This window comes from Anser cygnoides, unplaced genomic scaffold (assembly GCF_040182565.1).
Source record: "Anser cygnoides isolate HZ-2024a breed goose unplaced genomic scaffold, Taihu_goose_T2T_genome scaffold_71_1, whole genome shotgun sequence".
In the NCBI taxonomy this organism is placed as follows: domain Eukaryota; kingdom Metazoa; phylum Chordata; class Aves; order Anseriformes; family Anatidae; genus Anser; species Anser cygnoides.
Genome location: NW_027103085.1, coordinates 11,900 through 300,257, shown reverse-complemented (window position 1 = coordinate 300,257; position 288,358 = coordinate 11,900). Strand labels below are relative to the sequence as shown.

The 288,358-nt window shown below is 45.0% G+C and overlaps 3 protein-coding genes and 1 long non-coding RNA gene across 12 annotated transcripts in view; 2 read left to right on the top strand and 2 right to left on the bottom strand.

The window, feature by feature from the left end:
- LOC136789574 (uncharacterized) overlaps positions 1 to 3,982 on the top strand; it is a 266,555-nt gene extending 262,573 nt beyond the window's left edge. For 2 of the 4 annotated variants that reach the window (XR_010828263.1, XM_066989624.1), the window contains 2 exons: positions 180 to 315; positions 2,649 to 3,982. Coding sequence is in view for 3 of the 4 variants with exons in the window: in XM_066989624.1 (XP_066845725.1) it covers positions 180 to 291 (112 nt within the window). In the remaining variant the exon portion in view is untranslated. Of the gene's footprint in view, positions 1 to 179 lie in introns of all 4 variants that reach the window. The other 2 variants (XM_066989633.1, XM_066989623.1) reach the window with 1 other exon arrangement.
- LOC136789573 (adenosine 5'-monophosphoramidase HINT1-like) overlaps positions 1 to 30,250 on the bottom strand; it is a 77,148-nt gene extending 46,898 nt beyond the window's left edge. The window contains exon 1 of one of the 2 annotated variants that reach the window (XM_066989615.1): positions 29,865 to 30,250. The gene's annotated coding sequence lies outside the window, so the exon portion shown is untranslated. Of the gene's footprint in view, positions 1 to 17,699; positions 18,037 to 29,864 lie in introns of those variants that run through there. The other variant, XM_066989617.1, reaches the window with a different exon arrangement.
- An 84,231-nt stretch (positions 30,251 to 114,481) lies between these two features.
- Positions 114,482 to 115,792, bottom strand: LOC136789578 (uncharacterized). Of its 3 annotated transcripts, XR_010828269.1 has the most exons (3): positions 115,743 to 115,792; positions 115,393 to 115,621; positions 114,482 to 115,296 (listed from the first exon to the last, which is right to left on the bottom strand). It is a non-coding gene; the product is annotated as an uncharacterized lncRNA (long non-coding RNA). The 3 variants fall into 3 exon arrangements; XR_010828268.1 differs by having other exon boundaries at positions 114,482 to 115,621; XR_010828270.1 differs by having other exon boundaries at positions 114,482 to 115,621; positions 115,746 to 115,789.
- A 15,246-nt stretch (positions 115,793 to 131,038) lies between these two features.
- LOC136789577 (guanine nucleotide-binding protein G(q) subunit alpha-like) lies at positions 131,039 to 283,566 on the top strand. Of its 3 annotated transcripts, XM_066989657.1 has the most exons (8): positions 131,454 to 131,591; positions 136,170 to 136,313; positions 149,784 to 149,968; positions 189,893 to 190,047; positions 222,339 to 222,467; positions 224,453 to 224,582; positions 252,942 to 253,095; positions 276,584 to 283,566. In XM_066989657.1, exons 3-8 carry the CDS (start codon positions 149,822 to 149,824, stop codon positions 276,772 to 276,774), a joined length of 906 nt encoding a protein of 301 aa, XP_066845758.1. In that variant the 5' UTR covers positions 131,454 to 131,591; positions 136,170 to 136,313; positions 149,784 to 149,821; the 3' UTR covers positions 276,775 to 283,566. The 3 variants fall into 3 exon arrangements, with proteins under 3 accessions (XP_066845755.1, XP_066845758.1, XP_066845757.1); XM_066989654.1 differs by lacking the exon at positions 136,170 to 136,313 and having other exon boundaries at positions 131,039 to 131,591; positions 276,584 to 283,562; XM_066989656.1 differs by lacking the exons at positions 131,454 to 131,591; positions 136,170 to 136,313 and adding an exon at positions 131,907 to 132,222.
- Positions 283,567 to 288,358: the final 4,792 nt, after the last annotated feature.

Here is a 288,358-nt window from a genome sequence, read left to right as displayed (position 1 = left end):
GTCACATGGAGAGGGCAGGTGGTGGTCGCAGAGATCCCTTTCCCCTGGGTGGTGGTGGGGATCTTACAGCTACTTTTAAGACCATTATGGGGTGCAGGCTGGTGCTATGCGTCTTTCTTTGTCCTTAGGTTGAAGACCTTATACAATGTTTCAAAAATTTCCAAATGACTTTGTTACAGGGAGAAGTCAGGACTGTATTATGACTTTTCTGCATTCCCGTCCAGGCCTGCAGCAACCAAAGAAAGGAGAACAGGCATTGAAGTGACAGCAGAATTCAAGGAAAAAAAATGAAAAAAATCTGGAGAAGTTTGACTGGTAACCAACTCCCCTCATATCCTGTTAATTAATTTTCCCTCTTTTTGTGTTAAATTGATTGTCTAGTGTTTCATTTTATATATGTGTTGTAGCAGTGTGTCAGCAGACATGCCAGTTCTCTTAAAAGATATTTACTATGCTCCTGGGAAAGTGGGAAGCTTTGGCTGTATAAATCCCCTTTTTAAGGACACTAAAAGGCAAACTGCTAAGTTGAACAGAAGCCAAGTGGCAACCTGGCTTGCAAGCAAGGTGGATGCACAGTGCAGGCAGACCTAGTTGATATGCAACAGTTTTCCAAACACAATGGTAGTGTTAAGTACATCCCAGTGATGCTAGACATATTAGCCATGTATGCCTGGGCCATTAGTCTAAAAGGCAGAACAGGTGATGAAAGAGCCAGGTATACTGGTTCTGGCTGGGATTGAGTTAATTTACTTCATAGCAGCTCCTGTGCATCTGTTTTAGATTTGTGACCAAAACAATGCTGATAGTACACTCAGGTTTTAGCTATTGCTGAACAGTATTTGCATAACATCAAGGCTTTCTCTGTCTTACATTATACCCCCAATGCAGTAGGTTGGGAGAGGACACAACCAGGCAGATGACCTAAACTAACCAAAGAGATATTCCATGCCATATAGAACATCACGTTCAGCAATAAAAAGGAGAAGAGGGGTGTTTAGGTAGCTTATCCATCTTTTCCTCAGGGTCTGGCTGGGCATTGGTTTAACTGTGGGAGGTGGTGAGTGATTGCCTTTACATCACTTGTTTTGTTTTGTGTCTTTTTCATCTTCAACTTCTCCTTCACTTATAAAACTATTTTTATCTCAACCCACAAGTTTTCTTACATTTACTCTTCCTTTTCTCTTCCCCCATCCCACTGAGAGTGGAGGAGGGTGGGAGAAGCGAGTGAGCAGCTGTGTGGTACTTAGCTGCCAAGAAGGGTTAACCCACAACACCAGGGATTTAAAAATAATTTTAGCAGGGGGTGCAATTCTCAGGAATTACAGACTGATTGGGGAGAAGAATTTTTAAGCCAGCCTTTGAAAAAGATTATAAAGCAATTTAATGTTCCATTTTTTTACTAAATTGAAGTAAAAGCCCCTATCATAAAGCATTTTAACAGGACTCTCAAAACCAAGATGTGGTTATATTTTACAGCACACAGCACTGTTCACTATATTGATGTCCTGTCAGAGTTTATAAAGAGCTATAACCATAGCTTCCACAAGACTAACAGAGCCAAGCCTGTGGATGTCAATCCTTCAAACTCAGCAAGGTTTTGAAAAGCTGTATATGGGGATGCATTTAAAATTAAAGAATCTGTACCTCTGTTCAAAAAGGGAGACCACGTCAGGGTGTCTGGAATGAAAGACAATGAGATTTGAGAAAAGTTCACAGATTAAATTTTCATAGCTGAAATTGTAAGAAGTGGACAGATACCTGTGTACCTGTTCTAGGTTTGACTTTAGCTGGCTGCCATACGTCCACCTGGTCACACTCTCACTCATCTTCCTCTACAGGACAGGGGGGAAAATAAGATGGAAAATCTCATGGGTCGTGCTAAGGTCAGGGAGATCACTTATCAACTACCATCAAGGGCAAAACAGGCTTGACTTCGGATAGATTAATTTAATTTGTTGCTAATTAATAACAGAGTAGAATAGTGAGAAACAAAGACAGAACTAAAACCACCTTTCCCCCACCTCCCACTTCTCCCCAGTCTCAACTACATTCCCTGACCTTCTACCTTCTCCCTTGCCGAATGTCTCAGGGGTGGGTGAGGAATGGGTGTTGGGGTCAGTCCTTAACACTTCTCCTCTGACGCTCCTTCTTCACACTGCTCATACTTCAAGAACTGCTCCAGCATGGGTCCGTACCACAGGGTACAGTCCTTCAGGAATGGACTGCTCTAGCATGGGTCCCCCAGGGACTGTACTTCAGGCCAGAAAACCTGCTCCTGTGTGGGTTCTCCATGGGCTACATCTTTCTTCAGACCATAGCCACCTGCTGTGGCATCAGGTCCTCCATGGGTTGCAGTGTGGATATCTGCTCTGATGTGGTTTTTCCTATGGGCTACAGGGAATATCTGCTCCACCGTGGTCTCCTCCATGGGCTACAGGGTGACAACCTACTTCACCATGGTCTTCTGCATGCATGTTGAGGGTTAACCCTGGTAGGCAGCCAAGCCCTACACAGCCAAAACCAGTACAACAGGCTGCAGGGAAATCTCTGCTCTGGAACCTGGAGCACCTCCTCCCCTTCCTTTTTCACTGACTTTGGTGTCTGCAGGATTGTCTCTCTCACATTTTTCTCATTCCTTTCTCTCACAGCTATTGTGCAATGGATTTTACCCTTTGTTAAATATGTTTTCAGAGAGGTGCCACCAGCTTCACTGTTTGGCTCAGCTTTGTCCAGAGGTGGGTCCCTTTTAGAGCTGGCTGGAACAAGCTCTGTCCTACACAGCGGGAGGCAGCCCCTGGTCCCTTCTAACAGAGGCCACCTCTGCAGTCTCCTCATTACCAAAATCTTGCCACGTAAAACCAATAGGGTACTGCTTAATAGACTATGGTTATGAAGCAACTGAGGAGAGATTTTACCCTAAAGAACCTCAAAAAGTGAATCCTGACAAAGGGCAGAATCTACAAAATTAAGAAGATCTATGCAAAAGAGAAAAGAAAGAAACAGCTGCTGGTGAAGTGATATGGCCCCAGAAATTTAACAGATGGATAGAAGCCTCCCAAGTCCAAGACATCTAGTGATTTGTACTGGAGCAGGGTAGGAAAAAGGATGGCAGATGGGTGTTTCTACATCACGCTACCCAGCAATGCCAGCTTTAGGTTCTTCCCCCAAAACACCTGCTCAAAATTTACTGTACAGCTAGTGAGGCCCCTGGAGCTCCCAGGTGTGGAGTGGGAGGTAGAAATGAAGTATCTGCACATCTGGAATAACATCAATTAGGATGCCATCTTTGAAATAGGGCTTTAGGGCAAGACACGGCAGCATACTTTGCGGAAAGTCCCTCTCCATGTTGATGAAATCTATGAACCATCTTATTAACCTCCACAACAAAGCTTCAGTTGTCAACTTGTTAGTGTTGGGGAGAATCGAATGGATGTTTTATTAATGTCTCTTAGGTGATGGGTCATACAGTATAATTAAGCATTGCCGAATGTACTTACATTATCAATTAATTTATGTATACTGGGAAGTTTAGGGAGTATATTATCAAATAATCTATGTATACTGGGAAACTTAGGGAGTATACTGAACAGTCAAATGAATCTTTGAAGGGGAACCCTGGGAGGGAACAGATACAACCTGACCTTGGATAAGGGCCTGGAAGTGCTGAAATGAGTTGAAGCAGAACCAAGGAGTGGAGGGAGCATGCGTCGAGTGAGAAAGGTGAAAAGTTTAGCAGAGAGGAAGACTCCTTACTTCATCTGGACGACCACCTGGACGACCACCAGAGAGCGCCACGCATGTGCAAAGGGGAGGGGAGCTAATTAGAATGGAATGCGAGGCTGATGTTGCAACCTGTAATGAATATGTATGCCTTATGTAATGTTGAATGTATAAATAATGGCTGGAAAGTAACGGGACTTGAAGCCAGATTTGGGCACCTGCCCCGGCTTCCAGCGCTGAATAAAGCACCTTCATATAATCACTTGGTGGTTATGTGGTTGCTACGCTAACAAACTCTCCAACAGTGGGCCTGGTCTAGGACCCTGTCATAAGGAAAACAAAGCTCAAGATGTGTGAAAAGCCTTACACTTTTTCTACAGTCAGGGATCTGGCACATATTTTGGGGGCTTCTCTGGGTGTTGCTGCTAAGAAATTTCCCAGGATGGATGGGATTGCCTGTGCTCTCACTATTTTATTCACTCCCTTTGACTGCAATGGGCCAGAACTGATATATCAGATTTCCTGTCCCATGTTTCTCTTACTTCCCAAAAAGGATCTTAACAGTTCTAGATCTATATAAGCACAAATACAGGCTGGGCAGAGAATGGATTGAAAGCAGCCCTGAGGAGAAGGACTTGAAGGGTGCTGGTTGATGAGAAGCTCAACAGGAGCTGGCAACGTGCACTTGCAGCCCAGAAAGCCAACAGTATCCTGAGCTGCATCAAAAGGAGCATGGCCAGCAGGCCGATGGGAGGTGATTCTCCCCCTTTACTGTGCTCTCGTGAGACCCCATCTGGAGTACTGCATTCATCTCTGGGGCCCCCAGCACAAGAAGTACATGGAAGTATTAGAATGAGTCCAGAGGGCCACAAGGATGATCAGAGGGCTGGAAGAACACCTCTCCTACGAAGACAGGCTGAGGGAGTAGGAGTTGTTCAGCCTAGAGAAGAGAAGGCTCTGGGGAGACCTTAGAGGGGCCTTCCAGTACCTAAAGGGGGGCTACAGGAAAGCTGGGGAGGGACTCTTTGTCAGGGAGAGGAGCGATAGGGCAAGGAGTAATGGCTTTAAACTAAAAGAGGGTAGATTTAGATTGGATAGTTGGAAGAGATTCTTTACTCTGAGGGTGGTGAGGCAATGGAACAGGTTGCCCAGAGAAGTTGTGGACGCCCCATCCCTGGAAGCATTCAAGGCCAGGTTGGATGGGGTTTTGAGCAACCTGGTCTAGTGGTAGGTGACCCTACCCATGGCAAGGGATTGGAACTAGATGATCTTTAAGGTCCCTTACAACCCAAACCATTCTATGATTCTATATCACCAGGCATTCGTTAGGCCTATTTTAATCTGTCTTCCTTTTTATACCTTTAGCATCAACATTTGTTGCTACAGATACTTCAAAATTTTATACATTTTTGAGTTTAATGGTAAAATTTAAAATTTAATTGAGTAAAAAAGAAATTGACTTGCAGAGGTGGGAATGACAAACTCCCAACCGACCCTGAACGTGTGCGGGATTTGCTGCTCCACCTGGATCCATACAAGTCCATGGGTGCAGATGGGATTCATCCCAGGGTGCTTAAAGAGCTGGCTGACGTCATCGCGGGACCTCTCTCAATTATTTTTCAACGATCTTGGGAATCTGGAGAGGTCCCATTGGACTGGAAGCTGGCAAATGTTGTGCCAATTTTCAAGAAGGGCAAGAAAGAAGACCCTAGCAATTACAGGCCTGTCAGTCTCACGTCAGTGCCTGGTAAAATTATGGAGAGGATGATCCTTGAAGCTATTGAAGCGCACCTGGGGGACAATGCAGTCATTGGTCCCAGCCAACATGGGTTCACGAGGGGTAGGTCCTGCCTAACAAATTTGATTTCTTTTTATGATAAGATCACCCATCTAGTCGATCAAGGGAAACCAGCTGATGTGATCTTTTTGGACTTCAGCAAAGCTTTCGACACGGTTTCCCATAGGATCCTACTGGACAAAGTGTCCAGCATACAGCTAAACAAAAACATCATACGATGGGTGAGCAATTGGCTGACGGGCAGGGCTCAAAGGGTTGTGGTAAATGGGGCCACATCAGGCTGGCGGATGGTCACTAGTGGGGTCCCTCAAGGCTCCATTTTAGGGCCAGTCCTCTTCAGTGTTTTTATAAATGATTTGGATGTAGGACTAGAGGGTGTTTTGAGGAAATTTGCCGACGACACCAAACTTGGAGGAGCTGTGGACTTGGATGAGGGTGGAAAGGCCTTGCAGAGAGATCTGGACAGATTGGAGAGCTGGGCGATCACCAACCACATGAAGTTTAACAAAAGCAAGTGCCGGGTCCTGCACCTGGGACAGGGCAACCCTGGCTATACGTACAGACTGGGCGATGAGACGCTGGAGAGCAGCCCCGCAGAGAGGGATCTGGGGGTTGTGGTTGACAGCAAGTTGAATATGAGCCAGCAGTGCGCCCTGGCAGCCAGGAGGGCCAACCGTATCCCGGGGTGCATCAAGCACGGCATCGCTAGTCGGTCGAGGGAAGTGATTGTCCCGCTCTACTCTGCGCTGGTGCGGCCTCACCTCGAGTACTGTGTGCAGTTTTGGGCACCACAGTACAAAAAGGACGTAAAACTGTTGGAGAGTGTCCAGAGGAGGGCGACAAAGATGGTGAAGGGCCTAGAGGGGAAGACATATGAGGAGCGGCTGAGGTCACTTGGCCTGTTCAGCCTGGAGAAGAGGAGGCTGAGGGGGGACCTCATCACAGTCTACAACTTCCTCGCGAGGGGGAGTGGAGAGGCAGGTGACCTATTCTCCATTATCACCAGTGACAGGACCTGCGGGAACGGTGTTAAGTTGAGGCAGGGGAAGTTTAGGCTAGACATCAGGAAGAGGTTCTTCACCGAGAGGGTGGTCGCACACTGGAATAGGCTCCCCAGTGAAGTAGTCACTGCACCAAGCCTGTCTGAATTTAAGAAGCAATTGGACTGTGCACTTAGTCACATGGTCTAAACTTTTGGGCAGACCTGTGCGGTGCCAGGAGTTGGACTTGATGATCCTTATGGGTCCCTTCCAACTCTGGATACTCTATGATTCTATGACTAACCACCCTACTTGTTTACTCAAATGTATATCAGACCGGGAAGGCACTTCCCTTACATACAGAGGGGGCTGACATTTTGTTACAGGTGCCATTTTATTGAAGGGAGCTACTATTTTGTTAAACATAACTCATGTGTTTTCATACTCCAGCGACTGGCTGATGGACATTTCTTGACACTGTCATACCCATATGTTCTCAGGTAGCCTTGCGACTGTCTGGTAGGACTAGTCACCCTTATCAGTGTACCTGGGAGCACACCAGTAAAGGAAGCCTACTGTCATTACGTACAGTGTGGCTGCCACTTTTGACAGCGTCATTCCCCATATGTTTTCATATTGCTCTGTGATTGGCTGACAGACATTTCTTGACACCATTATGCCCACATTTTCTCAGGGAGACCAGCCCAGTGACTCAGGGACCTGGGGTCTCTGCTTAGGCTGAGAGAGGCGGCTGCCACTTTCCTGTTTGCAGGTTCAACCAACAGTGAAGCTTAGCATGTATCCCAGAGACACACACACACAGAGGACACTAACACGGCTAGTCACACACAAACTGACACAGATGAGGCACTGTCTTCAACAGCACCTACATACAGGACTCACATAGAATGTAAACATAGACAGCCAAGTCCCCCTTCATCTGGTACAATAGGTCACTAGTGAAGGCACACACACAACGCAAGCACATGCACAGTCACAGATTCGTCAAGTACCGGCATGGCCCCTCTGTCCACCTGGTACCATTGCCTAGATCCCACCCACTTCACAGGTCCTCTGCTCACTGGTTGGTCCAGTTTGATGTTCACATGCAGCACTCACACGCTCGTCCCACAGGCACTCCACATTCACAAGTCCCCCACCAGCTAGTCCAGCAGGAAGTTGGCTAGTGTATACATATGCATACCAGGTTTGGGGAAAATACAGACACTTGGCACCCCTCCCCCAGCAGCCAGCACCAGGCATGCAGGCTGTGACCTGTTGTCCTGCTCCAGCCACAGTACTGAGCCTCTCACTAATGCTAGTCCCTCCCAGTATCTGTTTTTCAGGACAAAAAATGGTCCTGCGCTAGTGGCTGGAGGTTAAGTACTCCTGCCAATCCAGTAGCTGATTCTGAGACCCTATTCACTCTAGTAGCTGGGTTGCCTACACCCTCAGTCTGACTCCAGCAGCTGACACCCAGTCCATTCATGACGATCCCCCCAGTAGCTGGTACTCCAGCTTCAAGGTCTTTAGGACCCTCCCTAGATCCAGAGAGCTATGGCCCCTCCAACAACTGACACTAGGACCCTCATTCACTGCAGCCGATGACACCACAGGCCAGCGGCACCTATACCCCGGGTCTGACTCCAGCAGCTGGCACCAACCACACACACAGATCTCATGAGTAGCTGTCACTTAGTCCTTGCAGCACACATATCCATGGGATAGAGAATGAGAACATGCAAATGTAGTCCTGATACCAGTGTATAGTTAATTCTGTTTTGTGTGAAAGAGATAAAATATGTACTTTGAGGAAAAGGCAAGATGACCCAGGCCTTGGAGATGTCTAAAGGATGATTAACTGAGGCACTGCTAATCAGGAAGACCATTACATTGACATTCTTGAGGGAAACATCCTGAATTATGCCCTTGAATTCATCACCAATCAACCTAACTAGTTGGCTGAAAAACAAAGATTAAGAGTATTCTAATGTGAACTATCTGTGAACCATCCTCATTATAATAGTAAAAATCACACCCCTAGGCTGGGAGACCCCAGCCCAACAAGGGACCCTTCCTCTCTGAGGTTGCACAGAATGATTGTGTCATGGCAGCAGTATGCTAATTACATAACCAAGCAGAGGCTAGGGGATTGTACAAACATGTAAACGTATTGATAAGGGATTGTATAAAGAATGGCCTGGAAAATCCTTAGGTTTGATAGCTTTGTGGGAAACCACCTGGTACCCAGACTTGCTCAATTCTGAAATAAACAATATTTCAACCTAGGGTGTGGATTGGTTCACTGCACAATGGGTAACTGTGAGAAACACTCCGTAGCCAATAACTTAGGCTCAGGCGAGGATCTCAGTGAAGTAGTAATTTATTCGCGATTGCAATGGCGGGCGCCCCACAAGCAGGAGAGCGCACCTACTAGTTCCAAAAACACAGTTTATATACTTTTTGATGACAGGACCCTCCCCTGTTTCCCCACTGGAGTGGATAATCCAGGTTCACAATCTATCTGATGCTTCACAGACAATGCCTGGCCTTCAGTTGCCGGCCTGTTTTTGAGATGGTAATGTTTTCTCCCCTTATCTGGCTTGACTTAACATAGTGATTTTCACCTGATTGCTCTAAGGAGTCTGGTTGTCTGCATTTTAGGAGGTCACCTGCTGAGCTTTCTTATCACTGTAAGCATATCTCAATACCACATTCCTTCCTTCTATACAATGTAACACTGCAAAAACAACATTTCTATTCCCACAATTCCCCCCTTTTCTCTTTTTATAATTTGTTGATTTTTGCAAAATTTTTCTCTAAGATGTAATTTGGTAGATGTCTTCCTCTTCTTCACTTTCTTTGCTTTCCATTTCCTCTAATATCATCATCTTATGCAACAACCAATGGCTGTCAAAACTCCTGCTACTACAATCAAGGATGTAAATATGGACACTACCATCCCTTTCCATTTACCAAACCAAGATTCCAACCATCCTGTGATGGAAGTGTCTGCTCCTGAGTTTTCTGCCAATTCATTGGCAAGGGTGGTAAGCCCTTGCAATGCTCTAGTTACTGTGCCATCCGGGGCAGTATTGTTAGGGATAAAAGTACAACAACGGTTGCCCAGCATCACGCACACACCACCTTTCTCCGCAAGTATCATATCTAATGCTATTCTGTTTTCCCAAGCCATTTTGCTGGTGGCATCTAGTTGTTCAGCGATTCCTCTTATCACATCTCTTGTATAGTTTATGAATCTCTGCTGATTATAATAGATATAATTAATTCAATCCACATTTTTATTAATTGTTACCCACCAGAACAGTGACTCAAACCCTGTAGCAATTTGATTCCTGGCTTCCTGTTCATCAGGAACTCCTCTAGGCACCCCAATAGAATCTATGTACGCTCTATCATCAAATGATACTCCTAAGCTTCTTTTACTTCTTCTGGGTATTTGTGATGTTTCTCTTTCAAATGCCAGGGTGAAGGGTATAGCTAATTGAACAAGTGCACAAGTGCCTCCCCAGTTAGATGGCAGGATGGACCGTAAGATCTTCCCTCCACAGTACCACCAGAGATCTGCCCTGGGGATCTCAAGTCTTGAATAGTTTCCCATCAAGTCCTCGGTAGCATTCAAGGTCCTCGTGCACAAGGCAAATTCTCCCAGATGCTGGGTAGCACTCACACCCTGCTGTGAGAGGCAAGCTGTATGGTTACCTATAGCTGTGGAGAATACAGGGGGAGCCCTGATATTGCTATCATGCAAGGAAGGGAATAGCAAAGAGAGAGACTTACAGGCCTCATTTCCCCAGGCAGTCTTTTCTTGGTACAATGCAATCATACATCGCATTCCCTGGGAATCCTCGGTCCACCCCAATGGGCAGGGCACTATCTGGGCAATCGGTCATCCTGAGGCACAAGCATAGCAATTGCTATGGTTGAGACTCTGGACAGTATATTTGACCCATTCTATCCAGGCATTCACATCCCCATACCCTGTTTCAATCTCAAATGTTTGAACTGCCTCATTTCAAAGAGGGCCTCCTGTTTTCTCTCCTGTTTTCTCCTTGAGTTTCTCCCTTTCTCTGATGGCAATAGAGGATCGTTTCCATACAGCTATTCTCAAACTGGCTGTTGGGTCTCTACCAGTTATTTGTTCTCTCTGCTCAATTGTCGTTGGGCATTTAAATCTCCACAAGCTAACACCTCACAAGCATCAAACATGACAGATTGTGGTACGTAACCCTCTGTCACATTCACCCATATTTTTATGGGGTATCCCATCTTACTGTTATCTGGTCATGCCTTTTCCAAGTTGCCAATTGACCAAGGCTTTCTCTGAGGCCTACAATCACTAAAAGCAAAATTAATAATTGATTTTTCCCTGTCATTATTTTTAAACCTTAGGTTTCCAAATAATTATCAATACAAAGAATAAGATATACACTACTACTATAACAAACCCCCCTTGGGAACACTTCAATTCACTATAGGTCTGTCCTTTCTCTCAATCACAAGTCACACTCATTAGTTACCTGTGAAAATAAAAGGTTAGTTTACAATTGCAAGCTCTTATCCCTCTCAGAGTCCACTATGAGATTATTTTCTCTTCGATTTCAGCTTCCAACAAGTCTTCTGTAGGAACAGCTTCCCAGGTACTAGGGTCGACGGATGCCTTCACTCGAGTATAGTGAGTCCAACCTTTTTCCGCAGTTCCTATGGCTGTTTCAGTGGTTAGTAGTACTTGGAATAGTCCTTCCCATTCGGGCCGGAGTTGATCCTTTCCAGGTCTGAATCAGGACCCAATTTCCCACGGGTCCTGAGAAATGACAAAGAAGAGGACAACCCCAGAATACAGTTCTTAAGAAAACTCTCTTGTTTCGAATTGTGGTATCTCATCCCTTCTGCCCAGATAGGGTAATCCGAACAGCATCTCATATGGTGAAATTCCTATATCGTTTCTTGGTGCTGTTTGAACCTGTAGGAGTGCTAAAAGTAAACATTTTACCCAAGGAAGTTGGGTTTTTAACACTAATTTAGTTAATTGCTTCTTTAATGTCTGGTTCATTCGCTTTGCCTTCCCAGAAGAGGAGGGGTGCCAGGGGGTGTAAAAATTCCACTCAATCTCTAAGGCCTGCATTAACCCTTGCAGTACTTGTGAAGTGAAATGACCTCCTTGATCTGAATCAATGTTTTCAGCTATCCCATATCTAGGGACTATTTGCTCCAGTGATACCTTAGCCACCGTGTTTGCAGTGGCAGATACAGAGGGGAAAGCTTACACCCATCCAGTCACGTGGTCAATTAGGACAAACAAGTACTTAAATCTCCCTCCTTTACGTAACTCAGTAAAGTCTACCTGTATACTTTGTAAAGGTCAAATCCCTGGCTCCCGTCCCCCTCTAGGTTAGTTACAAATGACCTTTTTATTTACCTTTTGACATATGGCACATCCTCTGCATATTTGCTTCACTGAAGTGTATATTCCTACACAGACATACTTTCTTAGCACAACATCACACATTGCTTGCATCTCCCAATGACTCTCTTGATGTAAAACATCATATTTGCCTCATTGGTGCTTTATTCAGCATTTCTCTCCCATCAGGGAGTATCCATTTTCCCTCCGGCTTCGTGGCTCCTGATTCCTTAAAAAAAAAATCTCTCTCTTAAAACTTTTTAGTTCTTTCTTAGTTTTCAACAATTCCCTGAATCCTCTCTGGATTTATTCTCAGTTTTCCCTCAGACATTAGATGCCTTAAATACCTGACTTCTCTTTCTACATATTGTAATTTATTTTTCAATACTCCCAAGCCCTGCTTTCCCAGAAAGTTGAATAGCTTGTTAGTAGCTTCCTTCACAACTGTTTTCTCCTGTCCTGACAATAAACGATCATACACGTTTTGTAATAGAAATTCCTCCTTGGGAGGTTGGAATTGCTCCAAAATCTGTTCTAGAACTTTGCCCAAATTAATCGGTGGCCCTGTAAACCCCTGAGGTAAAACTGTCCATATGTATTGTTGCTTCTGCCCCCATTTCAGGGTCTTTCCAGTCAGAGGTGAATATATCTTTGCTCTCAGGGCCTGAGAACACCCCATTAATACCACTGTTATTCCAGTCTACCAATTTACTATTTGAATGCCCAATTTCATCATCAAATCCCTTCCCAACAAGTTAGTCCCTGCCTTGGGTACATACAATAATTGCCCAGAGATCATTTTATCCCCTAGTCTCAGCTTGGTATCCCCCAAAGGTGGCACTGTTATCCCAGCCCCTTCTACCCCCATCACTTTTTAGGGTTTCATTAGTTAATTTAATCCCTGATACTTTACAGGCAAGTAATGACCTAGCTGCCCCACTGTATTGGGTTCACATGGCAAGGTTCGGGGGGGTGGGGGGGGGAGGCTGCAGTGGCAGCCCCCGCGAGGAGAATCCAGAAACCACCCCGTGGCAGATAAGGGACAATTTCATCCGGCCCCAGAGGGGCCCACCGCTGCCCAGAGCCAAGCCATGAGCAACACAGTCCGTGCCTCTGTGAGAGCACATCCAAGGAAAGTGAACAAACAAAAACCTGCTGCTCAACAGCAGCTGGGAGAGCGAGGAGCGAGAAACCTCCCCGCAGACACCAAAGTCAGCACAGAAGGAGGGGGTGGAGGCACTCCAGGCGCCGGAGCCGAAGACCCCTGTGGCCTGTGGAGACGCCCCTGGTGGAGCAGGCTGCCCCCCCCGCCCCCCCCCCCCCCTTCTCGATACTTGGGAAACTGACCAAACACCACAGCAAATATACCAAAACTTCTAGACTGTTACTTAGATAGTGCCTACATCCTCTTTCCCTGCTCATTCAACTTTCCCAACTCATTCAAAAAACAGCTCTGTCAAACATTACATACCACACCTTTAACACCTTCAATAACCCTTTTTAACACTTCTTCTTATCTTTCTCCAGCCTGTACTTTCACCAAAGTCTCAGTCATTAGCCAACTTAATTCCATACCTTTCTCCCTCATCCCATTTTCCTTCTCTCCTCCTTCTTCCACTCCGGATATTCCTACCTGAAGTGGCCAGCCTGCCCACACTTAAAACATCCCATCAAAGCCTGTCCCTGCTAAGATTCAGGCCGCAACACGGGTAGCTTTCCTTGCCTGCCATTCCTTCATCTCTCTTCCTCTCCTTTCCATCCTGGCCCTGACTCCCCCTGAAGATTTTCTTCCTCTTTCTCCAACCCTCTGCCTGACTACCTGCTACACTGTCAATACCATTAGTTTCACTCTCTGCTTTCCTTCTCATCTCCCCTCCTGACACACACGTTCAGGGCCTCCCACAGGAGGGCCCCCCAGTGACTGTTCACTACATCCCCCCCACCTTCTGGAGCATTTTCTGTGCATCTTGCCAGGCTTCAATCACAAAATGAACTTTCAAGAGCCCTTGGGATACCGGGTCCTCAGGATTCATCCCCAAGTACTTTCTCATTCTGACCCCAAGTCTCTCATATGATTTCTGTGTTGCACACTATTATTCTTCCAGCCAGGATCGGCAAGTGGGTATTTCTGCCCTGCCGGTATTACCCCTGGTCCTGGAGGATGAGTTCTTTCCCATTTTTGTATAGCAGCTCTCCTCCTGATCATTCCCATTTCTTTCCCTGTAAACAACATATTTATATACATAATTCCCCCTCCCCAAGAGTATAAGTTAAGTCCTAGGAAACTCCTAACCTCTCTGCTGGTAAGGAGGGGGGGAAGTTCACTTAAGAGGATACACAGTTAGTGTTAGTACTGTTAGTATCAGGGAAGGCAAAATTCTCAGTATCTCTTCTACCTTGTTCTAATTCTTGCCAGAGCCTAGAGTACGCTCTTCTGTAGGGACAGTGTTAATTGCAGTCCCTGTCTCCTTTCCTGGAGCGACTGCTGCTGCCACCGGTGCAATATTAGGATTATAGGGAGCATAACTTGGCTCCTCCTCCAAAAAAAAAGGAATCTTATTGTTTACACATAAATTTCAAGCCTGAATTTTCATCAGGCCCGTATTTTGGCCAAAATACTGCCGTTTCCTTAATTGGTTCTTTTGTCCAGACTAATACACAATATTTAACCATATTTTTTTTATTTTTTTTTACCATCTCCTCCAATTTTGAGATTATTTTTCCAATTTCTTATAATTCTTCAGGAAGAACTTTCGGTAGGCACTCCCCCAGGGATATCTCCTTGTCCCCTGGAACTCATATTTCCCATTTTTCCTATTCTGGAAAATGGGGGTGTACTGCCAAGCACTTCACCGTGCAAGGGCTACCGCACACCTATGAGTTTACCAGATTCCCTGGTGTACTTCCGAGCACTACCCCGTGCAAGGATTACCGCACACCAAATTTCCCTGGTGTACTGCCAAGCACTTCCCCGTGCAAGGCTTACCGCACACCAAATTTCCCTGGTGTACTTCCGAGCACTACCCCGTGCAAGGATTACCGCACACCAAATTTCCCTGGTGTACTGCCAAGCACTTCCCCGTGCAAGGCTTACCGCACACCAAATTTCCCTGGTGTACTTCCGAGCACTACCCCGTGCAAGGATTACCGCACACCAAATTTCCCTGGTGTACTGCCAAGCACTTCCCCGTGCAAGGCTTACCATACACCAAATTTCCCTGGTGTACTTCCGAGCACTACCCCGTGCAAGGATTACCGTACACCAAATTTCCCGAGACTCTTCCTTTCTCTCCCTTATCTCACGCTTCGTCCGTCTCCGGCCGCGCCCCTCGCGGAGCTATGGAACCGCGGATCAGGACTCCACACTCGCTCCGTACAAAAGTACGTCTCAATCACACATCACACAGAGTCTCACCCGACCCCCAAGGCAATATTTAATATTTCTTACCTTGGTCTGTGCACAGAGTTACCGGATCAATTCTTAAAACCCGGAGTGCCTACCTTCTTCCTTTCCCCACTACTTCACGGATCCTGCCTCTTTAATCAGTCTCGGGCCCTCTGTCAGCTCACCTCAGAACCGCCACCGTCGATGCACAGGACCGCTGAAATCAGCAGGGCATGCCTTCCTGCTGCTGCGGCGGTGGGGCTCCCCCGTAGGTGACTGGATCCCGGACCAGCCCCCAGATTGTGAGAAACACTCCGTAGCCAATAACTTAGGCTCAGGCGAGGATCTCAGTGAAGTAGTAATTTATTCGCGATTGCAATGGCGGGCGCCCCACAAGCAGGAGAGCGCACCTACTAGTTCCAAAAACACAGTTTATATACTTTTTGATGACAGGACCCTCCCCTGTTTCCCCACTGGAGTGGATAATCCAGGTTCACAATCTATCTGATGCTTCACAGACAATGCCTGGCCTTCAGTTGCCGGCCTGTTTTTGAGATGGTAATGTTTTCTCCCCTTATCTGGCTTGACTTAACATAGTGATTTTCACCTGATTGCTCTAAGGAGTCTGGTTGTCTGCATTTTAGGAGGTCACCTGCTGAGCTTTCTTATCACTGTAAGCATATCTCAATACCACATTCCTTCCTTCTATACAATGTAACACTGCAAAAACAACATTTCTATTCCCACAGTAACAAATTAGAACTTTTTATCAGACAACAGTCCTGAGCTGAAGAAAACAAGGAAACCTTGAAGAAAACAAGACCAGTAGCCTTGAGCTAGCAAAATCAAAGGAGATAAGGGATGAAAACAAGAAAGCAAGGAGGAAAACAGCTGCAGGAACATTCCAGACTGACCCATAGTAACCTTTTGCTCATTAAAGGTCATTAGCATATTAAAAACACACCCATCGAAATGGAAATGTATAGAAATGTGAGATTTGATCCCCCCCCCTTCCTCTTTAACATGCATGCTCAATAGCAAATAAGCTAGATGAGCTAAAACAACCAATCAGAAGTAGCTAGAGAGAGAGTTTCACAAGTTAGCTGTGTATAAATAATGGTGCTTCAAGTCAGAGGTGTGCTTGCCAAGCACTTGATTCTGCAGAATTAATTACACTCATGTAGATTCTGACTGTGTGCTTATTGGCCAGGTACACCAGGCACAAACCTACAGATAACACAGAGAGATAGTTAAGAAAATGATTTAATCAGAAGATATAAAAAGATAGGACAGATGGCAGTCTTGAGGTGCAGGGCTCAGACAGACTGTCCCTGTTTTATGCTCAACTGGCCCCCTTTATTTCCTTTTCTATCTACCCCCCTCTTTGTTCCTCCCTGCTCCCCTTGCCCTGTAAATCCCTTCATGGATTTGTATAGGGTTTGTATCAAATCCTCTACCCCTCCTAGTCCAGTGTTTCCCCCCTGTTTTACAGTCTTATCAGATACCAAGTCCTGGTTGGGCTTTCCTAGGAATGGTGCCTGTAATTGCTAGATGGCAAATCAATTAGGGAGACTGGTGAAGTTGTTTCTTGACTCTGTCTTCATGTTTGTTTTGTCAGATCTATGTCTAAGTATGTTTGTTTATTGTTTCCCTTTTTCCTTAGCACCCCAATTTAGAAGTCCTTAATTAAATAGTACTGCAGGAATAAACATTCTCACATCAGTTACTTACTTGTCAGTTACTGCAGCTGACCATGTTTGTTTCTGGTCATTGTCTTTGTTAACACTGATCAGAATTTCTGTGTTCTCCTCCCTTTCTTCCTCATCTCAGTTTTGTGAGGCACTTAGTTAGACAATTTTACTTCAAATAATAAACTTTTTCACATTCCACATATCATTACAAAAACATACTTTAATAAGACAATTGAATGAATAATTAAAGTTGAAGTGTGAATAGAAAATAGTTAAACGCAAAACATGTTTGGGGTCCTCCACTTTAACAGGCTGCAGAACAAGCCCTGACACGTTGGGGGGAGGGGGGGGGAACACCAAAAGGGTGAGGAGGCATAGACAAGTCAGAACATGCCCAAGGACTATGGATCCCACCTACAAGGCCCACCAAGGGGTCCCTAGCACAAAACCTGTCACATGCAACACTGTATGTAAAAATGGAAAACCAGAATAAAATGACAGCTTCAGAAGAACATGTGCATGGGGACAACAAAGAAAAGGCCCGAAGGAGATCCCAAAAAAGACCAAACAAACAAGAAGAGTTGGCCAACGGGCCTGTGAACTGCCAACTAGATTTCAAGGTAAGTGTGCCCCAGAGAGGGTGAGTAGTGGTGGGGGAACTCCCTTTCCCAATATCGGGGGGGGGGGGGGGGGGGCTTACCTGTAAAACCATTACGAGGTGCAGGCTGGTGCTATATGTGTTTCCTTGTCCTTAGATCGATGCTGCAAATAAGAGGCAGAAGACCAAGCATGCAGTCACGACTGTCCTGTTAGACTATCCTGACTCCTGCAAAAGCAGCAAGACCCAGGCTTTGGGAAACAGACCGCAGCCCCATGCTCTTAGAGACCACAGCTACTACAGAAAGAGCAAGCGGATCAGTAAGAGCAATGGGGGTATTGCAGAGCTGAAAGACCATGACTATTATCTAGTAGAGAGGAGTAGCCAGCAGGATGCTGTTGATAAAAGGGCTGACAGTGGTACTATGACAGAGGCTATTGCAAATCAGGGGGGTGGTCATACAAGTGCTAGTTGTGCTCATAAGGCTGTGGCTATTGTTCACAGGACATTGAAGCAAAACACCCAGTTACAAACAAGGCCATTAATTAGCACAGATAAGCCAGTTGGGGGGGGGGGGGGGGGGATGTAACAGTAAGCAAATGTTTTTAGCTCTCAAAGACCATCATTATTTTCAAGCACAGAAGAGTAGCAGGCAGGATGGTGGTGATAAAAGTGCTGCTGGGGCTGTTAGTTCTGATGCCTTAGCTTACAAGCATGCAAAACAGAAAAAAAAAACAAACAGGTAGAATGAAGATTGCTAATTAGAAAAACTAAGCAATTTTTGTGTCACTGCAAGCATCTTATTGACAAGGGGTTACAGGGACCACAAGGACCCTTAAATGCATACTGTTTTTCTGAATGTGGTGGGCCAGTGAATAAATCTACCATGAAGTTTGATGATGATCCCCTTGAAGGGCCTTCCTAGTTACTGCAGCCCCCTGCAGAACAAGATGCTGTGAAACACAATGAGGATGTTTCCCTGGGGAGGCTGCATGTTGCACTCCCAAGTCCTGAGGAGGCATTTGAAATGCCAGCTTTACCACCACCCTCAAGTGTAGCACGGGTGATGGAGGAAGCAGCAGACTGCCTCATGGCTTCCATGGAGCATGTTAGGCATTAGGAACGGCCAATCTAGAGGTTTGGAGTTAGGCAATATGCAGAAGAATACGGATTTGTTAATTTAGATCAGATATTGCTACATGAAGCTTGTGAAACATTTGTTTGGGGTGAAGAGCAAATTTTTGATCACTTACAGCACCTGTTTGAACCTGGTGATTACGCTCAGCTCCGTCTTGAAGCTGCCAGCATTCGTGACCCTTTGCATTATCCTGCTATTTATCTAAACAATATGGACACTGCAAAATTTTAGACTGTGCCAGTACTCCCCTGAAAAGTAAGAGAGAATTGTGTTTTGATCAGACTTTCTGCCTGTCTGTCATTATTGTGAAAGATATTGGGGGCATGGTATGCAGAACCCTGCGGTCTATCCCCTGGTCCAAAATTATAGACAAAAGGTGGCGGTATTTAATTGATCTAAATAACAGTGACAATAATCTCTAGTTCCACCCCCCCTGCTACGGGCAGGGACATCTTTCACTATATCAGGTTGCTCAAAGCCCCATTCAAAATGACTTTGACCACTTCCAGGGATGGAGCATCCACAAGTTTTCTGGGTTCCAGTGTCTCTCCAACTTGATAGGAAAGAATTTCTTCCTAATGTCTAATATAAACCTACCCTTTTTTAGTTTAAAACCATTACCCCTTATCCTACCACTACAGTCCCTTCTAAAATTCTCTCTCCATCTGTCTTATAAGCCCCCTTTAAGTATTATCATAGAATCATTAAGATTGGAAAAGACCTCCAAGATCATCTGGTCCAACCATTACCCTACCACCAATATCACCCACTAAACCATGTCCCTAAACACCATGCCCAACCTTTCCTTAAACACCCCCAGGAAGGGTGACACCACCACCTCCCTGAACAACACGTTCCAATGCCTGACTACTCTTTCTGAGAAGGAATGTCTCCTAATTTCCAACCTAAACCTCTCTTTCTGCAACTTGAGGCCATTCCCTCGTCCTGTCACTAGTTATCTGAGAGAAGAGGCCGACATCCGGCTCCCCACAACCTCCCTTCAGGTAGCTGTAGAGAGCAATAAGGTCTCCCCTGAGCCTCCTCTTCTTCAGACTAAAGAAACCCAGTTCTCCCAGCCACTCCTCATAGGACTTGTGTTCCAGGCCCTTCACCAGCTTTGTAGACCTTCTCTGGACATGTTCCAGGGCCTCGATGTCCTTCTTGTAGTGAGGGGCCCAAAAGTGAACACAGTGTTTGAGGTGTGGCCTCACCAGAGCAGAGTACAGGGTGATGATCACCTCCCTGGTCCTGCTGGCTACACTATTCCTGATACGAGCCAGGATGCTGTTGGCCTTCTTGGCCACCTGGGCACACTGTGGGCTCATGTTCAGGTGAGCATCGACCAACACCCCCAGATCCTTTTCCTCTGCACAACTTTCCAGTTGCTCTGCTCCAAGCCTGTAGCATTGCATGGGGTTGTTATGTCCAAAGCGCAGGACCCAGCACTTAGCCACGCTGAACCGCATCCCATTGGCCTCTGCCCATCGATCCAACCTGTCCAGGTCCCTCTGCAGAGCCTTCCTACCCTCCGGCAGATCGACACTTGGTGTCGTCTGCAAACTTACTGAGGGTGCACTCACTTCCCTCATCCAAATCATCAATAAAGTTATTAAAGAGGATGGGCCCCAATACCGACCCCTGGGGAACACCACTCATGACTGGTCGCCAGCTGGATTTCACTCCATTCATCACCACTCTCTGGGCCCAGCTGTCCAGCCAATTTTTAACCCAGCAAAGAGTGTACCTGTCCAAGCCATGGGCTGCCAGCTTCTCCAGGATAATATTGTGGGAGACCATGTCAAAGGCTTTGCTGAAGTCTAGGTAGACTACGTCAACAGCCTTTCCCTCATCCAGCAGGCGGGTCATACAGTCATAGAAGGAGATGAGATTGGTCAGGCAGGACTTGCCTTTCATGAACCCATGCTGGCTGGGCCTGATCCCCAGGTTGTCCTGCACATGCTGTGTGATTGCATTCAAGATGACCTGTTCCATCACCTTTCCTGGCACCGAGGTCAGGCTGACAGGCCTGTAGTTCCCCAGGTCCTCCTTACGATCCTTCTTATAGATGGGCATCACATTAGAAAGTCTCCAACCATCCGGGACCTCTCCAGATGACCATGACTGCTGATAGATGATGGAAAGCAGCCCAAAAATCACATCCACCAACTCCCTCTGCACCTTCGGGTGGATCCTATCTGGCCCCATGGACTTGAGACAGTCCAGGTGTTGCAGCAGGTCTCCGTTTCCACCTGAACTGTGGGGGGTTTCTTCTGCTCCTCATCCCTGACTTACAGGTCAGGAAGCTGAGTACCTCGAGGATAAATGGTCTGACTAGTAAAGACAGATGTAAAGAAGGCATTAAGAACCTCAGCCTTTTCCTTATCCTCAGTAGTCATGTTCCCCCCTGCATCCAGTAAAGGATGGAAATTCTCCTTGGCTTTCCTCTTACCATTAATATACTTGTAAAAACAGTTTTTTTATCCTTTACCATAGTGGCCAGGTTGAGCCTGTACTGGGCTTTGGCCTTCCTGATGTTTTCTCTGAATATGCTGTCAACTTCCTTGTACTCTCCCCGAGTTGCCTGTCCCTTCTTCCACTGGACATGAACTCTCTTTTTCTCCCGGACACTCAGTAAAAGTTCCCTGTTCAGCCATGGTGGTCTTCTTCCCCGCCGGCTCATGTTACGGCACACAGGGACAGACTGCTCCTGCGCCTTGAAGACTTACTTCTTGAGAAGCATCCAGCCTTCCTGGACCCCTCTGCCCTTCAGGACTGACTCCCAAGGGACTCTCCCTACCAGTGTCCTGAACAGTTCAAAGTCTGCCCTCCGGAAGTCCAAGACAGCAGTTTTACTGACCCCCATCCTGACTTCACCAAGAATAGAGAACTCTACCATTTCGTGGTCACCCTGCCCAAGACAGTTCCCGACCACCAGATCTCCCACCGGTCCTTCTCTGTTCATGAACAGTAGGTCTAGTGGGGCACCCCTCAGGTAGATTCACTAACCAGCTGAATCAGGAAGCTATCTTCCATACACTCCAGGAACCTCCTAGACTGCTTCCTCAGGGCTGTATTGTATTTCCAGCATATATCTGGGAAGTTCAAGTCCCCTGTGAGAACAAGTGCTGGTGACTGTGCGACTTCCACCAGGTGCTTGTAGAATGCCTCATCCATCTCTTCATCCTTGTTTAGAGGTCTATAACAGACCCCCAACAGGATGTCCGCCTTGTTGGCCATTCCCCTGATCCTTATCCATAGGGACTCTACCTAATCATTCCCAGCCCCGACATCAACAACATGAAAACTCTCTCTAATATGGAGAGCCACGCCACTGCCCCTTCTTTGTTGCCTGTCCCTTCTGAAGAGCTTATAGCCATCCATTGCAGCACTCCAGTTGTGGAAGTGGTCCCACCACGTTTCAGTGATGGCAAGTGATGGTTATAGTTTGCCTGCTGTACAATGGCTTCCATCTCCTCCTGTTTACTGCCCATGCTGTGTGTATTAGTGTAGATACACTTCAGTTGCGCCATTGCTCTCACCCCTAACCCTGGCATTGCGCCCCTAGGTTCATCTCTATCAAGCCTCATTTCATCCCCTTCCCCCTTCATAACTAGTTTAAAGCTCTCTCAACAAGCCCTGCCAGCTCCTGGTCTAGGATCCCTTTCCCCCTTTGAGACAGGTGGGACCCATCTGCAGCCATCAGGCCAGGTGCTGAGTAAACTGCCCCATGGTCAAAAAAAAACCACAAATGGCACCAGCTTGTCAGCCACTGAAAGGCTCCAATGAGGTCTCCCCGAAGCCTTCTCTTCTCCAGGCTGAACAACCCCAATTCTCTCAGCCTTTCTGCATAGGAGAGGTGCTCCAGCCCTCTGATCATCTTCGTGGCCTTCCTCTGGGCTTGCTCCAACAAGTCTATATCCTTCTTATGCTGAGGTCCCCAAAGCTGAAACCAATACTCCAAGTGGGGCCTCATGAGGGCAGAGTAGAGGGGGGGAATCACCTCCCTTGACCTTCTGGCCGTGGTTCTTTTGATAGAGCCCAGGATATGGTTGGCTTTCTGGGCTGCAAGTGCACATTGCAAGCTCATGTCCAATTTTTCATCTACCAATATCCCCAAGTCTTTCTCTTCAGGGCTGCTCTCAATCCGTTCATCTTCCAGTCTGTACTCATGTCTGGGATTGCTCAGACTCAGGTGCAGCACCTTGCACTTAACCTTGTTAAACTTCATAAGGTTCATGTGGGCCCACCTCTCAAGCCTGTCAAGGTCCCTCTGGTTGGCAACCCTTCCCTGTAGAGTATCAACTGCACCACTCAGCTTGTTGTCATATGCATAATTGCTGAGGGTGCACTCAATTCCTCTATCTATGTCATTAATGAAAATATTAAGTGGTATTGGTTCCAGCACGGATCCTTGAGGGACACCACTCATTATTGGTTTCCACTTGGACACTGAGCCATTAACTCTAACTCTTTGGACATGGCCTTTCAGCCAATTCCTTATCCACTGAACAGTCCATCCATGAAACTCATACCCCTCCAATTTAGAGGTAAGAATGTTATGGGGGACCATATCCAAGGCCTTACAGAAGTCCAGGTAGATGGCATCCATTACTCTTTCCGTGTCCACAGATGCTGTCAGTCCATTGTAGAAGGCCACCAGATTAGTCAGGAAGAATTTGCCCTTGGTAAAGCCATGTTGGCTATCTCAAATCACCTCTCTGTCTTCCATATGCCTTAACATGGTTTCCAGGAGGATCTCTTCCACGATCTTACTGGGTACAAAGGTGGGGCTGAGCAGTCTCTAGTTCCCAGGGTCATTCTCGATGATCCTTATGGGTCCCTTCCAACTTGGGATATTCTATGATTCTATTTTGGGGCGACTAGTTAAAGGTTCAGGGGCACAGGTTGTGTTTGCCTCAGTCCTGATAAGGGGGATCGATGTTGACAAGCAGACTCGTCATATTAATACATGGCTTCGGGACTGGTGCAACCGGCATAACTTTGGCTTTGTTGATCATGGGAAGGTCTACGTGACACCAGGCCTGCTGGCACCAGATGGGATGCGCCTCTCTCAGAGGAGGAAAAGGATTTTTGCTCAGGAGTTAGTGGGGCTGATAGATGGGGCTTTAAACTAAAGTCAAGGGGGGAAAGGGATAAAACCAGGCACGCCAGTGATAAGCTAAGGGATGGTGTGCTAGAATCAGAGGGACTGTGTCCTAGTGAGGCCCTTCGGTCAGGTACACAAGGTGCTGTGTGCAGGGAGGCGCATTTGAAGTGCTTCTACACAAACGCACGCAGTATGAGGAATAAAATGGATGAGCTAGAAGTCTTGGCCCAGTCCCACAGCTACGACATCATCGGCATAAGCGAAACCTCGTGGGATGAGTCCTGTGGCTGGTGTGTTGCAATAGATGGTTACAGGCTCTTCAAGAAGGACAGGCAGGGTAGGCGAGGTGGGGGGGTGGCAATGTATGTGAAGCATGGGCTGGACTGTGTGGAACTTCAAGGTGGCGATGGCAAAGTTGAGAGCCTCTGGGTAAGGATTAAGGGACAAACAAATAAAGGGGATGTCGTTGTGGGAGTCTTATTACAGACCACCCGGCCAGGACGACAACGCCGATGAATTATTCTTTGCAGAACTAAGAGATGCCTCGAGATCAACTCCCCTTGTCCTTATGGGGGATTTCAACTTGCCAGACGTCAGCTGGGATCACCACACGGCTGACACGAGCAAGTCCAGGAGGTTCATAAAACACCTAGATGATAACTTCTTGGTGCAGGTGCTAAGGGAGCCAACTAGGAAAGGTGCCCTCCTAGATCTGTTGCTGGAGAACAGAGAGGGTCTTGTGGGGGACGTGGCAATTGGCGGCCGTCTCAGTCATAGTGACCACGAAGTGGTTGAGTTTAGAATTTATGGTGACAGAAGGAAAACTGCCACCAAAACTTCAGTCCTGGATATGGGGAGAGCAGACTTCAGGCTGTTCGGGGAACTAGTCAGCAAGGTCCCCTGGGAAACTGCTTTTGAAGGCATTGGCGTCCATCAGTGATGGTCAGTCTTCAAGCACTGCCTCCTAAAAGCACAAGATCAGGCGATTCCAAAAAAGTCAAGCAGGCGGGGCAGAAGGCCGGCCTGGCTGACCAGGGACCTTCTACTGGAGCTTAGGTGAAAAAAGAAAGTGTACAGCTGCTGGAAGCAGGGTCAGGCAACGTGGAAGGAATACAGGGATGCTGTCCACATTTGTAGGGAGAAAATTCGTGTGGCCAAAGCCCAACTAGGGTTGAAGCTGGCCAGGTCTGTGGGAGACAATAAAAAAGTTTTTTTTAGATATGTGAACAGAAAAAGGAGGACCAAAGAAAACATAGGTCCGCTACTAGATGGGGAAGGTCTCCTCACAGACAATGACATAGGCAAAGCAGAGACGTTTAACGCCGTCTTCGCCTCTGTCTTCAGTGCTGATGATGGGCTTCGGGACCCAGGGTACCCTGAGCTGGAGGACCATGACGATGGGAATGACAAACTCCCAACCGACCCTGAACGTGTGCGGGATTTGCTGCTCCACCTGGATCCATACAAGTCCATGGGTGCGGATGGGATTCATCCCAGGGTGCTTAAAGAGCTGGCTGACGTCATCGCGGGACCTCTCTCAATTATTTTTCAACAATCTTGGGAATCTGGAGAGGTCCCATTGGACTGGAAGCTGGCAAATGTTGTACCAGTTTGTTGTACCAAAGGCCTTGCAGAGATATCTGGACAGATTGGAGAGCTGGGCGATCACCAACCACATGAAGTTGAACAAAAGCAAGTGCCGGGTCCTGCACCTGGGACAGGGCAACCGTGTCTATACATACAGACAGGGCTATGAGACGCTGGAGAGCAGCCCCGCAGAGAGGGATCTGGGGGTTGTGGTTGACAGCAAGTTGAATATGAGCCAGCAGTGCGCCCTGGCAGCCAGGAGGGCCAACCGTATCCCGGGGTGCATCAAGCACGGCATCGCTAGTCGGTCGAGGGAAGTGATTGCCCCGCTCTACTCTGCGCTGGTGCGGCCTCACCTCGAGTACTGTGTGCAGTTTTGGGCACCACAGTACAAAAAGGACGTAAAACTGTTGGAGAGTGTCCAGAGGAAGGCGACAAAGATGGTGAAGGGCCTAGAGGGGAAGACATATGAGGAGCGGCTGAGGTCACTTGGCCTGTTCACCCTGGAAAAGAGGAGGCTGAGGGGGGACCTCATCACAGTCTACAACTTCCTCATAAGGGCGGTGGAGGGGAATGTGCCGATCTGTTCTCTTTAGTGACCAGTGATAGGACCCAAGGGAATGGAGTCAAGCTGCGACAGGGGAGGTTCAGGCTGGATATCAGAGGTTCTTCACCAGGAGGGTTGTCGCACATTGGAACAGGATCCCTAGTGAAGTAGTCACTGCACCAAGCCTGTCGGAGTTTAAGAAGCGTTTGGACTGTGCACTTAGTTACATGGTCTGAATTTTTTGGTTGACCTGTGTGGTACCAGGAGTTGGACTCGATGATCCTTATGGGTCCCTTCCGACTTGGGATATTCTATGATTCTATGATCTTTTTTACCTTTTTTTTTTTTTTTTAAATGAGTGTGATGTTTCCCTTTTTTTCCAGTCACTGGGGACTTTGCTTAAGTGCCATGACTTTTCAAATATGATGGCGACTTAGCACCTACCTCAGCCAGTTCCCTCAGGACCCTGAGATGCATCCTGTCGGTTCCCATGGACTTGTTCACATTCAGGTTCCTTCGATGGTCTTCTCCTGTGGTAGGTGGGACTTCATTGCCCCAGTCCCTGCCTTGACATTCAGGGACTTGGCAGATGAGGGAAGAGCAATTGCCAGTGAAGAGCAAGGCAAAAAAGTTGAGTATCTCAGCCTTCTCCATGTCATTTGTAGCCAGGTCTCCTATCTCACTCATCAGAGGAGGTACAATTTCTTTTGTCTTCTTTTTCTGACTGATGTACCTGTAGAAGCCTTTGTTATTCTTCACTTCCCTTGCCAAATTTAACTCTAGCTATGCCTTAGCTTTCCCAATTCCATCCCTACACTCTCAGGCAGTTTCCCTACATTCTTCCCAGGATGCTTGTTCCTGCTTCTACAATATCTACTTCTCCCTGGTAATATCTGTAATAGCTTGTTATCTATACATATGCTTACCTTTTTAATTATAGTATACTTGTTAGCGGTGATTTGTAGTTTGTAATGTTTTGTAGAAGGAGAGTGTCTGCTCCTTTAATGGTATCTGGTTAAGGGCCTTTTCCAAGGCAACAAGGGACAATAAGAAAGGGAGGAAGTGATGGGAACCAAGTCTGGTCAGTCACTAATTGATAAGAGCATGTAAGAATGTAGGAATGTTTATTCCAGAAGAGTTATCTGATTGAGGACTTCTAAGGAGGGAGACAATGACAAGAAGCAAATCTCCCAGTCATACTAATTGGTGGGGTAACAAGCTACAGGCATCACTTCCAGGAAGGATGAACCTTGCAACTGATAAGATTGTGAACCAAGGGGGCCCAGACTGGGAGGGTGCAGAAACTGCAGAGCTCTGTAAACCCATGGTGGGGAGGTGCAGGGGGAGGGGGAGCAGGAGGAACAAAAGGGGGGATAGGTAGAAAAGGATATTAAAAGGCCAGTCCTGTACAAAATGGGACTGATCAGTACGCTTGTCTGGCTAAGCCCTGCACCTGATCACTGCAGTCTGTCCTATCTTACATCTTTTTCTCATTAAATCCTTTCCCTAACTATCTGTGTATTTGCACTCTGTCCCATGTGTACCTGAACTGCAATGATTCAGTGCCAGCTACTAGTGAGACCTGGATGTGGGTGAGTGAACCACAGTGCGAGCTACTGAATTCAGGCTGGGGAAGGGCACCCCGGCCTGTGGTGCCAGCTACTGGAGGAAATGTAAGGCCTCAGCACCAGTCGCTGGTGGGACCTGGACAAGCTTGAGAAGTGGCCCCATGTGAACCTAATGAGGTTCAACAAGTATAAATGCAAGGTGTTGCACATGGGTTGGGCCAATCCCAGACATGAGAACAGACTGGGAGAAGAACTCATTGGGAGCAGCCCTGCAGGGAAGGACTTGGGGGTTCTGGTGGACGAAAAGCTCGACATGAGCCAGCAGTGCGTGCTTGCAGCCCAGAAGGCCAACTGCATCCTAGGCTGCATTAAAAGAGGAGTGGCCAGCAGATCAAGGGAGGTGATTGTCCCCCTCTACTCTGCCCTTGTGAGGCCCCACTTCGAGTACTGCATCCAGGTCTGGAGCCCCCAGCACAAGAAGGATGTTGATCTGTTAGAAGGGCTCCAGAGGAGGGCTACGAAGTTGATCAGAGGGCTGGAGCATCTCTCCTATGAAGGAAGTCTGAGAGAGCTGGGGCTGTTCACAGCCCCAGCTGAAGAAGAGAAGGCTCTGGGGTGACTTTATTGCAGCTTTTCAGTACTTAAAGGGGTCTTATAAAAAAGATGGAGAGCAACTTTTTGCTCAGTCAGACAGTGACAGGGCAAGGGGGGATGGTTTTAAACTAAAAGAGGAGAGATTTAGATTAGATATTAGGAGGAAAATCTTTACTCAGAAAGTGGTGAGGCACTGGAACAGGTTGCCCAGAGAGGTTGTGGATTCCCCATCCCTGGAGGTGTTCAAGACCAGGTTGGACGAGGCCCTGGGCAACCTGATCTAGTGGTTGTCTTCCCTGCCCGTGGCCGGGGAGTTGAAACTAGATGATCTTTGAGGTCCCTTCCAACCCAAGCCATTCTATGATTCTATGATTCTCTGTGTGCGTGAGTGGATTTGGTGCCAGCTACTGGTGTCAGGCCGGGGGTGTAGGCACCTGTGGACTGTGGTGCCAGCTACTGGAGCAAGTGAGGGTTCTAGCATCAGTATTTAGAGGGGCCATAGCTCTCTGGATCTGAAATAGTCCTTCAGACATTGAGCCCAAAGTGCCAGCTAACGGCTGGGCAAGCGTGAATGAACTGGATGCCATCTACTGGAGTCAGACCAGGGGTGTAGGTGCCCCCAGCCTGTGGCGTCAGCTACTGGAATAAATGGGAGGGTCTCAGTGTCAGTTACTGGAGCAGCAGCTGTGTTCCCAAACCAGCTACTGGGGTGGAATTGGTGTGACTGTAGGCATGTACGTGTGCATGTGTGTGATTTGAAAGGATAATTGCCAACTACTGGGGGAGGCAGTGTGAGTGAATTTAGTGTCAGATACTGGAGTCAGCCTGGGGGTGTAGATGCCTGCAGATTGTGGTGTCAGCTACTGGAGCAGGTGAGGGTCCTAGTGTCAGTAGTTGGAGGGTCATCTCTAGACCTAGGGAGGGCCCCACAGACTCTGAGCCCAGAGTGCCAGCTACTGGGGAGATCAGTGTGAGTGGACTGACAGCTGTGAGAGCTGGGCAACATTTAAACAGCACTTCTTCCAAGCTCAGGATTGGTGCATCCCAAAGAGTAGGAAAACGGAAAGGGGGACAGGAGACCTGTGTGGATGAGCAAGGAGCTCATCGATAAGATCAAAAGGAAGAAAAAGGTCTATGAAATGTGGAAAAAGGGCCTGTCCTCTTGGGAGGAGTATAGGAGTGTTGTCAGGGCCTGCAGGGACGCGATGAGGAAGGCTAAAGCCCACCTGGAGATGAAGCTGGCAAAGGAGATAAAGGATAATAAGGGTTTTTTTAAGTATGTAAACAATAAAAGGAAGACTAGGGATAATGTGGGTCCCCTGCTGAACGAGACGGGTGTCCTGGTAATGAGGGATGCTGAGAAGGCAGAGATATTGAATGCCTTCTTTGCTTCAGTCTTTGCTTCAAAGACTACCCCCCCAGGACTCCTGGACCCTGGAGGGAGGAGAAAGAGTCTGGGAAATGGAGAACTCCCCTCTGGTTGAGGAGGGGGTGGTTCGGGAGCATCTGACTGGGATCAACGCACACAAATCCATGGGCCCTGATGGGATGCATGCACGTGTGATGAGGGAGCTGGCAGAGGTTATCGCCGAACGGCTCTCTTTCATCTTTGAAGCTCTTGGAGAACAGGAGAGGTGCCTGAAGACCGGAGGATAGCCAATGTCACTCCGGTCTTCAAAAAGGGCAAGAAGGAGGATCTGGGAAACTACAGGCCAGTCAGTCTCACCTCTGTCCCTGGAAAGGTGTTGGAACAGCTTGTTCTGGATGCCATCTCCAAGCAATTGGAAGAGAAGAAGGTTATGAGGAGTAGTCAGCATGGATTCACCAAGGGGAAGTCGTGCTCGACCGACCTCGTTGCCTTCTATGATGGCATCACCAGCTGGGTTGATGGAGGGAGAGCAGTGGATGTCATCTACCTTGACTTTAGCAAGGCTTGTGATACTGTCTCCCACGACATCCTGCTAGCAAAGCTGAGAAAGCGTGGGATAGACGAGTGGACGGTAAGGTGGGTTGAGACCTGGCTGACTGGCCGAGCTCAGAGGGTGGTGATCGGCGGCGCAGAGTCTGGCTGGAGACCTGTGACTAGCGGTGTTCCCCAGGGGTCAGTGCTGAGTCCGGTCTTGTTCAACATCTTCATCACCGACCTTGATGAGGGAATAGTGTCTATCCTCAGCAAGTATGCCAATGATACAAAGCTGGGAGGAGTGGCTGAGACGCCAGAAGGCTGTGCTGCCATTCAGCAAGACCTGGACAGGCTGGAGAGCTGTTCAGGCCTCACCTGGAGTACTGTGTCCAGTTCTGGGCTCCCCGGTACAAAAAAGGACAGGGATCTCCTGGAAAGAGTCCAGCGGAGGGCCACAAAGATGATACGGGGCCTGGAGCATCTTCCCTTTGAGGAAAGGCTGAGAGACCTGGGTCTGTTCAGCCTTGAGAAAAGAAGACTGAGAGGGGATCTTATCAATGATTACAAATATCTTAAGTGTGGGAGACAGAGGGATTTGGCCAACCTCTTTTCAGTGGTCTGTTGGGACAGGACAAGGGGCAATGGCCATAAAATGAATCACAGGAAGTTCCGCACCAACATGCGAAAGAACTTCTTCATGGTGAGGGTGACGGAGCGCTGGAACAGGCTGCCCGGGGAGGTTGTGGAGTCTCCTTCTCTGGAGATATTCAAGGCCCATCTGGATGCCTACCTGGGCAGCCTGCTCTAGGGAACCTGCTCTGGCAGGGGGGTTGGACCCGATGATCTCTGGAGGTCCCTTCCAACCCCTACAATTCTGTGATTCTGTGACTGGGTGCCAGCTATTGGAGTCAGACTGGGGGTGTAGGAACCCCCCAGCCTGTGGTGCCAGTTACTGGAGCGAGTAGGTTCCTAGTGTCATCTTCTGGAGGGGTCTTCTACTCCCAGCCATTGGGGCGGGAACAGCGTGTGTTCCCAAACTAGTTATTGGAGGGGACCGGTGTGAGTGAGGCAAGTGTGGGGCTCTGCACTGACGGCTGGAGCAGGGCTGCAGGTCACAGCCTGAGTGCTTGGTGCAGGCTGTTGTATCTTCACCAAACCTGGTGTGTGAGGGATGTGCATGTGTATTCAGTAGCAAACTTTAAGCTGGACTAGCTGGAGAGTAGTGGGGGACTCAATTCCAGGCTGGGGTATCAGGCGAACAGTGGGTCCATGCTGGTACTCCCAGGGGGACTTGAGAATGTGGTGTGCATGAGAGATGAGTGTGTGCATTTGCAGCAAACTTCAAACTGGACTGTCTGGTGAGTAGGCGACCCGTGAAGCAGGTAAAAGGGACGAGGATGTAGGCAGGGGTGCCAGGTGGACAGAGGGGCTGTGCAAAGTACTCAAAGGATCTGTGAATGTGTGTGCTTGTGAACCTAGAGAATGCTGTGTGTGTGCCTTCACAGGTGAACTTCTATCTCTACCAGATGGAGAGGAGGAAGGGGTCTTGGCTGTCTGTGTCCATTTTGCGTGAGTCCTGTATGTAAGTGCTGTTGAAGGCAGCTCTTGGCCGGGGCAGCCTTTCTAGCCACTCGTGTCAGTGTCCTGTCTGTGTGTGTCTCTGGGATACATGCTCAGCTTTGCTACCATCTGAACCTGAAAAGGGGAAAGCAGCAGCTGCATCCTTCAGCCTGGGTCCCCAGACACTGGACTGGGCCCCAGTGGTCAGATAGGAAAGGTCCTGGGCCAGAGTAGCTGGAGAAGGTGGCCACATGCTCTCGTTGCTCTTCTTTACCACCCTTAACATAGTTAACTGTAATAAATAATTTTTTTTTTTTAAAATAAACCCTCTGTGTCCTTGTGTGTTATGTAAACCTACGAACCCAGTGTTGCAATCTCTATACACCTGCATGCCAGGTATCCCTTTAGATCATGACAGTGCCCAAAAGGGAAAATATTCAAATCCATTATGTGTTACAAGGTGGTGAATATCAAGCAGAAGCCTCCTCACTGATGGCTATGGGGGCTACCTTTGGGTATTTATATTACACAGCACAACAAAATATGGCCAACATAAAGAGAGCAGATTTTAATATGAGATCTATATGGGAGCATGAATGGGTCACCACGACAAAATCAGATGGGAAGCTTGCAGCGTTCTCAGTTAGGACCAAACTACACACATTGCTGGTCCCCAGAGATGCACTATTGGGCAGAAGCTCAAATGCCATTTATCTGTATTCCAAAGCTCCCCCTAATGGAAAACCTGAATGGGTTTATGTGGCAGTTTTGGAACTGCAGGGCTGCAGGGGTGGCCTCTGTGAGAAGTCTCCAGAAGCTGCCCCCTATTAGATAAGAGCCAGTTCCAGCTGACTCCAACAGGGTCCCACCGCTGGCCAAAGCTGAGTCAATAGTTACATTGCAACATTGGTTGTACCTCTGTGAGAACATATTTAAGAAAGTGTTGTGGTTTAACCTGGCCGGCAGCTAAGCACGACACAGCCATTTGCTCACCATTCCCCGCTCCCTCTCTGGGATGGGGGAGAGAATCAGAAAGAAATGAAAACCTGTGGGTTGAGATAAAGTCAGTTTATTAGGACAGGAGAGAAAGGAGAATAATAACAACAATAATAACAGTACTACTACTAATAAAGCGTACAAACAAGTGATGCACAATGCAATTGCTCACCACCCGCTGACAGATGCCCAGCCTATCCCCGAGAAGCCGGTCCCCACACCCTGGCCACCCATTCATATTAATTGTTCAGCATGACGTCAGATGGTATGGAATACCCCTTTGGCCAGTTCTGGTCAGCTGTCCTGGGTCTGTCCCCTCCCAGCTCCTGATGCACCCCCAGCTTGCCCGCTGGCAGGACAGAGCGAGAAGCTGAAAAGTCCTTGGCTTGGTGTAAGCACTGCTCTGCAACAATTAAACATCAGTGTGTTATCGACATTATTCTCATCCTAAATCCCCAAAACAGCACCCTACCATCTACTAGGAGGAAAATTAACTCTATCCTAGCTGAAACCAGGACAGTATCCACCCCTTTGTGAGAAAAATCTCAATAATTTTCTTCAGACAGGATCTTCTGTGAAGCTATTTTATTCGCGATTGCAATGGCGGGCATCCTGCCAATTAGGAGCACATTATAGTAAACAAATCATAACCTTTTATTCCCTATTACCCGACACCTGATCACCTCCCCTGTTTCCTCATTGGCTGAGTACTACAGGTTCACAACCTACTCGATGCTCCTCTATACCATATATGTACATTTTTTTCTGATCAACCCTTTAATTTCTCATTTTTCTCTTTTTTTTTTCTCCTTTCTTATGTTTTGAGAACTTGTCATCTTTGTTTTACTGTTCTCACACTGCTCATCCTGTTTTTCTCAAGCTTCTACTTTATTTTGGAACAGTGAGGCCTTCTACTGTCCACTTATCTACTTAGCATTTCTCCTTGTTATGACTACACAACTACCTTTGAATACAGAAAATTAGTTCTCTACTGCAAAAACACAACTTAGTTTCTCACACCTTACTCCATACCATTTATTTCATGCTTAGGTCCCACACTTACCAATACATTCCAGTTAGTCACCACCTTCATATATGTATATGAAATGTCCACTAAGTTTGTTTAGTCTGTGACTGAATTCGAGCTCCATCTGTCTCAGCAGTCTTTCAGGGCAGAAGAGATGGTGTGTGATGTTGGACTGTCACACATTGAAGCTCGTTCTGGTTCCATTGAATCACTGTGCTTGTCCAATTCTATTAACATCCATTCGTTGCTATCTGCTGGACAGTTCCTGTGATACGATTAATGGGACATTAACATATAGCAATCACAATGGTGATGACATACAGTATTATTTAATAATTAACATAATACAATTACACTCAAGGGCTATTCTCACCCAGTATTAAATCCCCTTGAGGTACACACCGGACCTCCCCATTCTTTTGCTTTACCCACCAAGTGCATCCAGGTCCCTGAGCAAAAGCAATCCCACGAATGGGTTTGCCTTTTCCTGAGGCAGGGGTAGCCCAGACTGTTTTACCCAGCATGTTTCTTATGTGCACTACAGGAACTTCATCCCCTTCTACAGTACGTAACAGGTTTGATTGGGCAGGTCCAGCTCGGTTGGCAGATCCCCTAGTATTGACTAACCAGGTGGCCTTTGCCAAATGCGTGTCCCAGTTTTTGAATGTCCCAGCACCCATTGCTTTGAGTGTAGTCTTTAACAGTCCACTGTATCGCTCAACTTCCCCAGAGGCTGGTGCATGATAGGGGATGTGATACACCCACTCAATACCATGGTCTTTGGCCCAAGTGTCCATAAGGTTGTTTTGGAAATGAGTCCCATTGTCTGACTCAATTCTTTCTGGGGTGCCATGTCACCATAGGGCTTGCTTTTCAAGGCCCAGGATAGTGTTCCGGGCGGTGGCATGGGGCACAGGATGTGTTTCCAGCCATCCGGTGGTTGCTTCCACCACTGTAAGTACGTGGCGCTTGCCGTTGCAGGTTTGAGGGAGTGTGATGTAATCAATCTGCCAGGCCTCTCCATATTTATATTTCAGCCATCGTCCTCCATACCAAAGAGGTTTTGACCGCTTGGCTTGCTTGACTGCAGCACATGTTTCACAATCATGAATAACCTGTGCTATAGTGTCCATGGTCAGGTCCACCCCTCGATCACGAGCCCATCTGTATGTTGCATCTCTACCTTGATGGCCCGAGGTGTCATGGGCCCATCGGGCTATCAATAATTCACCTTTATGTTGCCAGTCCAGGTCCACCTGAGCCACTTCAATCTTAGCAGCCTGATCCACCTGCTGGTTGTTTTGATGTTCTTCAGTGGCCCGATTCTTGGGCACATGAGCATCTACATGGCGTACCTTTACAACCAGGTTCTCGACCCGGGCAGCAATATCTTGCCACAGTGCAGCAGCCCAGAAGGGTTTGCCCCTGCGCTGCCAGTTGTTCTGCTTCCATTGCTGTAACCACCCCCACAGGGCATTAGCTACCATCCATGAATCAGTATATAGAGAGAGAACTGGCCACTTTTCTCGTTCAGCAATATCTAAAGCCAGCTGAGTGGCTTTCACTTCTGCAAACTGACTCGATTCACCTTCTCCCTCAGCAGCTTCTGCAACTCGTTGTGTAGGACTCCATACAGCAGCCTTCCATCTCTGATGCTTTCCCACAATACGACAGGACCCATCAGTGAATGGGGCATATTTCTTCTCATTTTCTGGCAGCTTGTTGTACAATGGGGCTTCTTCAGCACGGGCCACCTCCTCCTCTGGTGATATCCCAAAGTATTTGCCTTCTGGCCAGTCCATAATCACTTCCAAGATTCCTGGGCGACTGGGGTTTCCTATTTGAGCCCGCTGAGTAATCAGTGCAACCCACTTGCTCCATGTAGCATCAGTTGCATGATGTGTAGAGGGGACCCTTCCTTTGAACATCCAGCCTAGTACCGGCAGTCGGGGTGCCAGGAGGAGCTGCGCTTCAGTACTGACCACTTCCGAAGCAGATCGAACTCCTTCATATGCTGCCAATATCTCCTTTTCGGTTGGAGTATAGCAGGCCTCAGATCCTCTGTATCCCCGACTCCAAAACCCCAGGGGTCGACCTCGAGTTTCCCCAGGTTCTTCCTGCCAGAGGCTCCAGGTGGGGCCATTCCCCCCGGCTGCGGTGTAGAGCACATTCTTTACATCTGGTCCTGTTCGGACTGGCCCAAGGGCTACTGCATGAACTATTTCCTGCTTAATTTGTTCAAAGGCTTGTCGTTGCTCAGGGCCCCATTCGAAATTGTTCTACTTATGGGTTACTTGGTAGAGCGGGTTTACAATCAGACTGTAAGTTTGGAATATGCATTCTCCAAAACCCCACGACACCTAGGAAAGTTTGTGTTTCTTTTATGTTAGTTGGTGCAGACATAGCTGTTATTTTGTTGATCACATCCATTGGGATTTGATGACATCCGTCTTAAAGTTTTCCATTCCTAAAAACTGGATCTCTCATGCAGGTCCTTTAACTTTATTTTGTTTTATGGCAAAACCGGCCTTCAGAATGATTTGGACTATTTTCTTCCCTTTCTCGAAAACTTCCTCTGCAGTGTCACCCCACACATTGATGTCATCAGTGTACTGCAGGTGTTCAGGAGCTTCCCCCTGTTCCAGCGCAGACTGGATCAGTCCATGGCAAATGGTAGGGCTGTGTTTCCACCCCTGGGTCAACCGATTCCAGGTGTATTGGACTCCCCTCCAAGTGAAAGCAAACTGTGGCCTGCACTGTGCTGCTAGAGGGATGGAGAAAAATGCGTTAGCGATATCAATTGTGGCATACCACTTGGCTGCCTTTGATTCCAGTTCGTACTGGAGTTCTAGCATGTCCGGCACTGCATCACTCAGTGGTGGCGTGACTTCGTTCAGGTCATGATAGTCCACTGTTAGTCTCCACTCACCATTAGACTTTCGCACTGGCCATATGGGACTATTAAAAGGTGAATGAGTCTTGCTGATCACTCCTTGGCTCTCCAGTTGACGAATTAGCTTATGGATGGGAATCAGGGAGTCTCGGTTGGTGCGATATTGCCGCCAGTGCACAGTTGTGGTAGCAATTGGCACTTGCTGTTCTTCAACCCTCAGCAGCCCCACAACAGAAGGGTCCTCTGAGAGACCCGGCACGGTAGACAACTGTTTCATGTCCTCTGTCTCTAAGGCAGCTATGCCAAAAGCCCAGCGGAACCCTTTTGGGTCCTTGAAATATCCCCTCCTGAGACAGTCTATGCCAAGGATGCACGGAGCATCCAGGCCAGTCACAATACGGTGCTTTTGCCACTCATTCCCAGTTAGACTCACTTCAGCCTCCAATACAGTTAACTGCTGGGATCCCCCCGTCACCCCATAAATACAGATGGGCTCTGGCCCTTTATAGCTTGATGGCATTAGAGTACATTGTGCACCGGTGTCTACTAAAGCCTTATACTTCTGTGCATCTGATGTGCGAGGCCATCGAATCCACACAGTCCAATAAACCCGATTGTCCCTTTCCTCCCCCTGGCTGGAGGCAGGGCCCCTCTAGTCCTTATCAGAATCTTCATTCCTGTGTCTGGAGGACTGCCCGCTGGAAATAGGAGCAGCAAGCTTCTCAGAGAACCCCTTTTTCCCGACTGTTTTTCCTTGCAACTGACGTACCCGTGCCTCTAGGGTCGCGGTAGATTTTCCATCCCATTTTCTCATGTCCTCTCCATGGTCATGTAGGTAAAACCACAGGGTGGCATGGGGTGTGTACCCACTATATTGAGTTCCTTGCTCAGAAGGATGCTTACCCCTGATAGCTGAGACACTGGTTTGTAAAGGTGGGGAGGAAGATAAATTCTAAGTTGGTGGACCTTTTCAGAAAGTTTCTCCAAATTATTCTCTTTTAGTAGGTGGAACTCTTGAGGAAGTTTTTCCGCAGCCGAGACGCTGGCCTGTAGGGAAGAGGAGAGACTTTCCTCATACTGCCGGAGTTGTTTAGTTAATTCATCCACTGTGGGTTCCTCATGGTTCTTCCAGGTCATTACTGCCAATCAGCTGGAATATGATGATGGTGCACTCCGTACAAACTTCTGCCACATAGGTCATGTACACTTGACTTTATCTGGATCTTTGGATAGCTGTTCGTTGTCTAGGTCCCTATAAATCACCTCCCGTACGGCTAATTCCCTCAGGTACTGGATTCCCCTCTCCATGGTGGTCCACTTGCCCGGTAGACATACAAGATCTTCCTTGAAGGGATACCTTTCCTTCACGCCTGACAGGAGACGCCTCCAGAGGCTCAAGCCTTGTTCTCCACTTCCAATTGCTTTTTCAATGCCTGCGTCCCTAGCAATGGATCCCAGCCGCCTGGCTTCCCTGCCCTCTAATTCCAGACAATTGGCTCCGGTGTCCCAGCGCTGGAGCAGCCAGGTGATGAGATGCTTACCTAGACAACAACCGAAATCTTTTCGCACATCTCGTAGCTCATGCTGGTATAGGTTTCGGGTAGTTATTGATGTTTTTTTGACATCTTCATCTTCGTCTTCCTTTTCCTCTGAGGTCCAGCCTCGTCTTCTCCATATGTAGTCTTAGTAGGAGTTGTTCTGCGTTCTAAACGATCTGACTCTCTAAACCATTTTTTCATATTGGTTTTCATGTTGGTGTGAGTATAACAAACTTGTGACTGAAAATTATAAACTTGTGAGTGAGAATGATCATCTTAAACAGTTGCTGGAGAGGTTTAGCCATCTGTTAAATAGAATACAGCCTTCTGCTCCAGTTAAGCAGGTTCATAGACTGATGCATAGTGCAGACCCTGAAAGCTGGAATGGTGATTTTTGGTTTGACAGGGATGATGATGTCAAAGAGATTGCCGATTCTGAACCTCAATCGACTTCCTTGAGACCTTTGGTTAAAAAGGAGACTACCATTGATGATGATGATTAAATCTGCACTACTGTGAGAATAATTCCATGGTCACCAGCAGAGTTGGTTAAAATACAGGAGAAGTTCTCAAGGCGGTCAGGAGAATCGGAAGTTGAGTATGTGTGGCGAGTTTCTCTTGAAGGAGGAGAGTGAATTATGTTGAGTGAGGAAGAGGCAGGAGGCTTTTGGGGACCTGGAGTATTTTTAACTACCACACTAGGAGACCATAATTACTCTATAACTGCACAGGCTGCATACTGGGCAGGTGGTGCAGATCCCCAGGGGAGAGGGGAACCACTAGAAATTAGAGCCGCAAGCTATTCTGACCTGGCTGTAGCAGTACAGAAAGCTGCCTGCATTCAGGCGATATATGAAAGAGATGAATTCAGGAAATCCCCGATATTAGCTCCTATTGACCCAGCTCGATTAACCTCTCTCATCTGTGGACTCCCTGATTGTCTTAAGATGTTCATAGCAAATACCCAGGATCACATACAAGCTGCTCGTAGGGATGGTGATCGTGGTCATAGGCGAAATCCACACTCCCCCATTCCAACCTGGAGTGAATTTGTACAAGACATAGATAAGTATGGATGCTGAATGGGCTGGATTAGTTCATCCAGTATTAAGTCCCAAGACCTCTATGGAGGACCTCTGTACATTAGTCCAATTTCTGGGTAAGATAAATATTCCAGCTGGGGAGAATTGCCTAACCGAGCCTAATTGAGGAGGCAGAAGCTCAGCAAAAAAAACTCCTATACTGGGGAGGGCAGTGAGCCACCCTGCTCGGCGGGTATAAGGAATTCAATGGCTCTCTAATGAACACTCTGACCCTATCATTGCCATTCCCGTTGGACCCCCAAAAATATTGGTAAATTTTCTTATTGACACCAGGGCCCAAATGTCAGTAATTATCCATGAGACAGCACAAACCCCGCGCATAACACCTGGTCGATGCAGGGTTAAATTCACAGGAATCGATGGTGTGGAAAAACAATGCCCCACTGCAAAAATTTCACTCTGGCTGCCAGGGGAACAAAAATTAACCAGGGCAGAAGTATTAGTCTGTGCTGCATATACTAATATTTTAGGATTTGATATACTGCGTGGATGAATGTGGAAACTCCCAGATGGAACTGTGTGGAGTTTTGCAACACATCAAAGGGATTCAGGCACAGTGAGATGGAGTCTGTTACAAACATTCATACCCTTACCCCCCACTAAAATCACTAATGTTCAGCAATATCTGTTGCCAGCAGCAGCACTTATGGGGATTGACGGGGTGGTAACAGAATTGGAAGAAAGAGGCATTATTAAAAGGACTCATTCACCTTACAATTCACCAGTAAAGAAACAAAGCAGGCAATGGCATTTTACAGCATATTACCAACAGTTAAATGCTAACACCACACCTTTGACTGCCGCAGTTCCAAACATGGCAGAGATAGTGAAAGCCTTCTGTGCATCTAACAGTAGCAATGGTGCTAACTACTCCCAAATATCTCTACACATGGGAAGTCAAAGATTGCTATTTCACCCTCTTTCTAACCCTGCCGGTTGAATACAACCGAGCATATTTTATTTTCTTTTGTGTTCACAGGAATCCTGAGTGAACTGCATGTGGACAGCTGGAGAATCACAAACCAACAGTTTGGATTAATAATGTTATCCTTTACCCTGACCTTGATGCAATTACAGGCCTTAAAGGAAACTTAAGCTAGCTACCACCTAGCTACTGTGGTTGTGCACGGAGCTGAGGTGTTTCACTGCAACATCTAACCATGCATTGTCACAGTATAGCGCAAGCACTAGAACATCTCAAAACAAAAAGGACCTAAATCTCTCTGCTTTAGTTCTACATGGAAACAAATTATTTTCCAAAGATGAATGAAGTTGGAATGATTCTCTAAGAATGGCTGAACTTCAAGACTGTATTTTGGGGTTACAGAGGCACAGAATTATCAATACAAAAAAAGAATATACCAATTCGTCCTTACGTTAATCTGACTCCTTCCACCTTCAGCACAGGTCATTATATAATTAAAAATGTGGGACAACAACAAGTTCTCTTTAACCCTAGCTGGTCTCTAAAAAGGGTAGATGCAACTGGGTTATTGGGAACAGGATTAGGTATATTAAATAACTGCTACTACAGATGACCTAAGGAAATTGGAACAACCAATAAAATCATCCTAATTGGCCTTAGGAGCAAGTCAATGGCTTCTATCAGACATTTTACCCCATTGGGAACAAATTGAAGAAAATGATCATCCATTAATTGTAAATGCCCTTGGAAAAACTCAAGGCAATACCTCCCCTGCCTTGAGCTGCATCCAAGCGCAGTAATGGATACAATCTGTAGCAGCAGCTATTATTAGAGAGGGAGAAGGAGGAACTTTGCCCACTGAAATTCGAAAATTGATTTGGGTTAATGCTTCAGAATTTGAAAAGGAGTTTTAAGCATGGTGGCAATTAGTCAACTTTACCTACTATGCAGAAAATGATAAAATTGTTGCCTTTATACTTACCATAAGTAATTCCACTGTATACAATGTATATCCAATCATTGCATTAGGACTCAATCATAATGGAACTATACTTTATCCTAAGGAGCATAAAGTATGGGCCCATCAAAAGGGAGGAAAGTGGCAAACAATTGATGTAAATGCATGTATTGTGCGTGAACAAAAAAGGCTTCATCTGTGAGAGTAACACGCTCGAAGCCCAAGACATTTGTCTTGATGCTGAACAAAATATTTGCCACTTTGAAATACATCCTAATGAAACCCTTGAAACTGTACTTGTATATATTAGGAAAGGCTGTGTTTGCATGAGAACCCATTGTGATTCTATAGTCATAGATAATACAGTTGTAGATACCAGTAATCACTCTAATGCTTGTGTTTGTAATTTTACCAAAATTCTAGGATGTGATTTTAGTTACTCAGCTCCTGTCACCTCTTATCAACTTATTGCATCCAATTATATTCTGCTTCACCTGCTGCCTACTCCTATTGGAATGAACCTTACCTTGGTGAAGAAATTGCTGTTACATGAAGACTTGAAGCGGCTGATGAAACAAGTTCGAGAAAATGGACGAAAGACTCTGATTACTGTCCATCATGATACACAAGAAATACATCGAGTGACAGAAAGAGTAAAGAGAGATGAAAGACACCGTTGGTGAGACACTTTGGATGGTCGCCAGCTGCCACAGGAATCTTCAACAAGATGCTTCACCCTGTTGTTCTGTTAATACTCACTGTATTATGCTTTATACACAGTTTGTATGTTAAACTCTGGATTATGATGAAACGTTTAGCATCCCTACACAATCTACATACACTCGATAAACTTCGTCCCGAGAATGTATGTGATATCCCCGACATATTCCAAATGTCGTGAAGCTTGAGTGACTATAGTCACGGGGTGGATTATGTGGTGTAATTGCCTAAAGTAACTAGGAAAATAAAACTAATATTCACATTTTAAAGAGGCTTCCAGGGTAGGGTGTAGCTGCATTACCTGAGTGTTCCCTAGGCTTCCAACCTTAGATGCTATCGCACTGGGGGAACCTGGTGTGCTGACTCTAAGGAACATTACGGAGCGTAGAGTGGAGTGGAGACACTACGGCTAGGCTCTGTGACCAGGTGGGGAATTGTTCTTGTGCACACTGGGACCGATAAGCCGCACTTTTTGCTACCGTGAGCCAATGACCTGTCATGTTTTGACAAATGCTGCACTCTACCGTACTTTTGCTCATTATAATATCATTATAATACCAAAACACACCTCCATCCCGAAAGCTACCCTCCTCCAAGGTGCGACCACCCCTCACTGAGCATGCGCTCTGAATTTCTCGGAGCCTATACCTTTAAATGGAGATGGGAAAACTTCTCACCAATCATAAATAAGATATGCTTGACTAGAGTCACTCAAGCTCGACCTAAAAGATAGAAAACAATATAAATTGGCCTAAGAGAGAGGGGATGTCAGGGAAGATACCATTGTCAGGGGAGATACCATTAAGAGGGAATACAGCATCACGATTGGACCTCCTGACTCCAGGGATCAGTCGACGGGCTGAGCCTCTCTTCCCCCCCCCACTGGGATTCCTTTGGGTGAGATCTGAACACTTGGTTATACTGTGTGTCTCCGCAGAAATTAGAAACCTCTATAGAGTCTTTGTGCCTTTTAACGTGTTAATTTCCAGGCTGCGCACCTGTGTATTTCATACATGCTAGCTTGCTTTTTCAGACAGTAACTATCGCCAGCAATCCGAAGAACCTGTGTATCTATTGCTGTAATAAACTGCACTTAACTGCATTGTTCCTAGCCGTGATAGTTCTCATTGAACTTGACTAGAGTAAGGGCGGTTATATGTTATATGTGGCCGCACCTCGAGTACTGTGTTCAGTTTTGGGCCCCTCGCTACAAGAAGGACATGGAGGTGCTTGAGAGAGTCCAGAGAAGGGCAACGAAGCTAGTGAGGGGTCTGGAGAACAAGTCTGACGAGGAGCGGCTGAGGGAGCTGGGATTGTTCAGCCTGGAGAAGAGGAGGCTTAGGGGAGACCTCATCGCTCTCTAGAGGTACCTTAAAGGAGGCTGTAGCGAGGTGGGGATTGGTCTATTCTCCCATGTGCCTGGTGACAGGACAAGGGGGAATGGGCTAAAGTTGCGCCAGGGGAGGTTTAGGTTGGATGTTAGGAAGAACTTTACTGAAAAGGTTGTTAGGCATTGGAATGGACTGCCCAGGGAGGTGGTTGAGTCACCATCCCTGGAGGTCTTTAAAAGACGTTTAGATGTAGCCCTTAGTGATATGGTTTAGTGTAGGACTTGCTAGTGTTAGGACAGAGGTTGGACTAGATGATCTTGGAGGTCTCTTCCAACCTAGACAATTCTGTGATTCTGTGATTCTGTGATTCTGCTATTGGTGAATCCGTGACTGTGGTAGCTTAGTGCTAAAGGCGGTTATACGTTGTTGGTGAATCTGTAATTGTAATAGTTCAGTATCCTGAATCCGACCGGACCTGTAAAGGTTAATCGGCTACACCCCTTAACGGGACAAACAGGTGCAACTGACACTGGTACATTTTGTTTCCCTGGCTCAGCCCTGGGGCCCATCTCTCCTGGTTTCGGCTAGGATATAGTTAATTTTCCTCCTAGTAGCTGGTAGGGTGCTTTGTTTTGGATTTAGGATGAGAAGAGTGTTGATAACATGCTGATGTTTTAGTTGTTGCAGAGCAGTGCTTACGCTAAGCCAAGGACTTTTCAGCTTCTCGCTCTGTCCTGCCAGCGGGTAGGCTGGGGGTGCAGCAAGAGCTGGGAGGGGACAGACCCAGGACAGCTGACCCAAACTGGCCAAAGGGGTATTCCATACCATCTGACGTCATGCTAAACGATATATAGGGGTGGCTAGCCGGGGTGGGGGGGCCGGCTGCTCTGGGTAGGCTGGGCATCGGTCAGCGGGTGGTGGGCAAGTGATGTGGGCAACATCACTTGTTTCATACACATTATTATTAGTAGTACTATCATCAATATTATTATTTTTTTTCTCCTGTCTTAATAGAATGTCTTTATCTCAACTCACAGGCTTCATTTTCCCGTTTCTCTCCCCCATCCCGGAGAGGGAGGGGGGAGGGTGAGTGAACGGCTTTGTGGTGTTTAGCTGCCAACCGGGTTAAACCACAACAGTCCTTTTGGCGCCCAACGTGGGGCTCGAAGGGTTGAGATAATGACAGATCTGACCAGATTGTGTTAAACTAAAATTGGTATAAGTATTAGACCTGCTTAATAGTTGCTAGTCACAATGTTGATTGCCTTAATCTCCAGTCTGCTGTGCCTGTTTTCCAAATTGAGTTTTATAGCACGTTACTTACTGTATGTGCTCCCTGATGTGCTGTTTATCCTTTCCGGGCCCTGGTTTAAGATCGTTATGGTACTGTGCGGTGTAACAATGGCTTATGATATGATGAAATTTCTGGTCATGACCCTGACCTGGTATTTGTACTCAGCAATGTCATCGACTCTATACTTTGGAAACCATATCTGGGAAACTATTAACAATTACACCTATTGCCTTTTTTTGTCAGGGAGCCAATCTGTGGAGGGGACAGAGGAAGATATTTTTTCCTACGTGTTCACTCTCCCTTTCTCCTTCACCACCCTCTTATCCTCCGAGCTAGTTACGATAGTTCTCCAAGGTGCTGAATATCCTTGGGATGTTCAGACTAGTATGTTTTTTTTGTTATGTCTCTTGAATGCGCTTCAGGTTTTGTTTAAGGTTAAACAACTACTTAGGAATCTCACCCAGAGATCTGTACTGAGGCGGGATAGTTGTGAGTGGCAGGGAGTGTGGGAGGATATGGGCAGGTTTCAAGAGCAGTGGGCACCTCCAGTGTTTTGGAAATTCACCCCTGAACAACTGCAAAATCCTAAAAAACTGGTTGAATGCTTGAAAAAAAGGTGTCATGACTCTGGCAGTTCCAAAGAGAAACAAATCACTGTAGCGTGCTAGGGTCTGGCCTATGCCTATCGAGCTGCAATTAATGCTACTATCAGCCTAGTGACGGACCCTGCAGCCGTTCCAGCTCCTGCAGCCGCTCCAACCCCTGTGGCAGACCCTGTGGCTGGGTCAGAGAAACGAGCTGTAGCAGTGCAAGTTGCCCCTGCAGAGGGTATTCCAACCCCTGTGGCAGACCCTGCGTCTGGGTCAGAGAAACGATCTGTAGCAGTGCAAGTTGCCCCTGTAGACAAGGTGAAAAAATGGTATAGAGATTCAGGTCGTTTAGAACGCAGAGAATCTTCTGCTAAGACTAAGTATAGAGAAGACAAGGCTGGGCAATCAAAGGTGCAGGAGGATGAAGATGAAGATGTCGAAAAATCAACAGTAACTACCTGAACCCTATATCAGCGAGAGCTATGAGATGTGCGAAAAGATTTTGGTCGCTGCATAGGTGAGCAGCTTGTCACCTGGCTGCTCCGGTGCTGGGACACGGGAGCCAATTGTGTGGAATTAGAGGGCAGGGAAGCCAGGCGGCTGGGATCCCTTGCTAGAGATGCAGGCATTGACAAAGCAATTGGAGATGGAGCACGATCTCACAGCCTCTGGAGGCGTCTCCTGGCAGCTGTGAAGGAAAGGTATCCCTTCAAGGAAGAACTTGTATGTCTACCAGGCAAGTGGACCACCATGGAGAAGGGAATCTAGTACCTGAGGGAATTAGCCATACGGGAGGTGATTTATGAGGACCTAGACAACGGACAAATATCCACAGATCCAGATGAAGTCCAGCGTACACGACCCATGTGGCGGAAGTTTGTACGGAGTGCACCATCATCATATGCCAGCTCATTGGCAATAATGGCCTGGAAAGAGGAAGAGGAACCCACAGTGCATGAATTGGCTAAACAACTCCGGCAGTACGAAGAAAGCCTCTCCTCTCCCCTACAGGGAGCACTGTACTACAGCACTGTATTGTGACTGGCCCGGATGCTCCGTGCATCCTTGGCATAGACTGTCTCAGGAGGGGATGTTTCAAGGACCCAAAAGGGTTCCGCTGGGCTTTTGGCATAGCTGCCTTGGAGACAGAGGACATTAAACAGTTGTCTACCTTGCCCGGTCTCTCGGAGGACCCTTCTGTTTGGGGGGGCGGCGGAGGGTCGAAGAACAGCAGGTGCCAAATGCTACCACAGCTGTGCACTGGCGGCAATATCGCACCAACCGAGACTCCCTGATTCCCATCCATAAGCTAATTCGTCAACTAGAGAGCCAAGGAGTGATCAGCAAGACTCATTCACCTTTTAATAGTCCCATATGGCCAGTGCGAAAGTCTAATGGTGAGTGGAGACAAACAGTGGACTATCGTGGCCTGAACGAAGTCACGCCACCACTGAGTGCTGCAGTGCCGGACATGCTAGAACTCCAGTATGAACTGGAATCAAAGGCAGCCAAGTGGTATGCCACAATTGATATCGCTAATGCATTTTTCTCCATCCCTCTAGCAGCAGAGTGCAGGCCACAGTTTGCTTTCACTTGGAGGGGAGTCCAATACACCTGGAATCAACTGCCCCAGGGGTGGAAACACAGCCCTACCAATTAGCCATGGACTGATCCAGTCTGCGCTGGAGCCGGGGGAAGCTCCTGAACACCTGCAGTACATCGATGACATCATTGTGTGGGGTGACACAGCAGAGGAAGTTTTCGAGAAGTGTGCCCCGACTGCCGATACTAGGCTGGATGTTCAAAGAAAGTGTCCCTTCTACACATCATGTAACTGATGCTACATGGAGTAAGTGGGTTGCACTGATTATTCAGCGAGCTCGAATAGGAAACCCCAGTCGCCCAGGAATCTTGGAAGTTATTATGGACTGGCCGGAAGGCAAATACTTTTGGATATCACCAGAGGAGGAGGTGGCCCGTGCTGAAGAAGCCCCATTGTACAACAAGCTGCCAGAAAATGAGAAGAAATATGCCCCATTCACTGATGGGTCCTGTCGTATTGTGGGAAAGCATCAGAGATGGAAGGCTGCTGTATGGAGTCCTACACGACGAGTTGCAGAAGCTGCTGAGGGAGAAGGTGAATCGATTCTGTTTGCAGAAGTGAAAGCCATTCAGCTGGCTTTAGATATTGCTGAACGAGAAAAGTGGCCAGTTCTCTCTCTCTATACTGAATCATGGATGGTAGCAAATGCCCTGTGGGGGTGGTTACAGCAATGGAAGCAGAACAACTGGCAGCGCAGGGGCAAACCCTTCTGGGCTGCTGCACTGTGGCAAGATATTGCTGCCCGGGTCGAGAACCTGGTTGTAAAGGTACGCCATGTAGATGCTCATGTGCCCAAGAATCGGGCCACTGAAGAACATCAAAACAACCAGCAGGTGGATCAGGCTGCTAAGATTGAAGTGGCTCAGGTGGACCTGGACTGGCAACATAAAGGTGAATTATTTATAGCCCGATGGGCCCATGACACCTCGGGCCATCAAGGTAGAGATGCAACATACAGATGGGCTCGTGATCGAGGGGTGGACCTGACCATGGACACTATAGCACAGGTTATTCATGATTGTGAAACATGTGCTGCAGTCAAGCAAGCCAAGCGGTCAAAACCTCTTTGGTATGGAGGACGATGGCTGAAATATAAATATGGAGAGGCCTGGCAGATTGATTACATCACACTCCCTCAAACCTGCAACGGCAAGCGCCACGTACTTACAGTGGTGGAAGCAACCACCGGATGGCTGGAAACACATCCTGTGCCCCATGCCACCGCCCGGAACACTATCCTGGGCCTTGAAAAGCAAGCCCTATGGTGACATGGCACCCTAGAAAGAATTGAGTCAGACAATGGGACTCATTTCCAAAACAACCTTATGGACACTTGGGCCAAAGACCATGGTATTGAGTGGGTGTATCACATCCCCTATCATGCACCAGCCTCTGGGGAAGTTGAGCGATACAGTGGACTGTTAAAGACTACACTCAAAGCAATGGGTGCTGGGACATTCAAAAACTGGGACACGCATTTGGCAAAGGCCACCTGGTTAGTCAATACTAGGGGATCTGCCAACCGAGCTGGACCTGCCCAATCAAACCTGTTACGTACTGTAGAAGGGGATGAAGTTCCTGTAGTGCACATAAGAAACATGCTGGGTAAAACAGTCTGGGCTACCCCTGCCTCAGGAAAAGGCAAACCCATTCGTGGGATTGCTTTTGCTCAGGGACCTGGATGCACTTGGTGGGTAAAGCAAAAGAATGGGGAGGTCCGGTGTGTACCTCAAAGGGATTTAATACTGGGTGAGAATAGCCCATGATTTTAATTGTATTTAGCACAACGCAGGGGACGAGAGTGACCGAGAAGGAAAGGCAGAGAAGAAGCGCTATAGACTGACCATAACCCCGCATTCCCCCGTTCCCCTGCGCCGCTCGGGGGGAGGAGGTGGAAGAGGGTGGATGGGGGGGAAGGTGCTTTTGGTTTCTTTCCTTTGTTTCTCGCTTCTCTAGCTTGTTAGTAATAAGTAATAAATCTTACTATCTCCCTATGCTGAATCTGTTTTGCCCGTCACGATAATTACTGTGTGATCTCCATGTCCTTATCTCAACCCTTGAGCCCTTTTCATCTTATTTTCTCCCCGTTCCTCTTTGAGGAGGTGGAGTGAGAGAGCGGTTGTGGTGGAGCTCGGCCGCCCATCCGAGTAAAACCACCACAGTTTCCCAGCGAGGCTGTGGAGTCTCCTTCTCTGGAGATATTCAAAACCCACCTGGATGTCATCCTGTGCAATGTGCTCTAGGTGATCCTGCTTGGCAAGAGGTTCAGACTAGATGATCTTCAGAGGTCCCTTCTAACCTCGTCCATTCTGTGATTCTGTGCGAAGGAGGAACCTTACCCACTGAAATTCAAAAATTGATTTGGGATAACGCTTCAGAATTTGAAAAGGAGTTTCAAGCATGGTGGCAGTTAGTCAACTTTACCTATTATGCAGAAAATGGTAAAATTATTGCCTTTATACTTACCATAAGTAATTCCATTGTATACAATGTATATCCAATCATTGCATTAGGACTCAATCATAATGGAACTATGCTTTATCCTAAGGAGCATAAAGTATGGGCCCATCAAAAGGAAGGAAAGTGGCAGACAATTAATGTAAATGCATGTATTGTGAGCAAACAAAAAGGCTTCATTTGTGAAAGTAACACGCTCAAAGCCCAAGACATTTGCCTTGACACTGAACAAAATATTTGTCACTTTGAGATACATCCCGATGAACCCCCTGAAACTGTACTTGTATATATTGGAAAATGCTGTGTTTGCATGAGAATCTGTTGTGATTCTATAGTCATAGATAATACTACTGTAGATACCAGTAAGCACTCCAATGTTTGTGCTTATAACTTTGCAAAAATTCTAGGGTGTGATTTTATTTACTCAGCTCCCATCACGACTTAACAACTTATTACATCCGATTATACTTTACTTCATGACCTGCTGCCTACCTCTATTGGAATGGATGTTTAATCGATTTCCCTTAGGATCATAAGAGTCCTCTCTGCTTCCAAATTGCCCCGTGTACATGCACCAAAGGCATATTTTGAGTCTGTCCATATGTTAATTCTTTTCCCTTTTGCCAGCTCAAGAGCTCTTATCAAGGTGATGATTTCTGCCTTTTGGGCTGATGTTCCAGGGGAAAGCAGCTTCGCATCAATTACGTTATTAAGTGTTGTTACCGCATATCTTACAAGGCGAACTCCCTGGCAAACGAAGCTGCTGCCATCTATATACCAATCCTCCGCATCTTCTAGGGGTGTATCCTTTAAATCTGGTCGGCTGGAGTATACTGTTTCCATGGTCTCGATGGAATTGTGAACTGAGGAAAGAGGCTGGGTTCACAATATTAGTGAGTCATTGCTGTACCAGCTGGGCTTTCTGTTGAGAAACTCGATATCCAATTAATCCAAGAAAATTTAGTAAACTAATAGTCCATTCTACACACTCCTTTTCTTCTTCGGTAGCTATCAACAGGTCATCTACGTATTGCAACAGTGTCTCCTTTCCCAGAGGGGTTTTCCAAGACTCAAGATCATGGGCTAGTTGGTTCCTGAATATGATGGGGCTATTCTTGAACCCCTGTGGTAACACCATCCAAGTAAGCTGAGTTTTTCTTCATGTATTGGGATTTTCCTATTCAAAGGCAAAGATTTTATGGCTTTCAGTCACCACTGGCAGGCAGGAAAAGGCATCCTTTAAATCTAGTACCGTGAACCAAACTTGACTGTTTTCTAATTTTGTCAAAAGGTTATAGGGGTTGGCTACTACAGGGTGTAAATCTTTTGTGATCCTATTTGATGGCCCTTAAGTCCTGGACTACACAATAGGTTTCATCTGCCTTTCTAACTGGGAGAATAGGAGTATTATATTCTGACTCACATTCTACTAATAGTCCATATTTAAGAAAGTTATTAATTATTCCTTCCATTCCCCTTCTGTCTTCCACCTTTAGCGGGTATTGCTTTTGGCATACCCTGGGAGCATTTTCCTTTAAATCAATTTTTACAGGTACTGCATTCTTTGCTCTCCCGGGTATTCCTGTAACCCAAACTCCCGGATACGCTTGGTTCATAATTACATCCATTCAGGCAGTCCTGCCTGGAGCTGCTTCTGGACTCGCCAGGGATAGACTTAAGAGTTTAATATGTTCATCATCCTTGACTTTTATTTCCATTTTCCCTTGTTCAAAAGAAATTTTTGCATCCAATTTTTCCAGCAAGTCCCTTCCTAAGAAGGGCCTTGGCGAATTGGGTAATTATAAAAATCAATGTATTACGATCATTTTTCCCAATTTAAATTTCAAGGGTTGCAAAAAGAATGCCTTTTCCTGTCGGCCAGTTGCTCCTATTACATTTACAGATGCAGTGCTTTTCCAGAATCAGGTTTTGGTTTAGCACGGAGAAAGAAGCTCCTGTATCCAATAAAAAATCCATGTCTCTCTCCATTCCCTCAGAACTCTCAGAACTCTGGTTCTGAGGCTCTATTTTAGCTATTTAAATCTGTGATTGAAAAGGGCACTTTTCACCACAGCCTCATTAGGTATTTGGATACCTAATGAATATGCAAGAGACGTATGGGGAAGTGAGATGAATATGTATATATGCCATTAACATAAGCACCCTGGCAATAACCCTTGGTGTGCAAGCTAGGAGGAGCGATCCCCCTTGCACCCAGCACTGCAATAAACATACCTGCTTTATAACTCTTCAGGAGTTGTGAAGTTTGTTTTCCACGCCTCAGTTTGGCACCCTGGATAGGACCTTCTCTGTCCGGCTGCGGGACCTGCTGAGGACAGGACTCCTCTGGGCGCCCCTGAGATTTCTTCCCTCTTGGGAGTACTCCCCCACTCACCGAGATTACCGCAGGGACAGGCAAGGACCATCACCGGCAGATTGGTTATGTTTTAATGTAGTAAGGGAATACCTGTAAGTCATGAGGAGGCTGTTGTTGCAAAGCAGGTGTTTGTGTTTTTTTGTTTTGTTTTGTTTTTCCTTTCGTAAACATGCTCTCACAGAGGCACAAACAAAATCGCTTATTGACTCGACTCTGGCCAGCAGAGGGTCCCTTTGGAGCCGGCTGAAACTGGCCCTTATCTAACATGGGGCAGCTTCTGGATTCTTCTCACAGAGGCCACCCCTGCAGCCACCCACTACCAAAACCTTGCCACGTAAACCGAATACTGCACTATTCTGCAGCAACTAAAAGCATTGATGTGTTATCACCACTATTTTCATAAGAAATCCAAAACACATCATCATATGAGCCTCCACAAAGAAAATTAACGCTACCCTATCAAAAACCATGACATAGGGTTAGGGGAATGGTTTTGTGTTAGGGTTAGATTTCGGGTTTGGGTTATGGTTAGGGATAGGGTTAGAAGTTAGGGGTAGGGCTAAGGTGTAGAGTTAGGGTACGTAGAGTGGTTTAGTGTTAGGATTAGTGTTTGGGGTTAGAGTTAGGTTTAGCATTAGATTTAGGGTCATTAGGTTTAGGGTTAGAATTAGGGGTGAGGGTTAGATTTAGGGTTAGGATTTAGGATTAGGGTGAGTATTTAGGATTAGGGTGAGTATTTAGGGATAGGGGGATGGGTTACAGGATTGGTTTAGGGTTAGGGTTATGGTTTATGTTTAGCTTTAGGGTCAGGGTTAGGGTTATATTTAGGGTTATGGGTTAGCTTAGGGTTAGGGTTAGGGGAGATAGCTAGTGTGAGGAGAGTGAGTTAGAGTTCAGGTTTAAGTTAGGGGTTATGGTTAGGGTTTAGATTTAGGGTTCAGTTTATGGGTTTAGTTAGGGTTAGGCTTCAGGTTCAGGTTAAGATCAAGATTACGATTAGGGTTCGGGTTAGAGTTTGAGTTTGTGGTTTGAGTTTGGGTCCAGTTTTGGCTTATGGTCAGGGTGTGTGTGCATCCCTGAACCCATAGGCACCCATCCTGGCCACTACACCAGTGTTTAGGCAAGTGGTTCTGTGCAAGAGGGTCCAAGCCCACCATCTTCACTGAGGCTCAGGACGATGCTGTATGAGCAGTGTAATGAACACCGCTGGTCTCCCAGTGCACGATGTTCTGGGAGAGGGTTATGAAAAATCATTGGACTACCAGAATGACACCACTTCTGTGTGAGCAGTTTGCCCCCAAAAGCTTGTATAGGCCAGGCATGCTGGCAGAGTTGGACACCCTCGCACGCAGCAGTGTGTGCACTCCCGGAATACAGGCTGAGCTGGGGCGCAGTCGAGCATTGTACTGGTCCTAGCCCTGATGAACTAGAGGGACTCACACACACAGTGGCTTGCCTGTCACCGGAGTACCAGCGTTGCGGGACTGTTATGGTTTAACCCATCAGGCAGCTAAGCACCACATAGCCCACCACCGCCCCACGGTGGGATTGTGGTGGTTTTACTCGGGTGGGCGGCCGAGCTCCACCACAACCGCTCTCTCACTCCCCCTCCTCAAAGAGGAACGGGGAGAAAATACGATGAAAAGGGCTCAAGGGTTGAGATAAGGACAGGGAGATCGCACAGTAATTATCGTGACGGGCAAAACAGATTCAGCAAAGGGAGATAGTAAGATTTATTGCTAATTACTAACAAGCTAGAGAAGCGAGAAACAAAGGAAAGAAACCAGAAGTACCTTCCCTCCCATCCACCCTCTTCCACCTCCTCCCCCCGAGCGGCGCAGGGGAACGGGGGAATGGGGGTTATGGTCAGTCTATAGTGCTTCTTCGCCGCCGCTCCTTCTTGGTCACTCTCGTCCCCTGTGCTGTGGGGTCCCTCCTACGGGGTGCAGTCCTTGCTGAACTGATCCGGCGTGGGATGCCCACAGGCAGCAGCTCTTCAAGAACTGCTCCAGATATGGGTCTGTACCATGGGGTCCATCCCTCAGGAGCACACTGCTCCAACCTGGATCCCCCACGGGCAGCAGCTCCTGCCAGGTCACCTGCTCCTGCGTGGTCTCCTCTCCACGGGCTACAGGTCCGGCCCGGAATCTGTTCCGGCAGGGGTCTTCCACAATCTTTGTACTATATTTGTACAATCTTTGGCTTCCCATGCGTAGGGGTTTTGGGGGGTAGTTGGTACCACTGCTATTGTTCTAATCTGAGGCATTTTCACCAGCACATCTTGTCCAGTGTAAAATCCTGTAGGATATTCTCCTGGTTTAGTATGAACATTTGAGGTGATTGTATTGGTAGATGCACAGAAGGCTTTCATTTTCGGGCAGCCATCTCCACTCCATCGGTTATTTAATTGGTAGATGGCATCATATAACCGCAAATGCCATCCAGATTCATGAGTGTCTGCGAAATGCTTAACCAATCCATTGGTGCATTCAACGATGCCATTAGCCTGAGGATAGTAGGGGATGTGGAATACCCACGGAATCCCTTCTTCTTTGTTCCAGTTTTGTACTACTGCAGCTGTAAAGTGTGAGCCATTATCACTTTGGATTTCTTCCCCTAGGGGAAGTGTGATGAAACATCCCTTAAGGCCTTTTACTGTGTTTTCCCCAGTAGCTGATGTAAAGGCAGCAGCCATAGTGGGACCCGATATAACCTATACACCCACCAGGACATATTTTTTCCCACCCGATAGTCACAATGGGACAATATAATCAATCTTCCAGGAGTGCCACAATGTTTTCTTGTCCTGAATGTGCAGGGGTGGTGCCTTACGGACATTGGGAACAAGACATTGGGAACAAGCAGTCACCACTTCTTCGCACAATTTAACTGATATAGACCATCCTCGGGCTATACCTTCCCAGTATAAATCATCCCGTCTAGTGTGGCCACTTTTAACATGTAACCACTTGAGTAAACGTTCCCATTCTTGGTTCTCATTTGCCACATCAATTTGTTGCAACCACGTGAGGCTGCCTACCTGTTGACTGATTGAGCAGCAATAGAGTTTGACTGATCATGTCCTTTTACCCACCCTATATGCATGTTGTGGTTTAACCCAGTTGGCAGCTAAACACCACCCCTCATTTGATACCATTTATGTCAAGCTCAGGTTACACTCTTTCCAATGCATTTTAATTAATCACCATTTTTCATCTACGGTATATAGCAATCATGGTAGTGATGACATACAGTATTATTTAATAATTAACATAATACAATTCAACTCATGGGCTATTCTCACCCAGTATTAAATCCCCTTGAGGTACACACCGGACCTCCCCATTCTTTTGCTTTACCCACCAAGTGCATCCAGGTCCCTGAGCAAAAGCAATCCCACGAATGGGTTTGCCTTTTCCTGAGGCAGGGGTAGCCCAGACTGTTTTACCCAGCATGTTTCTTATGTGCACTACAGGAACTTCATCCCCTTCTACAGTACGTAACAGGTTTGATTGGGCAGGTCCAGCTCGGTTGGCAGATCCCCTAGTATTGACTAACCAGGTGGCCTTTGCCAAATGCGTGTCCCAGTTTTTGAATGTCCCAGCACCCATTGCTTTGAGTGTAGTCTTTAACAGTCCACTGTATCGCTCAACTTCCCCAGAGGCTGGTGCATGATAGGGGATGTGATACACCCACTCAATACCATGGTCTTTGGCCCAAGTGTCCATAAGGTTGTTTTGGAAATGAGTCCCATTGTCTGACTCAATTCTCTCTGGGGTGCCATGTCACCATAGGGCTTGCTTTTCAAGGCCCAGGATAGTGTTCCGGGCGGTGGCATGGGGCACAGGATGTGTTTCCAGCCATCCGGTGGTTGCTTCCACCACTGTAAGTACGTGGCGCTTGCCGTTGCAGGTTTGAGGGAGTGTGATGTAATCAATCTGCCAGGCCTCTCCATATTTATATTTCAGCCATCGTCCTCCATACCAAAGAGGTTTTGACCGCTTGGCTTGCTTGACTGCAGCACATGTTTCACAATCATGAATAACCTGTGCTATAGTGTCCATGGTCAGGTCCACCCCTCGATCACGAGCCCATCTGTATGTTGCATCTCTACCTTGATGGCCCGAGGTGTCATGGGCCCATCGGGCTATCAATAATTCACCTTTATGTTGCCAGTCCAGGTCCACCTGAGCCACTTCAATCTTAGCAGCCTGATCCACCTGCTGGTTGTTTTGATGTTCTTCAGTGGCCCGATTCTTGGGCACATGAGCATCTACATGGCGTACCTTTACAACCAGGTTCTCGACCCGGGCAGCAATATCTTGCCACAGTGCAGCAGCCCAGAAGGGTTTGCCCCTGCGCTGCCAGTTGTTCTGCTTCCATTGCTGTAACCACCCCCACAGGGCATTTGCTACCATCCATGATTCAGTATAGAGAGAGAGAACTGGCCACTTTTCTCGTTCAGCAATATCTAAAGCCAGCTGAATGGCTTTCACTTCTGCAAACAGAATCGATTCACCTTCTCCCTCAGCAGCTTCTGCAACTCGTCGTGTAGGACTCCATACAGCAGCCTTCCATCTCTGATGCTTTCCCACAATACGACAGGACCCATCAGTGAATGGGGCATATTTCTTCTCATTTTCTGGCAGCTTGTTGTACAATGGGGCTTCTTCAGCACGGGCCACCTCCTCCTCTGGTGATATCCAAAAGTATTTGCCTTCCGGCCAGTCCATAATAACTTCCAAGATTCCTGGGCGACTGGGGTTTCCTATTCGAGCTCGCTGAATAATCAGTGCAACCCACTTACTCCATGTAGCATCAGTTACATGATGTGTAGAAGGGACACTTTCTTTGAACATCCAGCCTAGTATCGGCAGTCGGGGCACACTTCTCGAAAACTTCCTCTGCTGTGTCACCCCACACAATGATGTCATCGATGTACTGCAGGTGTTCAGGAGCTTCCCCCGGCTCCAGCGCAGACTGGATCAGTCCATGGCTAATTGGTAGGGCTGTGTTTCCACCCCTGGGGCAGTTGATTCCAGGTGTATTGGACTCCCCTCCAAGTGAAAGCAAACTGTGGCCTGCACTCTGCTGCTAGAGGGATGGAGAAAAATGCATTAGCGATATCAATTGTGGCATACCACTTGGCTGCCTTTGATTCCAGTTCATACTGGAGTTCTAGCATGTCCGGCACTGCAGCACTCAGTGGTGGCGTGACTTCGTTCAGGCCACGATAGTCCACTGTTTGTCTCCACTCACCATTAGACTTTCGCACTGGCCATATGGGACTATTAAAAGGTGAATGAGTCTTGCTGATCACTCCTTGGCTCTCTAGTTGACGAATTAGCTTATGGATGGGAATCAGGGAGTCTCGGTTGGTGCGATATTGCCGCCAGTGCACAGCTGTGGTAGCATTTGGCACCTGCTGTTCTTCGACCCTCCGCCGCCCCCCCAAACAGAAGGGTCCTCCGAGAGACCGGGCAAGGTAGACAACTGTTTAATGTCCTCTGTCTCCAAGGCAGCTATGCCAAAAGCCCAGCGGAACCCTTTTGGGTCCTTGAAACATCCCCTCCTGAGACAGTCTATGCCAAGGATGCACGGAGCATCCGGGCCAGTCACAATACAGTGCTGTAGTACAGTGCTCCCTGTAGGGGAGAGGAGAGGCTTTCTTCGTACTGCCGGAGTTGTTTAGCCAATTCATGCACTGTGGGTTCCTCTTCCTCTTTCCAGGCCATTATTGCCAATGAGCTGGCATATGATGATGGTGCACTCCGTACAAACTTCCGCCACATGGGTCGTGTACACTGGACTTCATCTGGATCTGTGGATATTTGTCCGTTGTCTAGGTCCTCATAAATCACCTCCCGTATGGCTAATTCCCTCAGGTACTAGATTCCCTTCTCCATGGTGGTCCACTTGCCTGGTAGACATACAAGATCTTCCTTGAAGGGATACCTTTCCTTCACGCCTGACAGGAGACGCCTCCAGAGGCTGTGAGATCGTGCTCCATCTCCAATTGCTTTGTCAATGCCTGCATCTCTAGCAAGGGATCCCAGCCGCCTGGCTTCCCTGCCCTCTAATTCCACACAATTGGCTCCCGTGTCCCAGCACCGGAGCAGCCAGGTGACAAGCTGCTCACCTATGCAGCGACCAAAATCTTTTCGCACATCTCATAGCTCTCGCTGATATAGGGTTCAGGTAGTTACTGTTGATTTTTCGACATCTTCATCTTCATCCTCCTGCACCTTTGATTGCCCAGCCTTGTCTTCTCTATACTTAGTCTTAGCAGAAGATTCTCTGCGTTCTAAACGACCTGAATCTCTATACCATTTTTTCACCTTGTCTACAGGGGCAACTTGCACTGCTACAGATCGTTTCTCTGACCCAGACGCAGGGTCTGCCACAGGGGTTGGAATACCCTCTGCAGGGGCAACTTGCACTGCTACAGCTCGTTTCTCTGACCCAGCCACAGGGTCTGCCACAGGGGTTGGAGCGGCTGCAGGAGCTGGAACGGCTGCAGGGTCCGTCACTAGGCTGATAGTAGCATTAATTGCAGCTCGATAGGCATAGGCCAGACCCTAGCACGCTACAGTGATTTGTTTCTCTTTGGAACTGCCAGAGTCATGACACCTTTTTTTCAAGCATTCAACCAGTTTTTTAGGATTTTGCAGTTGTTCAGGGGTGAATTTCCAAAACACTGGAGGTGCCCACTGCTCTTGAAACCTGCCCATATCCTCCCACACTCCCTGCCACTCACAACTATCCCGCCTCAGTACAGATCTCTGGGTGAGATTCCTAAGTAGTTGTTTAACCTTAAACAAAACCTGAAGCGCATTCAAGAGACATAACAAAAAAAACATACTAGTCTGAACATCCCAAGGATATTCAGCACCTTGGAGAACTATCGTAACTAGCTCGGAGGATAAGAGGGTGGTGAAGGAGAAAGGGAGAGTGAACACGTAGGAAAAAATATCTTCCTCTGTCCCCTCCACAGATTGGCTCCCTGACAAAAAAAGGCAATAGGTGTAATTGTTAATAGTTTCCCAGATATGGTTTCCAAAGTATAGAGTCGATGACATTGCTGAGTACAAATACCAGGTCAGGGTCATGACCAGAAATTTCATCATATCATAAGCCATTGTTACACCGCACAGTACCATAACGATCTTAAACCAGGGCCCGGAAAGGATAAACAGCACATCAGGGAGCACATACAGTAAGTAACGTGCTATAAAACTCAATTTGGAAAACAGGCACAGCAGACTGGAGATTAAGGCAATCAACATTGTGACTAGCAACTATTAAGCAGGTCTAATACTTATACCAATTTTAGTTTAACACAATCTGGTCAGATCTGTCATTATCTCAACCCTTCGAGCCCCACGTTGGGCGCCAAAAGGACTGTTGTGGTTTAACCCGGTTGGCAGCTAAACACCACAAAGCCGTTCACTCACCCTCCCCCCTCCCTCTCCGGGATGGGGGAGAGAAACGGGAAAATGAAGCCTGTGAGTTGAGATAAAGACATTCTATTAAGACAGGAGAAAAAAAATAATAATATTGATGATAGTACTACTAATAATAATGTGTATGAAACAAGTGATGTTGCCCACATCACTTGCCCACCACCCGCTGACCGATGCCCAGCCTACCCAGAGCAGCCGGCCCCCCCACCCCGGCTAGCCACCCCTATATATCGTTTAGCATGACGTCAGATGGTATGGAATACCCCTTTGGCCAGTTTGGGTCAGCTGTCCTGGGTCTGTCCCCTCCCAGCTCTTGCTGCACCCCCAGCCTACCCGCTGGCAGGACAGAGCGAGAAGCTGAAAAGTCCTTGGCTTAGCGTAAGCACTGCTCTGCAACAACTAAAACATCAGCATGTTATCAACACTCTTCTCATCCTAAATCCAAAACAAAGCACCCTACCAGCTACTAGGAGGAAAATTAACTATATCCTAGCCGAAACCAGGAGAGATGGGCCCCAGGGCTGAGCCAGGGAAACAAAATGTACCAGTGTCAGTTGCACCTGTTTGTCCCGTTAAGGGGTGTAGCCGATTAACCTTTACAGGTCCGGTCGGATTCAGGATACTGAACTATTACAATTACAGATTCACCAACAACGTATAACCGCCTTTAGCACTAAGCTACCACAGTCACGGATTCACCAATAGCAGAATCACAGAATCACAGAATCACAGAATTGTCTAGGTTGGAAGAGACCTCCAAGATCATCTAGTCCAACCTCTGTCCTAACACTAGCAAGTCCTACACTAAACCATATCACTAAGGGCTACATCTAAACGTCTTTTAAAGACCTCCAGGGATGGTGACTCAACCACCTCCCTGGGCAGTCCATTCCAATGCCTAACAACCTTTTCAGTAAAGTTCTTCCTAACATCCAACCTAAACCTCCCCTGGCGCAACTTTAGCCCATTCCCCCTTGTCCTGTCACCAGGCACATGGGAGAATAGACCAATCCCCACCTCGCTACAGCCTCCTTTAAGGTACCTCTAGAGAGCGATGAGGTCTCCCCTAAGCCTCCTCTTCTCCAGGCTGAACAATCCCAGCTCCCTCAGCCGCTCCTCGTCAGACTTGTTCTCCAGACCCCTCACCAGCTTCGTTGCCCTTCTCTGGACTCTCTCAAGCACCTCCATGTCCTTCTTGTAGCGAGGGGCCCAAAACTGAACACAGTACTCGAGGTGCGGCCACATATAACATATAACCGCCCTTACTCTAGTCAAGTTCAATGAGAACTATCACGGCTAGGAACAATGCAGTTAAGTGCAGTTTATTACAGCAATAGATACACAGGTTCTTCGGATTGCTGGCGATAGTTACTGTCTGAAAAAGCAAGCTAGCATGTATGAAATACACAGGTGCGCAGCCTGGAAATTAACACGTTAAAAGGCACAAAGACTCTATAGAGGTTTCTAATTTCTGCGGAGACACACAGTATAACCAAGTGTTCAGATCTCACCCAAAGGAATCCCAGTGGGGGGGGGAAGAGAGGCTCAGCCCGTCGACTGATCCCTGGAGTCAGGAGGTCCAATCGTGATGCTGTATTCCCTCTTAATGGTATCTCCCCTGACAATGGTATCTTCCCTGACATCCCCTCTCTCTTAGGCCAATTTATATTGTTTTCTATCTTTTAGGTCGAGCTTGAGTGACTCTAGTCAAGCATATCTTATTTATGATTGGTGAGAAGTTTTCCCATCTCCATTTAAAGGTATAGGCTCCGAGAAATTCAGAGCGCATGCTCAGTGAGGGGTGGTCGCACCTTGGAGGAGGGTAGCTTTCGGGATGGAGGTGTGTTTTGGTATTATAATGATATTATAATGAGCAAAAGTACGGTAGAGTGCAGCATTTGTCAAAACATGACAGGTCATTGGCTCACGGTAGCAAAAAGTGCGGCTTATCGGTCCCAGTGTGCACAAGAACAATTCCCCACCTGGTCACAGAGCCTAGCCGTAGTGTCTCCACTCCACTCTACGCTCCGTAATGTTCCTTAGAGTCAGCACACCAGGTTCCCCCAGTGCGATAGCATCTAAGGTTGGAAGCCTAGGGAACACTCAGGTAATGCAGCTACACCCTACCCTGGAAGCCTCTTTAAAATGTGAATATTAGTTTTATTTTCCTAGTTACTTTAGGCAATTACACCACATAATCCACCCCGTGACTATAGTCACTCAAGCTTCACGACATTTGGAATATGTCGGGGATATCACATACATTCTCGGGACGAAGTTTATCGAGTGTATGTAGATTGTGTAGGGATGCTAAACGTTTCATCATAATCCAGAGTTTAACATACAAACTGTGTATAAAGCATAATACAGTGAGTATTAACAGAACAACAGGGTGAAGCATCTTGTTGAAGATTCCTGTGGCAGCTGGCGACCATCCAAAGTGTCTCACCAACGGTGTCTTTCATCTCTCTTTACTCTTTCTGTCACTCGATGTATTTCTTGTGTATCATGATGGACAGTAATCAGAGTCTTTCGTCCATTTTCTCGAACTTGTTTCATCAGCCGCTTCAAGTCTTCATGTAACAGCAATTTCTTCACCAAGGTAAGGTTCATTCCAATAGGAGTAGGCAGCAGGTGAAGCAGAATATAATTGGATGCAATAAGTTGATAAGAGGTGACAGGAGCTGAGTAACTAAAATCACATCCTAGAATTTTGGTAAAATTACAAACACAAGCATTAGAGTGATTACTGGTATCTACAACTGTATTATCTATGACTATAGAATCACAATGGGTTCTCATGCAAACACAGCCTTTCCTAATATATACAAGTACAGTTTCAAGGGTTTCATTAGGATGTATTTCAAAGTGGCAAATATTTTGTTCAGCATCAAGACAAATGTCTTGGGCTTCGAGCGTGTTACTCTCACAGATGAAGCCTTTTTTGTTCACGCACAATACATGCATTTACATCAATTGTTTGCCACTTTCCTCCCTTTTGATGGGCCCATACTTTATGCTCCTTAGGATAAAGTATAGTTCCATTATGATTGAGTCCTAATGCAATGATTGGATATACATTGTATACAGTGGAATTACTTATGGTAAGTATAAAGGCAACAATTTTATCATTTTCTGCATAGTAGGTAAAGTTGACTAATTGCCACCATGCTTAAAACTCCTTTTCAAATTCTGAAGCATTAACCCAAATCAATTTTCGAATTTCAGTGGGCAAAGTTCCTCCTTCTCCCTCTCTAATAATAGCTGCTGCTACAGATTGTATCCATTACTGCGCTTGGATGCAGCTCAAGGCAGGGGAGGTATTGCCTTGAGTTTTTCCAAGGGCATTTACAATTAATGGATGATCATTTTCTTCAATTTGTTCCCAATGGGGTAAAATGTCTGATAGAAGCCATTGACTTGCTCCTAAGGCCAATTAGGATGATTTTATTGGTTGTTCCAATTTCCTTAGGTCATCTGTAGTAGCAGTTATTTAATATACCTAATCCTGTTCCCAATAACCCAGTTGCATCTACCCTTTTTAGAGACCAGCTAGGGTTAAAGAGAACTTGTTGTTGTCCCACATTTTTAATTATATAATGACCTGTGCTGAAGGTGGAAGGAGTCAGATTAACGTAAGGACGAATTGGTATATTCTTTTTTTGTATTGATAATTCTGTGCCTCTGTAACCCCAAAATACAGTCTTGAAGTTCAGCCATTCTTAGAGAATCATTCCAACTTCATTCATCTTTGGAAAATAATTTGTTTCCATGTAGAACTAAAGCAGAGAGATTTAGGTCCTTTTTGTTTTGAGATGTTCTAGTGCTTGCGCTATACTGTGACAATGCATGGTTAGATGTTGCAGTGAAACACCTCAGCTCCGTGCACAACCACAGTAGCTAGGTGGTAGCTAGCTTAAGTTTCCTTTAAGGCCTGTAATTGCATCAAGGTCAGGGTAAAGGATAACATTATTAATCCAAACTGTTGGTTTGTGATTCTCCAGCTGTCCACATGCAGTTCACTCAGGATTCCTGTGAACACAAAAGAAAATAAAATATGCTCGGTTGTATTCAACCGGCAGGGTTAGAAAGAGGGTGAAATAGCAATCTTTGACTTCCCATGTGTAGAGATATTTGGGAGTAGTTAGCACCATTGCTACTGTTAGATGCACAGAAGGCTTTCACTATCTCTGCCATGTTTGGAACTGCGGCAGTCAAAGGTGTGGTGTTAGCATTTAACTGTTGGTAATATGCTGTAAAATGCCATTGCCTGCTTTGTTTCTTTACTGGTGAATTGTAAGGTGAATGAGTCCTTTTAATAATGCCTCTTTCTTCCAATTCTGTTACCACCCCGTCAATCCCCATAAGTGCTGCTGCTGGCAACAGATATTGCTGAACATTAGTGATTTTAGTGGGGGGTAAGGGTATGAATGTTTGTAACAGACTCCATCTCACTGTGCCTGAATCCCTTTGATGTGTTGCAAAACTCCACACAGTTCCATCTGGGAGTTTCCACATTCATCCACGCAGTATATCAAATCCTAAAATATTAGTATATGCAGCACAGACTAATACTTCTGCCCTGGTTAATTTTTGTTCCCCTGGCAGCCAGAGTGAAATTTTTGCAGTGGGGCATTGTTTTTCCACACCATCGATTCCTGTGAATTTAACCCTGCATCGACCAGGTGTTATGCGCGGGGTTTGTGCTGTCTCATGGATAATTACTGACATTTGGGCCCTGGTGTCAATAAGAAAATTTACCAATATTTTTGGGGGTCCAACGGGAATGGCAATGATAGGGTCAGAGTGTTCATTAGAGAGCCATTGAATTCCTTATACCCGCCGAGCAGGGTGGCTCACTGCCCTCCCCAGTATAGGAGTTTTTTTTGCTGAGCTTCTGCCTCCTCAATTAGGCTCGGTTAGGCAATTCTCCCCAGCTGGAATATTTATCTTACCCAGAAATTGGACTAATGTACAGAGGTCCTCCATAGAGGTCTTGGGACTTAATACTGGATGAACTAATCCAGCCCATTCAGCATCCATACTTATCTATGTCTTGTACAAATTCACTCCAGGTTGGAATGGGGGAGTGTGGATTTCGCCTATGACCACGATCACCATCCCTACGAGCAGCTTGTATGTGATCCTGGGTATTTGCTATGAACATCTTAAGACAATCAGGGAGTCCACAGATGAGAGAGGTTAATCGAGCTGGGTCAATAGGAGCTAATATCGGGGATTTCCTGAATTCATCTCTTTCATATATCGCCTGAATGCAGGCAGCTTTCTGTACTGCTACAGCCAGGTCAGAATAGCTTGCGGCTCTAATTTCTAGTGGTTCCCCTCTCCCCTGGGGATCTGCACCACCTGCCCAGTATGCAGCCTGTGCAGTTATAGAGTAATTATGGTCTCCTAGTGTGGTAGTTAAAAATACTCCAGGTCCCCAAAAGCCTCCTGCCTCTTCCTCACTCAACATAATTCACTCTCCTCCTTCAAGAGAAACTCGCCACACATACTCAACTTCCGATTCTCCTGACCGCCTTGAGAACTTCTCCTGTATTTTAACCAACTCTGCTGGTGACCATGGAATTATTCTCACAGTAGTGCAGATTTAATCATCATCATCAATGGTAGTCTCCTTTTTAACCAAAGGTCTCAAGGAAGTCGATTGAGGTTCAGAATCGGCAATCTCTTTGACATCATCATCCCTGTCAAACCAAAAATCACCATTCCAGCTTTCAGGGTCTGCACTATGCATCAGTCTATGAACCTGCTTAACTGGAGCAGAAGGCTGTATTCTATTTAACAGATGGCTAAACCTCTCCAGCAACTGTTTAAGATGATCATTCTCACTCACAAGTTTATAATTTTCAGTCACAAGTTTGTTATACTCACACCAACATGAAAACCAATATGAAAAAATGGTTTAGAGAGTCAGATCGTTTAGAACGCAGAACAACTCCTACTAAGACTACATATGGAGAAGACGAGGCTGGACCTCAGAGGAAAAGGAAGACGAAGATGAAGATGTCAAAAAAACATCAATAACTACCCGAAACCTATACCAGCATGAGCTACGAGATGTGCGAAAAGATTTCGGTTGTTGTCTAGGTAAGCATCTCATCACCTGGCTGCTCCAGCGCTGGGACACCGGAGCCAATTGTCTGGAATTAGAGGGCAGGGAAGCCAGGCGGCTGGGATCCATTGCTAGGGACGCAGGCATTGAAAAAGCAATTGGAAGTGGAGAACAAGGCTTGAGCCTCTGGAGGCGTCTCCTGTCAGGCGTGAAGGAAAGGTATCCCTTCAAGGAAGATCTTGTATGTCTACCGGGCAAGTGGACCACCATGGAGAGGGGAATCCAGTACCTGAGGGAATTAGCCGTACGGGAGGTGATTTATAGGGACCTAGACAACGAACAGCTATCCAAAGATCCAGATAAAGTCAAGTGTACATGACCTATGTGGCAGAAGTTTGTACGGAGTGCACCATCATCATATTCCAGCTGATTGGCAGTAATGACCTGGAAGAACCATGAGGAACCCACAGTGGATGAATTAACTAAACAACTCCGGCAGTATGAGGAAAGTCTCTCCTCTTCCCTACAGGCCAGCGTCTCGGCTGCGGAAAAACTTCCTCAAGAGTTCCACCTACTAAAAGAGAATAATTTGGAGAAACTTTCTGAAAAGGTCCACCAACTTAGAATTTATCTTCCTCCCCACCTTTACAAACCAGTGTCTCAGCTATCAGGGGTAAGCATCCTTCTGAGCAAGGAACTCAATATAGTGGGTACACACCCCATGCCACCCTGTGGTTTTACCTACATGACCATGGAGAGGACATGAGAAAATGGGATGGAAAATCTACCGCGACCCTAGAGGCACGGGTACGTCAGTTGCAAGGAAAAACAGTCGGGAAAAAGGGGTTCTCTGAGAAGCTTGCTGCTCCTATTTCCAGCGGGCAGTCCTCCAGACACAGGAATGAAGATTCTGATAAGGACTAGAGGGGCCCTGCCTCCAGCCAGGGGGAGGAAAGGGACAATCGGGTTTATTGGACTGTGTGGATTCGATGGCCTCGCACATCAGATGCACAGAAGTATAAGGCTTTAGTAGACACCGGTGCACAATGTACTCTAATGCCATCAAGCTATAAAGGGCCAGAGCCCATCTGTATTTATGGGGTGACGGGGGGATCCCAGCAGTTAACTGTATTGGAGGCTGAAGTGAGTCTAACTGGGAATGAGTGGCAAAAGCACCGTATTGTGACTGGCCTGGATGCTCCGTGCATCCTTGGCATAGACTGTCTCAGGAGGGGATATTTCAAGGACCCAAAAGGGTTCCGCTGGGCTTTTGGCATAGCTGCCTTAGAGACAGAGGACATGAAACAGTTGTCTACCGTGCCGGGTCTCTCAGAGGACCCTTCTGTTGTGGGGCTGCTGAGGGTTGAAGAACAGCAAGTGCCAATTGCTACCACAACTGTGCACTGGCGGCAATATCGCACCAACCGAGACTCCCTGATTCCCATCCATAAGCTAATTCGTCAACTGGAGAGCCAAGGAGTGATCAGCAAGACTCATTCACCTTTTAATAGTCCCATATGGCCAGTGCGAAAGTCTAATGGTGAGTGGAGACTAACAGTGGACTATCATGACCTGAACGAAGTCACGCCACCACTGAGTGATGCAGTGCCGGACATGCTAGAACTCCAGTACGAACTGGAATCAAAGGCAGCCAAGTGGTATGCCACAATTGATATCGCTAACGCATTTTTCTCCATCCCTCTAGCAGCACAGTGCAGGCCACAGTTTGCTTTCACTTGGAGGGGAGTCCAATACACCTGGAATCGGTTGACCCAGGGGTGGAAACACAGCCCTACCATTTGCCATGGACTGATCCAGTCTGCGCTGGAACAGGGGGAAGCTCCTGAACACCTGCAGTACACTGATGACATCAATGTGTGGGGTGACACTGCAGAGGAAGTTTTCGAGAAAGGGAAGAAAATAGTCCAAATCATTCTGAAGGCCGGTTTTGCCATAAAACAAAATAAAGTTAAAGGACCTGCATGAGAGATCCAGTTTTTAGGAATGGAAAACTTTAAGACGGATGTCATCAAATCCCAATGGATGTGATCAACAAAATAACAGCTATGTCTGCACCAACTAACATAAAAGAAACACAAACTTTCCTAGGTGTCGTGGGGTTTTGGAGAATGCATATTCCAAATTACAGTCTGATTGTAAACCCGCTCTACCAAGTAACCCATAAGTAGAACAATTTCGAATGGGGCCCTGAGCAACGACAAGCCTTTGAACAAATTAAGCAGGAAATAGTTCATGCAGTAGCCCTTGGGCCAGTCCGAACAGGACCAGATGTAAAGAATGTGCTCTACACCGCAGCCGGGGGGAATGGCCCCACCTGGAGCCTCTGGCAGGAAGAACCTGGGGAAACTCGAGGTCGACCCCTGGGGTTTTGGAGTCGGGGATACAGAGGATCTGAGGCCTGCTATACTCCAACCGAAAAGGAGATATTGGCAGCATATGAAGGAGTTCGATCTGCTTCGGAAGTGGTCGGTACTGAAGCGCAGCTCCTCCTGGCACCCCGACTGCCGGTACTAGGCTGGATGTTCAAAGGAAGGGTCCCCTCTACACATCATGCAACTGATGCTACATGGAGCAAGTGGGTTGCACTGATTACTCAGCGGGCTCAAATAGGAAACCCCAGTCGCCCAGGAATCTTGGAAGTGATTATGGACTGGCCAGAAGGCAAATACTTTGGGATATCATCAGAGGAGGAGGTGGCCCGTGCTGAAGAAGCCCCATTGTACAACAAGCTGCCAGAAAATGAGAAGAAATATGCCTTGTTCACTGATGGGTCCTGTCGTATTGTGGGAAAGCATCAGAGATGGAAGGCTGCTGTATGGAGTCCTACACGACGAGTTGCAGAAGCTGCTGAGGGAGAAGGTGAATCGAGTCAGTTTGCAGAAGTGAAAGCCACTCAGCTGGCTTTAGATATTGCTGAACGAGAAAAGTGGCCAGTTCTCTCTCTATATACTGATTCATGGATGGTAGCTAATGCCCTGTGGGGGTGGTTACAGCAATGGAAGCAGAACAACTGGCAGCGCAGGGGCAAACCCTTCTGGGCTGCTGCACTGTGGCAAGATATTGCTGCCCGGGTCGAGAACCTGGTTGTAAAGGTACGCCATGTAGATGCTCATGTGCCCAAGAATCGGGCCACTGAAGAACATCAAAACAACCAGCAGGTGGATCAGGCTGCTAAGATTGAAGTGGCTCAGGTGGACCTGGACTGGCAACATAAAGGTGAATTATTGATAGCCCGATGGGCCCATGACACCTCGGGCCATCAAGGTAGAGATGCAACATACAGATGGGCTCGTGATCGAGGGGTGGACCTGACCATGGACACTATAGCACAGGTTATTCATGATTGTGAAACATGTGCTGCAGTCAAGCAAGCCAAGCGGTCAAAACCTCTTTGGTATGGAGGACGATGGCTGAAATATAAATATGGAGAGGCCTGGCAGATTGATTACATCACACTCCCTCAAACCTGCAACGGCAAGCGCCACGTACTTACAGTGGTGGAAGCAACCACCGGATGGCTGGAAACACATCCTGTGCCCCATGCCACCGCCCGGAACACTATCCTGGGCCTTGAAAAGCAAGCCCTATGGTGACATGGCACCCCAGAAAGAATTGAGTCAGACAATGGGACTCATTTCCAAAACAACCTTATGGACACTTGGGCCAAAGACCATGGTATTGAGTGGGTGTATCACATCCCCTATCATGCACCAGCCTCTGGGGAAGTTGAGCGATACAGTGGACTGTTAAAGACTACACTCAAAGCAATGGGTGCTGGGACATTCAAAAACTGGGACACGCATTTGGCAAAGGCCACCTGGTTAGTCAATACTAGGGGATCTGCCAACCGAGCTGGACCTGCCCAATCAAACCTGTTACGTACTGTAGAAGGGGATGAAGTTCCTGTAGTGCACATAAGAAACATGCTGGGTAAAACAGTCTGGGCTACCCCTACCTCAGGAAAAGGCAAACCCATTCGTGGGATTGCTTTTGCTCAGGGACCTGGATGCACTTGGTGGGTAAAGCAAAAGAATGGGGAGGTCCGGTGTGTACCTCAAGGGGATTTAATACTGGGTGAGAATAGCCCTTGAGTGTAATTGTATTATGTTAATTATTAAATAATACTGTATGTCATCACCATTGTGATTGCTATATGTTAATGTCCCATTAATCGTATCACAGGAACTGTCCAGCAGATAGCAACGAATGGATGTTAATAGAATTGGACAAGCACAGTGATGCAATGGAACCAGAACGAGCTTCAATGTGTGACAGTCCAACATCACACACCATCTCTTCTGCCCTGAAAGACTGCTGAGACAGATGGAGCTCGAATTCAGTCACAGACTAAACAAACTTAGTGGACATTTCATATACATATATGAAGGTGGTGACTAACTGGAATGTATTGGTAAGTGTGGGACCTAAGCATGAAATAAATGGTATGGAGTAAGGTGTGAGAAACTAAGTTGTGTTTTTGCAGTAGAGAACTAATTTTCTGTATTCAAAGGTAGTTGTGTAGTCATAACAAGGAGAAATGCTAAGTAGATAAGTGGACAGTAGAAGGCCTCACTGTTCCAAAATAAAGTAGAAGCTTGAGAAAAACAGGATGAGCAGTGTGAGAACAGTAAAACAAAGATGACAAGTTCTCAAAACATAAGAAAGGAGAAAAAAAAAAGAGAAAAATGAGAAATTAAAGGGTTGATCAGAAAAAAATGTACATATATGGTATAGAGGAGCATCGAGTAGGTTGTGAACCTGTAGTACTCAGCCAATGAGGAAACAGGGGAGGTGATCAGGTGTCGGGTAATAGGGAATAAAAGGTTATGATTTGTTTACTATAATGTGCTCCTAATTGGCAGGATGCCCGCCATTGCAATCGCGAATAAAATAGCTTCACAGAAGATCCTGTCTGAAGAAAATTATTGAGATTTTTCTCACAAAGGGGTGGATACTGTCCTGGTTTCAGCTAGGATAGAGTTAATTTTCCTCCTAGTAGATGGTAGGGTGCTGTTTTGGGGATTTAGGATGAGAATAATGTCGATAACACACTGATGTTTAATTGTTGCAGAGCAGTGCTTACACCAAGCCAAGGACTTTTCAGCTTCTCGCTCTGTCCTGCCAGCGGGCAAGCTGGGGGTGCATCAGGAGCTGGGAGGGGACAGACCCAGGACAGCTGACCAGAACTGGCCAAAGGGGTATTCCATACCATCTGACGTCATGCTGAACAATTAATATGAATGGGTGGCCAGGGCGTGGGGACCGGCTTCTCGGGGATAGGCTGGGCATCTGTCAGCAGGTGGTGAGCAATTGCATTGTGCATCACTTGTTTGTACGCTTTATTAGTAGTAGTACTGTTATTATTGTTGTTATTATTCTCCTTTCTCTCCTGTCCTAATAAACTGACTTTATCTCAACCCACAGGTTTTCATTTCTTTCTGATTCTCTCCCCCATCCCAGAGAGGGAGCGGGGAATGGTGAGCAAATGGCTGTGTCGTGCTTAGCTGCCGGCCAGGTTAAACCACAACACTTTCTTAAATATGTTCTCACAGAGGTACAACCAATGTTGCAATGTAACTATTGACTCAGCTTTGGCCAGCGGTGGGACCCTGTTGGAGTCAGCTGGAACTGGCTCTTATCTAATAGGGGGCAGCTTCTGGAGACTTCTCACAGAGGCCACCCCTGCAGCCCTGCAGTTCCAAAACTGCCACATAAACCCATTCAGGTTTTCCATTAGGGGGAGCTTTGGAATACAGATAAATGGCATTTGAGCTTCTGCCCAATAGTGCATCTCTGGGGACCAGCAATGTGTGTAGTTTGGTCCTAACTGAGAACGCTGCAAGCTTCCCATCTGATTTTGTCGTGGTGACCCATTCATGCTCCCATATAGATCTCATATTAAAATCTGCTCTCTTTATGTTGGCCATATTTTGTTGTGCTGTGTAATATAAATACCCAAAGGTAGCCCCCATAGCCATCAGTGAGGAGGCTTCTGCTTGATATTCACCACCTTGTAACACATAATGGATTTGAATATTTTCCCTTTTGGGCACTGTCATGATCTAAAGGGATACCTGGCATGCAGGTGTATAGAGATTGCAACACTGGGTTCGTAGGTTTACATAACACACAAGGACACAGAGGGTTTATTTTAAAAAAAAAAAATTATTTATTACAGTTAACTATGTTAAGGGTGGTAAAGAAGAGCAACGAGAGCATGTGGCCACCTTCTCCAGCTACTCTGGCCCAGGACCTTTCCTATCTGACCACTGGGGCCCAGTCCAGTGTCTGGGGACCCAGGCTGAAGGATGCAGCTGCTGCTTTCCCCTTTTCAGGTTCAGATGGTAGCAAAGCTGAGCATGTATCCCAGAGACACACACAGACAGGACACTGACACGAGTGGCTAGAAAGGCTGCCCCGGCCAAGAGCTGCCTTCAACAGCACTTACATACAGGACTCACGCAAAATGGACACAGACAGCCAAGACCCCTTCCTCCTCTCCATCTGGTAGAGATAGAAGTTCACCTGTGAAGGCACACACACAGCATTCTCTAGGTTCACAAGCACACACATTCACAGATCCTTTGAGTACTTTGCACAGCCCCTCTGTCCACCTGGCACCCCTGCCTACATCCTCGTCCCTTTTACCTGCTTCACGGGTCGCCTACTCACCAGACAGTCCAGTTTGAAGTTTGCTGCAAATGCACACACTCATCTCTCATGCACACCACATTCTCAAGTCCCCCTGGGAGTACCAGCATGGACCCACTGTTCGCCTGATACCCCAGCCTGGAATTGAGTCCCCCACTACTCTCCAGCTAGTCCAGCTTAAAGTTTGCTACTGAATACACATGCACATCCCTCACACACCAGGTTTGGTGAAGATACAACAGCCTGCACCAAGCACTCAGGCTGTGACCTGCAGCCCTGCTCCAGCCGTCAGTGCAGAGCCCCACACTTGCCTCACTCACACCGGTCCCCTCCAATAACTAGTTTGGGAACACACGCTGTTCCCGCCCCAATGGCTGGGAGTAGAAGACCCCTCCAGAAGATGACACTAGGAACCTATTCGCTCCAGTAACTGGCACCACAGGCTGGGGGGTTCCTACACCCCCAGTCTGACTCCAATAGCTGGCACCCAGTCACAGAATCACAGAATTGTAGGGGTTGGAAGGGACCTCCAGAGATCATTGGGTCCAACCCCCCTGCCAGAGCAGGTTCCCTAGAGCAGGCTGCCCAGGTAGGCATCCAGATGGGCCTTGAATATCTCCAGAGAAGGAGACTCCACAACCTCCCCGGGCAGCCTGTTCCAGCGCTCCGTCACCCTCACCGTGAAGAAGTTCTTTCGCATGTTGGTGCGGAACTTCCTGTGATTCATTTTATGGCCATTGCCCCTTGTCCTATCCCCACAAACCACTGAAAAGAGGTTGGCCAAATCCCACTGTCTCCCACACTTAAGATATTTGTAATCATTGATAAGATCCCCTCTCAGTCTTCTCAAGGCTGAACAGACCCAGGTCTCTCAGTCTTTGCTCATAGGGGAGATGCTCCAGGCCCCGTATCACCTTTGTTGCCCTCCGCTGGACTCTTTCCAGGAGATCCCTGTCTCTTTTTGTACTGGGGAGCCCAGAACCGGACACGGTACTCCAGGCGAGGTCTGCCCAGGGCAGAGTAGAGGGGGAGGATCACCTCCCTTGACCTGCCGGCCACGCTCCTTTTAACGCACGCCAGGATCCCATTGGCCTTCTTGGCCACCAGGGCACGCCGCTGGCTCATGGTCAACCTGTCGTCCACCAGGACCCCCGGGTCCTTCTCCGCAGCGCTCCTCTCCAGCAGGTCATCCCCCAGCCTGTACTGATACATGCGATTGTTCCTTCCCAGGTGCAGGACTCTACGCTTGCTCTTGTTAAACTTCATTTGGCTTCTTCCTGCCCAGCTCTCCAGCCCGCCCAGGTCTCGCTGAATGGCAGCACAGCCTTCTGGCGTGTCGGCCACTCCTCCCAGCTTTGTATCATCGGCGTACTTGCTGAGGGTGGACACTATTCCCTTGTCAAGGTCGGCGATGAAGATGTTGAACAAGACCGGACCCAGCACCGACCCCTGGGGAACACCGCTCGTCACAGATTTCCATATGTTTGGATATGTTTGTGCCAATAACTTAAGGCTCCCAAAGCTTGTTGTAATTCCTTTACGCTAGGTCTTTGTCCATGTTCTATTTTTTCCAGGGTGTCCTGAGGAATAGAAGCAGCTTCATTAATGCACCAGACCCCCAGGAATTTAACTTCCTTTGCGGGTCCCTGACACTTTGAATTTGGGATTTCTAATCCTAAATCGAGCAGTGTCCTCCGAATGCTTTCCGTTGTGTCTCTTACACTTTTCTGACTCTTTCCCCCATCAGGATGTCATCAATATACTGATATATTGTACTATCATGTGAAATAGTAATCTCTGCTAAGATTTTAGCCAAAGCTTTGTGTGCAGTTGTGGGGGAGTGTTTATATCCTTGTGGAAGCCTGTTAAAAGTATATTGGATCCCTTTCCACGTAAAAACGCATGAAGATGAAAAAACACGATAAAGCAAACTATGCTTTATCCTGTTGAAGGAGAGGAATCATAAAGAACATATCTTTAACATATAAGGCAGCCATCCAAGGACGGGAAGCGCCTTGTATCAATGTCACTATTTCTGCCATGTTTGGAACTGCGGCAGTCAAAGGTGTGGTGTTAGCATTTAACTGTTGGTAATATGCTGTAAAACGCCATTGCCCAGTTGGTTTCTTTACCAGCCACAACGGTGAACTGTAGGGTAAGTGGGTCCTTTTAATAATGCCTCTTTCTTCCAATTCTGTTACCACCCTGTCAATCCCCATAAGTGCTGCTGCTGGCAACAGATATTGCTGAACATTAGTGATTTTAGTGGGGGGTAAGGGTATGAATGTTTGTAACAGACTCCATCTCACTGTGCCTGAATCCCTTTGATGTGTTGCAAAACTCCACACAGTTCCATCTGGGAGTTTCCACATTCATCCATGCAGTATATCAAATCCTAAAATATTAGTATATGCAGCACAGACTAATACTTCTGCCCTGGTTAATTTTTGATCCTTTGGCAGCCAGAGTGAAATTTTTGCAGTGGGGCATTGTTTTTCCACACCATCGATTCCTGTGAATTTAACCCTGCGTCGACCAGGTCTTGTGCCCGGGGTTTGTGCTGTCTCATGGATAATTACTGATATTTGGGCCCCAGTGTCAATGAGAAAGTTTACCAATATTTTTCAGGGTCCAACGGGACTGGTAATGGTAGGGTCAGAGTATTCATCAGAGAGACATTGAATTGCTAATACCCGCCGAGCAGGGTGGCTCACTGCCCTCCCTGGGGATAGGAGGGTTTTTTTGCTGAGATTCTGCCTCGTCAACTGGGCTCGGTGCAGAAGGTGCACTTTCCTTAAGGGTTGGGGTTTTTCCAGTTAGGCAATTCTCCCCAGCTGGAATATTTATCTTACCCAGAGATTGGACTAATGTATGGAGATCCTCCGTAAAGACACCACGCAAGATTGGTCGGGGTACACCCAAATCTAGGGCCTTATGCCACAACTCACCCTGTTCCTTATTAGTTTTGAACCTCTCTTTGAATTTTTGGTATCTGGGTTTTTGAGTATGGATTTGGCACACTCACCGGGAGTGATCTGAGGGCTTAGTACTGGATGAACTAATCCAGCCCATTCAGCATCCATACTTATCTATGGTTTGTACAAATTCACTCCAGGTGGGAATGGGGGAGTGCAGATTTCATCTACAACCGCGATCACCATCCCTACGAGCAGCTTGTATGCGATCCTGGGTATTTGCTACAAACATCCTAAGACAATCAGGGAGGCCACGAATAAGAGGGGTTAATTGAGCTGGGTGGATAGGAGCTAATATCGGGGATTTCCTGAATTCATCTCTTTCATATACCACCTGTATGCAGGATGCTTTCTGTACTGCTACAGCCAGGTCAGAATAGCCTGCGGCTCTAATTTCTAGTGGTTCCCCTCTCTCCTGGGGATCTATACCACCTGCCCAGTATGCAGCCTGTGCAGTTGAGGAGTAATTATGCTCTCCCGGTGTGGTAGTTAAAAATACTCCTGGTCCCAAAAGCCTCCCGCTTCTTCCTCACTCAACATAATTTGGTCAAAAAACACTGTATTTTTGCAGCAGCTTATCTATGGCAATCCTGCCGACTACGCCAATTTTTCTGTTGTGTTAAAGGTTAAAGTAATTGGGAGTGATGCCCAATTAGCCGGTTTAAGTCCGGTTGCGTTCAGTGTACTGAACTATCACGATTACGGATTCACAAATAACATAATACACTCTCAATCTAGTCACGGTCCATGAACTACCATGGCCACACTTAGAGTTTGGTTGTGTTCAGTGAGAACTATCACGGCCAGATTTAATGAGCAGTGCAATTTATTAAAGCAACAGATACACAGATGCTTTGGATAGCCGGTGATAAATTCACTGTCTGCAAAGCACATGCAAATACCAAAAGTATGAGTAATACAGCCTGGCTACAAATGCGTTAAAAGATATGAAGCACCTCTATAGAGATTTCTAAGTTTCCCGGGGAGGCACTTGGTGTAACCAAGTGTTCGAATCTTACCCAAAGGCGTCCCAGTGCGAGGGAAGAGAGGCTCAGCCCGTCGACTGATCCCAGGAGTCAGAAGGTATCTTTCAAGATGATCTCTCTTCCTTCACAATATCTTCCCTAACGTCCTCTCTTCCTTAAGCTAATTTATATTATTTCTTATCAGTCAGGTGGAGCTTGAATGACTCTAGTCATACATCCCTTTGTTACGATTGGTGCTAAATTTTCTCGCTTTTGTTTAAAGGTATAGGCTCCGAGAAATTCAGAGCACATGCTCAGTGAGGGGTGGTCGCACCTTGGAGGCGGGTAGCTTTTGGGATGGAGGTGCGTTTTGTTATTATAATGACATTATAATGAGCAAAGTTCACCAAAGTACAGCATTTTGTCAAAAACATGGCAGGTCGTTGGCCCACGGTAGCAAATATGCAGCTTATCGGTTCCAATGTACCTTTGAGTTCCCATCTTATCACAGAGCCTGGCCACGGTGTCTCCACTCCGCTCTACCCTCCATACAGTTCCTCTTAGAGTCAGCACGCCAAGTTCCCCTGGTGTGGCCAACATCTAAGGTTGAAGGCCTAGGGAACTTCTATGGAATGCAGCTAGACTCCACCCTGGAAGCTTCTTCAATGCTTTATCTTTTCTTAAAAATGTGAATATAAGCTTAATTTCTAAGTCACCTCAGGCAATTATTCCACACATCCTAACTCCAAATTTACACATAACCCTAATCCTAACCCTAAAAATGAACCCAAACACTCAGCCTAACCCCCTAACCTCTAACCATAACCCTAACCCAAAGCTAACCCAAACACTAATACTAACTGCTAACCCTAACTGTAACATAACCCATAACATTAACTCCAACTCTAAACCTAACACTAATCTAACCCGTAATGCTAACCCTAACACTAACCGTCTCCCTAACAACCTAACCTGAATTTACCCTTTACCCTAACTTTTTACCCTAACCTGAATTTAACCTTTACCCTAACCCTAACCTGAATCTATACTGCTAATAATAAACCCTAACCCTAATTTGTTCCTCTAACCCTAATACAAACCCAAAGCCTAACCGTAACACCTAACCCTAATCCTAATCAGAAGCCCAAACCTAAACCCTAACCCCAGCCCAAATGCATAATCCTAAAACTAAACCCTAACCCTAATGCTCTCCCCTGACCCTAATTTGAAACCCTAACCCTTAACCTAAACCTAATCTGAACCATAACCCTAACTGTAACACTAAACCCTAAATTTTACCCTAACTTGAATCTGAACCCGAATGTGAACCCTAACCCAAACCGGAACCTTTAGCCCTAACGCGAAATGCAAAACCAAACCAAAATGCTAACCTGAGCCTGAACTCTAACACGAACCCCGATCACTAAGATAACAATAATGTCCCCACAAACTAAGTAGAAAGAAACACAAACTTTCCTAGGCCTTGTGGGACTCTGGACAACGTATGCTCCAGGCTATAGTCAGTTTGTGAGCCCTCTATATCGAGTGACTCGAAAGAGGAACTATTTTGAGTGGGGTACAACAACAAGCCATTGAACAGATTAAACAGGAAAAAGCTTGTGCAGTATCCCTTGGGCCTATCTGTACAGGACCAGCTGTGCAAAACGTGCTTTATGCTGCAGCTGGGGAGCATGGCCTCACATGGAGCCCCTGGCAGAAAACCCCGGGAGAAACTTGAGGTCAACCTCTGGGGTTCTGGGCTATTGAGGATCAGAAGCCCAATACACCCTGCCTGAAAAGGAGATACGAACAGCATATGAGGGGGTTCGAACTGCTTCAGAAGTCACACTCAGCAATAAAAGCTGGGGAAGGGGAAGGGTGTGTGTCCCACTATGAAAACGTCCATCTTCCTGAGCAATGGCTGCACTTATTGAGGCCCTCCTTCCCAAGGACATGGCCAAACATTGCTCACTGATGGGAAGTAGAGAATAACTGTGTTGTTGTTGTTGTTGTTGTTGTTGTTGTTTTTCCCTCTTTGCTTCCACATGGTCTTTGCTTGTTTTTTCCCCTCTTTCTTTTCCCTTTAATTAAATTATCCTTATCTCAACCTGTGAGCCTTTTTCTTTCCATCATACTTTCTTCTCCCCCTCTTCTTTTGAGCAGGGGGGGTGAGAGAGCAGTTGTGGTGGAGTTTAGCTGCCCAGCAGAGTAAAACCACCACAATCTCCTTAACTTACGTGAGAAACACTCCGTAGCCAATAACTTAGGCTCAGGCGAGGATCTCAGTGTAGTAATTTATTCGCGATTGCAATGGCGGGCGTCCCACAAGCAGGAGAGCACCGCACCTACTAGTCACACAGTAAGGTTTATATACTATATTTCTCAATGACCAGGACCCTCCCCTGTTTCCCCATTGACTGGGTAATCCAGGTTCACAACCTATCTGATGCTTCACAGACAATACATGGCCTTCAGTTGCTGGCCTGTTAAATTTCAAATTTCTTTTGACTTTTTTACTGTTTGAAGTGGTAATGTTTCTTCACTTATCTGACTTGACACTGTGATTTTCACCTAATTGTTCTAAGGAGTCTGGTTGTCTGCATTTTACAAGGTCGCCTGCTAAGCTTTCTTATCACTGCAAGCATATCTCAATACCACATTCCTTACCTTTAAACAATGTAACTCTGCAAAAACATTTTTATTCCCACAATTCCCCCCTTTTCTTCTTTTTTTATAAATTGTTGATTTTTGCAAAACTTTTCTCTAAGGTGTAATTTGGTAGATATCTTCTTCTTCTTCACCTTCTTTAACTCGATCCACATTCTTATTGATTGTTACCCACCAGAACAGTGACTCAAACCCTGCAGCAATTTGATTCCTGGCTCCCTGTTCATCGGGAACTCCTCTAGGCACCCCAATAGAATCTATGTACGCTCTATCATCAAATGATACTCCTAAGCTTCTTTTACTTCTTCTGGGTATTTGTGATGTTTCTCTTTCAAATGCCAGGGTGAAGGGTATAGCTAATTGAACAAGTGTACAAGTGCCTCCCCAGTTACATGGTAGGGTGGACCGTAAGATCTTCCCTCCACAGTACCACCAGAGATCTGCCCTGGGGATCTCAAGTCTTGAGCAGTTTCCCATCAAGTCCTTGGTAGCATTCAAGGTCCTCCTGCACAAGGCAAATTCTCCCAGATGCCGGGTAGCACTCACACCCTGCTGTGAGAGGCAAGCTGTACGGTTACCTATAGCTGTAGAGAATACAGGGGGAACCCTGATATTGCTATCATGCAAGGAAGGGAACAGCAAAGAGAGAGACAGGCCTCATTTACAGGCAGTCTTTTCTTGGTACAATGCAATCATACATCACATCCCCTGGGAATCCTTGGTCCACCCCAATGGGCAGGGCACTATCTGGGCAATCAGTCATCCCGAGGCACAAGCATAGCAATTGCTATGGTTGAGACTCTGGACAGTATATTTGACCCATTCTATCCAGGCATTCACATCCCCATACCCTGTTTCAATCTCAAATGTTTGAACTGCCGCATTTCAAAGAGGGCCTCCTGTTTTCTCTCCTGTTTTCTCCTTGAGTTTCTCCCTTTCTCTGATGGCAATAGAGGATCGTTTCCATACAGCTATTCTCAATCTGGCTGTTGGGTCTCTACCAGTTATTTGTTCTCTCTGCTCAATTGTCATTGGGCATTTAAATCTCCACAAGCTAAAACCTCACAAGCATCAAACATGACAGATTGTGGTACGTAACCCTCTGTCACATTCACCCATATTTTGACAGGGTATCCCGTCTTACTGTTATCTGGTCATGCCTTTTCCAAGTTGCCAATTGACCAAGGCCTTCTCTGAGGTCTACAGTCACTAGAAACAAAAATTAATAATTGATTTTTCCCTGTCATTATTTTTAAACCTTAGGTTTCCAAATAATTGTCGATACAAAGAATAAGAAATATGTACACTACTACTAGAACAAAAACCCCGTGGGAGCACTTCAATTCGCTATAGTCCAGTCCTTTCTCTCACTCGCAAGTCACACTCATTAGTTACCTGTGAAAATAAAAGGTTAGTTTACAATTGTAAGCTTTTATCCTGCTCAGAGTCTATTATGAGATTTTTCTCTTCGATTTCAACTTCCAACAAGTCTTCTGTAGAAACAGCTTCCAAGGTACTAGGGTCGACGGATGCCTTCACTCGAGTATAGTGAGTCCAACCTTTTTCCGCAGTTCTTATGGCTGTTTCAGTGGTTAGTAGTACTTGGAATAGTCCTTCCCATTCAGGCCAGAGTTTTGATTCTTTCCAGGTCCGAATCAGGACCCAATTTCCTGGTTGATGGTGGTGAATGGGGAATTCCAAAGGTGGGGGTTGAGCCAACAACCCACAGGTCCTGAGAGATAACAAAGAAGAGGACAACCCCAGAATACAGTTCTTAAGAAAACTCTCTTGTTTTGAATTGTGGTATTCCATCCCTTCTGCCCAGAAAGGGCAATCCGAACAGCATCTCATATGGTGAAATTCCTATATCCTTTCTTGGTGCTGTTTGAACCTGTAGGAGTGCTAAAGGTAAGCATTTTACCCAAGGAAGTTGGGTTTCTAACACTAATTTAGTTAATTGCTTCTTTAACGTCTGGTTCATTCGCTCCACCTTCCCAGAAGAGGAGGGGTGCCAGGGGGTGTAAAAATTCCACTCAATCTCTAAGGCCTGCATTAACCCTTGCAGTACTTGTGAAGTGAAATGACCTCCTTGATCTGAATCAATGTTTTCAGCTATCCCATATCTAGGGACTATTTGCTCCAGTGATACCTTAGCCACCGTGTTTGCAGTGGCAGATATGGAGGGGAAAGCTTACACCCATCCAGTCACGTGGTCAATTAGGACAAACAAGTATTTAAGTCTCCCTCCTTTAGGTAACTCAGTAAAGTCTACCTGTATACTTTGAAAAAGTCGAATCTCTGGCTCCCATCCCCCTCTAGGTGGGTTACGGATGACCTTTTTATTTACCTTTTGACATATGGTACATCCTCTGCATATTTGCTTCACTGAAGTGTATATTCCTACATAGACATACTTACTTTTTTTAGCACAACATCACACATTGCTTGCACCCCCCAATGACTCTCTTGATGTAAAACGATTAATATTTACCTCATTGGTGCTTTATTCAGCATTTCTCTCCCATCAGGGAGTATCCATTTTCCCTCAGACTTCGTGGCTCCTGATTCCTTAAAAAAAAATCTTTCTCTTAAAACTTTTTAGTTCTTTCTTAGTTTTCAACAATTCCCTGAATCCTCTCTGGATTTATTCTCAGTTTTCCCTCAGACATTAGATGCCTTAAATACCTGACTTCTCTTTCTACATATTGTAATTTATTTTTCAATACTCCCAAGCCCTGCTTTCCCAGAAAGTTGAATAGCTTGTTAGTAGCTTCCTTCACAACTTTCTCCTGTCCTGACAATAAAAGATCATCTACATATTTGTAACAGTAATACCTCCTCAGGAGGTTGGAATTGCTCCAAAATCTGTTCGAGAAATTGCCCAAATAAATCGGTGGCTCTGTAAACCCCTGAGGTAAAACTGTCCATCTGTATTGTTGCTTCCGCCCCCATTTCAGGGTCTTTCCAGTCAGAGGTGAATATATCTTTGCTCTCAGGGCCTGAGAGCCCTCCATTAATACCACTGTTATTCCAGTCTAACAATTTACTATTTGAATGCCCAATTTCATCATCAAATCCCTTCCCAACAAGTTAGTCCCTGCCTTGGGTACATACAATAATTGCCCAGAGATCATTTTATCCCCTAGTCTCAGCTTGGTATCCCCCAAAGGTGGCACTGTTATCCCAGCCCCTTCTACCCCCATCACTTGTTAGGGTTTCATTAGTTAATTTAATCCCTGATACTTTACAGGCAAGTAATGACCTAGCTGCCCCACTGTATTGGGTTCACATGGCAAGGTTCGGGGGGGTGGGGGGGGGAGGCTGCAGTGGCAGCCCCCGCGAGGAGAATCCAGAAGCCTCCCCATGGCAGATAAGGGACAATTTCATCCGGCCCCAGAGGGGCCCACCGCTGCCCAGAGCCAAGCCGTGAGCAACACAGTCCGTGCCTCTGTGAGAGCACATCCAAGGAAACAAAAACAAACAAACAAACAAAAACCTGCTGCTCAACAGCAGCTGGGAGAGCGAGGAGCGAGAAACCTCCCCGCAGACACCAAAGTCAGTGCAGAAGGAGGGGGAGGAGGCGCTCCAGGCACCGGAGCCGAAGACCCCTGCAGCCTGTGGAGAGGCCCCTGGTGGAGCAGGCTGCCCCCCCCCCGTCCCCCCCCCTTCCCGATACTTGGGAAACTGACCAAACACCACAGCAAATATACCAAAACTTCTAGACTGTTACTTAGATAATGCCTACATCCTCTTTCCCTGCTCATTCAACTTTCCCAACCCATTCAAAAAACAGCTCTGTCAAACATTACATACCACACCTTTAACACCTTCAATAACCCTTTTTAACACTTCTTCTTATCTTTCTCCAGCCTGTACTTTCCCATTTTCCTTCTCTCCTCCTGTTCCTATTTGAAGTGGCCAGCCTGGCCACACTTCAAAGCCTGTACCTGAGCTTTCCTTGCCTGCCGTTCCTTCATCTCTCTTCCTCTCCTTTCCATCCTGGCCCTGACTCCTCCTGAAAAATTTCTTCCTCTTTCTCCAATCCTCTGCCTCACTACCAGGTACACTGTCAATACCATTAGTTTCGCTCTCTGCTTTTCCTTCTCATCTCCCCTCCTGACATACAACTTCAGGGCCTCCCTCAGGAGGGCCCCCCACAGTGACTGTTCACTACATCCTCCCACCCTCCGGAGCTTTTTCTGTGTATCTGGGCAGGCTTTAATCACAAAATGAACTTTCAAGAGCCCCCAGGACACCGGGTCCCCGGGTCTCACCCCGAGCACTCCCCCACCCCGACCCCAAGTCTCCCACATGACCCCTGTGTAGCGCACTATCACCACTCCAGCCAGGATCGGCAAGTGGGCACCCCTGCTCTGCAGGTATTACCCCTGGTCCTGGAGGATGAGCTCCTTCCCATTCTTGTATAGCAGCTCTCCTCCTGATCATTCTCATTTCTTCCCCTGTAAACAACATACTTAGTATAGACATCATTTCCCCCCAAGAGTATAAGTTAGGTCCTAGGAACTGGTCTAATTGTTCAGCTAGCCTGATGGGGTCCTCAATTAAAGACTTCATCTCCTTCTTAAAACCCCTAACACCTCTCTGCCGGTAAGGAGAGGGGGGAGTTCACCTAAGAGGATACACAGTTAGCGTTAGTACTGTTAGTATCAGGGAAGGCAAAATTCTCAGTATCTCTTCTACATTGTTCTAATTTTTACCAGAGCCTAGAGTACGCTCCTTCTCTAGGGACAGTGTTAATCACAGTCCCTGTCTCCCTTCCTGGAGCGACTGCTGCTGCCATCGGTGCAATATTAGGATTATAGGGAGCATAACTTGGCTCCTTCTCTGAAAAAGGAATCTTATTGTTTACATGTAAATTTAAAGCCTGAATTTTCATCAGACCCGTGTTTTGGCCAAAATACTGCTGTTTCCTTAATTGGTTCTTTTGTCCAGACTGATACACAATATTTAACCATTTTCTTCTTTTATCATCTCCTCTAATTTTGGGATTATTTTTCCAATTTCTTATCATTCTTCAGGAAGAACTGTCGGTAGGCACTCCCCCAGGGATATCCCCCTGTCCTCTGGAACCCATATTTTCCCATTTTTCCTAGCCCTTGTCAGTGTGCTGCTACAGAAATTTCCCTCCTGCAGGGTACCACACACTAATGTTCCGATTCTGGAAAATGGGGGTGTACTGCCAAGCACTTCACCGTGCAAGGGGTACCGTACACCAAATTTCCCGAGACACTTCCTTTCTCTCCCTTATCTCACGCTTCGTCCATCTCCGGCCGCACCCTTCAAGGAGCTACGGAACCGCGGATCAGGACTCCACACTCGCTTCGTACAAAAGTACATCTCAATCACACGTCACACAGAGTCTCACCCGACCCCCAAGGCAATACTTAATATTTCTTACCTTGGCCTGTGCACAGAGCTACCAAATCAGTTCTTAAACCCCAAGTGCCTACCTTCTTCCCTTCCCCACTACTTCATGGATCCTGCCTCTTTAATCAGTCTCGGGCCCTCTGTCAGCTCTCTGCAGAACCGCCACTGTTGATGCACAGGACCGCTGAAATCAGCAGGGCATGCCTTCCTGCTGCTGCGGCGGTGGGGCTCCCCCGTAGGTGACTGGATCCCGGACCAGCCCCCAAATTGTGAGAAACACTCTGTAGCCAGTAACTTAGGCTCAGGCGAGGATCTCAGTGAAGAAGTAATTTATTCGCGATTGCAATGGCGGGCGTCCCACAAGCAGGAGTGCACCTACTAGTCACACAGTACGGTTTATATACTTTATTTCTCGATGACCAGGACCCTCCCCTGTTTCCCCATTGACTGGGTAATCCAGGTTCACAACCTATCCGATGCTTCACAGACAATACATGGCCTTCAGTTGCTGGCCTGTTAAATTTCAAATTTCTTTTTCTTTTTTCTTTTTTTTCTTTTTTTCTTTTTTTCAATTTCTTTTTTACTGTTTGAAGTGGTAAAGTTTCTTCACTTATCTGACTTGACTTGACACCGTGATTTTCACCTAATTGCTCTAAGGAGTCTGGTTGTCTGCATTTTACAAGGTCACCTGCTAAATTTTCTTATCACTGCAAGTATATCTCAATACCACATTCCTTACCTTTAAACAATGTAACTCTGCAAAAACAACATTTTTATTCCCACAGTGACTAACAGGGTAGTGGATTTTCCCCCTCTCCCCCTGCACTTCTATATTAAGAATCTCCTTTTCCTCTCTTTCCCTAAAGGCTTTTCTAACTTAGACATAAAATATCAACCAATAAAATATGACCCTGTTGTTCTTGCCTTTTTGAATTTAAAAATACATTTGGTCAAATTTAGAAATGGAAAAGGAGAGTTAGACTTAGCTTAGCATAATTTGTTCTCTTAACAGATGCCAGTATGTATTTTGCTTTGAGAATGGCATTTTAGTTGTTTTAATTTAAAAACGGCCTTATATTCAATCACACAAGATTACACTTCAGATTTGTTACAATGCAGAGAAATGGGAAAACATTACTGATATCCATTGTGCACCAATGTGTAAGTAAAATCTGTGTACCTAAGCTCCTGGTCTTGAATTATTCCTCTGAATCTTCCTGGTAGCCAGCACATGAAGTTTGAAGTCACTCTGCCATGAGCTGCATTGCCACCTATCTGAAATGAACCACGTTGTAAGTTTTTTCCGTAAGTTTCACAGAGCAAAGCATATTCTGTTTTACCATTTTGTAGTTTCATTTTTCAGGATTTGCACCAAGAAAAATAGCAGCAATGCAATAAACTGTGCATGATGTTTGTGTATAAGGGGTTAATGCTGCATTTAAGCAATTTGACTTCCTTCCCAGCTCTGCTATCAGTAAAATCCACGCTCCACCAGGAATAATGCTGTAATCATTGCAGCTTTGTTTAGCTAACCCTGGGGATTCATTATGCCCAACTTTTCCTTGATTTGTTGTAGTTAACAACGTTGCTTGTTTTTTTTCCCCCAACTATTCTAGTTGTGGGGGAAGTATCTGAGCAAATCCCTGGAGGCATGCATGTATTTTGTGTTCTGCCACTACTAAGAAGCTTTCTTTTTACCTAAAGAGGATTTTTTACAGACATACTTTACTTCATAAGTAAAAAAAAAACAAACAATACTTTAAACTTTCTCTGTGTGCTTTTCTTGTCAGTTACAGTTTAAAAATATTGACTTTCTTCCCCTTGATCATAACAATCTAAGAGAAGCTATTAATGTGAAGATTTGATAAGTTCCTGCATATTGTGCTGAAAATGACCATGTTCCCTTCCTAATAATTTCTGTGCAATCCCGTAAATTTTATTATATCTATCATTCATATTCTTTTATTCTATTTTGGTGCATTCTGTGCTGGAAACTTTCCACGATTTCCTTTTTTACTAGGACTGCTTTTCACACTTTGCTCCTGTACATGTGATGCTACATGCAGTTAAGGAGGACTCAAAATGTTCTCATCATTGTTGCTGCTGGATTAACCACAAAAATTACAGTCTGTGGGAAGAAACAGGATGGTTTTTGAGCATTGGCCTGAGAAGGGGCAAAACTGAGGAAGCACACGAGCAGAGAGAAATAACATTTCTATACATGTACATATAGTATTATACATTGTGCGTGTGTGTGGCTATATGAAAAAAGACATTGGGTCCAACCCTGTCCATTTACAGACTTCCAGAAAAGCTGAAGATAGGAGTAAAAATAGTTTTAATACAGAACCAGTGAATCGTAATCTTTGCAAATTTTGGTATACCTTTAGATCGTGAAATATAATTTGTTATCAGCCTTTGGCTGACAGAGCCTTAGTATAGTACCACCCAATTAAAGAATCACAAAGCTGAACAAGGTCTAGACTCCTTATGTTTTACATACTCCTCTGGATTTTTGTTTGCCTATATATTGCAATTTCTATAGACTCATTTTCAAAGTGTAAATAATCTGAAATAGTCTTCTCTACTGTAATGCAGTTGGCTTTATTGGCATGTTTTCTTTTCAATTGTGTGTGATTTTGATTGCTACCTAAACTCCCAGTAAAGAATTAAAAGAATCACAAGGTCTGATTTTTATTTCATTTTATTTTTAAACAAAGTATATGATACAAACATGTTCTTACCATCTCAGTTGCTAAATTTGCATTTTGTGATTCTTTTTGAAGGGATATGGATTCCCTCTTAAAGAAGCATCATGTTAACCAAAAATGGAAGTTACTTTGTGTTCCAATGATTTACAGACATTTGGTGCAAATTATTTTTTTTATGTATTAGTTAAAGCAAAATTCTCATTTGTTAATCATGTCAAAAAGACATGCCACATACTATTCTGTGTTTTATGGGTTCACAGACTTTTGTACCTAAATGTGTGGTGTATATTTTGTGGGAAAAACTGAAAAATATTACAGAATGTGTGATATGCTATTTTATTTCACTTCATATATAAAAACATGACTCCATTGTGTAGGTTTCAGAGAAAGGGAAAAACTGAGATCTAAGGGTAGCCAAAACCTATTTTTAGTATGCAGTAGTTCTGTATTGCCTAAGTCTGTAATTTTATAAACTTGAGAAGTCATGTTCTTTCCCCTCTGGTAGATTACATCCTGGTGGCCAGTCAGTACCTTGCAGAGATGGTCTGTGTATTTGGTGCTCTGTATCTAACATTGTGCTTGACTTTCTGGGAATGCGTGTGTAAGGAAGACTTGTTTTAGAAGTTTGTTTTCTACACGTGGGAGATGGGGCTGAAGGTTTCAAAACGAAGTCCATGGTAAAGGCAAAAGATTTTAGAGGCTTCCAGGTTAGATTTTGCAATGTGCTACCTCAGAAGGACTTAAGGGTTGCCAGCGCAGCATTGTGCTTTAACATTGCATTGCATTGCTTGTGTAATACTCTACTCTGAGACACCAAAAACATCATGTAAAGCATAAGGCTTCCTTTGTCCTAGGAGCCAAGTATTATGGCATGAATCCAGGCTGAAAGGCTGAGAAGCACTGCATGCAGGTAAATGCATTGCATTTTGTGGAGGGCTAAGTAGCTAGGCAAACATACAGCATTCATATGGCTGTGCAACTGTTCGTTCTAAATTTCGATTTCTCTTTATAAATTATTCATATGTTTGCTTAGATAAGCTCTCCTAATCACAGAGGATGAGGTCACTGAATTGGGCCAAAGAAAAAGATGCTGCGTGATATATTCTGTGAAATTCCCAACAAGCAGATCTTAACTTTAAATTTACAAACATTCAGAATGTTAACTTAAAAACTTATTATTTGTGCTTTGTGTAAAGTACAAAGATGCAAAGAAATTTAAAGGAAGGAATGACTGCCCATTAAAAAATATGAGCCAAATTTTAATTAAAATGGATTTTATATGTTTCTGAGGTAAAGATTGCAGAACTGTAATTATATAGAACTAATTGCCTTTCTAACATTTATGTATTGGTTGTATACCAATTGTTGCTTATCATAATGTCCTGAAGGTTGGCCAAGCAAGATTTCTTTTTCTTACTCTATGAGTAAAAACCTATCATAGTAATTCCCCAACATTAGATGTTGTTGAGAACTATATCTTCAGGAATGGGGATTTATGGTTATATGGTTATAATTTTAAATACGCAATGGTATATTATAGATATTTTGGAGTGTATATTTTGTTTTAGTTATTAGCTATTAACTAGCTCATTGCTATCTATTTCTATTTCTATTTTGTCTTCAAAATAAAAGTTTTAATTCGGTGTTGCTTCAGTTGTTACTATAATACTGCTGTTTTGATGTTTAACTTGTCCTTGTAGTCACCATGTAAGCAACGTAACCACTTGACAATGTTCTGTCCTGCACTGAACAAGCTGTCTGCTTTGTGCAGAAAAGTCATCTCTCTGTCCAGTGGCTGAAGTATATTCTTCTTATTTGTCTTGCAGGCACAGGAGAGAGTGGCAAAAGCACGTTCATCAAACAGATGAGAATCATCCACGGATCAGGTTACTCTGATGAAGACAAAAGGGGCTTTACAAAACTGGTGTACCAGAATATATTTACAGCAATGCAGGCCATGATCAGAGCCATGGATACCCTCAAAATACCATACAAATATGAACATAATAAGGTGAGATTTTTGTTTATTTCCATAGCTGAAGCTTTTCCTCTTTTACCTTTAGGGAGCGTACTGAAGGTCTCTAAAAATTATACATCGTGTACAAATTATATTCTACCTAAAATTTAGAAGAAAAGGGCTTCTTCCAGTCCTGCCTTGACTTCCCTGCCATTTGCACTGCTCTGACAGCACAGAGGTGCTGCTCTTAAGAAGATATCTGGGGGTGGGAGGGTTGTCATAGCAAGAGGGTTAGGGGGTTAAGAGCAGGCTGGCATTTGCCTGTGACTTGAGTTGCCTCTTTTCCTTTCCTCCCATTCCATGTTGTTGTGGTTTAACCCGGCTGGCAGCTTAACACCACACAGCCGTTTGCTCACCCTCCCCCCTCCCTCTCTGGGATGGGGGAGAGAAACGGGAAAGTGAAGCCTGTGAGTTGAGATAAAGACAGTTTATTAAGACAGGAAAATAATAATAACAATAATATTGATAATAGTACAACTACTAATAATGTGTACGAAACAAGTGATGCACAATTGCAATTGCTCACCACCCGCTGACCGATGCCCAGCCTATCCCCGAGCAGCCGGCCCCCCCACCCCCCCTGGCTAGCCACCCCTATATATTGTTTAGCATGACGTCAGATGGTATGGAATACCCCTTTGGCCAGTTTGGGTCAGCTGTCCTGGGTCTGTCCCCTCCCAGCTCCTGCTGCACCCCTAGCCTGCCCGCTGGCAGGACAGAGCGAGAAGCCGAAAAGTTCTTGGCCTGGTGTAAGCACTGCTCTGCAACAATTAAAACATCAGCATGTTATCAGCGCTCTTCTCATCCTAATCCAAAACATAGCACCCTACCAGCTACTAGGAGGAAAATTAACTCTGTCCTAACTGAAACCAGGACACATGTCTGGGCCAGAGCACAGTTAAGACATTCTTCTGGTTTGTACCAGTACTATTTAAGACTTTCCATTAATATTATGTGGGGAAAAATCAAATTTATTAGAAAAATAGGTGGGGATATCTTGTTGAGTGTGAGTATATTATGAAATAAAACTTTTGACAGAAGGCCTTAGAATAAGCCAATTCTTTTGAAAGTGATGATATCGCTGAAATTTAGAAAAATAAAATACCTTTAAAGCATTTTGTAAGTTTTATCTTTGGTTAGCCTGACTTTGTTTATTTTTTATTTTTTTAAATATTTCCTTTCTAATAGAAAGGGAACTGGCATGCTAGAAACCTTCCCATGGAAGGCACTGAGGTTGTCAGATTTTGGCAAGCACAACAAATATTCCACCATGCTTCATACAGACACTGAGCCCAGCCAAGCTGAAAACTGAAGGCACGGATTCTTTCTCCACCTGAGCAAGTACCCAATAGGTAAGAGCAAGCAGTGCCTTTCCTATGGGTGAATGCAGGCATTCCCCTAACACCAGGTGAAAATGTCTTAAAAGAATTAAATACAAATTTGAGAAACATCTAAATCTCTCTGCATACCTGGTGTACATCCGATCTAAGGATATCAAGTCAAATCTTAGCTCTTTTCTGACTTAGGCAAACAGACAAGTAATTCAAAATGGCTGAAAATCCAGCTCCTACTTTGGCAAGTCAGTTCAGGCTAATCTCAAACCAGTGCACGCTAGTAAGCATCAACCCTAGATCCTACATAATCCCTTTCAGAGGGGACTATCACAACCCTCTTCACAAAGCAAGCTGCTCCTCTAGGAAAACACCCACTATTTTGACATCAGCACAACAGTACAAGGTAAGAATATCGCAGGCAGCCTCTGAGTAAAGTAACACTTCCTCCTGAACTACTACAATACAGAAATCTATAATTGTAAAGAGTTGGATTAAAGACATGACAGAATGCTACAAGTACTGGCACAAGGCAGTAACAGGCATTATGAAAATCAGCTGTGATTAAATTCAGTTAATAGCTCACAGTTTACAGAAGTAATATGGTCTTGTTCATGCTTTACTTTGCATAAATTCAATATCCACGAGGTTCTCATTGAATGGGAAACTGGCACAGGCCTGCTGGATGAAGCTGAGCCACCCTTCCCCCTTTCATTTCTCTCAGTCTTGACTACACTTTCGTGTTTCACAGCTGAGAAACAACATACTCAGCAACTTGAAAAATACATCATCGCCTTGTCTTTCTCATTCCCCTTTGTTTTTCTCCAATGTAAGTTGATTTTAAAAGTGGAGAGAGAGAGCTTAAGAAAGCCAGGGAAATGCTACCACAGGACCTCTACTTTAACTGATGATTACTAAAAATAAATCAGTACTAGAGTTGTTTGTTAAGTGACAGAACTGCTCTTCCATTTATTTCAAATCAAACTGATTCTAAACTTGATTCATTAACAACTTAATTTTTCATACAGACAGGTTCTGTAAGATTGATAGCCTTAGCACATGGCAGTTTAGAGGTTGCTGTATAACAAGCAACTTGCTAACACTTAAGACTTCATACAAAATTGAGATGGATTTTTTTTTTAACAGTACCAGAAATGTTCCATCATAAATCATTGCTTGTCGATACTACGGAGTATTCTGTGACCAGCAGTCACCTGCAGGAAAAACAGACATCTTCCCCACACTCCCAACTAAGCTATCATTCTCAGGTCAGATATACTTAAGCGAAAGTTTTTAGAACCATTCAGTATTGGATGCCTGCCACTGGCACAGCTCTTAACTAACAGGGGAAAGCAGCTACAGTCCATTTCATGCTTTCATAAACTAAGGCTTCTTTGCAACTCATAAGTGTTCATACACTGTCCAGCTTCTTCAGGATGAAAGGAGCTGAAAAGAGAAAGCAAAACATCATGAACTCAGTTCAGCTGAAGATAACAATTAGGCTACAGCAAGTCTGTGGTGAAACTGCAGCACATCTGAAATATTTAGACTCTGGGTGAGTTATCATCACCCGCCTCCCACCTAGCTCCTTCTCTCCTGGCATCATTGCTTTAATAGGTGAGGCAGTGAGATGCAAAAGGGCTCAGGCACACCTGCATGTGCTGCAGTTCAGAGCCTTGCACCTGTTCTGCACACCACCTCGGGGGGAGGTGTGAATCACCTAAACGTGACATTTTGTTTTCTGAAAAGAACTGCATCCCGAAAGTTGTAATCTTCTGATGCTGCACACTAAAGCACTGCCTACAAAGCACAAAGCAGCGTGATCCTGTTTTTTCATGGCCTAGAAAACTACAACAGCACCATTGCTCACCCAAGCATTTCACCTCAGGCGACTCAGGCCCCTCCTGGCACTGTTGGGATGCAGAACCTGCCCCACCTTCCTAATGCTTCAGGGAGCTCCCTGGGACTGGGCCGGGCTCTGGACAGGAAAAGCTCTCTAGCAGTCCCCACTGACGCAGCCGGGAGACTGCCAGAAGCAAAGGCAGCCCTACGGGATGTAGGGGGCACAGGCCACAGCCTCCCCATGGGGCTTGCCCCACGCGCTTGCTGATCCGCAACAGTGCCACAGATGAATTAGTCGCGGATAGAGGTAAAGACATCGCGGCATATCATGCATCTCAGCTCCTCTGGGTCCATCTTGAGCCCCAGCCCCTTGATGTGGAACATGCTACTGACCACTGCGCATAACCTGCTCTGTGCTGCTACAGCTGCTGAGCAGGGACATGTAGCACCTCACGTGACTGGAGCCTGGGGTTGAGGCCATGTACATGCGCATGGAGGCACGGCAGACGCTGCCCTCAGTGGGGTGGTTGCCAGGCTGTGAGAGGCCGCTGGGAGCTGCACTCACCCCAGAGGGGATGGTTGACCCTAGGCTGCTGGGAGAGGAGCGCCCTGCCCCACTGGTAGCACTAGGGCAGCGATGCAGAGAGCAGCCTGCAGCCTCCTCTGAGAGGCAGTGGCAGCCCCTGTTTGTGCCCAGGTCTGATCGGGTGATCTCCACAGACAGTGTCCCCAGGCCCAGCCCTCAGCAGGCCACACCTTTTGCTGTGCTGGGCTGTTGACAGAGTGTCCTACCTCTCACGGCAGAGAGAGTGGAGGTGCCACTGGAGCCCCCTCTGTGCCGGAGCTGGAAAGCAGCTCTCTCTTCCTGGGGCTATGGCAGCAGCAGCATAGTCCTGGTGCAGGTGCCCCTAGCTGTCATCTCAACAAGCCTTTGTGTTGGCAGCACAATGGCAGGAGCCCTCCTGTCTCAGGCTTGTAGTTGTCCTGGAGGAGAGTCACGCGGACCACCAGGAATCTCTGTCCTCAGCCAAGTGCACTACTATAGTAAGTAGGGAGCAGACAGAGCAGGTACAAAGCAACCATGCAATGCCTGTCACTGTGTTGTACTTGGAGAACATGTTGCTGACAAGGCCTGTGACTGGTGATGGACTTGAGGAGCTGCAGTCACGTCTGGGTGGTGGGTAGCAGATACTTGCCCTGGGGATGGGAACCCATCATAAAGCTTGGTGTAGGGGAGACAAATGAAGCAGAGCCTGCTTTTACAGATTACACCTCATAACAATTCACAGCAAGTCACAGCACAACAGCCTTAAGCTCTGTACCTCTTGCCTTGTCATCACATGCCCTGCTGCAAACCCTGCTGGCTTCCAAGTCTGTGTGGTACCACTGTGTGAGGTACACGTGAGAACAGTCCTGAGGAGCAGCCTCAGAGGTTTGATCGCTGGGGAGAGAAGTTCATCAGCCACAGCAGGCAGAAGAAGAGGTTGCCTCGTAGGCCCCTCTGAACATTTCCCTGTGCCTTCATTCTTGGTAATATGTTTACACTGGGCCTTGTCCTGGTTTTGGTTAAACCACTACAGTCTTTTTGGTGCCCAATGTGGGGCCCAAAGGGTTGAGATAACGACAGATCTGACCAGGGTGTGTTAAACTAAAATTGGTATAAGCATTAGATCTACTTAATAGTTGCTAGTCACAGTGTTGATTTTTTTGATCTCAGGTCTGCTGTTTCTGTTTTCTGAACTGAGTTACTGTTGTGGTTTAACCCGGTCGGCAACTAAACAGCACACAGCCGTTCGCTCACCCTCCCCCCTCCCTCTCTGGGATGGGGGAGAGAAATGGGAAAGTGAAGCCTGTAAGTTGAGATAAAGACAGTTTATTAAGACAGGAAAATAATAATAATAATAATAATAATAATAATAATAACAACGATAATATTACTACTAATAATAATGTGTATGAAACAAGTGATGCACAATGCAGTTGCTCACCACCCGCTGACCGATGCCCAGCCTATTCCCGAGCAGCCGGCCCCCCCACCCCCCCTGGCTAGCCACCCCTATATATTGTTCAGCATGACGTCAGATGGTATGGAATACCCCTTTGGCCAGTTTGGGTCAGCTGTCCCGGATCTGTCCCCTCCCAGATCCTGCTGAACCCCTAGCCTGCTCGCTGGCAGGACAGAGCGAGAAGCTGAAAAGTCCTTGGCTTGGTGTAAGCACTGCTCTGCAACAATTAAAACATCAGCATGTTATCAGCGCTCTTCTCATCCTAATCCAAAACATAGCACCCTACCAACTACTATGAGGAAAATTAACTCTGTCCTAACTGGAACCAGGACAGTTATATAGCACATTACTTACCGTATGTGTTCCCTGTTGTGCTGCTTATCTTTTCCAGGGGCTGGTTTAGGGTTATTATTTTGCTGTACTGTGTGATAAAACTACTGGCCATGAGACTGATCTGGTATTTGTATTCAGCATTGCCGTCAACTCCATACTTTGGAAACCGTATCTCAGAAACTATTAATAATTATACCTTTTACCCTTTTTCTTCAGGGAGCCAATCTGTGGAGGGGACAGGGGGAGATGATTTTTCCCACTTGTTCACTCTCCCTTTCTCCTTAACCCCCTTTGTCTCCTCCAGGCTAGTTACGATAGCTCTTCATAACTTTGAATATCCCTGGGATGTTCAGACCAGCATGTTCTTACTGTTATGTCTCCAGAATGCGCTTCAGGTTTTGTTTAAGGTTAAACAAATACTTAAGAATGTCATCCAGAGATCTGTCCTGAGGCAGGATAGTTATGAGTGGCAGGGAGAGTGGGAGGATACGGGTAGGCATCTAGAGCAGTGGACACCTCCAGTGCTTTGGAAATTCACTCCTGAACAACTGAAAAAGCTTGCTGATCCAATTTCCAGCGGGCAGTCCTCCAGACACAGAAATGAAGATTCTGACCAGGATTAGAAGGTTCTTGCCTCCAGCCAGGGGGAGGAAAGGGACAATCGAGTTTATTGGACTGTGTGGATTCGATGGCACAGAAGTATAAGGCTTTAGTAGACACAGGTGCACAGTGTATTGTAATGCCATCAAGCTATAAAGGGCCAGAACCCATCTGTATTTATGGGGTGACGGGGGGATCCCATCAGTTAACTGCATTGGAGGCTGAAGTGAGTCTAACTGGGAAGGAGTGGCAACAGCACCGTATTGTGACTGGCCCGGATGCTCCGTGCATCCTTGGCATAGACTACCTCAGGAGGGGATATTTCAAGGACCCAAAAGGGTTCCGCTGGGCTTTTGGCATAGCTGCCTTGGAGACAGAGGACATTAAACAGTTGTCTACCTTGCCTGGTCTCTTGGAGGACCCTTCTGTTGTGGGGTTGCTGAGGGTTGAAGAACAGCAGATGCCAATTGCTACCACAGCTGTGCACCGGCGGCAATATCGCGCCAACCGAGACTCCCTGATTCCCATCCATGAGTTGGTTCATCGACTGGAGAGCCAAGGAGTGATCAGCAAGACTCATTCACCTTTTAATAGTCCCATATGGCCAGTGCGAAAGTCTAATGGTGAGTGGAGACAAACAGTGGACTATCGTGGCCTGAACGAAGTCACGCCACCACTGAGTGCTGCAGTGCCGGACATGCTAGAACTCCAGTACGAACTGGAATCAAAGGCAGCCAAGTGGTATGCCACAATTGATATCGCTAATGCATTTTTCTCCATCCCTCTAGCAGCACAGTGCAGGCCACAGTTTGCTTTCACTTGGAGGGGAGTCCAATACACCTGGAATCAACTGCCCCAGGGGTGGAAACACAGCCCTACCAATTAGCCATGGACTGATCCAGTCTGCGCTGGAGCCGGGGGAAGCTCCTGAACACCTGCAGTACATCGATGACATCACTGTGTGGGGTGACACTGCAGAGGACGTTTTCGAGAAAGGGAAGAAAATAGTCCAAATCATTCTGAAGGCCGGTTTTGCCATAAAACAAAATAAAGTTAAAGGACCTGCATGAGAGATCCAGTTTTTAGGAATAAAATGGCAAGATGGACGTCGTCAAATCCCAATGGATGTGATCAACAAAATAACAGCTATGTCTCCACCAACTAGCAAAAAAGAAACACAAACTTTCCTAGGTGTCGTGGGGTTTTGGAGAACGCACATTCCAATTTACAGTCTGACTGTAAACCCACTCCATCAAGTAACCCGTAAGAAGAACAATTTCAAATGGGGCCCTGAGCAAAGACAAGCCTTTGAACAAATTAAACGGGAGCTAGTTCATGCAGTAGCCCTTGGGCCAGTCCGAACAGGACCAGATGTAAAGAATGTGCTCTACACCGCGGCCAGAGAGAATGGCCCCACCTGGAGCCTCTAACAGAAAGAAACTGGGGAAACTCGAGGTCGACCCCTGGGGTTTTGGAGTTGGGGATACAGAGGATCTGAGGCCCGCTATACTCCAACTGAAAAGGAGATATTGGCAGCATATGAAGGAGTTCGATCTGCTTCGGAAGTGGTCGGTACTGAAGCGCAGCTCCTCCTGACACCCCGACTGCCGGTACTGGGCTGGATGTTCAAAGAAAGCGTCCCTTCTACACATCATGCAACTGATGCTACATGGAGCAAGTGGGTTGCACTAATTACTCAGCGGGCTCGAATAGGAAACCCCAGTCACCCAGGAATCCTGGAAGTGATTGTGGACTGTCCAGAAGGCAAATATTTTCGGATATCACCAGAGGAGGAGGAGGTGCCAGAAAGCTGCCAGAAAATGAGAAGAAATATGCCCCATTCACTGATGGGTCCTGTCGTATTGTGGGAAAGCACTGGAGATGAAAAGCTGCTGTATGGAGTCCTACACGACGAGCTGCAGAAGCTGCTGAGGGAGAAGGTGAATCGAGTCAGTCTGCAGAAATGAAAGCCACTCAGCTGGCTTTAGATATTGCTGAACGAGAAAAGTGGCCAGTTCTCTCTCTCTATACTGATTCATGGATGGTAGCAAATGCCCTGTTGGCGTTTTTACAGCCATGGAAGCAGAACAACCGGCAGAGCAGAGGTAAACCCATCTGGGCTGCTGCATTGTGGCAAGATATTGTTGCCTGGGTAGAGAACCTGGTTGTAAAATTACGCCATGTAGATGCTCACGTACCCAAGAATCGGGTCACTGAAGAACATCAAAACAACCAGCAGGTGGATCAGGCTGCTAAGATTGAAGTGGCTCAGGTGGACCTGGACTGGCAACATAAAGGTGAATTATTTATAGCCCGATGGGCCCATGACACCTCAGGCCATCAAGGTAGAGATGCAACATACAGATGGGCTCGTGATCGAGGGGTGGACCTGACCATGGACACTATAGCACAGGTTATTCATGATTGTGAAACATGTGCTGCAATCAAGCAAGCCAAGCGGTCAAAGCCTCTTTGGTATGGAGGACGATGGCTGAAATATAAATATGGAGAGGCCTGGCAGATTGATTGCTCCCTCACACTCCCTCAAACCCGCAATGGCAAGCGCCACGTACTTACAGTGGTGGAAGCAACCACCGGATGTCTAGAAACATATCCTGTGCCCCATGCCACCACCCGGAACACTATCCTGGGCCTTGAAAAGCAAGTCCTATGGCGACATGGCACCCCAGAGAGAATTGAGTCAGACAATGGGACTCATTTCCGAAACAACCTTATAGACACTTGGGCCAAAGAACATGGTATTGAGTGGGTGTATCACATCCCCTATCATGCACCAGTCTCCGGAAATATCGAGCGATACAATGGATTGTTAAATACTACACTGAAAGCAATGGGTGCTGGGACATTCAAAAATTGGGATACGCATTTGGCAAAGGCCACCTGGTTAGTCAATACTAGGGGATCTGCCAACCGAGCCTGACCTGCCCAGTCAAGCCTGTTACGCACTGTAGAATGGGATACAGTCCCTGTAGTGCTGATCTGTGTTTTGTTGCTGTCCTGGTTCTGTCCCCTTCCAGCTCCTGCTGCATGCCCCTTGATCATCTGCCAGTAAGATACAGAGAAGTTCCAGAAATCTCCAATGATGGAGTCAAATCGGGATGTTTGTCACTGATATGTACCAAAGGGATTTTAGAGGCCAACGGGAAGCCTTGCAGAAGTACGAGGGGGAGGCAAAGTGGATAATGCTGGAGCCTTGGTGCTACCTACCATGTTGACCCTTTCGCCGCATCGAAAGAATCAATACTGATACATACACTTGCCTTTGTGCAAACAAAAATAATTTATCTATCTTTGTCTGGCCAATAAATTTCCGTTTGCCATTCTGTAATCTCTCTCTGTAGACTTCACACAGTTGGTCAGACTGTGCGTGCATTTTCTGGGTTTCATCAAGCCTGCTTAAAAAGCAAATGAATGTGGTTGCCAATTCAAGCTGAAGGGACAGTTCCCACACACCTCAGTGATGCCTCCATGCTTCTCATATTTGGTGTATGTCCATGCCATCTTTCCTAGTATGCATGTTGAGTGTAGGACTGATGCATTGTATTATTGGGCTTACATGGCAAGGTTTTGTTAGCAGGGGGGCTGTAGGGCTGGCTGCCCCATATTAGATAAGAGCCAGTTCCAGACAGCTCCAAAAGGGACCTTCTGCCAGCCAAAGCTGAGCCAATGAGCAATGCTGGTTGTGCCTCTGTGAGAGCATATTTAAGAAAGGGAAAAAGCTGCTGCACTACAGCAGCTGGGAGTGAGAAGAGTGAGAAACAACCCTGCAGACACCAATGTCAGTGAAGAAGGAGGGGGAGGAGGTGCTCCAGGTGGTGGAGCAGAAATTCCCTTGCAGCCCATGCCATGAATATGCTCTCACAGAGGCACAACCAGAGTCATGCTTTGGCCAGCAGTAGGTTACTTTTGGAGCCATCTGGAACTAACGTAACATGGGGCAGCTTCTGGACTCTTCTCACAGAGGCCAGCCCAACAGCCCACCCGTTAACAAAACCTTGCCATATAAGCCTAATACAGAAGAGCAGCAGAGAAGAAGAATTATCAGCTGACCACAACCTCCATTCCCCTGTACCACTTGGGGGGAGGAGGAGATAGAAGGTGGTGTGGTGGTTTTACCCAGCTGGGCAGCTGAGCTCCACCACAACCGCTCTCTCACTACCCCTCTTCAAAGGGAAAGGAGGAAAAAATAAAATGAGAAGGGCTCAAGGGTTGAGATAAGGACAGGGAGATCACTCAACAATTATTGTCACGGGCAAAACTGACTCAGCATAGGGAGATTAATAAAATTTATTGCCTATTACTAACAAACTAGAGCAGTGAGAAACAAACTAATTAAAATCACCTTCCCTACATCCACCCTCTTCTGCTTCCCCCCCCCCCCCCAAGCGGCACAGGAGAATGGGGAATAGGGTTTGTGGTCAGTCTGTGTGAGAAACAATCTGCAGCCAATAACACAGGCACAGGCGAGGATCTCAGTGAAGTAGCATTTCTATTCGCGATTGCAATGGAGGGCGTCCTGCAAGCAGGAGCGCCCAGTAAAAGTTTATCATAACCTTATATTCCCTGTTACCCGATGCTTGATTCCTCCCCTGTTTCTTCATTGGCTGTGTACTACAGGTTCACAAACTACTTGATGCTTGTTACTATACCATATATGTACAATTTTATTTTACCAACCCTTAATTTCTCCTTTTCCTTTTTTTTTTCCCTCATTCTCTCATGAGTAGATGGCCCGTGATTCTTTGTTTTTATTGATTTCGCACTGCTCGCCCTGTTTTTCTTAGCTATCCTCCTTATTTTGGGACAGTGGGACCTTCCCCTTATCTGCTTAACATACTTTTCTCCTGTTGCATTGTTGGAAAGCATTGGAGATGGAAGACTGCTTTATGGAGTCCTACACGATGAGTTGCAGAAGCTGCTGAGGGAGAAGGTGAATCGAGTCAGTCTGCAGAACTGAAACCATCCCGCTGTCTTTAGATATCGCTGAACGAGAAAAGCGGCCAGGTCTCTATCTCTATACTGATGGTAGCAAATGTCCTGTGGGGGTGGTTACAGAGCAATGGAAGCAGAGGAACTGGCAGCACAGAGGCAAACCCATCTAGGCTGCTGCATTGTAGCAAGATATTGCTGCCTGGGTAGAGAAGCTGGTTGTAAAAGTATGCCATGTAGATGCTCACGTACCCAAGAATCAGGATACTGAAGAACATCGAAACAACCAGCAGGTGGATCAGGCTGCTAAGATTGAAGTGGCTCAGGTGGATCTGGACTGGCAACATAAGGGTGAATTTGCTGAGGCGATCGGCTCCAGGGCAAACGTGTTCTGCAGCGGAGAGGGGGATTGTGGGGGGGCAGTGATGAGGTGGCAAAGAGAAGCCCAAGAGTGATCAAAAGGGACTTTAGGGCTTTGGGGCGATTGGTTGAAGGATCAGGTGCACAAGTAGTGTTTTCCTCCATCCTTCCAGTTGTGGGGATCAATACTGAAAGAAACAGGCAAACCCAGATGATCAATACGTTGCTCCAAGGCTGGTGCCACCAACACAGTTTTGGGTTTCTTGATCATGGGAAGGTCTACATGACACCGAGCCTATTGACTTCTGATGGGGAGCACCTTTCTCTGAGGGGGAAAAGGATTTTTGCCCGGGAGTTAACAGGGCTGATTGACAGGGCTTGAAACTAGATTTGAAGGGGGAATGGGACAAAACCATGACCACCAGTGTTAAGCTATGGGACTGCACGCCAATTTTTGAGGAACTGCATGCTGGGGAGGCCCTTCAGTCTGCCCCATGAGGGGATGAGTTGAATGAAAGACATCTCGAGTGTTTCTATACATACACACACAGCATGAGAGAGAAGCATTTCAGCTCCCTGAAATGGTTGTATACTAATGCGCGTAGTATGGGAAACAATCGGGAAGAACTGGAAATCTGCGTGCCGTCCCAAGGCTATGATCTCTTTGCAATCACAGAGACATGGTGGGATAGCTTGCATGAGTCAGCAATGTGCCCTTGTGGCCAAGAAGGCCAACGGTATCCTGGGGTGCATTCGGAAGAGTGTTGCCAGCAGGTCAAGGGAGGTGAGCCTCCCCCTCTACTCAGCCTTGGTTAGGCCACACCTGGAGTATTGTGTCCAGTTCTGAGCTCCCCAGTACAAGAGGGACATAGAACTACTGGAATGAGTTCAGAGGAGGGCTACTAAGATGATTAGAGGACTGGAGCACCTGTCGTATGAGGACAGGCTGAAAGAACTGTGCCTGTTTAGCCTGGAAGAGAGAAGACTGAGGGGAGACCTCATTAATGTATATAAATATCTGAGGGGAGGGTGTCGAGAGGATGGAGCCGGTCTTTTTTCTGTTGTGCCCAGTGAGAGGACGAGAGGCAATGGGTACAAACTGAAGCACAGGAGGTTCTGCCTGAATATGAGGGGGCACTTCATTACTGTGAGGGTGACAGAGCACTGGAGCAGGTTGCCCAGAGAGGCTGTGGAGTCTCCTTCTCTGGAGATATTCAAAATCCGCCTAGATGCCATCCTGAGCAACATGCTCAAGGTGATCCTGCTAGGCAGGGGGGGTTGGACTAGATGATCTTCAGAGGTCCCTTCCAACCTCACCCATTCTGTGATTCTGTGATTCTGTGAATTATTTATAGCACAGTGGGCCCATGACACCTCAGGACATCAAGGAAGAGGTGCAACATATCAAGGGGTGGTGATCAAGGGGTGGACTTGACCATGAGCACTTTTGCACAGGTTATCCATGACTGCGAAACATGTGCTGCAATCAAGTAAGCCAAGTGGTTAAAACCTCTGGTATGGAGGATGATGGCTGATATATGGGGAAGTCTGGCAGTTATATCACACTCCCTCAAACCTGCAATGGCAAGCACTATGTACTTACAGTGGTGGAAGCAACCACCAGATGGCTGGAAACATCCTGTGCCTCATGACACTGCCCAGAAGAGTATCCTGGGCCTTGAAAGACAAGTCTTTTGGTAACATGGTCCCCCGGGGAAGAATTCAGACAACAGGACTCATTTCTGAAACAGCCTCATAGACACCTTGCCAGAAGAGGACGGTATTGAGTGGATATATCCCATTCCCCATAATCATGCACCAACCTCCAGCAAAATCAAATGATACAATGGACTGTTAGACTACACAGAAAACCATGAATACTGGGACATGCAAGCATTGGGGTACACATTTAGGAAAAGCCACCTGGTTAGTCAACACTAGTGGATCTGCCAAACAAGCTGGCCTTGCTCAATGAAAACACCTATGTACTGCAAAAGGGTATGAAGCCCCTGCACAATAAAAAAACGTGCTGGGAAATACCTCTGCCTCAGGCAAAGGCAAAACCATCTGTGGGACTGCTGTTTCTCAAGGCCCAGGGTGCAATTGGTTGGTAATTTGTAAGGATGGGGCATCTGATGTGTACCTCAAAGGGATCTGGGGTGAGAATAGCCAAAGATATGAATTGTATGATGTTAATTGCTATGTAATGCTTTATGTCATTAGTACTATGGCTCCTATATGCCATATTAATGGTATTACAATAAGAGTCACCCAGATAATGACAAATGAATTTTGATAGAACCAGAGAAGTGCAGTGGTGATGGAATCAGAACTGACTTCAACATGCAACAGTCCAACACCACACACAATCTCTTCTGCCCTGAAAGAGTGTTATGACGGATGGAGCCCAAAGTGATGGACTAAACAAACTCAACGGACATTTTAGAAGGATGGCCTATAGACTAAGAAAATGATAACTGTATGTGTGCATATATTTATATATTTTTTTATATATGGATAGGAAAAGTTTTTTGTTTTTTTTTAATTGGGATGTGTTGGAAAGTGTGGGACCCGAGCATGACATAAATGGTCTAGAATAAGGGGTGGATATTGTCCTGGTTTTGGCTGGGATAGAGTTAATTTTCCTCCTACTTACTGGTATGTTGCTGTGGTTAGGATTTAGGAGGAAAATAATGCTGATAGCACACTGGTGTTTTAGTTGTTGCAGAGCAGTGCTTACAGAGTCAAGGACTTTTCAGCTTCTCATACTGCCCTTCCAGTGAGCATGCTGGGGGTGTACAAGAAGCTGGGAGGGGACAGAACCAGGACAGCTGACCCAAACTGGCTAAAGGGATATTCCATACCATATGACATCATGCTGAACAATTAATATGGGGTGGCTGGCTGGGGTGGGGGGGACTGCTGCTTCGGTGGTGCATCGGTGGTGAACAATTGTATTGTGCATCATTTGCTTTGTACATTCTATTATCACCATCATCAGTATTGTTATTATTTCTCTCCCTTTTCTGTCCTATTAAACCATCTTTATCTCAACCCATGAGCTTTTTTTTTTTTTTTTTTTTCCCTCACGATTCTCTCCCCCATCCCACTGGGAGTTGGGGGGATGTGAATGGAAAAGGTGCTTAGCTGCCTGCCAGGCTAAACAACAACACTACTTCAGAGAGACAGTACTGTTTCATCTGATTAGTAAAAGTTCACTAACTGCTTCTGGGGTTGCACTGTAGTTGCTCTTCTGATATACATAGTACTATATGTTTTTATCAGAACTCACAAATGATTAATGAGATTGAGCAAATTCTAATTCTTTCTCTGTATAGATTTAATGCCTTATCCCTATTTGACACTGATTTCCCTTACACTTCATTGGTCTCTATATATTGCAATGTGACTAAAGTGCCTTAGTTGCAAAAGCTAATAAAGAATCCTGCCTAGATGTAGGTACCTAAACATACTTCTAGACACATTTAACGAAAAAAAAAGAATCTTATTATCAGAATCCCTTTGGAATCCTTTTAGAAAATCCACCTTTAGACTCAGTTGTATAACATTCTAACTTAAATAGTAGGAATTCTTAACTTTGTTACTATACTCTCTTGATGCAGCCCAGGATGCAGTTGGCCTTCCGGGCTGCAAGCACGCACTGCTGGCTCATGTCAAGCTTTTTGTCCACCAGAACCCCCCAAATCCCTCTCCGCAAGGCCGCTCTCAATGAGTTCTTCTCCTAGTTTGTACTCACATCCGGGATTGCCCCGGCCCAGGTGCAGCACCCTGTATCTGGACTTGTTGAACCTCATTAGGTTCACGTGGGCCCACTTCTCCAGCCTGTCCAGGTCCCTTTGGATGGCATCCCTTCCTTCTATCCTATCAACTGCACCACTCAGCTTGGTGTCATCTGCAAATTTGCTGAGGGTGCACTCAATCCCACTGTCTATGTTGTTGATGAAGATATTAAACAGTACCGGTTCAAGGACAGACCCCTGAGGTACACCACTTGTCACCGGCCTCCACTTGGACATAGATCCATGGATCACAACTCTCTGGGTGCGACCTTCAAGCCAATTCCTTATCCACTGAATAGTTCACCCATCAAATCCATCTCTCTCCAATTTGGAGACCAGGATGTCAGGTGGGACTGTATCAAAGACCTTGCAGAAGTCCAGATAGATGACGTCGATCGGTCTTCCTTTGTCAACAGATACAGTCACTCCATCATAGAAAGCCACCAGATTGATCAGGCGTGATTTACTCTTGGTGAAGCCATTCTGGCTGTCTTGGATCACCTTTTTGTCTTTGTATAGACTAGAAGAATTTAAAGCGCAAGCTCAGTGAGGCTTGGTTACACCTTGGAGGCGGGTAGCCTTTGGGATGGAGGTGTATTTTGGTATTATAATGATATTATAGTGGGAAAAGTTCTCACAGAGAACTTTCTTCTCACAGAGGCCACCCTCCCAGCTACAAAAACTTTGCCACATAAGCCCAGTACAACAACTTTAATTCTTCCTTAGCTTAGATGCATTGAATTGTCCAAGTTGCTGTTTGTCTTAATGATGCTGCATATTGTGAAGTTCTATCAGCGGCAATAGAAGCCCAAAAGTGTTGTATTTTTAAGGAAATGTGACGGTATTCTATGCAAATAAGCAGCATTATTTATCAGCGACACGTGAAAATTTTCTGTTCCACTTCAGGAACCTCAGCTCCCATATGGGTTTCACTTTTGCAAAGTGGTGAAAGGACTCTTCCAATCTGCTAGGCACAAAGTAATATGGGCATGCATTTATCATGGGACAAAAAAGTGCAACCCAAGCAGACTAGGAAGAAACTTGAAAATAATAATGGAGTAAAAAGCAGAAGGCAGAAAAAATAAATACAGTACAAGAAACATCAACTATTTAAATAAAAGTAGGGATGGTGTCAGAGAGATCTTAATGTATCTAATTGCCACTGATAGACCCTTTGCTCCAGACAAAGTTAGAAAAGCATTGAATTAATTCTCCTTTATTCATTGCTTTCACTGAATTTCTGAGGAAACGGGACAATTTTTCAGTTGTTTTAATTCAGTATTAACTCTTTGTACAGCTGTTACTTTGCAGTGTTTGGTTGAAAAAGATAAATGTACTGAGTAGGGTTGAGCAAACAACTGTGGGTGTCCTTTTCACTATTATAATGAGGAAAGTTCACCTTCAGGGCATCAGTGCTTCCCTTTGTCTTGCCAGTTTGTCCCAGTTGCCCAGAGCATGTTGATTACCACATCCAAGTTCCTTATATTCCAGGATATTCTACACAGTAGATTATGCTAGTTCTACATTTTCATAATCCAGGTTACGGAACAGTGACTGGACCTAATAATAGTTACCCTGGTAGCAGTGAGAGTCTGGCAAAGAATCATCCTCCCCCTCTACTCTGCCCTGGTCAGGCCTCACCTGGAGTACTGTGTCCAGTTCTGGGCTCCCCAGTACAAAAAGGCCAGGGATCTCCTGGAAAGAGTCCAGCGGAGGGCCACAAAGATGATACGGGGCCTGGAGCATCTTCCCTATGAGGAAAGGCTGAGAGACCTGGGTCTGTTCAGCCTTGAGAAAAGAAGACTGAGAGGGGATCTCATCAATGTGTATAAATACCTGAGGTGTGGGAGACAGAGGGATTTGGCCAACCTCTTTTCAGTGGTCTGTTGGGACAGGACAAGGGGCAATGGCCATAAAATGAATCACAGGAAGTTCCGCACCAACATGCGAAAGAACTTCTTCACGGTGAGGGTGACGGAGCGCTGGAACAGGCTGCCCGGGGAGGTTGTGGAGTCTCCTTCTCTGGAGATATTCAAGGCCCGTCTGGACGCCTACCTGGGCAACCTGCTCTAGGGAACCTGCTCTGGCAGGGGGGTTGGACCCAATGATCTTTCGAGGTCCCTTCCAACCCCTACAATTCTGTGATTCTGTGATTCTGTGATTTTCTGACACAGCTTCTAGTCACTAATGAAATCCAATACATAAATGCTTTACAATCTATTATGTGAAATATTTCCTATGATCTTACCCTGAAATTCTAAAAAATGTGAGTAATATGAAAAAAAATAGAACAGATATTCAAATTATTATGTTTTAATATATTTTTTAAAGTAGGAAATTTTTGACAGAACCAGGGTATACCAAATATTTTTGTGACCAGTTTATTATCATAGAATATCTGAGTTGTAAGGGACCCACAAGGATCATTGAGTCCAAACTGAATCCTGACTGAATCCCTTAAATTCATGAAGAATTTAGGGAGTGATGACAGCTGTTGTAAAGAAAGCTGAACTTAACACAAGGGGGATCTGAAGGTGGCCTTTCTTTTAGAACAATGAATGTATCAGTTGAGTGAATCAACTGGTTGTGTAAATGGCCTTCTCAGAGTTAACCAAAAAGATGTGAATATCTTCCTGAGCTAGCCAGACCAGAGTGGGGGGAAGTGTATGCATGGCTCAGCCGAACATAAATTATAAAAACTGAAGCAGCTACAAAATGAACTGTGAAGAGAGCAACAGACTTGAGGTGGCTTCAACCCATGCATTCCTTCTTGGAGACTGGGAACACCCAGGATCATGGCAGTGACCATCTGTGATGGTGAGAGACTGGTAACGGGAATCACATTTGTATTTTGATTCAACTGTACATTGCAATTGCTATATTATGCTTGTGTTGTGATTTCAGCACATTGCTGTGTCACTCTGCTAAATCAAAATCCCATATAACATTAAATGCGGATTGTCTAAAAAAACCTGGTCAAATTATTGGACTCTGACAACTAGGCCATTCACAGTTAACATTATTAACAAATTATCCAGTGCTTTTTCTGCTAGCCCTAGTTTTGAAACAGCGGGGGGGGGGGGGGGGGGGGAGGAGGAGCTCTTCAAGAACTGGAGAACAGGAATCTCCTTAATATAAAACCCCTTCTGGTTTACAAGAACAGAATAGCTAGGAAGCTAGGATGGTTGAAATACAATGCAATGCGCATAGCGTCATACAGCTACACTTTTTTTTTCTTTGAGATTGATTTATTTTGCATTTTGGGTAGCTGATGAACTGAAACGATGCAACAAAATCAACAAATCAAGATGATATTTCTGTCTTTTCCATGTATTTTGAAGTTTTTAAGTCACCCATCTATCAACAATAAATACACCAATTCTTACGGTTGTCTAATCTACAAAAACGTGGACTACCTCAAGCTGTCATTCAAGGACACTTTAAAGACTCTTGTAGAGTTGAAGAGGGTCTTGAAGTAGAATGTGAAGGTTCCGTCCAAAAGAATTTGTGATGAAGAAGAAACATGGGATTTAAATAGGACATATCTATTTAATAGAAAATACCTTACAGAAAAAACTAACTCTCATACCATCCAACTTCAGAGTTGTCTAACTGCTACCACAGCCCCTCCCTCTCAGTTAGACAAGCATTCATACCTTTATGGGACTGGACTTTATGGAAAGTGTAGTGGTGACCACTGTTCTATCAAACTACTGCGGGTGATGTCACATCCCCACTCTCTCCCACAGCCTTTAAAAAGAACAAAATTAAACCACCAATTAGTGGCACAGCACTTACTGAAGAACTGAAGCATGCAGGCTCAGTAACTCATAAGCCTGGAGTTATCAAGCACACATCTCCCACTTCCAAGAAGACTGCCCTGACTTCTGAATTCTTCTAATTCTAGCCCCATGCTTGTAAGCATGGTGACACACTTTTCAATTAAATGATCACGCATGACTTTTTTTCTGCAGGACACTTGCATCAAAGGATGGGCTGGGCTACACATTCCTCCAACTTCAATATTGTACCACAAGGGTGGTAAGGGAGAAGCATGCTGAATACAAGGACAATATTTACAAATATAATATTTAGAACATTTACAAAAAAAGATGCCAGTAATAATACTTCCAGTATATAAAAATATTTCATAGATTATTTTGGCCATGGTGAGTGAGTTACCTCATCCCTTTCTTTTTTCCCCAAAAAACATAATTGTTCCACCAAAAGGAAGAACAGTTGCGTTTGTTCATTTGATTGAGAGATATCTCTATAAACTCTGAGAACTACTTTTGCTAAGTTTACTAGGAAAAAAAGAATTCATTCTGAAGCAGACACCTTGAACAGACAATTCAGCTGGAGCTGCTGAAGTTCAACAAAACTGTAAGCAATTAAAACCAGACTTTCAAAAGAATCCTAATTTATAGATTCAATTTCATCAAATCATTACACTTACTGTAAGAAAATTAAAAATTACATTTGTTGGTGTACTTCTTTCAGTGGCAATGAAAAGATGCATCTTTATTAATTATAAAGGTTCTATAATTACTGCTATGGGATGAGATGACATCTAATTAAAGGATGAAGCACTTAAAAACAGAGTAAAGCCCTCTTATGAAATGACCCTTTTGGATAAACCTTTAATACAATTTTCTTATGGCAATTCACAGAATCACAGAATCACAGAATAGTCTAGGTTGGAAGAGACCTCCAAGGTCACCTAGTCCAACCTCTGACCTAACACTAACAAGTCCTCCACTAAACCATATCACTAAGTGCTACATCTAAACGTCTCTTAAAGACCTCCAGGGATGGGGACTCAACCACTTCCCTGGGCAGCCCATTCCAATGCCTAACAACCCTTTCAGTAAAGAAGTTCTTCCTAACATCCAACCTAAACCTCCCCTGGCGCAACTTTAGCCTATTCCCCCTCATCCTGTCACCAGGCACATGGGAGAATAGACCAACCCCCACCTCGCTACAGCCTCCTTTAAGGTACCTCTAGAGAGAGAGACGGTCGCCCTGAGCCTCCTCTTCTCCAGGCTGAACAATGCCAGCTCCCTCAGCCGCTCCTCGTAAGACTTGTTCTCCAGACCCCTCACTAGCTTTGTTGCCCTTCTCTGGACTTGCTCGAGCACCTCCATGTCCTTCTTGTAGCGAGGGGCCCAAAACTGAACACAGTACTCAAGGTGCGGCCTCACCAGAGCCGAGTACAGGGGGACAATCACTTCCCTAGACCTGCTGGCCACACTGTTTCTGGTACAAGCCAGGATGCTGTTGGCCTTCTTGGCCACCTGAGCACACTGCTGGCTCATATTCAGCCGACTATCAACCAATACTCCCAGGTCCTTCTCTGCGAGGCAGCTTTCCAGCCACTCATCTCTCAGCCTGTAGCTCTGCTTGGGGTTGTTGTGCCCCAGGTGCAGGACCCGGCACTTGGCCTTGTTGAACTTCATACAGTTGGCCTCAGCCCATCGGTCCAGCCTATCCAGATCCTCCTGCAGAGCCTTCCTACCCTCGAGCAGATCGACACATGCACCTAACTTGGTGTCATCTGCAAATTTACTGAGGGTACACTCGATCCCCTCATCCAGATCATTGATAAAGATATTGAAGAGAACTGGCCCCAGTACTGAGCCCTGGGGGACTCCACTAGTGACCGGCCTCCAAGTGGATTTAACTCCATTCACCATGACTCTTTGGGCCCAGATACCCAGCCAGTTTTTAAACTAACGAAGCATACGCCAGTCCAAGCCAGGAGCGGCCAGTTTCTTGAGGAGAATGCTCCAGGAAACAGTGTCAAAAGCCTTACTGAAGTCAAGGTAGACCACATCCACAGCCTTTCCCTCATCCACTAAGCGCGTCACTTTGTCATAGAAGGAGATCAGGTTCGTCAAGCAGGACCTGCCTTTCATAAACCCATGCTGACTGGGCCTGATCGCCTGGTTGCCCTGCAAGTGCCGCATGATGACACTCAAAATAATCAGATTTCAATAAACTGAATATAATGTCATCTTTATTAGGGATTTTTTTTGGCACCTTATTATTTTCTGTCTTTCAGTCAGGTCATATTTTCTAAGCAGCCTCAGGAAGATTAATTTTTATTAATGAAAGCTGAGTTCCTCATACACTTTAAGGAAAATGATTTAGGGAGCAGTGGCTTCAACCTCCACCACCACCACCACCACTACCACCACCCCCGCCCCACATGGTGGTTTTACTCGGCTGGGCAGCTGAGCTCCACCACAACTCCTCTCTCACTCCCCTCTTCAAAGGGAAAGGGGGAGAAAACTTTCTCCTGTTTTTTTGTTTTGTTTTGTTTTTTTGAACTGAAGGGGCCCAAGATTTCGTAGCTGCTTGTTCTTGCTGATTCCGCAACTGCTTGTCTTGTTTTTCTTAGCCATCCTCCTTCTTTTGGGACAGTGGGACCTTCCACTGTTCCCTTATCCGCTTCACATACCCCCCCACTGTTATGCCACTGTTATGCTTGCACAATCACTTTTGAATATACAAGGTTAGTGGAATTTTCCACTGCAAAAACACAACTTTAAGTCTCAGAATTAAATTAATTAATTAAAGGTTGGTCAAATAAAACTGTACATACAGGGCATAGTAATAAGTGTCAGGTAGGTTGTGAACCTGTAGTACTCAGGGCAGGAATCAAGTGTTGGGTAATAGGGGATATAAAGTTATGATACAGTTCTGCTGTGTGCTCCTGCTTGCAGGACTCCCACCATTGCAATCGCAAATAAAAATGCTACTTCCTTGCCTGAGCCTGTGTTATTGTCTGTAGATTGTTTCTCACAAACTGGGGGTTTGTCCAGAAGCCAGTCGACTGCTGGTGAGCCCTGTTACCACCACAGCAAGATGGCATGCCCTGCTGATTTCAGCGGTCCTGTGCATTGGTGATGGTGGTTCTTCAGGGAGCTGACAGAGGGCCCGAGACTGGTTAAGAAGGCAGAAGAATTAGGGAAGAAAGGGGAAGAAAGGAAGGCAGGCACACCGTTTTCAATTATTGACCCAGTAACTCTGTGCACAGACCAAGGTAAGAAATATTAAGTATTGCCTTTGGGGTCGGGTAAGATTCTTATGTGAAGTGTGATTGAGATGTACTTTTGTACGAAGCAAATGTGGATTCCCGATCCGCGGTTCCATAGCTCTGTGAGGGGCGCAGCTGGAGATGGACAAAGCGAGAGGTAGAAGGGAGAAAGGAAGAGTCTTGGAGAAATCTGGTGTACAGTACCCCGTGCATGGTAAAGTGCTCAGCAATACACCCCCATGAGGGTTCCAGGGGACAAGGAGCTATCCCTGGGGCAGTGCCTACCAACAGTCCTTCCAGAAGAATGATAAGAAATTGGAAAAATAATCCCAAAACTATGGGAAATGATAAAAAGAAAATGATTAAATACTGTGTATTTATCTGGACAAAGGAACCAATTGGGGGAATAGCAGTATTTTGGCCAAAATACGTATCTGATGAAAATTGGGTTTGTCAGGCTTTGAATTTATGTGTAAACGATAAGACCCTTTTTTTGGAGGAGGAGTCAAGTTATGCTGCTTGCTGGGTGCAGGGGGTAAGTCAGGTTTTATTGAAAAAGGATCAGGACCAGAAGAAAGAGGAGTCAGAGAGAAGGATGGGTCGATGACAACCTTTGGATAATTTACCCTGCCCAACCCCCCCCATAATCCTAATATTGCAGTGGTGGCAGCAGCAGTCACTCCAGGAAAGGAGCCAGGGACTGCAATTAACACTGTCCCTAGAGAAGGAGTGCACTCCAGGTTCTGTCAAGAATTAGAACAATGTAGACGAGAAAGTGAGAATTTCCCCATTCCCTGATACTAACAGTACTAATACTGCTATGTATCCTCTTAGGGAGGTCCCAGTGGGATAAGGATAAATAGGTTATGTGAACTCCCCCCCCTTACCAGTGGAGAGGTTAGGAGTTTTAAGAAGGAAATTAAGTCTTTAACTGAGGACCCCATAGGACTACAGAACAGTTAGAGGAAAAGGAAAAGGAAAAGCAGAGAGCGAAACTTATGGTCTTCACCATGGACCAGGTAGTGAGGCGGAGGGTTGGAGACGGAGGAAGAAAACTTTCAGGGGAAGCTGGGCCCAGGATGGAAGGGAGAGGAAAAAAGAGAAAGGAATGACAAGCAGGGAAAGCTACATGTGTTGCAGCCTAAATCCCAGCAGGGACAGGCTTTGAGAAGATGTTTTCAGTGTGTACGGGCCAGCCTCTTCAAACGGGAGTGTCTGGAGTGGAAGAAGGATGAGAGATTCTTTACTGTCATAAATTCAGAATAGGGGAGTCACGGCTTTTCAGAAAGCTGGTCCCACTGAGAGCCCTTGATAAATGTAGTGGTGGGATCTAATGAAGAATAAGTAGTACTTCTAGTATATGCTGGGTGCGGTGGTTTTACCCAGATGGGCAGCTAAGCTCCAACACAACCGCTCCCTCACTCCCCCTCCTCAAAGGGAAAGGGAGAGAAAATATGATGAAAAAGGCTCAAGGTGTGGGAATAAAAATGTTGGTTTTGCACAGAGTTACGTTGTTTAAAGGTAAGGAATGGGGTATTGAAATATGCTTGCAGTGATAAGAAAGCTTAGCAGGCAACCTTGTAAAATGCAGACAACCAGACTCCTTAGAGCAATTAGGTGAAAATCACGGTGTCAAGTCAGATAAGTGAAGAAACTTTACCACTTCAAACAGTAAAAATGTCAAAAGAAATTTGAAATTTAACAGGCCAGCAACTGAAGGCCATGTATTGTCTGTGAAGCATCGGATAGGTTGTGAACCTGGATTACCCAGTCAATGGGGAAACAGGGGAGGGTCCTGGTCATCGAGAAATAAAGTATATAAACCGTACTGTGTGACTAGTAGGTGCACTCCTGCTTGTGGGACGCCCGCCATTGCAATCGCGAATAAATTACTTCTTCACTGAGATCCTCGCCTGAGCCTAAGTTACTGGCTACAGAGTGTTTCTCACAATTTGGGGGCTGGTCCGGGATCCAGTCACCTACGGGGGAGCCCCACCGCCGCAGCAGCAGGAAGTCATGCCCTGCTGATTTCAGCGGTCCTGTGCATCAACAGTGGCGGTTCTGCAGAGAGCTGACAGAGGGCCCGAGACTGATTAAAGAGGCAGGATCCATGAAGTAGTGGGGAAGGGAAGAAGGTAGGCACTTGGGGTTTAAGAACTGATTTGGTAGCTCTGTGCACAGGCCAAGGTAAGAAATATTAAGTATTGCCTTGGGGGTCGGGTGAGACTCTGTGTGACGTGTGATTGAGATGTACTTTTGTACGAAGCGAGTGTGGAGTCCTGATCCGCGGTTCCGTAGCTCCTTGAAGGGTGCGGCCGGAGATGGACGAAGCGTGAGATAAGGGAGAGAAAGGAAGTGTCTCGGGAAATTTGGTGTACGGTACCCCTTGCACGGTGAAGTGCTTGGCAGTACACCAGGGAATCTGGTAAACTCATAGGTGTGCGGTACCCCTTGCACGGTGAAGTGCTTGGCAGTACACCCCCATTTTCCAGAATCGGAACATTAGTCTGTGGTACCCTGCAGGAGGGAAATTTCTGTAGCAGCACACTGACAAGGGCTAGGAAAAATGGGAAAATATGGGTTCCAGGGGACAGGGGGATATCCCTGGGGGAGTGCCTACCGACAGTTCTTCCTGAAGAATGATAAGAAATTGGAAAAATAATCCCAAAATTAGAGGAGATGATAAAAGAAGAAAATGGTTAAATATTGTGTATCAGTCTGGACAAAAGAACCAATTAAGGAAACAGCAGTATTTTGGCCAAAATACGGGTCTGATGAAAATTCAGGCTTTAAATTTACATGTAAACAATAAGATTCTTTTTTCAGAGAAGGAGCCAAGTTATGCTCCCTATAATCCTAATATTGCACCGATGGCAGCAGCAGTCGCTCCAGGAAGGGAGACAGGGACTGTGATTAACACTGTCCCTAGAGAAGGAGCGTACTCTAGGCTCTGGTAAAAATTAGAACAATGTAGAAGAGATACTGAGAATTTTGCCTTCCCTGATACTAACAGTACTAACGCTAACTGTGTATCCTCTTAGGTGAACTCCCCCCTCTCCTTACCGGCAGAGAGGTGTTAGGGGTTTTAAGAAGGAGATGAAGTCTTTAATTGAGGACCCCATCAGGCTAGCTGAACAATTAGACCAGTTCCTAGGACCTAACTTATACTCTTGGGGGGAAATGATGTCTATACTAAGTATGTTGTTTACAGGGGAAGAAATGAGAATGATCAGGAGGAGAGCTGCTATACAAGAATGGGAAGGAGCTCATCCTCCAGGACCAGGGGTAATACCTGCAGAGCAGGGGTGCCCACTTGCCGATCCTGGCTGGAGTGGTGATAGTGCGCTACACAGGGGTCATGTGGGAGACTTGGGGTCGGGGTGGGGGAGTGCTCGGGGTGAGACCCGGGGACCCGGTGTCCTGGGGGCTCTTGAAAGTTCATTTTGTGATTAAAGCCTGCCCAGATACACAGAAAAAGCTCCGGAGGGTGGGAGGATGTAGTGAACAGTCACTGTGGGGGGCCCTCCTGAGGGAGGCCCTGAAGTTGTATGTCAGGAGGGGAGATGAGAAGGAAAAGCAGAGAGCGAAACTAATGGTATTGACAGTGTACCTGGTAGTGAGGCAGAGGATTGGAGAAAGAGGAAGAAATTTTTCAGGAGGAGTCAGGGCCAGGATGGAAAGGAGAGGAAGAGGAAGGAATGGCAGGCAAGGAAAGCTACCTGTGTTGCAGCCTGAATCCTAGCAGGGACAGGCTTTGATAAGATGCTTTAAGTGTGGCCAGACAGGCCACTTCAAATAGGAATATCCAGAGTGGAAGGAGGAGAGAAGGGAAATGGGATGAAATATGGTGTTATAAAAGAAGATACAACTCAGTCTGAATTTAGTAATATTTATAAAAGGCAAGTAAACAGCGCTGGGTACGCGGGGAGTCTACGCTCTACCAACATGCACACACAACCATCGAACTTTCTAAATATATAGAACATTGCTTTTACATATTCATAAGAAACCCGAGTACGCCTATACATATGTACAATCAGAAAAGGTATCAATTGAAACATAAACATGGCAAAGTTTTCTGAATTCTGGAAGTGTTTAACAAACAATCCGTTAAGTCTATTACTATTAATGTGCATGACCGGAGGAGCATAGTTGGAGATGGTAATCCTGGTCGAAGTGCTCCCATATCTTCCATGACTTCATTAAGTTTTCTCAGGTCATATAGCAGTCTCCATTTTCCATTCCTTTTCTTGATTACAAACACCGGAGAGTTCCAGGGCAAGTCGTGGGAACAATATGTCTCGCTTTAAGCTGTTAAGCAACTCGGCCTTCGGGCCTTGTGTATCCTATTCCTCCCGGATCGAAGGGAAACAGATCCGTCTCCTTTTCAGGGCCTATAGGGCCTGGATCAAAAGGAACGTTCAGGTCACCAGGGGGCGTAACAGCAAAGGCCTGCGATGGCAGTAGCGGCGGGGGGGCCGATGGTGTAGCAGAAGGATCAGTAAACGAGCCCGCAGCTCCCTCACTGTCTGGCAAACCACACGTTTCCGATTGTGGTCCCACATGGCTCTTTAAGGCCTCAGAGACTGCTCGCCAGGTGCCGAGCAATCCCGCCGCAACCTTGTCATTTTTAGTAGCAGAGTCCCACACTTTGACCTCAATTTGGTCCCATGTTTCAGGATCGTAAACTGTCCGATTCGTAATAAAGGAAATAAGCTGTAAGGTTACCAGGACATTTTGTGTTTCTAAGGACATATGATTCCCCATAGCGCGCAACTGCTTACCTTCGGCCAGTGAGGGGCAGTTGTGTGCACGGGTCCGCTTCTCTCAGCTTGAGCTTCCTTCCAGCTCGAGTGCGCCTATTTCCAGCGACTTTCAGGACGAGCTTCTTTGAGCGGTTTGCTGAGTTTGTGTTGTGGTTTAGCCCGGCTGGCAGCTAAACACCACACAGCCGTTCGCTCACCCTCCCCCCCTCCCTCTCTGGGATGGGGGAGAGGAACAGGAAAGTGAAGCCTGTGAGTTGAGATAAAGACAGTTTATTAAGACAGGAAAATAATAATAACAATAATAATAATAATAGTATTAATAATAATAATGTGTAAGAAACAAGTGAAGAAACAATGCAATTGCTCACCACCTGCTGACCGATGCCCAGCCTATCCCCGAGCAGCCGGCCCCCCCACCCCCCCGGCTAGCCACCCCTATATATTGTTTAGCATGACGTCAGATGGCATGGAATACCCCTTTGGCCAGTTTGGGTCAGCTGTCCTGGGTCTGTCCCCTCCCAGATCCTGCTGCACCCCTAGCCTGCTCGCTGGCAGGACAGAGCGAGAAGCTGAAAAGTCCTTGGCTTGGTGTAAGCACTGCTCTGCAGCAATTAAAACATCAGAATGTTATCAGCGCTCTTCTCACCGTGATCCAAAACATAGCACCCTACCAGCTACTAGGAGGAAAATTAACTCTGTCCTAACTGGAACCAGGACAGATATCCACCCCTTATTCCATACCATTTATGTCATGCTCAGGTTACACTCTTTCCAATACCTTCTAATTAATCACAATTTTCATCTATGATATATAGCAATCATGGTAGTGATGACATACAGTATTATATAATAATTAACATAATACAATTCAACTCATGGGCTATTCTGAACCAGAATTAAATATCCCTGTACAGATACTTCCTGATAAACCTTCTCTGTAACATCATTAATCTTATATTCCTCTATCCAAGTAGTCTCCAGTACATGGTTTAAAGCAAACCTGTTGCCAGAAAGATTTTATAATGTTGCTCACTGCTACAGGAAATTCAACAGATAAAGTGAGACTGTCAGAGAGAGCAAAGTGCGATATTAAACATGCTGCATCTTCTGTGTTCTTGCTCATGAGCCAAAAAAAAAAACTTTGGGGAACCACCACACTATCATCTTTTTATCTTCCTTTGCACTGATCAAGCCCAGTCTTTCAGTGTGGTGGTTTTACTCAGATGGGCAGCTGAGCTCCGCCACAACCACTCTCTCACTCCCCCTCCTCAAAGGGAAAGGGGAGAAACTACAATAAAAAGGGCTCAAGGTTTGAGATAAGGATGGGGAAATCACTCAACAATTATTGTCACAGGCAAAACCAACTCAGAGTAGGGAGACAGTAAGATTTATTGCCTATTACTCCTCAAAGAGGAAGGGGGAGAAAATATGACACAAAGAGCTCAAGGTCTGAGATCAGAATGATTTAAATAAAGGGAAAGGGAATGGGGAAAAAAGAAAAAAAAACAAAACCAAAACAAAACACAACAAAAAACAAGGCCGCGCGGAAGCACAGAGAGAAAGGGAAAAAAATGTTATTCTCTACTTCCCATCAATGAGCGATGTTCGGCCACGTCCTGGGAAGCAGGGCCTCAAAACACGTAATGGTTGTTTGGGAGGACAGCCCCCTCCCCCACGAGAGCCCCCCTTTTATTGCTCAGTGTGACATCATGTGTTACGGAATATCCCTTTGGTTGGTTTAGGTCACCTGCCCTGGTGATGTCCCCTCCCCATCACTTGCCCACCCCCAGCCTGCTGGCTCTTGGGGGCTTGGAGGGAGTCCTGAAGCTGTGCCAGTACTATGCAGCAATAGACACAACACTGGAGTGATACCAGTGCTGTTCCAGCTACGAGTGCAGAGCACAGCACTATGTGGGCTGCTGCAGGGAAAGGTGACTCCATCCCAGACAGACCCAGCACAACCTCCACCCCTTATTTCATAACATTTGTGTCACACTCAGGTCCCACATACTTTAGTATATAGATATTCTCATCACCATCGTTCCCTGTCCATTAAAATATTTATAGGTCTGTACTTCTTTTCATTCCATAGGCCTTTCCCCAGAATGTTCATAAAAACTGTTGATGGTTTCAGCTTCATCTGTCAAAGTAGTCACTCAGGGCAGGCGATGTTGGTTTTCTTGACACCAGCACCAGCTTAGCTCACGTCACTGTTGCACTTGCCCCGATCCTTTCAAAGTTGACCTGTCATTGGTTCTGCAGAGCCTTCCTACAACACATAGCTTAGATTACAGATTATTTTTCTCCCAAGGTTAAATCTGCTTGAGGCACACACCTGATATCCCCATCCTTTTGCATTACCCACCAGGAATACCTCGGTCCTCGGGCGAAGACAATCCCACGAGTGGGTTTGCCTCTTCCCATGGCAGGAGCAACCCACACTGCCTTCCCCATCCACTTCCCTACATGCACTACAGGGACTTTAGCTTCTCCCACAGTGTGTAGGGGTTTTGTTTCAGCAGGACCAGGATGGCTGTCAGACCCCCTGTTGTTAACTAGCCAAGTGGCCTCTGATAGATTTCTGTCCCAATGTTTCCACGTCCCAGCACCCAGTGCTCGTAACATAGTTTTTAACAGTCCATTGTACCTCTCAACCTTCCCAGAGGCTTGTGGGTGATAAGGGATGTGATACACCCACTCAATGCCATGTCTCTTGGCCCAGGAGGTGACCAAATTGTTTCGGAAGTGACTCCCATTGTCGGACTCAATTCTCTCTGGTGTACCATGTCGCCACAGCACTTGTCTTTCCTGGCCCAAGATAGTGTTTCGTCCAGTGGCATGGTTTACTGGATATGTTTCCAGCCACCCAGTAGTTGCTTCTACCATGGTGAGTATGTAACGTTTGCCTTGGCGGGGTTGTGGGAGTGGTCCGATGTAGTCAATCTGCCAGGCCTCACCGTATTGAAATCCAAGCCATCTTCCCCTGTTCCAGGGAGACTTTACCCTCATGGCTCATTTGATTGCAGCACAGGTCTCACACTCAAGGGTAACCTGTGTGATGGCCTCAATGGTCAGGTCCACCCCTCGATCACGAGCCCATCTGTATGTTGCATCTCTGCCTTGATGGCCCGAGGTGTCGTGGGCCCATCGGGCTATCAATAATTCACCTTTATGTTGCCAGTCCAGGTCCACCTGAGCCACTTCAATCTTAGCAGCCTGATCCACCTGCTGGTTGTTTTGATGTTCTTCAGTAGCCCGATTCTTGGGCACGTGAGCATCTACATGGCGTACCTTTACAACCAGGTTCTCGACCCGGGCAGCAATATCTTGCCACAATGCCGCAGCCCAGATGGGTTTGCCCCTGCGCTGCCAGTTGTTCTGCTTCCATTGCTGTAACCACCCCCACAGGGCATTTGCTACTGGCCACTTTTCTCATTCAGCAATATCTAAAGCCAGCTGAATGGCTTTCACTTCTGCAAACTGACTCGAGTCACCTTCTCCCTCAGCGGGAGGCATCCCTCCCTAGATGTCCCGATGTTTCATGGGCCCATCGAGCTACAAACAGCTCACCCTTACGTCCCCAGTCCAGATCCACCTGAGCCACTTCAATTTTCGAAGCTCAATCCACCTCTGCGTTATTCTGATGTTCTTCAGTGGCACGATTCTTAGGCATGTGAGCATGTACATGACATACCTTTACATCCAGGTTTTCTACCCGAGCAGCAATATCTTGCCACAGGGTAGCAGCCCAGATAGGTTTACCTCTGCGCTGCCAGTTGCTCTGTTTCCATTGCTGCAGCCACCCCCACAGAGCATTTGCCACCATCCATGAGTCAGCGTAGAGATACAGTACTGGCCATTTTTCTCTTTCGGCAATTTCTAGGGCCAGTTGTATGGCTTTCACTTCTGCATACTGACTCGACTTGCCTTCCCCTTCCATGGCCTCCACGACTTGTCGCGTGGGACTCCACACAGCAGCTTTCCATTTCCGATGGCTCCCTACCACACGGCAGGATCCGTCAGTGAACACCACATACTGCTTTCTGTCTTCTGGCAACTCGTTATATGGTGGTGCCTCTTCAGCACGGGTTACCTCTTCTGTCGGCACTCCTAAATCTTTGCTTTCCGGCCAGTCCACGATCTCTTCCAGGATTTCTGGGCGGTTGGGTTTCCCCATTCGAGCTCGCTGTGTAATTAACGCTACCCACTTACTCCATGTAGCGTCGGTTGCATGTTGGGTAGTAGGTATTTTCCCTTTGAACATCCAATGTAACACAGGTAGCCGTGGGGCCAAGAGGAGCTGTGCTTCTGTACCAACAACTTCTGAAGTGGCTCGAATCCCCTCATATGCTGTTAATATCTCTTTTTCAGTTGGGGTGTAATTGGCTTCTGATCCTCAATAGCCCCGGCTCCAGAACCCCAGAGGTTGACCTCGAGTTTCTCCTGGGGTTTTCTGCCAGAGGCTCCAGGTGAGGCCATGCTCCCCAGCTGCAGTGTAAAGTACATTTTGCACAGCTGGTCTGGTACACACAGGCCCAAGGGCCACTGCACGAGCTATTTCTTGTTTGATTTGTTCAAAGGCCTGTTGTTGCTCGGGGCCCCACTCAAAATAGTTCCTCTTTCGAGTGTTGTGGTTTAACCCGGCTGGCAGCTAAACACCACACAGCCGTTCGCTCACCCTCCCCCCTCCCTCTCTGGGATGGGGGAGAGAAACGGGAAAGTGAAGCCGGTGAGTTGAGATAAAGACAGTTTATTAAGACAGGAATATAATAATAACAATAATAATAATAATAGTGATAATGATAATAGTATTAATAATAATAATGTGTAAGAAAACAAGTGATGCACAATGCAATTGCTCACCACCCGCTGACCGATGCCCAGCCTATCCCCGAGCAGCCGGCCCCCCCACCCCGGCCAGCCACCCCTATATATTGTTTAGCATGACGTCAGATGGTATGGAATACCCCTTTGGCCAGTTTGGGTCAGCTGTCCTGGGTCTGTCCCCTCCCAGCTCCTGCTGCACCCCCAGCCTGCTCGCTGGCAGGACAGAGCGAGAAGCCGAAAAGTCCTTGGCCTGGTGTAAACACTGCTCTGCAACAATTAAAACATCAGCATGTTATCAGTGCTCTTCTCATCCTAATCCAAAACATAGCACCCTACCAGCTACTATGAGGGAAAATTAACTCTGTCCTAACTGGAACCAGGACATCGAGTCACTCGATATAGAGGACTCACAAGCTGACTATAGCCTGGAACATGCATTCTCCAGAACCCCACAAGGCCTAGGAAAGCTTGCGTTTCTTTTTTGCTAGTTGGCGGAGACATTGCCGTTATTTTGTTGATCACATCCATTGGAATGTGGCGACATCCATCCTGCCATTTTACCCCCAAGAACTGGATTTCCTGTGCGGGTCCCTTGACCTTATTCTGTTTAATAGCAAAACCAGCTTTCAGGAGAATTTGAATTATTTTCTTCCCTTTCTCAAAAACTTCTTCTGCTCTATTACCCCACACGATGATATCATCGATGTACTGCAGGTGTTCAGGAGCGTCCCCCTGTTCCAGTGTCATCTGGATCAGTCCATGGCAAATGGTAGGGCTGTGTTTCCACCCCTGGGGCAGTCGATTCCAAGTGTACCGAATGCCTCTCCAAGTGAAAGCAAACTGTGGCCTGCATGCTGCTGCCAGAGGGATGGAGAAAAATGCATTATTAAATAATAAAGATAATAGTACTACTAATAATAATGTGTACAAAACAAGTGATGCACAATGCAATTGCTCACCACCCGCTGACCGATGCCTAGCCTATCCCTGAGCAGCCGGTCCCCCCACTCCGGCCAGCCACCCCATATTAATTGTTCAGCATGACACCATATGGTATGGAATACACCTTTGGCCAGTTTGGGTCACCTGTCCTGGTTCTGTCCCCTCTGCCAGCACAATACCACCTACTAGGAGGAAAATTAACTCTATCCTGACTGAAACCAGGACATATATCCACCCCTTATTCCATACCATTTATGTCATGCTCAGGTTACACCCTTTCCAATACATTCTAATTAGTCACCATTTTCATCTATGGTATATAGAATGTCCACTGAGTTTGCATATTCTGTGACTGACTTCAGGCTCCATCTGTCACGGCAGTCTTTTAGGGCAGAAGACATGGTGTGTGATGTTGGATTATCACATGCTGAAGCCCGTTTTCGTTCCATCACATCTCTGTGCTTGTCCATTTCTATCAAAATTAATTCATTATTATCTGCGTGGCTGTTACTGTGATACCATTAATAGGATCTTGACATATAGCAATCATGGTAGTGATGACATACAGTATTATATAATAATTAACATACTACAATTCAACTCATGGGCTATTCTCACGTAGTATTAAATCCCCTTGAGGTACACACCGGACCTCCCCATTCTTTTGCATTACCCACCAAGTGCATCCAGGTCCCTGAGCAAAAGCAATCCCACGAATGGGTTTGCCTTTTCCTGAGGCAGGAGTAGCCCAGACTGTTTTACCCAGCATGTTTCTTACGTGCACTACAGGAACTTTATCCCCTTCTACAGTGCGTAACAGGTTTGATTGGGCAGGTCCAGCACGGTTGGCAGATCCCCAAGTATTGACTAACTGGGTGGCCTTTGCCAAATGTGTATCCCAGTTTTTGAATGTCCCAGCACCCATTGCTTTCAATGTAGTCTTTAACAGTCCACTGTATCGTTCAACTTTTCCAGAGGCTGGTGCATGATAGGGGATGTGATACACCCACTCAATACCATGTTCTTTGGCCCAAGTGTCTATAAGGTTGTTTTGGAAATGAGTCCCATTGTCTGACTCAATTCTCTCTGGGGTGCCATGTCGCCATAGGACTTGCTTTTCAAGGCCCAGGATAGTGTTCCGGGCGGTGGCATGGGGCACAGGATGTGTTTCCAGCCATCCGGTGGTTGCTTCCACCACTGTAAGTACGTGGCGCTTGCTGCTGCGGGTTTGAGGGAGTGTGATGTAATCAATCTGCCAGGCCTCTCCATATTTATATTTCAGCCATCGTCCTCCATACCAAAGACGCTTTGACCGTTTGGCTTGCTTGACTGCAGCACATGTTTCACAATCATGAATAACCTGTGCTATAGTGTCCATGGTCAGGTCCACCCCTCGATCACGAGCCCATCTGTATGTTGCATCTCTGCCTTGATGGCCCGAGGTGTCGTGGGCCCATCGGGCTATCAATAATTCACCTTTATGTTGCCAGTCCAGGTCCACCTGAGCCACTTCAATCTTAGCAGCCTGATCCACCTGCTGGTTGTTTTGATGTTCTTCAGTAGCCCGATTCTTGGGCACGTGAGCATCTACATGGCGTACCTTTACAACCAGGTTCTCGACCCGGGCAGCAATATCTTGCCACAATGCCGCAGCCCAGATGGGTTTGCCCCTGCGCTGCCAGTTGTTCTGCTTCCATTGCTGTAACCACCCCCACAGGGCATTTGCTACTGGCCACTTTTCTCATTCAGCAATATCTAAAGCCAGCTGAATGGCTTTCACTTCTGCAAACTGACTCGAGTCACCTTCTCCCTCAGCGGCTTCTGCAACTCATCGTGTAGGACTCCATACAGCAGCTTTCCATCTCTGATGCTTTCCCACAATACTACAGGACCCATCAGTGAACAGGGCATATTTCTTCTCATTTTCTGGCAGCTTCTTATACAGTGGGGCTTCTTCAGCACGGACCACCTCCTCCTCTGGTGATATCCCAAAATATTTGCCTTCTGGCCAGTCCATAATAACTTCCAAGATTCTTGGTTGACTGGGGTTTCCTATTCGAGCCCGCTGAGTAATCAGTGCAACCCACTTGCTCCATGTAGCATCAGTTGCATGATGTGTAGAGGGGACCCTTCCTTTGAACATCCAGCCTAGTACCGGCAGTCGGGGTGCCAGGAGGAGCTGCGCTTCAGTACCGACCACTTCCGAACCAGATCGAACTCCTTCATATGCTGCCAATATCTCCTTTTCAGTTGGAGTATAGCGGGCCTCAGATCCTCTGTATCCCCGACTCCAAAACCCCAGGGGTCGACCTCGAGTTTCCCCAGTTTCTTTCTGCCAGAGGCTCCAGGTGGGACCATTCTCTCTGGCCGCGGTGTAGAGCACATTCTTTACATCTGGTCCTGTTCGGACTGGCCCGAGGGCTACTGCATGAACTATTTCCTGCTTAATTTGTTCAAAGGCTTGTCGTTGCTCAGGGCCCCATTCAAAAGCATTCTTCTTACGGGTTACTTGGTAGAGCGGGTTTACAATCAGACTGTAAATTGGAATGTGCATTCTCCAAAACCCCACGACACCTAGGAAAGTTTGTGTTTCTTTTTTGCTAGTTGGTGGAGACATAGCTGTTATTTTGTTGATCACATCCTTTGGGATTTGACGACGTCCATCTTGCCATTTTATTCCTAAAAACTGGATCTCTCATGCAGGTCCTTTAACTTTATTTCGTTTTATGGCAAAACCGGCCTTCAGAATGATTTGGACTATTTTCTTCCCTTTCTCGAAAACTTCTTCTGCAGTGTCACCCCACACAATGATGTCATTGATGTACTGCAGGTGTTCAGGAGCTTCCCCCTGTTCCAGCGCAGACTGGATCAGTCCATGGCAAATGGTAGGGCTGTGTTTCCACCCCTGGGGCAACTGATTCCAGGTGTATTGGACTGCCCTCCAAGTGAAAGCAAACTGTGGCCTGCACTCTGCTGCTAGAGGGATGGAGAAAAATGCATTAGTGATATCAATTGTGGCGTACAACTTGGCTGCCTTTGATTCCAGTTCGTACTGGAGTTCTAGTGTGTCCGGCACTGCAGCACTCAGTGGTGGCGTGACTTCGTTCAGGCCACGATAGTCCACTGTTTGCCTCCACTCAACATTAGACTTTCGCACTGGCCATATGGGACTATTAAAAGGTGAATAAGTCTTGCTGATCACTCCTTGGCTCTCCAGTTGACGAATTAGCTTATGGATGGGAATCAGGGAGTCTCGGTTGGTGCGATATTGCCACCGGTGCACAGCTGTGGTAGCGATTGGCACCTGCTGTTCTTCAACCCTCAGCAACCCCACAACAGAAGGGTCCTCCAAGAGACCAGGCAAGGTAGACAACTGTTTAATGACCCCTCTCTCTAAGGCAGCTATGCCAAAAGCCCAGCGGAACCCTTTTGGGTCCTTGAAATATCCCCTCCTGAGGTAGTCTATGCCAAGGATGCACGGAGCATCCGGGCCAGACACAATACGGTGCTTTTGCCACTCCTTCCCAGTTAGACTCACTTCAGCCTCCAATGCAGTTAACTGATGGGATCCCCCCGTCACACCATAAATACAGATGGGTTCTGGCCCTTTATAGCTTGATGGCATTACAGTACACTATGCACGGGTGTCTACTAAAGCCTTATACTTCTGTGCGTCTGACGTGCCAGGCCATCGAATCCACACAGACCAATAAACTCGATTGTCCCTTTCCTCCTCCTGGCTGGAGGCAGGGCCCATCTAATCCTGGTCAGAATCTTCGTTTCTGTGTCTAAAGGACTGCCTGCTGGAAGTTGGAGCAGCAAGCTTTTCAGAGAACCCCTTTTTCCCGATTGTTTTCTTTTGCAACTCACATACCTGTGCCTCTAAGGTCGGCATATGATGATGGTGCACTCCGTACAAACTTCCGCCACATGGGTCGTGTACACTGGACTTCATCTGGATCTGTGGATATTTGTCCGTTGTCTAGGTCCTCATAAATCACCTCCCGTATGGCTAATTCCCTCAGGTACTGGATTACCTTCTCCATGGTGGTCCACTTGCCTGGTAGACATACAAGTTCTTCCTTGAAGGGATACCTTTCCTTCACAGCTGACAGGAGACGCCTCCAGAGGCTGTGAGATCGTGCTCCATCTCCAATTGCTTTGTCAATGCCTGCATCTCTAGCAAGGGATCCCAGCCGCCTGGCTTCCCTGCCCTCTAATTCCACACAATTGGCTCCCGTGTCCCAGCACCGGAGCAGCCAGGTGACAAGCTGCTCACCTATGCAGCGACCAAAATCTTTTCGCACATCTCGTAGCTCACGCTGGTATAGGGTTCAGGTAGTTACTGTTGATTTTTCGACATCTTCATCTTCATCCTCCTGCACCTTTGATTGCCCAGCCTTGTCTTCTCTATACCTAGACCTAGCAGAAGACTGTCTGCGTTCTAAATGACCTGAGTCTCTATACCATTTTTTCACCTTGTCTACAGGGGCAACTTGCACTGCTACAGCTTGTTTCTCTGACCCAGCCACAGGGTCTGCCACAGGGGTTGGAATACCCTCTGCAGGGGCAACTTGCACTGCTACAGCTCGTTTCTCTGACCCAGCCACAGGGCCTGCCACAGGGGTTGGAATACACGCTGGGCCCACCACAGGGGTAGGAGCGGCTGCGGGAGACGGAGCAGCTGCGGGAGGCGGAGCAGCTTCAGGGTCCATCGTAGGGGTTGGACTGGTCGATGGGCCTGTCACAGGACTTGGAGTGGCCGCAGGGTCTGTCACTAGGTTGATAGTAGCATCAATTGGAGCTCGATAGGCATAAGCCAGACCCCAGCACGCTACAGTGATTTGTGTCTCTTTGGAACTGCCAGAGTCATGACACCCTTTTTTCAAGCATTCTACCAGTTTTTTAGGATTTTGCAGTTGTTCAGGGGTGAATGTCCAAAACACTGGAGGTGCCCACTGCTCTAGAAACCTGCCCATATCCTCCCACACTCCCTGCCATTCACAACTATCCCACCTCAAGACAGATCGCTGGATGAGATTCCTAAGTAGTTGTTTAATCTTAAACAAAACCTGAAGCGCATTCTGGAGACATAACAACAAGAACATGCTAGTCTGAACATCCCAAGGATATTCAGCACCTTGGAGAACTATCGTAACTAGCTCGGGGGATAAGAGGGTGGTGAAGGAGAAAGGAAGAGTAAACAAGTAGGAAAAAATATCTTCCCCTGTCCCCTCCACAGATTGGCTCCCTGACGAAAAAAGGCAATAGGTGTAATTGTTAATAGTTTCTGAGACATGGTTTCCAAAGTATAGAGTTGACGTCAGTGCTGAGTACAAATACCAGGTTAGGGTCATGACCAGAAATTTCATCATATCATAAGCCATTGTTACACCGCACAGTACCATAACGATCTTAAACCAGGGCCCGGAAAGGATAAACAGCGCGACAGGGAGCACATACAGAAAGTAACGTGCTATAAAACTCAATTTGGAAAACAGGCACAGCAGACTTGAGATCAAGGCAATCAACATTGTGACTAGCAACTATTAAGCAGGTCCAATACTTATACCAATTTTCGTTTAACACACTCTGGTCAGATCTGTCGTTATCTCAACCCTTCGAGCCCCACGTTGGGTGCCAAAAGGACTGTTGCGGTTTAACCCGGCTGGCAGCTAAACACCACACAGCCGTTCGCTCACCCTCCCCCCTCCCTCTCCGGGATGGGGGAGAGAAACGGGAAAGTGAAGCCTGTGAGTTGAGATAAAGACAGTTTATTAAGACAGGAAAATAATAATAATAATAGCTATAATAGTACTACTATTAATAATGTGGACAAAACAAGTGATGCACAATGCAATTGCTCACCACCTGCTGACCGATGCCCAGCCTATCCCCGAGCAGCTGGCCCCCCCACTCCGGCTAGCCACCCCTATATATTGTTTAGCATGACGTCAGATGGTATGGAATACCCCTTTGGCCAGTTTGGGTCAGCTGTCCTGGGTCTGTCCCCTCCCAGATCCTGCTGCACCCCTAGCCTGCCCGCTGGCAGGACAGAGCGAGAAGCTGAAAAGTCCTTGGCCTGGTGTAAGCACTGCTCTGCAACAATTAAAACATCAGCATGTTATCAGCGCTCTTCTCATCCTAATCCAAAACATAGCACCCTACCAGCTACTAGGAGGAAAATTAACTCTATCCTAACTGAAACCAGGACATCCATTATGGGTGTTCTTCTGACTTCTAAGAAGTCATAAAGCAAATGGGTAAAACAGTGTGTAATGGCTATCAGCTGATGACAGATTCAGGACTAGATGGTTCATCCATTAAGAATCTGAAGATATGTATTCAGTAATGATTTTTGACTCCAGTGATGCCAATGTGACTGGTACATACAGATTAAATTTATGGCCCTTTGTTATGTTTTAACTCTATCAGGCAGCTAAATGCCACATGGTCACTCATTCACTCACTCTCCTCAGGAGGTAGGGGGGAGAGAATCAGAAAGGTAGAAGTTAGAGGTCTCATGGTTTGAGATAAAGACAGTTTACTAGGTAAAGCAAAAGCCATGCATGGAAGGAAAACAAAATAAGGAATTCATTTGCTACTTCCATTCAGCAAGCAGATGCTCTGCCACTTTCAGGAAAGCAGGGCTAATCGCATGTAATGGTTTCTTGGGAAGACAAATGTCACCACTCTGAATGCCCTCCCCCCCCCCCCCCCTTTACTCTAGCTTTTATTACTGAGTATGATGTCATATGGCATGGAAAATCTCTTTGGTCAGCCTGGGTCATCTGTCCCGGCTGTGTCCCCTCCCAGCTTAACTTATTGCCCACCCCCCTCCTTGCTGGCAGGGCAGCATAAGAAGCAGAAGAGACTTTGGCTCCATGTGAGCACTGCTCTGCAACAACTAAAGACACTGTTGTGTTATCACTGCTTTTTTCCTCAGAAATCCAAAACACAGCATTGTGTGAGCCTATACAAATAAAATTAACTCTGTTCCAGCCAAAACCATGACATCCTTGTGATGTTTTTTCTTATTAAAAAGGCAAAATTAAATCACAGTCGAGGTACATAGTTCATGCTTTCTACACTGAGCATGTAAAAGAGTTGGTTAAAAAAGCTAAATCAGACTTCCTCTAATGGGGAAGATTACAGTATTTTTTGAAGTTAGTAGATTTTTAAGAGGACTACTGTGCCCTCAGTTTGAGGAGGGATTTTAATCGGTTGATCCATATGTTGCAAATTCATTGACTTGTGCATATCTTTTCTTTAGACTTGTTGCCAGATGCTGCTTGCTGTGGACTTCAACTCAGTGCGGCAGTGTTTCAGACACAGAGCAGTTGTACATCCATTGAATATTTCTTGTAACCTGCACCACAAACCCATTTTCACATTTTTGTGAAAACCCATTTTCACAGCTTTTAGGAGCTGTTGTGGTTTAACCAGGCAGGCAGCTAAGCACCACGCATGCGTTTGCTCAACCCCCCCCCCCCCCAGTGGGATGGAGGACAGAATCGTGAGGAAAAAAAAAAGAAAAGGTAAAAGCTCATGGGTTAAAATAAAAACAGTTTAATAAGACAGAAAAGGAGGGGTAATAATAATAATAGAATGCAGAAAGCAAGCGATGTATAATGCAATTGCTTACCACCTGCTGACCAGTGACCAGCTTGTTCCTGAGCAGCGGCGCCCCCCACCCCATATTTAATTTGTCAGCATGATGTCATATGGTATGGAATATCCCTTTGGCCAGTTTGGGTCAGTTGTCCTGGGTCTGTCCCCTCCCAGCTCCTCATGAACCCCAGCCTTCTTTCTGGCAGAGTGGTATGAGAAGCAGAAAAGTCCTTGACTTAGTGTAAGTACTGCTCTGCAACAACTAAACATCAGTGTGTTATCAGCATTATTCTCATCCTAAATCCAAAACACAGCACCCTACCAGCTACTAGGAGGAAAATTAACTCTATCCCAGACAAAACCAGGGCAGAAAGAAATTCTGATGTGTTGAGAATTTATTTCATGAAGAAAATCTTTTTCCATTTGGTTACTTATTTGCATTTTTACATTTACCCAGTCTATAACTCAGTGTATAGAAATCTTTATTGCTGAAATTAACACAGTAATCTGGGATGGAGATAAATACATACATATACTTACATGCATATAAATTTTAAAATCCACATCAGGTAAATAGAGAAGATGCTCACTCATACTGAAATATCATTTTTAATAATAATAGGATTATAAAATGTAGACTAAAATTCACATATTTACTGGAATAAACATACTTCTAAAAATATATTTTTTTTTAAATGGCTTTGTGTATATATAATATTTCCTTTCAGTACCTAAAGGGGGCCTACAAGAAAGCTAGGGAGGGACTCTTTGTCAGGGAGTATAGTGATAGGACAAGGAGTAATGGCTTTAAACTAAAAGAGGACAAATTTAGTTTAGATATAAGGAAGAAATTATTTACACTGAGGGTGGCGAGGCACTGGAACAGGTTGCCCTGAGAAGTTGTGGATGCCCCCTCCCTGGAAGTATTCAAGGCCAGGTTGGATGGGGCATTAGGCAACCGGACCTATTGGAAGGTATTCCGGCCCATGGCAGAGGGGTTGGAACTAGATGATCTTTAAGGTCCCTTCCAACCTAAACTACTCTATTATTCTATAGATTCACACTAAAACTGATAACTATATTATTGTATTGATTATTGCATTTTCATTTTTTAATTCTCTCTTAGTCTTATGCCTTATGGTAGGCTCTACTTAATTCATATTGTCAGTATATGAACAGGTGTAAGAAAGAAGACATGATTTTCAAAACAGAGGACCATAGGTGCTGGAAAGGACAACACACAATAAGCTAGATATAGTGATGCAACCCTCTACCTACTTAATAGACTACTATGACTTTCTTGGAAGATTTTTCAACCTTCCCAAACAGCTAATTTAATGTGGAGGTGGAAAAAAGGTAATGACAGGTGGGAGAATTTTGCAGAGATTTCACAAATTCACAAGAACTAGAACACAATACATCCACTGAATTGAGTGCCACCACTCTGAGTGATGCTAAAGGTCACATTAAAATATTTTCTAGTACTGTAATTGAAGGCAAGCTGGTTTGGGGTTGGGAAAAAGGATGGCAGTTAAAAGCATTGGTTGAATAAAAGTCACAACAACAGAATATAAAATACAATATACTCATGACAATAGAACATTAGGCTCTTATAAGCAAGGGAAGACACTTCTCTCCTCATGTAAGTTACTCTATTTTACAAATAAGAGAATTATATTTCACAAGTATAATTTATTTTACAGATAAAATACTGTATTTTACAAATAAGGCTGTTTCACATGGCTGTTTGGTGTGAGAAACCATCCATATTCCCCTTCCCGACAGCTGTGGGCCTGGTAGGTGAGACCTTCAAGGACCAGACTTGGTCAGACACAGCATCCCAGAGTTAGCTTAATTCCACTCCCGACACGCAGCGGTGTGAAAGAGTGAGAGAGCCAGTAGAAGAGAGAGTTCGCCGTATTTCTGCCTAACCATGCCTACAGAGCCAAGCTATTGAAAACCCTAGCAAACTGGGTTCATGCTGTACATGCTCTAGCCGTACTTACTTTCTCTCTTCTCTTCCTTGTAAGAGGAACAAGCTGCGACGGCTCTCCAGTACCAGCTCTCCCCGCGAGAGGGACGGGCGACCGTACCGTGAATAAAGGCCTACCGTAAAGAAGTTCTCTCTACAGACACGTACTGAGATTGCCAGGTGACGTCGGGCTTGCCTGCTTTTGGAGGAGCCGAACTCTCGCTTTCGGACGGAGAGAGACGGATGAGGGCGGGGCGGAGGAAGAGAAAGACAGGATTAGCAGCCATTAGGATTTCCGTGGGAGGTGGTTACTTCGGAGGGTGGTGGTGGGGGACGTTTGGGGACTGCGTTGGTTGCAGTAGGAGGAAGCAGTGAGGGAAGGAGGGGTAGCTGTACTGAGTAGCTCGTCTCGTGTAGGTAGCGCTGCAAGGGCTTCTCCAGGGGTTGCTTATACGTTGTTTGGTGTATGATTTAGAGGAGAGAAGGAGTTGAAAGCGGTCGCTATTTAGAGGCAGGGAACGCGGGATCTGTGCTGCTGGGAGGGCTGTCGCTTTTTCCGTGCCCGTGTGTGGTATCGAGACAGCTCTGTGCTTACCCTTCAGTGCCCAGGTTGGATCTCTCGGGCAGAGAACGTCTGTGTCCCCTAGGGCTAGTGCTGTGGTGGTGGGTGTGTGCGCGAGCATACGTTTTTACGGGGGGTGGGGGTTGTGTCTGAAGCAGTTACGAAGAATGACTTTGGAGTCCATCATGGCGTGCTGCCTGAGTGAGGAAGCCAAGGAAGCCCGGCGGATTAATGACGAGATCGAGCGGCAGCTGCGTCGGGACAAGCGGGACGCCCGCCGGGAGCTGAAGCTGCTTCTGCTGGGTGAGTGCGGGTTGTCCCCAGCAGATACGCCTGAAGTGCCGCTGGAGGTGCAGCCTAGCCATCGCTGCCTCAGGCTCCTTCTGGCTGGTCCCGCCTGTGTGTTACATGGCGCGGTCGGGTTCGGTCGCGGTCTGGGCACTTGCCACCTTCGCCGCGGAGTGGCCGTGTCGTTGGCAGCGGGGACGTTCCTCCGCCTCCGTGTTGTGTGTGCGCACTCGCATACAGGCTTCGCCGAGGCGCTTGTAGTTGGATAAATAACTGTTTCCTGTGGGTGGGTTTGATATGCAAAGAAACCCGGCCTTCCAAAATGGAGAGGGAAAGGAAGGCTGGAGAGGGAGAGAGATCGCTGATGATGGGTGTAGGAAAGTGATGTAAGGCAGCAGGTTAAGGAAAGGACTAGAAGGGAAGTTGCTTTGCAGACTGATGGTGACAGGCTTTAATATCTGCGTTGTTCTGTGAGCCTTGGAAAGGTTGTTGGGTCACCGGTTGCAATTTTTTTTATCCTCATTTTTATTTCATGAGGTCAGCTGGGATAAGGGGTTTATGCCCAGACCGATTTCAAAAGCAAAAGAAGAAATCAAAGCCCCAGATGCATGCATGAAGCTCAAGAGTAACCTGAAGTATGCTGGAGGTTAGCAGGATTTTTAATACCTTTGGAATCCATCTAGTGTTTAGGAAATAAAATCTATTGTATCATTTCTCTTTAATTAAAATAGAGGTGGTTATTTTGGAGCCACGAGTGTGCAAAGGCATTGTTTGTTTGATAGGAGTTTGGCTTGTGTTAAGATAAGCCTTTTGAATTAAAATGCAGTTGTCCATATCTGATGTGCTCTACTATGTTGTGTAGTTCCTGGGGTAATACAGCTTCTTCCTTAGACTAGCAGGTCTTGAAATATGTATGCACCAGTGTCTGGTGTGTGGATGAATGGGGATGTTTCAAATGGATGTGGGATGTTTGTCTTGGGTCACGTGCATGAAAGTAGTGACTTACATTGGGGGAATAAACTGCCTTTTCCTTTCATCTCTCCTTACCTCATTGAAAAGTCAGGTTTTATTTAAATGCTTGCTCATGTATGTCCTATTTCCTACATTAAATATTACAGTTGGTCTTCTGTATATGGAGAAGGGTGTTGGGTTTCTTAACTGGTGTTTAGGAAAAAAAAAAAAAAAGATGGGTGGAGACAGGTATAATGCTACCAGTAATAACGTTGTCTCATTTTGGCCTAATTTTGGTTGGTGAAAGTGTTAGCTGCTGTTTCAAAATCCAAGACCAAGATAAAATAGAAGACACCTTGGATTTGTTTAATTTTATAGATGTTTAAGTATAATTATTTAACTATATGTTTGCTTCAGGAGAGGTAGATGGCACATTTGTTACTCAGGTCAAAACTGTTTCTGCATTTTCCTGATTTTTCTTGTTGTAATGCTAGAGGTTTCTCCCAAGTGTTTTTATTTTTTTTCCAAATGCATGAAACATTAAATCCCTTCTCTGTGGGATATATATTAGCATCATTCAGAGATTTGGTTCAAGGACAAAACCACTTCAAAAAAATATGAAAATATTCATTAAAATGGTGAGGTTGGGAACATGAATATCTGAAACTGCTTCAAGACATCCTTTTTTTAATTGACTAGACTTCTACTGTCCTATTACATGTCTCTTTCCCTCAAAACTTAAAGTAGTAGTATTGTTTTAACTTTATTTTATGTAAATGTTAGCAAACTTTTCTCAAAAGTGCTGACTTCTCAGTCCCCCGTTTAAAAAGTGTTGTTGGACTGAAAAGCCTAAGTGTGTTACAGACTTCTGAACATGGGATAAAGGTATATCTGTTTCATTGTAAGGAGAGAACTAACACAGCTTAATTTGAGCTGTGTTAATTGACTGCATGCACTTAAAATTTTTTGCAAGTGCAAAGTAAAAGGTATTAACTCTGAAGGTTTTAAGGAACAAATGAGCAAATCTATGCCATGTTTATTTTCTTGCTTAAAAATTAGATGTATATACAAATACACATGTAGCAAGTATAAAGAAAAAAATCTGTGTCACAAAAGAGGATTTTTTTTTAACCTCCTTAACTTGCATAAATTATAGTGCTTCCTTGCAAAATGAAATACTTCCTTCCTAACTGTAGGTTATTGTTACTTTGTGACATGTACTGTGCCATATACACCCTTCTTGTGTGTTAATATCTTTTTACTTTTCGTGGGATCAAAGAGTTTAAAATGTTAAGTCATTTCTGGAAAACTTATTTTGCACAGTAAGATTAATCATGGAGATGGTTTATTTTTAAAGTAAACATTAAAATACCACTTCTAGGTACTGTATTGCACATCATTGTCCTGTTCTAATCTGTTTTAAAATTAAGCATTTTTTTTTAATTATTGTAATTTTAAGAAATTAAAACTCAGACATATGCATTGAAGTGTATTACAAGGACATGGTAATAGTTTAGCCACTGCGACTTAGATGTAATATTTAAGGTACTTTGGAACAAATTCAGTCATATACTGAATTTGGTTTTAATCTCCTGTATTATTCAAACTCTTCCAGATTTCATGCCTGCAGAATGCTTTGTAAAACCTGGTGTGGTTTAACCTGGCAGGCAGCTAAGTGCCATGTAGCCAGTCACTTACTCTCCCTAGGTGGGATGGGGGAGAGGATCAGAAAGGCAGAAGTGAGAGAACTCATGGGTTGAGACAAAAACAGTTTACTAGGTAAAACAAAAGCAGCATGTGCAAGCAAAGCAAAACAAGGAATTCATTTGCTACTTGCCATCAGCAGGCAGATACTCAGCCACTTCCAGGAAAGCAGGGCTCATCACGTGTAATGGTTTCTTGGGAAGACAAATGCCATCATATTGCTCTGAACGCCTACCCCCTTCCTTCTTCTTTACTCTAGCTTTTATTACCAAGCATGATGTCATATGGTATGGAATCACTTTGGTCAGCCTGGGTCGCTAGTCCTGGCTGTGTCCCCTCCCAGCTTCTGGTGCTCCCCAAGCCTCCTTGCTGACAGCAGCATAAAAAGCAAAAAGAAGTGCTTGGAGAATCAAGGACTGCTCTGCAACAACTGAAAGCATTGTTGTTAGAAAACTAACTCTGTCCCAGTCAAAACCATGACAGTGGGGCAGCATAAGAAGCAAAAAAAAAAAAAAATCCTTGATGCAGTGTAAGCACTGCTCAGGAACAGCTAAAACATCAGTGTGTTATCAAAACTATTTTCACCCTAAATCCAAAACAAAACACCATACCAGCTACTATGAGGAAAGTTAAGTCTATCTTGGCCATGAGCAGGACCCCACTGAACTTTAACTCATGTAACTCTATTTGTTATACCTGCCTGTTCAAATTTACTCTGTATACTAGCATTTTTAAATTTATGATTTGGAAGAATCAAAACAACTGGTTTCATAGTAAATCTGAAGTATCATCATTAGGTACTCACAGATTACGTGTTGTGGTGGTTTTACTCGGGTGGGCAGCTGAGTTCCACCACAGCTGCTTTCTCATTTCTCCCTCCTCAAAGAGGAAGGGGGAGAAAATACGATGAAAAGGGCTCAAGGTTTGAGATAAGGACAGGGAGATCGCTCAACAATTATCGTAACGGGCAAAACAGACTCAGAGTAGGGAGGTAGTAAGATTTATTGCCTATTACTAACAAGGTAGAGAAGTGAGAAACAAAGGAAAGAAACCAAAAACACCTTTCCCACATCCACCCTCTTCCACCTCCTCCCCCCAAGCGGTGCGGGGGAATGGGGATTGCAGTCAGTCTATAGCACTTCGTCTCCACTGTTCCTTCACGGTCACTCTCATCCCCTGCACTGTGGGGTCCCTCCCACGGGGTGCAGTCCTTCCCGAACTGATCCTGTGTGGGCTTCCCACAGGTAGCAGCTCTTCAAGAACTGCTCCAAATATGGGTCCGTACCACGGGGTCCATCCATCAGGAGCACACTGCTCCAGCCTGGGTCCCCTACGGGCAGCAGCTCCTGCCAGGTCACCTGCTCCTATGTGGTCTCCTCTCCATGGGCTACAGGTTTGGCCCGGAATCTGCTCTGGTGGGGGTCCTCCACAGGCTGCAGCCTCTGTCGGTGCAGGTCCATCTGCTCCACCGTGGTCTCCTCCACGGGCTGTAGTGTGGAACCCTGCTCCAGCGTGGTACTCCATGGGCTGCAGGGGGACAGCCTGCTTCACCATGGTCCTTACCACAGGCCACAGGGGACTTCAGCTCTGGTTCCTGGAGCACCTCCTCCCCCTCCTTCTTCACTGACCTTGGTGTCTGCAAGGCTGTTTCTCACTCCTCTCAGTCTCCCAGCTGCTGTGTAGTAGTGTTTTTATTTTTTTTCCCCTGTCTTAAATATGCTCTCACAGAGGTGCAAAACAACATCACTTATTGGCTTGTCTCTGGTCAGCAGTGGGGCCCTTACCTAACATGGGGCAGCTTCTAGATTCTTCTCACGGAAGCCGCCCCTGCAGCCCCCCTGCTACCAAAACCTTGCCACGTAAACCCACTACACATTCAATTTTGCTGTTAATAGCTGTGTTAAATAGAGTTGAGCATGCCCCTTGATCTATTGGCAGGTATTCGGTTGCATCCAAATACGGTCCATTTCACTTCAATGAAGTAGCTGTCCCAGCTGTCTGCAGCTGCACCTTGGCATCCCAGCTGTCTGCACCTCCACCAGTGCCTCACCAACCTCAGAGTAAAGAATTTCTTCCTTATAGGTAATCTAAATCTACCTTTTTTTAGTTTAAAGCCATTACTTTGTCCTATCACTATAATCCCTGATGAAGAGCCCCTCCCCAGCTTTTCTGTAGGCCTTGAGCTACTAGAAGGCTGTTCTAAGGTCTCCCTGAAGCATTCTCTTCTCCTGTCCGAACAACCCCAACTCCCTCAACCTATCTTCATAGGAGAGGTTCTCTGGTCCTTTGATCACCTTTGTGGCCCTCCTCTGGACTCATTCTAACACATCCATGTCCTTCTTGTGCAGGGGGCCCTAGAGTAGTATGCAGTACTCCAGATAGGGTCTGATAAGAGCAGAGGGGGAAAATCATCTCCATTGACCTGCTGGCCATGCTTCTTCTGATGCAGCCCAGGATACCGTTGGCTTTCTGGGCTGCAAGTGCACATTGCTGGCTCATATTGAGCTTCTCATTCACCAACACCTACAGGTCCTTCTCATCAGGGCTGCTCTCAATCCATTATCTTCCCAGCCTGTATTTGTGCTTGGGATTGCCCCAGCCCAAATATAGGACCTTGCACTTGGCCTTGTTGAACCTCATGAGGTTCGCGCAGGCCCACCTCTCAAGCTTGTCCAGGTCCCTCTGGGTGGCGTCCCTTCCCTCCAGCATGTCAACCACACCACCCAGCTTGGTGCCTTTGGCACTCAGTCTCACTGTCCATATCACCGACAAAGATGTTAAACAGTGCTGGTCCCAATACCGACCCCTCAGGAACAGCACTTGGTCTCCACTTGGACACTGAGCTGTTGACCTCAACTCTTTGAAAGCAACCATCCAACCAATTCCTTACCCACTGAGTGGCCCATCCATCAAATCCGTGTCTCTAATTTAGAGACAAGGATATCATGGGGGACAGTGTCAAATGCTTTGCTCAAGTCCAGGTAGATGATGTCAGTTGCTCTTCCTCTATCTGCCAGTGCTGTAACCCCATCATAGAAGGCCACCAGACTTGTCAGGTGTGATCTGCCGTTAGTGAAGCCACGTTGGCTGTCACCCATCCCCTCCTTATTTTCCATGTGCTTTAGCATAGTTTCCAGGAGGATCTGCTCCATGGTTTTGCTAGACACAGCAGTGAGACTGACTGGCCTTGTAGTTGCCTGGGTCTTCCTTTTTTCCTTTTTTGAAAATGGGGGTTATGTTTTTCCTCTTCCAGTCAGCGGGATCTTCACCACGCTGGCACAAAATGCACAAAGGATAAAAATCTGTCAATAATCACCTTTCAGTTTAGCCTCTGTATCAACATTATTCATTGGGGGAAGCAATGTGCTTTCAGAACACTTATGATTTAACCTTAAATTAAGCCTGAAAAGAAAAAAAAAATTGTTTGTGGAACTTCCCCAGTAACTTTTAAAACTTTCCAAAGTGTAATATCACATTAATACTGAAGGACATGGGTTTATCTCATTTAACAGTATTCATGGCTAATAGTATTCCTGGCTGCATTAGGCAAAGTATCACCAGCAGGTCAAGAGAGGTGATCCTTCTCCTCTTCTCAGCATTGGTAAGGCCATACCTGGAGTCCTGCATTCAGTTCTGGGCCTCTCAGTACAAGAGAGACATGGGCATACTGGAAAAAGTCCAATGGAGGACCACCAAGATGATTAAGGAGCACCTCTCCTTATCATTAGGTATGGATGTATGTCTATATATGATAGAATATATCAATGTTTATCTTCAAGAGTCAAATTAGACAACCTTAGAAACAGCTTCTCCAAAGAGATACTTACCAATCTAGTTTCACTGAATAAACAACAAGAAACATATTAAGTATTTGTTCCTTTTCTAGTTGTAAACATATACTTTAGCAACTACCTAAAATTATTTTCAAGTGTTAATTGTTAGTATACAGATGGCTCAATAAAAGATAATAAGAAAAGGTTGCAATGCTTTCAAAATAATTACATTTCCTGCTTTAATGAAGAGCAAAGAAAATAGCCAATTAAAATATGCTATCCAATATCACCTTTTTTAAGCTGTGTGCATACAACTGAAGTATAGTAACAGTTTACCTACTTATATAAGTTGAGGAGACTGTCTATTTGCATAGGTATTTCAGATTACAGAAGGACAGGGAGTTTGTTGGTTGGTTGGTCTTCTGCCTCTTCAAGGTTTAGGGCTTGTTTTGGTTTGTTTGTTTTTTGTTTGGTTGGTCGGTTGTTTTAAAGTCTATGTCTTTGCTAATTCCCCAAGTTCTGCATGTGAATCTTTCATTCAGTTAAAACAGGTATAAGGAAAAAAAAATCCTCCCCCGAAAAAAAGTTCCAAAGATAACTAAAATCAGTTGCAATTAATGTTAATTCAAATGGTTTACCTCCTACCTGTTTGCTTCTGTAACACATAGAGAATGAAAGGATACTCATCCCACATGTTGCTTCATAAACATGTAGTATTTCAAACAAAAAGAACACCTCCCCTTAAGACCTGTGTTTTGCACATCAAAATACCAGCAAGCATGACAAAAAAGCCAATGCACTGTGTTGTGATTTAACCTGGCTGGTAGCTAAACACCACAAAGTAGTTTGCTTACCCTCCCCAAGCCCCCCTCTGTGGGATGGGGGGGAGAATAGGAAAAAAAAGTGAAACCTTATGGGTTGAGATAAAGACAGCTTATTAGGATAGAAAATAAAGGAAAATAATAATGATAATAGTAATACTGTTAATAATGTATACAAAACAAGTGATGCATAATGCAATTGCTTACCACCCGCTGACCAATGCCTAGCCTATCCCTGAGCAGCTGATCCCCTCACCCCGGCCATCCACCTCGTATTAATTATTCAGCATGACGTCAGATGGTATGGAATACCCCTTTGGCCAGTTTGGGTCAGCTGTCCTGGGTCTGTCCCCTCCCAGCTCCTGCTGTACCCCCAGCCTGCCCGCTGGCAGGACAGAGCGAGAAGCTGAAAAGTCCTTGGCTTGGTGTAAGCACTGCTCTGCAACAATTAAAACATCAGCATGTTATCAGCGCTCTTCTCATCCTAATCCAAAACATAGCACCCTACCAGCTACTATGAGGGAAAATTAACTCTGTCCTAACTGGAACCAGGACAGATATCCACCCCTTATTCCATACCATTTATGTCATGATTGGGTCCCAGATTTTCTGATATATGAGAAGTGGTGATTAATTGGGATATATGTGTATAAAATGTCCGCTGACTTTTTTTAGTCTGTGACTGACTTCGGGCTCCATCTGTCACAGCAGTCTTTCAGGGCAGAAGAGATGGTGCGTGATGTTGGCTTGTTACACTTCGGAGCTCGTTCTGGTTCCATTGCACAGCTGTGTTTGTCCAGTTCTATAAAAATTCATTTGTTGTTATCATTACCCACCATGTGTCCAGGTACCTGAGCAAAAGCAATCCCACAAATGGGTTTGCCTTTTCCTGAGGCAGGAGTAGCCCAGACTCTTTTCCCCAGCATGTTCCTTACATGCACTATAGGAAATTTATGCCCTTCTACATTACAGAACAGGTTTGATTGGGCAGGTCCAGCACGGTTGGCAGATCCCCTAGTATTGACTAACCAGGTGGCCTTTGCTAAATGTGTATCCCAATTTTTGAATGTCCCAGCACCTGTTGCCGTCAGTGTAGTCTTTAACAGTCCACTGTATCGTTCAACTTTCCCAGAGGCTGGTGCATGATAGGGGATGTGATACACCCACTCAATACCATGTTCTTTGGCCCAAGTGTCTATGAGGTTGTTTTGGAAATGAGTCCCATTATCTGACTCAATTCTTTCTGGGGTGCCATGTCACCATAGGACTTGCTTTTCAAGGCCCAGGATAGTGTTCCGGGCGGTGGCATGGGGCACAGGATATGTTTCCAGCCATCCGGTGGTTGCTTCCACCACTGTAAGTACGTGGCGCTTGCTGCTGCGGGTTTGAGGGAGTGTGATGTAATCAATCTGCCAGGCCTCTCCATATTTATATTTCAGCCATCGTCCTCCATACCAAAGAGGCTTTGACCGCTTGGCTTGCTTGACTGCAGCACATGTTTCACAGTCATGAATAACCTGTGCTATAGTGTCCATGGTCAGGTCCACCCCTCGATCACGAGCCCATCTGTATGTTGCATCTCTACCTTGATGGCCTGAGGTGTCATGGGCCCATCGGGCTATCAATAATTCACCTTTATGTTGCCAGTCCAGGTCCACCTGAGCCACTTCAATCTTAGCAGCCTGATCCACCTGCTGGTTGTTTTGATGTTCTTCAGTAGCCCGATCCTTGGGCACGTGAGCATCTACATGGCGTACTTTTATAACCAGGATCTCTCCCCGGGTGGCAATATCTTACGACAGTGCAGCAGCGCAGATGGGTGGCCCAGGTTGGACCACCTCCTCCTCCAGTGATATCCCAAAATATTTGCCTTCTGGCCAGTCCACAATCACTTCCAGGAGTCCTGTGCAACTGGGATTTCCTATTCGAGCCTGCTGAGTGATCAGTGCAATACACTTTCTCCATGTAGCATCAGTTGCATGATGTTGTAGATGGGGCCAGTCCTTTGAACATCCAGCCCAGTACTGGCAGTCGGGGTGCTATAGGAGCTGTGATTCAGTACGAACCACTTCCGAAGCAGATCAAACCCCTTCATATGCTGCCAATATCTCTTTCTCGGTTGCAGGCTTCAGATCCTGTGTATCCCCGCCTCCAAAACCCAAGGGGTTGACCTTGAGTTTCCCCAGGCTGTCAGAGGCTGCAGTTGGGGCTGTTCTCCCTGGCTTCAGCCTAAAGCACATTCTTTACATCTTGTCCTGCTTGGACTGGCCCAAGGGCTACTGCATGAACTATCTCCCGTTTAATTTGTTCAAAGGCTTGTCATTGCTCTGGGACCCATTTGAAATCGTTCTTCTTATGGGTTACTAGATAGAGTGGGTTTATAATCAGACTGTAAATTGGAATGTGCATTCTCCAAAAACTCAAAAAAAACTAGGAAAGTTTGTGTTTCTTTTTTGCTAGTTGGTGGAGACATAGCTGTTATTTTGTTGATCACATCCTTTGGGGTTTGATGACATCCATCATGCCATTTTATTCCTAAAAAATAGATCTTCGCACATCTTTTGACTTTATCTTGTTTTATGGCAAAACCAGCCTTCAGAAGGATTTGGACTATTTTCTTCCCTTTCTTGAAAACGTCTTCTGCTGTGTCACCCCACACATTGTTGTGATCAATGTACTGCAGGTGTTCAAGAGCTTCCCCCTGTTCCAGCGCAGACTGGATCAGTCCATGGCAAATGGTAGGGCTATGTTTCCACCCCTGGGGCAGCCGATTCCAGGTGTATTGGACTGCCCTCCAAGTGAAAGCAAACTGTGGCCTGCACTCTGCAGGGATGGAGAAAAATGCATTAGCGATATCAATTGTGGCGTACCACTTGGCTGCCTTTGATTCCAGTTCGTACTGGAGTTCTAGCATGTCCGGCACTGCATCACTCAGTGGTGGCGTGACTTCATTCAGGCCACGATAGTCCACTGTTTGTCTCCACTCACCATGAGACTTTCACACTGGCCATATAGTTCAATAAGGTTCAACAAGGCCAAGTCCCTGGTCCTACACTTTGGTCACAACAATCCCATGCAACTCTACACGTTTGGGACACAGTTGTTAGAGAGTTGTAGAGGAAAAGTATCTGGGGGTGTTGGTCAATGGTCGCTTGAACATGAGCCGACAGTGTGCCCTGGTGGCCAAGAAGGCCAACGGCATCCTGGCTTGTACCAGGAATAGTGTAGCCAGCAGGGCCAGGGAGGTGATCGTCCCCCTGTATTCTGCTCTGGTGAGGCTGCACCTCGAGTACTGCATTCACTTTTGGGCCCCTCACTACAAGAAGGACATCGAGGCCCTGGAACGTGTCCAGAGAAGGGCTACAAAGCTGGTGAAGGGCCTGGAACACAAGTCCTATGAGGAGCAGCTGAGCGAACTGGGTTTCTTTAGTCTGGAGAAGAGGAGGGTCAGGGGAGACGTTACAGCTCTGTACCTGGAAGGAGGTTGTGGGGCGCTGAGGGTCGGCCTCTTCTCGCAGATATCCAGTGATAGGATTAGAGGGAATGGCCTCAAGTTGCGAAATTATGAGATATTTCTTCTCAGAAAGAGTAGTCAGGCATTGGAAGGGGTTGGCCAGGGAAGTGGTGCAGTCACTGTCCCTGGGGGTGTTTAAGGTTGGAGGTTGGATGTGGTGCTTAGGGATGTGGTTTAGTGGGTGACATTGCTGGTAGGGGGACAGTTGGAAGAGATGATCTTGGAGGTCTTTTCGAACCTTAATGATTCTATGATACCAATAAAGTGTGAGTTAGTCTTGCTGATCGCTCCTTTGCTCTCCAGTTAATGAATCAGTTTATGGATGGGAATCGGGGAGTCTCGGTTGGTGCGATATTGCTGCTGGTGCATCACTGTGGTAGAGATTGGCACCTGCTGTTCTTCGACCTTCAGCAACCCCACAACAGAAGGGTCCTCCGAGAGACCGGGCAAGGTAGACAACTGTTTAATGTCCTCTGTCTCTAAGGCAGCTATGCCAGAAGCCCACTAGTACCCTTTTGGGATGAGGCCTTCCTTCAGCTACAAGAAGCGTGATGCTTGCATGCTCTCATCCTGACGGGTCACTTCATCCCCCCAGATGTCTGCTGGAAAAGCTACACAGCAGGCTGTAAGCAATCCAGGAGACTCTTGGAGTTATCCTGAGGATAGTTATCTGGAGGCAGTCTGGGCTGCAGTGACCATGCCCTGGTTGAGTTTGTGATCTTGAGGCATATGGGCTTGGCAAAGAGCAAAGTCAGGACCCTGAACTTCCAAAGAGCGAACTTCCAGATGTTTAAAGACCTAGTGGACAAGATCCCCTGGAACACTGTCCTCAGGGACAAAGGAGCTGAGCAGAGCTGGCAACTCTTTAAGGATGTTTTCCTCAGAGCACAAGAACTCTCCATCCCCCTGTGTATGAAAGCGGTCAGGGAGGGCAGACAACCGGGATGGCTGTGCAAGGACCTGCTGGACAAACTGAGGCACAAGAAGGAAATACTGAAAGGACAAACAATAAAATTAATCAGTCTTTCTGTGACTTTAGATACTTTCAGCTGTTATGCCTTTGCTATTGCTTTCTATGACAAGAACGCGGCTAAATTTTGGAGGCACATCCTAATTCTGTTAATTACTCTAAGCAGACTAATTAAGAAAAAAACAACCCACACCTCTGGAAAGAGAACTGATAAATCCACATTCAATATGATAAAAATCTTCCTGAACTCACAGCTCTACAAAGCAAATACTGACATTTAGATTTTGTATTATATAATATAGCGTTGCTTTTTTTGTATGTTTTACCAAAAGATCTCAAAATGCATTACAGAGGTCATAAATGAGATGATAAAATGAATAACATTGATATTAGTTGAACTGAGGCACAAGAAGGAAATGCACAGGCACTGGAAGTAGGGACACGTGGCCTGGGAAGATTACAGGGATGCAGTCTGGATGTGTAGGGATTGGATCAGGAAGGCCAAGGCACAGATGGAACTGATCTTGGCAAGGGATACAAAAAATAACAAGAAGGGATTCTATAGGAACATTGGCCAGAAAAGAAAGGCCAAGGAGAGTGTTCCTCCTCTGATAAATGAGAAGGGAGAACTAGTAATGACAGACATGGAGAAGGCTGAGGGTACTCAACAACTTCTTTGCCTCAGTCTTCACTGCCAGTTAGGATTCTCAAGTCTTTCATTTCCCTGAACCCATAGATGGAGGCTGGAGGAGCAAAGTCCCACCCACTGTAAGCGAACAGCAGGTTTGAGACCACCTGATGAAACTGAACAGGTACAAGTCTATGGGGCCTGATGACATGCATCCCAGGGTCCTGAGGGAATCGGCTGATATAGTTGCAAAGACTCTCTCCATCATATTAGAAAAGTCCTGGCAGTCAGGCGAAGTCCCTGGTGACTGGGAAAAGGGAAACATCACTCCCATTTTTAAAAAGGGTAGAAAGGAGGACCCGGGGAACTACAGACTGGTGAGCCTCAACCTCTGTGCCTAGGAAGATCATCAGAAAGATCCTCCTGGAAGCAATGTCAAGGCACTTGGAAGACAAGGAAGTGATCCGAGACAGCCATCATGGCTTCACTAAGGGCAAGTTGTGCCTGACCAATCTGGCGGCCTTTTATGGTGGAGTCACTGCATCAGTTGATAAGGGAAGACCAACCAATGTCATCTACCTGGACTTCTGTAAGGCCTTTGATATGGTCCCACATGACATCCTGATCTCCAAACTGGAGAGAGATGGATTTGAAGCGCAGAACATTGAGTAGATAAGGAATTGGCTTGAAGGTCGCACCCAGAGAGTGGTGGTCAATGGCTTTATGTCCAGGTGGAGGCCAGTGATGAGTGCTGTCCTTCAGGGGTCTGTATTGGGACCGGTACTGTTTAATATCTCTATCAACAACATAGACAGTGGGATCGAGTGCACCCTCAGCAAGTTTGCAGATGACACCAAGCTGAGTGGTGCAGTCTATACAAGAGAAAGAAGGGATGCCATCCAAAGGCACATGGACAAGCTAGAAAAGTGTGCCCATGTGAACCTAATGAGATTCAACAAGTCAAAGTGCAAGGTGCTGCACCTGGGTTGGGTCAATCCCAGACGTGAGTATAGAGTGGGAAAAGAACTCGCTGAGAGCAGCTCTGCAGAGAAGGACCTGGGGGTTCTGGTGGATGAAAAGCTCGACATGATTTGGCAGTACGCATTTATCAGAAGTGTTTTACAAAGGCTTTATATATTTTAAATTTTCTAATCCATTAATGGTGTTTCAGATGTCTTTTGCCTTGTTTATATAATCATAGAATCACAGAATATCCCGAGTTGGAAGGGACCCACAAGGATCATCAAGTCCAACTCCTGGCACTACGCAGGTCTACACAAAAATTCAGACCATATCACTAAGAGCATACTCCAAATGCTTCTTAAACTCCAACAGGCTTGGTGCAGTGACTGTGTCCCTGGGGAGCCTGTTCCAGTGTGCGACAACCCTCCTGGTGAAGAACCTCTTCCTGATATTCAGCCTGAACCTCCCCTGTCGCAGCTTGACTCCATTCCCTCGGGTCCTATCACTGGTCACTAAAGAGAATAGATCAGTGCCTGCCCCTCCACTCCCTGTCGTGAGGAAGCTGTAGACTGTGATGAGGTCTCCCCTCAGCCTCCTCTTTTCCAGGCTGAACAGGCCAAGTGACCTCAGCCGCTCCTCATACCTCTTCCCCTCTAGGCCCTTCACCATCTTTGTCGCCCTCCTCTGGACGCTCTCCAACAGTTTCACATCCTTTTTGTACTGTGGTGCCCAAAACTGCACACAGTACTCGAGGTGAGGCCACACCAGCGCAGAGTAGAGCGGGACAATCACTTCCCTCGACCGACTAGCGATGCCGTGCTTGATGCACCCCAGGATACGGTTGGCCCTCCTGGCTACCAGGACACACTGCTGGCTCATATTCAGCTTGCTATCAGCCAAAACCCCCAGATCCCTCTCTGCAGGGCTGCTCTCCAGCATCTCATCGCCCAGTCTGTACGTATAGCCAGGGTTGCCCCTTCCCAGGTGCAGGACCTGGCACTTGCTCTTGTTAAACTTCATGTGGTTGGTGATCGCCCAGCTCTCCAATCTGTCCAGATCTCTCTGCAAGGCCTTTCCACCCTCAACAGAGTCAGCAGCTCCTCCCAGCTTAGTATCATCAGCAAATTTACTCAAAACACCCTCTAGTCCTACATCCAAATCGTTTATGAAAACACTGAAAAGAAGCGGCCCTAAAATGGATCCTTGAGGGACCCCACTGGTGACTGGCCGCCAGCCAGATGTAACCCCATTTACCATAACCCTTTGAGCCCTGCCCGTCAGCCAATTGTTCACCCATTGTATGATGCTTTTATCTAGCTGTATGCTGGACATTTTGTCCAGCAGGAATCTATGGGAAACTGTGTTGAAAGCTTTACTGAAATCCAAAAAGATCACATCAGCTGGTTTCCCTTGATCGATTAGATGGGTGATCTTTTCATAAGAAGAAATCAAGTTAGTCAAACAGGACCTACCCCTTGTGAACCCATGTTGGCTGGGACCAATGACTTCTTTGTCCCCCAGGTGCACTTCAATAACTCCCAGGATAATTTCCATAATTTTACCAGGCAAAATATTGTTTTCCATGTTAGACTGTAGAAAATTTATATGGTAACCTAATTAATTGATTAATTATGATGGTGAAGGGTCTAGAGTGAAAGATATATGAGGAGCAGCTGAGGATACTTGGTTTGTTCAGCTTAGAGAAGAGAAGATTGAGGGGTGACCTCACTGTGGTTTACAGCTTCCTCGTGATGGGGAGCAGAGGGGAAAGTGCCAATTTCTTCTCTCTGGTGACCAGAGATAGAACCTGAGGGAACGGCATGAAGCTGCATCAGGGGAGGTTCTGATTGGATATTAGGAAACAGTTATTCACTGAGAGGGTGGTCAGGCACTGGAACAGGCTCCCCAAGGAAGTGGTCATGGCACCAAGCACCAAGCCAAGGCACGGATGGAAGTGAGCTTGGTAAGGGATGCGAAGAATAAAAGGAAGGGATTCTGTGGCTGGGGGAGCAAAGTCCCACCCACTCTAAGCAAAGAGCAAGTTCGGGACCACGTGATGAAACTAAACAAGTACAAGTCTATGGGGCCTGATGACAACAGGAGTGGCCAGCAGGTTGAGGGAGGTGATTGTCCCCCTCTACTCTGCCCTCATGAGTCCCTACTTGGAGTACTGCATCCAGGTTTGGGGCTTCCAGCATAAGAAGGATGTGCATCTGCTAGAGAAGGTCCAGAGGAGGGCCATGAAGACGACCATGTGGCTGGAGCACCTCTCCTATGAAGAAAGGCTGAGAGAGTTGGGTCTGTTCAGCCTACAGAAGAGAAAGCTCTGGGTTGACCTTCTTGTGGCTTTTCAGTACTGAAAGGGGGGTTATAAAAAAGATGGAGAAAAACTTTTTGATCAGGCAGACAATGGCAGGGCAAAGGGAAATGGCTTTAAACTAAAAGAGGGGAGATTTAGAATAGAGGTCAGGAGGAAATTCTTCACTCAGAGGTTGGTGAGGCACTGGAAGAGCTTGCCCAGAGAGGTTGTGGATGCCTCATCCCTGGAGGTGTTCAATACCAGGCTGGTCGAGGCCCTGGGCACCCTGATCTAGTGGGTGGCATCCCTGCCCATTGTAGGGGGGTTGAAACTAGATGATCTTTAAGGTCCCTTCCTACCCGAGCGTGGTTTTTTACTCAGGTGGGCAGCCGAGTTCCACCACGGCCACTCTCTTGCTCCCCCTCCTAAAAGGGGAAGGGAGAAAATACGACACAAAGGGCTCAAGGTTTGAGATAAGGATTATTTAATTAAAGGGAAAAGGAAGAGGGAAGAAGAAAAAACACAACAAAGGCCACGTGGAAGCACAGAGAGAGAAAAGCATTTACTCTCTACTTCCCATCAGTGAGCGATGTTCGGCCACGTCCTGGGAAGCAGGGCCTCAGTACACGTAGCGGTTGTTTGGGAGGACAGACTCTTCCACGAGAGCCCCCCCTCTCTTTCCCCTTTCCCCCCTTTTATTGCTCAGTGTGACATCATGTGTTACAGAATATCCCTTTGGTTGGTTTAGGTCACCTGCCCTGGTGATGTCCCCTCCCCATCACTTGCCCACCCCCAGCCTGCTGGCTCTTGGGGGGTTGGAGGGAGTCCTGATGTGGTACCAGTATTGCACAGCAATAGACAAAACACTGGAGTGATACCAGTGCTGTTCCAGCTACAAGTGCAGAGCAGAGCACTCTATAGGCTGCTGCAGGGAAAGTTAACTCCATCCCAGCCAGACCCAGGACACTGAGCCATTCTAAGTTTCTATGATTCTATTCTGTGCTTTATGGTTTCTCAGACTTTTGTACTAAATATGTGGAGTATATCTTTGTGGGAAAAACTGAAAAATATTACAGAATGTGTGATATGCTATTTTATTTCACTTCATATATAAAAACATGACTCCATTGTGTAGGTTTCAGAGAAAGGGAAAAACTGAGATCTAAGGGTAGCCAAAACCTATTTTTAGTATGCAGTAGTTCTGTATTGCCTAAGTCTGTAATTTTATAAACTTGAGAAGTCATGTTCTTTCCCCTCTGGTAGATTACATCCTGGTGGCCAGTCAGTACCTTGCAGAGATGGTCTGTGTATTTGGTGCTCTGTATCTAACATTGTGCTTGACTTTCTGGGAATGCGTGTGTAAGGAAGACTTGTTTTAGAAGTTTGTTTTCTACACGTGGGAGATGGGGCTGAAGGTTTCAAAACGAAGTCCATGGTAAAGGCAAAAGATTTTAGAGGCTTCCAGGTTAGATTTTGCAATGTGCTACCTCAGAAGGACTTAAGGGTTGCCAGCGCAGCATTGTGCTTTAACATTGCATTGCATTGCTTGTGTAATACTCTACTCTGAGACACCAAAAACATCATGTAAAGCATAAGGCTTCCTTTGTCCTAGGAGCCAAGTATTATGGCATGAATCCAGGCTGAAAGGCTGAGAAGCACTGCATGCAGGTAAATGCATTGCATTTTGTGGAGGGCTAAGTAGCTAGGCAAACATACAGCATTCATATGGCTGTGCAACTGTTCGTTCTAAATTTCGATTTCTCTTTATAAATTATTCATATGTTTGCTTAGATAAGCTCTCCTAATCACAGAGGATGAGGTCACTGAATTGGGCCAAAGAAAAAGATGCTGCGTGATATATTCTGTGAAATTCCCAACAAGCAGATCTTAACTTTAAATTTACAAACATTCAGAATGTTAACTTAAAAACTTATTATTTGTGCTTTGTGTAAAGTACAAAGATGCAAAGAAATTTAAAGGAAGGAATGACTGCCCATTAAAAAATATGAGCCAAATTTTAATTAAAATGGATTTTATATGTTTCTGAGGTAAAGATTGCAGAACTGTAATTATATAGAACTAATTGCCTTTCTAACATTTATGTATTGGTTGTATACCAATTGTTGCTTATCATAATGTCCTGAAGGTTGGCCAAGCAAGATTTCTTTTTCTTACTCTATGAGTAAAAACCTATCATAGTAATTCCCCAACATTAGATGTTGTTGAGAACTATATCTTCAGGAATGGGGATTTATGGTTATATGGTTATAATTTTAAATACGCAATGGTATATTATAGATATTTTGGAGTGTATATTTTGTTTTAGTTATTAGCTATTAACTAGCTCATTGCTATCTATTTCTATTTCTATTTTGTCTTCAAAATAAAAGTTTTAATTCGGTGTTGCTTCAGTTGTTACTATAATACTGCTGTTTTGATGTTTAACTTGTCCTTGTAGTCACCATGTAAGCAACGTAACCACTTGACAATGTTCTGTCCTGCACTGAACAAGCTGTCTGCTTTGTGCAGAAAAGTCATCTCTCTGTCCAGTGGCTGAAGTATATTCTTCTTATTTGTCTTGCAGGCACAGGAGAGAGTGGCAAAAGCACGTTCATCAAACAGATGAGAATCATCCACGGATCAGGTTACTCTGATGAAGACAAAAGGGGCTTTACAAAACTGGTGTACCAGAATATATTTACAGCAATGCAGGCCATGATCAGAGCCATGGATACCCTCAAAATACCATACAAATATGAACATAATAAGGTGAGATTTTTGTTTATTTCCATAGCTGAAGCTTTTCCTCTTTTACCTTTAGGGAGCGTACTGAAGGTCTCTAAAAATTATACATCATGTACAAATTATATTCTACCTAAAATTTAGAAGAAAAGGGCTTCTTCCAGTCCTGCCTTGACTTCCCTGCCATTTGCACTGCTCTGACAGCACAGAGGTGCTGCTCTTAAGAAGATATCTGGGGGTGGGAGGGTTGTCATAGCAAGAGGGTTAAGGGGTTAAGAGCAGGCTGGCATTTGCCTGTGACTTGAGTTGCCTCTTTTCCTTTCCTCCCATTCCATGTTGTTGTGGTTTAACCCGGCTGGCAGCTTAACACCACACAGCCGTTTGCTCACCCTCCCCCCTCCCTCTCTGGGATGGGGGAGAGAAACGGGAAAGTGAAGCCTGTGAGTTGAGATAAAGACAGTTTATTAAGACAGGAAAATAATAATAACAATAATATTGATAATAGTACAACTAATAATAATGTGTACGAAACAAGTGATGCACAATGCAATTGCTCACCACCCGCTGACCGATGCCCAGCCTATCCCCGAGCAGCCGGCCCCCCCACCCCCCCTGGCTAGCCACCCCTATATATTGTTTAGCATGACGTCAGATGGTATGGAATACCCCTTTGGCCAGTTTGGGTCAGCTGTCCTGGGTCTGTCCCCTCCCAGCTCCTGCTGCACCCCTAGCCTGCCCGCTGGCAGGACAGAGCGAGAAGCTGAAAAGTTCTTGGCCTGGTGTAAGCACTGCTCTGCAACAATTAAAACATCAGCATGTTATCAGCGCTCTTCTCATCCTAATCCAAAACATAGCACCCTACCAGCTACTAGGAGGAAAATTAACTCTGTCCTAACTGAAACCAGGACACATGTCTGGGCCAGAGCACAGTTTAGACATTCTTCTGGTTTGTACCAGTACTATGTAAGACTTTCCATTAATATTATGTGGGGAAAAATCAAATTTATTAGAAAAATAGGTGGGGATATCTTGTTGAGTGTGAGTATATTATGAAATAAAACTTTTGACAGAAGGCCTTAGAATAAGCCAATTCTTTTGAAAGTGATGATATCGCTGAAATTTAGAAAAATAAAATACCTTTAAAGCATTTTTTTTAATATTTAATTAAAATATAACATATTTTAAAGTTTCCATGAAAGAGGGTGAAGCATTTAATACAAGTGATGTTTTTTGCATGGGGAGGCAAAGGATTATATGGCTGTATCTCCCGTTCCTTTCCATTGGGGTGTTCTGTCTTTGAGAACAGTTCCTGAGAACTGGTCCTGATATTTACTACTGACTCTTACTACTGACTCTCAGTAACTTTGTCAGATGGAGAGATTAAGATCTCTTATGAGTGAAAGGCTTGCCTTTGAATCTTGTGAAAGGAGATTTAATGATTATTTAGTAATCCTGGATGAAAATTATACTTGTAAATATTTTATTATTTGCTTAAATATCAGAAGCTATGTAAAAGCACGGAAATTGGCAATAAGGAAGTAAGCTTCTGTTAACTAGGACAGACAAGATGAAAAAAGTATGTTGATAGAAGTTGTGGTGGTTTTATCTTGCTGGGCAGCTGAACTCCACTACAACCTCCTCAGAAGAAGAGGGGGAGCAGAGAGTATGCTGGGAAGAGGAAAAAAAAAAAAGTCTCACGGATTGAGATAAGGATAGAATCATTAAGGTTGGAAAAGACCTCCAAGATCATCTGGTCCAACCATTACCCTACTACCAATGTTACCGACTAAACCATGTCCCTAAGCACCACATCCAGCCTTTCCTTAAACACCCCCAGGGACAGTGATGCCACCACTTCCCTGGGCAACCTGTTCCAATGCCTGAAATTAAAGAGAAAAGGAAGAAGGAAAAAACAAGCAAATGCTGTGCAGAAGCACAATGAGAGAAATAAAATATTCTCTACTTCCCATCAACGAGCAATGTTCGGCTAATCCTGGAAAGCAGGCTATCAATATGCATAGCGGTTGTTTGGGAAGACATATGTCTTCATAATGAGAGCCCTCTCTACACCCCCTTTCCTTCCCCTTTCCCACCTTTTATTGCCGAGTCTGACATCATATGGTATGGAATGTCCCTTTGGTTGGTTTAGGTCAGCTGCCCTGGTGATGTCCCCTCCCCACTTCTTGCCAACTCCCAGCCTACTGTCTCTGGGGGAGTTTAGAGGGATTCTTGATGCTGTGCCAGCATTGCTCAACAATAGACAAAACATTGGTGTGATACCAATGCTGTTCTAGCTACAAGTGCAGAGCACATCACTCTATGGGCTGCCGCAGGGAAAGTTAACTCCATCCCAGCCAGACCCAGTACAGAAGTCTTTTGTGTTTACATATATGAAATTTAATTATTAGAATTGATCTGCAGTGTATGTTTGAAGGGATCTTATTTAGAAGTAGGAAAAGTGAAGCTTATTATCAGGTGAAGGCTTAGTTTCTCCATTTGTGTCCACCAAAGTCATTGCAGCTGATTACCACATTGTGATGTAATGGTACGGTAACCAAAGAATCTTGCAGGAGCCTGGCTTTATACAGTGGCAAGTTAGGCAGGTCCTGTCAAAATCAATATTGGTAACTTTCTTTAATGTGTTTTTGGGGTTTCTGAGCTTATGAAAATGTTCGGAAATTTTGAAAAATTTGTCCTAAATAGAATGTTGATCTGAACCTCCTAGTTGGATTGTATTTTTGAGCTGTCTGATTTCCCCTTGCCCCTCAGAAATCAAAATCAAATGTATAACTCATATAACTAGTATTAAAAAGGAAATTACATTTGTATGTGTATTTCAGCTTCATGTTTTTACTGTACATAAAGTACTGAATTTCCTATCAAAATGACTTTAAATGTTAATTGATTGTGAAGCACACGTTTTTCTTCTGTATTGGTATTGACCGTCTCTTTGCTGTACTATATGGAAGTCCATTATAAATCCTTGTATTATGCTACAGAGTATATATTCTATAGTTATTATTTAAATTGAGTGTTGAATTTATATAGAATATTTTTATATAGTTGAAGTGAATGTTAGATGCGGCATATCTGTATACATGTGACCAGGCCTTTCTAGTTATAGCTGTTCACTTTTTATATATAAAAATAACTTTCTTGAAAGTGAGAAAGTCTATCTTTGTGCTCAGCTACTTCACAAGCGTTCCCATCAGTTCTAATAGGGCTATGTGTGTAGTAAAGTGCCAAAGCTGACAGGTTCTAGATGCAGTTCCTTTATAAACTCTGCGGGATTTTTTTAATTCAGGGGAATTAAAAAATACAATCTTTTTTTTTTTTTTTACTTTTTTTTTTTTTTTTTACCTTTTTTTTTTTGCATTGAAAACAAACTCGTTAGCCTTGCAGCCTAGAAAACACAGGAAGGGCACTTCCTATGAAATTGAATCTCATATCAGGAAATTCAGTCTCGGGAAATAATATCTCAAAGTTTGAGTAACAGCATATTCTTAGCACAGTACTTGTTTTGCACAATATCTTAGAAACCTACAGCTCAAGCTGCTACTTATATGGCTGTGCCTAAAGAAATGGGAATGAAGTGACCCTTTTATCAAATTCAAAAAGTTCAGTTAAGTAGGCAGTTGGGATCTTTGTACAGTGTAAAACAACGACATCTAGGCTGGATTATTTTAATATCAGCATAGGAAGAAGCAAGTTTTAAGTTAAGGCAGTTAGTTCTTCCAGTATTGTGTTGGCTTTATAGTCACCAATATAATTAAATTGGCAAACTCTGAAATGCTTTGTCCTATATTATGACAGTCTAAGTTCTTTGAAAGATTTATTATCAGAACAGTGAAAGTCAATTGAGAAACGTAAATGTTAGTGTTTAAATTGTAATGTCTGATTACTGATGGTAGGGCACTATCACGTAAAACATTTCTCTTGTTAACTGCAGAATGTGAGCTCTATTGAGGTTTAAGATAACAGGTGAGGGTGATCTCTTCTCTAAGGAAATGGTGGCTTATGGATTGGTTTTTTTAGTTTCCTTTTGAGTAAATGTTACTGTGTTTCCATTATTTTTTAAATATAAGTTGTGAAGTTTTTATATGCATATTGAATTTTGGAGAAGCAGTTTATAAAATATAGAAAAGCCTTAGGGTGTTCTTTTTGTTTCTCAGAATTGCCTGTCTGCAAAATTTTTGTGAGTGTACAATAGTAACTCATGTGCAAGCACTAACATTCGCATGCACATTTTTAAAATCTAAAATATATATTTTAAAATCTTTTTTAAAACCATCTTTTTAGAATTTTGACCTGTGTATCTATGTTTCTGTCAGTCCATCCAAGTTAATTAATACTGAATGAAGAAAACCATTAACTGTAAATATTTTTTTAACTTTTGACTTAACTTTGGTGTGGTATCTCCATTCTTGGAGATATTCAAAAGCCACCTGGACATGGTCCTGGGCAACTGGTTCTAGGTGACCCTGCTTGATCAGGGATTGGACCAGATGACCTCCAAAGGTCCCTTCCATCCTTATCCATTCTGTGATTCTGACATTCCTAGTGTTGTCCATAGTGGCTTAGAAGCCATTGTTCTAGGTAATGTAGTCCCCATTTCTCCTGTTCTATCTTTTTTCATGTCTAATATTGCTGCAGGATGTGTTTTTTTTTTGTTTGTTTTTGTTTTTTTCTCTCCTGTTGTTACAAAAGTTCTACTAAATAAATCTACTCCTGTACTAAAGAACTACTACCAGTTTTACCCCTTATTGTTCCTTTTCAGTGTAATTTCCAGAACACAGTTACCTCTTCTTATAGACTGCCTGGAAGTTGTCATTCATTAGTGGTTAACAGGCAGGAAATCTTAATTGAATATGATGCCAAGAATTTCCTGTGAGACTTCTTAAATATTCATAACAAGTTACCCAATGTGAGTAAGCTACAAGAACAGAGAGACTGAAAACATAAAATCAACTCTTAGTATAGACAAAGAAGTTTGCTCTCTAAGTTTCAAAGAGTAGTTCCACTGATGAAGTTGTTTCCGTATTTAAGCCTATTCCCTATAGGGAATGTTTAAAAATGAAAATAAGCAAGTATGGGAAAATGCTTTTAAAGTCCAAAATCTCACTGATGTTCTCTTCAAGGCCAAGTTTACTTTGTTGATAGCTTTTTTTTCCCCCAAGTCGAATGAATCTATTGTAACAAACAGACAAAAGTAAGATACTAGGAGCAGGTATGGAGTCAGATTACATAAATCTCAAGTGAACAGTTTTGAGTTTTAAATGTTTTGGATCTCTTCAGTGACATTTGATGTTCAGCAAACATAAGTTGGAGAAAAGGACCTCCCTCATACCTCACCTGATATGCAAATAATGTGAAGGACTGAATACCAAGCAGCAGTGTGCTAATTGTGTGTGAGATCCATTGACTCTCAGATGATGTAGTATGTATGGTAGTTATTGTCTTTTTTGAAAGAAGGATATTCTGAGGATGTTGAAATGAAATGCTTCTAAAGAATAGTTTATTGGTTTGGAACACACATAATAAAGTGCCTCTTCAAGTAGATGGAGAAAACTGAACTGTGCCATCCGCACAAACAGTAGTATTCTTCAGTGTCTCATACTTGAAGAAGAGAGCTTAAAAGCAGGTTGCGGGAAAAAGGGATTTATACTAGTCATGTTAGTTAGTATTCAGCACATCCTAGTACTCTCAGATGTCTTACTCCAGACACATAAAAATAAAGAAAAATTACCTAGTAAATAGAAGTTTTGCAGACTGTTAAATGCTTCGAATAATGTGAAGCTTCTGATGCAATTTTTTGGCAAGAAATAGAATACCTAAAAGCCAGCCAATGTGGAAGAGAGCATAGTAAGATTTCAAGTATCGTAATCAATTAACTTTTATTCAGATACAGGAATTAAAGATGACTTTTTTTTTTCAGGAGCCTTGTTTGACGTGAGGTAAAACCTGGCTCCCCAATAGCTTTACATTTCCTCCCATGATGGCGTTCATCAAAGATCTTTAGGGGCTCCAATAAAGCCATGAACAATTTCTTCCTCAGTGCTTCATAAAGAATGTTGGTAAGGACTTCCACAATCCTAAATAGATCTCAGTCTCTCCCCAACTGGTTTTCTTCTATTTTAAGTCTCCTTCTGTCAGTCATTTGCTCCTCTGATGCCTAGCTTGCCTATCTCCAGTCTTTATACATTTAACCTTAGAAAGTCCTTATCTATTTACCTGTGACCTTACCATATTGTCCTACTCTCTACTGTTTTTGTTTTCCATTATATTTGAATCAAACTTTAAAAAATAATAACCTTTTTATAAATGTGTTAACTTATATTCTGTCCTCCTACTACCATTTCACTCATTTGCTTACCCCTTGGTTAGAGCAGAGATTTCTTGCGTTTGTCAGTATTACTCCAATGAATTTGTAAATTACTTGTTTCCTCTGTTATGTTCTGCATTACTATTTCATATGTTATTCCAACAGAATTGACTTTTAGATTTTTTTCTAAGTGTAGGAAAATGATTATGTATCAGAGATAAGGTAGGTTAGCAAGGTTGCTTGAAATGCTGAGAATATCTGTATTTTTAAGAAACATAAATAAACAAGCAAATATTCTTCAACTTCCCAGTAAAATTATATGTAATTTCACCTATATGAAAAGAGAAGACTGTCTCAGCCTTCAGTTATGCAACCTTACTTAAATTTTCACATTTTAGAAACAGCTGCAAGACCAAAAAATTCAATTAATTAATCACATTTAGGTTCATGCATGTGTTAACATTTAATTCTGAAAAGAGTAGGACTTTGATTATGGAGCATGTATGACAGATACAGAATACTGTAGACATAAATTTGAAAACTCAATGTTAGCAGTGCATTATTGCTTATTTTTTTTTAAATATAACATTTTGTTGATTAACTGCCTTTTGCTAACAGGAAGTGGTAATTCGTATACAAAATCACGTGTATGGGGTGTGATGTCCATGTTTTATCTTTTTACTGCTTCTGGTAGTGGGGAGAATGGGTGGTAGAAATGCTTGCTTACAGATTCTTGTAGATTTTGAGATCATTCATGCAGTAGTTAGAGGACCATGACTATAGGAAGATGTTTTTAGCATTTTTTTTTGTTTCTTTTTATAAGTATTCTTTCTCTTTTACTTCAGATCTGTTTGTCACATAGTTATTTTGCTTAGAAAGCATATTGTGTGTCTGAAAGGAAACATTCATGTAAGCATGCATGCTTTCTGACAATAAAAATGTGAAATGCTCACAGAGCAACTTCTGTATGTGTTAGAAGTCTGGAGTTTATTTTAAGGTAATGAATGAGGTTTCACACTGAAAATGATTCTGACTTTTCCTTTATTAGCAGCAACTATATAATTATACAGGTATTTATATTACATATAATATTTAATATACAAATATAGCTATGCTTTGCTAGAGTAAAATATTTGTTAACACTAATAGCTTCCTAATTAGTTCATTCATTAGTGCAAGATAAGTATTTAGATTATCCAGCATTGATATCTGAAATAATTTTAGATTTAAATATTTTCTTAAAATTCCTCAGAAACTTTAAGAAAGTATTTCCTATGCACAGTAAGCATTTTGGGGGGAAACTGACTGATCCAATTATGTTCCATTTATGTTATATGAAATGACTAAAAACTCTTCAGTATCATTATTCTGTCATCAGTCTTCATTATTCATTTCTACTAACTGATTACTAACTAATTATTCATTTCTACTAACTCACAAGATTTTCTTGAAATAAGATTTACTGCCATGAATTAAGAAATCATCGGCTAAAATAGGCCATTTTTTCTGAAGGTTTTGTCAATATCTGTTTTTCAGTTTGTACTTCCTATTTGTTAAAAGTCATAAAGTCCAAGATGCAAGAAAGCTTCCTCTTATTATACAGTTCAGCTTTGGTTTAGAAAATTGGCTATTGTTAAGCAAAAGAGTTATGTTTAAGAAACAACAGAAATCCACAACTGTTTTTATCAAGTGTTTGTTTTTATTATAATTATTGTTTTATTTTTGTAGTGGGATGCTTTGCCTGATATCTGTATGCACATAATTACTTTGATTGTCTGCTTCCTTTGAAAGTTCTCTTGCATTTTTTTTCTCCTTGATCAAAGCAGGCATAAAGTCTGAATATTAGAGTTGATCACATATTCACACTATGTGAGTCCAATCACGTCTGTTTTCAGTTAGTGAAAACAGTTGCCTAACTGTTTTTAGTTAGTTTTAAGTGACTATACAGAGGTGAGGCATGAGACAAAGGTCCAGTGTTTTATTTACAGAAAAGGAGTATGGCAAAGGACAATCTAAGTATGACATTATCAGTGTTTGTTTTAATTTCCTATTGACAATATTATTTTCCAGAATCAAAACACAAAACCTCTGTTGCATGCCTCAACTTTGGCCACAAAATATATACATTTTGACTGGTTTATATAGATTATTTAATATTATGGTGGGCCTGTGATATTGGATAAGTAGAAAATGATGTTATGATCAGGTCACTTTTATGAACACTCTTGAGTATAACAAAACAGAGCTACATATTAGGTTAAAAGGGTAACAGAGACAGGGAGTTGCTTTGAATACTCTCTTACACTTCTTTAATTCTCATGTGTCTCTCAGTTTCTCAGCTCTTAGTCCCTATTGTACATGAGAGTTCATGAGATGTATGCCTTGTCTGGGGCAAGTAATACTGTGGAAAAGCTGTTACAATTGTTGGGTGTGTGTCATGATAATTTTTTTCAGGTTGATGACTTTCCATTTTTCTTCATGTAACCAACAGGGTAGAGTTAAAATTTGGAACATTTTTTAGTTAACCTGGTAAGCTAAATTGTAGATAGAGTGTTAACAATAGACTGCATGTACGTTTGGCAAATTTACTGTTTTTCTTGAAAATTTTCAAAATGTAAATGTAAATTATGTGCCAAATTGTTTATGTTCCTCTATTCTTAGATATATTTTTTTAATAAACTATGACCAATTGTGGTGGTTTTATGCTGCTATGCAGCTGAAATCCACAACAACCGCTCTCTCACTCAAGGAGAAAATATGATGGAAGGGGCTCAAGGGTTGATATAAGGACAAGGAGATCACTCAACAATTATTGTCACAGGCAAAACAGGCTCAGAACAGGAAGATTAATGTAATTAGTTGCCTATGACTAGCAGACCAGAACAGTGATAAATTAAAAGCAAACGAAAAACACCTTCACCCCCATCCACCCTCTTCTACCTCCTCCCCCCAGAGTGGCACAGGGGAACGGGGAATGGGGGTTGCAGTCAGTCCATAACACTTCGTCTCTGCCACTCCTTCACACTCACTCTCTTTCCCTGCTCCAACATGGGGTCCCTCCCATGGGATACAGTCCTTCCCAAATTGATCCGACATGGGCTTCCCACAGGCAGCAGCTCTTCAAGAACTGCTCCAAATATGGGTCCGTACCACGGGGTCCATCCATCAGGAGCACACTGCTCCAACCTGGGTCCTCCACAGGCAGCAGCTCCTGCCAGATCACCTGCTCCTGCATGGGCTCCTCTCCAGGAGCCACAGGTTCAGACTGGAGTCTGCTCTGGTTGGGGCTCTCCATAGGCCACAGCCTCCTTCAGGGCAGATCCACCTGCTCCATCATGGTCTCCTCCACAGGCTGCAGCATGAAAATCTGCTCCACCATGGTACACCATGGGCTGCAGGGGGACAACCTTCTCCACTATGGTCTTCTCCACAGGCTGCAGGGGAACATCAGCTCCAGTGCCCGGAGCACCTCCTTCCACTCCTTCTTCACTGACATTGGTGTCTGCGGGGCTGTTTCTCACTCCTCAGTCTCCCAGGTGCTGTTGTGCAGCAGTTTTTTCCCTTTCTTAAATATGCTCTCACAGAGGCACAACCAACATCACTCATTGGCTTGGCTCTGGCCAGCAGCGAGTTCCTTTTGGAGCTGGCTGAAACTGGCTCTTATCTAACAGGGTGGCAGTTTCTGGATTCTTCTCACAGAGGCCACCCCTGCAGCCCCCTGCTACCAAAACCTTGCCACGTAAACCCAATACACCAATTATTTGAGAACCTATGCTTTCTGTATTTGTTGTTAGTAGTACAAGAAGATAAATGAGTCCTCTTGGTGTGTGCATTTGTTCTTTGTATCTTGCCTACAGTCCTTATCCAGCTATTTTTTGGACCAGCAAACCAAGTGCTGTCAATTATATAGGATGTACAAAAAAGTAACTGTCACTGGAGTATAAAAAGTCTTGGGCACATTTGCTTCCCTTCTGGACTCCAGTACAGCCATATGTGGAAGAAGAATGGGAACATGTCACAGAGTAAGAGGTATTAACACAGCAGTTGTGTAACCCTGGTGAATCCCATTGTGCTCTTTGTGGTTCCAGTTGTACCACTTCATGGATCTTTTAATGTTTGTATTACTATTTATCAAAAAAAAACCCACCACACACACACACAAAAAAACCCCACAGCTATCAAAAATATTGCCATTGGATTTTGTTTGGTCATATTTTCTTATCTAGTCCATATCTATATCTACAGAGGCTTTACTGGATATTTCATAGAAGAGCGCCATCTTGACCTTGGAAATTCTGACTGTAAACTCGTTTTTTCTAACTGTATCATTTGTATGGCCACACTATGTCATTTACATTTGTGAAGAGGTTTAGAACAAAATGAAAATTAAATTTTTGTGTGCTCATTTCTATTAGTGTGTTTATTCAATTATGATTATTTTTGAGATAGTCCACTAGTTTATTCTTTACTGCTGGTTCTGCTCAAATAGTTGTTTCACATTGGAGAAACATGGTGGCACCAATTATTCAAGGTACCTTCAAGGATTGTTTAAAACAGGAATCTCCTGAGTACTAAACAGGCATAGCTTTTAGACGTGCAGGGTTCACTAAGTAAACTCTTATTACATTGGCAACTTGTAGTTGTGTATAAACATGATTTATGTCCCATCTAAGTATTTTAACCAGTGTTCTGACATAACAGCATTTTTCTGCAGTGTATTCTAATATTTCTTTTGAGCTGGGTGTAGATGCAAAGGTAGTATAAGTTATAAATCCACTTTTTCAGAAACTGAAAATATGTGAATAGTTTGGAATGAAATGTTTTTCTTTTCTGTTACAATTTTTATTAAGAGTAGGAATCATGCTGACATTCAAAAAAAAAAAAACAACCCACCAAACACCTCAATTTCTATTTAAACCATAACATAATATGTTCATATATAATTTGGTAATAAAACTAAGGCGAGAATAATTCATTGTACCAGGCTCTGAAAGCTAAACTTGCTTCTTATAAAGCACATGTCATAACCAAATAAGAAGAATCTTGTGTAATTTAAGCTCTTGACAATTTTGTTTTTACTGAATTCATAAAACAATATAATCATAAAATCGTGTGTGTTTTCTGGGATGCAATATTTTTAAGAAACATTTTATATATTTTTTGTATGTTTCCTTTGATGACCCTATGTTATTTTTTATATATTTTTTAAAGCTGGTTTCATTGAAACTCTGGATTGAAATCTTTTGCAGTAAGTCTTTTTAATGACTTTTTTTTTCTCCATACAATGAGAACTTTCTTGGTTTCCCTTGATTCTTTTTTCACCTTTCCTTTCTTCTACTTTCTCTCTGTCAGTCTGGAATGCTTCAATATTGCCTTGACCTTTGAAAATTTAAAACACTAAAAAGAAGGGATTGAAAATAAAGCTACTCAAAACAGTGTAAAAACTTGTTGTATATTGTAAATTCTCTTGCAGTCAGTCTGCACATGAAAATAAGACCATAGGGAAGAATGAAATGTAACAATTTTCAAAAATAGCTTGTGGAACTTTTAATTTAAATGTGTGATAACATTTTGGGGAAGAAAGTAACTTCAACATTTTTAAAAGATTTTTTTCAACTACCTGCCATTTTATAACTAGCTTGAGTTTTTTAAGCCTTTTCTGTAGCAAAAAAAAAAGTTAACTGCTTCTGTGATAATGCAGGTGCCAACAACACTGGACTGAGATATCACTAAAAGATATGAAGAATGTTTGACTAGTACATGTATGTAATTTGGCAGACAGTATAAAATGGACTTTTCTAAAAGAAAATCAGAGTTATTTCTCTGTTTCAAATTTGCTTATGGGGGGAAGCTGTTTAAGGTTATTGAAGGACAAACTGAAGTCATAATTGCTCAGCACTGGTAAACTGACAGAGGAATGAGCTGATGTAGCATGCAAGAATACCTCACCTGACCGGAAATGGGAATGAAAACTCCATGTAAGAGAGAAAAGGTTCCTTTCTGATGAGATATGAAAAGCTGGAGTATTCTCTTGAAACAGTCATGGAATGTGAGTGGTCAGGGGCTGATTTTGGTAGAGAACCGGCACTGAGGGGATGAACCAAAAGCAAGGTTAAGGCACCTGGTGCTGTTTCTCATATAATTGGTTGGTTTAGGTCAGCTGCCCTGGTGGTGTCTCCTCCCCACCTCTTATCCACTCCCAGCCTGCTGGCTCTTGGGGAGATTGCAGGGAGTCCTGATGCTGTGCCAGTCTTGCTCAGCAGTAGACAAAACACTGGTGTGATACCAATGCTATTCTAGCTACAAGTGCAGAGCACATCACTCTATGGGCTGCCGCAGGGAAAGTTAACTCCATCCCAGCCAGACCCAGTACAGAAGTCTTTTGTGTTTACATATATGAAATTTAATTATTAGAATTGATCTGCAGTGTATGTTTGAAGGGATCTTATTTAGACCCAGTACACTACAGTACATAACGGGTTTGATTGGGCAGGTCCAGCTCGGTTGGCAGATCCCCTAGTGTTGACTAACCAGGTGGCCTTTGCCAAATGTGTATCCCAATTTTTGAATGTCCCATTGCATTCAGTGTAGTCTTTAACAGTCCATTGTATCGCTCAACTTTACCAGATGCTGGTGCATGATAGGGGATGTGATACACCCACTTAATACTCTTTGGCCCAAGTGCCTATGAGGTCATTTTGGAAATGAGTCCAATTGTCTGACTCAATTCTTTTCTGGGGTGCCATGTTGCCCATGACTTTCTTTTCAAGGCCCAGGATAATGTTCCAGGCGGTGGCATGGGGCACAGGATATGTTTCCAGCCATCCGGTGGTTGCTTCCACCATTGTAAGTACGTGGCGCTTGCTGCTGCGGGTTTGAGGGAGTGTGATGTAATCAATCTGCCAGGCCTCTCCATATTTATATTTCAGCCATCGTCCTCCATACCAAAGAGGCTTTGACCGCTTGGCTTGCTTGACTGCAGCACATGTTTCACAATCATGAATAACCTGTGCTATAGTGTCCATGGTCAGGTCCACCCCTCGATCACGAGCCCATCTGTATGTTGCACCTTGATGGCCTCTGGTGCAATCAGGCTATAAATAATTCACCCTTATGTTGCCAGTCCAGGTCCACCTGAGCCACTTCAATCTTAGCAGCCCAACCCACCTGCTGGTTGTTTTGATGTTCTTCAGTAGCTTCAGAAAGCTGGATGGCTTTCACTTCTGCAAACTGACTCGATTCACCTTCTCCCTCAGCAGCTTCTGCAACTCATCGTGTAGGACTCCATACAGCAGCCTTCCATCTCCGATGCTTTCCCACAATACGACAGGACCCATCAGTGAACAGGGCATATTTCTTCTCATTTTCTGGCAGCTTCTTATACAGTGGGGCTTCTTCAGCACGGGCCACCTCCTCCTCTGGTGTTGTGGTTTAACCCGGCTGGCAGCTAAACACCACACAGCCGTTCGCTCACACTCCCCCCTCCCTCTCTGGGATGGGGGAGAGAAACGGGAAAGTGAAGCCGGTGAGTTGAGATAAAGACAGTTTATTAAGACAGGAATATAATAATATAAGGAATATAAGGAATATAATAATAACAATAATAATAATAATAGTGATAATGATAATAGTATTAACAATAATAATGTGTAAGAAAACAAGTGATGCACAATGCAATTGCTCACCACCCGCTGACCGATGCCCAGCCTATTCCCGAGCAGCCGGCCCCCCCCACCCCGGCCAGCCACCCCTATATATTGTTTAGCATGACGTCAGATGGTATGGAATACCCCTTTTGCCAGTTTGGGTCAGCTGTCCTGGGTCTGTCCCCTCCCAGCTCCTGCTGCACCCCCAGCCTGCTCGCTGGCAGGACAGAGCGAGAAGCTGAAAAGTCCTTGGCCTGGTGTAAACACTGCTCTGCAACAATTAAAACATCAGCATGTTATCAGCGCTCTTCTCATCCTAATCCAAAACATAGCACCCTACCAGCTACTATGAGGGAAAATTAACTCTGTCCTAACTGGAACCAGGACATCTGGTGATATCCCAAAGTATTTGCCTTCTGGCCAGTCCATAATCACCTCCAAGATTCCTGGGTGTCTGGGGTTTCCTATTCGAGCCCGCTGAGTAATCAGTGCAACCCACTTGCTCCATGTAGCATCAGTTGCATGATGTGTAAAGGGGGTCCTTCCTTTGAACATCCAGCCCAGCACCAGCAATCGGGGTGCCAAGAAGAGGTATGCTTCAGTACCAACCACTTCTGAAGCAGATCGAGCTCCCTCATATGCTGCCAATATCTCCTTTTGAGTTGGAGTGTAGCAGGCCTTGGATCCTGTGTATCCTTGACTCCAAAACCCTAGGGGTCGACCTTGACTTCCCCAGGCTCTTTCTGCCAGAGGCTCCAGGTGGGGCCATTCTCCCCGGCTGCGGTGTAGAGCACATTCTTTACATCTTGTCCTGCTTGGACTGGTCCAAGGGCTACTGCATATATTATCTCCAGTTTAATTTGTTCAAAGGCTTGTCGTTGCTCAGGGCCCCATTCAAAAGCATTCTTCTTACGGGTTACTTGGTAGAGCGGGTTTACAATCAGACTGTAATTTGTAATGTGCATTCCCCAAAAACTCACAAAACCTAGGAAAGTTTGTGTTTCTTTTTTGCTAGTTGGTGGAGACATAGCTGTTATTTTGATCACATCCATTGGAATCTGATGACATCCATCTTGCCATTTTAATCTTAATATCTGGATCTCTTGTGCAGGACCTTTGACTTTTTTTTTTTTTATATGGCAAAACCAGCATTCAGAAAGTGTACTGAATGCCCCTGAAAAGTGCAAGTAAACTGTGACCTGCACTCTGCTGCTAAAGGGATGGAGAAAAATGCATTAGCGATATCCACTGTGGCATACCACTTGGCTGCCTTCCAGTACATATTGCCTGATTCCAGTACGTATTGGAGTTCTAGCATGTCCAGCACTGCAGCATTCAGCGGTGGTGTGACTTCATTCAGGCCACAGTAGTTCACTGTTAGTCTCCACTCACCATGAGACTTTTGCACTGGCCATATGGGACTATGAAAGGGTGAGTGAGTCTTGCTGATCAGTCCTTGGCTCTCCAGTTGACGAATTAGCTTATGGATGGGAATCAGGGAGTCTCGGTTGGTGCGATATTGCCACCGGTGCACAGTTGTGGTAGCAATTGGCACCTGCTGTTCTTTGACCCTCAGCAGCCCCACAAGAGAAGGGTCCTCCGAGAGACTGGGCAAGGTAGACAACCATTTAGTGGTCAGTGGTTCTATGTCCAGGTGGAGACCATTGATGAGCAGTGTCCCACGGGGGTCTGTCTTGGGACCCGTGCTTTTCAATATCTTCATCAATGACATAGACAATGGGATTGATTGCACCCTCAGTAAGTTTGCAGATGACACCAAGCTAAGTGGTGTGGTTGATACAACAGAAGGAAGGGATGCCATCCAAAGGGACTTGGTCAGGATGGAGAAGTGGGCACATGTGAACTGCATGAGGCTGAACAAGTCTAAGTGCAACCTGCTACACCTGGGTCAGGGCAATCCCAGACATGAGTACAGGCATGGAGAAGAACTCACTGAGAGGAGCCCTGCAGAGAAGGAGTTGGGGGTTCTGGTAGACGAAAGGCTCAACATGAGCCAGCAGTTTGCGCTTCCAGCCCAGAAGGCCGACTGCATCCTGGGCTGCATCAAAAGAGGAGTGGCCAGCAGGTTGAGAGAGGTGATTATCCCCTTCTACTCTGCCCTCATGAGGCCCCACTTGGAGTACTGTGTCCAGGTCTGGGGCCCCCAGCACAAGAAAGATGTGGATCTGTTAGAGCAATTCCAGAGGACGGCCACAGAATTGATCAGAGGGCTGCAGCATCTCTCCTACAAAGATGGGCTGAGAGAGCTGGGGCTGTTCAGCCTACAGAAGAGAAGGCTCTGGGGTGACCTCATTGCAACATTTCAGTACTAAAAGGGATTTATAAAAAGGATGGAGAAGGACACTTTACTCAGGTAGATAATGATAGGATAAGAGGAATGGTCTTAAACTAAAAGAGGACAGATTTAGAATAGACATTAGGAGGAAATTCTTCACTCAGAGAGTGGTGAGACACTGGAACAGGTTGCCCAGAGAGGTTGTAGATGCCCCATCCCTGGAGGCGTTCAAGACCAGGATGGATGGGGCCTTGGCCAACCTGATCTAGTGTGTGGCATCCCTGTCCATGGCAGGGGGGTTGGAGTTAGATGATCTTTAAGGTCCCTTCCAACCTGAGCCACTCTATGATTCCATGATTTAATGTCCTCCGTCTCCAAGCAACTGTGCCAAAAGCCCACCAGTACCCTTTTGAGTCCTTGAAGTATCCTGTCCTGAGGTAGTCTATGCGAAGGATACACGGAGCATCTGAGCCACTCATGATGGGGTGCTTTTGCCATTCATTCCCAGTTTAGCTCACTTCAACCTCCAATACAGTTAACTGCTGGGATCCCCCTGTCACTCCAGAAATAGGAATGCGTTCTGGCCCTTTATTGATTGATGGCATTACAGTACACCGTGCTCTGGTGTCTACTAAAGCCTTATACTTCTGTGGGTCTGACGTGCCAGGCCATCGAATCCACACAGTCCAATAAACCCAATTGTCCCTTTCCTCCCCCTGGCTGGAGGCAAGGCCCCTCTAATCCTGGTCATAATATTCATTACTGTGTCTTGGGGACTGCCTGCTGGAAGTTGGAGCAGCAAGCTTCTCAGACAACCCCTGTTTTCCGACTGTTTTCTTTTGCAGCTCAGGTACCCATGCCTCTAAGGTCACAGTAGATTTTCCTTCCCATTTTCTCATGTCCTCTTCATGGTCATGTAGGTAAAACCACAGGGTGGCACGGGGTGTGTACCCACCATATCGTCTTCCTTGCATGGATGAACGCTTACCCCTGATAGCTGAGACACTGGTTCATACGTGTGGGGAGGAAGATATATTCTCTTTGAGTTGGTGGACCTCTTAAGAAAGCTTCTCCATAGCCAAGACGCAGGCCTGTAGGGAAGAAAAGAGACTTTGTTTGTACTGCCAGAGTCATCTAGTCAATTCATCTATGGTGGGTTCCTCTCAGTTTTTCCAGGTCATTACTGCCAATGAGCTGGCATATGATGATGGTGCACTCCGTACAAACTTCCGCCACATGAGTCGTGTACACTTGACTTCATCTAGATATCTGTTTGTTGTCTACATCATCATAAATTACCTCCCGTACGGCTAATTCCCTCAGGTACTGAATTCCCTTCTCCATGGTGGTCCATTTGCCTAGTTGACATACAAGATCTTCCTTGAAGGGATACCTTTCCTTCACAGCTGACAGGAGATACCTCCAGAGGGTGAAGATTTGTTCTCCTTTTCCAATTGCTTTGTCAATGCCCCCTTCCCTAGCGAGGGATCCTGGCTGCCTGGTTTCCCTGCCCTCTAATTCTAGGCTATTGACACCGCTATCCCAGCACCAGAGCAGCCAGGTGACAAGGTGCTCACCTAGATGACAACTGAAATCTTTTTGCATATCTCGTAGCTCATGCTAGGATAGGCCTAGGGTAGTTATTGATGCTTTTATGATATCTTACTCTTTGTCTTCCTGTTCCTCTGATGGCCCAGCCACTTCAGAGTAGTCTGCCTCGTCTTATTCTTCCTCCCCTGTCTGAGTAGAAGTTCCTCTGCTTCAGGAGACATAACAATAAGAACATGCTGGTTTGAACATCCCAAGGATATTCAAAGATTTGAAGAGCTATTGTAACTAGCTGGGAGGAGAAGGGAGAGGTGAAGGAGAAAGGGAGGATGAACAAGCGGGGAAAAGTATTCCCCCCGTCCCCTCCATAGATTGGCTCCCTGAGGAGAAAAGATAAAAGGTGTAATTATTAATACTTTCTGAGATATGGTTTCCAAAGTATAGAAGTGATGGCAATACTGAGTTCAAATACCAAATTAGTCTCATGACCAGTAATTTTATCATATCATAAGCCAGTGTGACATGGTACAGCAAAATAACCTTAAACCAGCCCCCAGAAAGGATAAGCAGCACGACAGGGAACACATACAGTAAGTCATGTGCTATGTAACTAAATTCAGAAAACAGGCATAGCAGACCTGAGATCAAAAAAATCAACATTGTGATTAGCAACAATTTTGTTTTAACACGCCCTGGTCAGATCTGTTATTATCCCAACCCTTCGGGTCCCACCTTGGTTATCAAAAGGACTAAGGAGTGTTCTGATTTAACCCAGCAGGGAGCGAAGCACCACACAGCCATTCGCTCACACTTCCCCCTGAAAAGTGGGATGGGGGAGAGAATCAAAAAAAAAAAAAGTAAAAGCTTGTGGGTTGAGATAAAGGCATTTCAACAGGAAAGAAAAGAAATAATAATAATAGTAATAATAATATGTACAAGACAAGTGTTGCACAATGCAATTGCTCACCACCTGCTGACTGATGCCAAGCCTGTCCCTGAGCAGTGGTCTTCCCCACCCTGGCCCGCTACCACATATTACTTGTTCAGCATGACGTCAGATGGTATGGTATACCCCTTTGGCCAGTCTAGGTCAGCTGTCCTGGTTCTGTCCCCTCCAAGCTTCTTGTGCACCCCCAGCCTCCTCACTGGCAGGGTGATATGAGAGGCTGAAAAGTCCTTGGCTTAGTGTAAGCACTGCTCTGCAACAATTAAAATATCAGTGTGTTATCAACATTCTTCTCATCCTAAATCCCAAACGCAGTACCATACCAGGATGAAAATTAACTCTACCCTAGCCAAAAACAGGACACATCTTCTGCCCTTAGAGAAGCATACTGGATTTACGTGGCAACGTTTTGGTAGCTGGGGGCTTCAGGGGTGGCCTCTGTGAGAAGAGTCCAGAAGATGCCCCATGTTAGATAAGTGCCAGTTCCAGCCAGCTCCAAAAGGGACCCGCTGCTGGATAGAGCTGAGCCAACAAGCGATGTTGTTTGCACCTCTGTGAGAGCATATTTGAGAAAGGAAAAAAACTGCTGTACAGCAGCAGCTGGGAAAGCGAGGAGTGAGAAACAGCCCTGCAGACATTAAGGGCCCAGAAACTTGGCCAACTCAATTAGGGAGCAATGGTATCACCTATCACCTGAGAGGCCACAGCCCCTCAGAGCTTAGCACCCCCCACATGCAATACAGCCTCCCAGACAGAGTTCCAGGGGGAATACGCTGCCACTTAAGTGTCAGGCCACAGGGCGTGCCCTACTCTTACACCAGTTCAGGACAGCAGGAATAAGCACACCTGTGGGAGGTGTGCACAGGTGGAGGCACTCCTCCACCTAGTGACAGAGCTCCAGGAAGAGGTAAATAGGCTAAGGAGTACAAGGGAGCTTGAAGCAGAAGTTAGAGTATGGGAGCTGTTCTCTACCTTTTCTGAGACAGGCTCAGCAAGCAGAAGGGATACCTCAGTAGAGGGGTTTCCCTAACTTCTCTTCACCTGGCTGAAAGCACTGACTGTAGTGGGTTTTATGTGGCAAGGTTTTGGAACCAGGGAGCCATAAGGATGCATTCTACGAGAAGAATCCAGAAGCTGCCCTATGTTAGATAAGGGCCCTGCTTTTGGCCAGAGCCAAGCCAATAAGTGATGTTGTTTGTGCCTCTGTGAGAGCATATTTAAGACAAGGGAAAAAAAACTGCTGGGGAACAGCAGCTGGAAGAGAGAGAGGAGTGAGAAACAGCCTTGCAGACACCAAGGTCAGTGAAGAAGGAGGGGGAGGAGGTGCTCCAAATACTGGAGCAGAAGTTCCCCTGTGGCCTGTGGTAAGGACCATGGTGAAGCAGGTTGTCCCCCTGCAGCCCATGGAGTACCACGCTGGAGCAGGGTTCCACACTACAGCCCGTGGAGGAGACCACGGTGGAGCAGGTGGACCTGCACCGACGGAGGCTGCAGCCTGTGGAGGACCCCCACCAGAGCAGATTCCGGGCCAAACCTGTAGCCCATGGAGAGGAGACCACGTAGGAGCAGGTGACCTGGCAGGAGCTGCTGCCCGTAGGGGACCCAGGCTGGAGCAGTTGGCTCCTGACAGATGGACCCTGTGGTACAGACCCATATTGGAGCAGTTCTTGAAGATCTGCTGCCCGTGGGAAGCCCACCCAAGATCAGTTTGAGAAGGCCTGTATCCCATGGGAGGGACCCCACATGGGAGCATGGGAAGAGAGTGACTGTGAAGGAGTGGCAAAGGCGAAGCATTATGGACTGGTTGCAGCCCCCATCCCCTGTTCCCTTCCACTGCTTGGGGGAGGACATAGGAAAGGGTGGATGAGGGTGAAGATGTTTTTAATTTTTTTTTTTTTTAGTTTCTCACTGCTCTAGCATGTTAGTAATAGGCAATAAATTACACTGAACTCCCTATGCTTATCCTGTTTTGCCTGTGACAATAATTGTTGAGTGATCCTGTCCTTATCTCAGTCCCTGAGCCCTTTGCATAGTATTTTCTCCCCCTTTCCCTTTGAGGAGGGGGAATGAAAGAATGGTTGTGGTGGAGTTCAGCTGCCCAGCTGAATAAAAACACCACGTGAAGCTGTGTTGGCTGTCACCAATCACCTCTGTGTGCCTTAGCGTAGTTCCCAGGAGGATCTGCTCCATGATTTTTGCCAGGCACAGAGGTGAGACTGACTGTCCTGTAGTTCCCAGGGTCTGCCTTGTTTTTGCACTTAAAAATGGGGTTATGTTTCCCCTCTTCCAGTCAGTGGGAAATTCACCAGATTATCATGACTGCTGTAATATTAGGGATAGTACCTTAGCAGCTTAATCTGCCAGTTCCCTCAGGACCCTCAGATGCATCTCATCAGGTCCCATGGACTTGTGCACCTTTAGGTTCCTTAGATGGTCTCAAAGATGATCTACAGTGGGCATTTCTTCATTCTCCCACTCTCTGCCTTTGCCTTCTGTGACTTGGGTGGTGTGGCTAGAACACTTGCTGGTGTGTTACCAACACTGTTTTAGTCACAAATGTAAAACATAGAACCATATGAGCTTCTATGAAGAAAATTAACTCCATCTCAGCCAAAACCAGCACAGTGTATTTAAATCAATAATTTAAATATATATGTATATGTATTATATGTATATATATATCATCAAAATAATAATATGAAGGAAAGTGTAGCAAAGCACAAAGTGGCAGATCCATGTGCCTATCATTTACAGCTTTCCAGCCTTTTAAAAATTTGTCACCTTCTAATAACATTTCCAAGTAGGATTTGCAGTTATTCAGACTAAGGAAGAGATCTTATACTGTACAAGTCTCCTACTACTTCCTATGTACTCCAGAGGTTGGTTGGGGGTGGTAAATGTAGAATACCTGAATGTAGAGACTGACAGTTGCTAACTGTGGCATAGGCCCTGTCCCGGTTTCAGTTAGGACAGAGTTAATTTTCGTGCCATGTCGCCATAGGGCTTGCTTTTCAAGGCCCAGGATAGTGTTCCGGGCGGTGGCATGGGGCACAGGATGTGTTTCCAGCCATCCGGTGGTTGCTTCCACCACTGTAAGTACGTGGCGCTTGCCGTTGCGGGTTTGAGGGAGTGTGATGTAATCAATCTGCCAGGCCTCTCCATATTTATATTTCAGCCATCGTCCTCCATACCAAAGACGCTTTGACCGTTTGGCTTGCTTGATTGCAGCACATGTTTCACAATCATGAATAACCTGTGCTATAGTGTCCATGGTCAGGTCCACCCCTCGATCACGAGCCCATCTGTATGTTGCATCTCTACCTTGATGGCCTGAGGTGTCATGGGCCCATCGGGCTATAAATAATTCACCTTTATGTTGCCAGTCCAGGTCCACCTGAGCCACTTCAATCTTAGCAGCCTGATCCACCTGCTGGTTGTTTTGATGTTCTTCAGTAGCCCGATTCTTGGGCACATGAGCATCTACATGGCGTACCTTTACAACCAGGTTCTCTACCCGGGCAGCAATATCTTGCCACAGTGCAGCAGCCCAGAAGGGTTTGCCCCTGCGCTGCCAGTTGTTCTGCTTCCATTGCTGTAACCACCCCCACAGGGCATTTGCTACCATCCATGAATCAGTATAGAGAGAGAGAACTGGCCACTTTTCTCGTTCAGCAATATCTAAAGCCAGCTGAGTGGCTTTCACTTCTGCAAACTGACTCAATTCACCTTCTCCCTCAGCAGCTTCTGCAACTCGTCGTGTAGGACTCCATACAGCAGCCTTCCATCTCTGATGCTTTCCCACAATACAACAGGACCCATCAGTGAACAGGGCATGTTTCTTCTCATTTTCTGGTAGCTTGTTGTACAGTGGGGCTTCTTCAGCACGGACCACCTCCTCCTCTGATGATATCCCAAAGTATTTGCCTTCTGGCCAGTCCGTAATAACTTCCAAGATTCCTGGGTGTCTGGGGTTTCCTATTCGAGCCCGCTGAGTAATCAGTGCAACCCACTTGCTCCATGTAGCATCAGTTGCATGATGTGTAGAGGGGACCCTTCCTTTGAACATCCAGCCTAGTACCGGCAGTCGGGGTGCCAGGAGGAGCTGCGCTTCAGTACCGACCACTTCTGAAGCAGATCAAACTCCCTCATATGCTGCCAATATCTCCTTTTCGGTTGGAGTATAGCGGGCCTCAGATCCTCTGTATCCCTGAGTCCAAAATCCCAGGGGTCGACCTTGAGTTTCCCCAGTTTCTTCCTGCCAGAGGCTCCAGGTGGGACCATTCTCCCCGGCTGCAGTGTAGAGCACATTCTTTACATCTGGTCCTGTTCGGACTGGCCCAAGGGCTACTGCATGAACTAGTTCCTGCTTAATTTGTTCAAAGGCTTGTCGTTGCTCAGGGCCCCATTCAAAAGCATTCTTCTTACGGGTTACTTGGTAGAGCGGGTTTACAATCAGACTGTAATTTGGAATATGCATTCTCCAAAACCCCACGACACCTAGGAAAGTTTGTGTTTCTTTTTTGCTAGTTGGTGGAGACATAGCTGTTATTTTGTTGATCACATCCATTGGGATTTGACGACGTCCATCTTGCCATTTTATTCCTAAAAACTGGATCTCTCATGCAGGTCCTTTAACTTTATTTTGTTTTATGGCAAAACCGGCCTTCAGAAGGATTTGGACTATTTTCTTCCCTTTCTCGAAAACTTCTTCTGCAGTGTCACGCCACACAATGATGTCATCGATGTACTGCAGGTGTTCAGGAGCTTCCCCCTGTTCCAGCGCAGACTGGATCAGTCCATGGCAAATGGTAGGGCTGTGTTTCCACCCCTGGGGCAGCCGATTCCAGGTGTATTGGACTCCCCTCCAAGTGAAAGCAAACTGTGGCCTGCACTGTGCTGCTAGAGGGATGGAGAAAAATGCGTTAGCGATATCAATTGTGGCATACCACTTGGCTGCCTTTGATTCCAGTTCGTACTGGAGTTCTAGCATGTCCAGCACTGCAGCATTCAGCGGTGGTGTGACTTCGTTCAGGCCACGATAGTTCACTGTTAGTCTCCACTCACCATTAGACATTTGCACTGGTCATATGGGATTATGAAAGGGTGAGTGAGTCTTGCTGATCAGTCCTTGGCTCTCCAGTTGACGAATTAGCTTATGGATGTGAATAAGGGAGTCTCGGTTGGTGCGATATTGCTGCTGGTGCACTGTTTTGGTAGCAATTGGCACCTGCTGTTCTTTGACCCTCAGCAACCCCACAAGAGAAGGGTCCTCCGAGAGACTGGGCAAGGTAGACAACTGTTTCATGTCCTCTGTCTCTAAGGCAGCTATGCCAAAAGCCCACTGGAACCCTTTTGGGTCCTTGAAATATCCTCTTCTAAGAGGAAATATCCTCTTCTATGCCAAGGATGCACGGAGCATCCGGGCCAGTCACAATACGGTGCTTTTGCCACTCATTTTCGGTTAGACTCACTTCAGCCTCCAATGCAGTTAACTGATGGGATCCCCCCGTCACTCCATAAATACAGATGGGCTCTGGCCCTTTATAGCTTGATGGCATTATAGTACATTGTGCACCGGTGTCTATTAAAGCCTTATACTTCTGTGGGTCTGACGTGCCAGGCCATCGAATCCACACAGTCCAATAAACTCGATTGTCCCTTTCCTCCTCCTGGCTGGAGGCAGGGCCCCTCTAGTCCTGGTCAGAATCTTCGTTTCTGTGTCTAAAGGACTGCCTGCTGGAAGTTGGAGCAGCAAACTTTTCAGAGAACCCCTTTTTCCCAATTGTTTTCTTTTGCAACTCACGTACCCGTGCCTCTAGGGTCGCAGTAGATTTTACATCCCATTTTCCATGTCCTCTCCATGGTCGCGTAGGTAAAACCACAGGGTGGTGCGGGGTGTGTACCCATTATATCGTCTTCCTTGCATGGATGAACGCTTACCCCTGATAGCTGAGACACTGGTTCATACGGGTGGGGAGGAAGATAAATTCTCTTCAAGTTGGTGGAACTCTTCAGAGAACTTCTCCACAGCCGAGACGCAGGCCTGTAGGGAAGAGGAAAGACTTTCTTCGTACTGCCGGAGTTGTTTAACCAATTCATCCACTGTGGGTTCCTCATCCTCTTTCCAGGCTATTATTTCCAATGACCTGGCATATGATGATGGTGCACTCCGTACAAACTTCCGTCACATGGGTCGTGTACACTGGACTTCATCTGTATCTGTGGATATTTGTGCATCGTCTAGGTCCTTATAAATTACTTCCCGTACGGCTAATTCCCTCAGGTACTGAATTCCCTTCTCCATGGTGGTCCATTTGCCTGGTAGACATACAAGTTCTTCCTTGAAGGGATACCTTTCCTTCACAGCTGACAGGAGACGCCTCCAGAGGCTGTGAGATCGTGCTCCATCTCCAATTACTTTGTCCATGCCTGCATCTCTAGCAAGGGATCCCAGCCGCCTGGCTTCCCTGCCCTCTAATTCCACACAATTGGCTCCGGTGTCCCAGCACCGGAGCAGCCAGGTGACAAGCTGCTCACCTATGCAGCGACCAAAATCTTTTCGCACATCTCGTAGCTCACGCTGGTATAGGGTTCGGGTAGTTACTGTTGATTTTTCGACATCCTCATCTTCATCTTCATCCTCCTGCACCTTTAATTGCCCAGCCTTGTCTTCTGTATACCTAGACCTAGCAGAAGACTGTCTGCGTTCTAAACGACCTGAGTCTCTATACCATTTTTTCACCTTGTCTACAGGGGCAACTTGCACTGCTACAGCTTGTTTCTCTGACCCAGCCACAGGGTCTGCCACAGGGGTTGGAATACCCTCTGCAGGGGCAACTTGCACTGCTACAGCTCGTTTCTCTAACCCAGCCACAGGGTCTGCCACAGGGGTTGGAATACCCTCTACAGGGGCAACTTGCACTGCTACAGCTCGTTTCTCTGACCCAGCCACAGGGTCTGCCACAGGGGTTGGAATACCCTCTGCAGGGGCAACTTGCGCTGCTACAGCTCGTTTCTCTGACCCAGCCACAGGAGCGGGAGCAGCTGCAGGAGCTGGAGCGGCTGTGGGAGCTGGAGCTGGAGCAGCTGCTGGAACTGGAACAGCTGCAGGAGCTGGAACTGGAACGGCTGCAGGAGCTGGAGCGGCTGTGGGAGCTGGAACTGGAGCGGCTGCGGGAGCTGGAGCGACTGCAGGGTCTGTCACTAGGCTGATAGTAGCATCAATTGCAGCTCGATAGGCACAAGCCAGACCCCAGCACGCTACAGTGATTTGTGTCTCTTTGGAACTGCCAGAGTCAGGACACCTTTTTTTCAAGCATTCTGCCAGCTTTTTAGGATTTTGCAGTTGTTCAGGGGTGAATGTCCAAAACACTGGAGGTGCCCACTGCTCTAGAAACCTGCCCATATCCTCCCACACTCCCTGCCACTCACAACTATCCTGCCTGAAGACAGATCTCTGGATGAGATTACTAAGTAGTTGTTTAATCTTAAACAAAACCTGAAGCGCATTCTGGAGACATAACAACAAGAACATGCTAGTCTGAACATCCCAAGGATATTCAACATCTTGGAGAACTACCGTAACTAGCTCGGGGGATAAGAGGGTGGTGAAGGAGAAAGGGAGAGTGAACACGTAGGAAAAAATATCTTCCCCTGTCCCCTTCACAGATTGGCTCCCTGACGAAAATAGGCAATAGGTGTAATTGTTAATAGTTTCCCAGATATGGTTTCCAAAGTATAGAGTCGACGTCAGTGCTGAGTACAAATACCAGGTTAGAGTCATGAAGTTATGACCAGAAATCTCATCATATTAGAAGCCATTGTTACACCACACAGTACCATAACAATCTTAAACCAGGGCCCGGAAAGGATAAACAGCGCGACAGGGAGCACATACAGAAAGTAACGTGCTATAAAACTCAGTTTGGAAAACAGGCACAGCAGACTTGAGATCAAGGCAATCAACATTGTGACTAGCAACTATTAAGCAGGTCCAATACTTATACCAATTTTAGTTTAACACCCTCTGGTCAAATCTGTCGATATCTCAACCCTTCATGCCCCACGTTGGGCACCAAAAGGACTGTTGTGGTTTAACCCGGCCGGCAGCTAAGCACCACACAGCCGTTCGCTCACCCTCCCCCCTCCCTCTCCGGGATGGGGGAGAGAAACGGGAAAGTGAAGCCTGTGAGTTGAGATAAAGACAGTTTATTAAGACAGGAAAATAATAATAATAATAATAATAGTGATAATGATAATCGTGCTACTAATAATAATGTGTACGAAACAAGTGATGCACAATGCAATTGCTCACCACCCGCTGACCGATGCCCAGCCTATCCCCGAGCAGCCGGCCCCCCCACCCCCCCGGCTAGCCACCCCTATATATTGTTCAGCATGACGTCAGATGGTATGGAATACCCCTTTGGCCAGTTTGGGTCAGCTGTCCTGGGTCTGTCCCCTCCCAGCTCCTGCTGCACCCCTAGCCTGCTCGCTGGCAGGACAGAGCGAGAAGCGGAAAAGTCCTTGGCCTGGTGTAAGCACTGCTCTGCAACAATTAAAGCATTGGTGTGTTATCAACATCCTTCTCATCCTAATCCAAAACATAGCACCCTACCAGCTACTAGGAGGAAAATTAACTCTGTCCTAACTGAAACCTGGACAGGCCCTCACTGTACTAATCACCAACATACATTAGAGTGACTGTGAGGCTACTGTGCTTTTGCTACAGATTCAGTAACTCCAAGAACAGTGTTAGATGGGAGCAAAACTAACATAAAACTTCTAATTAATTCCTTCCCCTCACCTATGCTCTCTTTAATCCGATTAATAATGTCCTGACCTATCTATAGACAGGCAAAACACTAGAGGGTGGAAAGGCCTTGCAGAGAGATCTGGACAGATTGGAGAGCTGGGCGATCACCAACCACATGAAGTTTAACAAGAGCAAGTGCCAGGTCCTGCACCTGGGAAGGGGCAACCCTGGCTATACGTACAGACTGGGCGATGAGATGCTGGGGAGCAGCCCTGCAGAGAGGGATCTGGGGGTTTTGGCTGATAGCAAGCTGAATATGAGCCAGCAGTGTGTCCTGGTAGCCAGGAGGGCCAACCGTATCCTGGGGTGCATCAAGCACGGCATCGCTAGTCGGTCGAGGGAAGTGATTGTCCCGCTCTACTCTGCGCTGGTGTGGCCTCACCTCGAGTACTGTGTGCAGTTTTGGGCACCACAGTACAAAAAGGATGTGAAACTGTTGGAGAGCGTCCAGAGGAGGGCGACAAAGATGGTGAAGGGCCTAGAGGGGAAGAGGTATGAGGAGCGGCTGAGGTCACTTGGCCTGTTCAGCCTGGAAAAGAGGAGGCTGAGGGGAGACCTCATCACAGTCTACAGCTTCCTCACGACAGGGAGTGGAGGGGCAGGCACTGATCTATTCTTTTTAGTGACCAGTGATAGGACCCGAGGGAATGGAGTCAAGCTGCGACAGGGGAGGTTCAGGCTGAATATCAGGAAGAGGTTCTTCACCAGGAGGGTTGTCGCACACTGGAACAGGCTCCCCAGGGACACAGTCACTGCACCAAGCCTGTTGGAGTTTAAGAAGCATTTGGAGTATGCTCTTAGTGATATGGTCTGAATTTTTGTGTAGACCTGCGTAGTGCCAGGAGTTGGACTTGATGATCCTTGTGGGTTTCTTCCAACTCAGAGTATTCTATGATTCTATGAAAAGTGTTCCTAGTTTAATATTTGTTCTGTGGGGAGTTTGGTTTCATGTAATCCAAGTACTATAATGATCCAGTGAAGATAAAATATTGTTCACCTTTAATCCAATTTGTCATTCATTTTAGTCCTGAAGTTTTTCTGAATTAAAATAATTATTTGGTAGGTCCAAAAAGGAATTACAATCATTTTCCTATTGAGAAGGATTTTAAAGCTCACTGAAGAAAATAAAAATCTTAATTATAACATCAGTTACTACTGGATCAGGTCAATAATGTTTTGCAGGCTTTTTCAATATAATACTCTCTTGTTCCTTAAGGTGAATTAATGTTATCTTCTCTTTTGACTTGCAGGTTACCTTCCTATCCATCTAGTTAAATCTTAATACCAGCATTTATATTAAAACTTTAATTCCAATTCACAGTGTTTTTGTATGTGAGTGGTAGCTGCATGCTGATTTCTTAAGTAGTCTTTCTTTGATAGTACTTATGAACCAAGTAAATAGGCCCTATTAATATCCTTTTTTTTTCTTGATAGTAGAATGTAACAAGCAGCCTTTCTTGTCTGCATCAGTACTTTCCCTGAATTAACTTGATAAATTTGTCTGCCAGATTTTCTGGGAAATTACTCTGGGCATTTCTGAAAGAATTATTATGGGAGTAAATTCAGAACATCTGTGGCTAAGTAGAACTTTTGACTCTAAGAGTTTTGATAAGAATATGCCTGTATTTCACTGTTAACTTGTTCCAAGATCTTCAGCTCCTTGTTGCATCCTGGAGAATCTACGGAGTATATTGCACTGAAGGATTAAGCAATTAGTATATAATTCCTTCTATACTAATGAGAATACTTTTTTTTTTTCTCAGTAGACTATGTTGTCCCTTTTCTATTCTTTTTGTTCAGTTCCCAAAAGCTTCTTCCAGGTGTAATTGAAATTAATTCCAAAAAGCTCAGTTTTGCTTTCCTTCGCATATTTAACACTCACTGTAAATATGGGCTTGCTAGAAATATAATACAAACGAACAAAACAAATCTCCAAAACCCTGTTTTTATGACTAATGGTCCATTTATATGGACAGTGTCCAGTTTTGGCTAGCATCTTGGGAGTATACTCCATTTATGCTTTAGCAGATAAATATACCTTCCCAAATGATTGTTAAATAACCTACCTTGGCCTTTCCCTATAAATACTGATTAGTAAAACAGTCAATTACTAAACAGAATTAATCACTTTAAAACACGTTAATTTGATTAAGTCAGAGTATGGATCAATTTTATACACACCAGGCAACAAAGGAAGAAACTTTCAAGCTCTTGTATAAATAAGACTCAATTTATTGCAAATAAGAAAGATGTGCTTTTATTTGTTTTCATTCCTCCTTCCTCATTAGGGAAGTTGGCACCATGTTTCAAGAAAGTGGTAGTGGCCTGAAGCCTTGAAAAACAAGTCAGCAGTGCTTTGCTTTCCTTCTTTAAATGAGCTCTGCTTGGCATCTGTTATATGTTTCTAGCAATTAGAAGATTGTGCCTAATTTATAAAGAAAGACACTTTTTATGTCAAATGGCATAAAACTTTCATCTACCTCAAGGCCCGTTTCAAATAGCTACTCATCACTATGCTATAATATGTCTGTGGTTACTCTGGAGAAAATAATGTTGGGTTGTATCTTTAACATGACTAAATTCATTCTTCTGTGACCCTGTTCAAGACAACAACTTTTCATTTGAGATTAAATTTTACCATTTAGTCCTTCCAGTTCTTTACTCCATGCAAATGCTCACATAAAGGGCTTAGGGAAAGCACCAGAAATAAGTAGGTGATAAACTACTATGTAGCTTTAAATGCCTAGGATAAATCTGAAGCTAATTTTCAGAGTTCATTTAAAAAAAAAAAAAAAAAGAGGTAATTGTTTAGAAAGGCAACAATCTTGGTTAGAAAATACACAAATGCAGCTATTTAAGCTTGATGCATTTTTTTTTCCAGAGGAAAATTCCTACTGGAATCATTCATTATTTTCAATCATTTCAATATTTCACAATCCTTTGATATTTCTATATCAGTTTGAAATTATTGCTGTCTCTGTTATGAGTTAATCAGCAGAGGGCAATCTCTTCCTTTAAAAATACAAGAAAGTATGGCTTAAAATTACAGAGAATAAATGCTTTTCTTTGCAGTGCTTTTGACTTATCTCACAGTTTTGAATTTCATAGATATTTATAAGTGCAATGTTATTTTTAATGTAATACTTCTAAACTGAAACAGAAATATGCTTTTTTTAGAAATATAGCTTTTTTTTTCTTTTTTTCTAAGAGCTGGGCAGCTGAGCTCTGCCAGAACCGCACTCTCTGTCCTCAAAGGGAAAGGGGGAGAAAATACAGTGAAAAAGGCTCAAGGGTTGAGATAAGGACAGGGAGATCACTCAACAATTATTGTCACAGGCAAAATAGGATCAGCATAGGGAGATAAATGTAATTTATTACCTATTACTAACAAGCTAGAGCAGTGAGAAACTAAAAACTAACTAAAAACACTTTCCCCCCCATCCACCTTCTTCTACATCCTCCCTCTAAGCAGTGCAGGGGAATGGGGAATGGGGGCTGCGATCAGTCTGTAACACTTTGTCTCTACCGCTCCTTCATGGTCACGCTCTTCCTTTGTTCCCACGTGGGGTCCCTCCCATGGGATACAGTCCTTCCTGAACTGATCCTGCGTGGGCTTTCCACAGGTAGCAGCTCTTGTGTAAGATGCATTCAGGCTTTGTACAGGAATGAGGCTCAGGAGGACTTCTGTGCATGTGCAGTTCTTAGGTGAGAATTCACATAGACTCCTTTTTTTAAAATGCACTCACTATTGTATTGCAGTGGTTGACTGAACCAATAGATTCTTGAGTTTTTGTCACGTACAGCCTCTTTTTCACTTGAAAATGGAATGAAAATTTGAGTATGTTCATGTTTGCATAAAAGTCTCTTTAATAACCCCAACTTTATTACTATATAAAAATAATATTGTGGAAAAAATGCCATTACTTACAATACTAATATTGAACATCATTCCTTAAAAACAGGTGCTAGGATATGAAGCCTGCTATAAAGCTCTTAATACCCATGATGAGTGTAAAACAAGAGAAAGCGCTGCTTAGCAACAACTAAAACATAAGTGTGTTATCAACATTATTTTTCTCCTAAATCCAAAACATGTCACCATATCAGCCACTATGAAGAAAATTAACCCTATCTCAGCTGAAACCAGTGCACACAGCTTCTAAAATCTATTGGATAGTACCTTAGCAACTTCATCCGCCAGTTCCCTCAGGATCCTCAGATGCATCTCATCAGGTCGTATGGACTTGTGCACGTTCAGGTTCCTTAGACAGTCTCAAACCTGATCTCCTACAGTGGGCGGTTCTTCATTCTCACAGTCTTGCCTTTGCCTTCTGCCACTTGGGCTGTGTGGCTAGAACACTTGCTGGTGAAGACTGAGGCAAAAAGTGCCAAAAGTTGTTCAATACCTCAACCTTCTCCATATCCTTGGTAGCCAGGTCTTCCGTTTCCTTCAGGAGAGAGCTCACATTTTCCCTAGTCTTCGTTTTATCACTGATATACTTCTAGAATCCCTTCATGTTGCCCTTGATGTCTCTGGCCAGATTCAATTCTGTCTGGGCTTTAGCTTTCCTAACTTGATCCCTGGCTGCTTGGATAATGTCTCTTTATTCCTCCCAGGTTACCTGTCCTTGCTTCCACCCTCTGTAGGCTTGCTTTTTGTGCTTGAGCTTGACCAGGCACTCCTCATTCATCCATGCAGACCTCTCAGTGTTTTTGCCTGACTTCCTCTTTGTTGGAATGCATCGCTCCTGAGCTTGGAGTGGGTGATCCTTAAATATTAGCCAACTTCCTTGTAACCCTCTTCCCTCCAGTGCTTTATCCCACTCTTCCAAGCAGATTCCTGAAGAGGCCAAAGTCTGCTCTCCCAAAGTCCAGGGTTTTGAGCTTGCTGTGCACCTTCCTCACTGCCCTCAGGATCTTGAACTCCATCATTTCATGGTCACTGCAGCCAAGGCTGCCTTTGATCTTCACATTCTCCACAAGCCCCTCCATCTCCAGCCAGAGCTCCATGCACTCCAGCTGGTCATTGACATCCCCTCCTTGTCTCCTCCTGAGTGACATCCCCTCCTCATCTCCTCTGCCTGTCCTTCCTAAAGAGCCTATATCCTTCCTTTACAACACTCATCTGCAAACTTGCTGAGGGTGCACTCTTCCCCTTCATCCAGGTCATTAATGAAGATGTTAAACAAGACTGGAGCCAGTATTGAACCCTGGGGTGCACCACTAGTGACATGCTTCCAACTGGTCTTTTATGGTAAATCACAAGATTAGATTGGATGATTGGAATCTACCACGTTCTCGTCACGGTTCTTTGCCTTCATTGTCCATTGATCTGTTAAATGAAGTTTAACAAACAGGAGAGGGAAATATTAAGAAAAAAAAAAAGAAATAAGAATTACCCTCTTTCATATCCTGGAGGCATAGTGTTCTTAAACACTTCTCTTAAAACTAAATAGCACACTTAAATAGTACACTATAGCAAAATGAAAAAATGTCTTTGAGCAGTAAACAGAAAGCTGTCCTGAAAAACAAAGGAAAATTTTATTCAAATATGCACAAATACATTTACCTAAACTGAAGTGATTGTTTAGACAAAGTGTATTTATGTATTCAGGGATCTGTAGCAACATATGTGTACGTGTTTATGTGTGAGTATTTGAGTAACATGGTATGTTATGTCATTTAATATTTCTGTGGCTAGTGATATAGGCAGATCAGGTTTTGTACCGTGTCAGTAACATAGAAATATTTATAGAACATTTTTTACCATTTTAAGTTGACATTTTTCTTTGACAGGACTATAACCAAGTTCATTATGAGTTATATATATACCTGTACTGTTGACATTTTATCCTAATGGATCTATTAGTCACTAGAAAATAGTTTTCTCTTAAGTTTGAGAAATAGCTTTTTGTGCCTTTTCATCAGTTTGCATTTACCAAAGTTTTTTCATAATCATAGAATTATAGAATCATAGAACGGCTTGGGTTGGAAGGGACCTTAAAGATCATCTATTTCCAACCCCCCTGCCATTGGCAGGGATGCCACTCACTAGATCAGGTTGCCCAGGGCCAAATCCAACCAGATCTTGAAAGAAAGACACAGTGAAAGTCACAGAAAGACTGATTCATTTTACTGTTTGTCCTTTTAGTAGAGAATAAATTGCATACGGATACTTCATTTCTGTTTTTCTCCCTGTTTTGTTTTGAAAACCTCATTTTTTCTACAGAGATTGATTGCCAACAGTGTCTGTTGAAGAAGTTGTTTCATTTAATGGAAATATTCTTATGGATATGTTTTTTTTTGGTGGGGAGGAAAGGTATGAATAGAGATAAAAGTGATAATTCAGGCCTTTATAATCAGATATTCTATAAAAATGCAGTAATGAACATGCTGATAAATTTATGTAGCTTTATTTGTTAGGCAACAGCTTAAGTGATAGTCAGGCAACCTGAAGTTTATATATGGGAAACATGAAAGCTGGAGAGTAAGTGACAAAACAGTCACACCCTTTTTTTGCCCTGTAGTGTGATTTGCATTAGCAGAACTAGTCTGTGTATGTTAGCTTTGGAGTCAAACAGAATCACAGAATCATCTAGGATGAAAGAGACCTCCAAGATCACCTAGTCCAACCTCTGACCTAACACTAAGAAGTCCTCCACTAAACCGTATCACTAAGTGCTACATCCAAATGTCTTTTAAAGACCTCCAGGGATGGTGACTCAACCACTTCCCTGGGCAGCCCATTCCAATGCCTAACAACCCTTTCAGTAAAGAAGTTCTTCCTAATATCCAACCTAAACCTCCCCTGGTGCAACTTTAGCCCATTCCCTCTCGTCCTATCACTGGGCACGTGGGAGAATAGACCAATCCCCACCTCGCTACAGCCTCCTTTAATGTACCTCTAGAGAGCGATAAGGTCTCCCCTGAGCCTCCTCTTCTCCAGACTGAACAATCCCAGCTCCCTCAGCCACTCCTCGTAAGACTTGTTCTCCAGACCCCTCACCAGCTTCGTTGCCCTTCTCTGGACTCGCTCGAGCACCTCCATGTCCTTCTTGTAGCGAGGGGCCCAAAACTGAACACAGTACTCGAGGTGCGGCCTCACCAGAGCCGAGTACAGGGGGACAATCACCTCCCTAGACCTGCTGGCCACACTATTTCTGATACAAGCCAGGATGCTGTTGGCCTTCTTGGCCACCTGAGCACACTGCTGGCTCATATTTAGCCAGCTACCGATGAATATCCCCAGGTCCTTCTCTGCCAGGCAGCTTTCCAGCCACTCATCTCCCAGCCTGTAGCGCTGCTTGGGGTTGTTGTGCCCCAGGTGCAGGACCCGGCACTTGGCCTTGTTGAACTTCATACAGCTGGCCTCAGCCCATCGGTCCAGCCTATCCAGATCCTCCTGCAGAGCCTTCCTGCCCTCGAGCAGATCGACACACGCACTTAGCTTGGTGTCATCTGCAAACTTACTGAGGGTGCACTCGATCCCCTCATCCAGATCATCAATAAAGATATTTAAAGAGAACTGGCCCCAGTACTGAGCCCTGGGGGACTCCACTAGTGACTGGCCTCCAACTGGATTTGACTCCAGGCCTATCTAGGTCTAGACCTATTTACTTCTAAACCTATTTACTTCTAAATAGTATCTAAATTGCGCTGCTGTAATTGCATCTTCTTATATCTTTCCTTTCCCTAAATAAACAAATGATATGTTCCATATCATAGAAGGGCACCTCACATTTAATGAGTAAAAGTTGTATTTTATATACTTACCCATACTGGATGGACTAGTTATTAGTGACTAAGGTAACTTTTTACTCTTCTGAGTGACATCAGAAAACTACTTATTTTGTTGCTAATAAAAACTTTTGCTTATAAAAAAAGGATTGAAAACTTTATGAGAGAATACTAGGATAACTGTAAAAGTACATATATCAAGATATTGGTTCTGTATTTGAATTGTGCACCTAACCTCCCCTCTCTCCTTCTTTGGCATGGCTCACATTGTGTGTCTAACACCTGCAAGAGAAATCTGCTAGAGGAATGAGTTGTGTTTCATGGTGCTTCTCTTGCTCTGTAACTGAAAAGGATTTTTTTTCAAGGAGTATGTTATTAGTGATAATATGACCTTTAAAATGCAATTTTCAGAAGCTTTTTCTATTATCTATATAGATAGTGATATATTCCTAGATAACAGCTTGCTTGAATGTTTTGGTTGCAGCTCCATAGCAATGGCAGCAATGGCATAGTGTTTGTTGTCTTTCATATCTGATGCAGCTTAAAAGTAAATAAGAAATCAGGAAAATTCAGGGCACCAATTTCAGTTTAGAAATAAATTTCTGATATATTCAGCTACTATCTAAGCTTTCTCTGAGCCCTATTAACAAAAAATCAGGTGTAGACATCACTTTTCTTCTATTATTCCAGTGATTTGTTATATAAAAATATTATAAGTAGAGTATAACAATACATTTTTTACTGAGTCATTTTCAAATGAAGTCACAAAATATTTTAAATCATTATTGTTTTATTGTAGTGCCCATGGGTCATGGGTTAGGACTGATTATTCAAAGCATTTTACTGACAATGAACAGTAACAACAAAAATATTTTCTACAAACTCAAATTTTTAGATTCTGTTATGTGTCCGTGGAATTCTTTTTCAAAGAGGATATGCTATTTTGCCTATTTAGAACTTGGAATGTAAAATAGGAAAGGATGACAAATTCGTATTTAGGCAGTTTTGATACCCCATTCACCTTTTTCAGTAACTGCAGGATGATTAGCATTGTACCAAGCCTCCTTCCAGCAAGTCACAATGTATTTTATTAATTTAAATATAGTTCTTAAGTATAGCACACCATGAAACCTCTTCCCTATTTAACCTGATCCGTTCTGTGCTTCATGGTTGCTCAAAGGAAACAACTACCTCTCTACAGTTCTCTTCCAAAATAGTTCTCTCAGACTGTTATGTAAATCTACTTTCCTACCTTGGACTGATCATCAGAGTTCTGCTTTCTGACACGTTAAGTAACACATCCTCAGCCTGTTACATGTTCGAGACAGTGAAATATAGCCTAGTATTAATCTCCTTGAATGTTACACCTGTTTCGAATATGTGTAGGTTTGCAGGAAAGCCTTTATTTTTGCATTTGCTCTTGATTTAGTAGGTCCAAGGAAAAGGAAAAGGGCAAAGGATAGATGAAGATTTCCTCCAAAGCTGCATGTCTTGCTATACAGCCCAATAAGGCAAGGTATTTGTATGAACCACAGCTGAAGATTACAAGTCATCAGGGTCTGAACCTGTAAATGACTCATGACTTTTGTTGACTGGCTTAAATAATTGTTTCTGCTATAAGCAAGAGCTACATTCTCAAGAAATTAATCACTTTGGATTTGTAATCCTCTCAAGACAAGAGAGACAAATTCTTTGTCGTGATGATGTTTTTTTGTACAGACTTCCATTCAGCTCCCAGACTGTTTCGATCTCATGCTACTGCTGTCAGTTATGCAGTCTATGTAAATTACACCATCCAGACCTAGCTGAATCATCAAGCACAGTGATATTAATTACTGACAGGCCAAACACTACAACCACAGTCCTTTACATATAGGTTTGGGAAATCCTGTTACAAAACAGAAAATATTTGCTAAGATGTATTTTTCCATGTTGTCCTGGTTCCAGTTAGGACAGAGTTAAGTAGCTCATAGTAGCTGGTAGGGTGCTATGTTTTGGATTAGGATGAGAAGAGCGCTGATAACATGCTGATGTTTTAATTGTTGCAGAGCAGTGTTTACACCAGGCCAAGGACTTTTCGGCTTCTCGCTCTGTCCTGCCAGCGAGCAGGCTGGGGGTGCAGCAGGATCTGGGAGGGGACAGACCCAGGACAGCTGACCCAAACTGGCCAAAGGGGTATTCCATACCATCTGACGTCATGCTAAACAATATATAGGGGTGGCTGGCCGGGGTGGGGGGGCCGGCTGCTCGGGAATAGGCTGGGCATCGGTCAGCGGGTGGTGAGCAATTGCATTGTGCATCACTTGTTTTCTTACACATTATTATTGTTAATACTATTATCATTATCATTATTATTATTATTATTGTTATTATTATATTCCTTATATTCCTTATATTCCTGTCTTAATAAACTGTCTTTATCTCAACTCACCGGCTTCACTTTCCCGTTTCTCTCCCCCATCCCAGAGAGGGAGGGGGGAGGGTGAGCGAACGGCTGTGTGGTGTTTAGCTGCCAGCCGGGTTAAACCACAACACATGTGAGAGAGATTCTTTAAATGGGCATCTTAAAATTGGCATCTTAAAATGGGCTAGTCCACACAAACCATTGATATGAAAAAAACCTTGCCTACTGCATCTCAATCATATGGCTTTCTTCTGTGGATTTAAGATCATGTCCTGGTTTTGGCTAGGATAGAGTTAATTTTCCTCCTAGTAGCTGGTAGGGTGCTGTGTTTTGGATTTAGGATGAGAAGGATGTTGATAACACACCAATGCTTTAATTGTTGCAGAGCAGTGCTTATACTAAGCCAAGGACTTTTCAGCTTCTCACACTGTCCTGCCAGCAGACAGGCTAGGGGTGCAGCAGGATCTGGGAGGGGACAGATCCAGGACAGCTGACCCAAACTGGCCAAAGGGGTATTCCATACTATCTGACGTCATGATGAACAATATATAGGGGTGGCTAGCTGGGTGGGGGGGGTGGGGGGTGGCTACTCGGGGGTAGGCTGGGCATCGGTCAGCAGGTGGTGAGCAATTGCATTGTGTATCACTTGTTTGTACACATTATTATTAGTAGTACTGTTATTAGTATTATTTTCCTTTCTTTCCTGTCCTAATAAACAGTCTTTATCTCAACCCACAGGTTTTCATTTCTTTCTAATTCTTTCCCCCTATCCCACAGAGGGAGGGGGGAGGGTGAGCGAACGGCTCTGTGGTGCTTAGCTGCCAGCTGGGTTAAACCATAACAGATCAGAAGAAGAAATTATTTTGAAATAGACTGTGCATGTCTCCCTCATAAATCTTTCTTTTAGGCTAGAAAGCTAGCTTGGAAAAATTATATAGACAATATCAAAAGGAATATAAAAACTTGAACTTTTTTCCAAGCTTGCTCCAACATTGACTGTAACCACTGTTGTAAGATTCCAAAAGGTTGATGTATGTATGGAGAGAATATGGAAACAGACCTATTTGCTGGCCCAGCTGGACATAATTTCAGAGCTCAAGAATAATAATTTAAAAAGAATAATCAATATCTGAATATATTGCTATATCATTTTGTCATAAGTAGTGAACAAATACTTGGGGCATCATTCTTTGGGAAGAATACAAAGCCAAAAGAATACATAATTGAGTTTGAGAACAAATATACGATCTTCTCCAAAAATAAAACAAATCTTCCTGTTTCACAAAAACTTTGGTTTGTGCTTAGTAGAATAACATTTCTTGTTACTAGCTGTGAAATGGTAGAGACCCTTCATGATTTGTCCAGACATTCAGGATGGGTGGGTATGATGTTCCAAAAGAAAATATACTTTCTTAGAAGTTGCAGACTTGGGTTCTAATAATAGAGAACATATGTTCTCCATATCTCTAAGACGCACATTTTTCACGTTGAACTTGGAGTTCTTGATTTCTGCTCGAGTAAACTAGTTGCAGGTATAAAGTTTTGTTAAGTAAGGAGTAGTAGCATCATTCTCCCAGGCCATCTAAAAAGGGGTGTGGGGGGTTGTATGTTTGTTAGCAGGATAAATTTCTTTAATAAGAACAACTCCCTATTTGAAGAGATTACTTTGTACTGTAAATTATGAAGATTTTTAAAAAGTAACTGGTAATCATTCCTAAGAATCTAGCTTTTCTTTTTTAATGGTAGCTTCTGTTATGTTTGTGGTAACATTAAAACTTCTTTTTTTTTTAATGAATCTATTTGAAAGGCAAATCTCCTCCTCCCCATTCTCTGTACTTCATCAGTTTAACTCTGCCAAGGTAACATCATTAAAAAGCAGGTATTTTATATGCACTAAAATCATATCTGAAAAATGAAAGCTTTCTTTAAAATTAGCTTAAATATAATTTTTAATGTGAACATTTTATTCATTTCAGCTAAATAGTATTGGATTAGGATAAGTTTATTCTGAAATAAGGGCCCATATACAAATTCATTAGTTCTCCTTTTTGTGTAATATCATCCCTATTACTATTTTTCTTAGTTTGAACACATCTTATCATCATTCATTCATAACCTCACATTGGTGAGATGGCCAGTCTGAAAAATTATTCCTGTTAATCTTTTTCACTGCGCATGAACTCTTTGTAAACATAGAAAATGAAGTAAATTTTATTGTTTTCTTTGTTTCAAATTAGGTTCATGCACTGTTAGTTCGAGAAGTCGATGTAGAAAAGGTGTCAACTTTTGGGAACCCCTATGTAGATGCAATAAGAAGTTTATGGAATGACCCTGGAATCCAGGAATGTTATGACAGACGACGGGAATATCAGTTATCAGATTCAACTAAGTAGTAAGTATATAGTGGCTACAACTCTTATTTTCTGTTTTTTCTAACAAAGCAATTCTTTTTATTATATTTTTTGTATACATATCTGTATGGTGTTTTTGTGTGTGTGCATGCATATGAGGCAGAAACATACTCTTAATAACTTGAACGTAAAGGCTACTTTAAGGATGGTAGTGTATCTAGTAGGAGTGTGTTTGTTTCCCAAAACATAAGCCTATGATCATTTGAAATCTTACAGTAAGTTTATTACTAGGGAGAGTTAATTGCTGTTAATTGCTGATGTTTTTTCTTGTTCTTTTGTTAGTTCTGTTCAAGCCCTTACTCTCCTCTGACATAAACTCACAGATGCAAGCTGGGCAAAAGTACTTTCATGGAGTATAATGACAGCAGTGAACACTGGGAAGTGTAACCAAGGGAAGCCCTCCATGCAATTCATACAAATTATAATGCCATAGAACTTCTGTTTTATATTTTATTTTCTTCCCCTTTCCTTTCTTTCCCTTTTCTTTTGCAGTCCTGGTGATGAGGTAAATAGTACCAAGCAAGTATTCTTGTGTCTTGTACGATTACATCTTCTATACAAAAAAGGACTAATCTTGAAAGAACATGGCTAAGAAGGCAAACATATAACTGAAAACAGATTTCAATTTGTAAAGTGTTTTTTTTTAAAGCATTTTAAGTTAAATCCTATTTGTTATAGATCAACTATACATGCGACTAAACCTGGTCTTGAATGCTATGTATCTACTCTCTTGTGGCCAAATTCTGATAAAATAGCAATGTGGAATTTAACATTGGACCCTGAGGGCTGCCTAAAGATTGGCTCCAAGAAATTCAGTTGCCCTGAGGAATGTAGTATATAGATCTGTTGAAATTTTTTGTCTGTTGCTGGGGGGGGAGGGGAGAGAAAAATGATGGAAGGAGAGGATGACCTTTTGGTGTTGCCCATTATTTTAAGTTACCTAATTTGGTTATTAGAACTATGGCAAAAGCTTCCACGGTCTCCACTGAAACTTTTATATTAGCTATGAAAATTAATGATTATATCATTCCAGACTCCATTTGTCAGGTTGGCATGAATGGAAGTCTCTCACTGAGGAAAGTGCAGAAGACATTGAAAAACACCATGAAGGTTCCATTTAAAGTCATTGGAACTTGGCCTTACTCACAACAGAGCTCTGGGGTGAGATTTATCTGCACAGTAGTCTGAGGATCCTTATCTAGCAGAACCCTATATACGTGAGTGAATCAAGACAAACTTAAAATTTTGCTGATGCAATTTAGGCAGCTAGAAAGCTACTGGTACATGAATTAGGTCTGCTCGTATTTGCTCTGATACTCTATTATCACAAAGCATTCTGATTTATAAACACCACATACAGGATTCATGTTTTCCCATGCAATCTGCTGTCCCGTAGAGCTAGTTGCCTTCCCAATATATCACTTTTATTATTTGCATGTGCATATTTCATTGCAGTGGTGCAAAGTACAGTAAAAACTCTCTTGTATTGCATGGGTTCTCAGTGTCCCCAAATATACAATATTGTATTTTCAGTGGTAAGAAAGCTAATAATCATAGGACGTTCCATATAAGTGACAGATAATCTTTAGGGTACATAAGCAGTGAAAGAAAATTTTAAGAGACTAATTAGGCTGACAATATACTTTCAGATTGTGTTCATTTTGAAATGAACAGCAAATGTAAGTAGAAGTTGAAACAGAATTTTTCTTATACTTTGAATTTCTTATATTTGTAGGTCCTAATTTTATTTCAGTTTTGAAAACAGTATCACATCTATTGTGGAATCAATCCATATATTTTAATGGTTGCCTTAGAGGACTAGAATTAGTAAGTCTCTAAAGTAGGAAATAAGCATCTAATGCTAATTATCAGAGTCCAGTACTCTCTGACTAGGTTATTTTAGATATTCCATGCATGGAGGGTGTAATGTTTAATATCAAATTTACTTATTTGAAGATAGTTGCTGTTACATGGGATTTCTGATTTAGCAGAGTGATATAAAGTATACTGAAATCACAATACAAATGTAAGTTACACTTAGCAAAATATAACGATTGCAATACACAGTTCAATCACATTAACAACACAATAGCATACAGTGCTGCCACTCCATAATATTACTGTATTGCCTGTTGAATGGTGAATTTCTTTAAATCCCTGGTTTCATAGAATCATGGAATCACTTGGAAAAGACCTCTAAGATAATCTAGTCCAAATATCCCCCTACCACCAATATTGCCCACTAAACTATGTCCCTAAGTACCACATCTACCCTTTCCTCCTTTGCCTCAGTCTTCACTGACAGTCAGGATTCCCAAGTCTTTTGTTTCCCTGAACCCATAGATGGAGGCTGTGGGAGCAAAGTCCCACCCACTGTAAGTGAAGAGCAGGTTCGAGACCACCTGATGAAACTAAACAAATACAAGTCTATGGGGCCTGATGACCTGTATCCCAGGGTCCTGAGGGAACTGGCTGATATAGTTGCAAAGACTCTCTCCATCATATTAGAAAAGTCCTGGCGGTCAGGCGAAGTCCCTGGTGACTGGAAAAAGGGAAACGTCACTCCCATTTTTAAAAAGGGTAGAAAGGAGGACCCAGGGAACTACAGACTGGTGAGCCTCAACCTCTGTGCCTAGGAAGATCATCGAAAAGATCCTCCTGGAAGCAATGTCAAGGCACATGCAAGGCAAAGAGGTGAACCGAGACAGCAAGCATGGCTTCACCAAGGGTAAATAGTGCCTGACCAATCTGGTGGCCTTCCATGATGGAATGACTGCATCAGTTGACAAAGGAAGACCGACCAATGTAATCTACCTGTACTTCTGCAAGGCCTCTAACACTGTTCCACATGACATCCTGATCTCCAGGTTGGAGAGATATGGATTTGATGGGTGGACCATTCAGTGAATAAAGAGTTGGCTTGAAGGTCGCACCCAGAGAGTGGTGGTCAATGGCTCTATGTCCAAGTGGAAGCTGGTGACGAGTGGTGTACCTCAGGGATCATTCTTGGGACCAGTACTGTTTAATATCTTTATCCATGATGTAGACAGTGGGATCGAGTGCACCCTCAGCAAGTTTGCAGATGACACCAAGCTGAGTGGTGGAGTTGATACGATAGAAGGAAGGGATGCCATTCAAAGGGACCTGGACAAGCTTGAGAAGTGGACCCACATGAACCTAATGAGATTCAACAAGTCAAAGTGCAAGGTGCTGCACCTGGGTCAGGGCAATCCCAGACATGAGTACAGACTGGGAGAAGAACTCACTGAGAGCAGCCCTGCAGAGAAGGACCTGGGGGTTCTGGTGCACAAAAAGCTCGACATGAGCCAGCAGTGTGCACTTGTAGCCCGGAAGGCCAACTGCATCCTGGGCTGCATCAAAAGAGGAGTGGCCAGCAGGTCAAGGGAGGTGATTGTCCCCCTCTACTCTGCCCTTGTGAAGACCCACTTGGAGTACTGCGTCCAGGTCTGGAGCCCCCAGCACAAGAAGGATATCAATCTGTTAGAACGGGTCCAGAGGAGGGCCACAAAGATGATCAAGGGGCTGGAGCACCTCTCCTATGAAGAAAGTCTGAGAGAGCTGGGTCTGTTCAGCTGACAGAAGAGAAGGCTTCGGGGTGACCTCATTGCAGCCTTTCAGTACTTAAAGGGGGCATATAAAAGATGGAGAGCAACTCTTTGCTCAATCAGATAATGACAGGACAAAGGGGAATGGTTTTAAACTAAAAGAGGGGAGATTTTGATTAGAGCTTAGGAGGAAATTCTTCACTCAGAGAGTGGTAAGGCACTGAAACAGGTTGCCCAGAGAGGTTGTGGATGCCCCATCCCTGGAGGTGTTCAAGACCAGGTTGAACGAGGCCCTGGGCAACCTGCTCCAGTGGGTGGCATCCCTGCCCATTGTAGGGGGGGGTTGAAACTAGATGATCTTTAAGGTCCCTTCCGTCCCAAGCTGTTCTATGATTCTACGATTCCTTAAACACCTCCAAGGACAGTGACTCCAACATTTCCCTAGGCAACCTGTTCTAAGGAACAGGTTTCATATGGAAAAAAAAAAAGTAAATTTCCAACCCTTTTGCTTTAAAGAAGCCTTGAGTATAATTCACTGCAATAATAGTTATAAACTACGATAAAACAAATAAATGAATTTCTAAATTTTCTGTTACAATAGCAGCTATAATAATGATATTTGAAAATTATGCGGGGGGTTAGTATGTATTTAAATAATAATGGCATTCCCGTTATCTTTTCCTTTGTATGTAAATAATCAGTTTTCTTTATTTACACATTCCATACTCCCTTTCAACATTTTGAAAAAGTCTGTCAACCCAACAAGTAAATTATTTTAAAAAGAAAATCAAACCATCACTCCATCCCTCCTAATGGAAAATTTCTTGGTTTTATGTATGCAGTTCTATAGACATAAAGGTGCGCTGTTATGCAGTTAATACAAACATGATTATAATGATATTGAGCATGTTTGTTAATTTGTTCCAACTGTTTTTTGAGGGGGAAGATTGCATATGACAAAAGAGTTGACGATCCATTTCTGTAATATAGCAAAATTTTCAGATGTGGTAGAGAACAGTGGATACAGTAGAGCAGAAAGACTCTGATGTCAATCCTAATGATACATATGCTCACACAAGGATTTTTTTTGTTGTTGTTATTTTTTATCAGAGGGGACATGAGTTTTAAAGAGAGACTTAAGCAGATTGTAGTGGTTTTAGAGTGTCTTGAAAGTGTCAGAGAATATCAGGACTCCAAGTGCATAATAACACAAGTACAATTTAAAACAGGTCAGACAGAAGCTTTATTAATTATGTTCATAGTGAGAAAACACTCAAGCAGCATTTCCCCCTCTGCGCCCCTGTCCTCTGCCAAGTGATTGCAGAGATCTCTGGTGGTTTTACTCAGGTAGACAGCCGAACTCCACCTCAGCCGCTCTCTCACTCCCCCTCCTCAAAGGGAAAAGGGGAGAAAATACGATGCAAAGGGCTCAAGGGTTGAGATAAGGATGGGGAGATCGCTCAGCAATTATCGTGATGGGCAAAACAGACTCAGAGTAGGGAGACAGTAAGATTTATTGCCTATTACTAACAAGCTAGAGAAGCGAGAAACAAAGAAAACACCTTCCCATCATCCACCTTCTTCTACCTCCTCCCCCCTGAGCGGCGCAGGGTAACGGGGGAATGGGGGTTGCGGTCAATCTGTAGCACTTGGTCTCCGCTTCTCCTTCTCGGTCACTCTCTCTTGTTGTGGTTTAAACCGGCTGGCAGCTAAACACCACACAGCCGTTCGCTCACCCTCCCCCCTCCCTCTCTGGGATGGGGGAGAGAAACGGGAAAGTGAAGCCTGTGAGTTGAGATAAAGACAGTTTATTAAGACAGGAATATAATAATAACAACAATAATAATAGTGATAATGATAATAGTATTAATAATAATAATGTGTAAGAAACAAGTGGAATGTGTAAGAAACAAGAAACAATGCACAATGCAATTGCTCACCACCCGCTGACCGATGCCCAGCCTATCCCCGAGCAGCCGGCCCCCCACCCCGGCTAGCCACCCCTATATATTGTTTAGCATGACGTCAGATGGTATGGAATACCCCTTTGGCCAGTTTGGGTCAGCTGTCCTGGGTCTGTCCCCTCCCAGCTCCTGCTGCACCCCTAGCCTGCTCGCTGGCAGGACAGAGCGAGAAGCTGAAAAGTCCTTGGCCTGGTGTAAACACTGCTCTGCAACAATTAAAACATCAGCATGTTATCAGCGCTCTTCTCATCCTAATCCAAAACATAGCACCCTACCAGCTACTATGAGGGAAAATTAACTCTGTCCTAACTGGAACCAGGACAGATATCCACCCCTTATTCCATACCATTTATGTCATGCTCAGGTTACGCTCTTTCCAATACAGTCTAATTAATCACCATTTTCATCTATGATATATAGCAATCATGGTAGTGATGACATACAGTATTATATAATAATTAACATACTACAATTCAACTCATGGGCTATTCTCACCCAGTATTAAATCCCCTTGAGGTACACACCGGACCTCCCCATTCTTTTGCATTACCCACCAAGTGCATCCAGGTCCCTGAGCAAAAGCAATTCCACGAATGGGTTTGCCTTTTCCTGAGGCAGGAGTAGCCCAGACTGTTTTACCCAGCATGTTTCTTACGTGCACTACAGGAACTTTATCCCCTTCTACAGTGCGTAACAGGTTTGATTGGGCAGGTCCAGCTCGGTTGGCAGATCCCCTGGTATTGACTAACCAGGTGGCCTTTGCCAAATATGTATCCCAATTTTTGAACATCCCAGCACCCATTGCTTTCATTATAGTCTTCAACAGTCCATTGTATCGTTCAACTTTCCCAGAGGCTGGTGCATGATAGGGGATGTGATACACCCACTCAATACCATGTTCTTTGGCCCAAGTGTCTATGAGGTTGTTTTGGAAATGAGTCCCGTTGTCTGACTCAATTCTTTCTGGGGTGCCATGTCGCCATAGGACTTGCTTTTCAAGGCCCAGGATAGTGTTCCGGGCGGTGGCATGGGGCACAGGATATGTTTCCAGCCATCCGGTGGTTGCTTCCACCATTGTAAGTACGTGGCGCTTGCCGTTGCGGGTTTGAGGGAGTGTGATGTAATCAATCTGCCAGGCCTCTCCATATTTATATTTCAGCCATCGTCCTCCATACCAAAGACGCTTTGACCGTTTGGCTTGCTTGATTGCAGCACATGTTTCACAATCATGAATAACCTGTGCTATAGTGTCCATGGTCAGGTCCACCCCTCGATCACGAGCCCATCTGTATGTTGCATCTCTACCTTGATGGCCTGAGGTGTCATGGGCCCATCGGGCTATAAATAATTCACCTTTATGTTGCCAGTCCAGGTCCAACTGAGCCACTTCAATCTTAGCAGCCTGATCCATCTGCTGGTTGTTTTGATGTTCTTCAGTAGCCCGATTCTTGGGCACATGAGCATCTAAATGGCGTACCTTTACAACCAGGTTCTCTACCTGGGCAGCAATATCTTGCCACAATGCAGCAGCCCAGATGGCTTTGCCCCTGCGCTGCCAGTTGTTCTGCTTCCATTGCTGTAACCACCCCCACAGGGCATTTGCTACCATCCATGAATCAGTATAGAGAGAGAGAACTGGCCACTTTTCTCGTTCAGCAATATCTAAAGCCAGCTGAGTGGCTTTCACTTCTGCAAACTGACTCGATTCACCTTCTCCCTCAGCAGCTTCTGCAACTCGTCGTGTAGGACTCCATACAGCAGCTTTCCATCTCCGATGCTTTCCCACAATACGACAGGACCCATCAGTGAACAAGGCATATTTCTTCTCATTTTCCGGTAGCTTGTTGTACAGTGGGGCTTCTTCAGCACGGACCACCTCCTCCTCTGATGATATCCCAAAGTATTTGCCTTCTGGCCAGTCCATAATAACTTCCAAGATTCCTGGGTGTCTGGGGTTTCCTATTCGAGCCCGCTGAGTAATCAGTGCAACCCACTTGCTCCATGTATCATCAGTTGCATGATGTGTAGAGGGGACCCTTCCTTTGAACATCCAGCCTAGTACCGGCAGTCAGGGTGCCAGGAGGAGCTGCGCTTCAGTACCGACCACTTCCGAACCAGATCGAACTCCTTCATATGCTGCCAATATCTCCTTTTCAGTTGGAGTATAGCGGGCCTCAGATCCTCTGTATCCCCGACTCCAAAACCCCAGGGGTCGACCTCGAGTTTCCCCAGTTTCTTTCTGCCAGAGGCTCCAGGTGGGACCATTCTCCCCGGCTGCGGTGTAGAGCACATTCTTTACATCTGGTCCTGTTCGGACTGGCCCGAGGGCTACTGCATGAACTATTTCCTGCTTAATTTGTTCAAAGGCTTGTCGTTGCTCAGGGCCCCATTCAAAAGCATTCTTCTTACGGGTTACTTGGTAGAGCGGGTTTACAATCAGACTGTAATTTGGAATATGCATTCTCCAAAACCCCACGACACCTAGGAAAGTTTGAGTTTCTTTTTTGCTAGTTGGTGGAGACATAGCTGTTATTTTGTTGATCACATCCATTGGGATTTGACGACGTCCATCTTGCCATTTTATTCCTAAAAACTGGATCTCTCATGCAGGTCCTTTGACTTTATTTTGTTTTATGGCAAAACCGGCCTTCAGAAGGATTTGGACTATTTTCTTCCCTTTCTCGAAAACTTCTTCTGCAGTGTCACCCCACACAATGATGTCATTGATGTACTGCAGGTGTTCAGGAGCTTCCCCCTGTTCCAGCGCAGACTGGATCAGTCCATGGCAAATGGTAGGGCTGTGTTTCCACCCCTGGGGCAACTGATTCCAGGTGTATTGGACTCCCCTCCAAGTTAAAGCAAACTGTGGCCTGCACTCTGCTGCTAGAGGGATGGAGAAAAATGCCTTAGCGATATCAGTTGTGGCATACCACTTGGCTGCCTTTGATTCCAGTTCATACTGGAGTTCTAGCATGTCCGGCACTGCAGCACTCAGTGGTGGCGTGACTTCGTTCAGGCCACGATAGTCCACTGTTTGCCTCCACTCACCATTAGACTTTCGCACTGGCCATATGGGACTATTGAAAGGTGAATGAGTCTTGCTGATCACTCCTTGGCTCTCCAGTTGACGAATTAGCTTATGGATGGGAATCAGGGAGTCTCGGTTGGTGCGATATTGCCGCCGGTGCACAGTTGTGGTAGCGATCGGCACTTGCTGTTCTTCAACCCTCAGCAACCCCACAACAGAAGGGTCCTCTGAGAGACCAGGCAAGGTAGACAACTGTTTAATGTCCTCTGTCTCTAAGGCAGCTATGCCAAAAGCCCAGCGGAACCCTTTTGGGTCCTTGAAATATCCTCTTCTAAGATAGTCTATGCCAAGGATGCACGGAGCATCCGGGCCAGTCACAATACGGTGCTTTTGCCACTCATTACCGGTTAGACTCACTTCAGCCTCCAATAAAGTTAACTGCTGGGATCCCCCCGTCACACCATAAATACAGATGGGCTCTGGCTCTTTATAGCTTGATGGCATTAGAGTACATTGTGCACCGGTGTCTACTAAAGCCTTATCACAGTATCACAGTATCACAGATTTCTACGTTGGAAGAGACCTCAAGATCATCGAGTCCAACCTCCGACCTAACACTATGTACTCCACTAAACCATATCGCTAAGCTCTACATCTAAACGTCTTTTAAAGACCTCCAGGGATGGTGACTCCACCACCTCCCTGGGCAGCCCATTCCAATGCTTAATAACCCTTTCGGTAAAGAAGTACTTCCTAACATCCAACCTAAAACTCCCCTGTCGCAACTTTCGCCCATTCCCCCTCGTACTGTCACCAGGCACGTGGGAGAACAGACCAACCCCCACCTCTCTACAGCCTCCTTTAAGGTAACTGTAGAGAGCGATAAGGTCGCCCCTGAGCCTCCTCTTCTCCAGGCTGAACAAGCCCAGCTCCCTCAGCCGCTCCTCGTAAGACTTGTTCTCCAGACCGCTCACCAGCTTGGTCGCCCTTCTCTGGACTCTCTTGAGCACGTCCATGTCCTTCCTGTAGTGAGGGGCCCAAAACTGAACACAGTACTCAAGGTGCGGCCTCACCAGAGCTGAGTACAGGGGCACAATCACTTCCCTAGACCTGCTGGCCACACTGCTTCTTATACAGTCCAGGATGCTGTTCGCCTTCTTGGCCACCTGAGCACACTGCTGGCTCATATTCAGCCAACTATCAACCAATACTCCCAGGTCCTTCTCGGCCAGGCAGCTTTCCAGCCACTCATCTCCCAGCCTGTAGCTCTGCATGGGGTTGTTGCGCCCCAGGTGCAGGACCCGGCACTTGGCCTTGTTGAACTTCATGCAGTTGACCTCAGCCCATCACTCCAGCCTATCCAGATCCTCCTGCAGAGCCTTCCTACCCTCGAGAAGATCGACACACGCACTTAGCTTGGTGTCATCTGCAAACTTACTGAGGGTGCACTGGACGCCCTCATCCAGATCATCGATAAAGATATTAAAGAGGACCGGCCCCAGTACCGAGCCCTGGGGGACTCCACTAGTGACCAGCCTCCAACCAGATTTGACTCCATTCACCACTTATACTTCTGTGGGTCTGACGTGCCAGGCCATCGAATCCACACAGTCCAATAAACTCGATTGTCCCTTTCCTCCCCCTGGCTGGAGGCAGGGCCCCTCTAGTCCTGGTCAGAATCTTCGTTTCTGTGTCTAAAGGACTGCCTGCTGGAAGTTGGAGCAGCAAACTTTTCAGAGAATTCCTTTTTCCCACTTGTTTTCCTTTGCAATTCACGTACCCGTGCCTCTAGGGTCGCAGTAGATTTTCCATCCCATTTTCTCATGTCCTCTCCATGGTCACGTAGGTAAAACCACAGGGTGGCGCGGTGTGTGTGCCCACCATATTGTCTTCCTTGTATAGATGAACATTTACCCCTAATAGCTGAGACACTGGTTTGTACAGGTGGGGAGGAAAATAATCTTTCTTCACGTTGGTGGATCTTTTCAGAAAGTTTCTCCAAAGTATTCTCTTTTAGTTGGTGGACACTGGTTCATTCAGGTGGAGGGGAAGATAAATTCTCTTTAAGTTGGTGGACCTCTTCAGAGAGTTTCTCCACAGCCGAGACACAGGCCTGTAGGGAAGAGGAGAGATTTCCTTTGTACTGCCGGAGTATTTTAGTCACTTCATCCACTGTGGGATTCTCCTCCTCTTTCCAGGTTAGTATTGCCAATGAGCTGGCATATGATGATGGTGCACTCTGTACAAACTTCCGCCACATAGGTGGTGTACACCGGGCTTCATCTGGATCTGTGGATGTTTGTGCATCGTCTAGGTCCTTATATATTACTTCCCGTACGGCCAATTCCCTCAGGTACTGAATTCCCTTCTCCATGGTGGTCCATTTGCCTGGTAGACATACAAGTTCTTCCTTGAAGGGATACCTTTCCTGCACAGCTGACAGGAGACGCCTCCAGAGGCTGCGAGATCGTGTTTCATCTCCAATTGCTTTGTCAATACATGCGTCCCTAGCAAGGGATCCCAGCCGCCTGGCTTCCTTGCCCTCTAATTCCACACAATTGGCTCCGGTGTCCCAGCACCGGAGCAGCCAGGTGACAAGCTGCTCACCTATACAGCGACCAAAATCTTTTCGCACATCTCGTAGCTCACGCTGGTATAGAGTCCGGGTAGTTACTGTTGATTTTTTGACATCCTCTTCTTCATCCTCCTGCACCTTTGATGGCCCAGCCTCGTCTTCACTATGCCCAGACTTAGCAGAAGACTGTCTGCGTTCTAAACGACCTGAGTCTCTATACCATTTTTTCACCTTGTCTACAGGGGCAACTTGCACTGCTACAGCTCGTTTCTCTGACCCAGCCACAGGGTCTGCCACAGGGGTTGGAATACCCTCTGTGGGGTCAACTTGCACTGCTACAGCTCGTTTCTCTGACCCAGCCACAGGAGTGGGAGCAGCTGCAGGAGCTGGAGCTGCTGCAGGGGCTGGAGTGGCTGCGGGAGCTGGAGCTGGAGCGGCTGCAGGACCTATAGCGGATGCAGGAGCTGGAACTGGAGCGGCTGCAGGACCTGGAGCGGTTGCAGGAGCTGGAGCTGGAACAGCTGCAGTAGCTGGAGCGGCTGCAGGAGCTGGAACTGGAGCGGCTGCAGGATCTGGAGCGGCTGCAGGAGCTGGAACTGGAGCGGCTGCAGGAGCTGGAGCTGGAGCGGCTGCAGGATCTGGAGCGGCTGCAGGAGCTGGAGCTGGAGCGGCTGCAGGAGCTGGAGCGGCTGCAGGAGCTGGAGCTGGAGCGGCTGCAGGAGCTGGAGCGGCTGCAGGAGCTGGAACTGGAACGGCTGCAGGAGCTGGAGCGGCTGCAGGAGCTGGAGCTGGAGCGGCTGCAGGAGCTGGAGCTAGGTTGATAGTAGCATCAATTGCAGCTCGATAGGCACAAGCCAGACCCCAGCACGCTACAGTGATTTGTGTCACTTTGGAACTGCCAGAGTCATGACACCTTTTTTTCAAGCATTCTGCCAGCTTTTTAGGATTTTGCAGTTGTTCAGGGGTGAATGTCCAAAACACTGGAGGTGACCACTGCTCTAGAAACCTGCCCATATCCTCCCACACTCCCTGCCACTCGCAACTATCCCGCCTCAAGACAGATCTCCGGATGAGATTCCTAAGTAGTTGTTTAACCCTCACCAAAACCTGAAGCGCATTCAGGAGACATAACAACAAGAGCAGGCTGGTCTGAGTATCCCAAGGATATTCAACATCTCGGAGAACCACCGTAACTAGCTCGGGGGATAAGAGGGTGGTGAAGGAGAAAGGGAGAGTGAACAGGTAGGGAAACATGTCTTCCCCTGTCCCCTTCACAGATTGGCTCCCTAACGAAAACAGGCAATAGGTGTAATTGCTAATAGTTTCCGAGATATGGTTTCCAAAGTATAGAGTCGACGTCAGTGCTGAGTACAAATACCAGGTTAGAGTCGTGACCAGATATTTCATCATTTCATAAGCCATTGTTACACCGCACAGTACCATAACAATCTTAAACCAGGGCCCAGAAAGGATAAACAGCGCGACAGGGAGCACATACAGAAAGTAACGTGCTATAAAACTCAATTTGGAAAACAGGCACAGCAGACTTGAGATCAAGGCAATCAACATTGTGACTAGCAACTATTAAGCAGGTCCAATACTTATACCAATTTTAGTTTAACACCCTCTGGTCAAATCTGTCGATATCTCAACCCTTCGAGCCCCACGTTGGGCTCCAAAAGGACTTTTGTGGTTTAACCGGGCTGGCAGCTAAGCACCACACAGCCGTTCGCTCACCCTCCCCCCTCCCTCTCTGGGATGGGGGAGAGAAACGGGAAAGTGAAGCCTGTGAGTTGAGATAAAGACAGTTTATTAAGACAGGAATATAATAATAACAATAATAATAATAATAGTGATAATGATAATAGTATTAATAATAATAATGTGTAAGAAACAAGTGATGCACAGTGCAATTGCTCACCACCCGCTGACCGATGTCCAGCCTATCCCCGAGCAGCCGGCCCCCCACCCCGGCCAGCCACCCCTATATATTGTTTAGCATGACGTCAGATGGTATGGAATACCCCTTTGGCCAGTTTGGGTCAGCTGTCCTGGGTCTGTCCCCTCCCAGCTCCTGCTGCACCCCTAGCCTGCTCGCTGGCAGGACAGAGCGAGAAGCTGAAAAGTCCTTGGCCTGGTGTAAACACTGCTCTGCAACAATTAAAACATCAGCATGTTATCAGCGCTCTTCTCATCCTAATCCAAAACATAGCACCCTACCAGCTACTATGAGGAAAAATTAACTCTGTCCTAACTGGAACCAGGACATCTCTCTTCCCCTCCTCCGTGTGGGGTCCCTCCCATGGGATGCAGTCCTTCCCGAACTGATCCTGTGTGGGCTTCCCACAGGTAGCAGCTCTTGAAGAACTGCTCCAAATATGGGTCTGTACCATGGGGTCCATCTGTCAGGAGCCAACTGCTCCAGCCTGGGTCCCCCACGGGCAGCAGCTTCTGCCAGGTCACCTGCTCCTGCGTGGTCTCCTCTCCACGGGCTACAGGTCCGGCCCAGAATCTGCTCTGGGGTGGTCCTCCACAGGCCGCAGCCTCTGTCGGTGCAGGTCCACCTGCTCCACCGTGGTCTCCTCCACGGGCTGCAGGATGGAAACCTGCTCCACTGTGGTACTCCATGGGCTGCAGGGGGACAGCCTGCTTCACCATGGTCCTTACCACAGGCCACAGGGGAACATCAGCTCTGGAACCTGGAGCACCTCTCCCCCTCCTTCTTCACTGACTTCTTCACTTGCGCCTGCAAGGCTGTTTCTCCCTCCTCTCTCTCTCCCATCTGCTGTTCCCCAGCAGATTTTTTTTTTTCCCTTGTCTTAAATATGCTCTCACCGAGGTGCAAAGAATATCGCATATTGCCCCGGCTCTGGCCAGTGGCGGGGCCCTTATCTGACATGGGGCAGCTTCTGGACTCTTCTCACAGAAGCCACCCCTATGGCCCCCCTGCTACCAAAACCTTGCCACGTAAACCCACTACAAGATCCCACTTATATACTGTTTCAAATAAATGAAAGAGGTGGGGAAAATCATTCTAATGTTAACAAAGTCAGGTGTGCATTCTTGGATGGGATAAATCCAGAAAATCATTTATGTGTTAGGCCAAGTATACATACCTGGTAGATATGGACTCCTTAAGTAGCTTCTTAACTATCACAACTGAAAATATGGAGAGGTGGCTCTTGATGTAGCCTGTAGGAGTAGCATGCCCAGTATTATCTTAAGTCAGAAGTTGGGGTTGAAAACAATCAGACTTAGCTTTTCGTTGAAAGGAATGTTCTTTTTGTTAGAATAAACTTCTTAACTAGATCTCACAAATCTTAAATATTAAAAATTTTACCACCACAAAAGGAATTTTGTGTTGCTCACGGAGGCAAAGCTTTCAGTCTGATTTTCAGCAACTGTTGTGGTTTAACCCAGCCGGCAGCCAAGCACCACACAGCTGTTCGCTCACCCTCCCCTCTCACTTTCTGGGATGGGGGAGAGAATCAGAAAAAAATGAAAGCCTGTGGGTTGAGATAAAGACTGTTTATTAGGACAGAAATGAAAGGAAAATAATAATAATAATGATAATAGTACTACTACTAATAATATGTACAAAGCAAGAGATGCACAATGGAGTTGCTCACCACCCGCTGACCGATGCCCAGCCTATCCCCGAGCAGCCCGTTCCCCCACCCCAGCCAGCCCCATATTAATTGTTCAGCATGATGTCATATGGTATGGAATACCAATTTGGCCAGTTTGGGTCAGCTGTCCTGGGCCTGTCCCCTCCCAGATCCTGATGCACACCCAGCCTGCTCAATGGCAGGACAGAGTGGGAAGCTGAAAAGTCCTTGGCTTAGTGTAAGCACTGCTCTGCAACAATTAAAACATCAGCATGTTATCAACATTATTCTCATCCTAAATCTAAAACACAGCACCGTACCAGCTACTAGGAGGAAAATTACCTCTATCCTAGCCGAAACCAGGACATCAGGAAATTTTAATATTTGGACAATGAGGAGGGAGCATGTATAATTTTTTTAAAAAAAGTAGTCATTGGAATAATACATCTATCTAATATTTATCATAATAAGAAACATTTTGGGAGAACATTAAGGCCAAATATATTTCAGAAATATGTCAAAGAACTAAGATAGTAATAGTACAAATTTATGGCCAAAAATACTGTATTTTTAAAGAGCAAGATTTTAAAGAACAGTTTTATACATATTTTTTTTTTTCAAAAAACAAAAACAAAACCAAAACAAAACCAAACACTACACTCTATTTTGGTTCCCCAAACAGTAGACAGTGCTTGCGATTAAATGACACTTTAAGAATAGCAAATATCTTTATTTTTTTTAAAACACTGCAAGTTTAAAAATGTCTCTCATAACCCCCACAAATATAATGGCCAAATAAGGATTTTCTTCAGTATGGTAAATGAGGAATCCAGAAATAGACTTCAGCTTAGACAATCTTTTGAGAGAAATAATAAACAACGGCTTTACAGTAAGATTGATCTGGCTGAATTCTCTTGTATTTTTGACACTGTCTTCAACATTAACTTTGCCCAAATAATTCCTCTGTTCCTTTCTTTCCTGCAGCATGGCTACTGTGAAAAAGATTGAGTGAAAGTTACAGTAATAAACATTTAACTAGTTAAATAATGACCCTCAATAGATTACTGATTACATGGAAATGTTTGCTTTGATTGATACAACTCAAAATATTACGGGTAAATAAAAGCCAAAAAAAGAGGAGATATCGGTGCTTCTTCTTATTAAACCAAAACATATGGTTTTGCAAGATCTCTACTAAACTAACAAATTGGACAGGGACAGATGACCTTAGGTGTTTATCTCAAAAGGACTGTATTTACAAAAGCGTGAATGTCTAAAATAGTCATTAATAATTAACAACATGCCATTTTAATTTTCTAAGAGATTTTCTCCAAAACATATTTACTTTATTGGTTTCTTAACTAGAGGTAGGTCATTTGTAGGTCTTGTTAATATACTGTGCGCACTTCATTAGTTTATTAATAGACTAATATGCAGTAACCATGAACAGCACTCCAGGAACAGCAGCACATAAAATAATTTGGATAAATTTTATTTTTTCATGTTGGTTTCATGTTTTCTCTTGTTATTTCATTGTTTTGTGAAGAATGCATAACTAGGGAAGGGACAGTAGTCTGAGAAATCTGAAAATCTTTTGCATTTTATAACCAAAGGCTGGGAGTCTAGCAATGTCTTCATATGCAGCCCGTTTCCTCCCATTTAAAGTTTTTGCAAATCATGCAGTCAGTTCTGACTGATAGCCAGCATAAAGTCTCTTCTCAACTTTCAAACTTAAAAAAAATGTTTCACAATCATGTGGCAGTATAATTAAAAATGACATTTCATATACTTTGACAATCAAAAGAGTCTAAATGATAAGAAGTAAACTGCCCTTATAGCTGCATCATCCTATATATGTCATTACAGTGCCAGTTACTTAGTGAAAAAGCAAATTTAAGGTTTTGTAAAATGCATATTACAGCTTTCTTGTGCTAGCGAACACCTAAAATACTCAGGTTCCCAAGATGTTTTCCTTCCCTCCTACCCCATTTAAGACATTCAATGAAATCACATATCACATAAAGTAAAAGGGTTTGTGTCTTGTGTTTGCCTTCAGTTTCATGTTAGAGGCACAAACTTCTGGGCTCAAGCGCTATAACCCATACTGGAAACCACCAATTAAAACAACAACGGAATATATTGCAAGTGGGAACAGCTATGTCATTTAAAAAGGAAACGTTTTTGCAAAAACTGTCACACTGCAGTGCTGTTAGGTGATTCATATAAAGCTTGCATTAGCATGCTGAATATATATTTTTTTCAGAATATGCTCAAATGATCTAATCATTGCCACAGGTTTGCTCACTTAAAATATACCAGAAGTAGCCCAGTGGCACAACCTCTTGAATGTTGCAATTACAATATAAGTATAATGCATGAGAAAACTTTTGTTTATTTTTTATACAAAACAAAAAACCCCATTCCCCTTCCCCAATACCCCACAACAAAACAAACAAAAAAACACCAAACCTTCATAAGACACCACTTGCTTTTTTTTTTTTTTTCGCTTTTTTTTTTTCCTACAGTTCTATTTATATCACTAAATCCAGAAATCCAGGGTGGCCAATATATTCCCAGGTTAAAAGAAGGGATATTATCATGCACTCCATAGTTAACAGTAGACACAGAAGCTTTATGTTTTTAAGCAAGATCAGGACCAGTTTTATAATGCCATATATAACAACATTAACTACTCTGATCACCTATTTAGAATGTCAGTGTCACTTTTTATAACATACAACTACCTGCTTTAGCTTTATTAAATAAAATTTTTAACTCCTTAAAATTGTTAACGCTAATGAGTTTTTTGTTGCTAGATCCAAGGTTTCTGTAATTTCTGAAATAATGTTTAATTGATCTGATGTTCTGTATTTTTTCATGATTATTTTTAGGGAAATAGCATATGCCCATTAGTACTTATGTTCACTGATTTGAAATGTCTCTAAATTAACTTTTCTAATAAAGGCCACTAGAAAGGTAAAATTAATCAAAGCTGAATCTGCCAAATACAAATTCATATTTGAGAGCTTATTTTCCAATCCTAGATATAATGGCATATGTTCTTCTAACAAAACTGGTTTCTACATTTGTATAAAGCCCTCACAAGATTTAAGCATTGTTTTGAATGTGAATGTCCTTTGCATGTATACAATTTATTTCTACTCGGGAATGTACAAATAATTTTATACAGTACGATGCTAGTACTGCTCTGTTCTTTATATATATATATATATATTTAAATAAAAACAAGTCCCCAGTCAGAAATAAACTGACAAAATTTACATTCTTTTCTCTTAAAAAGTAAATAAAATAGCATTATTTAAAATGTGAATTAGCTATGACATACAGTACAACTACATAGATACATATCAACACAGCACATTCAATTTGCCAAAAATTAATAATTACAAAGATAATATGGATGCTGCCATATATATATATGTATGTATGTACAACCAGATTTTAATTATAAGATGTTTTATAAGGGAGAAAAAAGTATCAGCTGTTCTTATTATTGTTGTTATGGAGCTGGGAGGGTTAAGGATGAAAAACAATTCATTAGTCTTTATTGTTAACTTCGTTACTCAACTAATAAGCCATTCTTTTTTCCACTTCCCCTACGCTGCTGAGAGGCAGCAATTTCTGTGTTAAGTGGCTTGCAGTTACTTGGCATTGCAGACAATCCAATTACATATCTGAGTTCTCTGTAGCTTGCCAGCAATAATGCACCTGGTCAAAAAACACCTTCTTTCAACTTAAGCTGTAGAATAAAGACTCATCAATGAGTGCTGCATTTTTGTTGTTAAAAAATGGCACGTTTAAATTTCTAGAGCGATTTTCTCAATGTTTCATTTATATTCATAGCTCTTTCTAAAGAATATCAAGGCTTTTATATTAAGCCTATCAAATGTCTGTGATTCAGTGAACAAGCAACCAGTGAACAAGCATTTCATGTTGTAAAACTAAAGATGCCTTGATATTATTACGGAACACGTTGTATGCAATCTCATGTCATCTCTGACATAAGGAGTTAAACTGTCTTTTATACACATGTATCTATTATCATATTCATTCACACTGTTGTTTTTGGCAATAGAAAATGGAACACTTTCTAAAATGGGATTGTAGGAACTGAAACTATGTTTGTTTATCACTTGGCAGTTGACTCAATCAGGTCAGTTCCCAATCCATCACTTTGGTATTTCATTCAGTATCTTATATTTCAAAATATCGGTTTTATAAAAAGACAGATTTGGCAAGATTAATTTTATATATATAAAAAAAAATTCTAATGTGGAAAAACACATTTAGAAAAGCTCTAACTTAAGAAAAAAACCCACACAACTGAAAAAAAAAACACAACCCACACTGTTTCAGTCTGTAGCTACTGGGAAAAATGTAGTGTTCATGACATTTCTGTTTGACATTTGTGAATAAAGAAAAGAGAAAAAAACGGCACATGTCAATTAAAAAGAGATTCTGTGATGTTCCATGTACATCCTAGGTTTGTGTTAGGTATTTCATTACTGTCTTCTGTGAATCTTTCTAAACTGTGAAAGCATGGTTAAATTTTACATCCATACACATCTGTATTTCTATTTTGCAATCCCAATATTCCAGCCTCAGAAGTGAAGACAGAATGAAAACACCCATGTCAAGAATTTAAAAATCATACTATCAATACTTTTGATCCTTCAGAAAAAGTACGTTTTGTAAAATTAGAATGACTGATATTTTAAATATTGATGATAGCATTTTTCCTGACCAAATCACTCAATAGAAAATATTTTACCAAGAAATGCAACTGGGAAAAAGGCCATTATACCTTTAAAAACATAAAGCGGGAAGGGAAGGAAGGAGAGAGAAATGGTCAGGGAAAGAGGAAACCGGATTGACTTTGCTTCAGTATCAAAAAAAAAAAAACATCCTTTGTGAGAGTATGACTGAGAATTTAAAACACATTGAGTCATGAGGCTTTGCCTAAAAGATAAGGAAATGTGCTGTGAATGTAGTTCAGCATCTTTTGTTTTTTCTCCATATAGTTTAAATAAAAACATAATATTAACTACAAACTCTGTGGATGTTCAGAGTGAATATAATTTCAGCAATAAATTAGTATTATGCAAATTGTTTTCACAGATAATACAGTCCCTCTTCTGTATCTTCAGTCACGTAAAGGTGATTTTGCAGGGCCTCCTTGGCACAATTAAACCAGGTTGTACTCCTTCAGGTTTAACTGTAGGATTGTATCCTTGACAGCAGCAAAGACGAAGCGTATATTCTCTGTGTCTGTAGCACATGTGAAGTGGGAGTAGATAATTTTGTCACTGTCTGGATTCAGGTCTACAAACATCTTCAAGATGAACTCTCGTGCTGCTTGTGCATCCCGTTGTGGTCCTAATAATTAAGAAGAGAAAGTCAGTTTTCTTATAGTCAATTCAAAATTTGAGCTTCTTTAAGAGGGAACCTTAGGAGCAGAAAACAGAAGAAAGATTCAGTCTGTGATCCTCACATAAGAGAAGGGAACATTTTTACTAATAAATACTATTATATAGTATTTTTTTTCCAGTAGGAACCATTAAAAAATAAAAATGGAATGAAATTCCAGAAGTTGATCATGCAAGAGCTGGTTTTTTTTCCTGCTTACTATCCTTTCTTCCATAAAATAATGTCTAAAATGGAGAGATGAATTGGATGATCTGTAACCACACAAAATGAACAACAGAAATATTAGTTACATTATACTAATAAATCATTATAAAATTAATAGAATTGTTCAATTTTCATTCTATACCTACTGTATTTAAACTGTATTTTTAAAAAGCATAAACAAGTTATATCCTAAATTGGTCTGACACTCCAATAGAATTTCATTTAATTAGTGATAAAAAACATATGCCCTCTAGTTGAAGCTGGTCAACTGCAAAATGTTACTGTTCTAACAAATCAGTTATCTAAATTGCATAAGATAATGATCCTGTTAAATCTATATTGAGGTTGTAATTCTCAGAAGAACACAAAGTCTATGTAACCAAACTACATGTTCTACTTTACACAACAGTCAATCTAGAAAAGTGAAGATTAACCTGCTGGACGTCATCTAGGGCATCTGTCACATGAAATAAACTCAAAAAGACAAGAATATTTTCAATTCTCTTGAATTCTCTTCTAAATAGTTCTCTTCTGTATAGTACTACTTGCAGATGACACCAAGCTGAGTGGTGCAGTTGACATGCTGGAGGGAAGGGATGCCACCCAGAGGGACCTTGACAGGCTTGAGAGGTGGGCCTGTGTGAACCTCGTGAATGTTAACGAGGCTAAGTGCAAGGTCCTGCACCTGGGTCGGGGCAATCCTTAGGCTGGGCAATGAGTGGATTGAGAGCAGCCCTGAGGAGAAGGACTTGGGGGTTACTGGTGGACGAAAAACTGAATATGAGTTAACAATGTGTGCTTACAGACTAGAAAGCCAATCGTATCCTGGTCTGCATCAAAAGAAGTGTGAGGTGATTCTCCCCCTCTACTCTGCTCTCATAAGACTCTACCTGGAGTGCTGCGTCCAGCTCTGGGGCCCCCAGCATAACAAAGGCATGCACCTGTTAGAGCGGGTCAAGGAAAGCCACGAAGATGATCAGAGGGCTAGGGCACCTCCCCTATGAAGATAGGCTGAGGAAGAGAAGCCTGGAGAAGAGAAGGCTCCAGGGAAACCTTATAGCGGCCTTGCAATACTTCAAGGGGGCCTACATGAAAGATGGGGAGAGACTATCAGGGAGTGTGCCGATAGGACAAGGGGTCATGGTTTTAAACTAAATAGGGTATGTTTAGATTAGTTATTAGGAAGAAATTCTTCATGGTGAGGGTGGTGAGGCACTGGAAGTTACCCAGAGAAGTTGTGGATGCCCCATTCCTGGAAGTGTTTAAGGCCAGGCTTGATGGGGCTTTGAGCAACCTGGTCTTGTGGAAGGTATCCCTGCCCATGGCAGGGGGGTTGGAACTAGATGATCTTTAAGGTCCCTTCCAACTCAAACCATTCTATGACTGGGCTGGTAGGAAGACTGGACACTCTTCAAGAAGGTAATCTTAAAGGCACAGGAGCAGGCCATTGCAATGTGCCGAAAGATGAGCTGGCAGGGGAGAAGACTGGCCTGGGTGAAGAGATACCTTTGTCTAGAACTCAGGAAAGAACTCAGGAGAATTTATGACCTTTGGAAGAAGGGGCAGGCCACTCAGGAGGACTACAAAAGTGTTGTGGGGCTATGCAGGGAGAAAATTAGAAAGCCCAAAGCCCAACTGGAAATTAATGTCTGCTGCCGTCAAAGACAATAAAAAATACTTCTATAAATACATTACCAACAAAAGGAGGACTAAAGGGAATCTCCATCCTTTATTGGATGTGGGGGGAAACATAGAGACAAGGGATGAGGAAAAGGCTGAGGTACTTAATGCCTTCTTTGCCTCTGCCTTAGTAAGACCAATTATTCTTGGGGTACCCAGCCCACTGAGCTGGAAGACAGAGACAGGGAGAAGAATGAAGCCCTTATAATCCAGGGGGAAATGGTTAGTGACCTACTATACCACTTGGACATGCACAAATCTATGGGGTACATCCAAGGGTGCTGAAGGAGCTAGCCAAAGTGCTCAACAAGCCACTTTCAATAATTTATCAGCAGTCCTGGCTGTCCAGGGAGGTCCCAGTTGAATGGAGGTTGGTGAATGTGACGCCCATCTACAAGAAGGGCAGGAAGGAGGATCTGGGGAATTACAGGCCTGTCAGTCTGACCTCGGTGCCAGGGAAGGTCATGGAGCAGATCATCTTGAGTGCCATCTTCTGGCACACGCAGGATAACCAGGTGATCAGACTCAATCAGCATGGTTTTATGAAATGCAAATCCTGCTTGACTAACCGATGCCCAGCCTATCCCCGAGCAGCCGGTTCCCCCACCCCTGCCACCCCCTCATTTCAATTGTTCAGCATGACGTCAGATGGTATGGAATACCAATTTGGCCAGTTTGGGTCAGCTGTCCTGGGTCTGTCCCCTCCCAGCTCCTGCTGCACCCCTAGCCTGCCCGCTGGCAGGACAGAGCGAAAGCTGAAAAGTCCTTGGCTTAGTGCAAGCACTGCTCTGCAACAATTAAAACATCAGTGTGTTATCAACATTATTCTCATCCTAAATCCCAAACAGGGCACCCTACCAGCTACTAGGAGGAAAATTACCTCTATCCTAGCTGAAACTAGGAAAATATCTACCCCTTATTCCAAACCATTTATGTCATGCTCGGGTCCCACACTTCCCAATACATTCCAGTTAATCACCACCTTCATACATGTATATAAAATGTCCATTAAGTTTAGTCTGTGACTGACTTCAGGCTCCATCTGTCCCAGCAGTCTTTCAGGGCAGAAGAGATGGTGTGTGATGTTGGATCGTCACACGTTGAAGCCTGTTCTCGTTCCATCATACCGCTGTGCTTGTCCAATTCTATTAACATTCATTCATTGTTATCTGCCAGACAGTTACTGTGATACCATTAATGGGACATTAACATATAGCAATCACAATGGTGATGACATACCGTATTAGGTAATAATTAACATGATACAATTCAACTCAAGGGCTATTCTCACCCAATATTAAATCCCCTTGAGGTACACGCCGGACCTCCCCATTCTTTAGCATTACCCACCAAGTGCACCCAGGTCCTTGGCACCCTGGTAGCTTCTTATACAGTGCGGCTTCTTCAGCACAGGCTACCTCATCTTCCGGTGATATCCCAAAATATTTGCCTTCTGGCCAGTCCACAATCACTTCCAGGATTCCTGGGTGACTGGAGTTTCCTATTCGAGCCTGCTGAGTAATCAGTGCAACCCACTTGCTCCATGTAGCATCAGTTGCATAATGTGTAGAGGGGGTCCTTCCTTTGAACACCTAGCCCAGTACCGGCAGTCGGGGTGCCAGGAGGAGCTGCGCTTCAGTACCGACCACTTCCGAAAGCAGATCGAACTCCTTCATATGCTGCCAATATCTCCTTTTCGGTTGGAGTGTAGCGGGCCTCAGATCCTCTGTATCCCCGACTCCAAAACCCCAGGGGTCGACCTCGAGTTTCCCCAGGTTCTTTCTGCCAGAGGCTCCAGGTGGGACCATTCTCCCCGGCTGCGGTGTAGAGCACATTCTTTACATCTGGTCCTGTTCGGACTGGCCCAAGGGCTACTGCATGAACTATTTCCTGCTTAATTTGTTCAAAGGCTTGTCGTTGCTCGGGGACCCATTCAAAATGATTCTTATTATGGGTTACTTGGTAGAGCGGGTTTACAATCAGACTGTAATTTGGAATGTGCATTCTCCAAAACCCCACGACACCTAGGAAAGTTTGTGTTTCTTTTTTGCTAATTGGTGGAGACATAGCTGTTATTTTGTTGATCACATCCATTGGGATTTGACGACGTCCATCTTGCCATTTTATTCCTAAAAACTGGATCTCTCGTGCAGGTCCTTTGACTTTATTTTGTTTTATTGCAAATCCAGCATTCAGAAGGATTTGGACTATTTTCTTCCCTTTCTCAAAAACTTCTTCTGCAGTGTCACCCCACACAATGATGTCATCAGTGTACTGCAGGTGTTATATATTGTATATGTATATTCCCTGTTACCCGACGCTTAATTCCCCCCCTATTTCCTCATTGGCTGAGTACTACAGCTTCACAAAGTACTCGATACTTATTACTGTAACATATATGTACAATTTAATTTGACAAACCGTTAATTTCACCTTTTCCTTTTTTTTTCCTTCTTCTCTCATTACTAGAGGGCCCGTGATTTTTGTTTCTGATGATTTCGTACTGCTCATCCTGTTTTTCTTAGCTACCCTCCTTATTTTGGGACAGTGGGACCTTCCCCTTATCTGCTTAACGTACTCCACACTGCTATGCTGCACAATCATTTTTGAATACACAAGGTTAGTGGAATTCTCCACTGCAAAAACACCTTCTATTGCAAAAACACAACTTTGTTTCTCACAATTCCCCCCTCTTCTTTTCTTACTCTTACTGTTGTTTTTCACATACCCCACTCTTGAGTTTTTCCAACATTAAGGTGCAGTATTCTTCGAATGTCATGGGGGATGACAGATATACAATGCCATTATTATTGTAATACCAACAAATAGTTGTTTGAGCCAATTCCATTCAGGTAACCACGAAGTTAGTTTCTCCCAAATGTTTCTAAATCCCCAGGAAGTGTCATCTTGAGCCACTCTATGTAGGATCTTGTTGTGTTTTTTTTTTCCCAAATATTTTTGAGATCAGTCAAATTTGTCCCATTTGATCTAGATATATACAGCAACTAGCACTAATTACAGTGCACACTCCTTCTTGTGAGGTTATTAATAAATTTAATACCGTTTGATTCTAGAGTACTATTTTTGCAAATTTATCTCCTTTTTCTTTCATCCAGACTGTTACCTATTACTAACAAGCTAGAGAAGTGAGAAACAAAGGAAAGAAACCAAAAGCACCTTCCCCCCATCCACCTTCTTCCACCTCCTCCCCCCAAGCAGCGCAGGGGAATGGGGGAATGGGGGTTATGGTCAGTCTATAGCGCTTCTTCGCCGCCGCTCCTTCTTGGTAACTCTTGTCCCCTGTGCTGTGGGGTCCCTCCCACGGGATGCAGTCCTTGCTGAACTGATCCTGCGTGGGCTTCCCACAGGCAGCAGCTCTTCAAGAACTGCTCCAAATATGGGTCCATACCACGGGGTCCATCCATCAGGAGCACACTGCTCCAGCCTGGGTCCCCCACGGGCAGCAGCTCCTGCCAGGTCACCTGCTCCTGCGTGGTCTCCTCTCCACGGGCTACAGGTCCGGCCCAGAATCTGCTCTGGCAGGGGTCCTCCACAGGCCGCAGCCTCTGTCGGTGCAGGTCCACCTGCTCCACCGTGGTCTCCTCCACGGGCTGCAGCATGGAAACCTGCTCCACCGTGGTACTCCATGGGCTGCAGGGGGACAGCCTGCTTCACCATGGTCCTTACCACAGGCCGCAGGGGACTTCTGCTCCGGCGCCTGGAGCACCTCTCCCCCTCCTTCTTCACTGACCTTGGTGCCTGCAAGGCTGTTTCTCCCTCCTCTCACTCTCCCAGCTGCTGTGTGGCGCAGCATTTTTTTTTCCCTTGTCTTAAATATGCTCTCACAGAGGTGCAAAGAATATCGCATATTGCCCCGGCTCTGGCCAGTGGCGGGGCCCTTATCTCACATGGGGCAGCTTCTGGATTCTTCTCACAGAAGCCACCCCTATGGCCCCCCTGCTACCAAAACCTTGCCACTTAAACCCACTACATAAGTGCAGATATCTAGGGAAGGAAATAGGACTCTATAAGGATATGTAAGGCTTCTGTATAAACTTCAGAAGGTGCTACTGGTGAAATGAATAAGACTGTTTCCATTTAGTACATGGGTAAGAGCAGAACTTGAGCAGAAATGAATGAGTATGACGAAAAGATATGTAATTTTAAATGATAAATTAGTGCTTCTAGAACTTAATTAAAACAGTGATTTGTGTTAGGAGAGAAAAAATCCCATCTGCTCTTTAAATGGTTTCCAGTAACACAAATGAGACTTTGCTATTTATTAATGTCCCTTTAAATTACTGTCCTTCTAAAAAAAGATGTGAGCTTGTGTGAGTCAGCACAGGTAGGCAGCAGGAACAACCACAGACTCACGGCTAAAACGCAAAGAGTAGATTTATTCTTGTTACCTCACCAATGAGGGAATCCCTGGCGCAACACCTGAGAGGAAGCACACAGGTGGAGGCACGCAAGCAGGGATGCAGGAAATGCTAACAGGGTCCATGCTAGGAGATCACCAGCCTGCTGGTTTCACCTGTTTTTGTCAAGGGTTCATGCACACGCTGTTTTTACCACCATGCTGTGATCCTCAATGTTCTTCTTTGATCATCTCTGTACCAAGGCCAGGAGCTCAAGTGCATCTGATAGGGTGCCTCTGAGTCTACCAAACACTACCCATTTTATCTATGCACAGATGTGCTGCTTGCCAAGCACACAGAACATAAACAGCAGCAGACATAATTTAAATGTTTTTCTACATTGCTGCTCTCCAGACTGCGCATTCTCAGCTGCAAGGTCACTTGAGCCTATTTACAATCCTCCTCACCAGTCTTTTGTTTTTAAACCATTCCTCCCAACAGGACTACTGCATATCTTAGTAATATGTCCACTGTGCTCATGGTGCAGAGGTACAGTAACTAGGTTTGCACATTAGATATTACAGTAGAGGCTTTCCAAAGGAATGCAACAAGACAATTGCATGAACGGGTCCCCTACAAATTTATTCTCTTAAAATTCTCCTGTTTTCATGAATACCACTATAACATATAATGATCTTTCTCGTACCTTTCTTTTTTCCCAAATAAAGTCACAAAATAAAAATAAAACCTATGTTTTTGGTGGTGATACCAGTGTATAGTTAACTCTGTTTTGTGTGAAAGAAATAAAATATGTACTTTGAGGAAAAGGCAAGATGACCCAGGCCTTGGAGATGTCTAAAGGATGATTAACTGAGGCACTGCTAACCAGGAAGACAATTATGTTGACATTCTTGAGGGAAACATTCTGAATTATGTCTTTGAATCAATCATCAATCAACCTGTCATGAATAGTTGGCTGAAAAACAAAGATTAGGAGCATTCTAATGTGATGTCTCTGTGAACTATCCTCATTATAATAGTAAAAATCATGCCCCTGGGCTGGGACACCCCAGCCCAACAAGGGACCATTCCTTTCTGAGGATGCGCAGAATGATTCTGTCATGTCAGCATTATGCTAATTATGTAACCAATCGGAGGCTAGGGGATTGTACAAACATGTAAATGTATTGATAAGGAACTGTATAAAGAGTGGTGCAGAAAATCCTTAGGTGTGCCAGCTTTGTGAGAAACCACCTGGTACCCAGACTTCTGCAACTCTGAAATAAACAATATCTCAATCTAGTGTGTGGATTGGCTTATTGCACACTGGCTAACAAATCCAAACTTTTTATTGGACAACAATTTTTGGTGACACAGATGGGACAGCCTTAGAGCCTTTCCCAGATCGTCTTGCTGGCTGCCAGTGGGGAGAAGGGATTTGCAGGACTCCAGCGTGCACCGACCATTTTGATCGGGGACTCCCGGGATCCTCTCCCTGTCCGGAAGCAGTAAGCGACTCAGTGGTGCAATGCCAAATGTGGGTGAGGTATTATTTTTGGTTAAGGTTGTAAAGGGGGGTTAGGAGGCTTTGTTAAAGAGTTTTGGTTTGGGCCAGCATTTGTAATAAATAATTTCATGCATGTAGATGGTGACATCCAGAGTGTATGAAGTTGTGGGTCAGTTGTAATATTGTTAAGTAGTTTCATACACATAGATGGCAGCGACCAGAGTTGTGGGTATAGACCATTTCGTGTGGTAAAATGGGGACTAGTCCTTCCTCAGAACCAACTCCTTGTTCACCTTTAGGATGCATCCCTAAGAACTGGAATAAGTTTGGTGGGGATCCCCTAAATAAAGGAAAACTGAAGCAATATTGCATGCAGTGGTGGACTAAATACAAATTAGATGATAGGGAAAAATGACTGAGATTGGGTACTTTGCATTATAATACTATTTTATAACTGATGTTATTTTGTCAAAACAGGCAAATGGGATAAATAGGTAATTAAGCACCTTATTTAGATTTTTTTTTCTTTATGGGATGATCATGAGACTAGGAAAAATGTAAACTGTTAATCAATGATGGTAATGTAATGATGATGATGTCTGATAAAGAGATTAAGCATCTATCTAGGTGTTGCTCAGCATGTAGTATCGGAAAGAGGTGTTTGAAACAAGGTGAAGAGGAAGAGGATGTACAGCTTTTGGTATCCAATGAAAGAGATTCAGATCGAGGAAGCATTGTAGATGAAAGGCAAGGGAGTGAAGACTTTAGGGGAGTGGTAGGATTTAGTCCAATTGCAGGGAGAATTGAGGGCACAAAATCCGGTAGCATTTCAGGCCCCACTTCGGGAAGCAGTATGACCCCAGGGATTAATGTTTTTTGTAAAAGTACCATTATAAATTGGAAAGAGTCAGCCGCGTCCTACAGAGAAAATCCTGAGAAGGTCATTTCAAATGACTGTACTTAATCACAATCCTGACTGGAAGACATGCAGGTTTTGTTAAATGTTGAAAGAGAGACAGTTGGTGTTAGAGAAGGCTAATGAGGAAAATAGGAAGATTAATGTAAGGGAAGGGCTGGAGAGGTTCATGCCAGAGCAAGAACCTCCTTGGGATCCAAATATAGATGGAGGTAAAACGCTTGTAAAACCATATCAGCAGTTAATTTTGTATGGGATTGTGGAAAACACTCTGTGGCCAATAACATAGGCTCAGGCGAGGATCTCAGTGAAGTAGCATTTTTATTCACAATTGCAATGGCGGGTGTCCTGCAAGCAGGAGCGTGCCTTTTAATTACATAGCACAGTTTATATACTTTCTCTCTCAATGAGTGGGACCCTCCCCTGTTTCCCCATTGACTGGGTACTCCAGATTCACAACCTATCCGACGCTTCACAGATAATACATGGCTTTCAGTTGCCAGCCTGTTATTTTTCAATTTTCTTGTGACTTTTTACTCTATGAGGTGGCAATATTCCTTCCCTTATCTGACTTGAGTTGACACTGTGATTTTCGCTTAATTGCACTAAGGAGTCTTGTTGTCTGCATTTTACAAGGTTGTCTGGTAAGCTTTCTTATCACTGCAAGCATATCTCAATACCACATTCCTTCCTCCTAAACAATGTAACATCTCTTTACAAAAACACAAAAACACTCTTTCTTACAGGATTAAGCATGGGTACTGAAGCCTAAGAATATTTCTAAATTATATCAAGTAACTCAGGGTCCTGATGAGCACCAGTCAGCATTTTATGAAAGATTATGCGAAGTAGCTAGGAAATGGATGGACTTAAATCCTGTTGAGGCAAATAAAGTAACATTTAATATGCTGTTTATAGGACAATCAGCCCCCGATATCCATTAGAAGTTGCAGAGAGGAGATGGAGTTTCAGGAATGTCTATTTCCTAATTAATTGAGATGAGATGAAGTAGAAAGGGAGAAAAGACAAAAAGAGAAACAGAAGAATGCAAAAATGCAGGAAAGTTTGCTTGCAACAGCTATGGTTCAAACCCAAACATCGTCAAGTGGTAAAGGATTTCAAAAAGGAGGAAGAGGCAGGTTGATGGGAAATCGAAGCAGAGGAAGAGGACAAGGGATAATATATATATAATATATAATATCTACCCCTTGCCCATCTGACTCATTGGGATTAAATCAGAGCACATCTTGTCAGGAGGAGGGGCATTGAAGGAATGAATGCCCAAAACTGAACCAATCCAGAGAGACAAAATTAACAAGTGTTCCTGATGAGGACTTGTTAATGATTGGTACGGAAGAATCAGATTGAAGGGAACCGGGGTCAGAATTATCCAGTATCCCAGCAGAGCCCCTGGTTCCAGTAAAGCCAGGGAATGAGATTACAGTTTTTTTTAGTAGATACAGCAAACACTTATTTGGTAGTAAACATTTGCAAGGGACCATTGAGTAAATTCTCTATGTCAGTGATTGGGGCCATGGGAAAGTGAGAGGTTAAACCCTTCTTGCAACCAATTAAATGTGAAATTAAGAAATGAGTTTTGACTCATGAATTTTTATACTTGCTGCAATGTCCCCTTCCTCTGTTTAGGGCGAGACCTATTAAATAAACCAGGTGCCCAAATAACCTTCGAGAAAGGAAAAATCCAAGTACATATTCCAGACAACAGAGGGGTGGGAGGAAAAAAGAGGTCAATTAGTGTTTCAGTGTCTCTTTGGATTTCCTCCTGTGGTTATCCATAACAAATCCACACACCCCGCAACAAATTGATGATCAGCTTATCTATTCTGCTTTTTGTGTAAAACATCTAAGGGCAGATGAAATGCTCGGATTTTCAAGCCCTTTTTCCCATTGGCAGAAACTAGTTCTGAGAAAATATTCAAAAAAAAAAATAGAAAAACCCTAGAAAACCCTAGAAATAGTGTTCTGAGAAAATTTTATCAGAGTACTAACTTCTGAATATATTTTTTCTAAGATATATGGTTCAATACATCTTTCTTATTATGTGTAATATTCTCATATTCAACGTTTACTGTCAGCTTAATCTTTCATGAATAAAATCATAGTGAAGAAAATTTGATAATATTTTTGGCTCTCTGCAAGGGTTAACAAATTAATTCTTCTGTATTTATACTGTAAATTAGAATTCAAATTGCTGTTTCTGTCATTGTTCATGACAACATTCACTATTTCATAGCAAATCATTCCGAGTATCTAGAAGTAGCCTAGTTATTTTTTATGTGAATTTATTTTTTAAAATAACACCTTAAATAATAACTATGAAGAAAAGAATATATTCAGAGCTTAGTGATATTCAGTAATTTGATAAACTGCACAGAGTCTATTGGTGTCTTCCCCTAGAATGAATCATGGTAGCCTTAGGTTATTTTATCAGTGACTAACTCTGACCAAGTAGGTCATCCTTGTGCTTGGAAGTAATCAAATACACAAAAACTTCATTTCCTACAGCAGACATCTAGCCTGGGGAGAGCCCAAACTGCCTGGTGCACTAAATTTGCGTGCAACTGCTGGATCCAAACAAATTTTTTTTTTTGAAGCATCTTTTATGAAAGTTAACTAAAACCTCCAGTGCACTGCTGCTTTATGGTTGAAAACCACCATTAAGCAATAGCAGAAGAGTTGTTGTAGTTAAAAAGTCATTACAGTTTTATTGCAGTTTCAGATTATTTGCTAACTGACTTGGATGCATTTCACGTACTGTAGGCTTAATAACTTTATCAGAACTTTCTGCCTGGATGAAGGAATTTCAGGTGCCAGACATCACACTAGATGATCATAGCTCTCCCTTCTGATAACAATATCCGGAGAGATTTTTTTTAATCAGTCAGTGTGAGTTTGTTTCTTTTAGCTCCAAAGAGTGCGATTTATCCTCCTACCATTTTGTAACTGATAATGATCTCTGCTAAATGAGTTAACTGTCACTTAAGAGATTCATGTTTCTCTATCCATGTGTCTGTGTTGACACTACAGAGTAAATATCAAGAAAAAGATATTTTCAGATAAAATTATATTGGTTTATATTTCTTAGACATTTTATCATATTATTTGTCTTTACCCAGAATTTAATAATTAAAAATTCTGAATTGTTGGTAGTTCCATGTGTGAAATCCAAGCAAATTTATATGAAAATCATAATGATTATGCTGTCCTTTTGTACTATTTACTGGAAGCTATGAAAATGTCCATTTTCTTCCCTCTTTTATGCCAATATTGCTCTTTTTTCTGTTGCACTTCTTCCTATCCCACATCCTACTTCTTTTCCCAAGTCTTCCCTTCTCTTCTCCTCAGTAGTATAATGGTGTCACTGTCTTGCATTCCTGTTGTTTCTCCCTGTCTTTAGTTATCTTAACGATTTGGACCGCATAGCAGATTCAACCTACCTGCCAACTCAGCAAGATGTGCTTAGAGTTCGAGTCCCAACAACAGGGATCATTGAATATCCATTCGACTTACAAAGCGTCATTTTCAGGTAGAAAAAAGTAGACAGATGCTTTGTTTCTTTTTATTCTTTTCCTTTTATATTAGTAATACCATGTACAGGGTATTGGTTAAAAGTACAAATTATTCTATGTTTAAAGTTTGAGATAATTTTATGTAATTTTATGTTTTTGTCCATATATGAAGGGCAGCTATCATTAAAGATGTCAAGAGGATGAGAGACAAATAGACTTTTTCTGAAGTGAATTACTGACAGAAAAACTGGAAGTAATTTTTCAGTAGAATGAGTATAGCTGTTTCATTATGAATAATAATAAGAAAATGCAATCACATTTCCTTCTGATTCATGTAAATTATGAAATGTGAAGGTACCACTTCTGTACTTGATTTTTAGAGAGAAGTGATATTTTGTGAGTTTACTACCGCTCCAACAAATGATTTTCCCCACAGCTCATTCTGAGTGCAAAAACAGTTGCTTAAAGAATAACTATCAATTACAATTGCAATTAAGACACCCGAGTGTCTAGTTACATTGAGATGCCTAATGAATTAGGAGTACACTCTGCAGGCAAATTTCAGTTTTTATTTTGGCTATTAAGTTTAGTAAATACATTGTATTCAGTTTATGCTCTTAAAATTAGGCAGCTGTAATAAGCTGGGCAACTTTAATCCTAACCCATAAGCTCTCAGTCAGCTCCTCCCTCATCCATCTCCAGGCAGAGCTCCATGCACTCTAGCTCACATAGAAAACAAGACCCCCCTCCTCATCTCCCCAGCCTGTCCTTCCTAAAAAGCCTGTATACTTTCATTGCAACATTTCAGTCATGGGAATTATCCCACCGTGTCCATGATCCCAGAAAGATTGTAGCCCTGCAACTGTATGCACTTCTCTAACTCATCTTGTTTATTTCCCATCCTACATGCATACATGTATACAGGCAATTTAGAGACGCACCCCAACATGTTGGATGTGGGGGACTTATCCATAATGGTGCCTTGTAGACACATCCTTGCTTACCTGCAAGTGCTGGAGGTGACCCTGCTTAACCCCCATTTTGTTGATTTTGCAATTCCTCCCTTTCACATTACCCCATGCCCTTTGTTCAGCAGCCCTGTCTATGAGTCCCTCACAGGACTGCTGGTTACTCTCTCCCTCCCCCCCCTTTGTTCCTCCCCTGGGGAGGAACAAACTCATGCACCAGTATATCCTGGGAGCCACACAGAGTCTATTGCTGCTTTTCTGTCAAGCTGCTTGACAGAAAATGACCTAGGGGATTCTGGTGGACACCAAGTTGAACATGAGCCAGCAATGTGCCCTTGCCACAAAGAAGAAATCCTGGGCTGCATTAGGCAAAGTACTGCCAACAGGTCAAGAGAGGTGATCCTTTCCCTCTATTCAGCATTGGTGAGGCTGCATCTCTGTTTGGTTCTGGGCTCCCCATTAGAAGAGAGACATGGAGCTACTGGAAAGAGTTCAACGAAGGGCCATGAAGATGATCAAGGGACTGGAGTATCTTTCCTAGGAGGAAAGGCTAAGAGAGTTGGGACTGTTCAGCCTAGAGAAGGCTCAGATAGGATCTCATCAATGTCTATAAATACTTGAAAGGAGGCTGCAATGAAGACAGATCCAGGCTCTTTTCATTGGTGCCCAGTGTCAGAACAAGAGGCAATGGGCACAAACTTCTTTACTGTGCGGGTGACTGAGCACTTGAAGAGGTTGCCCAGAGAGGTTGTGGAGTCTCCCTCTTTGGAGATCTTCAAAAGCTGTCTGGACTTGGTCCTGGGCAAGTGGTCCTGCTTGAGCCAGGCAGGTTGGACCAGATGACCTCCAGAGGTCCCTTCCAACCTGAACAATTCTACAATTCTGTGAAATATTAATGGAATTATTATTTTTTTAAGAAAAACAAACCAAACTGTGTTTTCATCTAAATTCTTGAATTCAATGTTCCATATGTGACTGTATGTTTATCTGCTAAGGTATTTGTAGAATTTATGTGGTCATTGTTAATTTTGCAGAATGGTGGATGTAGGAGGCCAACGATCAGAAAGAAGAAAATGGATACATTGCTTTGAAAATGTCACATCTATCATGTTCCTAGTAGCCCTTAGTGAATATGATCAAGTGCTTGTGGAGTCAGACAATGAGGTAAGAAAACATCAGCATAAACGACCAGCTTTGAAGAAAAAATAATTCCACTAAAAATTATTTTAAATTTTATTTAAAATTTGGTTAAAACACAAGTTTTTGGAAAGCTTCAGTAGAAATGTGTGTGTTTTTACATAATTATTTGGAGATTAAAATTGTTGGACTAGTAAAGTATACTGATTGAACAGTTTGTGCTAAACATCAAAATTCAAATTTGTTAGTTCTTCTAAGACATTTTCAAAGCAGACTGGCTTGTCAAGGCCCATCTGTTTTCCAAATGTCTACCAGCAGTTGTATGCAACTGCATGTAATAGAATGAGAAGTTCTACAGGGATCAAGAGGGTAAGCCTCAAATAATATGACACAAACCGATCTCCTCAATGGAGAGTCAGTGCAACCTATCTATTTTGTGTTAAAGTGGATTGGAATTGACCGTAGAGAGATGTTCTTACTGTAGCTAATTGTACAGTTAATGTTGTGTAGCAGAGCCATAAAAATCTGCAGTGGGAATGAAAACAATTCATAAGTTATTTGACCCTATGGGTTCACAATCCTAGGGTTTTATGATCCTAAAGTACTAAACTTCATTATATTGACTTAAAGTATAAGATTTATATTCACTTATATTTTCTAATTGTATTGTTATTTCAAAGAATAACAGAAGTAAGAAGTTAGTGATGTTTGAATTAAGCAGGCAAAATGTAGTAGTGCCCAATGTTTTGTATACAGTTTACAGAGTAGGAAGCTTATTTAATACTTGGATTTTTTTTTCCTTCATGAAGACTATTCCAGTTATTCAGCAAACTTCTTTTTATTTTTGTATTCCTCTAATGTCGCAGGTATCAGAAATTTTTTATTTCTTTTCCTAAGACATACATCTTTGATGTGTTGTTAATTATTTTTCTCAGCATAATGATCTAACAGAATGACGCTAACAGTATTGTGCTTTTAACTAGAACCCAAGTATAGAACATAGGGTGGAATATGAATGTCACAAGAAAAATAGTAGTGCAAATAGCCTGCAGCATAAAATACATCCTGCTTTGTGGGGTAGGGAAAGCATTTATACTCTTCTAGAGATTAATTTAAGACTGTAATGTGTGCTATAAATAGGCTCCTAGTCTTTGAACATTTTGGTTTATGGTAAATGTAAATCATTGAAATAGTCTTTTGAGGAGGAGATAACAGAAACCTCACTTTCACAATTTTGCATATATGTTAGTGTGTTAAATTATTTCTTACTGTGGTGGGTTAACCTTGGCTGGTAGCCAGGTGCTCATCAAGCTTCTCTCTCACTCCCCCTGCTCAGCAAGACAGGGGAGAAAAATAAGATGAAAAGGCTTGTGGGTTGAGATAAGGACAGGGAGCTCACTCAGGAATTATTGTCGTGGGCAAAACAGACTCGACTTGGTGAAGATTCATTTAATTTATTGCCAGTTAATAGTAGAATAGGATAGTGAGAACTAAAAAAAACCCAAACTAACTAAAAACACCTACCCACCACCCACCACCCTTCTTCCCAGGCTAAAATTCACCCCCGATTCTTCTACCTCCTCCCCCTCAATTTGCATGGGGGGTAGAGAATGGGGGTTGCGGCAGTTCATAACAGTACATCTCTGCAGCTCCTTCCTCTCCACACTCTTCCCCTGCTCCAGTGTGGGGTCCCTCCCACTGGACACAGTCCTTCAGGAAGTGCTCCAACATGGATCCTTCCTGTGGGATGCAGTTCTTCAAGAACTGCTCCAGCATGGGTCCATACCATGGAGTACAGTTCTTCAGGAATGGACTACTCCAGCGTGGGTCCCCTACAGAGCTACCGTTCCTGCCATGAGCCCACTCTTTAATTGAACTTTCCAGAGGCTTCAGTTTCCTTCAGGGCATATCCACCTGCTCTGGCATGGGGTCCGCCACAGACTGCACTTTGGACATCTGCTCCGCTGTGGTCCTCCATGGTCTTCAGGGGGACAACCTGCTTAACCATGGTCTTCTCCATGGGTTGCAGGGGAATCTCTGCTTCAGCGTCTTGAGCACCTCCTCCCCTTGCTTCTTCACTGACCTTGGTGTCTTGAGAGTTTTCTCTCACATCTTTTCTTACTCTTCTCTCTCACAGCTGCTGCACAGCATTTTTTTCCCCTTTCTTAAATATGTCAACACAAAAGCACAACCAGCATCACTCATTGTCTAAGCTTTGGCCAGTGGTGGGTCCCTTTTGGAGATGGCTGGAACTGGCTGTGTCAGACATAGCGGCAGCTCCTGGTCTCACAGATGACATCTTTGCAGCCTCTTCCACGCACACCCCCCCCCCCCGCCCCCTGCTCCTGCTACCAAAACCTTCCCACATAAACCCAATACAATAACTTAGACGTTCTTTAGAAGCTGGAACAATATCTTCCTGGGCTTTCCAAGTATACAATCTTGCCCTGTGTTCTCATCAGCTACAACTGTTCACATGTTACAAACTGAATGGAATATATGGACTGAACACTTCCCTTCTGTCCTGGGCTCTACTACCACTTTAAAATGACTGAAGTGATACTTTTCAATGATTTTTTTTTCAACTCTTATAAAAAAGATCTTACTCATAAAGCTCTCCTGATTTCTTAAGTTTTCACTTTCAAAATGTTTTGTGGAGGTAAAAGCTCTAAAACTCTTCTTTCTCTCGAAGATGGTTCTTCTACCTCACTGATAAACTATTTAAGTTTCTTAATAACAACAGTGAAAAACTTTTGAACCTTTTTGTCTTTCAGTTTGAAATGTTCATAACTTAATTCAAACCATTTTTTTTCTAAGTGTCCTGGTTTCAGTTAGGACAGAGTTAATTTTCCTCCTAGTAGCTGGTAGGGTGCTATGTTTTGGATTAGGATGAGAAGAGAGCTGATAACATGCTGATGTTTTAATTGTTGCAGAGCAGTGCTTACACCAGGCCAAGGACTTTTCAGCTTCTCGCTCTGTCCTGCCAGCGAGCAGGCTAGGGGTGCAGCAGGAGCTGGGAGGGGACAGACCCAGGACAGCTGACCCAAACTGGCCAAAGGGGTATTCCATACCATCTGACGTCATGCTAAACAATATATAGGGGTGGCTAGCCGGGGTGGGGGGGCCGGCTGCTCGGGGATAGGCTGGGCATCGGTCAGCGGGTGGTGAGCAATTGCATTGTGCATCATTGTTTCGTACACATTATTATTAATACTATTATCATTATTATTATTATTGTTATTATTATTATTTTCCTGTCTTAATAAACTGTCTTTATCTCAACTCACAGGTTTCACTTTCCCGTTTCTCTCCCCCATCCCAGAGAGGGAGGGGGAGGGTGAGTGAACGGCTGTGTGGTGTTTAGCTGCCGGCCGGGTTAAACCACAACAGTAAGTCATACATACAGCAAAGCCTTTGACACGGTCTCTCACCATATTCTCCAGGAGAAACTGGAAGCTCATGGCTTGGACAGGTATACTCTTTGCTGGGTTAAAAACTGTTTGGATGGCCAGGCCCAGAGAGTGGTGGTGAATGGAGTGAAATCCAGCTGGAGACCGATCACGAATGGTGTTCCCCAGAGGTCGGTGTTGGGGCCCATCCTCTTTAATATCTTTACTGATGATTTGGGTGAGGAAATTGAGTTTACCCTCAGTAAGTTGGCAGGCGACACCAAGTTGGGGGGAAGTGTCGATCTGCGGGAGGGTAGGAAGGCCCTACAGAGGGACCTGGACAGGATGGGTTGATGGGCAGAGGCCAATGGGATGAGGTTCAACAAGACTAAGTGCCAGGTCCTGCGCTTCGGTCACAATAACCCCATGCAGCGCTACAGGCTTGGGGCAGAGTGGCTGGAAAGCTGTGCAGAGGAGATCACAGGGAGATCACTCAATAATTATTGTCACGGGCAAAACAGACTCACCATAGGAAGATTAATTTTTATTTTTTTTTTGCCTCTTACTAACAAGCTATAGGAGTGAGAAACAAAGAAAACAAACTAAAAGCACCTTCCCACTATCGACCCTCTTCCACCTCTTCCCCCCAAGCAGCACAGGGGAATGGGGGAATGGGGGTTGCTGCCGTTCTATAGCTTCTCCTCTACCGCTCCTTCACAGTCACTCTCTTCCCTTTCACCAGCATAGGGTCCCTACCATGGGATGCAGTCCTTCTCAAACTGATTCTACGTGGGCTTCCCACAGGCAGCAGCTCTTCAAGAACTGCTCCAAATATGGGTTCATAACACGGGGTCTATCCAGGAGCACACTGCTCCAACCTGGGTCCCCCACAGGCAGCGTCTCCTGCCAGATCACCTGCTCCTGTGTGGGCTCCTCTCCATGGGCTACAGGTCTGACCCGAAGTCTGCTCTGGTAGGGGATCTCCATAGGCCGCAGCCTCCTTCAGGTCAGATCCACCTGCTCCACCGTGGTCTCCTCCACGGGCTGCAGCGTGGAACCCTGCTCTACCGTGGTACACCATGGGCTGCAGGAGGACAGCCTGCTTCACCATGGTCCTCTCCACAGGCCACAGGGGATCTTCTGCTCTGGTGCCTGGAGCACCTTCTCCCCCTCCTTCTTCATTGACCTTGGTGTCTGCAAGACTGTTCATCACTCCTCACTCTCCCAGCTGCTGTTCTGCAGCAGTTTTTTCCCTTTCTCAAATATGGTCTCGCAGAGGTACAAACAACATCACTTATTTGCTCAGATCTGGCCAGCGGCAGGGCCCTTTGGAGTATGCTGAAACTGGCCCTTATCTAACATGTGGCAGCTTCTGGATTCTTCTCACAGAAGCCACCCCTACAGCCCCCCACTACCAAAACCTTGCCATGTATACTCACTACACACTGTACTCTGCTCTGGTGAGGCCGCACCTTGAGTACTGTGTTCAGTTTTGGGCCCGTCACTAAAAAAAAAAAGACATTGAGGCCCTGGAACATGTCCAGAGAAGGGCTACAAAGCTGGTGAAGGGTCTGGAACACAAGTCCTATGAGGAGCAGCTGAGGGAACTGGGGTTGTTTAGTTTGGAGGAGAGGAGGCTCAAGGGAGACCTTGTTGCTCTCTACAACTACCTGAAAGGCCTCTTCTCACAGTTAACTAGTGATAGGACAGGAGGGAATGACCTCACGTTGCTCCAGGGGAGGTTTAGGTTGGAAATTAGGAGAAATTTCTTCTCAGAAAGAGTAGTCAGGCATTGGAACAGGTTGCCCAGGGAGGTGGTGGAGTCACCATCCTTGGGGGTGTTTAAGGAAAGGCTGGACGTGGTTCTTAGGGACATGGTTTAGTGGGTGATATTGGTGGTAGGGTAATGGTTGGACCAGATGATCTTGGAGGTCTTTTCCAACCTTAATGATTCTATGATTTTATACAAAACCTTGGGGCACATACTAGCAGCCTTACCTCTGGGGTGGATCGAGTCTTTCTTGGAGCTAAGCACCAATCTGGGCAACTTAGTTTTGGCTTTCAGTAAGCTGTAGCCTCTCTATATAGTTTTGGTTTTTTTTTGGTATACCAGAACACTGCTTTATTCCCATCCTTTTCCCTTCTCCAGTCCCATAAATCATGAATGCATTTATTCCACATAAAGAAAAGTGTATTTTTCTCTGAACGTGGGTGTGACAAATATAACATTTGTGTTATTTCTCACCTGAAATTAAACTATTTACAAGAAACATTGCTTTTATTCCTCACTGTGGTGTAACAGGTTCATTAGGAAAGACAATAACTGAACTTGAGTGCTTTGTTAATCAGTCAATGAATATTTTTCACTCTGTAAAATTCAAATAACTTTTAAATTGTGAAATGGTATTAAAATTTCAGCACGAAAGTGAGAGTGTGAATAAATGCCCGACTTTCTTCTTATGCACAGCATCAGCGTGATACTGTGGTAGAATCTAATCCTTCTTTGATCGTTATGCCTGTCTTCTTTTTAAGAAATGTGACTCAAAAACTTGCACTGTTCTGCTACTCCTCTTGCATTGCTTTCAATGGCCTGATTAAACAGTATGTTTTTTGTAAGATGGCCTACTTTCTTCTTCTAATTAGTCCACTTCATGATATCGCCTGTCTTATTCCTTGTACCTTGCTTTAACAAAGAAAACTATACTTTTAAATTATCTGTGCAATTATTTTCAGTTAACACATAGTTTCATTAATCTCATTTTCTTTTATAAATTTACACCTATAACAACTACTATTTGCCATTCAGCACATCTGTGTTTGTTTTATGAACGGTCATCAGTCTGAAACTATTAGAACTCTTAAGACTGAGGTTTGTATTTTCAAAATGTAGTGCATAATAGACTAGCTGCTGTAAATGGGTTTCTTCCCTTGTTTAGCTTACTCAAGAGAAATGAATTTGGATTATAAATCAGATGAGTCTACAGTAATTTGAGAGGTATCGCTAGTATATCTCAAGGGCTTTTTACTCACTGGATATGTGTAAGGTTGAGTTAAACACAATTTCTGACTTCATACACTTGGAGGAATTAAGTATTCAAAGTTCAGAGGAATGTACTATAACTACTCTCTAAGGGTATCATAGAATCATAGAACGGCTTGGGATGGAAGGGACCTTAAAGATCATCTAGTTTCAACCCCCCTGCCATGGACAGGGATGCAACCACTAGAGCAGGTTGCCCAGGGCCTTGTCCAACCTGGTCTTGAACACCTCCAGGGATGGGGCATCCACAACCTCTCTGGGCAACCTGTTCCACTGCCTCACCACCCTCTGAGGGAAGAACTTCCTCCTAACCTCTATTCTAAATCTCCCTTCTTTTAGATTAAAGCCATTTCCCCTTGTCCTGTCACTGTCTGCCTGAGCAAAAAGTTGTTCTCCATCTTTTTGAAGAGGGTGAAAAATGAGTGGAGAGCTTGTGGGTGAGAATTAAGGGGCAGGCTACTAAGGGTGACACTGTTGTGGGGGTCCCCTGCTGAATGAGGAGGGTGTCCTGGTAACGGGGGACGCTGAGAAGGCAGAGATACTGAATGCCTTCTTTGCTTTGGTCTTTGCTTCAAAGACTCCCCCCCGGGACTCCTGGACCCTGGAGGGAGGAAAAAGAGTCTGGGAAATGGAGACCTCCCCCCTGGTTGACGAGGGAGTGGTTCGGGAGCATCTGAGTGGGATCAATGAACACAAATCCACGGGCTCCGATGGGATGCATCCATGTGTGATGAGGGAGTTAGCGGAGGTGATCGCTGAACCGCTCTCTATCATCTTTGAAAGGTCCTGGAGAACAGGAGAGGTGCCTGAAGACTGGAGGATAGCCAGTGTCACTCCGGTCTTCAAGAAGGGAAAGGAGGAGGATCCGGGAAACTACAGGCCAGTCAGTCTCACCTCTGTCCCTGGAAAGGTGTTGGAACAGCTTGTTCTGGATGCCATCTCCAAGCAATTGGAAGAGAAGAATGTTATGAGGAGTAGTCAGCATGGATTCACCAAGGGGAAATCGTGCTTGACCAACCTCCTTGCCTTCTATGATGGCATCACCAGCTGGGTAGACGGGGGGATAGCAGTGGATGTCATCTACCTTGACTTTAGCAAGGCTTCTGATACTGTCTCCCACGATGTCCTGCTAGCAAAGCTGAGAAAGCGTGGGATAGATGAGTGGACAGTAAGGTGGGTTGAGAACTGGCTGACTGGCTGAGCTCAGAGGGTGGTGATCGGCGGCACAGAGTCCGGCTGCAGCCCTGTGACTAGCGGTGTTCCCCAGGGGTCGGTGCTGGGTCCGGTCTTGTTCAACATCTTCATCGACATGCAGAGAAAGTCTTGGGGTCCTGGTGGATGACAGGTTGACCATGAGCAGTGTGCCCTGGTGGCCAAGAAGGCCAATGGGATCCTGGCGTGCATTAAAGGGAGCGTGGCCAGCAGGTCAAGGGAGGTGATCCTGTCCCTCTACTCTGCCCTGGTCAGACCTCACCTGGAGTACTGTGTCCAGTTCTGGGCTCCCCGGTACAAAAAAGACAGGGATCTCCTGGAAAGAGTCCAGCTGAGAGCAACAAAGATGATACGGGACCTGAAGCATCTTCCCTATGAGGAAAGACTGAGAGACCTGGGTCTGTTCAGCCTTGAGAAGACTGAGAGGGGATCTTATCAATGATTACAAATATCTTAAGTGTGGGAGACAGTGGGATTTGGCCACCCTCTTTTCAGTGGTTTGTGGGGATAGGACAAGGGGCAACGGCCAAAAACTGGAGCACAGGAAGTTCCGCACCAACATGCGAAAGAACTTCTTCACGGTGAGGGTGATGGAGCGCTGGAACAGGCTGCCCGGGGAGGTTGTGGAGTCTCCTTCTCTGGAGATATTCAAGGCCCGTCTGGACGCCTACCTGGGCAGCCTGCTCTAGGGAACCTGTTTTGGCAGGGGGGTTGGACCCGATGGTCTCTTGAGGTCGATTCCAACCCCTACAATTCTGTGATTCTGTGATTTTTTGAGTCCCCTTTCAGTACTGAAAAGCTGCAAGGAGGTCACCCCGGAGCCTTCTCTTCTGTCAGCTGAATAGCCACAGCTCTTTCAGCCTTTCTTCATAGGAGAGATGCTCCAGCCCCTTGATCATCTTCATGGCCCTCCTCTGGACCTGCTCTAAGAGATCCACATCTTTCTTGTGCTGGAGGCTCCAGACCTGGATGCAGTACTCCAAGTGGGACCTCACAAGGGCAGAACAGAGGGGGACAATCACCTCCCTTGACCTGCTGGCCACTCCTCTTTTGATGTAGCTCAGGATGCCGCTAGCCTTCTGCTGTCAATGAGTTTTTCTCCCAGTCTGTACTCATGTCTGGGATTGCCCCAACCCAGGTGCAGCACCTTGCACTTTGACTTGTTGAACCTCATTAGGTTCACATGGGTCCACTTCTCAAGCTTGTCCAGGTCCCTTTGAATGGCATCCCTTCCTTCTGTTGTATCGACTGCACTATTCAGCTTGGTGTCATCTGCAAACTTGCTGAGGGTGCGCTCAATCCCATTGTCTATATCACTGATAAAGACATTAAACAGTACTAGTCCCAAGACACACCTGAGGGACACCACTCGTCACTGGTTTCCACCTGGACATAGAGCCATTGACCACCACTCTCTGGGTGCGGCCTTCAAGCCAATTCCTTATCCACTCAATGGTCCACCCTTCAAATCCATCTCCAGTTTGGAGACCAGGATGTCAGGTGGGACCATACCACAGGCCTTACAGAAGTCCAGGTAGATGACATCGGTAGGTCTTCCCTTATCAGCTGATGCAGTGACTCCATTATAGAAGGCCGCCAGATTGATCGGGCACAATTTGCCCTTGGTGAAGCCATGCTGGCTTTCTCAGATCACCTCCTGGTTTTTGAAGTGCCTCAACATTGCTTCCAGAAAAATCTTTCTGATGATCTTGCCAGGCACAGAGGTTGAGGCTCACCGGTCTGTAATTCCCCAGTTCTTCCTTTCCCTCCTTTTTAAAAATGGGAGTGATGGTTGGCTTTTTCCAGTCACCAGGGACTTCTCCTGACCGCCAAGACTTTTCTAATATGATGGAGATAGTCTTTGCAACTACATTAGCCACTTCCCTCAGGACCGGGTGGTCTCGAACCTGGGATGTCATGCATAGAAATGCGACAAGTGTTCAGACTGCCTGTCATTGAGAGCCCTGTGTAGGATGTTGCTTAAATGAAGCAAAAATGAAGCAAATCCATGAAATTGCAGTCTAGTGACAAAGATCTGTAATTAAAAAATTGGAGGTTTCAAACCTGAAGAAAAGCATGCATGGCTGCACAAGCTGTATTTTAACTATGACTCTTAACAAGCAATGCTCAGAAACAATGTAATCACTCCTCTCTTAAGTATATGTACAGTTTGTAAATAATTAAGCATCTGATTTTGGTGCATAAATACACAATGTGAAAAATTTAAACATCTCTTTCAAAAAGTTCAGATGGTATACTCGGAAATACAGTACAGCTCAGAGGAAGCAGTCTAGGAGGTTTCTGGAGAGTGTGGAAGATAGCTTCCTGATGCAGCTGGTTAGTGAGCCTACCAGGGGAGGTGCCCCGCTTGACCTTCTCTTCACAAACAGAGAAGGACTGGTGGGAGATGTGGTGATCGGGAGCTGTCTTGGGCAGAGTGACCACGAAATGGTAGAGTTCTCTATTCTTGGCCAGGTCAGGAGGGGGATCAGTAAAACTGCTATCTTGGACTTCCGGAGGGCAGACTGAGCTGTTCAGGACACTGGTTGGCAGAGTCCCTTGGGAGGCAGTTCTGAAGGGCAGAGGAGTCCGGGAAGGCTGGGCACTCTTCAAGAAGGAAATCTTAAAGGCTCAGGAGCGGTCTGTCTCCACGTGCCCAAAGACAAGCCAGCGCGGAAGAAGACTGGCCTGGATGAACAGAGTTGTAGCTAGAGCTTAGGAAAAAAAAAGAGGGTTTATGACCTTTGGAGAAGAGGGCGGGCCACTCAGGAGGACTATAAGGATGTTGTAAGGCAGTGCAGGGACAAAATTAGAAAGGCCAAAGCTCATCTGGAGCTCAATCTGGCTACTGCCGTTAAAGATAACAGAAAATGTTTTTATAAATATGTAAACACAAAAAGGAGGACTAAGGAGAATCTCCACCCTTTACCGGATGCAGGCGGAGACTTAGTGACAAGAGATGAGGAAAAGGCTGAGGCGCTTAATGCCTTCTTTCTCTCAGTCTTTAGTGGCAAGACCAGTTGTTATCTGGATACCCAGTACCCTGAGCTGGTGGAAGGGGATGGTGAGTAGAATGTGGCCCTCATAATCCAAGAGGAAATGGTTGGCGACCTGCTACAGCACTTGGATGTACGCAAGCCGATGGGGCCGGATGGGACCCACCCAAGGGTGCTGAGAGAACTGGCGGAAGAGCTGGCCAAGCTGCTTTCCGTCATTTATCAGCAGTCCTGGCTATCAGGGGAGGTCCCAGTCGACTGGCGGCTAGCAAATGTGACGCCCATCTACAAGAAGGGCCCGAGGGTAGACCCGGGAAACTATAGGCCTGTTAGTTTGACTTCAGTGCCAGGGAAGCTCATGGAGCAGATTATCTTGAGTGTCATCAGGTGGCACTTGCAGGGCAACCAGGCGATCAGGCCCAGTCAGCATGGGTTTATGAAAGGCAGGTCCTGCTTGACAAACCTGATCTCCTTCTATGACAAAGTGACGCGCTTAGTGGATGAGGGAAAGGCTGTGGATGTGGTCTACCTTGACGTCAGTAAGGCTTTTGACACCGTTTCCCACAACATTCTCCTCAAGAAACTGGCTGCTCTTGGCTTGGACTGGCGTACGCTTCGTTGGGTTAAAAACTGGCTGGATAGCCGGGCCCAAAGAGTCGTGGTGAATGGAGTCAAATCCACTTGGAGGCCGGTCACTAGTGGAGTCCCCCAGGGCTCAGTACTGGGGCCAGTCCTCTTCAATATCTTTATCGATGATCTGGATGAGGGGATTGAGTGCACCCTCAGTAAGTTTGCAGATGACACCAAGTTAGGTGCATGTGTCGATCTGCTCGAGGGTAGGAAGGCTCTGCAGGAGGATCTGGATAGGCTGGACCGATGGGCTGAGGCCAACTGTATGAAGTTCAACAAGGCCAAGTGCCGGGTCCTGCACCTGGGGCACAACAACCCCAAGCAGCGCTACAGGCTGGGAGATGAGTGGCTGGAAAGCTGCCTGGCAGAGAAGGACCTGGGAGTATTGGTTGATAGTCGGCTGAATATGAGCCAGCAGTGTGCTCAGGTGGCCAAGAAGGCCAACAGCATCCTGGCTTGTACCAGAAACAGTGTGGCCAGCAGGTCTAGGGAAATGATTGTCCCCCTGTACTCGGCTCTGGTGAGGCCGCACCTCGAGTACTGTGTTCAGTTTTGGGCCCCTCGCTACAAGAAGGACATGGAGGTGCTCGAGCATGTCCAGAGAAGGGCAACGAAGCTGATGAGGGGTCTGGAGAACAAGTCTTATGAGAAGCGGCTGAGGGAGCTGGGATTGTTCAGCCTGGAGAAGAGGAGGCTCAGGGCGACCTTATCGCTCTCTAGAGGTACCTTAAAGGAGGCTGTAGCGAGGTGGGGATTGGTCTATTCTCCCATGTGCCTGGTGACAGGACGAGGGGGAATGGGCTAAAGTTGCGCCAGGGGAGGTTTAGGTTGGATGTTAGGAAGAACTTCTTTACTGAAAGGGTTGTTAGGCATTGGAATGGGCTGCCCAGGGAGGTGGTTGAGTCACCATCCCTGGAGGTGTTTAAGAGATGTTTAGATGTTGAACTTAGTGATATGGTTTAGTGGAGGACTTGTTAGTGTTAGGTCAGAGGTTGGACCAGGTGATCTTGGAGGTCTCTTCCAACCTAGATTATTCTGTGATTCTGTGATTCTGTACACATATTTGAAACACCTCTCTCTTCTTAAGCATATATAAAATGCATTTAGATACATTCATGGGTACTCAGGTGTTCCAAATTCTGCCCCTAATAAAACAGTAAGTCTGTCTAGACTCATTGGTGGAAATGAACAAAAGATTGATCCAGAGAACATAATATATTCATTGCATTATTAGTACTGTAAATTAAGTAAATCTTCCCTCAGTTTGATATGATGTGATGAAAGGAAACCTAAGTTACATAATCAGATGTGTTTGACATTTTCACTTTTCCAGAAAAGTCTGACAGAATTAGTGGTGAGAAGAAAAATGAAGGGATCAGCTCTCTGATACATTTATGTGTTATGTCTTATAGGTAAATTTTTCCCTGAGTTGTACCAGTGGATCTGGAGAAATAATTTTAAAAAAAAAGCAGAATTTAGATCTTTTCAATGTATTTAAATCAGCTTTTTTTCTTAAATAAAGGATTTTTTCCTATATATATGTTCCTATATTTTTCCTATATATACTCCTACATATATTCTATATTCCAGGATAAGCTACATTCAAATATGGATCACAGGTAGTTCTCCTAAACATATAAAACCTCATGGTCTCAGAGCAGTACATACAGAAGTGAGTTCCAGCTTTCCAGGAGAACTATTAAGCACTTGTAATGATGGTTGGACTAGAGACAGCAGAATATAGTTTTAAATCTGGGTTTATAGGACAGAAGTTTTCATGACTTTTGCAGAGTTCATTAAGTAGTTACTACTAACATGAATAGCAAAACAAAAAAAATGTATTTATTGGTGTTTGGACAAATGTCTTTTCTACATTAACATGCTAAAAGTCAAACAGTTATATGATTTCATACAACTTCTGAAGGTCTATGGTAGTCTCTGAAAGTGTGGGCTTTTTTGTATAGAAGGATCTTTCTTTTACTGTATTCCCAGAGGAAAACAAAAAAGATACTTAGGATACAATTTCCTCAGTTGAGCTAAATTGATAGATTAAACATTGCTTAATTTACATAGGCTAAATGAAATTTTGAAATTTTTTAAGCTATCAAAAAGCAAAAGTATTTTCTGAGATGTCATTGGACACTGAAAATCTACAGAGGAAATGGATGGCATAAAATATTCATTGATAAAAGGTTATTTTCTGAAGTAAAGCAGTAGGAGTGGTCTGAACATCGATCACCCAAAGTAAATTGGGGAAGAAGAGCTATTCTATAGGCAACTGGGAGAAATCTCGGGCTTTTGGAACTGGTTGCCCTCATCCTTATGGGAGACTTCCACTTCTGTTGTGGTTTAACCCGGCTGGCAGCTAAACACCACACAGCCGTTCGCTCACCCTCCCCCCTCCCTCTCTGGGATGGGGGAGAGAAACGGGAAAGTGAAGCCTGTGAGTTGAGATAAAGACAGTTTATTAAGACAGGAAAATAATAATAATAACAACAATAATAATAGTGATAATGATAATAGTATTAATAATAATAATATGTAAGAAACAAGTGATGCACAATGCAATTGCTCACCACCCGCTGACCGATGCCCAGCCTATCCCCGAGCAGCCGGCCCCCCCACCCCGGCTAGCCACCCTATATATTGTTTAGCATGACGTCAGATGGTATGGAATACCCCTTTGGCCAGTTTGGGTCAGCTGTCCTGGGTCTGTCCCCTCCCAGCTCCTGCTGCACCCCTAGCCTGCTCGCTGGCAGGACAGAGCGAGAAGCTGAAAAGTCCTTGGCTTGGTGTAAGCACTGCTCTGCAACAATTAAAACATCAGCATGTTATCAGCGCTCTTCTCATCCTAATCCAAAACATAGCACCCTACCAGCTACTAGGAGGAAAATTAACTCTGTCCTAACTGGAACCAGGACAACTTCCCACATATAAACTGGAAATATCATACTGCTGCAACAAATAAGGCTTGGAAATTCCTAAATCATGTTGAAGATAACTTCCTGTCACAAGTACTGAGTGAGTTAACTAGGAATGTTGCCTGGCCCTTATCTGTTGTTTGAGAATAGGGGAGGCCTTGTGGGGAGAGGTGACGGTAGGTGGCTGTCTTGGCTATAGTGATCATGAATTAGTTGAGTTCAAAATTTTTGGTGTAAGGAGAAAAATGTTCAGCAGAGTTGCCACTGTGAACTTTACGACTGCAAACTTTAACCTTCTCAGGAAGCTAGTTAGCAATGTCCCCTGGGAATCTGCTCTAGAGGGTTTACGGGTCCATGAGAACTGATCACTTTTCAAGAACCACCTTTTAAAAGCCCAGGAGCAGGCAATCCCACTGTGCCGCAAATCGAGCAAGCAGAGCAGAAGACTGGCCTGGCTGAACTGGGAACCCCTCCTCGAACTAGGGCAGAAAAAGAAAATATATGACCTCTGGAAGCAAGGAGAGTACAGAGCTACAGTTCCCGTCTTCAAGGAGAAAATGAGAAAAGCCAAAGCCCAACTTGAGTGGACACTGGCCACTGTGGTATCAGACAACAAAAAAGGCTTCTTCAAGTTTGTTAACAGCAGGAGGAGGTCAAAGGAAACTATTGGAATGATACTTGGAGCGGATGGTCACCTAACAAGGAGGAGGAAAAGACAGAGGCATTTAATGCCTTTCTTTTTCTCAGTATTTAATAGTAACAACAGATCTTGGGCTGCCCAGACCTCAGAGACGGAGGACCATGACGGGGGGAGCAGTGACTTTCGATCTGTGGTCACCAAAATTGTAAGGGAACAGTTGTATCAGCTCAGTATTCATAAGCCCATGGGGCCTGACAGGATTCACCCCAGAGTGCTGAAGGAATTAGTGGACATTATAGCTGGACCTCTCTCAACAATTTATCAAAAGTCGTGGGAGTCTGGGGAGGTCCCCACTGACTGGAAGCTAGGCAATGTAATACCCATCTGCAAAAGGGCATGAGAGAAGACCCTGGTAACTACAGACTTGTTGACTAACCTCAGTCCCTGGAAAAGTTCTGGAGAAGATTGTCCTGGGGGATAGTGGAAGGCATTTAGAGAACAAAACTCATCAAGGTACATTGGGTTTATGTGGCAAGGTTTTAGTAGTGGGGGGCTTCAGGGGTGGCATCTATAAGAAGAGTCCAGAAGCTGCCCCATGTTAAATAAGGGCCAATTTCAGCCAGCTCCAAAGGGACCTGTCGCTGGCCAGAGCTGAGCCAATGAGCGATGCTGGCTGTGCCTCTGCGAGAGCGTATTTAAGAAAGGAAAAAAACAAAACAAAACAAAACTAATGGGGAACAGCATCTGGGAGAGTAAGGAGAGAGAAACAGTAAGGAGAGAGAAACACACCAAGATCAGGAGGAGGGGGAGAAGATGCTCCAGGCACCAGAGCAGAAGATCCCCTGCGGCATGTGGAGAGGACCATGGTGAAGCACGTTGTCCCCCTGCAGCCTATGGTGTACCACAGCGGAGCAGATTTCCATGCTGCAGCCTGTGGAGGAGACCACAGTGAAGCAGGTGGATCTGACCTGAAGGAGGCTGTGTCCTATGGAGAACCCCCACCAGATCAGACTCCGGGCCGGACCTGTAGACCGTGGAGAGGAGCCCAAACAAGAGCAGGTAGGATCAGTTCAGGAAGGACTGTATCCCATGGGAGGGACCCCACTTTGGAGCAGGGGAAGAGAGTGACCGTGAAGGAGCGAAGTGCTACAGACTGACCGCAACCCACATTTCCCCATTCCCCTGTTTCTCTGCACTGCTCAGGGGGAGAACATAGAAGAAGGTGGATGGGAGGAAGGTGTTTTTAGTTTGTTTTTAGTTTCTCACTGCTTTAATTTGTTAGTAATAAGTAATAAATTACATTAACTCCCTATGCTGATTCTGTTTTGCCCATGATGATAACTGTTGAGTGATCTCTCTGTCCTTATCTCAACCCTTGAGCCCTTTTCATTGTATTTTCTCCCCCTTTCCCTTTGAGGAGGAGAGTGAGAGAGCAGTGGTGGTGGGGTTCAGCTGCCCAACTGTGTAAAACCACCACATGGAGTTAAATCCAGCTGGAGGCCCGTCACTAGTGATGTCCCCCAGGGCTCAGTATTGGGGAAAGTTACCTTCAATATCTTCATCATTGAGCTGGATGAGGGGATCGAGTGCACCCTCAGTAAGTTTGCAGATGACACCAAGTTAGAGGTGACTGTTGATTTGCTTAAAGGTAGGAGGGCTCTGCAGAGGAATGTGGATAGATGGGCTGAGGCCAACTGTATGAGGTTCAACGAGGCCAAGTGCCGGGTCCTGCACCTGGAGCACAACAACCCCAAGCAGAGCTACAGGCTGGGAGATGAGTGGCTGGAAAGCTGCCTGGCAGAGAAGGACCTGGGAGTATTGGTTAATAGTTGGCTGAATATGAGCCAGCAGTGCGCTCAGGTGACCAAGAAGGCCAACAGCATCCTGGCTTGTACCAGAAATAGTGTGGCCAGCAGGTCTAGGGAAGTGATTGTCCCCCTGTACTCGGATCTGGTGAGGCTGCACCCTGAATACTGTGTTCAGTTTTGGGCCCCTCACTACAAGAAGGACATCGAGGTGCTGGAGTGTGTCCAAAGAAAGCTAACAAAGCTGGTGAAGGGTCTGGAGAACGTGTCTTGTGAGGAGTGACTGAGGGAGCTGGGGTTGTTTAGCTTGGAGAAAAGAAGGCTTGGGGGACACCTTATCATGCTCTACATTTACCTTAAAGGAGGCTATAGAGAGGTGGGGATCGTGCTCTTCTCCCAAGCTCCAAGTGATAAGACATGGTGAAATGGTCTCAAGTTGCCTCAAGGGAGGTTCAGGTTGGATATTGGGAGAAATTTCTTTGCTGAAAGGATTGTGCATCATTGGAATAGGCTGTCCAGGGAAGTGGTTGAATCACCATCCTTGGAGTTCTTCAAGAAATGTGCAGATTTATAACTTAGTAGCATGGTTTAGTGGTGGATTTTAGTACTAGGTTAATGGTTGGACTAGATGATCTTAGAGGTCTTTTCCAACCTGAATGACTCAATGATTCTATGATTTATATATTATATGTATCCTATATATATACATAGATATATACTTATATCATATATCATTTATCCATCTCTATGCCTTAGGAAAATAACATTTTCTCCATTATTTTACTTGCTAAGTGTTGTGGTTTAACCCGGCTGGCAGCTAAACACCACACAGCCGTTCGCTCACCCTCCCCCCTCCCTCTCTGGGATGGGGGAGAGAAACGGGAAAGTGAAGCCTGTGAGTTGAGATAAAGACAGTTTATTAAGACAGGAATATAATAATAACAATAATAATAATAGTGATAATGATAATAGTATTAATAATAATAATGTGTAAGAAACAAGTGATGCACAGTGCAATTGCTCACCACCCACTGACCGATGCCCAGCCTATCCCCAAGCAGCCGGCCCCCCACCCCGGCCAGCCACCCTATATATTGTTTAGCATGACGTCAGATGGTATGGAATACCCCTTTGGCCAGTTTGGGTCAGCTGTCCTGGGTCTGTCCCCTCCCAGCTCCTGCTGCACCCCTAGCCTGCCCGCTGGCAGGACAGAGCGAGAAGCTGAAAAGTCCTTGGCCTGGTGTAAACACTGCTCTGCAACAATTGAAACATCAGCATGTTATCAGCGCTCTTCTCATCCTAATCCAAAACATAGCACCCTACCAGCTACTATGAGGAAAAATTAACTCTGTCCTAACTGGAACCAGGACACTAAGAAATTTCTTTTCATTAATAAATGAAATCACATATAAAAGAATCATTGAAATGCCTCTGTTGACACAGATATCTGAGAATATTAACATTAATAGCATTTTAAAAGCTTGTATTTTATAGGAGGTTTACTTGCTGGGTTTTCACTGACTGAGTAACAAAGCCATTTGATCTCATTGTCTTTTCTTTTAAGATTTAATTCATTTATAGGTCCTATGCAGATGGGCTATTTGTAACCCTTTTAAGAGAGTCGTTTACATTACTGTTTTTTGTTAATAAGAGATGGAAAAGGTTCTTTTAAAATAAAGATTTTTGCTCTTTTTTCAAGCTTTTATTTGGGTTCTCAAGATCATATTGCATATTAATAAATTACATGATTATGCTGCAGCTAAGATTTGCATTTTAAAATGCTAATTTGGGAGGAGAAGAAGTGGCAACGTGTAGCCTAATAGCAATCAAAAGGGACTTCAAGGAATTGGGACAGATGATCAGGAATTCGGGTGCGCAAGTCATCTTCTCCTCCGTTCTCCCTAGTACTGACAGTGACAGGAACAAAAGGATAGCATCCATTAACACATGGCTCCGTGGCTGGTGTCATCGCCAAAATTTTGTGGTTTTTTTTTGTCGACAGGAAGCCTTACATAGTACCAGGCTTGCTGGCATCAGATGGGATTCATCTTTCCCCAAGGGGGAAGAGGGTCCTTGGTCATGAGTTGGCGGGGCTCATTGATTGGGCTTTCGACTAGATTCAGTTGGGGAGGGGGATATCATCAAGGATGCTGACGATAAGGTACGGGATGACATGCCATTCCACTCATGCCAGCTGAACACCACAGCCAGCAAAGGATGCCCAGAACCTAGAGAGGGAACAGAGCTTAACAGGAGAGCTACCATAGGCCCACATGGACGAGTTATAGTTGCCCCATCCAGAAAGGCAGATGCATTGGGAGCCCAACTCAAATGCGTCTATGTAAACACATGCAGCATGGGGAATAAACAAGGGGAACTGGAGATGTTCATGCAGTTGCAGGGCTATGATCTTGTCGCAATTACTGAGACATGGTGGGACAGCTCTCATGACTGGAATGTGGCAATGGACGGCTTTGTGCTTTTTAGGAAGGACAGGCCAGGAAGGCGAGGTGGTGGAGTTGCTCTTTATGTGAGTGAGCAACTGGAATGTATGCAGCTCAGAATAGGGGGGACGAAGTGCGAGTCAAGGGCCTATGGGTGAGGATTAAAGGGCAGGGCAACAGGGGTGACATCGTGGTGGGTGTTTACTACAGGCCACCGGATCAGGAAGAGGAAGTGGATGAGGCCTTCTACAGGCAGCTGCAAGTTGCCTCACGTTCGCAGGCCCTGGTTCTTAGGGGAGACTTTAACCACCCCGATATTTGCTGGGAAGACAACACAGCTCAGAACAAACAGTCCAGGAGGTTACTGCAGAACACTGAGGATAACTTCTTGACACAGGTGGTAGGTGAGCCAACAAGGAGAGGGGCGCTGCTGGACCTGGTACTAACAAACAGAGATGGTCTAGTTGGAAAAGTGAAGGTTGAGAGCCGGCTCAGCTGCAGTGATCATGAGATGTTGGAGTTCAAGATCCTGCAAGGAGGAAGCAGGGCAAAAAGTAGGATGGCAACCCTGGATTTCAAGAGCTAACTTTGACCTCTTCAGGGACCTAATTGGAGGAATCCCCTGGGCCAGGGCCCTAGAGGGAAAGGGGGCCCAGCAGAGTTGGCTAATATTCAAGCACCACTTCCTCCAAACTCAGGATTGGTGGATCCCTACGAGAAAGAAGTCGAGCAAGGGGGGCAGGAGACCTTCATGGATGAGCAAGGAGCTCTTGGGAAAACTTAAACAGAAGAAGAAAGCGTACATGATGTTGAAGAAGGGACAGACCAGTTGGTCTAGGAACATTGTCAGAGAATGCAGGGATGCAATGAGGAAGGCCAAGGCCCAGTTAGAATTAAATTTAGCAAGAGACATCAAGGACAACAAGAAGGGCTTCTTCAAATACATCAGCAGCAAAAGGAAGGCTAAGGAAAATGTGTGTGTGCTGCTAAATGAGGCGGTGCCTTGGTGACGGCGGATACAGAGAAGGCGGAGTTACTGAATGCCTTCTTTGCTTCAGTCTTCACTGCTAAGGCTAGCCCCCATGCACTACTGAGCCCGGAAACAAGAGAGAAAACCCAGAGAGAGGAAGACTTTCCCCTGGTCGAAGAGGATTGGGTTAGAGGTTATTTAGGCAAGCTAGACACCCACAAATCTATGGGCCCCGATGGGATGCACCTGAGGGTGCTGAGGGAGGTGGCCAATGTTATTGCTGAACCTCTCTCTATCATCTTCGAAAGGTCTTGGAGAACAGTAGAGGTGCCTGAGGACTGGACGAAAGCCAACATTACTCTAGTCTTCAAGAAGGGCAAGAAGGAAGACCCAGGAAACTACAGGCCAGTCAGCCTCACCTCCATCCCTGGAAAGGTGATGGAGCAGCTCATCCTTGAGGCCATCTCTAAGCACGTGGAGGAAAAGAAGGTGATCAGAAGCAGTCAGCATGGATTCATCAAGGGGAAGTCATGTTTAACCAACCTGATAGCCTTATATGATGAGATGACTGGCTGGATGGATGAGGGGAGAGCAGTGGATGTTGTCTACCTTGACTTCAGCAAAGCTTTTGACCCTGTTTCCCATAACATCCTCCTGGGCAAGCTCCAGAAGTGTGCGATCTATGAGTGGACTGTGGGGTGGATCGAGAACTGGCTGGATGGCAGATCTCAGAAGGTTGTGCTCAATGTTGCCGAGTCTAGTTGGAAGCCTGTGACTAGTGGTGTCCCCCAGGGGTCAGTACTAGGTCCAGTGCTATTCAACTTATTCATCAATAAAATAATAATGTGTAATTGAATTTCTCTTAAACCAATATTTCCTTCCCTTTTGTGATCTTTACAAATGCCACATTGCTCAATGTATATCCACAAAAATGCTGCCACAAAGATAATTTTCCCAGCTTCTTGCTTTTACTATATGTGTGTCTTTCTACTGTCTTTCACTTCCTTGCCATGTGGAACCAAATTATTTGTCTGCTTTTAAGGACCTTCATCATCTAACCTGATAGGATAATCAGACTGATTTTTTTTTTCAGCCAGTTTTGATCAGCCATTTGTAAAATATTCCAACAAATATTTTTACAGTTATTACCTTTCTCTTAATTTTGAATAAAAATAATTCCCCAGAAACTTGCCTAGATCTGCTATGTAGCTGATATGTAATCTCCATTCTTCTGAGTTCTCTACAGTGGTAAAACAGAGTCCTGTCATGACTGCTTCTCACAATGATCATAATTCTGTTACTATAATGTGATGGTCTCTCATTCTGTTTTCAGTATCCAGTTACAAACTCTTAAAGCAATTACTGTTATTTAGGAACATATGTGCAAAGCTGTGGTCCACCACTGGATCTAATAGGTTTCTGAAATGTAGAATAGTGGGTTTATTTAGCAGTAGCTGGATATTTGCATGGCCCTACCAGTAGGAAAGGTAACATTTTTACTGTGAGTAATGTAATGGAACCAGTAGGTCTGGAAGTAACAGAAGCAATGTTTCCAAAAGTCATTGAATAAATATTGTGGTTTAACTCAGCAGGCAGCTAAGTACCACACAGCTGTTTTTTCACTCCCTCCACTCCCCCCAGTGGGATGGGGAAGATGGTCAGCAGAAAAAAATAATAAAATAAAACTTGTGGGTTGAGATAAAGACAATTTAATAGGACAGAAAATGAAGGAAAATGATAATAATTATGATAAAGGAATACACAAAACAAGTAATGTGCAATGCGATTGCTCACCACCCGCTGACTGATGACCGCCTGTCTCCACGCAGCAGCCACACCTCCTGGCCAACTCCCCCCATTTTATTGTTCAGCATGATGTCATATGGTAAGGAATATCTCTTTGGCCAGTTTGGATCAGCTGTCCTGGGTCTGTCTCCTCCCAGCTTCGTGTACCCCCAGCCTCTTTGCTGCTAGGGCAGTATGAGAAGCTGAAAAGTCCTTGACTTAGTGTAAGCATTGCTCAGCAGCTACTAAAACATCAGTGTATTATCAGCATTATTCTCACCCTAAATCCAAGACACAGCACCATACCAGCTACTAGGAAGAAAACTAACCCTATCCCAGCCAAAACCAGGACAGTAAATAAACACAAGAAGGTCCTTCCAATCAGAGAAGTGGAAGAGGGGTGAGGGAAGGAAGAAGGGGCCTGTAACTAGTGGAGTCCTTTTCAGAAACAGTGTAGATCTAAAAGGTCTGGGAAAATCTCTTAAAAATGCTCTGTCCAAAACACTACCACCAGGGGGATGCTAAAACTATCTAATGATTCATCCTTGTCTATAAATACAGTGACCCTCAGTAAAATGGCATTTAGTTTGGTCTTCAGGGCTGAAAGATGACTACAGATGAGTGAAGTAGAACAGGTTGCCCAGAGAGCTTGTGGGATTTCCATTCTAGGAGCTGGTCAAAGCTTGACTGGACTAAATTAGTCCTGCTGGGAGCAAAGATTTGGACCTAGTGACTTTCACAGGTCCTTTCTGTGATTCTAAGCAGAAAAATCTTAGTTGAATTTGTCTAGTGAAAGGGAAATTATTTTGTTCTTTGGGGTGCCTTTGTACTCATGCAATGAGGTTTTACCATAGCTTCTTTAAAATCCTGAAGAACTCCACTTTATTAGATTGAGGATATTTGAATTAATGGGGTTAATTTGAATTAATGGGGAAAATTAACTCTATCCTAACTGAAACCAGGACACATTCACAGTACTTAATTTATGTTGAACTGCTATTTTACCATAAATAATACTTGTATGTTGTGGGTTAACCCCAGTAGACTGCTAAGCACCACACAGCTGCTTGCTCACTTTCCCCACCCCACCCCAGTGGGATGGTGGAAGAGGCAGAGGAAGAGTAAAAGCAAGAAAAAAATATAAAAATGGCTAAGCCCTAAACCCCACTCTTTACTGCTGAGCACGATGTTTATATGCATGGAATAGGCATACATCTTCATAGGCATGGAATATCTCTTTGGTTAGTTAGGGTCATCTGCTTGCTTGTGTCCCATCCCAACCTTTTGCCCGCCCCCAGCCTATTTCCTTGCGGGGCAAAGTAAGAAACAGAGAGGGTGTTGACACTGTGCAAACACAGTTCAGCCATAGCTAAAACATTAGTGTGTTATCAGCATTGTTTGGGTCACAAATCTAAAACACAGCACCCTACCAGCTACTATGAAGAAAATTAACTCCATCCCAGCCAGACCGAGTACACTGCATGATGGCAGAACAGAGTATTTAGAAAACTAGGGCTTCTGTACCTCAGCCACAACTACAAATTTAAATGGAAAGAACTTTATAAGAGCTTTTCTATGATATGTTTGTGCTACAAGTACTTAATAAAGGCACTGTGCAGTGACATGAGTGTTTTCAATTTATAGGAAACTTTACTATCCTTAAGTTGTCCTAGGTAGAATAGACTGGTGCTGCTTAGACTGTTAAAAATAGAATCATAGAATCATAAACTCATAGAATATCCCGAGTTGGAAGGGGCCCATAAGGATCATCGAGTCTAACTCCTGGCATCACACAGGTCTACAAAAAATTTTAGACCATGTGACTAAGTGCACAGTCCAAACGCTTCTTAAATTCAGACAGGCTTGGTGCAGTGACTACTTCCCTGGGGAGCCTGTTACAGTGTGCGACAACCCTCCTGGTGAAGAACCTCTTCCTGATGTCTAGCCTAAACCTCCCCTGCCTCAGTTTGACACCATTCCCGCGGGTCCTATCACTGGTCACTAAAGAGAATAGATCAGCGCCTGCCCCTCCACTCCCTGTCGTGAGGAAGCTGTAGACTGTGATGAGGTCTCCCCTCAGCCTCCTCTTTTCCAGGCTGAACAGGCCAAGTGACCTCAGCCGCTCCTCATACCTCTTCCCCTCTAGGCCCTTCACCATCTTTGTCGCCCTCCTCTGGACACTCTCCAACAGTTTCACATCCTTTTTGTACTGTGGTGCCCAGAACTGCACACAGTACTCAAGGTGAGGCCGCACCAGCGCAGAGTAGAGCGGGACAATCACTTCCCTCGACCGACTAGCGATGCCATGCTTGATGCACCCCAGGATACAGTTGGCCCTCCTGGCTACCAGGACACACTGCTGGCTCATATTCAGCTTGCTATCAGCCAAAACCCCCAGATCCCCCTCTGCGGGGCTGCTCCCCAGCATCTCATCGCCCAGTCTGTATGTATAGCCAGGGTTGCCCCTTCCCAGGTGCAGGACCCGGCACTTGCTCTTGTTAAACTTCATGTGGTTGGTGATCGCCCAGCTCTCCAATCTGTCCAGATCTCTCTGCAAGGCCTTTCCAACCTCATCCAAGTCCACAACTCCTCCAAGTTCGGTGTTGTCGGCAAATTTGCTCAAAACACCTTCTAGTCCTACATCCAAATCATTTAAAAAACACTGAAGAGGACTGGCCCTAAAATGGATCCTTGAGGGACCCCACTAGTGACCATCCGCCAGCCTGATGTGGCCCCATTTACCACAACCCTTTGAGCCCTGCCCGTCAGCCAATTGCTCACCCATCTTGTGATGTTTTTGTTTAGTTGCATGCTGGACATTTTGTTGGACCTTGCTGACTAGTTCCCTGAGCAGCCTGAAGTCTGCTTTCCCCATATCCAGGGCTGAAGTTTTGGTGACAGTTTTCCTTCTGTCACCATAAATTCTAAACTCAACCACTTCATGGTCACTATGACCGAGACAGCCGCCAATTGCCACGTCCCCCACAAGACCCTCTCTGTTCTCCAGCAACAGATCTAGGAGGGCACCTTTCCTAGTTGGCTCCCTTAGCACCTGCACCAAGAAGTTATCATCTAGGTGCTTTATGAACCTCCTGGACTTGCTCGTGTCAGCTGTGTGGTGATCCCAGTTGATGTCTGGCAAGTTGAAATCCCCCATAAGGACAAGGGGAGTTGATCTTGAGGCATCTCGTAGTTCCTCAAAGAATAATTCATCGGCATTGTCGTCCTGGCTGGGTGGTCTATAAGAGACTCCCACAACAACATCCCCTTTATTCGTTCGTCCCTTAATCCTTACACAGAGGATTTTGCCCTTGAAGTTCCACACAGTCCAGCCCATGCTTCACATACATCACCACCCCCACCACCTCACCTGCCCTGCCTGTCCCTCCTGAGGAGCCTGTAACCATCTATTGTAACACACCAGTCACAGGACTCATCCCACCGGGTTTCGCTTATGCTGATCATAGAATCATAGAATCATAGAATATCCTGAGTTGGAAGGGACCCTTAAGGATCATCAAGTCCAACTCTTGATACCGCACAGGTCTACCCAAAAGTTCAGACCATGTGACTAAGTGCACAGTCCAATCTCTTCTTAAATTCAGACAGGCTCGGTGCAGTGACCACTTCCCTGGGGAGCCTGTTCCAGTGTGCAACCACCCTCTCTGTGAAGAACCCCCTCCTGATGTCAAGCCTAAATTTCCCCTGCCTCAGCTTAACCCCGTTCCCGCGGGTCCTGTCACTGGTGTTAATGGAGAAAAGGTCTCCTGCCTCTCCACACCCCCTTACGAGGAAGTTGTAGACTGTGATGAGGTCTCCCCTCAGCCTCCTCTTCTCCAGGCTGAACAGGCCCAGTGACCTCAGCCGTTCCTCGTACGTCTTCCCCTCCAGGCCTTTCACCATCTTCGTAGCCCTCCTCTGTACACTCTCCAACAGTTTCATGTCCTTTTTATACTGTGGTGCCCAGAACTGCACACAGTACTCGAGGTGAGGCCGCACCAGCGCAGAGTAGAGCGGGACAATCACCTCCCTTGACCTACTAGCGATGCCGTGCTTGATGCACCCCAGGACACGGTTGGCCCTCCTGGCCGCCAGGGCACACTGCTGGCTCATATTCAACTTGCTGTCTACCACGACCCCCAGATCCCTCTCTTCTAGGCTGCTCTCTAGCGTCTCATCGCCCAGTCTGTATGTGCAGCCAGGGTTTCCCCGTCCCAGGTGCAGGACCCGACACTTGCTCTTGTTAAACTTCATGCGGTTGGTGATCGCCCAGCTCTCCAACCTATCCAGATCCCTCTGCAAGGCCTTTCCACCCTCATTCGAGTCCACAACTCCTCCAAGTTTGGTGTCATCAGCAAACCTGCTCAAAATACCTTCTATTCCTACATCCAGATCGTTTATAAAAATATTGAAAAGTACCGGCCCTAATATGGAGCCTTGAGGGACCCCACTGGTGACCGCCCGCCAGCCTGACGCAGCCCCATTTACCATAACCCTTTGGGCCCTGCCCGTTAGCCAATTGCTCACCCATCGTATGATGTTTTTATTTAGCTGTATGGTGGACATTTTGTCCAGTAGGATCCTATGGGAAACCGTGTCAAAAGCCTTGCTGAAGTCCAAAAAAATCACATCAGCTGGTTTCCCTTGGTCCATCATACGGGTGATCTTATCATAAAAGGAAATCAGGTTAGTTAGGCAGGACCTGTCCTTCACAAACCCATGCTGGCTGGGACCAATGACTGCTTTGTCCCCCAGGTGCGCCTCAATAAGTTCGAGAACCATCTTCTCCATGATTTTACCAGGCACTGACGTGAGACTGACAGGCCTGTAATTGCTAGGGTCTTCTTTCTGACCCTTCTTGTAAATCGGCACAACATTTGCCAGCTTCCAGTCTACCGGGACCTCTCCAAATTCCCAGGATCGTTGAAAAATAATTGAGAGAGGTTCCGCGATGACGTCCGCCAGCTCTTTCAGCACCCGGGGATGAATCCCATCCGGACCCATGGACTTGTAGGGATCCAGGTGGAGTAGCAAATCCCGCACACGTTCAGGGTTGGTTGATATTCATGTTCAAGTCTATTGTGCTAAAATTACATGAAATACATGAATACAGAATAGGCATTTTTAGTGTGTATTCATTTGTGTTTGTATACAGATTTGTAGATGCAGGTCTACATACTCATGTTTTGAATCAGGACAAAATACATCTGTAAAATAGATGAGTATCCAAAGCCTAGATGGAACTTCTGTAGCATTCATTAGTGTGCTCTCTTAATGGATGACAAATTAGTACAATGTCCCAGTCACACTTTCTTTTGATGTGGGCCAAAAATATGAAATTACATGAGGCCACAGAGTTGAGAATACTTTTACTGTTCGTGGAGGCAATTATCTAAATAACTTTTTTTTTTTCCAAGAGCCTTCTCTTCTCCAGGATGAACAACCCCAATTCTCTCAGCCTACCTTCATAGGAGGGGTGCTCCAGCCCTCTGATCATCTTCATGGCCCTCCTCTGGACGCGTTCTAGTACGTCCCCGTCCTTCTTGTGCTGGGGGACCCAGAGCTGAACACAGTACTCTAGGTGGGGTCTCACAGGAGCAGAGTAGACGGGGAGAATCACCTCCCTCAATATTCTGGCCATGCTCCTTTTGATGCAGCCCAGTGTATGGTTGACTTTCTGGGCTGCAAGCACACATTGCCATGTCATGTTGAGCTTCCCATCAACCAACACCCCCAGGTCTTTCTCCTCAGATCTGCTCTTAACTCATTCTCCACCCTGCCTGGATTTGTGTTTAAGATTTCCTCAGGCCCCTTGCACTTGGCCTTGTTGAACTTCACCCTAGCAGTTCTTCAGAATTGTATCAAAATGAAACATAAAGTGTGAGAAATCCCTTAGAAACAGAACTGTATGCTTCACTTACATTTCAACTGTAATGCTAAATGTTTTTCAGGAGCAATTAAGTAATTTATGTAAAGGCTAACCCAAGGACATTAGGAAGAAATTTATCGTTTGTAAGATTTTATGTCATAAGCTTTTGATTTGGGGAAATATTCTCAGGTTACCAATAGATTCCAGTTTTACCTGGAACTATTTTAAAGATAATCTCTTTCAAAAAATTAGGGATTACTTGCACTTAAAGTTCACGAAAGGCATAAAAATAAATAAGGTTCTTAAAACTTGAATTTGTTATTATGTCTTTTTTTATGCTTGTCTCTGCCTTGAACCACATGTATTTCAATACCCATGAGTTTGTTGGCTGAGCATAACTGTGCATAGTCAGTCTTTACAACATTACCTGTTACAGCTATCATGTTCAAGACCTGTGTTTTAAAGAATAATTATGCTTATTATGTTTCTGTTATTGAGATTGCAAAAGGAAGCTGCCTACATATTTAACAGCTTACATATAAACTGTAATTAAATCAGTTAGATACTACAAGATTCAAAACATGAAATGGATCTGTTTAGTAAATAAAATGGAATTGCATGTATTGATTTAATTTAAAAAAAAAAATACAACCAAATAAATTAATCTTTTTTTTTTTAATTCTAGAATCGAATGGAAGAAAGCAAAGCACTCTTTAGAACAATTATTACATATCCATGGTTCCAGAATTCTTCGGTTATTCTGTTCTTAAATAAAAAAGATCTCTTAGAGGAGAAAATTTTGTACTCCCATCTAGTTGATTATTTCCCAGAGTATGATGGTAAGTATATTTACACCAGAGCTCATGCTCCATTAACACTCCGGTAATGACAAATTATCACCCATTCTTCATTACATCCATATTCTTCATTACAAACTGTACTTAGTACACCAAATGGTTAGTTTTTTGTTGAGTGGCTTGCTGGTCATATTTTCTTTTTAATTATATGAAAAGAAAAAATGATTAAAAATAGCAATTTCTAATACTTGAAATTTTTAAAGTCACTGAAATCTTGTGGTATTTTCTAGATTTCTAGGATTTCATTTTATAACTCCATTAACTGTGGATAGGATGGCAGTACCTTTCATGTGAAATTATTGCTTTTAGATGAGTAACAGCATATTAGCAATGAACCTTATTCTGTTCTTATTCCTAAGTTGAGGTGACTGCTTGAAGTGAAGTATAAAGTTAAAAATAAATAAAACCACATTTCTTCTCATTTTTACTCATAGTCTTTTTTGAGGATTTTTGTTTGTTTGTTTGTTTAAGCCTGTATATTTAAATAGAAGTGTCATAAATTCTTGATATAAATGCATAAATGCTTGAAGTGAAGTATAAAGTTAAAAATAATGTTGTGGTTTAACCGGGCTGGCAGCTAAACACCACACAGCCGTTCGCTCACCCTCCCCCCTCCCTCTCTGGGATGGGGGAGAGAAACGGGAAAGTGAAGCCGGTGAGTTGAGATAAAGACAGTTTATTAAGACAGGAATATAATAATATAAGGAATATAAGGAATATAATAATAACAATAATAATAATAATAGTGATAATGATAATAGTATTAACAATAATAATGTGTAAGAAAACAAGTGATGCACAATGCAATTGCTCACCACCCGCTGACCGATGCCCAGCCTATTCCCGAGCAGCCGGCCCCCCCACCCCGGCCAGCCACCCCTATATATTGTTTAGCATGACGTCAGATGGTATGGAATACCCCTTTGGCCAGTTTGGGTCAGCTGTCCTGGGTCTGTCCCCTCCCAGCTCCTGCTGCACCCCCAGCCTGCTCGCTGGCAGGACAGAGCGAGAAGCCGAAAAGTCCTTGGCCTGGTGTAAACACTGCTCTGCAACAATTAAAACATCAGCATGTTATCAGCGCTCTTCTCATCCTAATCCAAAACATAGCACCCTACCAGCTACTATGAGCTACTTAACTCTGTCCTAACTGGAACCAGGACAGATATCCACCCCTTATTCCATACCATTTATGTCATGCTCAGGTTACGCTCTTTCCAATACATTCTAATTAATCACCATTTTCATCTATGATATATAGCAATCATGGTAGTGATGACATACATTATTATATAATAATTAACATACTACAATTCAACTCATGGGCTATTCTCACCCAGTATCAAATCCCCTTGAGGTACACACCGGACCTCCCCATTCTTTTGCATTACCCACCAAGTGCATCCAGGTCCCTGAGCAAAAGCAATTCCACGAATGGGTTTGCCTTTTCCTGAGGCAGGAGTAGCCCAGACTGTTTTACCCAGCATGTTTCTTACGTGCACTACAGGAACTTTATCCCCTTCTACAGTGCGTAACAGGTTTGATTGGGCAGGTCCAGCTCGGTTGGCAGATCCCCTGGTATTGACTAACCAGGTGGCCTTTGCCAAATGTGTATCCCAATTTTTGAATGTCCCAGCACCCATTGCTTTCAGTGTAGTCTTCAACAGTCCATTGTATCGTTCAACTTTTCCAGAGGCTGGTGCATGATAGGGGATGTGATACACCCACTCAATACCATGGTCTTTGGCCCAAGTGTCTATAAGGTTGTTTCGGAAATGAGTCCCGTTGTCTGACTCAGTTCTCTCTGGGGTGCCATGTCGCCATAGGACTTGCTTTTCAAGGCCCAGGATAGTGTTCCGGGCGGTGGCATGGGGCACCGGATATGTTTCCAGCCATCCGGTGGTTGCTTCCACCATTGTAAGTACGTGGCGCTTGCCGTTGCGGGTTTGAGGGAGTGTGATGTAATCAATCTGCCAGGCCTCTCCATATTTATATTTCAGCCATCGTCCTCCATACCAAAGAGGTTTTGACCGCTTGGCTTGCTTGATTGCAGCACGTTTCACAGTCATGAATAACCTGTGCTATAGTGTCCATGGTCAGGTCCACCCCTCGATCACGAGCCCATCTGTAGGTTGCATCTCTACCTTGATGGCCTGAGGTGTCATGGGCCCATCGGGCTATAAATAATTCACCTTTATGTTGCCAGTCCAGGTCCACCTGAGCCACTTCAATCTTAGCAGCCTGATCCACCTGCTGGTTGTTTTGATGTTCTTCAGTAGCCCGATTCTTGGGCACATGAGCATCTACATGGCGTACCTTTACAACCAGGTTCTCTACCCGGGCAGCGATATCTTGCCACAATGCCGCAGCCCAGATGGGCTTGCCCCTGCGCTGCCAGTTGTTCTGCTTCCATTGCTGTAACCACCCCCACAGGGCATTTGCTACCATCCATGAATCAGTATAGAGAGAGAGAACTGGCCACTTTTCTCGTTCAGCAATATCTAAAGCCAGCTGAATGGCTTTCACTTCTGCAAACTGACTCGATTCACCTTCTCCCTCAGCAGCTTCTGCAACTCGTTGTGTAGGACTCCATACAGCAGCTTTCCATCTACGATGCTTTCCCACAATACGACAGGACCCGTCAGTGAACAAGGCATATTTCTTCTCATTTTCTGGTAGCTTGTTGTACAGTGGGGCTTCTTCAGCACGGACCACCTCCTCCTCTGATGATATCCCAAAGTATTTGCCTTCTGGCCAGTCCATAATCACCTCCAAGATTCCTGGGCGACTGGGGTTTCCTATTCGAGCTCGCTGAGTAATCAGTGCAACCCACTTGCTCCATGTAGCATCAGTTGCATGATGTGTAGAGGGGACCCTTCCTTTGAACATCCAGCCTAGTACCGGCAGTCGGGGTGCCAGGAGGAGCTGCGCTTCAGTACCGACCACTTCCGAAGCAGATCGAACTCCTTCATATGCTGCCAATATCTCCTTTTCAGTTGGAGTATAGCGGGCCACAGATCCTCTGTATCCCCGACTCCAAAACCCCAGGGGTCGACCTCGAGTTTCCCCAGTTTCTTCCTGCCAGAGGCTCCAGGTGGGACCATTCTCCCCGGCTGCGGTGTAGAGCACATTCTTTACATCTGGTCCTGTTCGGACTGGCCCGAGGGCTACTGCATGAACTATTTCCTGCTTAATTTGTTCAAAGGCTTGTCGTTGCTCAGGGCCCCATTCAAAAGCATTCTTCTTACGGGTTACTTGGTAGAGCGGGTTTACAATCAGACTGTAATTTGGAATATGCATTCTCCAAAACCCCACGACACCTAGGAAAGTTTGTGTTTCTTTTTTGCTAGTTGGTGGAGACATAGCTGTTATTTTGTTGATCACATCCATTGGGATTTGACGACGTCCATCTTGCCATTTTATTCCTAAAAACTGGATCTCTCGTGCAGGTCCTTTAACTTTATTCTGTTTTAAGGCAAAACCGGCCTTCAGAAGGATTTGGACTATTTTCTTCCCTTTCTCGAAAACTTCTTCTGCAGTGTCACCCCACACAATGATGTCATCGATGTACTGCAGGTGTTCAGGAGCTTCCCCCTGCTCCAGCGCAGACTGGATCAGTCCATGGCAAATGGTAGGGCTGTGTTTCCACCCCTGGGGCAGCCGATTCCAAGTATATTGGACTCCCCTCCAAGTGAAAGCAAACTGTGGCCTGCACTGTGCTGCTAGAGGGATGGAGAAAAATGCATTAGCGATATCAATTGTGGCATACCACTTGGCTGCCTTTGATTCCAGTTCGTACTGGAGTTCTAGTGTGTCCGGCACTGCAGCACTCAGTGGTGGCGTGACTTCGTTCAGGCCACGATAGTCCACTGTTAGTCTCCACTCACCATTAGACTTTCGCACTGGCCATATGGGACTATTAAAAGGTGAATGAGTCTTGCTGATCACTCCTTGGCTCTCCAGTTGACGAATTAGCTTATGGATGGGACTCAGGGAGTCTCGGTTGGTGCGATATTGCCGCCGGTGCACAGTTGTGGTAGCGATCGGCACTTGCTGTTCTTCAACCCTCAGCAACCCCACAACAGAAGGGTCCTCTGAAAGACCAGGCAAGGTAGACAACTGTTTAATGTCCTCTGTCTCCAAGGCAGCTATGCCAAAAGCCCAGCGGAACCCTTTTGGGTCCTTGAAATATCCTCTTCTAAGATAGTCTATGCCAAGGATGCACGGAGCATCTGGGCCAGTCACAATACGGTGCTTTTGCCACTCATTACCGGTTAGACTCACTTCAGCCTCCAATACAGTTAACTGCTGGGATCCCCCCGTCACACCATAAATACAGATGGGCTCTGGCGCTTTATAGCTTGATGGCATTAGAGTACATTGTGCACCGGTGTCTACCAAAGCCTTATACTTCTGTGCGTCTGACGTGCCAGGCCATCGAATCCACACAGTCCAATAAACTCGATTGTCCCTTTCCTCCCCCTGGCTGGAGGCAGGGCCCCTCTAGTCCTGGTCAGAATCTTCATTTCTGTGTCTAAAGGACTGCCTGCTGGAAGTTGGAGCAGCAAACTTTTCAGAGAATTCCTTTTTCCCACTTGTTTTCCTTTGCAATTCACGTACCCGTGCCTCTAGGGTCGCAGTAGATTTTCCATCCCATTTTCTCATGTCCTCTCCATGGTCACGTAGGTAAAACCACAGGGTGGCGCGGTGTGTGTGCCCACCATATTGTCTTCCTTGCATAGATGAACGTTTACCCCTGATAGCTGAGACACTGGTTTGTACAGGTGGGGAGGAAAATAATCTCTCTTCAAGTTTTTGGATCTTTTCAGAAAGTTTCTCCAAAGTATTCTCTTTTAGCTGGTGGACACAGGTTCGTTCAGGTGGAGGGGAAGATAATCTTTCTTCAAGTTGGTGGATCTTTTCAGAAAGTTTCTCCAAAGCATTCTCTTTTAGCTGGTAGACACTGGTTCGTTCAGGTGGAGGGGAAGATAAATTCTCTTTAAGTTGGTGGACCTCTTTAGAAAGTTTCTCCACAGCCGAGACACAGGCCTGTAGGGAAGAGGAGAGATTTCCTTCGTACTGCCGGAGTAATTTAGCCACGTCATTCACTGGGGGATTCTCCTCCGCTTTCCAGGCTATTATTGCCAATGAGCTGGCATATGATGATGGTGCACTCCGTACAAACTTCCGCCACATAGGTGGTGTACACTGGACTGCATCTGGATCTGCGGATGTTTGTGCGTCGTCTAGGTCCTTATAAATTACTTCCCGTACGGCCAATTCCCTCAGGTACTGAATTCCCTTCTCCATGGTGGTCCATTTGCCTGGTAGACATACAAGTTCTTCCTTGAAGGGATACCTTTCCTGCACAGCTGACAGGAGACGCCTCCAGAGACTGCGAGATCGTGCTCCATCTCCAATTGCTTTGTCAATGCATGCGTCCCTAGCAAGGGATCCCAGCCGCCTGGCTTCCTTGCCCTCCAATTCCACATAATTGGCTCCAGCGTCCCAGCACCGGAGCAGCCAGGTGACAAGCTGCTCGCCTATACAGCGACCAAAATCTTTTCGCACATCTCGTAGCTCACGCTGGTATAGAGTCCGGGTAGTTACTGTTGATTTTTCGACACCCTCATCCTCATCTTCAGTCTCCTGCACCTTTGATGGCTGGTGTAGAGTCCGGGTAGTTACTGTTGATTTTTCGACATCCTCATCCTCATCTTCAGTCTCCTGCACCTTTGATGGCCCAGCCTCGTCTTCACTATGCCCAGACTTAGCAGAAGACCGTCTGCGTTCTAAACGACCTGAGTCTCTATACCATTTCTTCACCTTGTCTACAGGGGCAACTTGCACTGCTACAGCTCGTTTCTCTAATCCAGACACAGGGTCTGCCACAGGGGTTGGAATACCCTCTGCGGGGTCAACTTGCACTGCTACAGCTCGTTTCTCTGACCCAGACACAGGAGTGGGAGCAGCTGCAGGAGCTGGAGCTGCTGCAGGAGCTGGAGTGGCTGCGGGAGCTGGAGCTGGAGCAGCTGCAGGAGCTGGAGCGGCTGCAGGAGCTGGAGCTGGAGCGGCTGCAGGAGCTGGAGCTGGAGTGGCTGCAGGAGCTGGAGCGGCTGCAGGAGCTGGAGCTGGAGCGGCTGCAGGAGCTGGAGCTGGAACGGCTGCAGGAGCTGGAGTGGCTGCAGGAGCTGGAGCTGGAGCGGCTGCAGGAGCTGGAGTGGCTGCAGGAGCTGGAGCTGGAGCGGCTGCAGGAGCTGGAGCGGCTGCAGGAGCTGGAACTGGAGCGGCTGCAGGAGCTGGAGTGGCTGCAGGAGCTGGAGCTGGAACGGCTGCAGGAGCTGGAGCGGCTGCAGGAGCTGGAGCTGGAGCGGCTGCAGGAGCTGGAGCGGCTGCAGGAGCTGGAACTGGAACGGCTGCAGGAGCTGGAGTGGCTGCAGGAGCTGGAACTGGAGCGGCTGCAGGAGCTGGAGTGGCTGCAGGAGCTGGAGCTGGAGCGGCTGCAGGAGCTGGAGCGGCTGCAGGAGCTGGAGCTGGAACGGCTGCAGGAGCTGGAGTGGCTGCAGGAGCTGGAGCTGGAGCGGCTGCAGGAGCTGGAGTGGCTGCAGGAGCTGGAGCTGGAGCGGCTGCAGGAGCTGGAGCGGCTGCAGGAGCTGGAGCTGGAACGGCTGCAGGAGCTGGAGTGGCTGCAGGAGCTGGAGCTGGAGCGGCTGCAGGAGCTGGAGTGGCTGCAGGAGATGGAGCTGGAGCGGCTGCAGGAGCTGGAGCGGCTGCAGGAGCTGGAACTGGAATGGCTGCAGGAGCAGGAGCGGCTGCAGGAGCTGGAGCTGGAGCGGCTGCAGGAGCTGGAGCTAGGTTGCTAGTAGCATCAATTGCAGCTCGATAGGCACAAGCCAGACCCCAGCACGCTACAGTGATTTGTGTCACTTTGGAACTGCCAGAGTCATGACACCTTTTTTTCAAGCATTCTGCCAGCTTTTTAGGATTTTGCAGTTGTTCAGGGGTGAATGTCCAAAACACTGGAGGTGACCACTGCTCTAGAAACCTGCCCATATCCTCCCACACTCCCTGCCACTCGCAGCTATCCCGCCTCAAGACAGATCTCCGGATGAGATTCCTAAGTAGTTGTTTAACCCTCCACAAAATCTGAAGCGCATTCAGGAGACATAACAACAAGAGCAGGCTGGTCTGAGTATCCCAAGGATATTCAACATCTCGGAGAACCACCGTAACTAGCTCGGGGGATAAGAGGGTGGTGGTGAAGGAGAAAGGGAGAGTGAACAGGTAGGGAAACATGTCTTCCCCTGTCCCCTTCACAGATTGGCTCCCTAACGAAAACAGGCAATAGGTGTAATTGCTAATAGTTTCCGAGATATGGGTTCCAAAGTATAGAGTCGACGTCAGTGCTGAGTACAAATACCAGGTTAGAGTCGTGACCAGATATTTCATCATTTCATAAGCCATTGCTACACCGCACAGTACCATAACAATCTTAAACCAGGGCCCGGAAAGGATAAACAGTGCAACAGGGAGCACATACAGAAAGTAACGTGCTATAAAACTCAATTTGGAAAACAGGCACAGCAGACTGGAGATTAAGGCAATCAACATCGTGACTAGCACCTATTAAGCAGGTCCAATACTTATACCAATTTTAGTTTAACACACTCTGGTCAAATTTGTCGATATCTCAACCCTTCGAGCCCCACGTTGGGCGCCAAAAGGACTGTTGTGGTTTAACCCGGCTGGCAGCTAAACACCACACAGCCGTTCGCTCACCCTCCCCCCTCCCTCTCTGGGATGGGGGAGAGAAACGGGAAAGTGAAGCCGGTGAGTTGAGATTAAGACAGTTTATTAAGACAGGAATATAATAATATAAGGAATATAAGGAAAATAATAATAACAATAATAATAATAATAGTGATAATGATAATAGTATTAACAATAATAATGTGTAAGAAAACAAGTGATGCACAATGCAATTGCTCACCACCCGCTGACCGATGCCCAGCCTATTCCCGAGCAGCCGGCCCCCCCACCCGGGCCAGCCACCCCTATATATTGTTTAGCATGACGTCAGATGGTATGGAATACCCCTTTGGCCAGTTTGGGTCAGCTGTCCTGGGTCTGTCCCCTCCCAGCTCCTGCTGCACCCCCAGCCTGCTCGCTGGCAGGACAGAGCGAGAAGCCGAAAAGTCCTTGGCCTGGTGTAAACACTGCTCTGCAACAATTAAAACATCAGCATGTTATCAGCGCTCTTCTCATCCTAATCCAAAACATAGCACCCTACCAGCTACTATGAGCTACTTAACTCTGTCCTAACTGGAACCAGGACAGATATCCACCCCTTATTCCATACCATTTATGTCATGCTCAGGTTACGCTCTTTCCAATACAGTCTAATTAATCACCATTTTCATCTATGATATATAGCAATCATGGTAGTGATGACATACATTATTATATAATAATTAACATACTACAATTCAACTCATGGGCTATTCTCACCCAGTATCAAATCCCCTTGAGGTACACACCGGACCTCCCCATTCTTTTGCATTACCCACCAAGTGCATCCAGGTCCCTGAGCAAAAGCAATTCCACGAATGGGTTTGCCTTTTCCTGAGGCAGGAGTAGCCCAGACTGTTTTACCCAGCATGTTTCTTACGTGCACTACAGGAACTTTATCCCCTTCTACAGTGCGTAACAGGTTTGATTGGGCAGGTCCAGCTCGGTTGGCAGATCCCCTGGTATTGACTAACCAGGTGGCCTTTGCCAAATGTGTATCCCAATTTTTGAATGTCCCAGCACCCATTGCTTTCAGTGTAGTCTTCAACAGTCCATTGTATCGTTCAACTTTTCCAGAGGCTGGTGCATGATAGGGGATGTGATACACCCACTCAATACCATGGTCTTTGGCCCAAGTGTCTATAAGGTTGTTTCGGAAATGAGTCCCGTTGTCTGACTCAGTTCTCTCTGGGGTGCCATGTCGCCATAGGACTTGCTTTTCAAGGCCCAGGATAGTGTTCCGGGCGGTGGCATGGGGCACCGGATATGTTTCCAGCCATCCGGTGGTTGCTTCCACCATTGTAAGTACGTGGCGCTTGCCGTTGCGGGTTTGAGGGAGTGTGATGTAATCAATCTGCCAGGCCTCTCCATATTTATATTTCAGCCATCGTCCTCCATACCAAAGAGGTTTTGACCGCTTGGCTTGCTTGATTGCAGCACGTTTCACAGTCATGAATAACCTGTGCTATAGTGTCCATGGTCAGGTCCACCCCTCGATCACGAGCCCATCTGTAGGTTGCATCTCTACCTTGATGGCCTGAGGTGTCATGGGCCCATCGGGCTATAAATAATTCACCTTTATGTTGCCAGTCCAGGTCCACCTGAGCCACTTCAATCTTAGCAGCCTGATCCACCTGCTGGTTGTTTTGATGTTCTTCAGTAGCCCGATTCTTGGGCACATGAGCATCTACATGGCGTACCTTTACAACCAGGTTCTCTACCCGGGCAGCGATATCTTGCCACAATGCCGCAGCCCAGATGGGCTTGCCCCTGCGCTGCCAGTTGTTCTGCTTCCATTGCTGTAACCACCCCCACAGGGCATTTGCTACCATCCATGAATCAGTATAGAGAGAGAGAACTGGCCACTTTTCTCGTTCAGCAATATCTAAAGCCAGCTGAATGGCTTTCACTTCTGCAAACTGACTCGATTCACCTTCTCCCTCAGCAGCTTCTGCAACTCGTTGTGTAGGACTCCATACAGCAGCTTTCCATCTACGATGCTTTCCCACAATACGACAGGACCCGTCAGTGAACAAGGCATATTTCTTCTCATTTTCTGGTAGCTTGTTGTACAGTGGGGCTTCTTCAGCACGGACCACCTCCTCCTCTGATGATATCCCAAAGTATTTGCCTTCTGGCCAGTCCATAATCACCTCCAAGATTCCTGGGCGACTGGGGTTTCCTATTCGAGCTCGCTGAGTAATCAGTGCAACCCACTTGCTCCATGTAGCATCAGTTGCATGATGTGTAGAGGGGACCCTTCCTTTGAACATCCAGCCTAGTACCGGCAGTCGGGGTGCCAGGAGGAGCTGCGCTTCAGTACCGACCACTTCCGAAGCAGATCGAACTCCTTCATATGCTGCCAATATCTCCTTTTCAGTTGGAGTATAGCGGGCCACAGATCCTCTGTATCCCCGACTCCAAAACCCCAGGGGTCGACCTCGAGTTTCCCCAGTTTCTTCCTGCCAGAGGCTCCAGGTGGGACCATTCTCCCCGGCTGCGGTGTAGAGCACATTCTTTACATCTGGTCCTGTTCGGACTGGCCCGAGGGCTACTGCATGAACTATTTCCTGCTTAATTTGTTCAAAGGCTTGTCGTTGCTCAGGGCCCCATTCAAAAGCATTCTTCTTACGGGTTACTTGGTAGAGCGGGTTTACAATCAGACTGTAATTTGGAATATGCATTCTCCAAAACCCCACGACACCTAGGAAAGTTTGTGTTTCTTTTTTGCTAGTTGGTGGAGACATAGCTGTTATTTTGTTGATCACATCCATTGGGATTTGACGACGTCCATCTTGCCATTTTATTCCTAAAAACTGGATCTCTCGTGCAGGTCCTTTAACTTTATTCTGTTTTAAGGCAAAACCGGCCTTCAGAAGGATTTGGACTATTTTCTTCCCTTTCTCGAAAACTTCTTCTGCAGTGTCACCCCACACAATGATGTCATCGATGTACTGCAGGTGTTCAGGAGCTTCCCCCTGCTCCAGCGCAGACTGGATCAGTCCATGGCAAATGGTAGGGCTGTGTTTCCACCCCTGGGGCAGCCGATTCCAAGTATATTGGACTCCCCTCCAAGTGAAAGCAAACTGTGGCCTGCACTGTGCTGCTAGAGGGATGGAGAAAAATGCATTAGCGATATCAATTGTGGCATACCACTTGGCTGCCTTTGATTCCAGTTCGTACTGGAGTTCTAGTGTGTCCGGCACTGCAGCACTCAGTGGTGGCGTGACTTCGTTCAGGCCACGATAGTCCACTGTTAGTCTCCACTCACCATTAGACTTTCGCACTGGCCATATGGGACTATTAAAAGGTGAATGAGTCTTGCTGATCACTCCTTGGCTCTCCAGTTGACGAATTAGCTTATGGATGGGACTCAGGGAGTCTCGGTTGGTGCGATATTGCCGCCGGTGCACAGTTGTGGTAGCGATCGGCACTTGCTGTTCTTCAACCCTCAGCAACCCCACAACAGAAGGGTCCTCTGAAAGACCAGGCAAGGTAGACAACTGTTTAATGTCCTCTGTCTCCAAGGCAGCTATGCCAAAAGCCCAGCGGAACCCTTTTGGGTCCTTGAAATATCCTCTTCTAAGATAGTCTATGCCAAGGATGCACGGAGCATCTGGGCCAGTCACAATACGGTGCTTTTGCCACTCATTACCGGTTAGACTCACTTCAGCCTCCAATACAGTTAACTGCTGGGATCCCCCCGTCACACCATAAATACAGATGGGCTCTGGCGCTTTATAGCTTGATGGCATTAGAGTACATTGTGCACCGGTGTCTACCAAAGCCTTATACTTCTGTGCGTCTGACGTGCCAGGCCATCGAATCCACACAGTCCAATAAACTCGATTGTCCCTTTCCTCCCCCTGGCTGGAGGCAGGGCCCCTCTAGTCCTGGTCAGAATCTTCATTTCTGTGTCTAAAGGACTGCCTGCTGGAAGTTGGAGCAGCAAACTTTTCAGAGAATTCCTTTTTCCCACTTGTTTTCCTTTGCAATTCACGTACCCGTGCCTCTAGGGTCGCAGTAGATTTTCCATCCCATTTTCTCATGTCCTCTCCATGGTCACGTAGGTAAAACCACAGGGTGGCGCGGTGTGTGTGCCCACCATATTGTCTTCCTTGCATAGATGAACGTTTACCCCTGATAGCTGAGACACTGGTTTGTACAGGTGGGGAGGAAAATAATCTCTCTTCAAGTTTTTGGATCTTTTCAGAAAGTTTCTCCAAAGTATTCTCTTTTAGCTGGTGGACACAGGTTCGTTCAGGTGGAGGGGAGATAATCTTTCTTCAAGTTGGTGGATCTTTTCAGAAAGTTTCTCCAAAGCATTCTCTTTTAGCTGGTAGACACTGGTTCGTTCAGGTGGAGGGGAAGATAAATTCTCTTTAAGTTGGTGGACCTCTTTAGAAAGTTTCTCCACAGCCGAGACACAGGCCTGTAGGGAAGAGGAGAGATTTCCTTCGTACTGCCGGAGTAATTTAGCCACGTCATTCACTGGGGGATTCTCCTCCGCTTTCCAGGCTATTATTGCCAATGAGCTGGCATATGATGATGGTGCACTCCGTACAAACTTCCGCCACATAGGTGGTGTACACTGGACTGCATCTGGATCTGCGGATGTTTGTGCGTCGTCTAGGTCCTTATAAATTACTTCCCGTACGGCCAATTCCCTCAGGTACTGAATTCCCTTCTCCATGGTGGTCCATTTGCCTGGTAGACATACAAGTTCTTCCTTGAAGGGATACCTTTCCTGCACAGCTGACAGGAGACGCCTCCAGAGACTGCGAGATCGTGCTCCATCTCCAATTGCTTTGTCAATGCATGCGTCCCTAGCAAGGGATCCCAGCCGCCTGGCTTCCTTGCCCTCCAATTCCACATAATTGGCTCCAGCGTCCCAGCACCGGAGCAGCCAGGTGACAAGCTGCTCGCCTATACAGCGACCAAAATCTTTTCGCACATCTCGTAGCTCACGCTGGTATAGAGTCCGGGTAGTTACTGTTGATTTTTCGACACCCTCATCCTCATCTTCAGTCTCCTGCACCTTTGATGGCTGGTGTAGAGTCCGGGTAGTTACTGTTGATTTTTCGACATCCTCATCCTCATCTTCAGTCTCCTGCACCTTTGATGGCCCAGCCTCGTCTTCACTATGCCCAGACTTAGCAGAAGACCGTCTGCGTTCTAAACGACCTGAGTCTCTATACCATTTCTTCACCTTGTCTACAGGGGCAACTTGCACTGCTACAGCTCGTTTCTCTAATCCAGACACAGGGTCTGCCACAGGGGTTGGAATACCCTCTGCGGGGTCAACTTGCACTGCTACAGCTCGTTTCTCTGACCCAGACACAGGAGTGGGAGCAGCTGCAGGAGCTGGAGCTGCTGCAGGAGCTGGAGTGGCTGCGGGAGCTGGAGCTGGAGCAGCTGCAGGAGCTGGAGCGGCTGCAGGAGCTGGAGCTGGAGCGGCTGCAGGAGCTGCAGCTGGAGTGGCTGCAGGAGCTGGAGCGGCTGCAGGAGCTGGAGCTGGAGCGGCTGCAGGAGCTGCAGCTGGAGTGGCTGCAGGAGCTGGAGCTGGAACGGCTGCAGGAGCTGGAGCGGCTGCAGGAGCTGGAGCTGGAGCGGCTGCAGGAGCTGGAGCGGCTGCAGGAGCTGGAACTGGAACGGCTGCAGGAGCTGGAGTGGCTGCAGGAGCTGGAACTGGAGCGGCTGCAGGAGCTGGAGTGGCTGCAGGAGCTGGAGCTGGAGCGGCTGCAGGAGCTGGAGCGGCTGCAGGAGCTGGAGCTGGAGCGGCTGCAGGAGCTGGAGTGGCTGCAGGAGCTGGAGCTGGAGCGGCTGCAGGAGCTGGAGTGGCTGCAGGAGCTGGAGCTGGAGCGGCTGCAGGAGCTGGAGCGGCTGCAGGAGCTGGAGCTGGAACGGCTGCAGGAGCTGGAGTGGCTGCAGGAGCTGGAGCTGGAGCGGCTGCAGGAGCTGGAGTGGCTGCAGGAGCTGGAGCTGGAGCGGCTGCAGGAGCTGGAGCGGCTGCAGGAGCTGGAACTGGAATGGCTGCAGGAGCAGGAGCGGCTGCAGGAGCTGGAGCTGGAGCGGCTGCAGGAGCTGGAGCTAGGTTGCTAGTAGCATCAATTGCAGCTCGATAGGCACAAGCCAGACCCCAGCACGCTACAGTGATTTGTGTCACTTTGGAACTGCCAGAGTCATGACACCTTTTTTTCAAGCATTCTGCCAGCTTTTTAGGATTTTGCAGTTGTTCAGGGGTGAATGTCCAAAACACTGGAGGTGACCACTGCTCTAGAAACCTGCCCATATCCTCCCACACTCCCTGCCACTCGCAGCTATCCCGCCTCAAGACAGATCTCCGGATGAGATTCCTAAGTAGTTGTTTAACCCTCCACAAAATCTGAAGCGCATTCAGGAGACATAACAACAAGAGCAGGCTGGTCTGAGTATCCCAAGGATATTCAACATCTCGGAGAACCACCATAACTAGCTCGGGGGATAAGAGGGTGGTGGTGAAGGAGAAAGGGAGAGTGAACAGGTAGGGAAACATGTCTTCCCCTGTCCCCTTCACAGATTGGCTCCCTAACGAAAACAGGCAATAGGTGTAATTGCTAATAGTTTCCGAGATATGGGTTCCAAAGTATAGAGTCGACGTCAGTGCTGAGTACAAATACCAGGTTAGAGTCGTGACCAGATATTTCATCATTTCATAAGCCATTGCTACACCGCACAGTACCATAACAATCTTAAACCAGGGCCCGGAAAGGATAAACAGTGCAACAGGGAGCACATACAGAAAGTAACGTGCTATAAAACTCAATTTGGAAAACAGGCACAGCAGACTGGAGATTAAGGCAACCAACATCGTGACTAGCACCTATTAAGCAGGTCCAATACTTATACCAATTTTAGTTTAACACACTCTGGTCAAATTTGTCGATATCTCAACCCTTCGAGCCCCACGTTGGGCGCCAAAAGGACTGTTGTGGTTTAACCCGGCTGGCAGCTAAACACCACACAGCCGTTCGCTCACCCTCCCCCCTCCCTCTCTGGGATGGGGGAGAGAAACGGGAAAGTGAAGCCGGTGAGTTGAGATTAAGACAGTTTATTAAGACAGGAATATAATAATATAAGGAATATAAGGAAAATAATAATAACAATAATAATAATAATAGTGATAATGGTAATAGTATTAACAATAATAATGTGTAAGAAAACAAGTGATGCACAATGCAATTGCTCACCACCCGCTGACCGATGCCCAGCCTATTCCCGAGCAGCCGGCCCCCCCACCCCGGCCAGCCACCCCTATATATTGTTTAGCATGACGTCAGATGGTATGGAATACCCCTTTGGCCAGTTTGGGTCAGCTGTCCTGGGTCTGTCCCCTCCCAGCTCCTGCTGCACCCCCAGCCTGCTCGCTGGCAGGACAGAGCGAGAAGCCGAAAAGTCCTTGGCCTGGTGTAAACACTGCTCTGCAACAATTAAAACATCAGCATGTTATCAGCGCTCTTCTCATCCTAATCCAAAACATAGCACCCTACCAGCTACTATGAGCTACTTAACTCTGTCCTAACTGGAACCAGGACAGATTTCATTTTATAACTCCATTAACTGTGGATAGGATGGCAGTACCTTTCATGTGAAATTATTGCTTTTAGATGAGTAACAGCATATTAGCAATGAACCTTATTCTGTTCTTATTCCTAAGTTGAGGTGAATGCTTGAAGTGAAGTATAAAGTTAAAAATAAATAAAACCACATTTCTTCTCATTTTTACTCATAGTCTTTTTTGAGGATTTTTGTTTGTTTGTTTGTTTAAGCCTGTATATTTAAATAGAAGTGTCATAAATTCTCTGGGGTTGTCAGAGAGACCAGTATCACTCCTGCCACTCTTTCATTATACCATTTCTTTCTTGTTTTCTTTATTTTACTTATGTAAAATGTAATGTGCTTGTCTCAGAAAACATTATGTGAAACATTCCTAAGGAAATTGTACTTTTATAAAGTGCTCCTGAGGTAAAAAGTAAGGTATTTTAAGGTACTTTTTAGGAGTTGGACTCAATGATCCTTCTGGATCCCTTCCAACTCAGGGTATTCTGTGATTCTATGAACTGAGTGGAGTCTTTAGTAACAGGGGAAAAATCAAATTCATATAATAAAACCTCTTTTGTCTCACCAGAGAGTGAACAGCAGATTTGAAAGCTACAAAAAAAAAAAGATTAAATTTCTCATTTTCAAAACTAAAGTGATAATAGGAAAAAGTTACAGGTATTTTTCCTATTTGAGAGGAAAGGATGTGTTCACAGTAAACAGCCTGGAGGATCAGCCAATACTTATTTATGAGTCACTCTAAGTTTTGTTTGATCATAGAAGAGAATCATAGAATCATTTAGGTTGGAAAAGACCCTTAAGATCATCAAGTGATCCATCAACCTAACCATCACCTAACACTACCAACTCCACCACTAAACCGTGTCCCCAAGCACCACATCCACACGTCTCTTAAATACCTTCAGGGATGGTGACTCCACCACTTCCCTGAGTAGCCCATTCCAATGCCTAATCACCCTTTCCATTAAAAAATTCTTCCTGACATCCTATCTAAACATCCCCTGATGCGTCCTATCACTTGTCACCTGAGAAAAGAGACCAATACCCACCTTGCTGAAACCTCCTTTCAGGTAGTTGTAGAGAACAATGAGGTCTCCCCTCAGTCCCCTCTTCTCAAGACTAAACAACCCCAGTTCCCTCAGACGCTCCCTCATAAGACTTGTTCTCCAGACCCTTCAGCAGATTTGTTGCTCCTTTTTAAATGCAAGTTCCAGCAAATCAATATCCTTCTTGTAGTGGGGGGTCCAAAAGTGAACACAGTACTTGAGGTGTGGTCTCACCAGTGCCGAGTACAGAGGGACAATCACTTCCCTAGTCCTGCTGGCCACACTATTTCTGATGGCCTTCTTGGCTACCTGGGCACGCTGTTGTCTCATGTTCAGCTGGCTGTCAACCGACACCCCCAGGTCATTTTCTGCTGCGCAAATTTTCAGCCACTCTTCTCCAAGTCATACTACTGCATGGGATTGTTATGACCCAAGTGCAGGACCCGGCACTTACCCTTGTTGAATGTCATGCAATTGGACTTGGCCCATTGATCTAGCCTTTCCATATCCCTCTGCAGAGCCTTGCTACCTTCAAGCAGATCAACACTCTTGCCCAACTTCGTGTCATCTGCAAACTTACTGAGGATGCACTTGATCCCCTCATCCAGATCTTTAACAAAAATGTTAAATGTAACTGGCCCCAATACTGAGCCTTGGGGAACACCACTGGTGATCAGCCACCAACCAGATTTAACTCCATTCACAATGACCTTTTGGGCCTGACTATCCAGGCAGTTTTTTACCCAGCAGACAGTACATCCTTTGAAGACATGAGCATCCAGTTTCTCCAAGAGAAGGCTGTAGGAGACAGCATCAGATGCCTTGAGGTCACAGAATAGATTTTACAAAACTTTAATGTAGTAGTAATTTAGGATTTATTTTATACTTTTATAGTAAATCACAAGAATAGATTGTATGATTCTTAACAGCACTTAATCAGCATTTAAGCATCAGCCAATTTAACACAATGATTTCAACAGAATTTGCTACAGTTGAAACAGCAACATAGTTAAAGATTCAAGAATGGCAAGGTTTGCCCAAGATTTACTGCAGGGGGGGGTTCTAAACTCAGTCTCACGCTTTCAAGATTCCCCCCTTTTAGTGAATCACTCACCCTTCTCCCTCATCAGCGTTTGTCCACAGACGAGCTTTTATCCTCGAGGAGTCAGTCCTGAGAGACATCTTACCTCAGGGGTACCCTGAGAGACGTCCCGGATTGGTGGGAGATCAATTGATTGGAGATTGGGAGTGGGAGATTGGTGGGTCACGGCCTGCTGCGGTCCCTGGAGAGCTTGCTTGGGATCACTATAGGATTGCTAGATGATTGACTTTTAGTCAGCAATTTTCCAGGATCCATTTCTTTTTTCACTTTGGCTATCATTCAAGTTGTGCAACACACACACACACACACCCTTAGCAAATAATTGCGCCTTTCTCAATTAGTCATGTCACAGGGGCTTTGGATACATACAGTCAGGGGGAGGCCTTCTTGTCCTGTGCCTGTAATGTATAAATAACAGGGGAATGAGGCAGTGTCAGGCTTCACCACACTCTGTAGATAACAGAGGAATGATGCCATGATGGCTTTTCCTTGAATCATAGATAACAAAGGAATGATTCTGCACTATATTAGATAAAGTGATTGACTCATAGTCAAGTTCAGATTCCTTATCATGTTGATCTTGGACTCTGATATGATTCATCATTTTCCCATGAGGAATTTCCTGGCATCAGGTGTCTGCCTGGCACTCCATTATTAAAGAGCTGTCCAGTTCAAGGAACGATCACATTGAGGCCTACTTGTGGCTCATAAGCCTGAGCAAGACATGTCAAGTGCAGGATTAAAGCATATCCACCACACTTGTTAAAGTCCAGGTAAATAATATCCAATGCCTTTCCATCATACACCATGTCATCTTATCATAGAAGATCAGGATAGTCAAGCAAGATTTGCATTTGATAAAACCATGCTGATTGAGTCTGATCATCGGGATGAAAGAAAAAGGAGATAAATTTGCAAAAATAGTACTCTAGAATCAAACGGTATTAAATTTATTAATAACCTCACAAGAAGGAGTGTGCACTGTAATTAGTGCTAGTTGCTGTATATATCTAGATCAAATGGGACAAATTTGACTGATCTCAAAAATATTTGGGAAAAAAAAAAACACAACAAGATCCTACATAGAGTGGCTCAAGATGACACTTCCTGGGGATTTAGAAACATTTGGGAGAAACTAACTTCGTGGTTACCTGAATGGAATTGGCTCAAACAACTATTTGTTGGTATTACAATAATAATGGCATTGTATATCTGTCATCCCCCATGACATTCGAAGAATACTGCACCTTAATGTTGGAAAAACTCAAGAGTGGGGTATGTGAAAAACAACAGTAAGAGTAAGAAAAGAAGAGGGGGGAATTGTGAGAAACAAAGTTGTGTTTTTGCAATAGAAGGTGTTTTTGCAGTGGAGAATTCCACTAACCTTGTGTATTCAAAAATGATTGTGCAGCATAGCAGTGTGGAGTACGTTAAGCAGATAAGGGGAAGGTCCCACTGTCCCAAAATAAGGAGGGTAGCTAAGAAAAACAGGATGAGCAGTACGAAATCATCAAAAACAAAAATCACGGGCCCTCTAGTAATGAGAGAAGAAGGAAAAAAAAAGGAAAAGGTGAAATTAACGGTTTGTCAAATTAAATTGTACATATATGTTACAGTAATAAGTATCGAGTACTTTGTGAAGCTGTAGTACTCAGCCAATGAGGAAATAGGGGGGGAATTAAGCGTCGGGTAACAGGGAATATACATATACAATATATAACACCTGCAGTACACTGATGACATCATTGTGTGGGGTGACACTGCAGAAGAAGTTTTTGAGAAAGGGAAGAAAATAGTCCAAATCCTTCTGAATGCTGAATTTGCAATAAAACAAAATAAAGTCAAAGGACCTGCACGAGAGATCCAGTTTTTAGGAATAAAATGGCAAGATGGACGTCGTCAAATCCCAATGGATGTGATCAACAAAATAACAGCTATGTCTCCACCAATTAGCAAAAAAGAAACACAAACTTTCCTAGGTGTCGTGGGGTTTTGGAGAATGCACATTCCAAATTACAGTCTGATTGTAAACCCGCTCTACCAAGTAACCCATAATAAGAATCATTTTGAATGGGTCCCCGAGCAACGACAAGCCTTTGAACAAATTAAGCAGGAAATAGTTCATGCAGTAGCCCTTGGGCCAGTCCGAACAGGACCAGATGTAAAGAATGTGCTCTACACCGCAGCCGGGGAGAATGGTCCCACCTGGAGCCTCTGGCAGAAAGAACCTGGGGAAACTCGAGGTCGACCCCTGGGGTTTTGGAGTCGGGGATACAGAGGATCTGAGGCCCGCTACACTCCAACCGAAAAGGAGATATTGGCAGCATATGAAGGAGTTCGATCTGCTTTCGGAAGTGGTCGGTACTGAAGCGCAGCTCCTCCTGGCACCCCGACTGCCGGTACTGGGCTAGGTGTTCAAAGGAAGGACCCCCTCTACACATTATGCAACTGATGCTACATGGAGCAAGTGGGTTGCACTGATTACTCAGCAGGCTCGAATAGGAAACTCCAGTCACCCAGGAATCCTGGAAGTGATTGTGGACTGGCCAGAAGGCAAATATTTTGGGATATCACCGGAAGATGAGGTAGCCTGTGCTGAAGAAGCCGCACTGTATAAGAAGCTACCAGGGTGCCAAGGACCTGGGTGCACTTGGTGGGTAATGCTAAAGAATGGGGAGGTCCGGCGTGTACCTCAAGGGGATTTAATATTGGGTGAGAATAGCCCTTGAGTTGAATTGTATCATGTTAATTATTACCTAATACGGTATGTCATCACCATTGTGATTGCTATATGTTAATGTCCCATTAATGGTATCACAGTAACTGTCTGGCAGATAACAATGAATGAATGTTAATAGAATTGGACAAGCACAGCGGTATGATGGAACGAGAACAGGCTTCAACGTGTGACGATCCAACATCACACACCATCTCTTCTGCCCTGAAAGACTGCTGGGACAGATGGAGCCTGAAGTCAGTCACAGACTAAACTTAATGGACATTTTATATACATGTATGAAGGTGGTGATTAACTGGAATGTATTGGGAAGTGTGGGACCCGAGCATGACATAAATGGTTTGGAATAAGGGGTAGATATTTTCCTAGTTTCAGCTAGGATAGAGGTAATTTTCCTCCTAGTAGCTGGTAGGGTGCCCTGTTTGGGATTTAGGATGAGAATAATGTTGATAACACACTGATGTTTTAATTGTTGCAGAGCAGTGCTTGCACTAAGCCAAGGACTTTTCAGCTTTCGCTCTGTCCTGCCAGCGAGCAGGCTAGGGGTGCAGCAGGAGCTGGGAGGGGACAGACCCAGGACAGCTGACCCAAACTGGCCAAATTGGTATTCCATACCATCTGACGTCATGCTGAACAATTGAAATGAGGGGGTGGCAGGGGTGGGGGAACCGGCTGCTCGGGGATAGGCTGGGCATCGGTTAGTCAAGCAGGATTTGCATTTCATAAAACCATGCTGATTGAGTCTGATCACCTGGTTATCCTGCGTGTGCCAGAAGATGGCACTCAAGATGATCTGCTCCATGACCTTCCCTGGCACCGAGGTCAGACTGACAGGCCTGTAATTCCCCAGATCCTCCTTCCTGCCCTTCTTGTAGATGGGCGTCACATTCACCAACCTCCATTCAACTGGGACCTCCCTGGACAGCCAGGACTGCTGATAAATTATTGAAAGTGGCTTGTTGAGCACTTTGGCTAGCTCCTTCAGCACCCTTGGATGTACCCCATAGATTTGTGCATGTCCAAGTGGTATAGTAGGTCACTAACCATTTCCCCCTGGATTATAAGGGCTTCATTCTTCTCCCTGTCTCTGTCTTCCAGCTCAGTGGGCTGGGTACCCCAAGAATAATTGGTCTTACTAAGGCAGAGGCAAAGAAGGCATTAAGTACCTCAGCCTTTTCCTCATCCCTTGTCTCTATGTTTCCCCCCACATCCAATAAAGGATGGAGATTCCCTTTAGTCCTCCTTTTGTTGGTAATGTATTTATAGAAGTATTTTTTATTGTCTTTGACGGCAGCAGACATTAATTTCCAGTTGGGCTTTGGGCTTTCTAATTTTCTCCCTGCATAGCCCCACAACACTTTTGTAGTCCTCCTGAGTGGCCTGCCCCTTCTTCCAAAGGTCATAAATTCTCCTGAGTTCTTTCCTGAGTTCTAGACAAAGGTATCTCTTCACCCAGGCCAGTCTTCTCCCCTGCCAGCTCATCTTTCGGCACATTGCAATGGCCTGCTCCTGTGCCTTTAAGATTACCTTCTTGAAGAGTGTCCAGTCTTCCTACCAGCCCAGTCATAGAATGGTTTGAGTTGGAAGGGACCTTAAAGATCATCTAGTTCCAACCCCCCTGCCATGGGCAGGGATACCTTCCACAAGACCAGGTTGCTCAAAGCCCCATCAAGCCTGGCCTTAAACACTTCCAGGAATGGGGCATCCACAACTTCTCTGGGTAACTTCCAGTGCCTCACCACCCTCACCATGAAGAATTTCTTCCTAATAACTAATCTAAACATACCCTATTTAGTTTAAAACCATGACCCCTTGTCCTATCGGCACACTCCCTGATAGTCTCTCCCCATCTTTCATGTAGGCCCCCTTGAAGTATTGCAAGGCCGCTATAAGGTTTCCCTGGAGCCTTCTCTTCTCCAGGCTTCTCTTCCTCAGCCTATCTTCATAGGGGAGGTGCCCTAGCCCTCTGATCATCTTCGTGGCTTTCCTTGACCCGCTCTAACAGGTGCATGCCTTTGTTATGCTGGGGGCCCCAGAGCTGGACGCAGCACTCCAGGTAGAGTCTTATGAGAGCAGAGTAGAGGGGGAGAATCACCTCACACTTCTTTTGATGCAGACCAGGATACGATTGGCTTTCTAGTCTGTAAGCACACATTGTTAACTCATATTCAGTTTTTCGTCCACCAGTAACCCCCAAGTCCTTCTCCTCAGGGCTGCTCTCAATCCACTCATTGCCCAGCCTAAGGATTGCCCCGACCCAGGTGCAGGACCTTGCACTTAGCCTCGTTAACATTCACGAGGTTCACACAGGCCCACCTCTCAAGCCTGTCAAGGTCCCTCTGGGTGGCATCCCTTCCCTCCAGCATGTCAACTGCACCACTCAGCTTGGTGTCATCTGCAAGTAGTACTATACAGAAGAGAACTATTTAGAAGAGAATTCAAGAGAATTGAAAATATTCTTGTCTTTTTGAGTTTATTTCATGTGACAGATGCCCTAGATGACGTCCAGCAGGTTAATCTTCACTTTTCTAGATTGACTGTTGTGTAAAGTAGAACATGTAGTTTGGTTACATAGACTTTGTGTTCTTCTGAGAATTACAACCTCAATATAGATTTAACAGGATCATTATCTTATGCAATTTAGATAACTGATTTGTTAGAACAGTAACATTTTGCAGTTGACCAGCTTCAACTAGAGGGCATATGTTTTTTATCACTAATTAAATGAAATTCTATTGGAGTGTCAGACCAATTTAGGATATAACTTGTTTATGCTTTTTAAAAATACAGTTTAAATACAGTAGGTATAGAATGAAAATTGAACAATTCTATTAATTTTATAATGATTTATTAGTATAATGTAACTAATATTTCTGTTGTTCATTTTGTGTGGTTACAGATCATCCAATTCATCTCTCCATTTTAGACATTATTTTATGGAAGAAAGGATAGTAAGCAGGAAAAAAAACCAGCTCTTGCATGATCAACTTCTGGAATTTCATTCCATTTTTATTTTTTAATGGTTCCTACTGGAAAAAAAATACTATATAATAGTATTTATTAGTAAAAATGTTCCCTTCTCTTATGTGAGGATCACAGACTGAATCTTTCTTCTGTTTTCTGCTCCTAAGGTTCCCTCTTAAAGAAGCTCAAATTTTGAATTGACTATAAGAAAACTGACTTTCTCTTCTTAATTATTAGGACCACAACGGGATGCACAAGCAGCACGAGAGTTCATCTTGAAGATGTTTGTAGACCTGAATCCAGACAGTGACAAAATTATCTACTCCCACTTCACATGTGCTACAGACACAGAGAATATACGCTTCGTCTTTGCTGCTGTCAAGGATACAATCCTACAGTTAAACCTGAAGGAGTACAACCTGGTTTAATTGTGCCAAGGAGGCCCTGCAAAATCACCTTTACGTGACTGAAGATACAGAAGAGGGACTGTATTATCTGTGAAAACAATTTGCATAATACTAATTTATTGCTGAAATTATATTCACTCTGAACATCCACAGAGTTTGTAGTTAATATTATGTTTTTATTTAAACTATATGGAGAAAAAACAAAAGATGCTGAACTACATTCACAGCACATTTCCTTATCTTTTAGGCAAAGCCTCATGACTCAATGTGTTTTAAATTCTCAGTCATACTCTCACAAAGGATGTTTTTTTTTTTTTGATACTGAAGCAAAGTCAATCCGGTTTCCTCTTTCCCTGACCATTTCTCTCTCCTTCCTTCCCTTCCCGCTTTATGTTTTTAAAGGTATAATGGCCTTTTTCCCAGTTGCATTTCTTGGTAAAATATTTTCTATTGAGTGATTTGGTCAGGAAAAATGCTATCATCAATATTTAAAATATCAGTCATTCTAATTTTACAAAATGTACTTTTTCTGAAGGATCAAAAGTATTGATAGTATGATTTTTAAATTCTTGACATGGGTGTTTTCATTCTGTCTTCACTTCTGAGGCTGGAATATTGGGATTGCAAAATAGAAATACAGATGTGTATGGATGTAAAATTTAACCATGCTTTCACAGTTTAGAAAGATTCACAGAAGACAGTAATGAAATACCTAACACAAACCTAGGATGTACATGGAATATCACAGAATCTCTTTTTAATTGACATGTGCCGTTTTTTTCTCTTTTCTTTATTCACAAATGTCAAACAGAAATGTCATGAACACTACATTTTTCCCAGTAGCTACAGACTGAAACAGTGTGGGTTGTGTTTTTTTTTTCAGTTGTGTGGGTTTTTTTCTTAAGTTAGAGCTTTTCTAAATGTGTTTTTCCACATTAGAATTTTTTTTTATATATATAAAATTAATCTTGCCAAATCTGTCTTTTTATAAAACCGATATTTTGAAATATAAGATACTGAATGAAATACCAAAGTGATGGATTGGGAACTGACCTGATTGAGTCAACTGCCAAGTGATAAACAAACATAGTTTCAGTTCCTACAATCCCATTTTAGAAAGTGTTCCATTTTCTATTGCCAAAAACAACAGTGTGAATGAATATGATAATAGATACATGTGTATAAAAGACAGTTTAACTCCTTATGTCAGAGATGACATGAGATTGCATACAACGTGTTCCGTAATAATATCAAGGCATCTTTAGTTTTACAACATGAAATGCTTGTTCACTGGTTGCTTGTTCACTGAATCACAGACATTTGATAGGCTTAATATAAAAGCCTTGATATTCTTTAGAAAGAGCTATGAATATAAATGAAACATTGAGAAAATCGCTCTAGAAATTTAAACGTGCCATTTTTTAACAACAAAAATGCAGCACTCATTGATGAGTCTTTATTCTACAGCTTAAGTTGAAAGAAGGTGTTTTTTGACCAGGTGCATTATTGCTGGCAAGCTACAGAGAACTCAGATATGTAATTGGATTGTCTGCAATGCCAAGTAACTGCAAGCCACTTAACACAGAAATTGCTGCCTCTCAGCAGCGTAGGGGAAGTGGAAAAAAGAATGGCTTATTAGTTGAGTAACGAAGTTAACAATAAAGACTAATGAATTGTTTTTCATCCTTAACCCTCCCAGCTCCATAACAACAATAATAAGAACAGCTGATACTTTTTTCTCCCTTATAAAACATCTTATAATTAAAATCTGGTTGTACATACATACATATATATATATGGCAGCATCCATATTATCTTTGTAATTATTAATTTTTGGCAAATTGAATGTGCTGTGTTGATATGTATCTATGTAGTTGTACTGTATGTCATAGCTAATTCACATTTTAAATAATGCTATTTTATTTACTTTTTAAGAGAAAAGAATGTAAATTTTGTCAGTTTATTTCTGACTGGGGACTTGTTTTTATTTAAATATATATATATATATATAAAGAACAGAGCAGTACTAGCATCGTACTGTATAAAATTATTTGTACATTCCCGAGTAGAAATAAATTGTATACATGCAAAGGACATTCACATTCAAAACAATGCTTAAATCTTGTGAGGGCTTTATACAAATGTAGAAACCAGTTTTGTTAGAAGAACATATGCCATTATATCTAGGATTGGAAAATAAGCTCTCAAATATGAATTTGTATTTGGCAGATTCAGCTTTGATTAATTTTACCTTTCTAGTGGCCTTTATTAGAAAAGTTAATTTAGAGACATTTCAAATCAGTGAACATAAGTACTAATGGGCATATGCTATTTCCCTAAAAATAATCATGAAAAAATACAGAACATCAGATCAATTAAACATTATTTCAGAAATTACAGAAACCTTGGATCTAGCAACAAAAAACTCATTAGCGTTAACAATTTTAAGGAGTTAAAAATTTTATTTAATAAAGCTAAAGCAGGTAGTTGTATGTTATAAAAAGTGACACTGACATTCTAAATAGGTGATCAGAGTAGTTAATGTTGTTATATATGGCATTATAAAACTGGTCCTGATCTTGCTTAAAAACATAAAGCTTCTGTGTCTACTGTTAACTATGGAGTGCATGATAATATCCCTTCTTTTAACCTGGGAATATATTGGCCACCCTGGATTTCTGGATTTAGTGATATAAATAGAACTGTAGGAAAAAAAAAAAGCGAAAAAAAAAAAAAAAGCAAGTGGTGTCTTATGAAGGTTTGGTGTTTTTTTGTTTGTTTTGTTGTGGGGTATTGGGGAAGGGGAATGGGGTTTTTTGTTTTGTATAAAAAATAAACAAAAGTTTTCTCATGCATTATACTTATATTGTAATTGCAACATTCAAGAGGTTGTGCCACTGGGCTACTTCTGGTATATTTTAAGTGAGCAAACCTGTGGCAATGATTAGATCATTTGAGCATATTCTGAAAAAAATATATATTCAGCATGCTAATGCAAGCTTTATATGAATCACCTAACAGCACTGCAGTGTGACAGTTTTTGCAAAAACGTTTCCTTTTTAAATGACATAGCTGTTCCCACTTGCAATATATTCCGTTGTTGTTTTAATTGGTGGTTTCCAGTATGGGTTATAGCGCTTGAGCCCAGAAGTTTGTGCCTCTAACATGAAACTGAAGGCAAACACAAGACACAAACCCTTTTACTTTATGTGATATGTGATTTCATTGAATGTCTTAAATGGGGTAGGAGGGAAGGAAAACATCTTGGGAACCTGAGTATTTTAGGTGTTCGCTAGCACAAGAAAGCTGTAATATGCGTTTTACAAAACCTTAAATTTGCTTTTTCACTAAGTAACTGGCACTGTAATGACATATATAGGATGATGCAGCTATAAGGGCAGTTTACTTCTTATCATTTAGACTCTTTTGATTGTCAAAGTATATGAAATGTCATTTTTAATTATACTGCCACATGATTGTGAAACATTTTTTTTAAGTTTGAAAGTTGAGAAGAGACTTTATGCTGGCTATCAGTCAGAACTGACTGCATGATTTGCAAAAACTTTAAATGGGAGGAAACGGGCTGCATATGAAGACATTGCTAGACTCCCAGCCTTTGGTTATAAAATGCAAAAGATTTTCAGATTTCTCAGACTACTGTCCCTTCCCTAGTTATGCATTCTTCACAAAACAATGAAATAACAAGAGAAAACATGAAACCAACATGAAAAAATAAAATTTATCCAAATTATTTTATGTGCTGCTGTTCCTGGAGTGCTGTTCATGGTTACTGCATATTAGTCTATTAATAAACTAATGAAGTGCGCACAGTATATTAACAAGACCTACAAATGACCTACCTCTAGTTAAGAAACCAATAAAGTAAATATGTTTTGGAGAAAATCTCTTAGAAAATTAAAATGGCATGTTGTTAATTATTAATGACTATTTTAGACATTCACGCTTTTGTAAATACAGTCCTTTTGAGATAAACACCTAAGGTCATCTGTCCCTGTCCAATTTGTTAGTTTAGTAGAGATCTTGCAAAACCATATGTTTTGGTTTAATAAGAAGAAGCACCGATATCTCCTCTTTTTTTTGGCTTTTATTTACCCGTAATATTTTGAGTTGTATCAATCAAAGCAAACATTTCCATGTAATCAGTAATCTATTGAGGGTCATTATTTAACTAGTTAAATGTTTATTACTGTAACTTTCACTCAATCTTTTTCACAGTAGCCATGCTGCAGGAAAGAAAGGAACAGAGGAATTATTTGGGCAAAGTTAATGTTGAAGACAGTGTCAAAAATACAAGAGAATTCAGCCAGATCAATCTTACTGTAAAGCCGTTGTTTATTATTTCTCTCAAAAGATTGTCTAAGCTGAAGTCTATTTCTGGATTCCTCATTTACCATACTGAAGAAAATCCTTATTTGGCCATTATATTTGTGGGGGTTATGAGAGACATTTTTAAACTTGCAGTGTTTTAAAAAAAATAAAGATATTTGCTATTCTTAAAGTGTCATTTAATCGCAAGCACTGTCTACTGTTTGGGGAACCAAAATAGAGTGTAGTGTTTGGTTTTGTTTTGGTTTTGTTTTTGTTTTTTGAAAAAAAAAATATGTATAAAACTGTTCTTTAAAATCTTGCTCTTTAAAAATACAGTATTTTTGGCCATAAATTTGTACTATTACTATCTTAGTTCTTTGACATATTTCTGAAATATATTTGGCCTTAATGTTCTCCCAAAATGTTTCTTATTATGATAAATATTAGATAGATGTATTATTCCAATGACTACTTTTTTTAAAAAAATTATACATGCTCCCTCCTCATTGTCCAAATATTAAAATTTCCTGATGTCCTGGTTTCGGCTAGGATAGAGGTAATTTTCCTCCTAGTAGCTGGTACGGTGCTGTGTTTTAGATTTAGGATGAGAATAATGTTGATAACATGCTGATGTTTTAATTGTTGCAGAGCAGTGCTTACACTAAGCCAAGGACTTTTCAGCTTCCCACTCTGTCCTGCCATTGAGCAGGCTGGGTGTGCATCAGGATCTGGGAGGGGACAGGCCCAGGACAGCTGACCCAAACTGGCCAAATTGGTATTCCATACCATATGACATCATGCTGAACAATTAATATGGGGCTGGCTGGGGTGGGGGAACGGGCTGCTCGGGGATAGGCTGGGCATCGGTCAGCGGGTGGTGAGCAATTCCATTGTGCATCTCTTGCTTTGTACATATTATTAGTAGTAGTACTATTATCATTATTATTATTATTTTCCTTTCATTTCTGTCCTAATAAACAGTCTTTATCTCAACCCACAGGCTTTCATTTTTTTCTGATTCTCTCCCCCATCCCAGAAAGTGAGAGGGGAGGGTGAGCGAACAGCTGTGTGGTGCTTGGCTGCCGGCTGGGTTAAACCACAACAGTTGCTGAAAATCAGACTGAAAGCTTTGCCTCCGTGAGCAACACAAAATTCCTTTTGTGGTGGTAAAATTTTTAATATTTAAGATTTGTGAGATCTAGTTAAGAAGTTTATTCTAACAAAAAGAACATTCCTTTCAACGAAAAGCTAAGTCTGATTGTTTTCAACCCCAACTTCTGACTTAAGATAATACTGGGCATGCTACTCCTACAGGCTACATCAAGAGCCACCTCTCCATATTTTCAGTTGTGATAGTTAAGAAGCTACTTAAGGAGTCCATATCTACCAGGTATGTATACTTGGCCTAACACATAAATGATTTTCTGGATTTATCCCATCCAAGAATGCACACCTGACTTTGTTAACATTAGAATGATTTTCCCCACCTCTTTCATTTATTTGAAACAGTATATAAGTGGGATCTTGTAGTGGGTTTACGTGGCAAGGTTTTGGTAGCAGGGGGGCCATAGGGGTGGCTTCTGTGAGAAGAGTCCAGAAGCTGCCCCATGTCAGATAAGGGCCCCGCCACTGGCCAGAGCCGGGGCAATATGCGATATTCTTTGCACCTCGGTGAGAGCATATTTAAGACAAGGGAAAAAAAAAATCTGCTGGGGAACAGCAGATGGGAGAGAGAGAGGAGGGAGAAACAGCCTTGCAGGCGCAAGTGAAGAAGTCAGTGAAGAAGGAGGGGGAGAGGTGCTCCAGGTTCCAGAGCTGATGTTCCCCTGTGGCCTGTGGTAAGGACCATGGTGAAGCAGGCTGTCCCCCTGCAGCCCATGGAGTACCACAGTGGAGCAGGTTTCCATCCTGCAGCCCGTGGAGGAGACCACGGTGGAGCAGGTGGACCTGCACCGACAGAGGCTGCGGCCTGTGGAGGACCACCCCAGAGCAGATTCTGGGCCGGACCTGTAGCCCGTGGAGAGGAGACCACGCAGGAGCAGGTGACCTGGCAGAAGCTGCTGCCCGTGGGGGACCCAGGCTGGAGCAGTGTGCTCCTGATGGATGGACCCCGTGGTACAGACCCATATTTGGAGCAGTTCTTGAAGAGCTGCTGCCTGTGGGAAGCCCATGCAGGATCAGTTTGGGAAGGAATCCCCCGTGGGAGGGACCCCACATGGAGGAGGGGAAGAGAGAGAGTGATCGAGAAGGAGAAGCGGAGATGAAGTGCTACAGATTGACCGCAACCCCCATTCCCCCGTTACCCTGCGCCGCTCAGGGGGGAGGAGGTAGAAGAAGGTGGATGATGGGAAGGTGTTTTCTTTGTTTCTCGCTTCTCTAGCTTGTTAGTAATAGGCAATAAATCTTACTGTCTCCCTACTCTGAGTCTGTTTTGCCCGTCACGATAATTGTTGAGCGATCTCCCTGTCCTTATCTCAACCCTTGAGCCCTTTGCATCGTATTTTCTCCCCTTTTCCCTTTGAAAGGGGTATTCCATACCATATGATGTCATGCTGAACAATTAATATGGGGTGGTTGGCCAGGGTGGGGAGTCTGGCTGCTCGGGGATAGGCTGGGCATCGGTCAACAGGTGGTGAGCAATTGCATTGTGCATCACTTGCTTTGTACATATTATTAATAGTACAATTATTATCATTATTATTATTGCTTTCCTTTCATTTCTGTCCTAATAAACTGTCTTCATCTCAACCCACAAGCTTTCACTTTTTTTTCGATTCTCTCCCGCATCCCACTTTGAGGGGGAAAGGGTGAGCGAATGACTCCGTGGTGCTTAGCTGCCGGTCGGGTTAAACCGCAACAGTCCTTTTGGTGCCCAATATGGGGCACGAACGGTTGAGATAATGACAGATCTGAGCAGAGCGTGTGTTGTGGTTTAACCCGGCTGGCAGCTAAACACCACACAGCCATTCGCTCACCCAATTTTAAACCAAAATTGTTATAAGCATTAGACCAGTTTAATAGTTGCTAATCACAATGTTGATTTTTTTGATCTCAGGTCTGCTGTGCCTGTTTTGCAAACTGAGTTATATAGCACATTACTTACTGTATGTGTCCCCTGTCGTGCTGTTTATCCTTTCCAGGGGCTGATTTAAGGTTATAATTTTGTGGTGATGTGTAACACTGGCACACAATGATAAAATTGCTGGTCATGAGACTAGTCGTATTTGTACTGAGCATTGCCGTCAACTCCATACTTTGGGAACCATATCTCAGAAACTAATAATAATTACACCTTTTACCCTTTTTCTTCAGGGCGCCAATCTATGGAGGGGACAGGGGGAGATGTCTTTTCCCACTTGTTCACTCTCCCTTTCTCCTTCACCCCCTTCTCCTCCTCCAGATGAGTTACGATAGCTTCTCAAAACTTTGAATATCCTTGGGATGTTCAGACCAGCATGTTCTTCATCCTGAATGCGCTACAGGTTTTGTTTAAAGTTAAACAACTACTTAGGAATGTCATCCAGAGATCTGTCCTGAGGCAGGACAGTTATGAGTGGCAGGGAGTGTGGGAGGATATGGGCAGGCATCTAGAGCAGTGGGCACCTCCAGTGCTTTGGAAATTCACACCTGAACAACTGCGAAATCCTGGAAACCTATCAGAATGCTTGAAAAAGGTGTGCCATCACCCTGGAAATTCCAGAGATACACAAATCACTGCAACGTGCTGGGGCTTGGCCTATGCCTACAGAGCTGCAATCGATGCCACTATAACCCCAGTGAAAGACCCTGCGACCACTCCAAGCCCTGTGACGGGCCCTGCAGCCATTCCAACCCCTGCGAGAGGACCTGTGGACATGGCAACCCCTGTTACAGGCCCTGCAGCCACTCCAACCTGTGTGACAGGCCCCAAGACTGAGCCAGGGAAACAGACTGTACCACTATCAGTTGCCCCTCTATCCGAGATGAAAGAAGAGATGAGAAGATCAGGTCATTCAGAGAGCAGGGGAACTCCTGCTCAGACTAGGGATAAAGAAGAAGATGAGGCAGGCTACTCCAAAGTGGCTGGGCCATCAGACAAACAGGAAGATGAAGAGTAAGATATCATAAGAGCATGAATAACTACCCGAGGCTTATAACCGCGTGAGCTACAAGATATGTGAAAAGTTTTTGGTCATTGTCCAGGTGAGCACCTTGTCACCTGGCTGCTCCACTGCTGGGACACTGGAGCCAATAGTCTAGAATAAGAGGGCAGGAAAACCAGGCGTCTGGCATTCCTCGCTAGGGAAGCGGGCGCTGACAAAGCAATTCAAAAAGGAGCACAAGTCTTCACCCTCTGGAGGCATCTCCTGTCAGCTGTGAAGGAAAGGTATCCCTTCAAGGAAGAACTTGTATGTCAGCCAGGCAAGTGGACCACCATGGAGAGGGATTTCCAGTACCTGAGGGAATTAGCCATGCTGGAGGTGATTTATACGGACCTAGACAACAAATAGCTATCCAAAGATCCAGATGAAGTTAAGTGTACAAGACCCATGTGACGAAAGTTTGTACGGAGTGCATCAACATCACATGCCAGCTGATTGGCAGTAATGACCTGGAAAGACCATGAGGAACCCACAGTGGATGAATCGACAAAACAACTCTGGCAGTACGAAGAAAGTCTCTCCTCTTCCCTACGGGCCTGCGTCTCGGCTGTGGAGAAGTTCTCTGAAGAGTTCCACCAACTTAAAGAGAATTTATCTTCCCCTCCACCTGAACGAACCAGTGTCCACCAACTAAAAGAGAATACTTTGGAGAAACTTTCTGAAGAGGTCCACCAACTTAAAGAGAGTTTATCTTCCTCCCCACCTGTACAAACCAGTGTCTCAGCTATCAGGGGTAAACGTTCATCTATGCAAGGAAGACAATATGGTGGGTACACACCCCGCGCCACCCTGTGGTTTTACTTATGCGACCATGGAGAGGACATGAGAAAATGGGATGGAAAATCTACTGCGACCCTAGAGGCACGGGTACGTGAATTGCAAAGGAAAACAATTGGGAAAAAGGAGTTCTCTGAAAAGTTTGCTGCTCCAACTTCCAGCAGGCAGTCCTTTAGACACAGAAACGAAGATTCTGACCAGGACTAGAGGGGCCCTGCCTCCAGCCAGGGGGAGGAAAGGGACAATCGAGTTTATTGGACTGTGTGGATTCGATGGCCTGGCACGTCAGACGCACAGAAGTATAAGGCTTTAGTAGACACCGGTGCACAATGTACTCTAATGCCATCAAGCTATAAAGGGCCAGAGCCCATCTGTATTTATGGAGTGACGGGGGGATCCCAGCAGTTAACTGTATTGGAGGCTGAAGTGAGTCTAACCGGTAATGAGTGGCAAAAGCACCGTATTGTGACTGGCCCGGATGCTCCGTGCATCCTTGGCATAGACTATCTTAGAAGAGGATATTTCAAGGACCCAAAAGGGTTCCGCTGGGCTTTTGGCATAGCTGCCTTAGAGGCAGAGGACATTAAACAGTTGTCTACCTTGCCCGGTCTCTCGGAGGACCCTTCTGTTGTGGGGTTGCTGAGGGTTGAAGAACAGCAAGTGCCGATCGCTACCACAACTGTGCACCGGCGGCAATATCGCACCAACCGAGACTCCCTGAGTCCCATCCATAAGCTAATTCGTCAACTGGAGAGCCAAGGAGTGATCAGCAAGACTCATTCACCTTTTAATACTCCCATATGGCCAGTGCGAAAGCCTAATGGTGAGTGGAGACTAACAGTGAACTACTGTGGCCTGAAAGAAGTCACGCCACCACTGAGTGCTGCAGTGCTGGACACACTAGAACTCCAGTACGAACTGGAATCAAAGGCAGCCAAGTGGTATGCCACAATTGATATCGCTAATGCATTTTTCTCCATCCCTCTAGCAGCAGAGTGCAGGCCTCAGTTTGCTTTCACTTGGAGGGGAGTCCAATATACTTGGAATTGGCTGCCCCAGGGGTGGAAACAGCCCTACCATTTGCCATGGCCTGATTCAGTCTGTGCTGGAACAGGGGGAAGCAGCAGAGTGCAGGCCACAGTTTGCTTTCACTTGGAGGGTGTTGTGGTTTAACCCCGCTGGCAGCCAAACACCACACAGCCGTTCGCTCACCCTCCCCCCTCCCTCTCTGGGATGGGGGAGAGAAACGGGAAAGTGAAGCTGGTGAGTTGAGATAAAGACAGTTTATTGAGACAGGAATATAATAATAACAATAATAATAATAATAGTGATAATGATAATAGTATTAACAATAATAATGTGTAAGAAAACAAGTGATGCACAATGCAATTGCTCACCACCCGCTGACCGATGCCCAGCCTATCCCCGAGCAGCCGGCCCCCCACCCCGGCCAGCCACCCCTATATATTGTTTAGCATGACGTCAGATGGTATGGAATACCCCTTTGGCCAGTTTGGGTCAGCTGTCCTGGGTCTGTCCCCTCCCAGCTCCTGCTGCACCCCTAGCCTGCTCGCTGGCAGGACAGAGCGAGAAGCCGAAAAGTCCTTGGCCTGGTGTAAGCACTGCTCTGCAACAATTAAAACATCAGCATGTTATCAGCGCTCTTCTCATCCTAATCCAAAACATAGCACCCTACCAGCTACTAGGAGGAAAAATTAACTCTGTCCTAACTGGAACCAGGACAGAGGGGAGTCCAATATACTTGGAACCGGCTGCCCCAGGGGTGGAAACATAGCCCTACCATTTGCCATGGACTGATTCAGTCTGCGCTGGAGCAGGGGGAAGCTCCTGAACACCTGCAGGACATCGATGACATCATTGTGTGGGGTGACACTGCAGAGGAAGTTTTCGAGAAAGGGAAGAAAATAGTCCAAATCCTTCTGAAGGCCGGTTTTGCCATAAAACAAAATAAAGTTAAAGGACCTGCACGAGAGATACAGTTTTTAGGAATAAAATGGCAAGATGGACGTCGTCAAATGCCAATGGATGTGATCAACAAAATAACAGCTATGTCTCCACCAACTAGCAAAAAAGAAACACAAACTTTCCTAGGTGTCGTGGGGTTTTGGAGAATGCATATTCCAAATTACAGTCTGATTGTAAACCCGCTCTACCAAGTAACCCGTAAGAAGAATGCTTTTGAATGGGGCCCTGAGCAACGACAAGCCTTTGAACAAATTAAACGGGAGATAGTTCATGCAGTAGCCCTTGAGCCAGTCCGAACAGGACCAGATGTAAAGAATGTGCTCTACACCGCAGCCGGGGAGAATGGTCCCACCTGGAGCCTCTGGCAGAAA

Coding starts and splice junctions, on each gene's coding strand:
- LOC136789577 (XM_066989654.1), top strand. CDS start 131,456: ATGACTTTGGAGTCCATCATGGCGTGCTGCCTGAGTGAGGAAGCCAAG. Junction 149,969..189,892: donor ACAAATATGAACATAATAAG/GTGAGATTTTTG, acceptor GTTTCAAATTAG/GTTCATGCACTGTTAGTTCG. Junction 190,048..222,338: donor TTATCAGATTCAACTAAGTA/GTAAGTATATAG, acceptor CCCTGTCTTTAG/TTATCTTAACGATTTGGACC.